This window comes from Natator depressus, chromosome 24, assembly GCF_965152275.1.
Source record: "Natator depressus isolate rNatDep1 chromosome 24, rNatDep2.hap1, whole genome shotgun sequence".
Lineage (NCBI taxonomy): Eukaryota > Metazoa > Chordata > Testudines > Cheloniidae > Natator > Natator depressus.
Window position 1 is genome coordinate 4,807,799 of NC_134257.1, and position 277,363 is coordinate 5,085,161.

The 277,363-nt window shown below is 49.3% G+C and overlaps 2 protein-coding genes across 8 annotated transcripts; both read right to left on the minus strand.

Annotated features, from left to right (window-relative positions):
* Positions 1 to 14,889: 14,889 nt before the first annotated feature.
* On the minus strand, positions 14,890 to 184,426 carry MEF2D (myocyte enhancer factor 2D). Of its 7 annotated transcripts, XM_074938694.1 has the most exons (13): positions 184,094 to 184,426; positions 130,779 to 130,848; positions 124,822 to 124,998; positions 85,751 to 85,840; positions 68,012 to 68,215; positions 47,442 to 47,579; positions 40,773 to 40,983; positions 38,985 to 39,041; positions 32,079 to 32,269; positions 29,978 to 29,998; positions 24,823 to 24,952; positions 20,166 to 20,334; positions 14,890 to 15,255 (listed from the first exon to the last, which is right to left on the minus strand). In XM_074938694.1, the coding sequence occupies exons 4-13, from the start codon at positions 85,802 to 85,804 to the stop codon at positions 14,928 to 14,930; spliced, it is 1,503 nt and encodes a 500-aa protein (XP_074794795.1). In that variant the 5' UTR covers positions 85,805 to 85,840; positions 124,822 to 124,998; positions 130,779 to 130,848; positions 184,094 to 184,426; the 3' UTR covers positions 14,890 to 14,927. The 7 variants fall into 7 exon arrangements, with proteins under 7 accessions (XP_074794795.1, XP_074794796.1, XP_074794791.1 ...); XM_074938695.1 differs by lacking the exon at positions 124,822 to 124,998 and having other exon boundaries at positions 24,823 to 24,949; positions 85,751 to 86,033; XM_074938690.1 differs by lacking the exon at positions 124,822 to 124,998 and having other exon boundaries at positions 85,751 to 86,033; positions 184,094 to 184,425.
* A 50,956-nt stretch (positions 184,427 to 235,382) lies between these two features.
* On the minus strand, positions 235,383 to 273,867 carry IQGAP3 (IQ motif containing GTPase activating protein 3). Its single transcript, XM_074939112.1, has 38 exons — positions 273,812 to 273,867; positions 270,707 to 270,794; positions 269,698 to 269,854; positions 267,223 to 267,300; positions 266,390 to 266,466; positions 264,294 to 264,361; positions 263,331 to 263,444; positions 262,566 to 262,744; positions 262,018 to 262,105; positions 260,937 to 261,100; positions 260,452 to 260,539; positions 259,361 to 259,524; positions 258,799 to 258,959; positions 258,073 to 258,197; positions 257,823 to 257,986; positions 257,422 to 257,512; positions 256,599 to 256,766; positions 255,569 to 255,711; positions 254,539 to 254,709; positions 253,832 to 253,915; positions 253,253 to 253,324; positions 251,513 to 251,582; positions 250,840 to 251,048; positions 248,864 to 249,016; positions 247,743 to 247,906; positions 246,734 to 246,958; positions 246,503 to 246,643; positions 245,240 to 245,324; positions 244,563 to 244,795; positions 241,524 to 241,656; positions 240,934 to 241,036; positions 240,028 to 240,175; positions 239,627 to 239,714; positions 238,423 to 238,635; positions 237,636 to 237,802; positions 237,114 to 237,215; positions 236,484 to 236,592; positions 235,383 to 235,496 (listed from the first exon to the last, which is right to left on the minus strand). The coding sequence occupies exons 1-38, from the start codon at positions 273,849 to 273,851 to the stop codon at positions 235,383 to 235,385; spliced, it is 4,941 nt and encodes a 1,646-aa protein (XP_074795213.1). The 5' UTR covers positions 273,852 to 273,867.
* Between the last annotated feature and the right edge of the window lie 3,496 nt (positions 273,868 to 277,363).

The window sequence follows — 277,363 nt, forward strand, 5'->3', positions numbered from 1 at the left end:
TTGAAAAGAGGAAGAAAATTACACCCCACAATTTGATTATTTTCCCCCTCAGATTTTGTGGGTTTTTTTCCCCAACTTTGAAATTCCATCAAGATTTAAGGGGAAAAAAAGTGATCTGCTCTATAGCTGACCAGAAAAAAGGTAAAAAATTGGCAAACATGTCACTGAAATGCTCCCCTCCCTCCTCCCAGTGAATTTCGAATTTCCAAATGAGAAAACTCTCCCCCCATCCCCGCCCCGGCAAGCTCTAGCATTCACACAGTCACGCTCAGAAAGAAGGGGGGGGGAATAACCAGAGGCGAGGAAAGTTATCAGAAACGTGTATTTTTTTTTCTTTTTAATAGTAAACCTCTTTACAACAAATATAGTGAAAGAGTTTCCAAACAAAACTCATCAGAATTTTTCATGGTCATTTTTTTTGTACCTCTTTTTCTTATCGTGTAATATACAATAACGCATCACCATACAGCACAAAGAAAGGAATATTGAAAAACCAAAACGGACATCTCACCGACGTGCTGCTGTCCCTGGGAAGGAGCCACTGATTGTCAAAGGGGTGGGGGCTGGGGGTGGGGTGGGAAGGGACAGGACTGGGACTAAGAAAGCAAGGATGTACCAAGAAAGAACTCCCAGGGGTTGGGAGATTAATATAGAAGGCCAGACCCCAGGGATGCAAATGCCTAGAGAAAGATGGACCTAACCAAAGATCCTGGATGGAAATTTACAAGCTACTAGCATGTATCCACCTCTCTACTGCTTTCTTGCTTTCAGTGGATCGATGGACTCCCAATGATCCAGATGTATCACAGAGGGGCAACACCCCAGAAAAATTACCCTTCCCCACATATCTCTCCTACACGAAGATCATGGATTTTTTTGTTTGTTTTAAACTGATCTGCTGCCACCCAAGAGAACAGAATCCCTTAATTCACACACAAAAAAGGGGAGGGTCTGGGGCATGGGAAAGAAGAGGTTAAAATATATATATATATATATATATATATATATATATGTATACTTTTAGATACAGAGTATAGCTTTTTAAAATTGCCTTTCTAAACAATAAATAAACCTAATAAAGGGAAGTGCACAATTTACTGTACGTTTGCACCATCACGGGCGGGAAATGAAAGCTGCCTGTGACAATATAGGAGGGCTGAACTGTGTAGGCAATTCGACTAACCACACTATATATATGTTGGGGTTTTGTTTTGTTTCTTTAGTGGATAATTTAAAGGGTTTATTCTATTTTACAAAGGTTTTTGCACATAGCCCAGAGAACACTACATCTATCCCGATCTATCTGACTTACAGGGAGCGAGGAGGAGGGTGGGGAGCAGGAGGGAAAGAGGACCTGATGTTAACATCACCCATAAGAGATCTGAGATAAGTGTGCCGTGGTCAAGCACAGCGCGGCCACAATCCTGAGAGTTTTTAGCATCATGCCAGTAGCTATTCTGAAACAGGTGGCTATGGGGGGAAGAGGTCCTGGGCTGAGCTGACACAAAGAGCAACTGCCCCAAGCGTGGCCAGAAGTGTGCTTTCTGGTTTCTCCTTCCTAGATTCTCATTTACAATTTTACATAATTCTGGCTGGGTAAAGGGACCATAAAGTGGGCACAAATTTATACACTACGACCTCCTTTCTGCTGGCACAGTTGTGTGAAAGAGGTTTAAGGCACACAAAAGTTGTTCCACTTTATACCAATATAGTTAGACAGAGAAATCCCCCCCAAGTGTGGATGCAAGTATACTGGCATTAAGGGGTTTATATTGGTACAGCTATTCCCATATGGGAAGGGGAATACATGACCCAGTACAAGGCACCTTTATACCGGTTTAACTGCATACACACTAGGGGTTACACTGGAATAACGATATCGGTAAACTAATCATCCCGCCTAACTAATATACTGGGACAAAATCTGTGGGTAGAGCAGGTGTTAGTGTAAATGAGAACGAGGCCTGTAGACAAGGGGTTGGCAGATCACTTTCCCTACCTTTGATCCCACTTGTTTTGGGCTTGTTCTCAGATTCATTTTCTCTGCTGGAGAGAGTGAAATGAAAGGATTGGACAGAAATACTCGAATGGGACAATAAATACAAGTCTGCTCAATTCTCATGTACACTGACGCACTTTTACCCGGCCAGAAAGGCGTAAAGGGGCCTCAGGGTAAATGAGACCCAGTGGGACAGCTAGTGTAAATCAGCGTAGCTCTGTTGACTTCACAGAAGCTATCCTGAGTTACAGCAGCTGAAGATCTGGCCCATTGACTCCAATGGAGCCATACTGATTTCTGGGAATCTGGCCTAGTTCCTATAACATGTAGAGGGGATACAGAAGAACCGGCCCAGATTTGCAGGGAAGATTGTCTTTCCCCGGGACAGTCACACACAATTTCCTTTCCGCTAGCAAAGCGAGGTTTATTTAACAGACAGGGACCCCCCCTAGTACTTCGGGAAAGTTCTGATCCACACCGGACTTGAGGTAATGAGGTCTGAGTACTCCTGTTTCTGCCGCAATGTGAGGACTTCTCTGTCTCTTATGGGGAATACAGAGGAGGGGGTGCAATTCACCCACTCGCAGATGGGCCAGCGCAAGGCGTGTACATCACTTCCGACCGATTTTGAAGGCTTAAACGGGATTCCAGTGGTCCATGCTGGCGTCTCTGAACAGGAGGGGAAATTCACCCAAGACAACCAACCGTGTTCTGTCTGGGGCATGATCATTACTCCCTTTGCCAATACTGCTTCCTAGCAGTTCATTGCTGGCAGTGGGGATCAAACCTGGCACCTCCGGCTTCAAAGGCAGGAGCCTCTACTGCTTGAGCTAAAAGACCCCCTTAGCCAAGGTGGTGGCAGGGCCAGTCGCCTCTGTGTGGCCCAGTCACCACGAGCAGAGAACAGAACGCCACAATGAAACTAAGCAAGGGGGACACCTGGACTGGAATGCCACCAATCTGGCCTTAAATCCATTTCCGTTTTCATTCTAGCAGGGGGACAACCACATCAGAAACCACAGACTCAAGTAGCGGGCCAGATGCTCAACTGGCATAAATCAGCATAGCCCTGTTGTCTTCAACAGAATTCGGAATACATTTACTCCATCTGAGGACTTAGTTGCTACCTGCTAAATCCACTGGGAAATACAGTCCTGATTCCTCGCTGCCTTTAACCTGTGCTGACCCAGCATGATGCTATCCCCTGTCGCGGCTAGCAGCTAGAGCAGTTTATGAGTTTTACTGCACACAGGCTAGCTCAAACAGGAGTAAGACACTCCTGCTTTCAGATCCAAGGTCTCAGGTTCATTCCTCAGACAACCCAGCCCGGAGAGCTGTAACACACAACTGGCCTAGTCACTGACACCCATGCAAAGCTAGTGCTTTACACCCTGACTTTGCACTGGTGTAACATGCAAAGGAGAGGGAGAATCGGTCCCTTGGACTTTCAGAACTTCTCTACAAAGGATCATTCTGGGCTCTGTTACAAGCTTTCTCTTTGCTCAAGCCATCACCAACTCCTGGCCCTCTATCCACCCTGGCACGTCGCCTGGATGGGTTTAAATTCTGCGATATAGAACAAATCAGGGAGGGGAGGGGAAGGGGGAGCAGGTCTGTGGACAAAGGAAAGGAAGAAGGACAGGTCAAGAGAGGGTAAAACAAGAATAAGCTGTACAGTTGCGGCCATGTTCAAAGTCAGTATTATTACAATATACTCTGACAAAAATATAATCTCATTTCATATCAATACAACAAAAAAAAAACAGTTTCCTGTACTGTTACCATTGCTAACATATTGAAACTTGCTATTTACAATTACAGTAGCCAGGTAAAATACTACAAGTTAAAGATCAGAGAGAAGGGAAGAAAGACCGGGAGACTGGAGCTCCAGAAGAAAGGAAAGCCAGAGGAAAGGACCTCTTCTACAAACTGTTCATGGCTTCTGGTTTTCAGACGGAAGGAGGGATGACGGAGGTAGTGAGAACGTAACACTCAATTAATGGGGTGGAGTGGTTTTTTAACAGAGGGAAGGAGGGAGAGCGAAGTTGTGGGGGGGAGGATGGAAACAGGTGAGAAAGGAAGAAAATGTAGGACCTCGCTCTCAACCCATGTAAATTGGCTTCATCAATGAAATGCCACTGATTTACACCAGCTGAGGATGTGGCTTATGCTAAGATGTAAGAGAGAGGAGGGAAATGTTATTTTCTAGGCTCTTGGATATCTGCGGTGCCAGGACAGGTTGTTCCTTGCCCAGCTCCCACTTACCAAGGCAAGCTGGCCAGATCTGACCTCATCCTGCTTTCCCAATGCCCCCCAGGGGCAGCTTTGGGGTGAGGGGGGAATGTAGGATCCAGCACTCTTCTCTCTTTCCTCGCACAGCTAGTCAGGATCTTATTACGGCTGCAGGGGGGCATTCCCCAACCTGATTCCCATCTTGATTCGAAGCTTCAGTTTGGACTTAGAGTCTGGCCTTTTATAACAGTAGAGATGAGCCCTCCCCGCAACTCAACAACCTCTGAATGGCTCTGCTCCAAACCCGGCTCGCTTTCCTCATGGGAGTAAGCCCTGTGGATTTACTCTCCTGCCATCTACAAAGGGGAACTCCCATTCAGCCTTAGCTTCCCCCCACGCTGGGTCCCACTATCACGTGTTCTAGCAGGCACAGGTTGGAGACCAGCGGCCCTGTCACAGCGAGCGCTGATCTACACCCTCTCCCCCCACAAACGGGGCCTTTGACCTTTTCAGCAAAGCTTCTGCAACACACGGGATGAGGCTGCCATGTCCCCCTCTAGTGACTGGTCCGTGCAGAGGATAAGAGCTTGCTACTGCTACCAGCTAAGGGAGATACTCCTTTTGCTCAAGTGAAAGAGGCCTAGGTTTTGGGTGCTAAAGGTCCTAGGTTGCTCACTGGCTCATCTTGCATCAGCCTTGTATAGAGGAGACCGGGGTGGGGGTGGGGTAGAGTATTTAAGTTTATGCCTGTGAGGCCTGAGGCCTCCTTAAACCCGACTGGGGAACCTAAACTCGAGTGCAGGGTAGCCATCTTGCCAGTGAGCCGTTCCCCCTCCACATCCAAGGCAGCCCTCGGTGTAGGGTGGGAGGCAGCCACCAGGCCACCACTCAAGTGCCAGGCACACCCAGCTCCCACAGCCCTGTTCTGACCAGCGTAGGATCTGGCTTTCCGCTATCCCTCTGTCAGCCTCTCCTCACCCCCACTGCCACCAAGCCATGCGGCTGCACGGTCGTGCACCAACCCAAATGGGGAGCAAAGACAGACAACCGGACAGACCAGGGAGGAATCGGGCAGCTCCCTCCATTGCCTCTTGCCCTCTCATGATTGTATTGGGCAAACAGAATTGTTGGCCAGCAGAGAATATATTTCGGATGCTTTCAATGGATGGGATCTCTCAAAATCCTACCCAATGTTTGGGGGAATGAACTGGGAAGAGAGGACGACATCATGATGAAATGGGCAATGGCATGGAACAACAGGCATGGGAAGAAGCACACCTGAAACCTTTTAGCAAACTGAAAACAATTCTTTGACTCCATCAGGTTACAAAACCATGTAAACGTTCGCTAGAAACCTTGTCGCTATTAGGGATAGTTAAGCAATGTAGGGAATTGGCATTTACCAAAAAAAAAAAAAAAGGGAGTTTAAGAACTCCCATGTAGCCATATATATTTATATATATATATATATATATTCTTTTCCTGCAATATCTCTTAAGAGAGCCACTAAAAGAAATAAATATTTCTCTCTAGATTACCCGTCCACGTGGTTATTAAAAGTTTTCCAATGTTTATCCTAGAGCTGATCAAAACGTTTCAAATTGTGAAATTTGTGAGGGTGGGGTTTTTTAAGCCAGTCAATGTTTATTTTTCAAAATTTCAATGGAATTTGCTGGCCCCAAAAAAGACCTTTTTTAAAATAAAAAAAAAATCAATGTGTTTATTCAGATGGATGAGATTTTTCAGCAGTGTGGAAGTTAGACAATTTTCTTTGCTTCCTGCTGCCCAACACAGTTGCTCTTGGGTTGTTTTTTTCAACCGGCTCTGTTTACACCAAATTCTGCCCTCAATTATATCCCCACGTGAGCTTCTGGGTAGTAATATTGCTTTATGGTTGTATAACTGAGGGTGGGGTGGGGGATTAGCATAAGACCCTTGGTGTGCAAAATTTCAGAAAACCGTATGATTTGTTGCTGATAAAATATGTACTATGGAGGAAATTTGGGCTAAGCTTGAAGGAACGAGTGGTCGTAGCAGTGTCGAGTTTGGAGAGAACTCAGCACAGCCATCTCCCCAGGACAGGGATTCCAAAATGATGCCCCAAAATGATGCCCCAATGCTGGGAACCTCAGCATGGCTCCACTGGCTCCAATTTACACCAGCAGAGGATTTGGCCCCATGTGCTTCGCTGCCTAAGTCCAGAGGTGGGCTCAGACTGCATCAATGCTCTGGATTTTGATCTCCCTAATTCGCAGCTGCCCGGCCCCTTGTTCGCTCATTGACGTCAGTGCAATAGGAGTGCGACACTCTACCAGATGAAACGGCAGTGTTTTACACTCACTTCGCAGCGGTGCCAGTGATTACAGGAGAAGCGGGCCCCTTGTGTTTGGCTTTCACCCACTATAGAGATAGGACCCAAATATGAAATTTGCATTCAGAGCCGACCCCCGAAAGTGAAGGGGTGGTAGGGTCCAGAATTTTCCTGTCGGCTTATCCCCATTCAGTACTTCATTCAATCCAATTTATACCCCTTCCCATATGCAATGGTACCTGATTGCCACTGGATAACTCTGTTAGGAGTTTGGCTGTCCATTTGCTTCCAAGCTTGCATTCTCCTTCACCCAGGCCCCTTTACACCACTCTGGCAGCATAAAGGGGCCCTAACGTAGGTGCAACTGTAACTGACTCCGACTTTGAGATCCCTTTACTCTGTTGGGGAATCAGGCTCTGTAAAATGTATCTCCAATCTCTAGTCTGCACTCTGCTCCAGCTTTAAAGAGATCTTCTCTCTGCCCTTCTAATGCAGGAGATGCCATGTCCCATAGCCTGATTGCACCTTTGACAATATTTTGCTGCAAACCCAAATTTTGAAAATACACCGATCTCTGAAATTTTGCTGCCCCTGCCCCGCACCCCAGTTCCTTATTCAGAAAGAGGTGAATCAAACCTAACCCCTTTCCTTAAGGGATGACAGGAAATATATTATTATTTTTGAAGTGGCCTAAAATTTCCATAAGCCTTAGGGCTCCAAAACCCATATACATGACCACAATCTGGCCCAACGCAGTCATATGGTCTCTGTCATGGCCAAACATAAGCACACTCAGGGGTTGAAATGAACAGCAACCATGGCACCAAAATGTTACAACTCCCAGGAGCACCATCTCTGATGTATACGGAAGAAACTCCTGATCCAATTTCATTCACTGGAATCTACTCGACAAAATATGACTTTGAACAGGAGCCTAGCGTTGTGTTTGATTCTTAATTTACCCAGGAAATCCTCAGTGCACGTCTTGATTTGTCTCACGCCCCATCCTTGAAGGACAATTTTGTTCTCCTGATGGGTTAAAACAGTCTTTGATGGAGCATTTAACCTATGGTTAAAATCTGTTCATAACCTAGGCTATGCCCCACATTTTTGGTGTTGGTGGGGAAGGTACCACACATCAAAGCAAACCCCACATCTGAGTTGCTTGAGAAGTAGACCTGTTACACAAAGGACTCTTTAGGTTGCTCTGGCCGCATAAAGCAGCTTTAAGATCATGCCACTGTAGCTCTTCCACAGCAATGTAAAGAGATCTTAGTGTAACTTCAAATAGGTCCCTTGTATTTAACCCCAGAGTATGAATGTTGAAGGATCCACATAGGTTTCAAGAAGGAAAAGATCAGAAACAGACTTTGGTAAATAACCACATCTTTAGAAAGTAATATATCATTTTTTGAAACATATCAGTGCATACTTCTTATATGAAAATATACACAATTGTATTTCATTCTCAAAAAAAAAAAAAAGGAACAATTAAAAACAAAAGCAAACTAGCCAAACACAATATATTAGCTGTTTTTCATTGTTGTCATCATTTAAATTTTTTTTTTTAACGCTACACTTTGTTCAGGTTACACTTTTTTTGTCTTTTTTTGTTTGTTTTTGTTTTTTGTAAATGTTTTTTTTCTTCATGCATTTTACACCTTTTATAGCTTTTGAGAATAAATAAGCTCCATTTGCTTCCATATCTCTAAAAACTGCAGCATTTGAACTGTTTGTCATTTAAATCGTGCAATTTTTTTTGCAACACCCCTTTTTAAAAAATGGAAAATATATATATATATTTTTTAAAACTAAACCCTATACAATGCAAAATTCCAAATTAAAAAACAAATTATACACAATGTAACTGTCAACAGTACAGTGGAGCACGAGAAATAAAATTAAAAGATCAGAAACATATTTATAGAAGCACAAAGGAGGGTGTTGATTTCTTAGATTGTCATTCTTCTGGTTGTCTTTTGAAAATCAAGAGGCGTTTACTGGATTCTACAGTCTGTGGGGAAATAGAGAATAACCCAGACAAAAAAAACCCAAAAATCATTTCACCCAAACGGTGACGCTAATGCGGTTGTCAAACCCCACACCCCCCTCCGTCAATTCCCACGGTGCAGTCCCAACTTTCCCACAAGCCGTATTTCCAAACGGGTTGAGCCAATGCACGTTTTAGAGTCCCACCACCAGATTTCTGAAGATCACCTTTGAACCTCGGCTTTTTATTTATTTGAAATATTAGCTGCTTGGTGCCACAGTTTAATGCCATTTTGTAACTGATTTAGCCAGTCAATTGGTGGTCTGTCTCCATCTCTCTCTCGCTCTCAAAATATATATATGCATCCAGGTTGCATTTTTATTTTCCAAGCTCTCAGCTCCAAGGTAGACATGCCAAGTTGGGAGTTAGAGTATGAAGTTAACGAGCAAAAAGGTTTTTCCTCAGGTTTGTTCTACATTGATGTTCAAGCAGGTCAGATGGCTGAGTACCAGATGGTCTTTTATACCTGTCAATGGGGTTAACCATTTCGGATCCTCTTGACTACAGAATGCACTGAGAGCTGCAAATGACATTCCACCATAAGTCTCCCGACAGGAGAGAAAGTGTTTATTTGCAGGATAGTGACGGAAAAATAAAATTGATGAGAAATGCTTTGTAGTCTGCTTAATTTCAAAGCAAGGCCATGCAAAACCTTCGGATGGATGGATGGTACCCATACATCGCTAATGTAATAAGGTGGGCGTGGTCTGATTTTTATGGTCAGCTAAATTTCAGATTGGGGACTTCAGCTTAGATTGACATATGGAGGCAACACAAAACCTGCCACAGAGACCTCCCACATACTGCCCAGTTTGCAACACAGCCCCCCGTAGCCTTGCAAAATTCCACTCTGGATTGCGAGCCCATAGGGAAAGTAGTCAACATTTTTATTGTGGGGAAAAAAAATCTGTTGACATGTGGAAACTTTTTTAACAAAACAAAAAAATAATAATAATCAAAACTTTTTCTCAAATAAAGTGTTGTCAAAGTTGCAAATTGCTCAACTTTCGAGGTCTCTTTGACAAGCAGACAGAATAATTTGTTGATTTGCCCATCATTATGGCGAGTAGGATTTTGCTCCCAAGCTGCTCCATTTTCACGATAATTTTGCAAGGCAGCAATAGTCCCAGAATTCACCAAGGGCCAGATCCTCAGTGTAGATCAATGGAAACACACTGATTTACACCTGCTAGAGATCTAGCCCCCAGGATGAAACTCATCCATAAGCAGAGGGTCCGACATGAAATGTGTACGCCACTTAATTCCTATTTAAGCCCTATGGATTGGGTCTAATGCTCCTCTGGCCTTGATTGGGCCTTTGCACACAGAGGAATTTCATTTAAGGGAAAAAAGTCATGGTAGAAGTTATCTATGCAAGAACCTGCTAGCGAATTCATCTGAATTGCCAAACAAAGCGCTAAGTTAGCATCTGATTAAATAGGACAAGCAGCGCCAGTAGAGAAAGGCTGATGGGCCTGGACAATGAAGTCCTTCCTTGAGCCATAGAACCATGCAGTCAGCAGCATAGCTACTGCTATTCATTGCTCTGGAATGACTCCCCGAGGGGAGGTCAGTCTCTGTGCACGTTCAATCCATGGCCTTTCTACTGAGGCTGCAAGCAAAGGGGTCTAATTTGCACCAGGGCAATAGTGGCTTTTGCGATGAGAGCTCATGACCACTCAGGGAATAAACTGAAATCTGCCAAGGAGAGCTGAGTTTTAATGGCACAGATACATTTAGAGAGGCTTTAGATCTGGGAGAACTAGGCCAAAAAAACCCCCAAAAATTAATGAAAAACTAATTCAACAAAAAAAATGGCCTTTTTTTTAAATAAAGGAAAGAAAAATTTCACCTCTCAAAATTAGATTTTGTTTACATTTTCCCTTTTTTTCCCCCGAAGAAAACCTGCGTTTATTGCATTGCATTTTCATGTAACTGTTCATTTTTGGGTTTTGGAGGGCTTTTTCCCCCTCTCCCCTTATTGCTAATTTTGGTCGGCCAGCGTAGTTGCGTGGAAGGGTTTTTCCAAAACTGAAAATTTCCTAAACCAAAAACTTTCATTTTAAAACTGAAAATGTCCATTTTTCTAATTGAGAATTTTCAAAAATGGATCAACCAAAAAAAAAGATGAAAAAGTTCCATAATGTTGTGGAAAATGTTGAAAAACAAACAAAAATGTCCTGTTTTGAAACCATCTCGCATTTTAGGGCTTTATTATTCTCATTCTTTAGCTGCTGTAATCTCAACAGGTCTCTGCTTCTTGATCTTCCATCTCGCGCTGAGTTGGAAGTATTCTAAAAGTCTAGAAACTTCTGGAATAAATGATGGGCTACAAGAAGCCGACTACACCTGCAAGTCCTACCATGACTTTTTCCTCCTCCACTGTGAAGTATTTCTGGGCCTGTTTGGTGGATCTCAAAGCCACTGAGCTTGTAGATGCTGAAAGAGAATTCGCTTTCTCAACTACCTCAAGGAGCAGCGACGAATGGTAGCAGAACTCCTCTGGCATGGGTAATTAACCCAGTGAAAAGAAAGCTCCCATGCACCAAGCTGTGTAAACACCACTGCAGAACTGAGATGCCCTTGCAGGTTTGGTGGGGGACCATGATCCCAAGCGGAGGATAAACATAAAAGGCAGGATGGGAGATCAGGTAAGGAAATAAACTGAGCCCTGATATTAATGCTCATCCATTCGCAAATGCAGGCGAAAGGAGGGACTCAAGGTTTGTCAGCTGTTATCTGCGGGAGTTCCCAAAAGCCCTTCGGGACAAGATTCCTGAGCTAACTGCACTGGCTTCCCTTCTCATTTCAATTCACTGACACCGGGACAGTGGTGGGGAAGGAGACAGGAGTGGGGTACCCAGAATGGAGAACAAAGCATTTGAAGATCTTACCTAATGATGAGAGAGGAACCTGCCCGTCCACAGCCTCACCAGCGTTTGCTAGTTGGGCAATGAACCGGAGGTACAGCACACATGTGTAAACTAAACCAATATTCACAGGGAGAAGAATGCCTGCTGGAAATGACGAATGAACCCCCTCTGTCGCCACTCACCCCCCAGTCTCCCATGCTCCCTGTACCTTGGATGACCATGCACGTTGCCCATTCCTCAGCTGGTGTCAATCTGGCATTTACATGTCAACATACACCAGCGAGGATGTTGCCCTTTGGTTTACTTTATTTTGGGGAGGGAGGCTTGGGGTGGGGGGGGTTAAGAGTGAAAAATGTGCTCCTGCCTGCTGGAGATCAAGGGGCAACATAAAAAAGATCAGAGATGTATGGGATGGGAAATTAAAGAAGTAGATTATTGGGGGAGAGGGGAGTCAGCTTGGCATTTCTGATTGGAATGTCCAGCGGCTGCCATTTAAACACAGCTGTGAACCATGGTGATGCCTTGCAGCTGTGCCAAGCCTTATGTGACACCAACGTGGCAAAGGGGTAAGTTTGAGTGACCTGAGACCCGCAGTGGAGAAATATGCCATCTCCTGACTTTGAACAGATCTTCTAATTCCACACACTACCCCTAGAGGCAGTAACCAAAGGGGACAAAGGCCCCGTCAGATAACTGCTTAGCGTAATCACACGGCTCCCGGCCTACTGAAGTGAATGGGAGCTTTGTACCATTTACTTCAATGCAACCAGGGATTTGGCAGGATGGCTGGAATTCAACCCATGCAGATACGCCAGCCCCATGTCTATACATCACTAGAAACCCCCCAAACAGGACTTAAGTGGTACACGGGCCTCTGCCTGGGGTGAATTTTACCCTACACGAATATGCACTAAGAACATAAGCTCTCTCTCTGCTCAACCCTTAGGCATATATCTTGCTACCACTGAAATCAGTGGCAAAGCTCCCACGGGCAGCAGTGGGAAGTCAGATCAAAGGATCTGGTCCCTTACAGAATGTATTTTTTTGTCCTGCTAATTCATAAACCTGATCAGGGTTTTATCAGTCTCTGTTTGTACTATGACTCGGATAAAGTCTTATAGTGACAACGTTGTCATCCATAAAGGTTAAGCAGGAGAAACGTTAATTTCCCTTCCACAACGTGTGTGTTTCTGCTCACTGGATAGTATAAAGCTTTAGCTGAGCCGATTACAGTATATTAGGGTCGGGTCAGTACAGTACATTGGTGGTAATATTGTCAGGAGGGGATGAAGATGCATGTTCTGTTCCATCTGTGATGTATCTAACTGCCTGAGCCACTGTGACAGTAGAAATCAGCTCGAATGGCTTGCACTGGAAGAAAGTATCACAGGGCGATGCCCTCACCAGTTTATACCGTGCTGACTTCCCGCAGTTGAATCCCTAATGTAAACCGTTAAGTTGGAGTTTTTCAAATCACAAAGAAAATTTTAATCAAGGTTTCGATATTTAAAAAATAAATGGGAGGGAAGATCAGTAAAAGGCTTGCTGTTTCTTTTTTTTTTTCCCCACCTATTTTGCGACCAAGCGATAGTACAGCCCAGAACTTTTGAGGTTCAAAATGATGACCAAAAAGTTCTGGATCTGGACGAGGGGGAGGGGAAGGAAAACAATTTTCAATGAAATTTTTGTACATTTTCCCCTAATTCTTCAACCAGGTGTAGAATTGACCAGAACTTTCCAATTTCAAATTACTGGTGCAAATTTTGCATTTTGAGGAAGAAAAAGAGTTGATGACATTTTTGCAAATATTCCTCACTTGTTGTTCAAGGGCCTTTTCAGAATTCTTCAAATTTCAATGAAAAATTAGAATTTCAATGAAAAAAAATCTTTAGAAACGTCCATGAATCATTTTTCCTGTTTTTTTAAATCAGCTCTAATTTAAATCTACAACTTCACCGACATCTAATTAGTATGAATTTTAATTGATGTGAGATTTAGACATTTCTTTATCATTTTCCCCATCTGTCGTTGGCGAAACTGTGTTATTAAAAAAAAAGATCTTTTCCCCCACTTGTAAATGTTCTTTTTATTCAGGTATATGCAATAGTTCCCCTTTGTACCATTCTAGACCTCAGTGGGGTGTCCGAAAAACTGCCATTTGCAAAGGTGGGTGGCACTAATCTGACGATCTATCAGTGGGGATGTTTTCTTTAATTAAATTTCATCTGAACTGCCAGAAAAAGCCCTAAAAATCAGGGGCCTGATTCTCATTTACACTAAGGTCCTCGATATGGTTCTGGCAGTGCAAAGTGACCTTTAATGGCATGGATTATACTAAGATTTGCTAGACTGCTCACCAATTATACAATGCAGCTCGGGTGACTTACACTAGCTGAGAATCTGGCCCTATAGATTGCACTGGGAAAGCTCTCTTTGCATGGATGATTATTATTATTCATTTTTAATTTGGCAACATAATTGGAGTTGAAACTGATTAGATGAAGCCAAGCCTCCTAACTGGCATATTGATCAGTATTCTGATCTTTCCAAGCGTGCTGGGCTGTGAGAGTGAGCTACATACAGAGCAGAGATATGGCATCTGACCCACCAGCACTGGCAGGTTACCAGTTCATGCTGGGTGACATCCACCCCTGTTGTGCTGAGGGGCCAGGAAAGGAAGGCATCATGTAAGTCTCACTGAAGTGCTATGTTTTTGAGTGGAACTTAAAGCAGTGCATATACCTCACACTGGCCATTCTGCACGGCAGTCACGGTTACCCTCTGACTGGGAGCATGGGGTGCAAAAAAATCTCAGCTGTATTTGAATTTGGCTGCAAAGGGCTTGCACATCAGTGGGAGTTTAGAGTGCACAGAGCCTTGTGAATCTGGAACTAAAATGTGCATAGGGATGTGTGTGCATAAGAAATTCTCTGCATCCAAATAGAAGTCTTAGGTGCAGTTCCTTCAGAACCCTTCTCATCAAAGGCACTCTTCTCTCACAATTAGGTCCGACCTTACAAACTGGGCACGCATCTCGAGCCCTCCCCGACTTCCAATCGCCAGTGGGTGAATTTTATCGACAACAACCTAGCACGCACGCCCGACACTTGCTCACTGGGATAAGTGATTGATTTTTTTTTGGTGACATGTTCCTTCCCCCCCACCCCCCCTTATTCTTGATTCTAAGCTGCTCTCAGCCATGGAGTGCCTTACGTATTGCAAACGTTGCCTGCTGCACTAGAATGAATGCCTACAAAATCCTAAAGCTATTTCTCAGGCAGTTTATAATATGTCCCCGCCCCCACCCCAAACCCAGTTAGCTCCACCCCGGCCCTCCCTTTTCCCCCCTCCCAACCCTGCCACTGGTAACAATCCCACCCCCACCCCCACCCCCCAACACACACATCTGCCCGCCCCCACCCGGACATGAGCAGAAAGTAGCTCGAAGAGAGTTGGGACTGGTTATGTTACCCAGGTGTCCAGCCGCACGCGCTTTACGGACGGGCTCTCTCCCTCGGCCTCGGTCGTGGGTCTCAGGAGGCCGAGGGACGAGCCAAAATCGGCTCTGGCGGGGTCATCCCGCTCGTTGCCTTCATAGGAGCTGGCGTTGCTGCTGAGGCTGTCGACGGGAGAACGCCCCGTCGGCTCGTGCCGGCTCTGGTGCGGGAAGGAGCTGAGCGGCGTGGCAGTGTTACGTTCCCGGTTGGGCGAGACAGGCTCCGACTTGATGCTGATGTTGGGGTTGGTGTTGACAGTCAACGTGGTGGTGTGAGATAAGTGACCCCCTTGTCTGCGGGTGGCAGCGGAGGGATGGGGAGTGGAGAGAGGGAAAGGGGAGACAGGAGAAAAGAAGGGAATGGGAGAAGGGAGGGGAAGACGAGGGGGAGAAAACAGAGGAGTGCACATGTGGGATAGTGAAGGAATAAGAGACAGATGCAGAGAAGGTGAAAAAGAAAGATGGAGAAAGGGGAAGAGAGAAATATTGATAATTAACATTCGTAAAGGTCTTTTCTATCATAGAAATTCAGAGATCTTATCATCCATCCATCGCAGTGCAGTTTAATATTATCAGTCTACACAGTTGAAGCTGAGACAGGGAGAAAGGAAATAACTTGCCCCCAAATCACCGAGATCTGGGGCAGACTCAGGATGAGAACCCAAGTCTCTTAAAGCCCAGCCTAACGCCTTAGCACAAGACCTGGCATCCTCCAGCCCCATTAAGGCCCCTTTATGCTGCTCCCTCACGAGAACCTGGCCCCTAATGTTCAGCAGTGAAACCCGCTGTGTTAGCAATGACAGAACAGCATCAAATGCGCTTCCTGGAAGGGCGAAGGGCGTCTGTGGCATGAGGGAGTCATCGGGGTTGCCTGGAATTAAAAATCCTCGGGTGCTTCTGTAGCTGGCCAGCTGCCATGGATGGTTTGATTGTTCTGGGGCCAGAAAGATGCTAGTCCTTGCTATGCAGCTCTTGCCGACAGAATAGCCTGCTGCTGCTAGTGGGCTCGGAAAGGCCATACAGACATGGAGAATGCACTAGACGGGGAACCAGGAGAGGTGCGCTCTGTTCTTGGCCACGCTGCCGGCCGACGTGACCCTGAGCCTGTCACTTCCTCTCTCTGTGGATCTCTTTCCCATCCCAGCCTTTGTTTGTCTTGTCTAATCAGACTCTAAGCTGTGTAGCTCGAAGCTCGTCTCTTTCACCAAGGGAAGTGGGTCCAATAAAAGATGCTGCCCCACCCACCTCGTCTCTTTCATATCCTGGGACCAACCCGGCTACAATAACACGACAGAAAACGTTAGTTGAAAATGACAAAATATGAATTAAAATTTTTCACCGGGATAAACCATTTTCTAGCCAGTTCTATTAGGCTGTCAGCTCTTTGGAGAAAAGACGGGCTCTTACTATGGCCTGGTCTATACAACGAAATTAGCTTGGCAAACTACGTCGCTCAGGGGTGTGAAAAAGCCAACCCTATGAGTGACCCAGAACAGACCCCCAATACAGACAGCACTAGAATTCTCCCGTCAGCCTAGCTACTGCCTCTCGGGGAGGCGGATTGCCACACTGACGGGAGAACCCCTCCCATTGTTGTAGGTAGTGTCTTCAGTGACGCACTACAGCGGCGCCCCTGCGTGTAGACAAGCCCCCTAAATGTCTGTTGCAGCCCCTAGCACAATGCGGGGGGATCTTGGTTAGGTCCTCTAAGCACAGTTCTGTGTTTGTACAATGCCTAGCACACTGGAGTGCTGCTGGTCCATGAATAGGGCACCTAGGCACTATGGCAGGGGCAGGCAAACTTTTTGGCCTGAGGGCCACATCGGGTTTCCAAAATTGTATGGAGGGCCGGTTAGGGAAGGCTGTGTCTCCCCAAACAGCCGGGAGTGGCCCGGCTCCCGCCTCCTATCCAAACCCCCTGCTTCTCTCCCTGATGGCTCCCCCGGGACTTCTGCCCCATCCAACCCCGCCCCGTCCCCTGACGGCTCCCCTGGGACTCCTACCCCATCCACTACCCCCGCTCCCTGACTGCCCCCGGAACCTCTGCCCCTGACTGCCCCCTGCCACCCCATCCAACCCCCCCCTCTCCTTCCTGACTGCCCCCCTGGGACCTCTGCCCCATCCAACCCCCCTGTTCCCTGCCCTCTGACCACCCCAACCCCTATCCACACCCCCGACACCTGACCAGCAACCCCCAACTCCCCTGCCCTCTATCCAGCGCCCCCTGCTCCCTGCCCCCCCACCGCGCCGCTCAGAGCACCGGGTCAGGCCGCGGTTCTGCAACTGCGCTGCCCGGCAAGAGCTCGCAGGCCCGCTGCCCAGCGCATTGCGCCGGCGTGCTGAGGCTGCGGGGGAGGGGGAACAGCAGGGGAGGGGCTGGGGGTGAGCCTCCCGGGCCAGGAGCTCAGGGGCCGGTCAGGAGGGTCCCGCGGGCCACACGCAGTTTGCCCACCTCTGCACTAAGGCAATACAAGTAAACATAAAAATACAAGAGCATGCATCCGATGAAGTGAGCTGTAGCTCACGAAAGCTCATGCTCAAATAAATTGGTTAGTCTCTAAGGTGCCACAAGTCCTCCTGTTCTTTTTACAAGTAAACCATCATCATCATATGAAGTGATCAGCTTTACACTACTGAGCCTCGGAACCAGAACACGCCGTTCTGGTTCCAGCCAGTAGATGGCAGTGGCGGGCGCACACCCAGTAGCCGGCTGACTGCAGCGTTCTCCTCCGTGCCTGCAGTCCGAATCCACTCTGATCCCCTTCCCTGCTCCTTGCCACGCTAGAGACTTCAGCGCCGTGGCCACCCCAGCAATGCGATACCGTTACAGCAACTGGGCCAAATCTTCAGCTGGGGTGGCTCCATCGCTGCCGATCTGCACCTGCCGAGGAGCTGTCCCCCTCCCCGCAGCGTGTATTTAGGTCCTGCCGTGGGCAGCTATTGGGGTCGGTAGCAATGAAAAGTGTTTTGAGGGGAGAAGAGCAGGAACCCGTCCGGATTGGGGACTGAGGATCAGGCCCGTCCAGATTCCATATAATGTGAATAAACAAACTGTCCCTGTCTGGAGCGAATGCACCTTCCCAGCAGATAACCCAGCAGAACACTCTGCCCCGCTCAGCTCAGGCCAAGGACGGAGAAAGGTCACACACCCCTGCACAGACAAGGCTCCTGCTCATTCCACTGACAGCTCGGCCTGAATGCGCGGCGCTTGGTGGATCAAACCTGGCAGCCTGCCTTTGGCTCCCCCACAATCCCCCAGGCTAGGATTCCGGCAACCTGGGTCCAATTCCTGCCTCCAGCACCTGTGTGTTGTGTGACCTGTGGCCAGCCACCGTGGCTATGTCTGCCCTGCACCTGGGAGCAAGATGTTGCTTTGAGGTTATCACTCGGGGTCTCAAGCCCACCCCCTCCTGGGCTTGAGAACCCGGGTCGCAACATCCACACAGCTTTCCTTAGCGCACCAGCCTGAGTCTGTGGACCCCAGCTGGGAAGTTCACTCTCAGATACCCTTAGGGCTTGTCTGCATGGGGAAACTGACTGAAGTTGCTCCCTGTGTGGACACTCTATTGCAGAATAATTCCTCTGCTTGGAAAGCACCCTATTTGGTCCAGAATAAAGTGTCCACAAGGGGAGATATTGAACAAAAGCTGTTTGGGTCAGTGTCCGCATGTAGACAAACCCTTATTCTTTCTGGGATTCAATTTCCCATTTGGGAATGAGGATAATAATTCACCCTTTGCCTATTTAGACTGCAAGATATTTGGGGCAGGAACTATCTCTCAATAAGGGTATGTCTACACAATAAAAGACCCGTGGCATGGGCATGGTTAACCCAAGTCAGCTGACTCAGGCTCGTGGGGCATGGGCTGCGGGGCTATAAAATTGCAGTGTAGATGTTTGGGCTCGGGCTGGAGCCTGGGCTCTGAGACCCCGCAAAGGGGGTAGGTCTGGGGGGAGGCAACTGCATCACATGTCCCCATAGCAAATGAAGCCTCTAGCATTAATAACAGAGTTCAGATACAGAATTCCTCAAAGTTTGTGGCTGTTTTGGTTTGGTTCGTTACAGGGATATGGTATGGGCCACCCACAATGTGTAGATCAGTCTCGCTACTGCTAAAACCTGGAGGCATGTCACTGGCCCACCGTAACGACAGCAGTGTCTGAAGCCTACAGTGGAATGTGTAACCACACCGTATTATTACTCAACAGCAGCTTCAGGCAGCAGGTCCGACAGGTTCTGAACTGGTCGGGAATTTCACATTTCGCTTTGAATATTTTGCTTTCCTCTAGTGATGACACTCAAGAGAGCTAGAGCAGGTTTTCGATGGAAAAATCAGGTTTTCTACGAAATGAATTTTTTTTGGCCGAAAAGTGTCCGCTTTCCACAGAAAACTTCAATTTTCATCAAAAAAACGAACCACTTATTTCAGCCCAAACACTGAAATATTTCGATTCACATAGCTTCTGTGGGGCCTCATCGGAGCCGCAGCTCAGGTTCCTCCTGTCCCTGCTCTTGACTACATCTCCCATGATGCACCATGCCAGGGACTCCCATGATGCAACTGCCTCCCCTCACGGGGGGGGGAAACCATGGTGCACCATGGGAAATGTAGTCTATTGAGGAAGCCCTAGCTAGAGAAAATGGGAGCATCACGCACCTGTACTACAACTCCCATGAGGCACCCCAGCAGAATAGAAATAGGTGAGTTTTTGATTTTTCACCAAAATGTCAACCATCTCAAACATGAAAGAAATAAGAATGTGTCCTTCTAGAGACATGTCTGGACCAGAATCTCAAAACACCTAAATTAAGGCCCTGTGAGGTAGATCAGTATCATTCTCCTCATTTTACAACTGGGGAAACTGAGGCACAGAGCAGGGCAGGGACTTGGGAATCCATGGCAGAGCCAGGCATGGAACCCAGGAGCTCTGGCTCCACATCCCCTTTGCTCCAACCGGGAGGCAAAACTGCCTCCCCAAATCAGGAATAACTGTTATCAAAATACACAGCTGCCGTGTGTGTTCGAGGAAACAAATTCACTGAGGACCGAAATGCTTTCGTCTAAGCCAAGGCACAGGGCTCGATAGAGGGGTATCTGGGGGACAGACTGGATGGTCTAATGATCCCTTCTGGCCTTAAGCCCCTATGGAACCACGCAACGATGAGCCGCTGCTCAGCGGAGGCCCTCCTCCATTTCCCTTACATTAAGTTGCTTAGTGATACAGGAACAAGATGCTGCTGCTGCTGCTGCTGCTGTTGCTGCTGCTGCTGCTGATGTTGCTGTTGCCAGGCCGAGATGTTGCCAAGCGACAACCCGCCGGGTGAGCTGAAGGCCGGGAGCGAGGGTAACTCTGCACTGGTCAGCGGATAATCTGAAACAGAAGACACGCTCTTCAGAAGCAAACCCTTCATCGCCGCCGTGGCAAAGTCGGTCTCCACACCGAATCCTGGGCTTGGCGCCTGCTACGGAAGAGGGTGGAGAGCAAATCCTTCTCCACGTTGTAACAAATCTGCAAGCAGCTCAGGGACCTCGCGGGCGTCACCGTGACGGGCACAATGGCTGCTTGGAACAGCCTAGCAAAACTGGGGATAGAACGCATATCCTCCTCCTCCAAAATCACAGACCCCTTCCGCTCGAGCTAAAGGAGAATCACCATTCAGTGTGTGCACTATAGGGCTCATGACACACAAACAAGCATCTCTGATTCCATCCAAGAGACTGCAGTAGCTCATGCACACACAAAGGGATTATATCCAGTACATGGAAGTGGTGTAGAAACACACACACGCTGATTCCATCCAGCAGAGGGTAGTGTATATAAAACACACACACACACTATATCCAGTACAGAATAGTAGACTATAAACACAAACATGCACACCGATTCCACCCAGTATAGGGCACTAGTGTAGACCCACACACAGAAGTACGGGGCAGTGGTGTACACATGCATACGCTTACCCAGTTAATTACACTCTGTACAGTGCACCAAGCAGGGACTGGTACGTTCCATTGATTAGAATTAGTTTACATCTGAACCAAAGACACACCTGCTTCTTAATGGAATAATCAACCTTTTATGTTTGATCAGCGTCTTATTTTGTTATGAAAGCTCCTTGAGATGCCTGGCATGATAAAAGCGGCTGCAGACATTGATCTTGCCGCTGTTTAATTGAGTTAGCTGACACATCAGCAAGGCCATCACTTTAACATACTCCATGTGATCATACTGCATAATCAGATACAAGCTATCTTTGCTTCCAAATCTGCTCCACTCCACCTTCCAGCGCCCAGCAGCCCCCTCCTCTCCTTTCTTCTCCCTCCAGCCTCAGCCTTTCAATGATCTTGTCATCTCCTTATTTATACCGTGGTAGCAGCTAGAGGCCCCAATGTGCTAGGTGCTGTCCATGCCGAAGGCAGGAGGAGGAGAAGGCAGAGAGGGCAGCCTGCTGGCTCTAAGCCGGAGCTAAGGGTCAGAGAAGGCTGAAGGCAGGGGTATATTGGAGGCACTAACCTGCTTCCCACTGGCTCCCAGCAGAGAGGGCTTTGGGGGTTCTTACAAGGACTATTGGCACAAAGACTGTTTGGCCTCCTTCAGGGGAAGTCTTAAAGGGGAAGCTGAGGCACCTGTACCTGTCATGCCTCTGCCACGCACGGAGAGGGGAAGTGACTGGAATCAGAACCTGTCTACCCCAGGAAGTTGCTCCCGCTCTAGATGTCTGTGTGGATGCTCTTATTTCGGTTTCAACCGGGCTCATTTCAGTTTCCCTTAAATCGCTTAAGGATCAAGTCAACTGAATTAAACCGCTTTCTTACATTGAAATAAGAGTATTTGCACTGGTTTCATTAAACTGGTTTTGAAACCAACTTTAGTTAGTTTGGGGCAACTTTCTCATGTAGACAAGGCCTTGGGCTGTCAATAGCTTGTCTTAATAGTTGCTCAACTAGGAAACAATCTTGCAATGAGCCAACAACTTTATCAAATATCAATAAACTTATAAACTTATGAACAATATTACACACCCTATTCTCATATGCCAGTGGATGGCATTCATATATACTAACTACTAGAGGTGAGCAAAAAATTGGTTGCTTTTAGTTCTGGGTTGGGTGGGGGCGTTAATTTTAATTTTAATTTTTTGGTTTTGTTTCTTTCTTTGTTTTTTTGTTGTTTTTTTTTTTAATTTGGTGGCCAAACCAAAAAAATTAAAACATAAAAAAAACCAATTTGTTTTGAACCAAAATGGAATTTTTTCAGTGTTCTGAACAAAATGAAAAACCAAAATGGTTTCACTCAAACGTTTTGAACATTAATTCAATTTGGCATTTTGTTTCAAAAGAGTCAATCTGAAATTAAATGTCAAAATAATTTGGTTTGATACTTTCTAAGCAAACAATTTTGACATTTTGGAGATTAGCGTTCAGGGATTTGGGGGGGTGGGGAGGAGAACGAGGTGCGGGGTTTGGCTGAAACAATTTTGCAAATTTGATCCAAATTCACAAATCGTTTTGGTGCCCTAAAAAATGCATTGTTGGGCAGGAGGGTGGGGGGAATGGCAAATTTCTAGTGACAATTTTTGTGTGCGCATAGGTTTAGTAACTACACACAGAGAGATACTGGGGCCTTACTTTACATTAAGGCCTCTTTACTCCACCACATTAGCGGATGTAAGTATTTTTTATATATACAATTCTTGTAACCTCACAGAGGCTAGAGATCTCTGTTATGCACCTCAATCCCAAAGAGACAATAACAGTTTTGCCAGTCCCAGGTGCTTAAACAGCATGAATCATATCCCTGAAAAACCACATGACTGGCTTAAAAATCTGTTTTTTGAGCATTCAGGAGTCATGTTTTCCAGCTCTTCTCAGCAATCATGAGGGCTAGAAATGTACTTAAAAAACGAGATGACATTTCATATAATCACATGACTCCAGGAGCAGGAACTTTCAGAAAAAGACTAAATATCATAAAACGTGCTGTAAAATCAGGAGAGCTGGCCAGGCTGCGTCGCCAGAGAATTGTTTTCTGCTAAAAGAACTGACCTTTGATCAAAGGCGGTTCTGCTGTATTGTCTCAGCATTTGATTCACACACAATAGAACCAGAATTCCTGTGCACAACTCATCAGCCACCGCACCCCACCTCTCATGTTGGGCGTTTGCGATTTCAGTCTTCCCCACCCCTGCAGGGACAAACCTGCCTGCAGCAGCACGTCGCAAAGAGATGGCTGAAGGGGAGCTGAAAGGCCGCCAAAGTTACTTATGCCGATTTGCGGCACGCCCACCAGAAAGTCCCAACCCTTGATTCTCTGCGGCTCTGTGCCTGGCTCAGTCATTTCCACCAGTTGTGAACCGTTCAGGCTTGGTAGCACTTTACAGCCACTGGGCTTGACAGCCACCAGCTTTGGCCAACGTTTGGGGATTGAACGGCAGATTTTCCCATGTGTAGAAATGTGCATTGCTATAGTTTGAGCTAATTTGGTAGGCTCTGCAGAGCAGACATAGAGGGGGACATATAATACACACGGCTGAGCGGGTTATACACTTCTCCTGGATGGAGGATGCTCACCCCAAGCCCATCTGAAGCCCAGGGCAGTTCAAATTCCAGATAACCCTAACTGGGGTGTGTGTACAGAGGGATACTCAGGAAAATTAATCTCTTTACCAAAAGGTGGGAATTGAAAGTGGATTAGTTAAACTGGATTAAACCCCCGTGTGGATGCTCTCATTCAGAATTCAGGTAGGCCTAACTGGGTTTAGTTTAATTCATTTTGGAAATGGTTTTTATTTAAGAGCAGCAGATTGGCTCATCCGCTAGCATATGCACAGCAGAGAAAAATTCTGCATCGTCAAAGAGCGGCGGAAAGACGAGACCTCTTAGCTGGAAGATTTTGGGGGGAAGAGACTGTCCCTCATTGTGTGCGTGTGCATGCAGCCCCCAGCACAAAGGGGCCCTGGTCTCATCTGGGGCAGCGGGACCTCACAGTAATATAAGCAATGATCATCACAATAGCAGCTCTCATACCAAGCCTTTTAGCCAAATATTCAGGCAGCCACATTTGAACACTTCTCCCCTCTCACCCCTATGCAGAGGGGTTAGCTCAAGCCTGTGCTGCATTCATAATCTAGCCTTGCACTGGACACTCTGAGCAAGCTTGAAATCCATGTAAGGAGAGGAGACTTCTACTTGCCTGTAAGCAAACATCTGCTGGGCTACACCTATTAATTATAAGAGGGTGTTCCCCACCCGCCTACTCCGGGCTCTTCCAGACAAACAGCTTCATACAGCATTTTTACAAGATATTCTCTGAGCAGGTGCCAAACTGTGTTATACAAGAAACTGATAAACCTTCCATTCTGCACGGGTGTGGGACAGGTTCCAGAGACACAGTGCCTTTTCTGGGGACAGGTGTTCCATAACCTTCCTCTCTCTTTCTTCCTAGCCCCAATCAGTTAGCATCTGGCTTATGCCCAGAAGGATGCTGGGTTTTGGTCTGGATGCTCATTTGCACTAAGACGTCTTTACACTGCATTGGAAGCATAAAAGGGCCATGAAGTGGATGTAACTGCCATTAGCACCCACTTCAAGGCACCTTTAGATTGCCACAATGGAGTAATGAGGCCTTAGTGTAAATGAGAATCACGGCCTTAAAATCCTCACTGATGTAACAGTGGATGTTCTCATTATCCATATAAATGACCACTCTTTAAAAACAAAAAATACTGCTACACTCTTATCCTCAGCGATATCTTGTGGCAATGAGTTCCACAGGATGTTATGCATTGTGTGGGAAAAGTCAGCAACATCCTGGCGGCGGTTCCAATCAACACCATCATTTCATGTCCATCGCACTTACCTGTGTTGTATGCTGTGGGCATGGCAGAGAAAGGCAGGCCCTGGGTCAACAAACTTGGAGTGGCCACCGAAACGACTGGCGTGGTTAAAGAATGAGTTGCTTGGGAGACTCCTAACCTCTGTGCATTCTGCTGGGGAAGCAAATGGAGAAGGAATTATAAGCTGGATGCATTTAAACCACCGGTGGGTTAGCTTTCCAAAATCTCGTCTGTAACCGCCGACTGCAGGGCTCCTGGCACCTACCCCTGGGCACTGTTCGAGACAGAGCAGTAGGCTAGACGGAGCACTGGTCTGAGCCACTCGGGAAATTCCTGTACACAGCAGACTAAAACACCAGACCACTTTCAAATCCATCAGTTACCAGCTCTCAGGACCCATATGCCCGCCGGTAGCTGGATCATTTTACGCTGGGTTTTATTTTATTCTTTTCCTTCTGATGTTTAAAATACCCTGGGCCTGATTCTCCATGGCACTAAGGTGCCATTTCCCTGCCAGAGCAGGGAAAAGAGGCCTTCATTTAAAGGAGAATATCGTTCCATGTAACTTGCCTTAAGTAAACCAGCCAAAGTGAACTGGTTCAAAGAGATGGTTCTTTTTTAAACAAACCAGCAGGGGAGGCTGTAGCAGAGCTTTCAGGGACATTCACCCCGCAGAGAGGTCTCCTATGTGCCACTTATGTCCCACTTAAATCCTATTTTGCTGGCTTGCATAGGTCTTGTGCTGGCACGCTGCACAGTGGTGAATTTTACCCTTAAGAATAAATGCCCTGAGGTTGCTCTAATTTACACACCAGGGGCTGGAAAGACTATTTATCTTAAGTAATTATCTGGCTCCCCTCCCTCCATACGTGAGCATGCTACATCTTTAATGCATTTTGTCCTCACAACCCCCCTTGTGAGGTAAGGCAGTGCTATCATTGTACAGATGTGGAAACTGAGGCACGGAGAGACTTTGACTTGTCCAAGGTAATTTATACGCAGTTCAAGGACCCTTTATGTTACAGAACAGTCTGAAGGGACTCTGGTGTAAATGAGGATCAGGCCCGAGAAGTACAAAGGTGACTTAAAGCTATTTTAACTTCCTCCATCCCTGTATCGAACATGCCTGAGAATCAGCCCCCAGGACTTCCCTGGGAATCGAGGGTACATCTCTTGGCAGTGCTGGATGGGGCCCCAAGTGAGATTTGTGGGCCTCAGTCATAAACATGCCCCCATTTTAAGAGTGGCCCCTGAGGCCCACTGAGGCCCCAAACATGCTGCCCTGGGATATCAGCACTTAACCCCTCCCCCCAGTTATTTGGGTGGATCTGAGGGCAAGATTAGGCCCTGTTTGCAAACCAGATAATCCGGGCTGCCTATGCTAATCTGATTTAAATCAGACTCAAGAGGCTTGACTCTAATCCGTGGCACCTGGGCACATGTAACCCAGTGAAGCCCGAAACAGAATCCAGCTTAGACCGTGCTTGGCATGGCACGATGCCCGCTGGGTCATTTAGGGCCCCGGTTGAGACAGCGAGTTGCTGTCTGCGCCCGGTAATGGGAGTTCAGGGCGACAGCTGCCTTGCGGGTTGCGAAGGACAGGGAACAAGGGAACCACGTCAGAAAACGGCACATGAAGATGCCACCAGGAGACCTCAGCTGTGCGGATCTGATTTACCCGGGAAGCGTTCAGAGACGACGAGACGGGTGCTCTAGGCCTCTAGACAGAGACAGATTCAGACAGGATTCATGCTCAAGACTGATGCAACTCCCGAGCCTCCCCACTCCACCACGCCTTAGCATTTAAAGGCACCAAACGGTCAGTCAGAGTCTCCTTAGCCTGGCAGCACCCTGATGCACCAGTTTCAGAAGCCAGCTCTTTGCAAAGCGACAGGTTGGTGAACTGATCGGCTCCAAATAACCAAGAGCAGACGATTATATGGGCTATAATGACTAAACCTTAAGGCTGGAGAAACAGGTTTCCCAGGCGCGCATCCTGCAGCCAACGACAGCCCGGGCTGTGACCACTGCCCCATGGGTTAAGAGTATTTAAGACAAATGCCTTAGTGGTGGCTAGGATTTAGTTTGGGGTCCAGCCAGCCCATGGTAACAAGCCAAGCCGATGACTACCTTCTGGGATTGGGAGCAGTGTGCTGCTCTGACCCTGACCTTCCAAAAGCCATTTTTTGTCTTCTCTGGCTCCTGAGAAGCCAATGTACAGACCTTACCTGAGCTCCTAGGCAAGGGGAAAGGAAATCAGAGCTGGGATCCACCAGCCAAAGGACCATGCACCACTTCAGTCTCATTTCAAGGGCCCGGTTCCCCCATTGCCTTGCACATGGAGCCTGATTTACATTTATACTAAGGCCTTGCCTACAGTAGAAAGGGTGTCACTCTCACTTTAAGGTCCCTTTACATAACCGGAGCAGTGTAAAGGAGCCTTAGAGTAAATGGGAATCAGGCCCCTTTTGATTCACACCAGCGCAAAACAAGTGCAAAGATTGGTGGTATTTTGCATTTACTTTGCCCAAAGTAAAGGGCAAGAGAGAATCAGGCCCTTAGTTCTCAGACTAGGATTTACGTGGAATTTGTAAGGGTATGTCTACAAGGAGAAGTTATTTCAGAAAAAAGTAGGATGGAAATTTCAGGGCTTGTCTACACCTGCAGTTATTCTGGAACAGTTATTCAGGAATAACTATTCTGGAATAACTCCATGTATAAAGGCTCTTATTCTAGAATAAGAGTGCCTTAATCAGCTTCATCCACTTTGGAAGTTGGCCCACACATGGAGTTACTCAAGAATAGGTATTCTGTTTTAAATTACCTTAATCTGGAGTAAATCTAGCGTGTAGACAAACCCTAAAGCACTATAGCTATTCCAGAATACAAGTGTCCACACAAGAGTTCTTCTGGAATAGTTTTTGTAGAACAGTTTATTCCATAATAGCTATTCCGGTCAATTCCTCCAATGTAGACAAGGCCTTTAGATTTTCTGCAGACCCTCTGCACAGGAGTGAATTTGAGCCTGTACGGAACAAGCACTGCTCCTGTTCCCTGACTCTGAAGATTCCGGGAAGGCTCAGGATGAAGCCAAACAAACAGCTTTCCCCCCAAACAATGTGAAAAACAACTCCCGTAAAGAGCAAACGGAGAGAGGCAGCTTCTTCCGTTCTGCAGGGTTGATGGGAGTGTTACACCAACAGCAAGATGATAAAATTGTAAAGCACACAGGGGCCTGCGGCCCTTTGCCACCACTCTGGCAGGGTAAAGGGGCCTTAAAATAGTTGTAAGTGTAAATGAGAATCAGGCCCCAACACTGCAATCAAGTCAGCAACTTAGGACTCGCTGTGATTTCACTCCATGCCAGGTTGTTATAATTAACAAAGTTTTAGCACCTCACCATGCAGGCAAATTTTGTCGGCATTTTAATGCTCTCCACTCCCCCTGGTTATTTTGACATCCCTGCAAGATCGTTAACTGTTCTGAGTACCACACTTCCATTCAAGATCATTACAACATCATGCATACATGCTCCCAGGTGAAATCTCTTGTCACTGAAGTCGTGGTGGATGGGGATTGCTCCACACTTCAAATTGAAAGTCTCAGTGTTGTGTATAGGAATAGGGTAATATCCCTTTAAATAGTTTGTGAACCCTCATGTGGTGCTCTTCATGGTCTATGGTTTAGAAGCTGCCAGAAACACGCCCACTCTGTTAGCTGGGGTTGATCCTGCTGGCAAAGAGTTAAGTGGACTCTGCTGACTCACTGAGAGGCAGGTGACTCATTGCCATGCCTCTGTATAAAGGAGGTGGGAGAGGTGGTTTATAGAAAGAGGACCCGGGGTGTGGGCTGAGCAAAATGGAGGGAGCCAAGTAGGAGGAAAAGGTTTGAGCTGACCTTCGTGTTAACAGAGCCAGGGGATTGTTTGCACTAAATGGGATGGGTTCACACAGTAATAATACTACCTAGCTCTTAAACAGCACTTTTCATCAGCCGATCTCAAAGTGCTTTACCAAGGAGGTCCTTACCGTGATCCCCATTTTACAGCAGGAGAAACTGAGGCATAGAGCAGGGACATGTCTTGCCTAAGGTCACCCAGCAGCAGAGCCAGGAGTAGAACCTACATCTGCTGAGTCCCCATCCAGTGCTTTACCTACTAGGCCACACTGCTTGTTAGCAGAATGGGAAAGGCACCTGCCCGTGTCTACCTGCAACTTGCCTCCGGAGACCTTTCCATCAGCGCTCTGCCATCCATTGCCCTGTAGCACCACAGTGTATGGCTATTACAACCTTCCCTGACTGCCACGACCCTGTTACCCGTCCGCACTGCACCAGAATAGCATCAGGACGAGATGGGATTATTGCCACAAACAAGGTGACAGCACTCACTTTGCTGGCAGGAAAAGCTGTAAAAATAATGAGAAGCCGTGTTCCTCTGCAGAAATTAGCTCTTGTGAATGAACTTGTGGGACGGTGAATTCCGATTTCACTTTCCGGTTTTGGGGTATTGTTTTGTTTTGTTTTTTAAGAGTTTTTAATATTTGAAGAACTTGATTTATTTCCTGTTTCTCTTGTAACGGCGTTAGGCCAGATCCCCAAGTGGTGTAAATCAGCGTAGCTCTTTTGAACTTACTGGAGCTACACTGATTTATACCAGCTGAGGATATGGCTCCTTGACACCAATGCTGATTTATCCTACCTGGGGATCTGGCCCATTGACTCCAGTGGAGTGATACTAGTCTACACCAATTAGTCCAGTCTGGTCCATTGACTAGACTGGAGTGACACCAATGTTAACACCAGCTGGAGAGTTGGCCCTTTGACTTCAATGGAACCGTGCTAATTTAAACCAGCTGGGGACCCCGGGCCTACAGCTTTTCTTTGCCATGCAGAAAATGATTTTCCCTAACATATAGATTCCTAGGGCCCAATTCTAGGTGGCTCTACAAAATAATAGGACTGGGAATTAGAGTTGCACTGACTTTAAGGCTCCTTTACACCACCAGAGCAGTGTAAAGGGGGCCTTGGAGAAAATGAGAATTAGGCCCATGATGTTCAGTGCCTTCTTTAACCCTGCCCCCATCCCTCCAGGCCTGGTGTTTAAGGAGTGTTAAAGGAAACAAAAAAACATGTCACCCCACGACTCTAAGGAAACACACACAGCACAAGGCAACTCACCAGATCCAAGTGGTCCTCCGTCTGAATGCAGAAGAACAGAAATAAAGCCAAGAGGCACAGTTACATTTACGCCTTTCGCCAACTGCTTCCAAGCCCAACTCCAAAGGTCTGATTCTCATTTACGCTAAGGCCCCTTTACCCAGCTCTGGCAGAAGGAAGGGGCCCTCAGGTGGCCATAAATGACATCAACATCCATTTTAGGACTCGTTTACACTGCCATAATGGTGTAAAGGGGCCTTAGTGTAACTGGGAATTCAAGTCTTCAGTCTTTACTGCTGTGTTCTCATGAGCAGAAATAAAGAAGCTAATGCATTTATCTTCCTGAGAAACTTCTGCAAAATAGCTAAAGCATGCTCTACACACAGTTTGTGCACTGGTATAATTATATAGGTTAGAAGTATGACTTTTACCAATACAGTTAGACCCATTCAACCCCTGTACAGGAAAGTATAAGCATCTTTACACCAGTCTAACTGTGTCCACACTAGGGGAGGTTGCATCCCTTTAACTAGACTGGTATAGTTAACGTGGGACAACCTGTGTGTGTAGACAAGGTCTCAGAAACTTGGTGTGATCCCCGTCTATTATTTTGGATTTGAACTGGCCAATATTGTTTTGTTTTTTCAAAACTTTTCCCTGGCTTTTTGTGCATCGGAATCTTTTGCTTCGTTTTATTTTTTGCATAGACAGTTTTGACGGATTCTCTTCAGCCCCAGTCCCGCATACACTCATGTGAGTAGGTAACTTTCAGCATACAAGGCCTGGGCTACACCTAAAAACATAGGCTGACCGAGCTGTGTCGCTCAGGGCTGTGAAAAATGTCACACTCCAGGAGCTCAGCTGCCATGCAGTACCTTTGCTGCTATAGCAGCTGTAGTGTAGACATATTCTGAGTGCTCTGACTGGGACTGTCTAGGCTGGGAAGAAAGGTGTGAGGGGGTTTTAAAACCAAGTTAGCTAACTCAATACCTATGTCTTCACTACAGAGTTAACTCAAGTTATCTACTCAAGTTAACACCACTCCAGTTAGCAATTCCTGCACAGAGGGCAGGTCTACATTGCAAAAAAGCGGTGTTCTTAACTTGGGTTAGCAGCTTGAGTTAAAGCCCCGGGGGAGCCCGGGGGTTGACTTTGAGCTCTCACCCAATTTAAAAGTGGAGTTACCATGTCTTCACTGATATTTTAACCCAAGTTAGCTAATCCACATTAAGCACGCACCTTTTATCTGCAGTGTGGACAGAACCACAGTGTTGTGTTAGCAGCTGATGGGTTAACTCAAGCTGTAATCTATACCCCTTCATGGGCCAGTCAGTGTGAGTTAATAACACCACGCTTGAGTGAAGGGTTTGTGCGTGTGGACAGGACCCAAGTGAGAGGCAACGCTCAGGTTATAACTCGAGTTTACTTTGCAGTGAAGACAAGCCCAGAATGAACATCCCTTTCCCGCCAGGGCTTGATTCTTATTTACACGGAGGCCATTTTACACCGCTATGGACATCCGAAGCTGCCTGAAAATGGGTATAAATTACACTTTGTGGTCACTTCATGAGGGGTTTAAAGGGGCCTGGGCATAACTGAAAATCTGGTCCACTGTATTTACGTTTTCTTTAAAACTTCTTTGTGTTACCAGACCGGTGCAAAGCAGTCCTAGTCTAAACGAGAGTCGGGCCCCTAAAACAGAGCCAGTCATACATCTTTACAATCTGAGAATCGTCAAATCCTAGCAATGGCGGGCTGGAAGGGACCTCGAGAGGTCATCTAGTCCAGTCCCCTGCACCTGGGAGTGATGGGCTACTCCTGGGGAACACTGCAGTAGTCTGTAGCAACACCATTGTAAACTGCAACATTATGGGCCATTACTGGGGAATACTAAGCGTACTTTATAGTAATAATCCAGCGGCACCTCTGTCATCAGCTGCAGCATAATGCACCGTTACTGGGAAATACCGCAGCAGTCTAGAGTAACAAGCCAATGGTAACACCCCGGCTTGCTGCAGCCGGATGGGCTATGACCGGGGAATCTGGTTGCCAGTGGGAGCTGCCGCAGCCCAGACACTGAGAGAATTCTCCCTCCGCCCCCTCAGAATTCAGCGGCACTCACCAAATGGTGCATCAAACCCTTTGCGCCCTGCGAGGTGATCACGCGTAAGTCCGGCTTGCGGCTGTTGGCGGCGAGCTGCGTGCCGTGGGAGGGTGGCGGCGGTGACTTTGCTGGGATGATCTTGCCCATGGTGTTGCCGTTTGAGACCGGGAGGAGACCCGGCGAGGCTCTGGCACTGACATACCCGTTTCCTGCAAGGAGGGGGAAGCAAAGACATTTCGGAAACAGTCGGAGGGGGAGATGTAGGGCTCGGTTCTCCATTGCCCTGCACCTAGGACCCCATTCTCCATGGCCTGGCACATCTTGCAGTCATTTACACCCCTGTAGAATGAGCGTTCAAAGGCTGCAAAGCCAAAAAGTAGGGGCTTGGCTCTGACTTAGACGAAGTCCCCTTTACACCATGCAGGCAGAGCAATGAGAGCTTAAAGTAATTTCTGCCCATTTTGAGGCCCCTTGCACTGCTAGAGTGGCACGAAGGGGCCTTCGTGTAAAAGAGAATCAGGCCCAGTGATCCTTCCTTGCTCTCACCCTTTGTCAGTTGGGTCTCTTCGAACTGGGAGCTCTTTGGGGCAGGGGCAGTCTGACAAAAATGCCCAGCGCCCAGCTTAGTTCTCAGCTGGTCCCACCACCACAGTCTCTGAGCACCTCACAAGCCATAATGAATTTTTGTTGTCATAGATTCCAAGGCCAGAAGGCATCGTTGTGATCATCTAGGCCAGGATCCCCAAACTTTTCACAGTCGCACCCCCCCCTTATCCCTGTCCGTGCGTCCCCCCAGGAGCCGGGAGTAGGGCCATGGCTGGGTGGGAGGGGGGCACGGATGGGGTAAGGGGGCCAAAGATGGGGCCGCAGCTGGGGGCGAGTCTGGGTCCAGGGCCAGGAATGGAGCCGTGGCCAGGGGCCAAGGCTGGGGGTGGGTCTGGGAATGGACCAGTGCCGAGGCTGGGGGTGGGGCCAGAGTAGGGCAGGGTGGCGCTCCCTCCCCTCCCCCCATGACGGCTGGCCCAAGCCCCGCCGCACCCCACCCCAAATGTTCTTCCTTGCCCTCCTCCATGGGGGCATGCCCCACAGTTTGGAGACCTCTGATCTAGTCTGACCTGCTGTGTAACACAGGCCAGAGAACTTCCATACAATAATTCCATCTTTTTGAAAAAGAGCCAATCCTGATTTAAAATTGCCAGGGATGGAGAATCCACTGTGAGCCTGGGTCAAGCTATTCCAATGGTTAATTACCCAAAATTGTGCACTTTATTTCCAGTCTGAATTTGTCTGGCTTCAGCTTCCAACCTTTGGATCATATTGGACCTTTCTCTGCTAGATTTAAGAGCCTGTTACCAAATATGTCTTTCTTATGTAACAATGCTGCCCTGGCTGAGGCTCGCACTCAGAGCCTTCAGCATCTGAGACGGATATGCTGGCAACTGTGCGAAGAAGGAACCGGTGAAACTGATTTAGTTTTAAATCTGTGGCAGTGCTGAGATCTAAGGCCAGCTCTCCTGAATTCCAGTCTAGTGCCAGCCCATCCTGGTCATACAACCCTGCTATAAGGCAGAGGAGAATTGTTATCCCCTTTTTAGAGATGGGGAACTGAGGCACCAAGATTTGCCGAATGTTGCACAAATGTCTGGGACTTGACCCCACCTTTCCAGAGCCTCAGTCTAGAACCGTAACCACCAGATCACCCTTCCTCCCACTTACTGGGGCCTCCAGACATTACTGCAATACAAGTAATAAATAAGGGCCTGATTCTCATTTACGATGGGCCTCTTTGAGCCATTTTGGCAGCATAAAGGGACCTCAAAGACGGCATAAATCACAGTCACACTGACTTTAAAGTGTAACTGAGAATCAGGGCCCCTTCTCCCAACATCCCCATGAAGCGCAGAGGTCTGCCCTCCTCTGCCCCCTCCCACCCTCCACCCCAGTTTAGAATTTTACATGCAAAGCACACACACAAAAATGAAAAAAAGATTTGATGAATGTCAGGAAAAGAATAAATTGGATGAGATTATTGTTCTGATGAGATTATTATTATTATTATTTTTTGAATAGGCCCCTAAGATAGAGAGACATTTAGCAATCACCAAGATTCAGCCCTCATATTCATCACACATGAGACTGGGGAAAATAGCTCACTGATTGCATTATTAATCAGATTCACCATCGCGCTCCGTCTGCATTTCAGGGGGCAGCTTGGTGGCAGTGGTGTTTCAGACATGACGTGCGCCCAGCTGGGGCGAAAACCTGCTCAACCTGGCTACTGTCAGTCGTCCCAGAGGTCTGACCCGCCTCGTGATTGCTCTGGTGCAGGGGTCTTCAAGTGAGTTGTACTGTAATTTATACCCACGGATTACCCTGCCAGATCTCTGACTCCAAATGGTAATGCCCTGACATTGGAGGGAGGTGGGTGTGGACGTTTACATTGGCCTGGGGCACAAATGCAGTGCTCTGCACAGCTACAAATCTGGAACTGCACAGAAGTCAATGAAGCTACCACACCCCTGTACGTGTCTGACTTCGCCGAAGCCAATGGAAATGCTCCCACTGACTACAGCTGGGCTTTGGCTCAGGCTCCGCAGAAGAGGGGAATCAGGCCCAACGAGAATGTGACGATGTGTTGTCAGATTACTGGGCCCGATCCTCAGCTACAGCTAAGGAGCGTTTGACACAACTGAGCAGGAGGGAGATGGCAAAGCTGTCGTAGAGCCCTCTTTGCTCTCATCCGCTTCTAGGACTGCTCTGTGCTAGCTTGGAACCCCCCACGTAAGTTAGAGAAGCCTCAAGGCTGCTCTAATTTGCATTGGCTGCCAACGGCCTCCAGAATTTGGCCCGTAGCAGAAGATCACTGGAACATAAAGGAACTCTGGCTGTGCCCCTTTCCTTGGCAATGCCCCTATGCTGGCCCTGGGAAGGGGGTACAGTCAGAGCTGGTACAGTGGCTGCATACCAGTCAAGAATATAGAGGAGGGAACTTCTGGGGGGAGTCGAATCTGCTCTGTATTGAAGGAACATAGGAATTGCCAGACCCGTGGTCTATCTGGCCTAGTATGCTGCCTCTAACCAGTACCAACTGCTGTCGCCAGTACCCGCTGCTTCCAAGAAAGCACCAAGAACCCTGGTAGCAATGGGATAGCTTGCCCTTGAGGAAGCTTTCCTCCTGACCCCAAATAGTTAGAGGCCGGCTTATGCCCTGTAAAGGGGCTCGGAGAGGTGTGTGCACCCCTGCATCAAATGCAACTCCTGAGCATGTTGGTAAATCAGTACATTAGCCTGGTCCATGGGTGCACTGTGTTCTGCATAGACCATATCTCGTTTGCAAGGCCACCGGCTTTTATATTAATTGATGACGGAGGTGCATAAAATTTCCTGTGCGACCTTCACTGCTTTCAGCAAATTTCTTTTCACAGCCACTCGCTATAGGGTTTTAGGCAAGACCATGTGCAAGCAGAGTGGGGCAAGGCCAAATAATGTTCAAAACACTTATGTTTTCCAGCCATAAGGCTTCCTTAACATAAGACGCACAAATGGCTCCCATGGCAACCATTTTGCCTTACCGTCTGGGCAGATGTGGGGGTGTATATTGCAATGGGCTGGCTGATGTGTATGTGCAACACTTCCCTCTGCTGGATGGAATCAGAACTTCTCACCATGTGTCATAAGCCCTATACTGCTAGCAGGGATTCTCCTTGAATTCAAGCAGCATGGGCTTGCACTGTAGGAGCAGGAGGATCTGAATTCTAACCCTGAATAGCAATAATTATGCAATCCCCTGTATCCACAGAGCTGTGTCTTTCAGGGGGTTGGGAGGGGCAGTGCAGGGACAGGAGGGAGATGTGGGTTGCCGGTTGAAGTTCGGCTGAAGAAAAACCTCACCCATCTGAACTCCTCTGCATCCCACCCCCACGGCCAGCAGCATGGCTGGCCAGATGTCTGCTACTGTTTGCTGGCTATCTGCCAGCATCTAGCCCAGAACCCTTATGTGGTGTGTTAAAGCCACACAGGAAACATGCTGCTCTCAGAACCCAACGTGACACATGTCAGCTGTTCTGCTCTGTCCCCTCCGCTGACCGCAGGGGGGCAGAGGAAAACAAGTCAGCAGAAAAGCAGGATCTCAGAGCCTTCTGCTCAGGCCCAGTTCCCCTCAAAAGCCCTGGCTGGATTCCCAGTGACATCCATCGCTGCCAGATCAGACACTCCATTGGCCACAAACGTCCGGCACTTCGACCCAGAGACTGTCCTGTGTTTCTGATCCCCCATCTAAGGGAAAAGGGAGGGATATGGAGGGAGGGAGCTAAAAGACAGCAGTGCTGGTTTCAGATGGCCTGCAGTGTATTAGCTGCTCTCCCGAAGACCCTTGTCCTCTAGCCCTGCATTGTTCCGCAAAGCAGGACTCAGTGTAAGCAAGGGAGGGCTGAAAACACGGGGCCTGATTCTCAGTTACTCTATTCCTGCACTTGGGCGGGGGGACACCTTAAGATGTGTCTGCACCTGTATCCTGAGATTGTTTGCAGCCAGCCCAGCCCCCCAGGTAAGTTAGAGCAGCCTCATGACTGCTACGCTCTGCTCCCTATGGATCCTGACGAGCACAGAATAGCCACGGCACAGTGCGCTCTGGCTGTGCCCCCGATCTGCCCCGTGTGAATCCTGGGGATCGGAGAACAGCCGCAGTGGAACGCACTCTGGCCAGGCCCCCTAATCCCCTCTCTCTGCCTGGGGCTGGATGCTGGGTATGGAGCCAATACGCCAGCTCCATACTGGCTGGGAATCCCCAATGTGATCGAGGCCTGTGGTCAAAGGGAGGAATGCGCCCGAGGTCACAGGTGATCACACAGTGCTCACTGGGTGCCTGCCAGGCTCAGCTCCCTAGCTGAGGGGAGCGAGAACAGAAGAGAGGCATTAGTGAAGGGGACAAGGCTGGAGGAGGGGAGCGACTGCCTCAGGTGGAACCCGAAGTTGAAGGCTGGCCCCAAGATTTTGGAAGCTCCATAGAGCCTCATCCACCTAGTGAATACAAGGGGCGTGCCCCCCTTCCCCACTTCTCTGCCCCAAAATGCTGCCATCTGAAGTTTGTCTGGGGCTTGGTGGGGACAGGGGCTAGATGGGATCTTGGGAATGAGGCCTGGGTTGAAAACAACAGGCGCTGAGAGAATCGCAGGGCTCCCTGCGGCCCTGCTTCCATTTCCTGGAGTGGCTGGAGGAATGAGAGGAATGCTTCAGTGACGTCAATTCTGACATTCATGGGACCTGCCAAGCTAGAAGCTGGAACAGCCGCTCACAACAGCTGACGTGGGGGCCGGGAGGAGGTGGGGGAGTTTCAGGGGGGGATTTGACAGAAAGTGACAGAGCGTGTCTCTGCCGGGAGGTACAGGCCAGTCCTTAGTGTCTCTTTCCCAGCAGCCCTGACTTTGCAGATGAGCTCGAGCAACAAAATTCAGAGCCAGATTTCGAATGCTCTGAAGACCCGGGGACAGACTCTGGTCCCTGCTCCCCACTCTGGCAATATACTGGAGGCCTAAAGGCACCACAGCGGGACAAGGGAGGGGCTGTCTGACATAAGCTGCCTTATGGTGAACTGCCCCCACAGCCAACCCTGCATACGGGGCATGCTGGGCCCTGGGCCCTAGTGCATGGTGCGATAGGGATTCTGGACTACATGGCAACCTGGGATGGGCAGCACAGAATCGGCACCATGGATGTGGGGTTCGAGTTTGGCCCTGTTCTAAAGGGTCCATGTGGCTGTAGGATCCAGAGCCCAGGGTTTTCAGTCATAAGCCAGCATCCTGAATCCCACTTGGGAGCGTAATTCCAATCTCTTTTACATCAAAGCATCCAGGGCCGAACTCACCCTTGATTGAATCCCCTCTATGCTGCACCAAAGATGCGTGTGACCCATTCTCATTAAACCCAGCCACTTCGTTTGGATTTAGGGCTCTTTTTGCTTAATTTTGCTCATTATTATTGGAAGTAACAGCACGGGAGCACCTGGAAATCCAACAGAGATCAGGGTTGCGCTGCGTGAGGGGCTGTACATGCACCTGATATAAAACCGTCCCTGCCCTGGAGAGTTTACCATTGAAACAGACAGAACGTGGGACAAGTGGAGTATTATTAGCCCCATTTTACAGATGAGGAACTGACTCAGAGGACCCAGTTCTCATTGACACAAAGCCCCTTTATCCCACTCTGGCAGTGATGTTGTACCAACATTTAAGGTGCCTTTATGATGTTGGAGTGGTATATAGGGGCTTTAGGATAAGTGAGAAGCCGGCCCTAAATGTCTTGCCCAAGGTCATAGACAGAGTCCGTGATACAGCTAGGAATTGAACGTAGTTCTCCTAAGTCTCGGCCAATTGCTTTGGCCACACGGCTACTGTTCTCCTCCACCAGACTAAGCAAAGTTTGACTCAGATTTAAATTCTATTGGGCTTATGTCTCCCCTGAGACATAACTATAAAAAGGGGCAGAGATGGGAGAGAAAAAATTATCCCCTACAGCAGAGTCAGGAACCAAACCCAGATCTCCTGCGTCCCAGACTAGCAGTTTAACCACAGGCCCATCCCGTCACACAAAATTTACTGACCTGAAAATCCACATCTAAAAGACTTGGTAGTGTTTGAAATTGCACTTCAGCCCTGACTTTAGCTGTCTGAGGGGATCTTTACTACCAGCAATAATACCTAGCTCTTTCCATCAATAGAGCTCAAGACACTTTACAAAGGAGGGCAGTATCAATATCCCCATTTTACAGGTGGGGAAACTGAGGCACAGAGCCGGGCACTGACATGCCTACAGTCACCCAGCCCGTCAGTGGCAGGGCTGGCAACACAACCCAGATTTTCTGAGTCCCAGTCCAGTGCTCTAGGTCAGTGTGCATCCAAAACGGAGGAGGGCTGCATTCTTACTCACCAACTGGGCTTGGGCAAGCTCCGTTGGTGTTGTTCAACTCTCCCCCGAGCATCGCCCCTGGAAAGCAACAAGAGACATGGGGACAAAGTTAGTTCAGAACTCAGTGCACTGAGCAGTGGTTGACTATTTGCATGTGAGGCAAGGGGGGAAATCAACAGTGTTACATTCCCATCGAGAAAATCCAGGGTAAAATGTACAGCACTTCCAGGCGTGGAAACAATATCTACACAGATACATTCCCTTTGGGGATGAGGCATACACCACAGACGCTCATTCCAAAATATTAGGCTTGGAAAACAGCGTGGCTTTGCTGTTCCGAGCCTTCTTGAGAACACACGCTCTGCAGAAGGGAATCCACCCCCGGCTCCAGGACTGGAAAGAGGATCTATCACGTAACATTTGCACCGAATGGAAACCATTCCCAAGGCGGCTGGAGAGGCGTGATGAGAAGCCTGCCATGGTGGTGTCATGTGAAGATAAACGGTTGGGAAGAGCTGCTTTTCACTTAGGGCTTAGAAAGCTCTTCCCAAGGAAGGTTTGCTATTCCCAGGGAATCAAGCCCTTTATCCCCTTTGAGTTTGCAACCAGACTTTGAGTTTTGTGAAGTTATTTGCTATTTTGAATTGTTCAACCACATCTCAAGACTGTTATTTCTTCCAGAAATCTGCACTTCCTCTCCCTCACTATAAACACCCAGACAGCTGGGAAAGGAACCCAGGAGTCCAGATTTCCATGCCACTGCTCTAACCACTAGCCCTCACACCCCCTCCCAAAATCAGGAGCTAGAACCCAGGCACCCTAATTCTCAGTCCTCTGCTCTAATCACTAGACCACGCTTCCTTCACGGAGCGGGAAAGAGAACCCAGGAGTCCTGATTCCCAGTCCCCTGGTCTAACCACTACACTGGAATCCCCACTCAGAGCTAAGAATAGAACTCAGGAGCCCACATCCTCAGATGAGTATCTGCACTAGGATTTTCTGAACCAGTAATTCCCAGTGGTAGATAATTAGGGCCAGACTTTAATTTACCTTAAGGTCCCTTTACACAGCGCTGGCAATGTAAAGGGGCTTTCCAGGGGATGTACATTACAGTTACACTCACTTAAACGCCCTTCTACACAGCGTGGTGCGAAGCAGCCTTCGTGTAACTGACCTCAGATTCCTGATGTTCTAGGACAGACACACACACAGTACACAGGATTCTGCATCCCCGTTTCAGAGATGCCTTGGAGCCGCGGGCGCCAGCCTTTACCTCACACAAGGCGACCACACGCTCTGCTGCATTACTGCTGCTTTTGATTTAGAAACGACAGTGCGGCTCGCTGTTCTCCTCTGACATGCGTCGGAAAACGCACTTCACACCATGCAAATACAGGATTTCTGCGACGCACAGAAGGAAAGGCTGATGGCAGCGGCCTCAGGGGGACCTCTGAACGGATGGGGGAGGAACGCTCTCCTCTCGAAACAAGTGGTTCAACACAAATCGATTTTTCCATGCCCCATTTTTCGGAATTGTCAACCAACTGAAAACTCTGTTCTTTGCCCAGCTCTAGGGGTGATACAGGAATTGCGTCTGCCATTTGCATCGCATGGGATCTTTGCTGGGCATCCAGGACCTTTTCAAGTATTATTATTATTTATTGCTTGTACGGCAGGAGTGCTTATGAGCCCGAGTCACGGACCAGACCCTACCGTGCAAGGTGCTGTAGACAGCAGATAGAAGGGGTGAGAGGAATGAAGACACTGGTGCCCCCTCTTGGCTATTCTAGCATTAGGCCAAACACTCACCTGCGCTGGCTGGCCTCTGCGGCAAACCCGGTGACACGGTGTTTCTCTGCAGCGCCGGCTGCTGTGGTGAGAGGAGTCTTGGATCCGTCAACGAAGAGGTCACCAGCGACTGGGTCACCAAGGAGCCCCCGGGGTTGCTGAACTGTAACGTGTTTTGATTGGTCACCGGAACCGTCACTGGCATGGCGAAGTTCGGAGCGGGCACTGCAGACTGAACAGAGAGGCAGATGAAAGCGGGGACTGGAGCCGAGGGAGTCACCCAAAGGCACTTCGCCAAGGAGCAGGCTTCTGTTTGGTTCACGGCGCGACAACGGGCCACATCCTCGGCCTGGAATGCAGCGACATTGATGTACACCAGCTAAGGATCTGGTCCAAACATGCACCCAGTTCATTATTGCCCTGCAATTTGTGCGGTCATTTATACTAGTGCAAAGTGGGTGAAAGCTAGCACCATTCTCATTTGCTAGCATTCTGCAGCCACTTTACATTGGTGAAAATGGTGGAGGGCAGTGGGGAATCTGGCCCCAGGCACAAAGGGGCATGGATCTCCTCCAGGAAGACGGAGAAAGAAGGGCAAACGGATGTCCACCTGGGCACATCGAAGCTAAAAAGCATTGTAACCTGCTGCTTTGGGGGAAGAGGGGTGTTGACTAAACGCCTGCATATATTTACCTCCAGAGCTCAGCAAAGTGGTTTTAAAACAGCTCACAGAGAGGTGGAAATGTCTCAAAGCGGCTCCCTTGGAATGCCAGAGCGGGGAATAACGCAGTGCTCTTAGCATGAGAAGCTCTGAACCCACAGGAGACAAGGGCCAGCAGCTTCCCTTCAACCTCCGAGGGAGATAAACGGAGCCCCGTGGAGTTTTAACAGACCAGGTCCTCCGCTGGCGTGAGCGGCCAGGGCTCTTTCGAAGTCAGCGGAGCTACGCTGACTTACACAGCTGCGGATCCAGCTGAGTCTATCTCAGTGAAAAGATCCTGTCGATTCTGCACAGAAGTGTAAGATCCCAGGGCCCTACTCACAGCTACTATCTGTATTCCTGTAGCACCCAGATGCTCTGATCAGGATTGTGCGAGGCTCTGTACGGATACACAGACCCAGCCCTGAAGAGCTTCCTCGGACAACATTGCTATTCCCTCCATAGTAGTATGAAGTTTGATAGCACCTGTGCTCGTTCTCGGGGGAGCACGGTCTTAGGGTTACAGTACTAACCTATCCTCAGACTCTGGGGCATTCCCACCTTTGCCACAGACCCTATGAAAGACCTTAGGCAAGTCACTGAATCTCTCAATTCCCCACCCCTTCAATGGGGATAATAATACTTCCTTTGTCTAATCAGATCGTAAACTCTTCAAGGCAATGACCATCTTTTACGAGATGTATGTACAATGGGGTCCTGTCTTGTCTCACTGTGCATGCTGCAGAAAGGGCCCCGATTATTATGTATGCTCTGTACGGTGCTAGCGCCTAGGAGTCCTGGACCCGGATCCCACGGCACTAGGCGCTGTACAAACACAGAACAAAAAAGACAGTCCCTGCTCCACACAGCTGACCCCAACTGGAGCCTCTAGGTGGATACTGTAATAGAAAGAGTGACAGATCGGAGCATTTACAAGGTGCAGCTTTGCTCAAGAGAAACAAGCTGTAGATGGCTCCTATCGATTCCAGTCAGTGGAAAGACCTGGGGCTCTGACCTTCAAAGCAGTGGAACGCCTCTAATTCATGATCCTTGGCCCCTGGCTCAAGGGACAGATTCACCTCGCTCGGTTCCTGTTAAAGCCAGACTTTGCCCAGATTATCCAATCACTCTATCTTATGGCCCTGCTTTGCTCTTCATTAGCGAGAGCAGGCACCTGCTTGGAGGCTCTCTCAGGGCTTTGCTAAAACCCTCTTTTAATTCCATTGGCCTTGTGAAGCCAGGAAGCTTCCCAGCTTTTTGGTGTCACCGAGAAGTCATTACAAAAGCGCTGCTGGGCAAATGCAGCTTTGTATTGCAGGAGAGGAAGAACGAGCGTGAGAGAGAATGGCAAAGTCGCGCCTCTGTCCTCCCAGGGGCTCCTGGCTTGGAAAGCCACCCCCCTACCAATCATCCCCCACCTCCTTCAGAGATCTCCAGGGCATCTAGCTGTTTCAGGCAGCAAGCAGGTGCTAAGGACCACTCTCTGCTCGGGGCTTCTGCTCCCATAGATCACTTGACTTGAGCTTTAAGACTGCAAGCTCTGCAGGGCAAGGGACCTTACGAGCCAGATTCTCCTTGACGCTAAGGCCCCTTCACACGGCTGTGGCGTAGCTTTATGGCCACTTTTTTAAGGACTCCCCCTCACGCCCCCCACCCCCCACCACACAGCCAATGTGGCATAGAGGACACTCAAGGCTGGTCTATGCTACAAAGTTACATCGGCTTGACCACATTGCTCCAGGCTGTGAAAAATTCACAGCCGGAATGAAGCGGACCTAAGCCACAGTGTAGACACGGCTAGGGCCACGTCTACACTTACAAGCTTACAGCGGCACGGCTGTACTGTGTAGCTCTCCCGTGGACATAAAGAAACCAACTCAACGAGCAGCAGCAGCTATGTTTGCGGGAGGGCGTCCTGCCAACGTAGTGCTGTGCCAAGAGAGCTCACGCTGGCAAAACTTATGTCGCTCAGGGCGGGTGTTTCTTTTCACACCCCTGAGAGACAAAAGCTTTGCCGATCTCAGTGCTAATTGAGACATGGCCTAAGTTGGTGAAAGAATTCTTCTGTCAGCCTCGTTCCTGCCTCTTAGACCACGTCTCCATTACAAAAACTATGTCGACCTAACTTTCGTCGGCATGTAGCCACAGTTATTAAATCGCTTGTGTGCGCGCACGCTTGGCTCCTGGCCTCGGCGGCGCACATCCTCACCAGAAGCGCTTGTGTCGATTGCATTGCCGGTGTGCAGCATTGTGGGATGGCTGCTGAAAGCCAGTAATAGTCTGCAAAAGCAACGGTGTGTCTGCACTGACACTGCGTCGTCCTAATTACATCAACCGTGACTCGACGCCGCTTGGGGAGCTGGTGTTACTAAATCGGCATAGAGAGGCGCTTACGTGGGCAGGAGCGCAATTTACATGAAGGCACTTCCACAGCTAGGTTGACAGAGGGCAGCTCACATCAATCTAACCCTGTCGCATACGCCAGGCCTCAGAGAGATGGATACAGTACAGCAACAGAAGAAATCCTTCTCTCGTTCTGTAGGAAGTGTCTACACTACATCGATGCAGCTACTGTGGCATTACTAGTGTAGACACACCCCGACTGTCAGTGAGAATCAGGCCCTTAAATGTTTGGCTGTGCACTTCTGCAATGCAATATTGCGTAATAAATAACAAGAAAAAGAAAAAGAAAAAGAAAAAGAAACAGAAACAGAAACAGAAAAAGAAAAGAAAAGAAAAGAAAAGAAAAAAGAAAGACAGAAAGACAGAAAGACTAACGAAGGGCATAATTCTACCCCAGATGCACGTGTGACACCTGCTGACGTGAGAGTTACATGAATGGACTGGAGGACAGGATTCAGCACTTAGCTCTTAACTATCACATTGCACTTTTGAACCACTAACCGACCAATCTTCCCCATGATCCTGCCCAGGTGGGGAGAGAGTTGTGCGCACGCAAATGACCACTCAACCAGCAGCTCTCATTCCCCCAGAGGCCAGCAGCTGATTGCAGAACTCTGGGAGCTGCAGTGTTATGGCAGGCAAAGGTTTGGAATGAACACAACAATCCAAAATCCGGGGGTGAGGGGGGGAAGGTTCATTAATCAGCCAAACGCCAATGACTTTTCTTTTTCTTGGAAGTCAGTTTCAAATGCACTCAGAATGCAGAACCCTGTTAAGGCCAGTTTCTCTGTACGAGGGAGTCCTGAGCTTCCCCGGCAGATGAGTTGTGTTAGTTCTCATTATCACACAAAAAGCTGGTTAAAAAGAAAAGCACCTGCTCCAACAATCCACAATTCAATCCTGTTGCAAGAGAGGTGAAGTCAAGGAGGCAGATGCTCTGCTTTTGCTACTAATCAACCTGCTTCTGGGATGCTGCACACTGCAAGGTTTTGGGGACAGGGACTTTCCTTCTTTTATACATGTTCACAGTGCCTAGCATAATGGGGCCTGGTCCCAGACTGCAGCCTGTAGTCACTACTATAATGCAAATAATAAAAAATGCATCGGTTGATCGCACCCCGTTTCCCCATTCGCCTGCCCTTGGGTAACTATCTGCCCCAGGGCAAAGCGAGCGCTGAATGCTACACACTCATCTGGCAGCGTCTTATACCCACTTTGCACTGGTGTAAACGATAGGACAAGGCGCAGGGCAGCTGAGAATCAGACCCACAGATTTGAGGGCCAGAAGTGACAATTGTGATGGTCTTACTCTGACCTCCTGCGTAGCGCAAGACGTAGAATTTTACCCTGCGATTCTTGTACCAACGAAGACAGTGGCAAAGCCCCAGATGAACTGCATGAGGCAGAATCAAGCCCAAGGAGCTAAACTTTCCTTAAAATCCTATTCCAGGGGCTCGATTCTCATTTACACTAAGGGCGTGTCCACAATGGAAAGTTAATGCAGATTCATGTAGGGTGTGACTTTAAAGTTCAACAGCTGTAACTGAATAACTCCATGTGTAGATGTTCTGAATCAGGAATAAGAGGGCTGTATCCTGTGGTTAGTTTAACCCATTTTCCGAGGGAGTTAAGCTAAACAGAAAGAAGGCACTCTTATTCCAGAACACAACTGTCAACACATGGAGTTATTTAGGAACAACTCCTTCAGTAGATAAGCCCTAAAACCAGTTTTACCCCACTTTGGTGGTGTAAAGCGCATGAGACAGTTACACTCACTTGAAGGTCCCTTTATGCTGCCAGAGGGGTGGCATGGGGAAAATGAGCATCCGGCCCACAATCTCTTACTGGCAGAGTCTGCCCAAAAAAACACCTCTGGCTTTGCATGAGTGAAGTCTCAAAAAAAGAAAAAATTCACTCCCGTGGCCTTGTAAGGAGCAGCAGGAAGGAGTTGGGGTATTTTTTTTATCCTGCATCCAGCACTTGGAAAACTGCCTTCCTTTCTACTCCTGGCAATGTTAGTTAATTACGGCTGCCTCCGTTGACAGGCTAATCCCCCTGAAGACGGCTTGCCTGCCTCAATAGTCTTTGCTCCCTTGAACTAACCACTAATTTGCAATGCCCCTCTTCCCTCCCTAGACACAAATCCCTTTCATCGCTGTCCTGATGCCACTCCAGGGCCGTCGTCTCAGACTAAAACCACCCTGAATTTCTGCCACATCCACTAGCTGCGCCGGGAGCTTTATGGATTCGCATGAATTGAAAGAAGAGTGGCTCCAAACTGGATCTGATCCCAAAGCGGGTGCAACTGTCATAACCTGACCCTCCCTTTCCCCACCGTTACTCATATTAATACAGAGGTTCTGAACTCAAGCAAAACTCCCACTGAAGTTCAGAGGAGTTTGCTGGAGTAAAAAAAAAACCCTCAGGATTTGACTCAGTATTAATAGCAATGGGACCGATTTTTAAGGTTCTTGGTCTTAACATTTCCAATGTGGGGGCTCAAAGTTAGACAGCAAAGCCCAATGTATTTAGGTGTCTAACTCCCTTCGAAACCAATGGGAATCAGGCACCTAAATATATCTGAGGATTTGGGCCCTCGGGCTGGAGTCTCACTTATGCTAAGGGCGTCTCTGCTGCACTGATCAGTAAGCAGTGCAACCCCGCTCGCGCAGCTGCAGTTACAGTGTCTTATTCTCGTACGGGTAGGGGAATAAGTTATGCTGGCAAAAGGCACTTTTCTAACTGCAGCCACACTAGGGGCTGGACTGGTATAATGATTTCAGTGAACGGTGATCCCTCTCCCCCAAGCAAAAAGAGTTATACCTGTAAAACTTTTAAGTGCAGACCAGGCCCGAGAATTCTTCATGCCACTCTGACCGCGTAAAGGTGGGTAAATTATACCCATTTTAAGGCCAGAATGGTGCAACTGAGACTCAGGCCTTGAATAGGAGGGAACAACCGTAATGTGTTGTGTTCTAGCCATGCCCCCGATCTGCCCCCTGGGCCAGAAGAGGAGATTAGGATGGGCACAGGGATGTTCCGCCAGCTCCATACCAGCTGGAGGGAGGCATTTCCACCCACTTTAACACCTCTTTATGCTGGCAGAGTGACCTAAAGGGGCCTCGGCATCACCAAGGCCTGTTTCTAACCATTAGACCATGCTGCCTCCCAGACATTCCCTAGCCCTGGGTTTGCTACACCCGATGGGAGCAAACGAACAAGGCAGAGCAAGGCTCCATAAGCAAAGCCATGCACAGTGGTCACCCTTGCCGCTCTGCATTCTACGTTGCTAGGGGTCCAGGGCAGGATGTGCAGGCCACCAGCTACTCACTGCGAGCCTGTAACTCTGCATCATTTTATCAAACTCCTCATCAATCTTTTTATATTTCTCCTCCGTCTGCGGGGTCAGCGCAAACACCTCGTCCCCTTCTGGGCTCTCGCATTCCCTGTGCTTCTTGTTCAGCGCCTGTTACGTTGAGAGGGCGGGGGAGGTGGCGGGGATGGGGGTAGGATTGGAAAGAAATCGAACAAAAGAAAAAAAGAAAAACATAATGAAGGATTTCTGGCCAGAGGGGCGCAGTACTTACACCGTATCGTTTGAAGAGGATATCCAGATCCTCGCTGGCTTTGCGGTATTTATCCTCCATCAGGGGGCTCTGGTCAATGGAGTCGTCTCCGTCGGGTTCTGGACTGTCGCAACCGTTAAAACCTTTCTTTCTTAATGTCTGAAAACATAACCAGGACAGGTTGAGATCTGGAGCAGGGAAGGTATGTTGGAGAAGGGAGAGCCAGCAGGGTGTTGGATGCAGGTGCGTGATGGATGGAGGTGGCAGGGGCTTGTTTAAAACATTGTCACTACCTTCCCAGTAGAGCTGGTTTGGAAACGTGTGTGTGTGTGTGTGTGTGTGTGCGCGCGCGCGCAATGTGGCTGAAATATGGGGAAAATTTACTCGAAATTTGGTGGGGGGGATCAATATTTCAAAAAACAAACGAGTAAAAACATCCACAAAATGTAAAGGGGTCAAAAATTAATCCCAAATTTAAAATATTTGAAAAAGACAAATAATTTCAAAACCACTGGAAAAACAATCTTCAAAATGTTAAAAACCAGGTTGGGGTGGGGGGAATCGTTAAAATTTTTATTTAAAAAAAAAAATCACCAAAAATGCAACCAGCTCTGCTTCCCAGTTACAAGAAAAGGCCTACAAGGCCGGATCCTCATTTACACCGGGACGCCTCCACATTGCTTTAGTGGGATGGAGCTGTGGTTACGACGCTGTGCCTTTTATAATAATTGTAGCTCTTCCGGCTTCATCCTTACAAGCTCAAAGCTCAGCTTTTCCACAGACTCGTTATGTGATCATGGGCAAATCCCAGAAGCCTGGGTTCTTATCTTTAAAGTGAGGGTATATGTAACTGATTGCCATTTTAAGGGCCCTTTACGCTGCCAGAGTGGTGTAAATGAGAATTGGGCCTGTAGTATTTAATAGACAACGGGTCTTTGGAACCCCCCTATAGAATTTAATAGAGTTTTATAAACTAATAAAAACGTACATTAACCCACGGAACTCACAGCCACAAGAGACCACTGAGATTAGCAGGATTCAGAAAGATTAAATTATGGGCCTTACTCTCATTTGTAATAAGGATCTAGCCCATAGGATCTGATTAGGATTGTGCCTCTATTTTAGAGGAGAATATGACCCTATGACAGCGCAAGTGGGTGGAACGCCATTGACTTCAAAGGATCCATTTACATTAGGAATGTATTTGGCCCTGTGCCAGCTCAGACACAAAACCTATTCTCCCATCATTATAATGATGGGGGGGGCCAGAGGAAGAGGGGGGGAACCCTAATGATATTTACTCTCCTATTAAAATATTTCCTCTCCTATTAAAAGACAAAAATATTACTTGCCCCAAGCAAAACGGGTGGGTGGAATTCTGCAAGATGGTTTTAAACAGATGTAAGGGGTTTGGGGCAATGTTCAATGGAACCTGCCAAGACCAACACAGCAGAACTGTATTAGAGATGTAGGTTGTGTCTGCACCAATAAATGATGTATCCTTTGTATGGCAATGACCTTCTTTAACTTAAAAAATAAACAAGCTCACATTTTTCATTGGCCAGCTGCCAAATTCACCTTTTGGCATAAGCTGGGTTACAACTCGGTTGAAATCAGGGGGTCAGATTCTGATTTCACTTACAGTGTTATAAATCTGAAGCAACACAACTGCAGGGGAGTGGAGTCACTCTGGATTCACACCATGAGATCAGAATCTGTCCCGGTATATTTAGCAGCTCTCTCTTTGTCATTGTCTTACCTGTTATTTACCAAATGCCCCCAAATTGCTAGGCACCTCACAAAACAAGGAAAGACCTGATTCTGTGCCAACCTGGCCTTTGGGGCATTCAAAATCTGGACCCAAATGACCCAGTTAGAGCCGATCTCAAAGAAGAACGTTGCACCCAGAGGAAATGCAGATATGAGCTAACCTGACCGAACTCTGATCTTTGCAGTGTTTGAAATCTGGAGCTGAACTTTGTGGCTTAGCCACCTTGGGCTGATTCTCATTTACACTAAGGGTCTTTTTATATTACTCTGCTAGTCTAATGGGGCCTGAAAATGGGACGTATTTCCATGCAAGAGCAATTGCAGGCCTGGGTTACACTTAACAGTGTTACCAATAAAACGATTTCAGTTAAGAGGGTGATTTATTTTACTCAGATAGACACAAGTAAAGGCCCTAGTGTGAACAGTTCTACTGCTGTAAAGGTGACTTAGACCTGGTCTACATTTCAAATTTAGGTCGACATAGCTACACTGCTCAGGGCACCCAATCACCATAGCTGTGCCAATCTAGTTCCCAGTGTAGAGGCCTCTAGGTCAGCGGAAGAGAGGTTCTATCAACCTGGCTACTGTCACCCAGGGAGATGGTGTTCCTGTACTGATGGGAAAACCCCTTCTGTGGGTGTAGGCTGTGTCTACACTACGGAGCTGTAGCTATGCCATTATAGTCCCTATCATGTAGACAAAGCCACACCTACGGTGATGTAGCTTGGCCGGTATAATCTCCATAGTGTCGGCACACCTACAGCTATACCAGTATAAACACCTTTGTGGCAATATAATGGCAGCCACTGTATCACTTTAACTACACCAGCATAGTTAAAGCAGTGCGGTTTTGTTTACACTAGCAATGGCTGTCAGGGGTGTGAAGAGGCGCGATCCTTGACTGACAGAACTGAGACAGCAGAAACCCACACGGTAGACTCAGCCAACAGTCTACACTTAAAATGAGACTGACCTAGCTACGTCGTCAAATTTTGCACCCTGCGCAATATAATTAGGTTGACCTAACCCCCCTGTGCAGACATGGAAAAATTCTTCCCTCGACCTAGCTACCGCCCCTCGGAGAGGTGGAGTAACTGCATTGATGGGGAAACCCCTTCCATCGATGTAGGAAGCATCCACACTACGAAGCTACAGCTGCAGTGCCATAGGTATGCCTCTGTGGGGTAGAGATACCCTCGGTTATACCAGCAAAGAGGTGCTTTTACGAGCAGAGCTTGTTTCATGTGTGGGGTTAACAAGCTATACCAGTAGAATGTAACTTTGCAGAGAGAAGCTGCTTCCCCACTAGGATCGCTTTGCTGGTGCAGTATGCTGGTAAACACTCCTAGTATAAACATGACCTAAAACTATCTAGGGTGGACAAGCCCTTAGCCGGGGAGAGAATGCAAGCCAAGGAGTCTGTAGCAGAGCCAGGAACTGAATCTGGAGTTTGATGACAGCTCCTTAACTGCAAGACCATCTTTGTACTCTTAAGGAAGTCCCATTAATTGGAAACACAGGCATTCCATGTGTAGGCTCTGCATGCAGACAGTAAGAATCCTTCGGAGAGTTCGTACAAAAAGTTCCTGTCTCGTGTTCAGTAGCCAATTTACAGATTGCATTACACACGCACATTTAATCATTTTATTTTCAAAATACCAGAAGCAATTAGGCATTATTATGGAACCAGCACTTGCCAGTTTTGGGTTTTTGTTTTTTTTTTAAAGTCAAAGCAACATAATTTCCTGGAAGTCTTGATCTCTTTTCATGCCAAACTTGAAAGAGAAAAAAAAATGCCTTGACAATTCGCCTCTCGTCTTCCCAAACACAGATAAACATATCTGCTGCTACTAGGCCAAATTTTATCTCAAAGAGATTCCTTACCTACACTGTGAGCACTGGGAAATGTGGGTTTATAATGGAATTGACGCAGCGACGGTGGATGTATCTCTCACTTAAGATTCTAAGGTCCTTGGGGCAGGGACTGGCTTTTTGTTACGTGTTTGTACAGCACCCTAACATTGGGGTTCTGGTCCATTTCTGGAGCTCATAGGTGCTACTGCAAGAAATAATATTTTTAAGTGCTTTGAGATCTACTGATGAAAAGGTGTTATATAAGAGCTAGGTATTCTATTATTATTTAATAATATGATGTAACGTTTTCTCTTATTGTATGCTGCTGGTCAAAATAATGGGAAAACCAATTTTATGACACATTTTGAAGCTGCTTCTGTTTTGTAGTGTTTGAAATGAACCCGCTCTTTCACCAAAATTTTTTAAAAAGCAGTATTTGTTACCAATGTTTTAACTGAAATCATTTTCAAAACTGTTTGGGTTTTCAAGTAAGCACACCATTCTGCTAACAATTTTGATTATAAAAGGAGATGGAAAATTTAGCAAAAAAACACAGAAATTTTCAGTAATACATTTTTCGTGGCAAGATAAGTTGCCAAAAAGTGTGCATGCATGCACGCACACACACACACACAAACCTTTTTTTGTGCATAAAAATTTCAATCATCTCTAATCCCTTGGCTGAATGAAAGTGAACTCAGTTTCCTTGCTAACTTACTTCAAATCATAGGGGGCATGCTGGTTTGTTATTATAGGGTGATCCATGAGCCGGGAATGCATCGACTAGTTAATTATTGCACAAGTGTGCACCATGGCTTGTCACTGTGCGTTGTTGCCTGTTCCATTCTGCTTTTATACCCTGCTCTTCACCGTAGTATCTAGCTTGTTACAGATTGCATATGAATGGAGGGATGCACCCACTAGCTGACTATTGCCTGGTTGCCATCAGTTTTATAATAATTAATTATTACGTTATTATTATTTTGAACATTAAAGGGCTGTAAAGTACTTTCTTCCCTCTTTCCCACAATGTACACACATACAACCCATGCACACACTAATATACGCCGTCATTTTCAAAATGTAACACATTTTGCAGCGCTCATATGATCTTGTATTGCCCGAGCTACAACATCTCAGCATCACCTTTGCAAGACAGGAGAAGGCTCCTTGGGCTTGGCCCAACAACAATATTAAAAACAGGGACAGGGCCTCGAGTCTGAGGCGTGGAAGCGGAACTGAAGAAAGGAGGGAGCTAGTCTGATGTGACGTCTAGCGGCTCTGGAGTGCAATCTGACCTCCAGGCTGCTACCAAACACAGGCCTTTCAGTATGTAACAGGCCTCTTTGCACATTCAATAAAGATCTCTTTCCTACAACTCTAACTGTCTGCTGCATCAGTTATTGCTCGTGAAACAGGGCCTGTCATAAGCTTCAGATCTTAATGCCTTGGCATTAGGGTTGCCAGCTTTGGCTGGATGACTTCCTGGAGGTTTCATCACATGACATTGTCTTTAATTAAAGATTAATCTTTAACTCCTGGAGACTCTAGGACAATCCTGGATGGTTGGCAACCCTACTCAGCACTGCTGAGCATATCAAAGCCCAAACCTCCCAAATCCAAATACCCCAGTACTGCTGCGACAGGATCCGAACAGTGACTGGGCTCCTAATTTCACAGCTTAAAGTTACATCTGTGTAACTCAGTTCAGAATCTCAACTTAACTCTGCTGAGTTCCATCGTGGTGAAGGCCAAAAGTATAACTGGGTTCAAAAAAATAATTAGATCAGTTCATGGAGGACAGGCCCAACAATGACCAGTAGCCAAGATGGTCAGGGGACGCAACCCCGTGCTCTGGGTGTCCCTAAACCTCTGACTGCCAGATGCTGGGACTTGATGACAGGGGATGGATCACTCAATAATTTCCCTTGTTCCATTCCCTCTGAAACATCTGGCACTGGGCACTGCTGTAAGACACAACACTGGGCTAGATGGACCTTTGGTCTGCCCTCCTATGTTGTTAGAGCAACCAGGTGTGATGTGGACCTCGTTTGTACACTGTATCTAAAAGACAAATATCTCCAATCGCATGCGCTTGTGCTGGATGCTTCTCCCAAGAGAACAGCGCCTCCTACTGAGCTGCTCACCCTGCTTCCTGTAGCACCAGCCTCCGCGCTGGGGCATTTGCGTCAGCACTGACTCAGAGAGGAAAGCACGGTCCGCTGCCCCTCCCACACCGCTCCCTGCAGCACAGCACCCCCTAGCACAGGGGTTCAGGAGTGATTCAGAAGGAATAGCCGGGCCTGCTCGAGTCACTCACACCAATGAAAGTTGAACAACTTCATGCCGTTTTACGGGTTGCGAATGAGGCAATGCGGTCTCCAACGCCACACTCCGGATTCTCTGAGACAGAGATGGCTGGAAATGCTGCTCCACAAAGAAAGCCCATTCAAGGCATCTGCTTACTCAATTTAGCAACTTCAAATGCAATCTGGCACCTAACAATGCAGAGTATCTACTGCATCTATACTGCAGCACAACTGTATATATGTGGGCGGATATGCCTGGAACAGTTAAACATACAAGGTACAGGCAACAGGGAGTCTGATGTCTAGACCTGAGTTCTAAACCTCGCTCTGCAGCATCACTCTCCTTTTCTCTTTCCTGTCACATCCTGTGTCTGTCTTGTCTATTTACAATGTAAGATCTTTGGGGCAGGGACTGTCTCTAAAGGCTTGTCTACACACAGATTTCCACTGGTTTAGCTTGAGGCGCGGTGTTAAATTGGCACAAAAGGCTGCTCTTCTTCCGGATTACACCAGGTTTATTTGGGTTTAGTTTAGGGTTAAAGTTAAGTCAAAAAAGATCAGATGAAACAAACTGCTCTTGAAGCAAAATAAGCGCCTCCACAAAGGGTTTACACCAGTTTAATTAAATCAGTTTAAGAGCTTGTCTACACTTGAAAATTATTTCAGATTTAAGAAAGGGTGTGAATTTAAAGTGCATAAACTGTTCCAGAATAACTCCACATATGAACACCCTTATTCCAGAATAAGAGTGTATTCCAGACTACCTATTGCAAAAGAGCTATTTCGCAATAGCTATTCCGGTTAATTTCTGCATGTAGACAAACTCCATGCAGACAACCCCTCACAATGTGTGTGTACAGCACCATCCATATGGCCATTCTTATGTTCTTAAGCCCCAGTCCTGCAATAAAATCTGGCCGTTCCCTACATCCATGCAGACTACTAGGGCCCTCAAAGGTACAGCGGTCTTCCCACTTGGGAGGTTGCTGCGGGATTGGCAGCCAGGCCTCTGGTACCTCCCCAGCAGAATCCATCCCAGGTTTCACATCCAGCTCAGTACAGGCTGAGCCTGGACTTTGGGCGTATAGCCAGGGTGGATGCCCATGCAGCCCAGATGGGATCAATGAAGCTCAGGGATCAATGCCCTGCACTCGCAGTGCTTTGGTTTAAGGAGCACCCAGCAACCAAGGACACTCGGGAACACTCAGGGATTCCGGGTGAGAGCCTCAGACGCTGCAAGTCACCAAAGCGCTGATGGCCAGTTTACACCCACTGAGGATCTGGTCCCAGATATCAGCATTCAGCTCGGAGCCAGGGCAAGAGCTAAAGGCTTGGTTTCTCAGGGGTTTATCTGAAGGCCTTTGTCTGGGTCGGGGTGAAGGGTCTGCCAGGGGGTGGGTGTGTGTGTCAGAGACTCCCACTGGGAAGTGGTGCAAAAGGGCAGGTTTAAAGGTCACGATGAAAGAACCCAGTGGTTTCCTGCCTGGAGAGAGAAGCAAGCCAGCTGGTAAGGCCACCAGCACAGGAAAGGCTAAAAATAAATGCAGCTCCAACAACAACAATCGCGCTTCTCAGCAGCTGTGCTTGGCATGCCGGTTCGCTTGGCGACCCAATCACAAATGGAAGTGACTTCCCAGAGCAGATGGGACGTGGCAGCAATTTGGAAGGAGCCTGGTACCGGCAGAACCCTAGCTACACCAACACAGCTGTGTGGGTGGCCTGACGGAGAGAGATGGCTTGGACGGGTTCACAACCACGGCCAAGGATTGGCCAAGACCTCCGGTTCCCACCCCCCTCACACACACACATCTTGAAAAAGAACCAAGGGATCAAGTTTTAACAAAGTAAAAGACTTTCACATTATTTTTCTTTAGAACTGGTAAAAAAAAATCTAAATAGTTTTTGGTTTGGTTTTTGGTAGAAAAAACTCATCCTTGTTTGAGAATCGGAATTTTTCCCGAAATTTTCGATTTTCCCAGCAATGACAAATTTAGTTGTTTTCTCTGGTTTTTGTTCTAACCTTTCTCCTCGCTCCTCTCCCTTTTCAGTGGTGAAATGGAAAAAGCAAACAACAAAAATGGGAGCTGGGAGTAGAAAAGGGGGGGGGACCCCACTCCAAACCAAAATTTTTCACAAAGCATTTCAAATAACAATAATCCCTATCTCTTATCTAGGGCTGGTCATCAGGAGGTCTCAGGGTGCTTGACAAAGGAGAGCAGTAGCATTATCCCCATTTTACAGATAGGGAAACTGAGGCACAGAGCCATGCATTGACTGGTCCAGGCCAGTGGCTGAGCCGAACGGGGTTTTCACGATCAGCAGCAACTACAGGTCTCTCACAGCATGTATCTCCCTGTCCCATTGCTCTGAAATCTCGAGCAAGAAAATGCTTGGGGGGGGGGGGGGGAGGGAGCGGTGGGCAGGTGGTTTCCTTTGGCAATGAGGTTACATTAATTGCCTCCCGCGTGAGTGGGTGAAACGGAAGATCAAAGAAGGCTCTACGTAACTTTCAAAGAGGTGAATTCAACCCTGGCTGGCATTTCCCATAATGAATACCTGGGCTGAACCTTTTCAACTACCCCAGCTCTGCCCCAACCCGCATATATATTTGCCGTCTGGATATAGAACAAAGCCGCAGATGGAAGTGCAAAGGGAGAACAATGTTCAGACGAAATCTCCTTTAAGTCTGCCCTCAAAGACGTTCTGTGTGAGTGCTTAAAAGTCTCTCCAGCAAAAGGTACATAGGGTCCCATCCAAAGCCCACTGAAGTCAATGGATATCCTCCCACACTGACTTCAAAGCACTTTGGATCAGGGCCTGAGTGTCTGGCATACCTAACATGATACGGTACTGTAAATTTAGGCTAGGGTTGAAATGACAGATCTAGGGTTCCCGTAAGATAATTAAAAGCAGGGTTTGTCTTGCGCTGGGCCAGGTATTACCTACCAACCAGGGCTGGCTGAAAATGTCCATCAAAACGGTGATTCAGAGGCAAAAACCGGGGTTTCGACTAAATGCCATTTTTCGTTAAAAGCATCTTTAGCTCTTCAGCAGGTCTTGGTTTTTCACAAGGTTCAGCCAGAGGAGGAAAAACAGGCCCTTCCTGTTCGAATAGCTGTCTGGTTAATTTGATGGACACACCACACGTGGCAGGTACAGAGTTTAGCATGGCTCAGATTCACTGTAAAAACAGCAAATACCTTTGGCCAAGTGGGGAACATTCCACCCTCACAAGTGGGCTGTCTCTAGGGACCGGGTGTTGGCTGGCACTGAGAACAGGTGATTTTACAGAAAGTACCGTACTCCATTAATTATAAAATACCTGCAGTCAAGGGAGCTGCACCAGTTTACACCAGCTGAGGATCTAGCCCGAGGTTCCCCACGGAACTAGTTCCCACTCCCCACCGCTGACCAGCACTGCATTTACCAGCAGCCAACCCGCCGCTAACCACGGCTACTTAGTCGGGCTGGTCCAAATGTTTTGAATTGTGACGTTTCAAGGACATTTTTTCATCAAAATGTCAACAAAGAAAATGGAGTTGGGGGAAATTCAGCTCCATTTCTGGGAAAAAAAACAACAACAACCATCCCTCCTGCCCCTTTTTAGAGCAGCTCTTGATATTATTTTTTTGTATTCCAGTAGCACCCGCAACCAAGATTTGGACCCCCGTTGCCCTGAGCTCTGTGTTAAGACAGCATGAGAGCCCTGCAGTGCTTACAGGAGGGGAGGGGAAACTGAGGCACAGGGAGTAAGTCGTTTGCCCAAGGTCACACAGCAGGTCAGGGGCAGAGCTGGGATTAGAACCCAAGTCTCCTGACTCCCAGCACAGTCCAGTGCTGTATCCATTGGATCACACCACCTCCCATTTCTCTCTACTGGTTGATTACAAACACGTAAGCCTCCTAAATGATTACATGATCATACACTGCTCTCCTAGCCCTCCTCTGCTGGCTCTCATCTTAGACTGAGCATTCTGGGGCAGGGAATCCATCTGCAGTGGGGAAGCACAGCGCACTTCTGTGGAAAACAACAACGCCATGTGTCACGTAGGTTGCAGATTCTTTAGCACTTGCTAATCTCCATCACGGCCCTTTCTGGCCTTTGGGCAGCTTGTTCGGAGGAGGAGGAAGGGGGAGACCACTATTTGTTCAAGAGCAAGGCTGGTTCTTTCCAGGCTCAGATGACACACTGCTCTGATGGATTGAAAGTGCCACCAGCTGGAGCAGAGACAGCAACAACGGTGGGCCGCATGCTCGGAGCAAGGCTTTGGCCTCTGGATCTCAGAGCTCTGAACTGCATTCAAAGGACAAAAGGCCGAATCCAGGTCCCATTCAATCAACAGCTGGAGCAGTCAGAGGAGCAAAGGTGGGTCGCAAATGGATTTAAGACAAAATTTTTCACTTTTTAGTTCCATCGAAAAATTGGAACATTTTCAAACAGGAGAAAAAACCATTCCGTTCATTCAAAATTTTTAGTCGAAAAGAATTCCCAGTTTTCAACCAGCCTTAGTTCCACTGATAAGAACATAAGAACGGCCATACTGGGTCAGACCAAATGTTCATCTAGCCCAGTGTCCCGTCTTCTGACAATGACCAATGCCAAGTGCCTCAGGGGGAATGAACAGAACAGGTGATCCTCAAGTGATCCATTCCCTGTCGCCCATTCCTGGCAAAACCAAGGCTAGGGACACCCTCGCTACCCATCCTGGCTGAGGAGCCATCACTGCTATGTCCATTGGTTTGTCCCTTCAGTGTGGCCTACCACAGATGCCCTTCCCTTTCGCAGATGGCAGCTCTCTTATTTTATACCCAGGAAGAGATTCCCAACCTGCTTTGCTTTTAAAACAACAGCTCTCTAACTCAAGAGCCAGAGGGAAATTCAGGGCATCTGAGAGCAAAGGATGCTCACTCAGGATGGGGGTCAACTTCCTTTAAAGGCTGTAATTGAAACAACCCCAACGCTGGAAAAGTTTGGATCTTGATCAGAACTTACCATCTTCACCCTTGTATGCCGGATTTGCCATCCCCTGCAAATTGCATTATCATTTAAAACCGGCGTAAAGAGCCGCCATGGGCAGCACAAGCATGGCCAGAAGGGAGAAAAATCAGGCCCCAGATAGGGCTTCTGTACGCGGGAAGGGAAGGGAAGAATGCTGTGTGACTTTAAATGGATTCAGAGCGTCCAGTCCCCTGTCAGCCGTGCTCCCGTCCAAGTCGCTTACCAGAAACTGGCACGTCAGGCAGGCTGTGAGGAAATGAGAAGCGACAGCAAGGAGCAAAGCCGGCGTGATCTCAACTTTAACCATCACGTGGCTGCCAGCGTGCCTGTCTAGGAGACTCATCTGTCCCTCGCTCGATTAAGGAAACCTCCCTTTGCACTCAGAGAGATTTTCCTCAGACTTAAAAGCTTGGAACAGCCAGAACTTTGCCAGGGCCAGAAAGAGCCACGGGGGCCATGCAGCTAAAATCCTCTGCTGACAGGCGCTGCCATTTTCACTAACGCTTGCAACATTTCTCTGCAGGGCATTTCATCCAAGAGACGGGTCCTAATGGCAGCTGGAGTTCAAGCAGCCCTCTTAAACTGGGCCAGATCTAGCCCTCTCCAAACTGTGTGACTCATGCCTCACTCTCTCCCGCTCTCTCTCTGATTATCCACTAGAACCGTGCAGTATTACTTACATTCAAACATCATGATGCAGGCCCCCGCAAACTCTTGAGATTGGCTTTAAAATCATAAGATTGGCTTTAGCGTTATACGTTTGTTTCTTTGCGTTTATTTTCCATCTGATTTCTGTGCCTTCGGATGCCCTGTTTTCAAGCATTTCTCCACAACCATAAGGGCTAGGAACTTGTTTTTTAAAAAAATGAAAACAGATTCTCAATCATCACAGGATTCCAGGAGCTGGGGCTTTAAGAGAACCACGTGCAAGACTCGAGACAATATCATGAGTTGGCAGCACCTTATCAGTGTTTGGAAACCTTTGAAAACTAAGCTGCCACCCTCCTCTCCTTGCCCCAATCAGGAAAATGAAACTGATCAGCCCCATCAAAACCCTGCCATGTGCTGATAGCAGCCTGCACAGCTTCCTTTATACATCTGCCACCCCCGTCTCTCATTTTGAGAAATGCTGGTGGACAGCTTTATAATAGGACACTTCTCCTTTCTTCCATGTTTTGATGATCTGTGAGATAGTTCTCACTGCTGACACTCCATGGGTGAGCGCGACCATCTGAGTCGGCGCCCACTGAAATGAATGGGGCAGCAGCTATTTCAGGCTCTCTGCAAATTTCTCCTGTAATAATAATCCCAAGCTCTCATCTAGCATTTTTCATCAATAGATCTCCAAGCATTTCACGTAGGAGGTCAGTACCATTATCCCAGGGTCTAGCAAGGGGCATTTATTCTTCATGAGCCTTCTGTTTGTCCTGCACTCAGCAAGGAGACCAGGACATTGCTTCTTGGATCTCCCTTCCATCGTCAGAGAAAAGCAGGGAGGGATAGCTCACTAGTTTGAGCACTGGTCTGCTAAACCCAGGGATGTGAGTTTAATCCTTGAGGGGCCGTTTAGGGATCTAGACCAGAAATTGGGGATTGGTCCTGCTTTGAGCAGGGGGTTGGACTAGATGACCTCCTGAGGTCCCTTCCAACCCTATGATTCTATGAAAAGAAAACGTGCTTCGCTCTCTGCAAATCACCCATGGAGAGCACAGAGTCACTTGCCATCCTTTCTGGTTTGTGCAACCAGGACACTGGCGATCTAGTTCCAGACCCATCTGGCTGCTCGCATTTACATGCAGGGAAAGAAAAGAGGATGGGGGCTTCTCACTGCAAATCATATGACAAGTCAAGGCAATTTCTTGGGTCTACAACATACCAAAGGCCGGGAAGAAGGGGGGTCGGATTCGCAGTTACGCTAGCCCAGAAGCTCAAAGGTATTTAGGCACCTAACTCCCACTGATTTCAGTATCTGGGCCTCTGTTCCTGTACTCATGTCCAGGATAAAGAGAGGCCAGTTTTAAGCCATCTTTGTGCTCCCCATCTTTTAGGGTCCTGCCTGGCCCCCACAGGTAAGATAGAGCAGCCTTTAGATCTCTCTACCCCACACGTATGCACACACATGAAATCACACACCTATGCTCAAGCTCACAACACATGATCACATGCACTCATATGGCCACGCTCACACATGCATATACCCACTACACACACGTTCGTTCACACATGCATATTGGTATATACACATATACACGCTTGCTCTTGTACTCAAACACACATATTTACATTCACACACACATCCTGTTCCTCACACAAACACACACACACGCGCTCACATTCACACACTTGCCTACATACACACACACACGTTCACACTTGGCTGATTCTCAGCACCCTTTCTGCAGCTGATACCAGGCTAAATTGACACTTCTCCAGCTAACACCAACCCTCCCTGCTTCCCCAGCCAGCAGCTTGTCTCCTTGCACAGAATAAACAGCTGCCCTCCCTCCTCAGAGACCAATGCCATCACCTCCTCCTGGCTCCCACCCTGCACATCCCAATCTGTCTGCAGACCAGATTCTCTACCGCTTGGACTTCTCGCTAAAAGTGCTTACCAAGGGCTCCTTAATGCAGATCAGAGCCGATGCTCCATCCGGGACTAGAGACACATAGGCCAGAAGGGAGAGGCAGGAAAGCAAGTCCATTTGGGATAGAGCTTTGTATCTGAGGACAAGGTCACATTTAATGCAAAGGAGACCTCTCTGACAGGGTAGCAGCGGTGTCAAATGATAGTACAAGATATTGTATCCCGGAGTGGCATTAATATGTCTTAGAGGCACCAACCGAAATCAGGGCCCCACTGTGCGTTGCATACAGCCAGAGAAAGTCCCTGCCCCGAAGATCAGACAAGCTAAATGGACAGGACAAAGGATGGGAGGGGGCACAGAGAGAGACGGCAAAGTGACTTGCCCAAGGTCACCTAGCAGGCCAGTGGCGTGGTTGTGAATAGAACCCAGGTCTTCCTGTCCAACACACTAACCACTGAGCCATGTTGTCTCTTCTGAACGGGAGGCAAGGAATCCCCATTGGCTTGAATTTGCAGGTGAGGGAGGGAAGCTGTGTAGAGAGTCCAGCGACACATCCTTATATCAGGGGTCCCGATCCCTCAGCTGGTGCAAACTGGTGGAAATCCCTTGCAACCAGGTGACACCAGCTTAGCCTCTGGCTCGCCACATCTAAAAGCAAAAGGTCCCCAGTGGCTCTGCGAGCCAATGCCTGAAATTAAAAAAACAAGCCACTTGCTGCTGCTCCATGGGCATGAGCCGTCTAATCCCTTCTTGATAGGAAACACCTTAACAGAGATTTATATATGGGCTTGTCTCGTTGGCAAAGCAAAAAAACAATCAGCTCAGGCAGCAAATTAAAAACTCTCTGTCCTCAGGGCTCCAAAGGAGACTCCATATTCCGTGCACGCTGGAAGCTCAGTCATACAATGAACCTCGTTAAGATGCTGTTCAGGGTGGAGGGCAGCAGACAGGGAATTACACCAGGCGCCCAAAGCAGCTTCCAAACCACGACAAGGACCCTGCTGCAATTTCTGGCTGTTATTGCCTAGGAAGGGTCAATGGAACCTGCTCCCCTGAGCCAGGTCCTCAGCTGGAACAAATCAGCGTAGATCGCTGGCATCAGTGGGAGTCGTCTCCAGCTCCTAAAGATGCAACTTCCTGTCACTCAGTGCATGGATTGTGGCTAAGGGAAAGGGAGCATTATCTGAAGTGCCTCTGTGTGCTGGCTATCCCTGGCTGCCTGCACAGCCTTTTTGGGCTGGGGGAAGCTGGGAAAAATCTTAGAGCAGCCTCGAGGCTTCTCTAAATTGTGCTGGGGAAGCAGTCTGGGGCAGGAAGGGTTAAAAAAGAGGTTTAAAAGCCCATCCATATGGGGTCTTCCTCTGCTGGATGGTTGGGTAGGGGAGAATCCAGTGTTGCTTGGCCCCACCGGCAGATTGCAGAGCCCAGAACATTCAGTTTTCTTGCCCATCAACTAGTATTTTTCCTCTCCCGATGCATTTTTTTCTTATTTCAGTTTTGGATGCAGATCCATCTATTTATTTGATGCAAACAAAGCATTTCCCCGAGTGCCAGGGGCTGACTGACGAAACTCGCTGGATTTCAAGTGTTTGGATCTTGGACCATAAGGAGAGGAGAATGCTGCCCAAAATGTTTATGATATTTTTAGGCCAAGACAAATCTGTCGAATGGTGCGAGCTAAGCGGAACTATTACCATGGAGAAGGCTGGCGAGGATGTTTTATAGACTAGCAAAGAAGGGACTTCACACAGCTCCACTCATGTGGGAGCAAATGGCTGCATCTCTTGGGTGGGGGCAGTTATTCCGCCCAGGCAGGGGGATTAATTCTGAGCTCACTGGCACCAGGGTAATTCCACCGACTTGAGTCACAGGGGATTTACACCAGTGTCAATGAGAGCAGTATCAGAGCCATTGTGGGCCTGGATCTATGCTCGCTCAGGACCTTGTATGGTCATCTACACCAGCGCAAAGCAGGGGTGAAACCCCATCAGATCAGGAGGGCAGACTTTTTCACTGACTATGCAGCAAGTGTAGATACAGCTACCCAAGGGACAAGGTTCTCATTTACACTCAGTCCCCCTCACACCTCTACGGGGGCGGGTGTAAATTACTCTCACGTCAACACTTCTTTATACTGCCAAAGTGGTGTAAAGGGGCTGTCAGGCAAACAGGTCCCATAAGAAAGACCAAACGGCATCATCCCTTGTCGCCCAAGTGAATTCCGAGCGCTATAGCTTTTGTGTATAGACAACCCTCTAACTACCCCGGTAGAGTTAAAGTGGTGCAGCCCCCTAGTATGGATGCAGATCTAGCAACGTAAGGTTCTTACACTGGTATAGCTATGCCTGTACAGAAGGAGAATAAGTTATATTGGGATAAAACAATATTATACCCACATAACTGCACCCACACTAAGGGCTGTACTGTATATCGGCAAAACATCACACCCCTAACAACCGTAGTTATACCAGTACAAAAACTGGGAGAGAGGCCATGGGCTTGTCTACACTTACATTTGATAGCGCTCTAACTTGCTGGCCCAGGGGGGTGAAAAATCACCCCCCTGAGTGCAGCAAGTCTGAGAGCTTTAAAGCCCTAGTGTAGGCAGGCAGCGCTTTGAAGTTTCCAGTGTAGTTACACCCCAAGTCTACATTACAGACGTCTGCTGGCATAGCTGTATCAGCCAGGGTGGGTGGAGGGGGGGATTTCTGACCGACAGAGCTGTGCTGGCACAAGATGAAGTTCTAATGGCAACACTCTTCAGCTTGCTTCGCTCGTAGGAGAGCGGCTTTGCTATGCGGGTACAGAGCACAGCTTTGCCAGTACAGCTGCGTCCACTCTAGGAGCGCTTTGCCACTCTAGTAGACTGGTATTGCAATGCCGGTAAAGTGCTCCGGATGTAGACACAGCCTAAATGAGAATCAGGCTCCAGGATTTTATCAGCTGAACAAAGAGGTGGAAAGCTTCTTAGTTCAAAGATTGCTCTCCAAAAGCAATGAGGCATATATTTGAAAGAAAAGAAAAGAAAAGAAAAGAAAAGAAAAGAAAGATTTGGGAGGATTCCAGTTGCCCCCACTGCCCCCATGAAATCAAAGCCTCAGAGAGATGACGGAGGCTGCCAGATCACACCACAAGGATTGAAAAGTAGACATGACATGGCCAGAACAGCAGGGGGGAGATGATTTCTCTAGCAGCGCTTTGAAGAGGTTAAACCTTGCTGCTGTGTGAGGTCCCAGCACCATCATTCTGCCTGTGAAATGGTTGCGCTGCTCCTTTCAAGGGTCCTTTGCATCCAGGCCGTCTCTAGCAGATAAATTGAATGACTAGAGGCTCTGTGTGCTCTGCGTGTGTTAATTTACGTCCGCCTGTAATGGCAATAATTACCCAGCCAGCCCATTCATTTGTCTAAATTTGCCCGGATGCAGAGGGAGTTGTCCACATGCAGCTTCTTCATCAAAAGTGACAAACGCACGGCTCTAATCACAGCTCTCTCCGCTCTTAGGAACATGGCGCATGTCTCACTGATACTTTTGTGCTTGCGAATTCGCTGCTGGGGGGAAGGGAGGTGGATTGACAGCTGAGAGGTGGAGATCCTCCAACACAGAACGATTCTCAGTTCTGGCTGTGTCAGTGCAAGTTCTGCACAAACACGGTCATCTTCACTGAGAAGTTAACTCGAGTTGTAACCCCAGGGTTGCCCCTAACCCCGTCCACACACAAAACCCTATCACTCAAGTGCAGTGATGCGATTCACTCGAACTGTCTGGCCTGAGAGGGATGTACAGGCCAAAACCTGAGTGAGCGCAACTCATCGGCTGCTAACACGACCACTCTGTAGTGTGGACACAAGGTAGCAGCACTGAATGCTTTCCCACAATTCCCCCTGTGCGACCCTAAAGGACAGACAGGTTCTCCCACAATTCATTGGGAAAAAATTCACAGAGCAGCTCAGCTTCCTGCAACACAGAGGACCCCAGGATGTGTCCCCAGAAGTCCTAGTACCACACGAGTGAGTGCAGTGCCAGTGTGGACACAGCAACTTGAGGGTTATTTCACAATGTGGCAGTCCTCACCCGAGCTCGGCTCACACAAGAGGAATCACTCAAGTGTAGATCACTCGAGCCAACTCTGCAGTGGAAAATGACTCAGAAAGGTCATCTATTAAAACGCAAGTGAGCACAACTCATCAGCTGCCAATACAGTCACTCTGTAATGTGGACACAGGCTAGCGCTCAAACACACCCGTACGTATGGCTTTTTTCAACACCCACAACTGGGTCTAGATTTTTAGAAGAGTCCAGCTTCAAAGCTGGCTGGGAAACGACTCTCCCCCACCATCCCGGTGAAAAATGTTGACAAAACATAACAAAAAGTCTCTTTTTGTTGAAAAATTTTCTGCCCTGAAAATTTTAGGGTTGTGACCATTCCCCCCACCCCCCGGTTTTCAACGAAAACCCAAATATTTTAACGAAAAAAGAGTGCACAAATAGCGACTTTTAAAAAAATCTGTTTCTTTTTTGACGAAAATCCAAATATTTGTGTCAACAATCATCTTTTTTTGTGTGGAAAATTTTGTTTTTGATTAAAACCCCCCTGGTTTTCGATGAGTTTTTCATTGGAAAAAATGCGACGAGCAGAATTGGTTGCATTTTTTTCACTGAAAAGCTTTCACTGAATCAAAAAACAAAAACCAAACAACCAGCTCTGCTCAGCATCCATCTAGGCACTGGAAGAAGAAGCCCATGAGCAGGAGGTGGGACTAGATGACCTCCTGAGGTCCCCTCCAACCCTGATATTCTATGATTTGCAAGAGACTTCTGCACACAGCAGCTCCCACTGTGACACTGATGGCCAAACTTCCAGAAGAGCCCAACACCTAACACTTATCCAATGTGCTACACCCTTGTGCAAACCCTGCCACTTTTTTAGGTGCCTAAAATGGGAGCCGAGCTCTTCGGAAAATCCAACCCCCATGGTGGAGGCTGACCCCTTGGAAATTTTTCCCTGAGCGCTTCCAAAATTCTAGCCCAACTACTGTGCCTCATTCCTAATTCGGCTGGATCCTCATGAGGGCAGAGATGGGAGCTCAGTGTCTATCGCCCATACACTCCTTGGCCCTTGTGTTGAGAATGCCCAGAAGGCAGCTAATTAATGTAATGGCTGATGTGTCTCAGTGGCCACTTGCCCACTGGAAACTGGACCGAGACCCACCAAGCAGCAACCAAACGTGTCCGAGTGTTCGTCCTGGATTGGATGTTAGCAGCTGGCCTAGAGGTGAAAGGGTCTGCTAGTGATCTCCTAAATCAATCCAGCCATCTCCCCCAGGCACCTATCCTGTGCACCTATAGCTCAGTGCACAACACCTAATCATATGAAAGACTCCTTGAGTGGGGCAAATCCATGCTCCCTTCATGAAATCTGCTCCAGCAAGCTTTCCTCCTCGTGTAAATACTCCCATTGAGATCAAGGCGATTACACAGAGGAGCAGGGATTGTGTGGCGGTAGGGATCCTGGTTTTTGTCATCCCCTCGATCCTATTTGCAATTTAGAGCTTTATCTCAAGGTCAAGATACCCTGCTCCATGGCCTCCTTCCATCCAGAACCAAGAGCCCCTCAGTCGTGCATTGCTCGTGGTCGAAGCCATGCAGTAGACTAGGGTACAGCTCACATTAAGAGGCACCGTCCATAGCTCAGTCGTGATAGTGGCAGTGCCATGAGGCAACAACTGATGCCCACTCTCCTCTGGGGCAATCCCACATTTCCCTTCACTTGCCTTTCATTTGCAAGGGCAAAATACATCAAGTCATGGTGTTTAAAGGTCAGAAGGGACAACCGGATCATCGAGTCTGAACGGCTTGCAGCACAGGCCACGAAACACCGCCCAGCACCCACACACCAAACCCAACAACCGAAGTATCACAGCCCACAGGAGACTGGACTTGAATGAGCCACAGGCAGAGAACAGGAGGGACCGAGGTGCACCAGGGCCCGAGGCCCCGACTGAGATAGACCCAGATAATCCTGCATCCACACACTGCAGAGGAAGGTTAAAAAACCCAACCTCCCTGCCAATCTGACCTGGGGGAAAATTCCCTTCCCACCCCACAGATGGCGATCAGTTAGACCCTGAGCATGGGAGCAAGAACCAGCCAACTAAGCACCGGAGAGAGAGAATTCCTCCCCTCCAATGTCCCATCCACAGCCGTGGCCGCCCCTCGTGGTTTGGAGGAAGAAGGTAAAGAAATACCCCCTGAACACATGGGAAGGGCTGGTAAATACAAACGTTTGCAGAGTGTCTACATTAGTATTTTCCAATGGGGTTGGTTAACTCGAGTTAATTGGCACGTAATTAGCTGGAGTGACATACTGCCCCTCCTTATCATTCACGACCCATGAGTCAGACCCAAGAAATCATGAGTTTGGCTTCAAAAATCATGAGATTTATAAAAGATAATAAATTTGGGCTTCTTTTTATTTGCAATCTGGTTTTGAGCCTTTAGGGTTCACTCACGCCACATTTTCCAGCTTTTCTCCACAGGCAGGGCTAGAAACTTACTTAAAAAAAAAAAAAAAAGCTTACATTTCCACGTCATCCCATGACTCCAGCAGCTGGTGCTTTAAGAGAAACACCACACAGTGCGAGACAACGGTACAACTGCGAGAGCTGGCAACACTGGAGTTACAGAAGCACCAGCCCCGAGCATTCCAAAATCGTAGGTCGGGTCTAAGGAACCATGAGACTGGCTTTAAAATCAGGAGATTTTAAAGAAATAAATAAAGTTGGGATCCTTTCACTCGCCTTCTCATTTCTGAATCTTTAGTGGCCACATTTCCCAGGTTTGCTCTGCAATCTCCAGGGCTAGACACGTCCTCCTTTTTTTAAACAAAAGTTAAGATTCCCCCACCATCACACGCCTTCAGGAGCTGGGACTTTTAAGGGAGACACCAAACACGGCGAGGCTCGCCATTCTAGCGAATCTGCAGCGACTCCGGATTTGGCGACCCTGGACTTACAAACAGGGCCTCCGACTCTAGCCTCGTTGAGGGTGGGGAGAAGGGAAGGCCAGGTCTCACCTCGATTATGTCTGCATTGGTCCGGCTCTCGTGTGGCTCGTTGTACTCGGTGTATTTGAGCAGCACCTTGTCCATGTCCGTGCTGGCGTACTGGAACAGCTTGTTTGAGTGGTTGAAGATGATCAGGGCGATCTCACAGTCGCACAGGACACTCAGCTCGTAGGCTTTCTTCATCAAACCGAACTTCCGCTTGGTGAAGGTTACCTGCAGGGAGAAGGCAAGAGATTCATAGACTCATAGATAGATCCTGCAGCCTGACCTGCTGCCTCACAAAGGCCGCCAAGCTCCATCCAGTTTCCCCCGGACTGAGCCCAGTGACTTGTGTTTGACTAATGCGTCTCGTCCAGAAAGGCATCCAATCTGGATCTGAAGGGGGGTGGAAAGACTTTGGATCCATGTGGTTTATGTGGGTAATGGATCTCCTGACTGGGCCAGCCATGCTGCTAGCATGGACACAAAGGGGAACAAAGGTTGCATATCACACGCAATGGGCAGGCTACCGAGCGAGGCGTTACGGGAGATTTAAAGGGATATGCAGCCAGAGTGGTGGGAGCAGAAGACTGGGAAGGAGTTGGAACCATTTTGGTCATTAACCATGAGAAAGAGAGAGGGGGAAAGGGGAGAGAGAGCGTGCAAGAGACAAAGATAAAAGGGAGGTAGAGAGAAGGAGGAGCGAGAGAGGCATAGAGAAAGGGGAATGGAGTGAGACAGAGAGGGACAGCAAATCACAGGGCAAGGACTTGCCCTTTTTATGCCTCAGTTTCCCTAACTGGACAATGGGTAGGATAATACTGAGCCTCCCCCTCCTCCTCTAGGCCCTTGCAGGACCTAACCGATTCATATCCGCCAAGCACTTCAGGATCCTCCCAAGGCGGATGCTACCGAAGTGCAAGGATGATTACCGCGGTTGGAAGTTACATATTGCAGAATCAAGGGAAAATACATTTTAGCAAAATCCCCAACAGAGCCACCATCTGTCTGGCTTTTAAGGCTGATTTCTGAGCAGGAGAGATCTCTTTGGCATGGGCTGCTATAGCTCAAAGCGCACGCTTCACTGGAAGCTGCAGAACTAAAGCCAAGGGGGCTGATTCGCAGTTCTGCTCAGGCCCCTTTACCCGACTCTGGCAGGCCTAAGGCCAGATTAGGTAAATGGGCCTCGGAGTCATTGAGAATCAGGCCCCGAGGCTTCAGTGACAATAAGAACTGCAGACCCAATTCTCCACTGCCCTGTGCCTTGCCCACTCATTTAAACTAGTGCAAGTGGGTAAAGATCACCGGGGCACGCCTCATCACACCAGTATGACAAGGCCTTACAGAGGGTGTCATGGCCTCTTTTGTGTAATTATTTGCTCTTGTGCAAAGGGAGTGGGAAATGCTCCCAAACCCAAATGGTAGCGTTTTACATGCAATTCGCATGGGTGTAAACCACTGCACAAGGCACCGGACAAATAGAATCAGGCCTGTAGATTTCTGTGATCCCGTCTCAAAGGCATCGCAAATTCTGGGCCTGATTCTCTGTTGCCTTGAACCTCGCACTGTCAATCTATACCAGCGCAAAAGTGAGCAGGAAATGCTGCCCATTCTGATCCGGCAGCATTGCACACACACTTTGCATGACAGGTGTGTGAGTCCATGGAGAATCAAGCCCTCTCCCTTTGGCACCAAACTGGCACCTCTCGCTACCGCATGACACAGAGGTACCATCTAGAGCCCACTGCACATAATTCCCTGCCATTGTACTCTGCCTTCCCTTGACGGTCACTGCGGGTCTTCTGTGCTTCTGGCACACATATAGTGGGTTCTCTCACACAGCATCCCAGCTCCTCCAAGGCCACAGCCAATGCTGGCTCCTTCCCCCTTTGCTTCATTAACCACTCACTGCTCCGGCCCTTATTAAATCCACCATTGCACCAGCCACCAATTCACATGCTAAGGTGCAAGGTGCCAGGAGTGCCCCAGTGCACCACTCTGTAGCCCTCATGCTGCAGCGAAGAGAAGGGGGTCAGTGCATTAATCTCAATGGGTGGAGAAATAGAGAGGAAGGCCGGCCATGGGGTTAAGGTATCGGTTTGGGTATCAGGTACATGGGTTCCATTCCTGTCTCTGCCACAGACTCCCTAACACAGCTACTTAATCTCATTGTACCTTAATTCCCCATTAGTAAAATGAGGACAAGGCTCCCTGTCTTCATCCTTTATTTGTATTAAACTAACACATGCATTCTATGATGCCTAAGGGATTTAGGAACACAAGTCCCAAATCTCCCCATGGCGCTGTACATACATGCTCAGAGTTCCCAAAGATCTTAGGGTCCAGGGAAAAAAAGGAAGAAGTGGGCAAGTGAGACACACAACAGGGAAACCTTATGCTTTAGACAGGGTCTAACTAATAGGCTATGTCTACACTACACACAAAGCCTGGGCTCTGACTCCGGTTTGAGCCCAAGCTCCACTTCCGTCCATTCACAGATCAGTCTGACTCAGGTCAGCAAGCACTTAGGACCTGCGTCTTAGGACCGTGCCTGTGGTGTGGGTCAGAGCCCAAGTCCTACTGGGACTCGGGTCCAATCCCTATCATTTTGCAGTGTGGATGCAGCTCAAGCCTGCATCAGAAGGTCAGCATAGTGCAGTGTGTATGCATTAGCAGGGCTGAAGCTGGTCACTGTCAGAGCCAGGATCCTGGAGGAGGTGGACCTCAGATCCGATCCCGTCTGACAGTTCCTATGATTTGTCCTCCTGGTCATCCAGCATCTTAATGGCAGAGCCAGGATGGAACCCAGGTCTTCTACCTGTACTGGCCTACCCACTGGGTCAGTTGCCTGCCTTGCCAGTTCAGGGTGGAAGCTCTAGGGCAAGGACTGTCTCTTCTTGTCCTAGAGAAGACGCTGAGAAATTAATTCAGATTAAGGTAGGGTGCGAGCTTAAAGCGGAATAGTTATTCCTGATTAACATCCTGCGTGGATATTCTTATTCTGGAATAAGAGGTCCCTTATTCCAAAATAGCTTAATCCACTTCCAAAATGGATTAAACTAATTCACTTTGGAAGTGGATTAAACTAATTTGGAATAAGGAACTCTGATTCCTGACTCGAGCCTCCACACAGGGAATTAAGCAGCCAAAGTTAATCAGGAATAGCTACTCCAGAATAACTCCCCTTACTATATGTTTGTACAGCACCTAGTGTCACGGTTCCCCAATCTCAGTCGCAGAGCTAAGTACTAGGATATTTCATATCAATAATAATAGCAGCTTGCCCCTTCTTTCCAAGGAGCATGGGAGGGCCAGTACACACACCAGTCCCTTTCTTCCTGCAGGCACTGCTCTTTTCTCAGAGACATGCTGAACATTTGGATACTTTAAACACACCAGGGTTGTCTCCTCTGGTGTCCCAACACATCAGATACAGCCCTCAGCTGGTAGAGCCTTCACCACCGCTGCATCCCCACTGTCCTAATGACCTTGTCGGCGCATTTTTCCACATCGCCTGTCAGATCTGGAGGGTCACTGCACTTGTGACCGCTTCCCCCATCCTCCCCACCCACCCTGCCTCTAAATTAGCTGTCATTAACAATGTCGACTAAAGAGGCGTCCTTTGCTGGACGGATTCTCTATTCCTTTTGCTACTGACAAATGGGAGCGCTGCCTGCCCTTATCTGCTGATAAGGCCACCTGATCCGTGGCAGGCTGCATCTTATTGCACTGTGCACTTCAGCAGAGGGCACGGCAAATGGAAACTGAAGAGCGTTCAGAGGATTGGCTTCTTATTGGATTGAAGAGCCTGGGTCAGGGAAGATTAAAGGGCTTGATTCTCCATTGCCCTGCAGCTTGTGCAGCCATTTGCACCAATGCAAAGCTGGGGTGTAAAACACCGCTGTGCTGTTGTGTTTATTTTGCACCCTCTTTGCACTGGTGCAAATGGCTGCTGGACAACCAAGAACCAGATCTCTCAAAGAGCAAACGACCTCCAGGCGCGCCTGCAACATCCTGCCATCAATCTCTCCTTCTGTCAGCCCCAGAGCTATGCTCACAACAGATCAGTCTCACATGCATGTAAACTCACTCCCAAATCCCAGATTTCACTGCCGGAGCCTACTCTGGTCTGAGCTAGCCCCAGTCTTTGCAGCTTCCTGCTGCTCTGTATAGGGGAATCAGCCAAAACCCTGCTCAGGTGCGTGCCTCCTTTGGGACTATGGTTGGCAGGCCTCCCCTGTTACAAGGCCAGAAAGACTGTAGCATGCCTGACGGTCATTTTAACAACTGGGCCCCAATCCTGTTAAATCCTTTCTCCCACCAGTAGTCCAATGACTCACCCACAGGAGTAAGGAATACTCAAGAGAGAGCAAGGATTTGCAGGATTGGGCCTTTACCATTCAGACTGAAATAGGCCCAAGTCTCATTTACCCTAAGGTCTCTTTACATGGCCGTGGTGGCGTAAAGTGGTTTCAAAATGGGTGGAAATCCTTTCGTACTGCCAGACATTGGTGTAAAGGGGCCTTAAGTGCAAATGAGGATCACGCCCTAAGAATCACCCTCATGCAATTAGGGAGGGCAAAGAGGACCCAAGCAACCAATGCAGCCAATCAAAAACTAAGCAACGCCCCACAGACTTTGAATGCTTGCAAACAGCTGATGGAACAAGAACCGCGTTGCTGAAATGACCCAGCCCAAAGGTTTGAACAGCAAATAACTCTCGACAAAATTGTCAGAGGAGAAATAAAGCTTGAGGGAGAAAAAAACTGCTCTTGAATAATGTCCATCCATTAGGAAAAAAGCTGTAAGGTGTCCTTTGGAGGGAGGGACTGTCTCTCACTGTGGGTATGTGCAGTGCCTAGCGGAATGGAGCCCGGAGCTCAGCTGGGGCTTCTACCATAAAGTGACACTGCATCAAGTTGGGGAAGCAGAGGAGACCACACCAGTGAGCTAATAACTCTCTTTTGTTGTCCGGCTCTAACATCAGGAGATGTATGATGGCAGCTCCTAGAGCTGGGTGCTACACATGCACATGGAGAGAGACAGTCCTGGCCCTGATGAATTTATAATCTCGTCCACACGGACACTTAGCCCACAGCAAGCTGGGGTGAAAATCTACCCCGCCGTAGCTTGCCGCATGCCGAGGTTACATCTGCACTGTGTTCTGGAGCCCGCAGGAGCTCCACAGACTCGGGCTAGCGGGGCTGATGGCGGTGCTCTGAAAGCAGCCCTTTGAAGCTGTGGCTCAGGCTGGAGCCCAGGGAGCGGGGTGGTCCATTTAGGCCCCAGCTCAGGAAAGCATCCCTGGTTCAGATGGACTTCGGCACTTAAAGTTAGGCACCTGCTTCAACCCTTCCTTGAACTGGAGCCTTAGACTGTAGACTCGTGGGGGCAGGACCTGTCTCTCACTCTGATCCCTGAGCTTTGGCAGTGTTACCGAGGCCTTCGCCCTGGTCTGCGCTAGAAAATCAGAACAATCCACACCCCTGAGCAGCGTAGTGAAGCCGACCTAAGTCCCCGTGTAGACAGCGCTAGGGCAATGGAAGAATTCTACCGCCTCTCGGGCAGGTGGACTATCGACAGCGACGGGAAGACAGACCCCTCCTATCGGCGGAGTTAGCGTCTACTCTGAGGCACTGCAGCTATGCGGTGGTAGAGAATCGGTAACGAGAATCGGGCCCTGGCGTTTACATTGTGTTTCACAGCTTCCCACATGGGACTTCACTTCGGTGGCCGCCAGTTCCCCTGGCCTCCTCCCTCCCCTGTCTGGGGTGATTAAGTAGAAATGAGATTCGGCTCTAATCGTCTCAGCCCTTTTAAAGTGCAGGGATGGCACACCACGCAGCTGTTCTCCACCACGTGAGGCTGCTAACCCCTCGGAGACTGTGTCTTCTGGGCTAACTCGCTCTCCCTCTCTCTGACTCTGAGCCCTCACGGTCACGTTGCCAGGGTCTCCGAGAGCTCCGGCCTGCTCGACGGCAAATCAAATTACTTCAGGATCAGCACGGGTGTCATCGCCAGACTCCATCTCTCTCTCTGCTGCCCGCTGACAGATTGGGGGAGGGGGCTTAGCTTTGCTGCATGATAAGGATATCTTGGCAGCTCGAAACTTGTGCTCCCAGGAGCTTAAGTGGGGAGCCCCTGGCCACTCTGGCTCTTGCAAGGAGAGGGAAATTAAAATGCCCCGTGTGGCCACATTTATAAGGGGCAGCTTCTCCCATTGAAAGGCATCTCATTCTGTCAAGTGGCAGAACAGTTTAGCATCTGAACAACTGAGTCCAGGGCTCAGAAACCAGATAGGTGGGCACTGGATAGATAGATAGATAGATAGATAGAGTGTATGGGGATAGATAGATCAGATCAGTGATATTCAACCTTTTTTCATTTGCAGACCCCTAAAAATTTTTGAATGGAGGTGCAGACCCCTTTGGAAATCTTGGACATAGTCTGCAGACCCCCAGGGATCTGTGGACCACAGGTTGAAAAACACCGGATTAGATAATGAGGTATGCATGGGGATAGCTAGATAGCTAGAGGGGGTTTATGGGGATAGATAGATTAGACACACAGAGCTATACACATGAACTGAGAGAGAGAGATTGAAATAAATCTGATCCTCCCCTCTGCAAAGAAAAGGTTTCTTGAAGAGCTGGGCGAGTAACTCCCACAGCAGCTGGTATGTCTTCTCACGACTCCAGGCGGGGAGTCGGCTCCGCTCTTATTCCTGGAATCATTCCCCCCCCGAGCAGCCACGTGACAGCCGTTATCCGTGAAAATGGCCACGAATCCCCAAAGCTGCCCCAACGATGTTTTGTTCTCAAGTCCACCGAGTGAACCCCTCTCATCCACACTGAGGCCCCTTGACAGGGCTTGGGCAGCACGAAGAGGCCTTACAGCACAGGTAAATTTCATTTGGCGGCCAATTTCAAGGCCCTTCACGCTACCAGAGAAGCATAAAGGGGCCGAAAGGCATCTCTACACCTGGAGGTGGAATGCCCAGCTCGGGGAGACATACCCGCGCCAGCTCTGATCAAGGTAGTGCAGCTGCGACACCGCAACCAGCTAGCCACCCCAAGCATGGACTCGTTCAGCACACTACATACGTACTCCGGTGGCTAGCCCCATCTGCTACGTCTGCTGTCACACCTACAGTCTCTTCCTAGGTGCTGCTCGAAGTGCAGACATACCTTCTTAGTGCAACTGAGACTCTGATGCTGGGAATACAGGCGACTGATATTTGCTGACTCTTTTCACCTTCCGTTTAAAAAGATTCCTCTCCCCAGCTGGACGGTGGAAACCACAGCATGTGACTGAGAGGACCAGACGCACAGCACAAATAATAGATACCTTGCAAACAGCCCATGGGGTTGAAAATTAGTAAGTTGTTTGATAGACACCGATGCCCAAGAAATAGGTTCACAGAAACTGGATCTGTCCGTGAATGATTCAGCTACAGGTGATTGGGTGAAATTAATCCGAAAACTTATTTGTGTTACAACACTGTCTCTCAGGCTGCCTTCAGGGATTGAACCCAGAAAAGTGGATCTGAAAGCACAAGTTTCTAGTGCAGTGGTGGGCAACCTGCAGCCCGCGGGCTGCACGTGGCCCATCAGGGTAATCCACTGGTGGGCCGTGAGACAGTTTGTTTACATTGACCATCCCAGTGGCTGCAGTTCGCCGTTCCCGGCCAATGGGAGCTGCAGGAAGCGGTGTGGGCCACACGGTTCTGTTTGCCAGAAGCTGGGAATGGGCGACAGGGGATGGATCACTTGATGACTCCCTGTTCTGTTCATTCCCTCTGGGGCACCTGGCATTGGCCACTGTTGGAAGACAGGATACTGGGCTAGATGGACCCTTGGTCTGACCCAGTAGGGCCATTCTTATGTTTTTATACATGGACTAATCACTAGAGGGGGACAAAGAGCCAAATTTTGTTACCATGGGTTACACTTGCAATAAATAATGCGACCAGCTCTGGGGGACTATTTTAGAGGTTATTTGTATTCCAAATAAAACTTAATCACCTCTAAGTTTATCTGATCCCATTTCTCCAGCCTTCAAATAACAGTAAACACTGTGCCTTTGTGGGATAGAAAAAGTCAGAGATAGAGGTGGTCGGAAAAAAACAGGAAAATGATTTGGCAAAAAATTTGAAACTTGTTTCCATTTCATAGGCTTTAAGACAAACTCAGTTTTTTCATGAACTTTTCCCACAATACTTACTTTTTTTTACTCAAATTGTTCTTCTACCAAACCCGCCATGTTTTTCAGGTTTTCAGTACACAACAATTTTGAAAATGATTTTTGTAAAAACGCCAGGAAAATATATCATGGAAAGTTTTGTGGAAGTGAGGGGGAAAAAATGATACTGTTGATGAAAAGTTTTGTTTTTGAATAAAAAAGGCCATTATTTGACCCCCAAAAAAGTTCACTCAAAAAATGATGACGAGCTTTACTTAGAGGTTTCCATTTTGGGAATCCACAAAACATCGTGCCAGATTCATTCTCAGTCTAATTGTTTCCCCTTTGACAGAGTCACACCAAGCATGAACTTGGAATGGCTGAGGACCTGCAATGGCACGTGGACAGACGACAACTGCACTAAGTAGGTACATAATGCTACCAAGTCCAGATTCTTCACGCAGCTCCGCTGATGGGGGTAGCATTTCACACACTTCAACCAGGTGTCAATGGCCACATAAGACGCACATCCCAAGGAAGAGTCAGGAGCTATAATGATTTGATGTGGTGTCATGTGTCAATCAACAGCCGATACACACTGTGCCGTGACGTTTCAGTGCGCGGTGATGGGGGTCACGGCTGGAGTTTGTCTCGTTGGACCAACACAATGCTGGCAACGCTATTCAGAGTGACCAATAAGAGGGATCTCTGGGAAGATGGGGCAGGGAGGTGGCTCTTGGCCATGCCTGGAGGTCTGAAGCTGGAAAAGGGGGAGAGCAAAGAAAGCAAGGCCTGGCTGCTCTCAACCCTCTGAGAGAGGAAGGATGGGCCAGTGGTTAGGGTTTGGAAGACTTGAGTTAAATTCCCTGCTCTGCAAACAATGTCAGGCCACTTACCCAAGATTAACAACCCAGTCTCTGGCAGTGTCAGAAATAGGACCCAGGAGTCCAGGATCCCCAATTTAATGACTAGGTTATACTTCCTCTCCAGAAGTAGGAACTGAAGCCTGGGGAGTCCTGCCGGCCAATCCCTGCTGCTTTATCCACTAAACCCACCCCTCCTTCCACACCCAGGGATAGAACCCCGGAGTCTCAACTTCCAGTGCTTAGTTCTAGCCACTAGCAAAGCCCCTGACATATAAAACCATCAATTACCATTATCCTGCCATTCAAGTCTACCAGCATTATTGTGAAAAGGGAAAGAAACCCAAAACCTTTCAACTATAGATAAGCAGACAGGCTGGGATTTACATGGGCCTGACCCTCATCTAGAAGAATTAACCTTATAAGACTAAGAGGGTAATTAAATCTCATGTTTCAGGGCATAAGCTGATCGCCATAGGGGTCAGGAAGGAATTACTTCCACACACAGTACTGTGCTATCAGAGGATTTTTGCCCTCCCCTGACGTATCAGGCACTGGTCTTTGCCAGACCCGCCTTGATGGACTAGTGGGCTGATGTGTTAGGGCAAATCTTATCCTATCCTCTAATGTCATTAGCGTCTATTACTGGCTCTCCTCTCTTGTGTTTGGCTTCTACACTAGGGCCTTGATTCTGGTCTCACTGATCAATGGTAACTCCATTCATTTCAGGGGAGTCATCCTGATTTCCTGGCTCAGCAGACAGGAGCAGAAACATGCCCCTGGACTCTCAGGAGAGCTCGGCGCAGCATGCTAGCCCTGAGGTTGCAAAGGCGCAGATACGGTCGGGCAAGGTCCCTGCAAGACAGACACAGCACAAGAGAGGAAGATTGGTCTTGTAACTAAGGCAGCAGACTAGCTCTCAGGAGACCTCTGTTCGGTTTTAACTCGGCCACAGACATGCTGGACTTTGGATCAGGGCCCCAGTGTCCTGGAGTTCCTTACACGGCAGAGGCCAATGATTATTTATGAATTAAATTTGCACAGGGAGCGGAATCACTGGTTACTCCCCAGAGAACATCCCCACAGGAAGGATGGTCTTGTGGCCAAGGCTCTGGAGCTGGATTCAGGGGAGCTGGGTTTAATTTATGGCTCTGTCCCAGACTCCCTTGTGTGACCTGTGATGAGTCACTTAATCTCTACAGGCCTCAGGTCCCCCATCTGTAAAATATTTCCTTGATCTGCCTTTTCTGCTCAGATCATAAACTTGAGGGGAGGGATAGCTCAGTGGTTTGAGCATTGGCCTGCTAAACCCAGGGTTGTGAGTTCAAGCCTTGAGGGGGCCATTTAGGGAATCTGGGGCAAAAATTGGGGACTGGTCCTGCTTTGAGCAGAGGGTTAGACTAGATGATCTCCTGAGGTCCCTTCCAACCCTGAGATTCTAGGATTCTGCAGAGCAGTGTCCATGCCTTACTCCCCGTCAGGGCTGGCTCTAGGTTTTTTGCCACCCCAAGCTCTGAGAACACAACTGCCCAAGCCCCTGGAATTGGGCCGCCCCAAGCCCGTGCTTGCTTTGCTGGTGCCTAGAGCTGGTCCTGCTCCCTGTGCATGCAGCACCCTAGCAAAATGGAGTCTGGTCTAGTTTATGTCTTTTATGTGCTACTGTAATACCTATAATAATGACGGATCAGTCATCTTTGAGAAAAGGGTGAGTGCCTGGGAACGCTTTTAGACTGTACCTTCTTTGGGGCATTTGTAATGTGTTTGTACAGCTGCTATCACGATGGGACCTGGACTCAAGGTGCTACAGCCATAGAAATGTTAAACAACGACAATCCAAGAACCTGGCAAATTGCAAGTTCTCAGTGAGGTCAGGTTCTGCTGGGAGCTAGTAGCGCTGGTATGCAAGCAAGCATGTCCACAGCAAAGAGCACACAGCACACATCACACACACACAGGCATGTGCAGAGACATCCCACATGCAAAGCAGCTTTAACTGGAAGACCTAGATTTCCAGAGGCAGAGCCATGGTATGAAAGCACATGCATAATTCAGCAGCATCAGATTCCTTAACTACCGGTTAGCAACATGAGAGAGGAGAGATTCTCCCCTCTCTGAACCTCAGGAAAGCTTTCTGTGGAGACGGGGATGGAAAATTTACCAGCCGAGCTGCACAACGCATGGGCTAAGGATGCAGGGCAGACCTTTGGATTGAAGCCAGTTTTCCCCACCCCACCCCAGAGAGAATCGAACATTTGGAGTCAGTCCCGCGCAACTAGTTCGGCCAGTTCCATAGTCATGCTATGTCCAAAACACATCCCTGTGGACAGTTTAGATCAGTGGTGGGCAACCTGCGGCCCACCAGGGTAATCTGCTGGCAGGCCGCCAGACAGTTTGTTTACATTTGCATGGCAGCCTGCAGCTCCCATTTGCATGGCGACTGGTTTAGATCCTTGAACTGAAACAATAGAGGGGAGAGAAATGATGGAAGAAAGGTGGGACCTTTGTTAGCGCCTAGAGACTGCAAGTGAAATCAGGGCCCCTTTCTGCGAGGCGGTACATACACATAGTGAGAGAAAGCCCCTCCCCTGAAAATCTTACAATCGAAACAGACAAGGGCAGGAAAAGGTAGGATTATTATCTCTGTTTTTCTGATGAGGAACTGAGGCCTGAAGACATTAAGTAACATGACCACAGTCACACAGGAAGACTGTAGCAGGGCCAACAGCAGGCTGCAGGTCCCAGGACCATGCCTAATGGATAAGGTGTCTGACTTTGGATCAGAGGGCTGTGTGCTTGCCTCTGATCATGGGTTCAGCTGGCCAGGTCTCAGCTATGAACGTGGCGGATTCTCCATCACACAAAGCCTTGAAATTGGGACTGGATTTCTTTCTAAAGTTACACTGTAGTGCTGCCGGAAGATAAAGGGCTTGATTCGGGCTGAGTTTCTAAGGCCTGGACTATGCAGGAGGTCAGACGACAGGATCATAATGACCCTACCTCAAAGTCCATGAGTCTTCAGAGTGTCAGATCGGCACCCAATCCACTGGGCCACACAACCTGGGTCTGTGAGGGGTTCTGGTACTAAGGCCAATACCTAAACAGAACATGGGCCACATCCTGTGCTGATTTACATCAGTGTAGAGCCCGTGACCTCAACAGAGCTGAGCCCGTCTACACGAGATGGGGATCAGGCCCACTGTCTTCCAGAGCCTTGCTTTTTTCTTCCAAAAGCGACTTCTTTCCTCTCATCCTTGCTGGGCAAGGGAAGGAGAGGGGGAAATAATTGATTCCGAAGCCAGCTTAGATGACCAATTAAACAGCTCTGCTGCTTCGTTAACTTCCTGGCTCTGAGAGGGTTTTGCTGGGTTTGTTTTAAAAGCCAACCGATACCTTCCTTGATCATGCAAAGAGCGTGGTTCAAAGCGGGGGGGTGGGTGTGTGTGTGTGTGGGGGGGGGTCTTTATGCGATCCGAGCGGTGTCAGATAAGAAGCATCCCCATTAGAAATGTTTGTGATTACAGTGAGAGGGTAGAGGGAGAACAAGATGAAAAAAAAAAAAGAGAGAGAGAGCTGCAGGAAAGATAAAGGCGCCCCTTGACTCGCCCCCAGGCAACCGTTCCAGCCAGATGTTCTCAAGCCGTCAATTGTCTCTCTCTTTGTATCAGACCACTTTGTGTTTTTATTATAGGTAACATGTACATGCTGTACTCTCTCTCTTTTTCTTTTTCCATTAGCCCCTTTATAGTAGCTATAAATCCCACTGCCAGATTCCCTTTTTTTTTTTTTTTTTCTTTTTTGTCCTCACGTTGGCTCCCAAGCTGCCTGCCTCTCTCCTGCTGGTGGTGCTGTGGCAAAGCAGGAAGGAAGGTGGAGGAGAGAGGTGCTACGGGGAGTGAGGCGTAACCTGGTGGACTGGGACCAGAGCGGAGACTCTGGAAACCCGGGTACTAGCACCAGCACTGACTTCCTGGGTAAGTCACTTTCTCTCTGGGTCTCATTTCCCCCCGCTTTCTCTATTTAGACTGGGATCTCTTTGCGGTATGTACAGCGCCTAGCTCACTGGGGCCATGATCTCAGTTGCTTTTATATTACCAAACACCTAGGAGCCTGGACCCAGCCCCTACGGTGCTTGATGCTGTACAGATACAGAACAGACAGTTCCTGACCAATCTAAGTGTACATCTACCTTTGAGCTGGGAGGGGTGTTTTCCCCCTCTGCTTGAGCTAGCACCTAAAAATAGCAGTGTCCCCCTCGCAGCACGGGTAGTAGCTTGAGGTAGCCGTCCAAGTATGTACCCGCCGCCGACACATTTTTAGGCACTAGCTCGAGCCAGTACATCTCCGGGAATCTCACCTCCAATGTAGACATACCCTAAGAACAAGACAACAGATGGATACTGAAGATGGGGGAATACAAGGAGACAATGACATGGTATTGGTCAGCATGACAGCCGGTGGTCGGGCATCCAGTGCATACAGCCAAAAGTGACTCTTAGTCACCCGGGGGACATCCGCAGCGCTGTCAATTTCAGCTCAGGCTGTTGTGCTCAGCACCCCTGGAAATCCAAGCTTAAAAATCGTGAGCTATAAAGAAAAAAAAAGGCACTTTCTCTGGGCTTTCTGGTTTCTGAGCCTTTTGGATCACACTTGGGTCATGTTCCCAAGCTGTTCTCTGCAATCGTGAGAGTTAGAAATGTACTTTTTTTTAAAAAAAGAAAGCAAGCTAATATTCTCGCCTAATCACCTGACTCCAGGAGCTGGAGCTTTGAAAAAAGCACCAGGTATTGTGAGACTCGCAATAAAATTGCAAGCGTTGGCAACCCTGAGTAGTAGCTCCTGTGGGAACCAGACTGTCACAGCTGTCTTCTATTCCCCACCCAACCTTCACAAGCTCAGCCGAGAAAAGCACTTCACTAAGGTGACAGGCAGGCAGGCGGGAGAAACTGAGTCCGAGAGCCGATATTCCCCTCCTCATTCATTTTTACAACTTCTCCTCATAGTTATTTATTTATTCGATGATAGCAAAGAGGGAGTCCCTGATTGAGGTTCTGTGGTGTTAGGCGCTGTACAAACACAGAAGGTCCCTGCCCCGAAGAGCCTACAATCTATGTATAAGATGACGGACCAGGGATGGACAATCCCCATTTTACAGCTGGGGAAACTGAGGCACAGAAAGGGGCAACGACTTGCCCAAGATCATCCAGGAGGACAGCTGAGAATAGAACCCAGGTCTCATAAACCCCAGGCCATTGCGCTGGGCAGTAGGCCATCTCACCCTGGTGTTCCTTTGCCACTAAATGAAATGGGGCAATTGGGTATTAGAGTCGAGTACAATAACTTTACTGATTGGGAAATTTGAGGCACGGAAGGATTAACTGTCTTGCCCACGGTGAGTCAGTGCACAAAGCCGGGAACCGAACCCAAATCTTCCACATCCTACTCCAGCGCTTTAATCTCAAGACCTTCCTCCAGTCCCAACCATCTTCTCACCAAAGCCTGACTAAAGGAACTCACATGGCATATAGCAGCTCAACCCCCCCACCCGCGCCCGGCCCTCAACCTACAGCTCACTTGGACCCTGGGCTTTGGCAGCAAATTCACTCTTTCCTTTCCTAAAAGGTAATAAAACAGGGCTAGAAGAGGCTTTCGGACTCCAGGATTACTAAATATTTTCCATTCATTTTAACTTTGAACAGAGCTCCAATAACCAGCTTTATATATGTTCTAACCTTCCGCCCATGTACGGCATTCAGCAATGCGCTGGCATGCCAGATAGCTGTGCTGCCCCAATAAAAAAAGCTCCAGCTCCTTTAATAATCACTAATGCACCATTTCCTGCTCGTTATGGAAATAAACACTGCCCTGAGCAAGTGGGATACTTTCAAAAATATTCCACCACCGCCCCCCACCCCCCCGCACCTTTGCCCACCCAAGTGAAACTTTAATGAAGAAAACCTGCAATTTTCTATTGTTTCACCGTGGAACAATAAAGCTCCTGGAAGGAACTCGCTGCAGTGCTAATGGTTTTTCTTTTAGCAGCAAAAGCCCTGCGCTGGGTTAGGAACGATGCGGAATCTCCCATCGAGTTTGACGGAGAAGCTACAGTGACCGATTGTGGGCCCAGAGATGAGACCGAAGACCAATTTCGGGCTGCAGCCCCATCCAGAATGGCTGCAGGTGAAGGCAATTGGAGCAGCACGCTGCTTGCACCTTTACGCCTCGCGTGTCTCTCCAATCGGCGAGCTCTTGGAATCTTTCAGTCCGAGGGGGTGCCACTGCGGCACCGTCCGACCTTGTCCCAGGCTAAGAGCACCCAGGTGTTGAGGTCCACATTGCAAGACTGGAGGCTGGCTTTGAAAGGAAGGCAAAGTGGTCCTCAGAAGAAGCACCTTTCTCATTGCAGGAGACACAGGGGTTCAGTTCCTGGTTCTGCTACAGCTGTCCCATGCGACCTTGGGAAGTCACTTGAAGCTAGGCTTCTTCAAGTTCTCAGCACTGCTGAGGTCCTATTTTCCAAAAAGCCTATCTCTGTTCTAAGCTATAGAGGTCCTTATCCCATGTGTACCACCGTAGCCTCGAAGCACCTTCCAGTCGTGCGTTACGTGACACAATTAACAGAGGCCATTCAGGCACTGAAAGCAGAGCCAGATTTTCAATAGTGCTCAGTCGCTCTAGTTGTGTGTCGGGAGCTGGGGATCTTTGGAAAATCTGGCCCCGGCAGTCTAGGTCTCAACTCCACCCCGTTCTAGCCACTAAGCTAAACTTCTTCCCATAACTGGAGACAGGCCCCAAAATTCTGACTGCCCGTCCCCCGAGCTCTAACCATTAGACAACCTGGGAGCAGAGCCCAGGATTTCTAACGCTCATTCCCCAGCCCTGACCACTAGACCACACAGCCTCTCAGAATGGGAAATAGAACCCAGGAGTCCTGCTTCCCGCTTCCCAGCCCTGACCACCTGACCAAACTTTCTCCAAAACCAGAAAATGGAACCCAGGAGTCCTGACTCCCTGCCCCCAGCTCTAAGCACCGGCCCATCCTCCCTCACCGAGCTTTTATCACGCAGAATATGCACACCAGGGCTTTTATTTATTTGTTTTAATGTGCTTCAGAGGCATTTCTTTTAAACAAAACATCATCCCACGGATTGCCACCAAGGTAACAAACCCACTGGAATCCATAAGGTAAGAACTACTCAATAGGGCATCTGTCACGGTGGGTTAATTTTAAGACCTCACAATTTTGAGGGTGTTCCCTGAAGGTTAGGAGAATTCTGCTGCAGCAGTAACCCACAACTTCCCCATAGCAGCCCACTTGAAGAATCTCCAATGCTAGCTACAGAACTGCTGACAAGTACAGCCATCAACATGGCATGTTGCAGATGGTGGTACTTTTTGCTCGTTATAAATAAGAGCTGCTCCTCTTATTTGAGAGACAGAAAGAAAGGCCTGGCTGATTATCTGATCCCCATTATCTGATCCATCCTCCTGCTAGTGCAGACTCATCCCCTGTGAGATTGTTTCTCCTCCTCCATGTAATCTCGACCATGCCGTCCACGCTCAGGGAAAATGACAATCCCCCGCCCATCGATTTGAGCGGAGACAGTTGCAGTCTTTTGATGTTGCGGCAAGATTGATGGATTATGGGCTGATCATTATCGAACCCGACACCCTCACCCCCAATCTGTGCTCAATCCACAGGGGATATACAGTGTTACAGCTCCAAATCACAGACCTTTGGCTCTTCAGATCAGGCTGCAGCAGCCGAAGCTTTGAGGTTGAGAGGTCCGCAGCTCAGTCCCCTGTGCTCTGGTCAAGATGTCAGCTGGCCCATAGCAAGCCAAGCCCAGGGTCACCCTAAAACTCAGGCAGAGCCAAAGGTGTCACATGCTCATGCCCAAAATCTTGCAGCTGAGAGGGGATAGACTGATACTCCAGATGCACACCACGGGCCCGATTCTGAAAAGTGCTGATGGGGCCAGCCGGAGGGTGGGGGCAAAAAGGGACAGTTTCCCCCTCACCCCCACCCCGCAGTTTGCGCTGCCCTCCAAACTGAGTGCCGTCGCAACCTGGCGTTCGGGGTCGCAGCAAAGCTCAGGTTTGGCCCCGTGGCCCCTCCATCATGATGGTGGAGCCTCCAAGCCTAACCCAACTGGGCCAGGTCACAACCCCCGAGGATGGGGGGAAAAGGGGCATTTTCCATCTGGAATAAAACGTTTCAGTGGAAAAGCTTTGCTGAGCTCGAAGAGGAGAACTCCAGATGCAGCATCTAGCCCCTGATTTCGCATTAATGAACTGCTATTTAGTAATGCCACTGCTCTGCACCGAGCTGGGGACTGTACCTCTAAAACTCCCCAGGTGCAAACCAGGCTGGCTTACCTCCTTGGAGCTCTTTTGATCAAACCACTCTATAAAGGTGGGCACGTGTCACTGGCCCACCTTTGCCAAAGTGACTAGTGATTCTGGTTGCCCTGACTTGAGACACTTTAAAGGAAGATTTTTAGGGAGCAGATGCTCTGCACGGTCTGAAACATCAGCCTCTTTAAGGCGTCTCAGCTTGGGCAGTCAAAATCGCTCATCACTTTGGAAAATGTAGGCCGTTATCCTCAGGTTACAGATAGGGAAACTGAGGCACAAATAAATGGGAGTTTGGTCTTTGAGCATCAATTGGGGTGGGGGGAGGGGCAGAATCAGCCCTACAAAAGGTATCAAATCAGGAATTACCGACCTGTCGATTTCGCTCATCCGTGATCCGCTGGATCTGGATCTTTTTCCTCCCCATCTTCTCCGGAAATCCTCACCGTACGGGGACGACTTTCTTGTTCGGGGGAAGGGGAAAAATAACCCTGTTTTAAAACGTTTTCATGAAAGAATTTTTTTGTTATGTAAAAGCTTTTAAAACCAAAACCAAAAAAACAAACAAAAATCCAGGTTGCTTTTTTCTCAGTTCATGTTATGCTGTCGTCTGGTTAATTCCAGGTGCTTTGGGCCTCCAGAGGCTGCTTGGAAACCTAGTGAAGAGACAAAAAAAAAAAAAGGAATTAAAACATTTTTCAAGCAAAGCCTTCTAATTATTATTATTTGTATTACTGTAGCCCCTAGGAGTTCAGTCACGAACCAGGACCCCATTGTGCTAGGGGTGGTCCAAACAGAACAAAAAGACAGTCCCTGAGCCAAAGTATGGTAGCACCTAGAGGCCCCAGTAGGTATCCAGACGCCATTGTCCTAGGTGCTGCATAGACGCATAGTGAGACACCATCCCAGCCCCCAGGAGCTTGCAATCAAAATAAATTCACCAGCAAAATGACCACCAAAAAAAGAGGACTCCAAGCAAAATTCCTAGCCTCAGGGCAAACACAACTGCATTAAGATTATTTACATTGACTCTGGTAACAGAGAGCAGCTAATCTCTCTCTCGCTCTCTCTCTCTGTTTATACCATGCCCATCACCACTGTGTCTGAGTTCATTTCTACACTGCTAGGCTACCGTAGCACCCTACTGCAGATGCTTCCTACATCAACGGAAGGCGGATTTCCCTTCCCGTAGTTAGCCCACCTCTCCGAGAGGCAATTGCTAGGTCAATGGAAGAATTTTTCTATCAGCCTTGTTGCACCTGGGGAGTTGGCGGGGGACGGACACTCAGCTTAACTACACTGCTCAGGGGGGTGGGAGGTCAATCTAGGCCTTGCCTAAATACTGCTTTAACTCTATGGTCCTATACTGCGTGTAGATGCAGCGATTCTGGTAGAAAAGTGCAGACGCTGATGTAGTCATTGCCATACAGGAAGGGGACTAGGCTATATTGGTGCAAGGCTCCTCTATACCAGTGTGAGTGAGTCTGTGCTCGCGCCGGTACTGATATTACTATATCAGTTTAAAAAAAAAAATCACCCCTCGAACCCACAGTTATACCAGGACCAAACCCGTGTCTAGAGCAGGTTCCAGACTGCCTAACTTAACCCAATCTGTTTGTCCAACCAAGGTATTTCTTATATCATTGTCTAAAAATCTAGGCAACGTGCCGACAAATGAAGACTCGGCATAAATTCACCTGCAGTGGTTCCTTGCATTTTAATTATTTATTGCGTGCAAGGCCTAGGGGTCGGGACTGAGCCAGGGGCCTCACTGAGCCAGGTGCTGTACATACACATAGGGTTGACAACTTTCTAATTTCTGAAAACAGGACCCTCCTGCCCCGCCTCTCCCCCAGGCCCCGCCCCCTTCTCCACTTCTTCCCTTGAGGCCCCCCCTCCCCCCGCTGGCTCCTATCCCCTCTCCCCCCATCACTCACTGCTCTCCCCCTCCCCCAGCTCGATTCTTTCCACTTCCCACTCCCCACCCCAGCTGGGCTCCCTCTGCTCCGGGGCTGGGATGGGAGCTGCAGCCTGACTCAGAGCCTGCCTGCCCACAAGATGCAGGTAGTAGGCACCCCTGGCTGAGCTGGGGCTGGTGAGGGTTAATGACCCTGCATCTCCCCCACCTCTGCCTGTGTTAACTGGACTTTTTGTGTCCAGTCAGTAAATCTGACTGGACACTGCCAGGTCCCCTTTTTGACCGGACTCTCCAGTGGAAAACCGGACACCTGGCAACCCTACATACACAGAGTGAGCCACAATCCCTGCCCAAAAAAGTTTACAGTCTAACTAGACACAGCGACAACAGTGCAAGAGAGGGAGAACTCCTGGGGCTGAATCTTATTTACCCTAAGGGCCCTTTATACCTCTCCAGCAACCGCGGGACAGGGCAACTGTGCGGCCAATCTCTTGAAATGGAGTTTTTTGAATGACCCATGCTGCTGCTCACTTCAGACTCTGTCACATATCACTGTCGAGCACCCAGTGACTCATTTCGACGGTGGGCTACCAGCTCTCCACCTGGCTGATGATGACGCTGTTAAATGACTGGGTCCACTGCACATGCACTGATGAGCAGCACAAAGGAGCCTTACAGCAAATGGAAATTTCACTGACACCAGGACATATTATACCCATTTTACAGGAGCGCAGAGCGATTCATGGCCAGCTTTCCATAAGACCTAAGGTCTCACTCAGGCACCAAATGGAGCAGCGTAGAAGTGGAGAGTAGGCACTAAGCCCTTTTTAAAATCTGTCCTTTATTAAGTGCCTAGCTGGGAGCTGAAGCACTTTCAAAAATACCCCGAATCACAGGCACTGAGCAACTCAAACCCTGGCTGCAGGTTGTGCAGCAAGTCTGGGATACAGCGGGGAAGTGAATCCAGGGTCATATCTTAGCCACAAGTTCCACAGGCCTGTTGAGAGAGCAGAGAACCATCCAGGGCACAAACAGGAAGCATTTTTGTACACATGTGAGGATGGGTAAGATGGCCATAATAAACCAGTGAATTTCTGTTCCTTTTTGACACTCTGGAAAAGCAGGAGGGGGAAGGCGGTTGTTTTTTGGTTTTTAAGACATAAGAAGTCAAGTGGCCGGTCATTAGCCTGGGTCATTTAAATTCTTTGCCGCTTTCTGAGTGACTCTTCAATTTTGCGTTTTTAAAATATCTGTACCTGAACAGCCAAAAAACAAGCTGACACGGAAAGGTATTTCTTAAGGGGTACTAGAGAGAAAATTTTAAAAAGAAGCCAAGACTGCCCTGGAGTTTTTCTGTTACTAACACCAGTTGGGTTTGGAGCGCTCTGATCAATCTGGTTTGACGTCTGTGTTTCTTTAAATCCTTCTGTTTAAGATTCTGTCCTCAGAAAAAGCAAGCACAGCAATATGGGGGGGGGGCCCGCGGGGGGGAGAGGGCAGATGTGTTGTCATTCTTCACACATCACCAAGCAAGGGAATCCCGGCTTTAAGTGCAAAACTCAACTCATTCCCAATTACAAAACCATAACAATAGCTAGCTATTCCTCCTGCTCCAGGAAACCTGGGACCAAGTGTGCAGCGCTGCATGCAGTGAAGAGACAGGTATCAGCTGTGACAAGGAGAGGAAGGATTTTGGGGGGGTATGGGGAAAGCACTAGACTTTAGGCAATTTGGGTCCCAGCTCTGACAGAGACTCCTGAGTATGTCTCTATACTAAAGTCACGGGATGCGACTGCAGCTCGACAGACACACCTGCGCTATACAAACCCGCCTGGATCCCTGGGTAATTACTCTGTTGGTGAGGTCCCCTGAGTTGCCACCTGCCACGGCTCCACGGCTCTGCTCCTCGAGCGAGCTAAAGTTCGTTCAGGTATGTCTCCCTGACCTGCAATCACACCCCCAGGCTGCAATGTAGGCACACCACGCAAGTCATTCTGGGCCTCAGTTCCTTGATCTGTATAAAGGGGATAATTGCACTTCATTGGTTTATTCAGGCTCGTGATCCTGCCTTCGGTAGCACACAGGCAGAATGCTGCCGCGGGAAAGTCCGAGCATAAGGCGATTGGAGGCATTTTGATGTCCCCTATCTCATAATCTTTCCTGTGTTTATCCTCACAACACTCCCGTGAGGTAGGGCAGTGCTTTCCTCTCCATTTTATAACGGGGAACTGAGACGGCCCAGTGACTTGACCAATGTGACACAGGAAGTTTGTGGAAGAGCAGGGACTTAAGCCCAGGTCTGTGGCTGCTGCTCTACCCACAGCCCACCCTGCCTCTCCTCTCCACGCTTACTACTAGCCCTCAGCACAGCAGTGAATTTCACCTGCTAAATGGCCCCGGAAAGAGACCTGACCGGCAGAAATCTTTTCAGAGGTTGTTTCGAGGAGGCTGAAGTGACCCAGCAAGGCAAAGCACCAAGCTGCCTAGCATTACAAGCAGCCCCAAGAGACAGCATGTCTCAGCAGGGAGTGGGTCTAAGCTGCATGCAATAGGATTGCAAAGTTGGCAGCTCTTCATTTTTCAACTAAGCTGAGCTGTTCTTGCTCGCCACATCAACCTTAAAAGCTCTTGGCAGCTTCTTTTTCAGCCCAAGCGTCAGCTCCCTGGCTGGGTTTTGAGCCCCGCACAGTTCCTTTCTGTGGACAGTAACAACAGCAGGAGAACATTTTTCAAATTTCAACATTCAGATTACAATTTTTCCTTGAAAATGTGACGTTTTGGTAGGGAAGATGGGGATGAAATTTGTGCATCTGCTTTTCCCTCTGCTTCTTTTTACAGGGAGCAATAAAAACAGCAATAATAATATTACATTGTATTACAGCAGTGACTTGAGGGCCTGGATCAGAATCAGGACCCATGTGGTAGGTGCTGTACAGAGATAAATACAGTCCCCGCTCTTTTATCCTAAGATCTCCAAGGACTCCACCAATGCAATTTCAGCCTTACCACACAAAATGACAAAAGGAAGTACTATTTTTTCCCCCACACAAAGCATCATTAACCTGTGGAACTCATTGCCACAAGATAACAGTGAGGCCAAGCAACTTACCCACTGCTCTACTGTACCAAAACTATGAAGAGAAAGTAGGAGTGTTGATTCCTAGGCCCCTTTTCTGACACTAGACCATACTCCCTCCCAGATCCAGAAGAAAACCCAGGACTCCAAGTCCCCCTGTCCTAATCACTAGTCTACACCCCCAAAAACCAAGCAATCCCAGCCTTCCCTGCCTCATAAGCTTGCCATGAAGTTTGCCAGTGTCCAATTTATTTCTTCTGCATCAGCTACTTTAATTCTGGGTACAAGGGTTGGTATCAAGGGTATATGGATATCTATAAATCACATTTGCTAATAATGTCATAAATAAATGGCACAGCAGCAGGAATTGGCTTCTTTGTCTGTCCTATTGACTCAGGTACCAAAGCATACAAGGGGGAAGATTTCTTCTCCGAAACCCACTATTCATTTTCCATGAAAGAAGAACACTCGGAAGCCTAAGACACACGTATTCACAGGAGGCCACAGACATACAAGCAACAAAAAGTTCCTTTTACCTCCCCAGTACCAAGGTTCTTTACAAGGACAAGTTGTATTGAAATGACATTTACCAGCTGAACCCCGGTTTTCTTTCTTTCGTTATTGAAACGTATGCACCTTTCCCTGTGCCGTTAATAAACAGCAGTGCAGCTGCAGTGCTCTGGCAATCGAAGAGCGGCAGCAAAAGGGAAGTGGGACCGATATGATCATGTGAGATGGGGGCCCGCTCTATATGATGATAAGATAGGACACACCATATGGGATCATTAAAAAAAGAACTAGATACATTCATGGAGGTTAGGTCCATCAATGGCTGTTAGCCAGGATGGGCAGGGATGGTATCCCTAGTCTCTGTTTGCCAGAAGCTGGGAATGGGTGACAGGGGATGGATCACTTGATGATTCCCTGTTCTGTTCATTCCCTCTGGGGCACCTGGCATTGGCCACTGTCAGAAGACAGGATACTGGGCTAGATGGACTGTTGGTTTGACCCAGTAGGGCCATTCTTATGACCAGTAGCTCAGTATCCCACTTTCTGCCACACCAAGAGAAATCACTGGTCCACCAGTAGCTCACCTTCTGCAGTACCAAATCATACCATGAGGCTCTCTAGCCCAGTACCCCACTTCCTGCTCCATCAGATCAGGACAATGGTCTAACCAGCTAAGAAGAATGGTCTAGAATCTAGCTTTTCCACCTGTGGTCCGCAGACCTCTGGGGGTCCACAGGCTATGTCTGAGATTTCCAAAGGGGTCCGCATCTCTATTCAAAATTTTTGAGGGGTCCACAAATGAAAAAAAAGCTTGAAAACCACTGGTCTAGAAGATAAAACTTTCAGCTAGACAGCTAGGAGATCTGTCCCATGAATCGGCCCCCAGGGGGAAAGTGAAAAAAGTGGAGCTGTTTGTGTGGTTTTTCCCCATTGAGATTAAACAAAGAGTTTAATTCTTTTTTTTTTTCTTTTTTGGTCAAAACATGAAACATTCCTACTCCAAGGGTATTTGCTATTTAAAAAAAGGGTTTCAAAGGAAAATTTTCATTCAACTCAAGGTGGTATATTACTAGCAGTTTATATCACAACAGGAAGGATCCCGGTGCTGGAAATATACATAATGGGACCTCAGCTAGCATATATCAGCCTAGAAATTAGGCCTAGAAACTATCTGACCTAGTAATTAATGGGGGGAAGGGGGTGAGAGAGATCTGTAGTGATTACTCTATCATGGATACTTTATGTTGGTTCTTCCTTTGTTTTCTGGTTTCCTTCATCTGAAATACAAAGCATTCAGGCTGAGAGGGCTCTATGTTCTGCTCAAGTGTATGAAATAACACAACATACTGCTGTACAAATCAGACCTTTGGTCCATTATCCCAGCATCCTGCCGCTAACAATGGCCAGCACCAGCTGCTTCAGAGGACGATACAAATAACCCGCTAATGTACAAATATGTAATAATCTGCTCCTGAGAGAAATTTCTTCCTACCCTAGGCACTTTCTGCCCTGAAGCATCAATATTTACATCCCTTGTAAATGTTTGATCCTATCATATATAAGTGTGTATGTCTTTATTATCCATATAAATGTCTAATCCTATTTTGCATATGGCTACTGCAAGCCTAAATAATATCCAGCAGCAGTGAGTTCCAGAAGTTAATTATATGTTGCATTAAAAATGTGCAAGTTGGCAACATTGCCTAGCTCTTTCTTTTCAAAACCGGGCAGTGATTTTAGGTGCCACCTTAAGCTGAATTTTCCAGAAGTGCTGAGTACCTGCAGCCCCCCAAAAGTCAACCAGAGTTGAGGGTACCTAACACTTCTGAAAAGCAAGCCCCACTCACCTGATGATGGGTACATAAATGGCACCCAGAATGGTCATATTTGGAGTTTTAGGCCTCAGGGTCTAATTCTGCACCATTAGAGTCAATAGGAGCTCCCCACAAGTGTTCTGTTCCACGATTAGCAACAAGGTATTATCGAGGCCAAGAGTTCAGCAGAATTTAAAAAAAAGAAAGGATACTGAAGTTATCAGAGTTACAGCAGATGCAGTGGATGTTTAGCACATCTGAAAATCAAGTTATAAGTGACTTGCCCCAAGTCACACAAAGTAGCAGTGGCAGGGGTAGACAGCACTCCCCTTCTGGAGTCATAATATAGGTCACCTTCTTAATCACTAGACCATATTCTTTCCCAGAGCTGGGTGTGGAACCCAGGAGTCCTGGATCCCAGTCCCCTGCTCTGACCATTAGACAACACTACCTCCCAACGTTGGAAGAAAACCTAGGAGTCCTGGCAACTAGCTCCTTCTTTTAACCATTAGACAACAGGCCTTCCTGACCTGGATGAACCAACCCTCTCCCCCGGCATCCTGACCGCCAGTCCTTTCCTCTAACCACTAAACAACGCTGTAGGGAAAAGACATTTTTGCACTGCTTCTGTGACCGTCGCAATGGGGAAGAAAAAGAATCAGTGACTTTACAAAATGTTTCCTTTCCACCCCAAACAAACCAACAAACAAAAAATAGCCCAAGACAAATACAGACCTTTGAGAGGGAGAAAAAAAGGATTCAGAAAAGCGAGGCGTTATTAAGATCCACTGTGAGATTCGGCTGCCAACGAATGGAGCTGGGTTAACCCTGATACAAAGGGCATGACTTGCAAGGCAGTCGCTGCTCACAGTCCTTGCCTTTTCTTCCCTTTTTCAATAATGAGCAACACTGAGGCCCCCTGAGGCAGAAAAACGAGGCTCCCAAATCTGACAGGCCAATCAAGGCCCCGCAGCCCCGGGACGCTAAACTGCTGCTGGGTTTCATCCTGCCTTCTCATATGCCGTGTTTGTCATAAGGCAGGGGAGAGAAACGGAGATCTGTCTAGGTGTGGAACGTGGAGCCGACTGTTCTAAACCCATAGTTTATATTGGAGCAGCCGTGAAGCCACAGTGTCCGGAGCCAAAGTCAGTCAGGATGCCTGGGTTCTATTCCCACCTTGAAGAAGGGAGTGTAGCCTAGTGGACTGGGCAGAGGACAGGAACCTGGAGCTTCCTCCAGAAAGGAAGCATAGGAAACCAGCTGCCATAGACTCTTGGGGTACATCTACACTGATAGGTGCTGGAACTAGGGGTGCTGGGGGTGTTGCCGCACTCCCCGGCTTGAAGTGGTTTCCATCATATCCAGGGTTTACAGTTTGGTTCAACGGCTCTCAGCACCCCCCACTATACAAATTGTTCCAGCACCCCTGTCTACACTGCATTAAAAGCCCCACGGCATAGCTGACTCGGGCTCACAGGGCTACGAAATTGCAGTGTAGACATTCGGGCTCGGGCTAGAGCCCAGAATCTGAGACCCTGTGAAGAGGGAAGATCTCAGAGCCTGGACTCTAGCCTCGGTGTCTACCCCAGCTATTTTTAGCCCCATAGCCTGAGCCTGCTAATCCAGGCTCTGAGACTTGGTGCCAGGGGTTTTTTATTGCTGTGTAGACATAGCCTTGGGGTCCATCCCCAGTTCTGGGAGGGACTGTAGACTAGAGATTAGAGCAGGTGGAAGGGGCATGCCAGAACATCAGCTTCTATTTGCAACTCTGGACAGGAACATTGTCTAGCGGTTAGAACAGGGGGAAACTGACATGCCTTTTCTTCCCAGGTCTGGGAGGGGGTGCAGTCAGAGCAGAAGCAAGGACTCATGATTTCTGGGTTGTAGAACTGACGCTGGGTGCTATTCCTGCCTTCCTCAGGCAGTATTGTCTAGCAGTGAGCACAGAGCCTACGTCAGGATTCCTGAGTGCAGTTACTGATTGTGCTACTGGCTGAGTGTATCATCCTGGGAGCAAGTCACTTACCATCTGATCTTCAGAAGTGCTGAGCACGCGACAGCTCCCGTTAGCTAGCATTTGTTCCATGACTGAAATGGAAAAGGTATCTAAGAGCCGAGTGGGCTTTTTCACCTGGGACACAGACCCTAGGGCAGCAGCCCTTGATCAAAGTACAAACAAGGGACGAATGGTCAGGCAAAGAAAACACAGGAGACCAGTGGAAGGAACCACCCCGTCCAGATCAATCCACATCAATGAAAAAACAGGAAAGGAGGAATTAACCTCACATGACAGATGTTAATTGTGTCATGCCAGCAGCCACTCAGATATCACTGCAGCAAGAATGGCAGTGGATAAGGCACTGCCCTGAGAGTTAGAAGAGATGGGTTCCATACCCAGCTCTGCCATGTAACCTTGGCTAAGTCACATGCCCACTCTCTGCCTCAGTTTCCCCACCTACCAGTTGGCTATATTGACTGTAAGCTCTTTGGGGCGGGGACAGTCTCTCACTAGGTGTCTGTGCAGCACCCACCCACTGCCTATAGTTTAAGGCCAGATGGGACCATTAGATCATCTAGTCCAGGGGGTCTCAACCTTTTGCTTTCTGAGCTCCCCCCCAACATGCTATAAAAATTTCACAGCCCAGCTGTTCCACAACAACGGTTTTCTGCATATAAAACCCAGGGCTGGTGTTACGGGGTACCAAGCTGGGCAACTGCCCAGGGCCCCATACCACAGGGGCAACACGAAGCTAAGTTGCTCAGCCTTTGGCTTCAGCTGCAGGTGGTGGGGCCCCGGGCCGCAGTCCCGCATGGTGGCACTTCGGCTTTCTGCCCTGGGCCCAAGCGAGTCTAATGCTGGCCCTGCTTGGAGGACCCCCTGAAACCTGCTTGCAGCCCCCCAGGGGGCCCCAGACCCCTGGTTGAGAACCACTGATCTAGTCTGACCTACTGTGTATCACAGGCCATTACGTTTCACCCACGTTCCCCTACATCGAGCCTAATCACTTGAGTTCAACTATAGCATTTCAGTCCCTAGGAGACTAAATGGATGTGTGCCCCAGGCAGAGAACAGGAGAGACTGAGGTGTGCCAATGGCCCAAGCCCCTGCACGGGAAGGGAATCAATTAGGTGAAGTGACCTTGCATGGGATCCACCTAGTACAAGGAGGCTTCTAGATGCTGCTCTAATGCAGTAAGAAGAACCTGAATAGAAAAGAAAGGAAGCCACTTGCAGGCAAACAGCTCCCAAAGCTGCAGTGGGCTTTATTTTGAGTTCAGCATCCAAGCAGAGGTGAAGATGTCAGTAAAGAATAATCCAGCCCTTGACAGACACGTTCTTAAAGATACTTGAAAATCCACCCATCTGCCTGGCTATTTCAAAGGGAGGGAGAGATAGCCTGACCTGCCCTCGCTTGCAGCGATGGTCAGTCGGTGCAGAGCAGCGTGTGGGTGATCAGCTGGCCAAGAGAAGGGACAAGTCACCTGCATTAGTGAGGCTGCAGTTTGGTTGATTTACACACACTTTAAAATCCACTTGTTCTTTCAAGTGGCTGGACCAGATGGCTGCTTAGACTAACCACAACAGGTGCTTTTGGCCAGTACTTGCATTCAAAGGAAATCTAGTGAGAGGTCCTTGCGCCCCGCACCTCATGCAGTCATCGACACCAGTGCCAAGTGGTGTGGAAACACTGCCTTCTACACCAGTGCAAATGACTACCCAAGACACAGGGCAATGAAGGCAACAGAAATAAAAGAATTGCTGAGAGAGCAGGTTTCAGAGTAACAGCCGTGTTAGTCTGTATTCGTAAAAAGAAAAAAGAAAAGGAGTACTTGTGGCACCTTAGAGACTAACCAGTTTATTTGAGCATGAGCTTTCGTGAGCTACGGGAGGCAGTAAGGTCTAATGGATAGGTCACGAGAGTGGGAGTTAGGAGACCTGCATTCTGTTCCTGCCTTGGCCACTGGCCTGCTGGGTGACCTTGGGCAAGTCACTTCCCCTGTTTGTGCCTCCGTTTATCCATCTGTACAATAGGGATAACAATGCTGACCTTTCTCTGCAAGGGACCAATGAAAAATGACTATCAGAGAGGGAAGATTTATGACCTAACACACCACAGGACTATCCCCTCCTAACCCACTGTTTGATTTGTGCTGTCCTTCAATTGTAAATTCTCCAGGGCAGAGATCGCCTCCTCCTAGGTGGATGTAAAGTGCAGAAGATAATGGATCCCTGACCCTTGACTGCAGCCAATCGGTGCTACCCCAATACAAATAATATTTTATTAATAATAATGAATATTATTATTAAGTTGAGAGAGATCAGCTTTGTCCTGATACATAACTTTTGCCATTTCACGCTACACAAGCACATAGCTGTGTTATTCATTAATTGGTTTCATTTATATGAGCGTAGCACCTGGGAGCCCCAGTCACAGACCAGGACCCCATGGTGCTAGGCGTTGTACAAAAAGACGGTCCCCGCCCTAAAGTGCTTACAATCCAAGATCTAGCCTTCATCCCAGTAGCATCCCAGATCCTCGCGATCATTGACAGATTTTCTTCCCTTCCCAATACCTCTGTGAGACGCAAGCATTATTTCCATTTTATAGATGGGGAACAAAGGTACCGGGTAGATTATGTAACTAGCCTAAGTCATAGAAGGAAATCTATGGCTGGAGCAGGAACTGGGCCCGGGTCCTTAGAGCCCCGCAAAGGAACTACCCCATACAGTCAGTAGGAATTATTTTGGGGAAGGTCTGTGGCGTGTGTTATCCAGTGGGTCGGACCAGGTGATCACAATGGGCCCTCCTGGCCTTGGCATCTAGGACCAGTCCTTCCTTAGCCTAACTCCAACCGGCCTGAATTTATCCCCGTTCCGTTGCCGCCACCGTTTTTCTATCGCCTTTATCTCGCGGCTCTGAGCGCAGGGCACAAAGCGAGCCAGACACTCTAAGACATGGCTACGGATGAGGTGGTCTCCACGGCAACCATCACCAGGCCACAGCTCTTCGGCTTTTCTTCCCTCACTCGCCGGGTTTTCATGCCATTTGGTGCAAGCGGAGGCAAGGAAAGGCGCTGAGAACTGCCCCGGCAGGTTGACTGGCGAGCGCTCGCTTGTGTCAGGGACGCCAGCGGCTCCGCACGAGTCCGACTGCTTTTTCCAGACCGTCTCCAAAGATACGTAGCAACCGCTCGCCCATCGCTAGGCACGGCTTTGCCGTGCCAGAGCCCCAACCCAGACCATTTTTATTACCGTAGCATTAGCGTGCTCAAGAGCGTGACGACCTACCTTGTAAAATGGGATTGTCCTACTGCAGATGGCAATTGTGAAGTGCTCAAACACTACAGTGATGGTGGCTATAGAAGTCAGAGATACAGAGGGGCAGTGACTCACCCATGGCCACGCAGCAAGTCAGTGGCGGAGCTGGAAGCAGGATCTGGCTCTCCTGAGTTCCATTCCAATCCTACTACACCACACCCCCATGGACTACAACTGGGATTGCAAATGGGTGGAGGGGCCTCTTTGTAAAGCACGTTGCAATCTCTAGCTGCCATGCCCTATAGAGGAGGTATGTGTTATTGATATGGCCCCCTGAGAATCTGGCAGCGTAAGGCAAAGGTCAGATCTGATCCAGACGTCCAGGATTCCACTCCAGGTTTTTGGTTCAGGCCTTGACTTCCCAGCCTGCACTTGAAATTTGTCTCCTGAGAGGCAGAATGGGCTTCCAGTTAAGGCACCGGGCTGGGATTCAGGAGATTTGGGTCCAATTCTTTGGTCTCCTGCAGACTCCTCATGTGACCTTGGGTAAGCCATTCACCCTGTCTGCGTCTCATCACCCCACATGCAAGGTGGGAACAGCTGTTCTTTTCTTGGCTGTTTAGATTTGAACCTCTCTCACTGTGCAGTCCCTCCGCACCTCACGCAATGGGGTGCTGACTTCAGTTGAGACGTCTAGGCGCTACTGGACAACAAATAATTGCACAGTTCAGAAGAGACCTATACAGCCAGCCCACCGGCTTGAGGGACCTAGGTCCTTTAAAGGGTGCCCAGTACATAACCATCAACTCAGGAAGGTGATAGATCTCTGGTGGGTCCCTTCTGCAAGGCACACAGCAAAGCACTTGGGCTGTGGAACCCGTTAGAGAATGCAGGCAGCAGAGAACTCCAGAATCGCTTCTCCCACCTCCTCGCTATTATACAAGAATGACTATCACAGCAATTAACAGACATGCCAATTAAATACAAGCAGGTGCTGGTTAACTCTGCACTGAGTAATTCATACCCGACTCCAGCTAAATTGCTTTAAATTGGAGAGACGGGTGAAGGAGCAGAGTTTGCAATTGGCAAAGCACGGGGGGGGAGGAAGGGGAATCATCTCTGCTGGAAAATATTTTTGCAAAAGCAGGGGTGCTTAGGAATCTGGGTCCACTTGATCCAATTCTCCCAGGTTTAGGGAGCGGGCAATTCAGTGAGTGGGTTTGTATCTCATCCAAGTCTCTTACTACTGGACAATGGATTCTATGGGGAAAAGTATTTCCTTTCATCATTTTTGAATCTGCCACCTTTCAATTTCATTGAAAGTCCCCTTGCTCTTATGATACAAGACACGGTGAATAGAAATTTCACATCCACTTTCTCTGGACCATTTATTATTCTGTACATCTCATCACTTTCCAAACTAGAAGGCAAATAAAAAACTAAGTTTTATTTATCTTTTAAGAGCTCATTATTTTTAAGGCAAACTCATGATTTGATGGGGGGAGGAGAGTGACTTGATTTTTTTGAAAGTTTAGGGCTGACAACACTGGAACAATCCCTATCTTTGCAGTCTCTCTTCATGGGACCTTTTCCATGCTCCTAATCACTCTGGTCTCCAGGCTGTCCCTGAACCTCCTCTAATGCAAAAATACCCTCTCCAGAGGGGATGCTCAGAACCCCGCACGAGGACAGTGAGCTCAAAGGCTCAAAGTGAAATTGACTAGAAACTGCCCAGCCTTATTTCATTGTTCAAGGTCACTCAAATGTAACAAAGCGAACAATCCACAGAGAGTGAAATGTCACTTTGGGTTTTAAAACCCCTTTCCGTTTTAATCATCTCAATATTATTAGTAATACCATGACATTTCTTGTTTTAAAAAATATTTTAATAGAACTGACCTGTAATCTTTTTTTTCCCGAAAAGAAAACTTTAATATCTCAAATCAGCGACAGAATTTGTGCAGACAAGTGCATTTTTTAAAGGGTTCCTGGAAAACCTAGTCCTGATTCTCAGAGTAACTTGTTATTTCCAAGTGCCCAACTGAAGATGCTTTAAGGGGCTTGATTTTCAGGAAGTGGATTCTCAGCCCTTTCTGAAAGTCACACCCCTTTCAGGTCTCTCCAGCTGAGCTCCTGGAAACTGAAGCAGTCAAAATGAGTCGGCTCCCTTGAAAATCTTAGCCTCAGTGTGTTTAGAAAGCCTTAAGTTTCAGATCCTGTGTTCCCCTGTCACAACAAGTACCAGTGGTTAAATCGGCCCTCTTTGCACCAGTTGCAGAGACTGAGGTCCTCCTGGCCTGGTATAGCAGAAGCATAGACTCCTGAACTTAGAAAATGGAAGATAAGTAACTGGTTTTAAAATCATATGGATTCTCTTCTAATTTCTTTTCAGCCTTCTTCACTTTTTCTGGAACATATTCAGCAGCCTCTGCTTCAATGTAGCAATGGGGTCTAGTGGTTAGAGCTGAGCATGGTGCACACCCATGGGTTCTAGTCCTAGGTCTGTGAAGGAATATGGTCTAGTAGTTAAGGCAAAGGATTCAGTTCCATTCCCAGCTTTGGAAGAACATGTGATTCTAGTAGTTAAGAGCGAGGGGAGTGGGAATCAGAACGCTTAGTTTTGCCACTACATCCCTCATCTGCAGAACATTTATCCACAAGGGCATGGAGAGTCTTAAAAAGGGAATGTTTGCAAAGCACATTGAGACCGGTCGATGGAAGGCAGCTCCAGGCGTGCAAAGTATTCAAAACAGAGATTTTGTCTTGCCGGTGAATTGTGTCACTGAGAGTCTCCCGACCTCCGACTCTCAAACCTGCTTTCCCAACTGCAACCCGTGCAACGGAGCTGCGCAAAGTTGTAACCTGCCCAGAGCCCTTCTTTTGTCATTCGTACCATGCCTAGGCATCAGGGGTATGGGGAGCAGGGCAGAGTGAGAGATTAAGAGGGGCTCAGAGATGAGAGACAAGAATGATTAGAGGCCTGGAAAAATCTCTCCTACGAAGAGAGACTAAAAGAATTGGCACTGCTCATAGAGGAGATAAATGAGTGGGAACCTGATCAAGTTGATGAGATACTGAATGAAGGCAGATTGGGGGCCACGCCCTACAATGCCAGGGGCAGGGGATGGTCAACGAAAGCAGGATGTTTAAAGCTGATAAAGGGAAACATTTTGGTTTGGACAGCAACGTGAAGAGTCAGAGGTACAATAGTCAGTATTTAAAAAGTAAACAAGACTTTTGCAAGAGAAAAATGCTCCTGCTTCCAGACAAAAGCCAACCTCTCATTAGGATTTGGAAAACGCTTTCCTTGGAGCAGGTGTCATAGGGCGTGGCTGCCCTAGAGTGCCCCCTGCTGGCTGAGCATGGCTCTGCAGGTGCTCCCTGCAGCAATTTCCCCTCACCCAGGGATTCACACTGCTCAGGCATCCAGCCGGGTCGCTCAGAGTTGGATCCCTTTCCAGAGGAAGGTCAAACAAAAGGTTCTTCTGTCCCCCTTTGCGCTCCTCTGCACTCATCCCTCTGGGCTCAGGTTCCAGTCCCTTTACGGTTACCTTTCAGTCTCTCTGGAATAGAGCCTGGACTCCCAGGCTTCTTCTCCATATTCCCTTTGCACATTCTCAGGTCCCCTAAGGTACGTTTCAGTCTTCCCAGCTCTGGGATAGATCATTGACCTCCAGACTACTTCCCTACAGTCCTGCCGGACCTGACTTAAATGGGGCTTCTGTGGATGGCCTTGATTTCCTGCCATTCCTCCCCAGACTGCCTTCTCTGCCCCTTCTATGAGGCCCCGGGTGCTTAACAGGCTGCCACCTGTCACCAATTAGTTCCACCCCTTAGGCTGGAGGCAGCTGATTGACCAAGGCTGGCTAGCCCCAGGCCTCCTGGTCTTTAAGGGGCAGGCCACCCTAGATACGTCCACACTGCAATTAGACACCCGCAGCTGGCTCAAAGTCCCGGGGCTTGGACTGTGGGGCTGTTCCAAGCCAGCTGCGGGTTTTTAATGGCAGTGGGGGCATACCCCTGTTACAGCAGGTGATCCCTTCACTAAAGGGTGTCTTACCCCAGCCTCTGAAGCAGCTGGTGCTGGCCATTGTCAGAGAGAAGATACTGAGATACCTGGAGCCCAAATCCAGGCTAACAATTCCTGTATTCTTCTGTTCCTAGATTTGAGTTGCTCAGTTCTTTCTTGCACAGAAATAAAGTGGGCTTAGAAGTGGCAGCCGTAGCTCTAAAACCATGCCAAGAAAAAAATCCTTACAAGTAGATTTTCATTATATTTATACATCTGGCTAAGTTACCATTGAAATCAATGAGAAGTACTTGTATCCTGCTGCGGATTCGGGGTCTGATCTAAACCCCATTTAAGTCAACGCAGGAATCTTTCCCATGGAATTCAGTGGGTTTTGGACGGTTGCCCTTAGAGCGCAGAATCTGTAGGATATTTACCTCCTCATCTCCTGAATGACTTGTGTCCACTGAGGACACATCAAATTAGAAAGCCCTAGAGTTCACAGATGTCCTGATTTTAGAGGGACAGTCCTGATTTGGGGGGCTTTTTTCTTGTATAGGCACCTATTACCCCCCACCCCCGTCCCGATTTTTTACACTTGCTATCTGGTCACCCTACTGGTTCATACAGTTTTTATGTAGCATCTCACTATACAACAAGCACCTGGAAGGAGTCGATCTAGGCAAGGGATCTCCCCAACATTCTCTGTGGTGAACACTGACAGCATGAAATCACGTCGTTTCACTGCACTACCTTTATCCTCCTTATCGTCTCATTTTACTCCCAGCTGCCCCCCCCCATCCCCAATTATCGTGCAAGCTTCCTGCTTCTCATGAACTTAAGAGGACAAGCTTCTGATCTCACGTGTGCTAGTGTAGAACCAGAGTAACTCCACGGACTCAGTTACGCTAAGGCCTGGTCTACACACTGATTTTGTACCGGTATAACTGCTGGTTAGGGGTGTGATTTTTTTACTGATACCATTATACCAATACAGTGTGGACACAATGCTTTATACTAACATAACTTAGTCCCTTTCCCATCTGAGAATGAACTACCCCAGGATAAACAGTTTTATACCACTATAATTGCATCCGCAATAAGGAGGGTTATACCACTTTAATTCTCCCGGTATAATTCAAAGGGTCCAACTTTTGGGAGTAGACCAGACTGCTCAGCCAGCGTAAAAGGCCTTAAAATGGGCCAAAATGCCCTGTCAAAAGACCTAAGTGACTTGCCCAAGGAAATCTGTGGTAGAACCAAGATCAAACCCAGATCTCTTGGGTCCCATGGCAATGTTGAACCAAAAGACTGGCCATCACTACTCCAGATACAGGTTATTTCCATTTTCTACAAAATACATATTTAGCTATAATAACCTCTTGAACTTGGCTATTTAACCACAGTTCTTGCCTTCCTGTTTCCTTTTCATAGAGGGCTATGCATGCCTTCTGTGACTCAGTTATTGTTTCTTACTTATCCGCCACACTGAGTCTAAGGATTGTAATTTCCTCACTGGCTTAAGATTCTTGTTGACTAGCTTCCTTTAAAAAAAAAAAATGCATAATCCTTCTTTCTAAAATTTAGTGTCAGAGTGTCAATTTTTGGTACCTTTCTTCCCCCTCCAAAGGATATTGAACTGAATCACATTGTGGTAACTCCACGACAGTTAACTTATTGAACCAAATCCTGTAGCTTTTTTTTTTTTTTTCCACATATTCTAGCTTTAGCTGTTCTAAGAAGCCATCATTTAACGATCTCACAGGCTGGACATTACTGGTCTAAATATCTCAAAGGAAAAGCGGGTCACATATATGGCAATTATTTTTCATGCAAAATTTAGGGGAGGGGAATCATTCCCTCCCCCCCAAAATTTCCTATGAAGATTTTTCACTTTGTTGATGAAAATCTGAAAACTTTTTTTAAAAATACAAGTATTTGGGGTTTTTTTTCTAAATATTTGTTTTAAATTTTTTTCTTCCGGTTTCTGTCTGTCTGTGTGGGGGGGGAAGAACAGAAAATGTTTTCCAAAATGGAAATATTCTTTGAAAAAAGTCATTTTGGTTGAAAAAAGAGAGAAGGGTGATACAGACTGACAGGGAAGCACAAGGAAACAAGACGACAACCCTGGCCAGCAGGATAAGCTGTGTTCTCGGCACATAGGCATCACAGTACAGGAGAGCTGAAGGAGAGATTTAAAGGAGACCACTGAGTAGCTGTGTGGATCTTTACAGGGAGATTTTCCCAAGCACGAGGAGGGCAGAACGCCCGTACAACCTATGCAAAGAAGGGGTGGGTGTTTGTCCCCCTCTAGAGGCTGGTCCCTGACTCTGTCACATGTTGCAGTTTGGAGGCATTACTCAAATAAATTGGTTAGTCTCTAAGGTGCCACAAGTACTCCTTTCCTTTAGCACAAGCAGTTGAGGCTGATGCTGTTACAGTCTCGGGCGCAATCCCGACCGGCGAAGAGTTGTGTCACTTCTTACCCTATAACGCGTAAGTGCCTTAAGGCTTTGCGACTGTAGTTCTCTGCCTGGGGGGCCCACAATCAGCCAGAAGCACGCGCTTTCTGTCCATTTATTGGGCAGCCCTGATCCAACACTTCAGATGGAGGCGCCTGCCTGCAATACCCCAGCTCTTCCACCTGGCTTGGTTAACAATGCGTCAGGGGACTCCACATTCTCCCCCAGCCCCAAATTTCCTCAAAAACGTGTGTTCTGAAACGTCCGGTGTCCTGGAACAATCAAAGGAACGTGAACCTTCGTTGCTCCTTTAAAGAGTCAGTGTCCAGCCATTTGTTCCTTTAACTGGAGTCACCAAACAGTTCAGGTCAAACACAGTCCTTGGATTGGTTTAGGGGAAAAGGATGACATACCCCCTTACTGGTCTGGAACTGCACCTCGGTTCCGGCGACAAACGCTCATAGCGTCAAAGGCCGTAGGTTTGAATCCCACTAACGGCCCAGGCAAAGTTGGTTAGAGCAAAGAGGCTGGGGAAGGGGGAACCCTGGTCTATAAGAAATGGGACTGAACGCTGCACAGTAAGGGCCTGGTTTTTAAAGGTGATGAGCACCTGCCACTCTCATGGACTCCCTCTGCAGTTCTGAGCACTCGCCCTCTGAAAATTAAACCCAGCACTCATTTGGTGCAAACCCACCAAATAGCTCGTTGCAAGAGATGCACAAACCTGCACTAAAGCCCCTACTGCAGAAGCCAGAGAGACATGACATCATGTGTGATGTCATGTGTGTGTGTGTGTGCGCGTGTTTTCTCCATCAGCCCCGTGGAGACGTGGAGTGTAACAAGTCACCAAACACAGAATTGTTTAGCACCTCTTTATCTGAAAACCAAGATCAAAACCACACAAACATGTTCAAGTCTCTTCCAAAGCTTCTATTCTGGTTTCAGGATGATGCTATCTAGGTTCCGGTGTCGAGCCTACAGACGCGGGGAGGGGAAGGAGAGTGAACAAAAGTGCAGCCTTGAAACAAACTTCGCCCTCGGAAATGCAGCTGCAGGGACCGAGCATCAGAGTCCTGCTCCTCTCGGCTCAGCCTCACGGAGCCAAATTCCTCCCTCCTACGGATGTAAATCCAGAGTAAACTGGACAGAAGTCAATGGGCCTGATTCCACTCTCCCTTCCAGGGATCTCTCAGCAGTGTCGTTCCAAGGATTTCAGGGGAAATGACTCCTGCTTTGCACAGATGTATCAGATTAGAATCAGGCCCAAGGGGTTCCTGGCCCGTTCCAAAGCGGAGTGCAGTGGATTGATTGGATCAGGCCCTTACACCTGTGTAACAGAATCCATCCCCTAGGCATCAGGTACAATCCTCGGGAGGCTCCGAGGATAAAAATTGAGGTTGGATTCAATAAGGCCCCTGAGGAATTTTAAAAGATACATATATTCCTGACCCAGATTCAGGCATTCTCTGGAGAACAGCAGATGCCAGCTGCACAGTCAGCTCTGCTGAGCTATAACAAAACCATAGTCCATGCCAAGATCTACAGGCTCTGTGGAGAAAAGCACAACCCTTCTACAACACTTGAAAACCAGGGTGTGTGTGTTGCCGGAGGGGTGCTGAAAGGAAGGGTAAGGAATAGCAAATATACCGGGCCCGCGTCTCTGCCGCCCTACACGTTATGCAGTCATTTGCACCCGTGTAAAGGGAGTGTGAAACGCACACACGCTTTGAACTGGCGCAAATGACTGCAGGAGTTGTAGAGCACTAGGGAATCATGCTGACTGCCTTTTACCACAGCATTTCCAGAGTGTTCATTGCTACAGGAAGTGAGCACCTCATAAACATTAATGGTAGTGCGACCTAGTGGATAGCGCACTGGTCTAGGACTCCAGAGACCTGAGTTCTATTCCCAGCTCAGCCACTAACCTGCTGGATGACCTTGGCCAAATCACTTCCCCCTCTCCGTGCCTCAGTTTCCCCATTTGTAAAATGACAGCAGTGACACTGACCTCTTTTGTGAAGCACTTTAAAATCTATGGATGAAAAGCACTAGATAAGAGTGAAGGATTATTATTAATGTAACACAACATCCCTGGAAGTAAGGAAACATAATCCCCATTGTACAGATGGGGAAACTGAGGCACAGAGATTACATGTGACTTGGTCAGAGGTGGTAACAGAACACAGGAGTCCTGACTCCCAATCCCCTACTTTAGCCCCCTACATCCCACACAGCCCCAGAACTGGGCACAGAATCCAGGTTCTCTGATTCCCCCTCCTCTGCTTTAACCTGCTTCAGTACTAACTCAGGGTGGCTACAACATACACTCCAGCCACACAGCTATGGCGCTGCAGCCAGGCTGCTAGCACGCCATAATGCAGACGCTTCCTCCATCATCAGAAGCGGGTTTTTGGCTGGCAAAGTGAATCCAATTCTCTGAGAGGCGGTAGCTAGGTAAACGGAAGAATCCTTCTGTTAATCTAGCCACGCCTACACCAGGGGTCAGGTTGACCTAACTGCACTGTGAAATTTTCCCCAGCCCTGAAAGACGTGGCAGGGTTGATCAAATTTTTAAGCATAGACCAGGCCTTAAAATAACCACAGCATGGTGCACACCAGCCACACCCATGCACCAAAGGCTGGGAGCAGGCCCATATGCCATCACCACACCAACCAGGGAGATCCTTTGCCTCGAGGGAGGGAGGGGGGACTCAGTGGGGGCCATCTGCACCCACTCTCAGCGCTGCCAGCATAGCCTAAAGGGGCTTTAGTGTAACCGAGAATCAGGCTCGGGATTGTACGTGCTGCAGCTGCTTTCTGGAAAGGACAGCTGGCAGTCAGCAATTCTAACCGGTGATCTCTGACAGCGATATTGCAGGCATGTCCGCAACTCCTGTTCAGAGCCCACCAAGAGCCAGTCGGCTTTTGAGTTTACCTACCCTGAGCACAGGCCGAGAGAAGACTTCGAGAGAGAGTTTAGAAACTCAGGGCAAGCGAGGATCTGTAACTCATTAGCCTGAGTGGTTGCCCAAGGAAAGCCAGCCGACCCTCTCCTGCTCACAGAGGAACGCAAGGAAACAATTGGGCTTGTCAGCTGGCCACAGCATTTTCCCAGCTTCAGTGGGACCTTGGCCGATTTACACCAGTTGAAGATCCCGGGGGGGTGGGGGGAGGGAGGGGGAAGCAGCATGGGGATCAGACACCATCTTTCCAGCACTCCTCCAGAGTGTCTGCAGCCAGATCCAAAGCCCGTTGAAGACAGTGGAAAGACTCCCGTTGGCTTTGGATCAGGCCCAGAAACCAGTAGGGACAGCATACGGGGTTTATAGTCCTTTGGTTAAGTGGCCTGCCTGGCATCCCAAGGACTGCCAGAGCTGGGTAAGCGAAATTCTGGCTTAGTCTCCAAAGCAGCACAGCGACCCTCAACCTTTTCAGACCAGCGGCCTGACAGAGTGGCCACGACTCCCTGGCACCCTACGTGATCCCCCCAGCTGGACACACTGCCCTTGAGAGAAAAGCCCTGCCAGCACCACGTCCTGCTGGATTTCCCCAAAGGTCTCCCACCCCGTGACTGAGCCAAGCCGACGCTGTGAAACGTGGCAAGATTTGAAGAACCTTGAAATGGACTCAAGGCCCAGAGTTTGGAGCCTAAGCCCCACATTCGGCTCTGGAGTCCTGGTTCCGCCCGTTACGGGGGTAGGACGAGCTTCCAAGCCTGGATCCCAACTCTCCGACAGTCAGCGGCTGCTGATGGCTGCTCACTGGGAACATATTTCGATGTGAACAGCACAAGGCATGTTACAAAGTACTTTGTGCCTCGTGTGTAGTAATTATCGTTCCCATCACACAGGAGGGTAAACTGAGGCCAGCAGCTTGCCCAAGGTCTCAGGGCATCCAGAACGGAGCAGAGGAAGAGAACCCTAGAGTCTTGTCTCCAAGCACTCTACTCTAATCACACTCCCTCCCAGGGGCAGAAGAGAACCCAGGAGTCCTGACTCCAAGCACCGTGCTTCAATCACCAGCAGGCAGACAAGCCAAGAGCAAGTTGAACTAAGTTATTTGAGCTATTTGCAGCCTGAATGGCAGTTTCTTCGCCAGCAGGGGGAGGGAAAAGGGGGAGCAGAAGTCTCATTCGGAGTTGCTGTTTCGTTTCCCTACCGTTCTTTATCAATCGACGACTCCCAAGCTGGGGACTCGAGTAATTTTCCTCTGCACTAACTACAGTTTTCTAAATGAAGGGAAGCGAGAGCCCATTAAAATTGCTCCCTCGCCCACCCCTCTCGGCTCCCTGCAGGGCATGAAATAACCACCTGCCAAGTCCCCAGAGCTGCATGCCATGGCAGGATCGCTGCCGCTTCCCCTGTCACTATTGTCAGAGCAAAATTTAGATACCTGGTAATGAGGAGGTTTAATGTGACAGATGAGAGGTTGGCTCATTAATACACATACGCATACACACACACACACACACGGTACACACACACACAGAGAGGGAGAGATGATTATAGGCTGGATTCTGTTCTCATCCACACTGGGGTAAAGCAGGAGACTGTCAGTAGAGTTTCCCCAGTGATCTCAAGAGCAAAAGCAGGACTTCCTCACAGGCCAGATCTCCACTAGAAACTTTCATGGTTGTAGCAATGTCAGTTACAGGTAAAGCCACGTGAAATTTTTCACACACAACTTTTTGGGGGTGGGAGGGGGGAAGGAGGAGAGGAGGGGAGGTAAAAAATGCAGATTTGGTGATGCCTGAATGTTCTGTGACTTTGTGTCAATTTGGCTAAATTGTTTCAGTCCAAAAAAAAAAAAACCCCCAGAAAAAATCTAAATGTTTTGATTTTTCAGCCTGAAGTGACTTTTTGTTTCTATGGTTCCTTTAATTTTCCTTTACAAAATTACAAATGCTTTAATAGAGTCAAAATCAAAGCCAGGCATGTTGGTTTCATCTGAATGAAAGGCTTTGTTCGAGACCAAACATTTTTCAGCTTGTCCGTTCACCGAAAAGTTTGAAAAAATTCATTTGCAGTTTGACTCGACACAATTCTTCCCCTGGCCCCCCTCCCCCCAATTGCAAGTGAATCCAAAAGTCCCTTATTCGCACAGCTCTAGGTAGGGGGCTGATTTTTTGGGGGGCCACATTTCTATCCTGGCAAAAGCCCTGGTGTAGACGCAGCTACACTGACCTGCCATGGGGCCTTGGGTTAATCATTTCCACTCTGTGCTTCTCTTTCCTCTCCCAGCCTTTCTCTGGCCTGTCTAATTAGACGGTACCTTCTTAGGGACAGGGATTGTCTTATACTTTGTGCTTGTACAGCACATAACACAGCAGGACCCTGATCTCCATTGGGGCCTCCAGCCATGACTGGAAAATACATAACAACAACAACAATAATTAATAATAGTATACCAACGCGTAAGCGGCTACAGATGGATCGGGAGGATAAGCTGCAGTCAAACAGCAGTTTAAGTGGGGAAATGGTTTGCACAGAGAGCGAGCTGCCTACGGTCTTGCAGAGATGCGGCTGTGCAGACATCAACAGTAGTCCAGTCCCAGCCACGTCCTCCTCCCCCTCCCCCCAGCTTTAACCACTAGGTGACACCTCTCCATTCCCTAACACCTTTTAAGTCAGTTTGGCTGTCACTGACCATTTCCCATCTGTGGCATCTGAAACTGAGACCTCGTCAAAGCTGAAATTTGTTCAGCTCCCGTACCACGGAAAGACCTTGACAGCGATCTCAGAGGTAGCCCTGCACACCTGCCCTGACCAGAGAGCTAAGCTGACTAAACCACCGTGATCACCCTCATCACCTAGCTAGCTGTCTACAGACTAAAGCTTTGTCTACACACAAAAGTGGTGCCACTTTATCTGTGCCAGTACAGTCAAAGTTTCACAACCCCTGGGTGCAGTTCTATAGATGCAGTTCAGTACCAAGGTGCCTTACAGAGATACAGCCCATTCTCCCTCTTGTATGGCAAAGGAGGTGCATCATAAGCCCGAATATTTCACAGTGGGGTTGGGGAACCAACAAGCATCTGTTCGTATCATTGGCTTCACTTGGCCTGGATCTTCAGGAAGAGAGAGCAAGGCAAAACCAGGCAGCTCGAGCTGTGCGGTAAGCCTACAGTACTTCATCCGGGGACGTAACCAAAGCTCAGAGACCCCAGCAGCCAGCAGACTGGGCAGATGGATGAAGTGCAGTTTGCCTTCACGTCTGGTCGAGGAAAATTTGCTCCAGCTGCGCTGCTGATCCTGAGAACATCACTGGCGCTGGGCCGCACAGATTGACGCTCGTCTGTGTCCCGTCCCCCATCCCCGCCCCAGCTGGAAACGGCACGTGACAGAGAAACAGTCGAAAAGCCATGGAAGCCTAAAGACAATAGGCAGGTACGGCCATGGCTCAGATGCAGGTGACAGAACTTGAGTACAACACGCACTTCATGAGCCTATCTACCTACCTAAGCTACTTCTCCGTCCTTCATCACCACAGTATCTGAGAACCTCACAATCTTTCATATGTTTATTCTTCACAACCCTCTGTGCAGTAGGGGAGGGAACTAAGCCATAAGAATCTCTATAGAATAGAAGGTGAAGAGAGACTAAGTGACTTACCCAAGGTCACACAAGAAGTCTGGGGTAGAGCAGGGATTTGAATCTAGGTCTCTCAAATCCTAACCCCTGGGCCATGGGAATCAATGGAAGGACTGCAGTGAACCAACTGCATCAGAAGGGCAGCAAGTGGGACAGCAGTTTAGAAAGGGGAAGAAGGAAATGCCAAGACGACCCCAAGGACGGTATGGAAGAGCCTGAGAAGAATGAGATTTGCGCCCCCCAAGTCAAATCTTGTGCACCGCAGACTGGAACCAAGGCAAAACACCAAGTTAAGCAGCATTACAGGGTGCAAAGAGGAGGATATGTTCTGAAAGAAAGTTAGGGGCTATCCATAATGGGCGTCGGGTTTTCCCCCAATAATCATAGCAGCTAGTCGTCCTCTCCGATACGTGGGTTTTACCCAAGGGAAACTCCACTGGACCTGATTCTCTGTTGCCCGACACCTTGTTCAGTCATTCAGACCAGTGAAAAGCGGGTGGGAAATGCTACCATTCTGATTTGGTACCGTTTTACATCCCACGTTGCATGGGTGTAATTGACCTCACAGGCTGCAGAGCAACAAGAACCAGGCCCCATTCAACGGAAACACTCCTGATTTACACCACCATAAATGAGAGGAGAATCAGGCCCATTACCCCCCCAGCTCTTCCTTCTCAGAGAGATCTCTGGATGGACAGCACTCAGGTCCACCAGATGTTAGCTATATTGCTTCCTGCTTTACTGCCAGGCACTCAGCTGTTACAGTGATGAAGGCAGTAGAAGAATCTATATAGAATAGAATAGGATAGAATAGAATAGAATAGAATAGAATAGGAGGTTCTATGTTTGTACAGGGCCTAGCACAATGGAGTCCTGGTCCATGAATGGTGCTACCGCAATAATGAATAATATTTATAATAATATAGGTAGCAAGGCAACAATTAATGAATACGGCTCAAGCCATGGCACATTTGCAGTGACTGGAGCTGGCTGAAATTTTTGGTTTGGGAAAAAAAAAAACTTTTCAGTTAAAAGTGGCCATTTTTTCAAATACAACAATTTTACAAAAACATTTTGATTTTCTCATTGTTTTCCATTTTTCAAACGTTTCTTCTCAAAAACGGGGAGAGGGAGGGTGTTTTAAACTGTTTTCGTTTTTATTTTCTCAGTTATCCATTTTTTTCTCATTTTCTAATCGCCGGGATTTTTTCAGTTATTTTCAATTTCCTGTTACAATTTTCCAGTTATTATTTTCATTTTCCAATGATCCACTTTTGTCTACCACTTTGGGTATTTTTTCCCCTGGCCGAGGCGCTACCGATGTACAAATAATAGCAATCGTTGTGTTCTATACTGCGATCCATCACCTCCGTATCTGACCATGTAGAACCAACAGAAATAGCAAAGCCTCTCCGGCACGTCTCCATTTTCAGGCTCAAAGTTCTGCTTTGATTTTTGGAGAGGAGGAGCTTGGTAGGAGTTTAGAGGTACCATGTCATTCTGGATTTCCTCTGAAAATCAGGCATCTTTAATATGTTTCAAGATGGGCATCCAAAATCCTTAGTTACTTTTGAAAATCTTGGCCAATAATATAACAATAATAAACATCATGGGGCTGTGGGTTTTTAGTTGCATTACCCAAATGTTAATTGCACTCGTATGTGAAGCACTGATCAATCAATCCAGATCATACACACAAATGAAATACAGAAGTGTACATAGTTCCCTCCATTCCCCCATTATGATGCACTGATCCTCTAATCAACTCAGACCCCTACACACACACACTGCCAGTTCAAAGCCTCACTTTATGTACTGAGAGATTTTGTAGAACCAGCGCTGCTGGAAGTTAAAACACAGAGTTCCTTTAGGCACGAGAGTGAAGATTTCCAGCAGGCAGAGCTGTTGCAAATAAAGGGGATCCGGTTTCTGATTGATTTATTCATTATTTTTTGTACAGCAGTGGAACCGAGGATGATCAACCAAGATCAAGGGGAAACGACTGTCTTTGTACAGGCCCGAGGACAACTGGGTCCTGGTCTGTGACGGGGGCTCATAGATGCTACTAATCATTTGAGTATTAAATAGTAGCGGTTCTCAATGTGCTAGGCGCTGCACAGACACAGCCCTTGCCCAGACAAGCTTCTTATAGTCTAAGCAGACAATGCACCGGAGGCGCAATCAACCACCTAGCCTCACCCAGAAGCAGCAATGAGAATAGACCCTAGCTTTCCTGACACACAAGCCAGTCTCCTAGCCGCTAGACCACACTACCTCTCAGGACTAGCATTCTAATACCAACTGCTGTTAACATAGTGACAAGTTAGGGTGGGAGTCACATAGTTCAGAGCCTGGCTTTGTACCTCTCTATTTTCAAGGAATCCAGATTTTTTTATTTATTTATTGGTTCAGCCATAAAATTTGTACCTAGATTCTGAACTTTCCCTTTTGGGGGTGTGTGGATATCGGGATTCCTGCCACGCTGCTCTCTGATAATAGCAATACTAGGCCTGATTTTCCATTGCCCAGCACCTTGTGCAGCCAGGGCAAAGCGGGGTGAATAGAACCAAATCCAAATCAAGGAGCATTTGGCACGCCCTCTCCACCGGTGCTTTTGACCACACAAGGGGCAGGGAAAACTGAGCCCAGGGGATGGGTCCCTTTTGCCTTCAGCTGCATGACTCATGGCTCCGCCAGGGCATGTGACTGCATGACAAGGTACATTCGGTCGTGCCTATTACCGCATTCAGAGGAACGCGACCGATTCACAGGCACATCCCTGGGCCAGCCTGGACAAAGGCCCTTCCCACCTGCCAGTAAGAGATACATCTCCATCCCCTAACTCGTTAACAGCCCCCACACACATATGTCTACAAGCAAAAGGCTACCAGGGGAACCTGGGGACTGATCCTCATCTCTAAGGTCTCTTTACACCCAGTCAGGCAATGTAAAGGGGCCAACTGACACCTACATTAAAGCCAGATTGATACAAAGGAGGCTTGATGCAAAAGAGAATCAGGCCCTAGCTCTTTAAGGAACTGAAATGCAAAGAGACAGCTGGTTATCAGCTGTTGCCACTCACTCATAGGAAACATATTCTACAGACACACACAAAACCTGTCCCCCCTGCTCTGCATAACTGGCCCTGTTGCTTGTAAATTACATGGGTTGAGCTGGGACAAACTGGAAGTGAAAATTAAAATAAATAAGCTTGCCCCATCTCACAACACCGAAGAAAATTTCATCCGGACTCACTGCATAATGTTTCCTGTTCGCAAAGAAGGCTACCCCAGACCAGATCTGCTTTTATAAGGAAGTGTTTTAATCCCATTCCTGTCCAGTCCTCTTAGAAGCAAGGAATCTTTCCCCGCAGAAGCAGCCTGGCAAACTATTGATGTAAATCAGTGGCCCGCCAGGTACCTCTGGGCTGCACCACATGAACATGTAGTGTGTTCTTGATGGTGACGGGGAGGCTAGACCCTTAATCTTACTGCTCAAAAAAAGCAGGTCTCTGCCACCTAAGCAAAAGGAGAATCACCCCTAATGCTTAGCAGTATAGGGTTATGATACATAGCTGGACTGTTCTAATTCCATCCAGCAGAGGGCAGCTCTCCCACGCGCTTCTGCTCTCTCTCATACACAAGCCAGTTCATGACACTTCTTGCAAAAATCCAAGTTCTTCACCCACCCCAGTGGAAATGGTATCCTTCAAATCCCAAAAGCCAGCAAAGGCAATAGCCGTGTTATGAATATTAACATCCCCTAACACAGCATTTAAGGGGAGCCATGGATGGACAGAACTATTCTCATGGCCTGAAGTCAGGCAGTCATCCTGCCAGCTCCCACCAGCAAACCAGGGCCACCAGGAGAGCATTCAGCAGGGAGGCCTCTGCAATCAGAGGAAACAGTGATTCATTAAGTGGCGCTAATCCTTCTGAGTCACTGCTGAACCAATGCCAAAGGACATCTTGCTGGAGTGGCCGTGATTCTGACCAGACACAGTCAATGTACCTTGGAGGGTAAATATACCCATTGCACAGATGGGGAAACTGAGGCACATGAGTCTTGGCCAAAGTCATGCAGAGAGTTGGTAACAGAACCCCTACATAGACACACTTCCTATCAAAGCCAGAAATAGACTCATGGCAGGCTACATTCATTCCCAGAGCTGGCCCCCTAGGAGTCCTGACTCCCAGTCCCCTACTCTAACCACCAGACCCTATTATCTTCCAGAGCTGGGAATGGAACCCAGGACTGACTCAGCCAGGAAATTTGGCCTTCAGACATCTCCCCAATAAATATAGTTCCACAAGACTAAATGGCTTTACTTGAAACAACATTGCTTTATGTATCGTAAATCCATGAGACTCCCACAACAGGCCCCAATAAACCTTTACACAGCTTCCAAACCAAAAGACATGACTTCACATCCATGGGGTGAAGACCCCCGCACTCTAGGATGGCGGAGTTCACGCGAGTTGCGCTTGGGCTGATGAACTGAGAAAATTCTGAGAGTGGCTCCATATGGAAGCATCACCTGCCGGCCATATGGGATGGCCGTGGATTACGGCTGCATATGCTTACAAACTGGCCTGAAAGAGAAAATCAAGGGCTGAGCTTTCCAAAGCTGCCTCAGGTATGTGGATAGCAAAGCCTTTCGAGCCGGGACGGAGGGAAGCAAGAATGGTCTAGTAGTGCTTAAGGTGTTAGCCTACGGCTCAGAAAACCTGCCTTCAGCTCTCTACTCTGTTATGGGCTTCTTGCGTGATCTTGGGAAATTTTCTGTGTCTCTGTTGAACAGAGATAATATTATGGCCCTACCTCAGGGAGATGTTATGAGGATAAATATCTTAAAGACTGTAAGGTGCTCAGAAGTAGTTGTGGTCATTTAAGGGTGACAGATAAAGGAGCAAATTTATGGCTGATGTGCTTGATCACTGGAGCTGCTCAGAAAACATATGTACGGCAAAAAAAATTCTTTTAAAGAAACACAATTTTCATTTAAAAATATTTTTCATAGTCTTTTATTGGGGGAGGAAGGCTCATTTAAAAAATGTACAGTTTTCAAAACCCCAGACATATTTGGATGGAAATGAAAACTTGCTCTGAACATTTTCATTTAGTGTGCGGGGGGGAGGGGGGACAAAACATTTTTTGTTGAAAAAAAACTTCCAGACAAAAATGTGCCCAGCTCTATTTGTTTGCATGAAAGAGAGCGAACAGGGACTTGAAAGGTCATTGTAAGTGTCTCAAAACTGAGTAAACTGAGGCACAAAATAGAGATTCATGATCAATGGCAGAGCAAGGAACAGAACCCCTCCTGTCGCTCTAAGTAAAAATGTAGTAGCTCGTTTGGATGGATACAGTCACTTTAAAGATAAAAACAGATAGATCCCTAGGCTGGATCTGGCCTGAGGTCCAACTTGCCCAGTATCCTGGGTGCTATGGGTGCTGCAGAGGAAGGTATAAGACCCCAGCAGCAGTAGCTCTAGGGTAACCTGCCCCCCCCCCACATCATGTCTTCTCCTGGTCTCCTTCTGGTTTAAGCCTGAATATTGAAGTTTAGTATCTCCTCCGGAATGTTTATCATTAATTATGACAACTCTGGATATTCTTGATATCCATATCAATGTCCAGTCCCTGTTTGAATCTTGTTACATTCTTGCCCTCACTTACTTCTTGTGGCAATGAGTTCCATAGTCTAATTTTTATTTTGGGGGGCAGAGAGCAGTGGGGGCGGTGGGAAAAGTATTTGAACAAGACCTTGTTTTCCTTCTTAGGCACTTTTGCCCTTTAGTTTTTCATGGAGGTTTTTACATCTACATTATTATTATTTATATTTCAGCAGTGACTAGAGGCTCCAGCCAAGATCACCATGTTGCACAGCCTCTACCCCAAAGAGCTAACAGTCTAAAAAGACAAGACAGGTGAAGGATTTTCCCCAAGGTCACTCGCAGAGCCAGTATAGAACCCAGGAGTCCTGATTCCCAGTGCAGTGCCCTGTCCATTGGAGGTAGAAACGTTTGAAGTTCTGTGGAATACTCATTGGTTTTCTTTACGTTGCCTTTCCACCATAGTCTTCACAGTAGTAGTAACAGTGAGATTATTAAGACACAACAAAACTTAGGTCTAATCAACCATAACCCTCAAGTGCTTTAGAAGGGGAAGCAAGCGTCAATTACCCACCTAGTGAGATTCAGAGAGAAGAAGTGACATGCACAAGATCACAGAGCAAACAGAGCAGGACTAGTATCCTGGGCTCCCAACTGCCAGCCCAGTGCCCCACCCGCTGGGCCATACTGCTTCCCATAGAGCGTGAGGCTTAACAGAGAGGTCACTGAGAGTAACGCTTAGACAAGACAAGAGAGCGCCAGGATTTACCACGTTCTGTTCACACACAAGGCGCATTGACCTTGTCTTCACGGATACAAGCATACAGCACATCATGCACAGGAGCCAGCCAACACACTGTTTATGGAAATAAGCTGTACTTTTTTATACCAGCATAACTGCATCCACACTAGGCATGTTTGTAACCCTTTATCTACACTGGCTTCTAAGCAGATACAGTTAAAGGGATACAAAAATGATGAGTGAACCACAGAGCTGGTTGGAATCTCTCCAGTTTTTCAACCTATCCAATTATTTTTTTGAGTTTTGAAATTCTGAATTCCCCACCCTCCCCCGCAAAAATCTAACTCTCCTCCACAAAAAACACCCCCAAAAAATCCACACACAGTTTTCCCCCTAGAGTGAGGAAAAGAAAAAAAAAAAAAAAAAAAAGGAAAGAGACTCACATGAACAATGCCAGTCCTATCGCTTGATAGTGCTCAGATACCATGGTAATGGGGGAAGTGAAAAAAACAGAATAGGAGAGGACCCCTGCTCTTCTTTAAAGCAACAAATTTGGGGAAATCTCCCCAACTTTGCACAGATGCAAAACGACGGCACAAGGTACTAGAAAAACAGGCCCATCATTAGAAGATTTTTATCCTGATTTTGGGTCCTTGCCGGATGATTTTTTCTTCTGCTACATGTTATGCAACTGCTTCGTGAATAGGTCTAGGCAGCAGAGACCATCAGCCTTCAGCTTTCAGCCGGGATTTTCAAAACAGCCTGCTGGGAGTCCCTCAGGTAGCCAACAGCCCTATCTGATCCAGTACGATTAGGCCAGAAGTTTTAAAAAAAAACTCAGCACACGTGATCATGCAAAGTATGTACGTTCCACCCCTTCCCCCCACCCCGTGTTAGCGGTCTCTATTTGATTGTCAGCTCTGCGAGACAGGGACTGTCTACCATTCTGTGTTTGTACAGCGCCTCGCACAATGGTGCACCATTGTTCTCCAAGTGGTTCAGGAGCCAAATTAGCAATCAATATTACCCAAAAGAGCCACAATAGTGTGACAGATTTCAGAGTAGCAGCCGTGTTAGTCTGTATTCGCAAAAAGAAAAGGAGGACTTGTGGCACCTTAGAGACTAACAAATTTCCAATGAAGTGAGCTGTAGCTCACGAAAGCTTATGCTCAAATAAATTTGTTAGTCTCTAAGGTGCCACAAGTCCTCCTTTTCTTTTTACAATGGTGTGAATTCATTGTTTCATTTACTCTCTCTCTCTCTCTATATATATATATATATATATAAATTCTCACAGCAAAATGACTGACCAAGTATTCTTATTATTTTATCAGTTACAATTGGTTAATAACATAGTAAAAGCATCCTGATTGGTTCATAACTTAGACTGTTTAATAATTAAATCACGTGTTTTAATCTCATGTGCTGCAAAGAGCTGCAGGGGACACATTAAAGAGCCACTCGCGGCTGCTGCACCTCAGTCTGAGTATCGCTGGCCAAGTGGCTACAATGGTTGACTGGGACTCATTCAGGAGACCTGAGTTTGATGCTTGGTTCTGACCCACTGGGTGACCTTAGGCCAGTTACTTCCCCTCTCTAGGCCTCTGTTTCCCCATCTACAAAACGGAGGTGATTATGATGGCGACCTCCTTTGTAAAACGTGTTGAGGTCCACTGACAAAAAGAGCTAGGTGTCATTAACAACAACAATCCAGGGCCATATTTTTCAGAAGACCTCAGCTCCCATCTTATCACCCACAAAAATAGCTTCATATCCGCACATTTGGCTGCTGAGCACTTCTGAAATCTCTACCTTACTTCGGTGCCTAACTGGGTGCTGATCTCTTCAGAAACCGTTACCCCCAATGGTTGGTGCTGAGTTCTAGGAAACCTGGGCAATTTTGGAAAAAATCCAGCTCCGGACACATTCACCGTCCCACCCAAGGAGTAAATTTCCACTCTGCAATACAACAAACCTGATGGAAACAAAACAACCCTGTGCAATTGCTTTTGCAGAAGGGGGTTAGAAAAAGAAAAAGAAAAAGAAAAAAAGACCTCAGAGGAACCACTATAAACAGCCTGGGTAAAACCTAGTAAATAAAGTGGGCTGCTCCCAGCCCTGCTTCCTGTTTGCTTTCGCAGCATGTTCCGGGCTGCTGTCACAGCCCTGAAATTGACCATCTTACTATGTTTGAGAGCTGCCATGCTGAGGTTAGATATTCATCCCTGCACTGTCACATGGAGAGTGCGGGAAGCAGCTTATATCTCCCCTATTCTGGGGCTTCCTGAGCCAGTTGATTCCCAGTGCTGCCCTAATTTATTATCTGTATTGCAGAAACACCTAAAGGCCCCCCCCTTTGCCCATCAAGGATCATGGCCCCACGGTGCTGGGTGCTGTACGCGCCTACAAAGAAAGGACGGTTCCTGCCCCGAACAGCCTACAGTATAACTTGCCTCCCGCACTGCCATAACTCTGTGGGTTTTGTGGCAACCAGGAATTTATTATTAATAATAATTATTAATCAGTTGTATTACCATAGAATGTAGGAGCCATGGATCAGGACCCCCCCGGCGCTAGGCGCTGTACAAACAGATTTCAAAAAGACAGTCTCTGCCCCCAAAAGCTTACAATTTACTAATCACACCAGCTATGTCTCCCATTCCCTGCTTACCCCAGAACAGACTCCTGCAGGGGCTGTCGGATCTAGCTCTGTGCTTGGCAGGAGCCATTCCCCAGGGGGAGGGCTTTAGGCCAGCCTCCTAGCAGAGCCAACACAAAGGTGCTCCAAGGGTGTCCGCTGAATCCAGTCTTTCTACCCTTGTCCCTGAGAGATGGGAGCCCTTTGACTTCTTAAATCAGCGGCATTCCTCTTTCTGGGAGAAAAGGGGTTCCCACCCCCGCACCCCACTCCCACAATGCAAACTTCTGTGGATGTCAGGATGCCTGTTTTTAGTTAGGGGTAGGGACAACATTCGGATGTGAATTCTGAATCCAAGCTCTCGACATTCTTATCTGCATGGCTGGGCTTTTCTTTGTTTTTAGGCAGCATGGCCAAGTGGCTAGTGCATTGGACCAAGACTCGCAAGACCCGAGTTCTTTTCCTGGCTCTACCACTGGCCCACTTGGGCAAGAGCCTTCCCTGCTCGGTGGCTCAGTTTCCCCATCCCACCTTTTGTCTGTCTGGTCCATTTAGACTGCAAGCTCTTCAAGGACAGTCTCTTGCTATGTGCCTGTGCAACACCTTACACAACAGGGCCCCGATCCCTGGTGGGGCATCTGCGTGCTACCATAATACACATAACAACTAGCTCCTGACTTTGCTCGGAAAGTGACTCAAGAAGAAACACACACCCCGAAGGTCTATTTCAGGGGTACTACTACTAACAACAACAAAAGCTCCAGCTAAAAAAACAATGCAACAAAACCAGAGGGTGACAATAGATAAGAAGGCTGAACACAGCATGGTTTCTCAGCACAGGGCAGTCTCTCTGAAAGCTGATCGGGTGGGGAGCGGGGGGGGGGGGGGAGGGGGTTGGAGGACACACGGATGTCAACTGCTGAGTTGTCTCCTAAACCCCATGGGCCACTGGAGCATCATCCAAGCTTAAAACCAAAACCAAAAAAAAAAAAAAACCACCCCAACCCCTAACCCAGTTGGGCTGGTCAAGCTAAAGCAAAGCCTGGTTGTTGTTTTTTTAAAAAGAAGTTGCTAATTTTAAACTCCCCAGTGGAAAGAGTGAGAGGTACTTACAGGAGACAGGATGGCTGCGTCCTTTTCCACGTATGCTCAGCCCTGGATGTCTGCAAGGAATCTCTGACGACAAGGGAGCCAGTCCCAGCCCTGCAGGAAAGCCGTCTTGTGTCCCGTGTTCCTCCCGCCCCCCCTCGCCAGCGCCTCAACAACTGTCCCCAATCTGTCACTGACAGCACCATAGAGGGAATGAACCAACCCCCCTCCCTTTCCCCAAACACTGTCCTAGAGTGACAGAAAGAACTCGGCCTGTCTAAAGGGCAGAGACAGATGTAAAACTAGAGGGAGGTGATAAAGCGCGGGGGGGGGGGGGGGGGGGATGGGAGAAGCCAAAGCAGCCTGCCTGGAAACAGCTGTTGAAAGCAGCGGCTTGGTTCGCTTCCTTTGCAGCCAAAAGAGCAGTGACCACAGTGTGTGTGTGTGGGGGGGCTGCCTAGCAGTTCAGACAGCAAGGCAGTCTAGCATTACCTGGACCGAAAATCCTTCCAACGTCCACACCCACCCATGCGCGCCCCCTGCACTTCCATGCACCATAATCCGTCCTGTCTCTATCGGCCCACTCGCTCCTGCAATCTCATGATGGAAAGGGAACTGGTAAATAAACACCCAGGGCCGGATTCTTCCACTGCGCTGCATGGCGGGTGGACATTTGCACTAGGGCCCGGGGCCCTGGAAAAGGCTACTGGGGTAAATGGTGGTGAGTGATCCAGACGCATGGGGCTTGGTCAGAGCCAGAGGATGCCTGCACACTTGGGACTTTTCAAACTAGTCTGAAACAAATACGCAAGCACAGGGAGACTCACTGAGGGTGTGTGTACACACAAAAGTGTACAGCTTTAACTACACCAGTGTAGCTAAAGTCATTCAACGCCCTAGCGTGGACACAGTTGTACCAATATAAAGGTGCCTTATCCCAGTATAGCTTATTCCCCTTCCTATACAGGAATATATGCACTTTTGTACTCAGATAATTGCATCCACGATAGGATACAGGTATGGTTAAAGTAGGAACACACATGTAGACAAGAGTTTCTGATGAAGACGGCGTGAGAGGCCGTTTCCTAGGAAAGGATGCTTCCTTCTGCGGTTTGAAAATGGATCTCAGTCAGTTGCAAAATACCAAATGGCAATGGAAGCATTAGAAGGACAAAACTTGCCTTACACTACTTAGATGTAGAGTGGGTTTTGGGGGGGGGGGGGACCTGGATTTGTGCTGAAAATGGCCCAACTTGATTATCATACACATTGTAAGGAGAGTGATCACTTTAGATAAGCTATTACCAGCAGGAGAGTGGGGTGGGGGGAGAGAAAACCTTTTGTAGTGGTAAACACCCATTTTTTCATGGTTTGTGTGTATAAAAAGATCTTCTGCACTTTCCACAGTATGCATCCGATGAAGTGAGCTGTAGCTCACGAAAGCTTATGCTCAAATAAATTGGTTAGTCTCCAAGGTGCCACAAGTACTCCTTTTCTTTTTACGAATACAGACTAACACGGCTGTTACTCTGAAAACTACTTAGATGAGTGATAGAAGTGAAGTCTAGGGGTCAGAGTACAGGGGCTGGACATCAGGATTCCTAGGTTCTCAATCTGATTTCTGGAAGATGTGATGGTCTACTGGTTTTCAGGACTCCTGGGTTCTATTCCCAGCTCTGGGAGAGCAGTATGGTCTACTGGTTGAAGCAGGTGAAGCTGGCGAAGCTGGCGAATCCAGATTTCTGCGTTTTGTCCCTAACCGTACCACTGATTTGCTGTGCAATCTCTGGCAACTCACTTTGCCTGTCTAATGTGAATCAGTTTCCCCATCTATGAAATTAGGATTTACTGGTTAGGAATCTTTCCGAACAGCGAGGACAGCACCGCCCCTTACACCAAAGAGCAAAGCATTGCCCACCTCACCAGGGGCTTTGGGGGGACTAAGGCTTTTTTCCTGGAAAGACTGGGGAAATGTAATTAAAAATTGAGATTTTTCTCTTATGAAAATTTCCATTTTTGACAGAAAGCCATTTCTCATTGAAAGGAAAGTTTCTGCATGGCCAATGGAAAGAACCCAAGATTGATCTTTTTTTTTTAATAGAATGCCGTATTACTATTTGCTTTGCAGTAGCATTTAGCGGTCCCATCGGCTACCAGCTCCTCATTGTGCTGGGTGCTGGACATACATATAAGAGGCAGCCCCTGCTCCAAAAAAGTTTATGGGAAACTGAGGCACAGAGCGGGTAAATAACCTGCCCATGGTCACACAGGGAGTCTGCTGCAGAGCAGAGAATTGAATCCAGGGCTCCTTAGAGAACAGAACCTTAAACACCAGGCCCTTATTTTCAGTGCTACGTACTGGAGGTCACCTTTTCAACCCTGGGACACAACAATCCAGATACTGCATAAGCTAAACCAAACCATGAATTCATTCAAACTAGAGATGGAGTCCAGCTCTGGACCCTAAGTGTCTCAGAGTTTGGGAAGGGCAGGGTGTGGGATACGGTTTGAGCATAATCTATATCCTCATCAGGCCAGATTTTTAGGGGTACTGCGCAACCACCACTCCCAGTGACTCAGCGCTTTTGAGAATCAGGCTGATGGCATCCAGTATAAAAGGGAGGCTCATTTAGTGAGCCTTGTTCCCGGACTGGCACAGGCCAAAAGCACAGGCCCTGCAGATGGACTGCATGGTACAACCAGGCACGTGATTTCCCAAGCACGATTGCAATGGGATGGTGCTGCGGGCGGGGAGAGGTGCAAGCTTCAATTCAAGGAAGGTCACTGTCCCGGAGAGCCTTTCTGCACCAGAAGTGGTTGGGTACAAAATGCAGGAGAGGTTTTCTTGGCGTACCTCAAATTGCATTGGACACAGGAACCCAAAGTGCCTATTGATCGCGGACAGCAGCGCCGTGCGTTCCAGGACGCGAGGACGTGGCCATGGGGGTTTTAAATCACCCCGGTATTGGTGGTCACATACTTCTGAGGCAGGGTCAATAACGCGCTTATATAATCGCTCGACTCCTCCCGCGAGGCTGGCTTGGGGAATGGAAGGGTATGAGTTTCAAAGCAGCACTGTTCAGAAGTCCTCCTCCAACCTCCAACCTGCTGCATCAACCCACTGCGTGAGCCATTCTGCAGCCTTAGAGCAACTGCTCAAAGCCCTGGTCGGATCCAAAATATAAAGCATATCAGCCACGGGTCCTGGGGCCTTCTGCCCTATGACTGAAGCCTATGTCTGGGCACCCGGCGACAACCCGTGTCCTCCAAACAGCACCACTTTGGAACCGAGGCCTGGTCGACACTGGAAGAGTTATACCAACACAGCTAGGTTGGTTAGGTGGGTGATTTTATACCAATCTAACTTTAGCCAGTATAAGTCCTAATGTGGATCCAATTACACCAGTCTAACTGGACCTTATACCTGTGCACTCAGCTGTTCCTGAACCAGCATAAGCTATACCCGAATAAGCTCTTTTATACCGATGTAGCTGCGTCCACACTAGGAGGGGTTTATCGGTTTAGTTTCACCAGCATGGTTAAACTTACAAAACTTTCTAGTGTAGACAAGGAATGTGCAGATCAGGATTCACAACAAAAATGGAAACGGCCAGGTAGGTAAGAAATAGGATGGGGAAGCTGGGTTCAGCTCCTGGCCCTGTTACAAACCCGCTGTGCAACCTTAGTCCCTATGTGAATCCGATGGGAGCAAGGCACCTACATACCTTTGTGAATCGAGGGGTGTGCCTATGTTACAGTGACCCAGCTCTGGCGCTGTGCGTCGCTGCAGCGTGGACGCTTCCTGCATCGACGGACGGGGCTTGTCCATCGATGTCGTTAATCCACCTCATCGAGAAGCGATGGTAGCTAGGTCACCGGAAGAATTCTTCCGTCAACATCCCCTGGGGTGAGGTCAACCTAACTATGTCACATGAGGCGCAAAATTTTTCACAGCCCTGAACGATGCAGTTAGGTCAACCTAAGTTTTAGGGGTAGACCAGGCCTGGGTCATACGGCCTGATTCTATTTTCTACATCCCGGCCTGATCTACACTGAAAATGAGGTGGACACGCCTACATTGCTTAGGGGTGTGAAAAATCCACACCCCGAGCACCATAGTTAAGCTGACCTACCCCCGGGAGTAGAATGGAGGATGGAGGAATTCCCCATCGCTCAGGGAGGCGGATTACCTACCGCAACAGAAAAACTCCTTCTGTTGAGGCAGCACGAGTCTACACTACGGCGACAGAGTGGCAGCACAGCCGCTGTGCCGATGTAGCATCCTTAGTGTAGACGTGCCCTTAGATCATAAGCTCTCAAGGCTAGGAACAGTCTCTCTTTATGTGTCTGTACAGCATTTAGTCCTGATCTTGGCTGAGGCCTTTATGCACTTCTGTAACACATAATAATAATAATAATAATAAACACCACATTACGATCCAGCAGATCTTCCATCTCGTTATACTTTATACTGATCTTATACTGATTTTACACTGGCATCTCTCCATGATTTATTCCGGTGTCATTTAGACCAGAATTAGGCCCTCCATCTTGACCTTGCCAGGGAATGGACAATGACCTCACCTGGTCTTTTCCACATGCAGCCACTATGATCTCAAGTTTATTATCTGCCCTCGATCTGATATTAAAAAGCCATCTCAATCCTCTTCTGAACATCCAGCAAAACCTGCTTGCTCAGCAGAGAAAATAACCCAACGCCACTGCCCCACCGCCCACTTCGAGAGCTGGTGTCAGATTATGTTTAAAATCTCTCCTTGTATTGATTTTAATATCAGATACAGAATATACATTACATGAAACCATAAAACCCTCATAAAACGGTTACCCGGACTTGTCTCTACCCACAACCTCATTACAGACAATGGAGATACAAACATTTACTGTAACAGCAATAAACAGGGATACGAGTTCTAGGAAAAAAATACCCTCTTTTAAACTGTTCTGACACCACCCCCCACCCCCCCCCCCGTTAATGCCACCAGCAGTCCTAATTTCCGGGGAAGGGAAGGAGATAGGGACAGGATAAGAGTCTTTTCACGCTTATATTTCATGATGGATGAGACCAAGTATACAATCTGCTTTCACAGGAAGGGAATGTCGTCTAGTGGTTAGAGCACAGGACAGGGAGTTGGGGCTCCTGGCATTGGAGAGGAGTGGAGTCTAGTGGTTAGAGCAGAGAAAAACCTGGGTCTGCCCAGGTCTGCCACCTCATCTCAGTGTGGTCGTGGGAAACTCCCGTCACTATATTCGTGCCTCGGTTTGTCCATTTATAAATGGGTGATGATACTTAACTAGCTCTCAGGGTTGTAACGAATGTTTGCAGAGCACTTTGAAAGCCTCAGGTGAGAGGTCTTCCCATAAAGGCAAAGAATTATTTGACAGAAAAATAGATGCTCTGAGATTCCTCTCTTCCGTCCAATGGCTTCATGGCCACACCCTTTACACAGACATCTGGGGCATGATTCCTATTTACAAAGGGGCATTGAAGTGGGTGTCAATCTGTTACACTCACAACTGCTTTAAAACCCTTTTACTTTACCACAGTGGCATGAAAGGCCTTAGTATAAACGGGAATTCAGACGTTGGTCCTAAGAGGCACATGATACCCAGCTGACGTCATTCCGTCTAGCTCTACTGTCTTCAGGGGAGTTGCAGCTGATTTACACCAGCTCAGGATCTGGCCCTGTAGTTATCTCTAATCAGCACTGCTCCCAGACCCCTGCAAGCTGGCACAGCAGAAGACCAGGTTTTCTGCCCACGCCTGAGTTCTTGCATTAACAAGCCCAGCCATTATGGCCAAATCTGCGCTCATCTTGTTCTTTGTTTATCGCAATGTCTTTTGACGTGGGAAACTTACAACCTTGTTGACAGGACTTATCCTATTCGGGATGCGGCTGAAGGAATAAAGGCTTGGAGACATCCACTCAGTGCTTTTTGTGGGACTCTTTGACCAGCTCCAGAACTTTTAAGTGAGTATCCTTCCTGATACACACACACATCCGAGAGCCTTGTTGTGAGAAGATTTAAGGATCTGACTCTATGTCGTTCTTCAGGTCGTGTATCCACTTAAACCAGTGCAGAGTGGATGTAAAACACTACCAAACCCCAAAGGCACTTTGCACTAGTGCAGACACTTTCCACTAGCGTCCATGACACTGGCCTGATTCCGAATCACACTCAGGCATGCTCTACGCACAGGTTTTGTACTGGTAAAACTATGTCAGTTAGGGCGGTGATTTGCTACCAAAATACAGTACAACTCCTACTGTGGATGCAGCTGTGTCAGTGTAAAGGTGCCTCATACCAGTATCACTTTTTCTCCTTCCTTTATGGGAATAGCAATACCAGTGCAAACACTTTTATATCAGCAGAACTGCTTCCACAGGAGTGGGTTATATCCCTGTATCTATACCAGGACAGTTAAAATGGTACAACTTTCCATAGAACCATAGAAATGTAGGGCTGGAAGGGACCTCAAGATGTTATCTAGACCGATGAAGTGAGCGGCAGCTCACGAAAGCTTATGCTCAAATAAATTGGTTAGTCTCTAAGGTGCCACAAGTACTCCTTTTCTTTTTGCGAATACAGACTAACACGGCTGCTACTCTGAAACCTATCTAGACCAGTTTTCAGAGTAGCAGCCGTGTTAGTCTGTATTCACAAAAAGAAAAGGAGGACTTGTGGCACCTTAGAGACTAACCAATTTATTTGAGCATGAGCTTTCGTGACGAAGTGAGCTGTAGCTCACGAAAGCTTATGCTCAAGTAAATTGGTTAGTCTCTAAGGTGCCACAAGTACTCCCTATCTAGACCAGTGTTTGTCAACCTTTTTGATACCAAGGACCAGCTTGCTGCCATCCTAAACTGTGCCAGGGAGATCTCAGAGACCAGCGCCGGTCCACGGACCAGTCGTTGAGAAACACTGATCTAGCCCATCCCCTTGCACCAAGGCAGGATTAAATATAACTAGACCACCCCTGACAGATGCTTGTTTAACCTGTTCTTAAAAACCTCCAGGGATGAGAATTCTACAGCCTCTCCCTTGGTAACCTGTTCCCTTGCTCCAGCTGAGACCTCGCCAGTGCTGAGTACGGTGGAACAGTTACGGCCAGCCTCTTCCATAGGACGCTCCTGTGAATACATCCCAGAATGCCATTTTCACACGGTTGACTCACAGTCCATTTCTGATCCATGATAACTCCCAGATCCTTTTCAGCAGTACTGCCGCCACGCCAATTATTCCCCATTGTGTATTATGCATTTGATTTTCCCCTCCCACATGTATCACTTTCCCTTCTCTTTCCCAAATTCCACCTGACTGAATTCAGACCAATTCTCCCATTTATCACGATCATTTTGAGTTTTCAGCCTGTTCTCCGAAGCGCTTGCAACCGCTCCAGGCTTGATGCCATCCGTAAATTGTATAAGTGTACTCTCCACTCTGTCCTCTGCTCGTTAATGCAAATATTGAATAGTACTGGACCCAGGACGCACCCTGTGGGACCCCACTTGAAATGTCCTCTCAGTCTGACTGTGTGTAGCGGGTGTATAAAGAAGCCTTGAGGCCGCTTTACACCTCTCTGGCAGCATATAAGGGCCTTAAAAGCATTGTAACCTAGTACTTAGAGCACCTGGGCTCTGTCCCTGGCTCGGTCACAGGTCTGCTGGGTGACCTTGGACATGACACTTCAGCGCTCTGTGCCTCGGTTTCCCCATGTGAAATGGGGATAATGATGCTGACCTCCTTTGTAAAGCATTTTGAGAGCTACGGATGAAAAGCGATACAGCATATAAGAGCTAGGGATTATCATTGTTATTAAAATAGGTATAAATTATAGTTGCACGTATGCTAAAGGCCCCTTTGCACTGCCAGACTAGTGTAACTGGGAATCTGGCCTGTCATGTGGATTCATGGCTAGATTGTCTTTTACACTAAGGCCCCTTCATGCTGCCAGAGTGGTGCAAAGGGGCCTTAAAGGGGAAGCAACTATAATTTAAGATCACTTTAAGGCCCCTTTAAATTGCTTGTGAATGCACTGAAGAGTAAAGACCTCTGTTTACACACACACACACACACACACACACACACACACACAGAACAGGTACAGCATGGCCATCGGTCCGGTGCGATTCCCATGCAGATGGCCCCCTGCCAATGTGCCACACTTCTGAGTCCAGTGGAACCGTCTCTTTCAGGGATGAGGGGAATTCAGAGCCCGCTCCCCTCCTGCCCTGCACCTTGTGCGGTCATTTGCATCAGTGCAAAGTGGCTGTACAGTTCTGACCCAGTAGCGCTTCGCTCCCACTTTGTACGAGTGTAACTGACTGCACAAGGGCTAACTAGTGCCAGCAGGTGGCAAGCAGGACCTCAGCCAGCCGGGGCCTGGGCTGAGCCCCAGCTAACTAGTTTCACACAAAGACCACGCAGCACCCCTCAGATGGCAATGGTTTCACTCGCTACACACCTGGGCTGGATTCAAACCAACGCCTTATAGGCTCTGGATCCCATTAGCCACTTAAAAGGATAGGTGCATTTCCCCAGAAGTTGTAGGGCTGGCACCAGTTCTCTGATTTGACCCTAGGACAGTCCCTTAGCTGCTCCCCGGCCACTGTCCGATTCGTTTCGGCTACAGAGCCCCCCACTCCTTCCGCCCCAGCATGCAAGTTCTCTTTATGAACTGAATCCTCAGCCTGTGTTCAAGACGGATTAGGCAGTTACCGTACCACCTATTGCCTGCAACTGGTAACAAACGGAGATTTGGCCACAAACCCCACGCAGGGCTCACCAGCGGAGGCTGGCAAAGCCACATAGGGGGTGGGCAGCCTCGTGCTGTCGAATAGCTGCACATCAAACTGTTACTACCCCCTCCAGTTTGACCACAGGAAATGTGATCTCAGCTCAGCCTCTCCTTCCAAATAGGGAGGGGAAATTTCTGCCTTCTCGCTCGCTCTCGGCAAACAGCAGGCCAGACGGAAGACACTGCCATAATTGGAAGGGTGGAGCACACAGGACACACACTCCCTAAACCTAGCAGCTCTCCAGGTTTTCCCCGCAGCCCAGGCAGAAGAAAGATTCTCTCCTGAAACCACTTCATCCTCTACCCTGTGTACCCACCCCCCCAAGTTCCCACCAATGTTGGGGTCCCAAAACCTTTTGCCCCGTGGACCAACTGGCCAGGGCTCTGCAGGGAAATGGAGGCTTACGAAATACAAGCCAGAGACCCACGATCTTGTCCCGTTAAGAAGGAAGATGCCCTGGAGAGACTGAAGCAGGACTTCAGCTGAACTTCAATGGAGTGACTCTGGTTTGCACCCGCTGGAGATCTGGCCCATTGACATCAATGGCCCCATGCCCATTTACAGAACACCACACTGGACAGGGAGGAAACCTGCTATTTTTCCCCCCATTGCTTTTTGCCTTGAAACAAAATACTAGTTAATAATTAGGGGTCAGATCCTCAGCTGCTGTAAACTGGCGACGCGCTCCTTCTTTCGGGAGCTGCACTAATCTGCACCAGATAGGGACCTGGCCCACTGATCCCAAAGGAGCTGCCCCAATTAACCCCCCACTGGGGATCTGTTCCCAAAAGTCTTCTCTTTGTCAAAAAAAAAAAAAAAACCACAACCAATAGTGGGTGTTAAATAGGGATTTTCCCTCCTACCTGTTAGTCAGATGGCTGCATCTTCAGCTCACTCCAGTCGGCAATTTGTAGCCATTGCCCGTCAATCAAACTGAAAAAGGGAAATGCCCGTCAGTTCCAAGGGGATAAAGTGACGAATGCAGGTCAAGTGCATATTCTGTCCTGACCTGGGTATAAGGGGATACCGGGAATCAGGGCTCCTGTCCTGTCAGGGCATCCCTCGTCCCTGAGGGGCTGGGATCTCAGTGTTCATACTCTGTGCAGTCATTTATGTGTTTAGTTTGGAGGATTTCATCCAGATATTTGTTCTGACCTGGCTGACAATTACAAGAATCCTGACAGAAAGGCAGCTAAGACCCTGATCCTGCAAGTCTAAGGGCTCTCTACTCCTTGGAGCTGAGGGACACAAGACCTTGCAGGCAAGAAAGACAGAAAGAAAGAAACCCTATAAAAAATACGATCTTAAAGCTTTAAGAAATGGAAAACCAGCTGTCCACCCTGCCAGCTGTTCAGGAATAGCTGGTGGACTGAAAGACACAGCTGAATAGCCCACAGCGCCTCAGGTTGAATTCAGGTGTTACAAAGCCTGAGCAGTCAAAGATTGCATAACCCACTGCGGCTAATGCTTCAGGTCTGTGCAGTTTGCACATTCTGCTCTCAGCCGCAGTGGTGTAAATCTCGAGTCCTCTTGGAAGCCATGTTTCAGAGTAGCAGCCGTGTTAGTCTGAATCCGCAAAAAGAAAAGGAGGACTTGTGGCACCTTAGAGACTAACCAATTTATTTGAGCATAAGCTTTGGCAAACTACAGCCCACTTCATCGGATGCATTCAGTGGAAAATCACTCACAAATTTATCTGAGCATAAGCTTTCATGAGCTACAGCTCACGTCATCGGATGTGAAAATTTGTTAGTCTCTAAGGTGCCACAAGTACTCCTATTCTTTTTTTGGAAGTCATGGTTCATGATGGGAAACGCAGTGTGGCTAGGGGAGATCAACCCAGACTGGAGAATGGGGACATGAGACAGTCGAACAACTAATACCACAAGGTACTGCCACAGCATAGCCAAATGGAAATATTTTAGGGTTTGGCCTTCAATTTTTTGAAGAAAACATCAACATTTGTCATGGAAAACTGACACTTTTGCTGAAACATTTAATTAAATCAAAAACCCAGTGTCCTGTCAAAACATGGTTCAGATGGAACGTTTTCAACCAGGCCTACCAAACACAGAGCGCGGCCGCTGCACGTCAGTCTGGGATCTGCCTCAACCCAAGGACGCTAGTGGCGGAAGCCCACCAGAGGCCACCCTGGTTTGCAAAGGTGCTGAGCACCGACAGCTCCTCCCGTTGACTTCAACTCGGGTTGCGTCTGCTCAGCACCTCTGGAAATCAGGCCCTGGTTTTGGAGGCCGTGCATCCCACTGGCAACTAAACGACATCACCAAACTCGTTTCACTTGTGACTCGAAACAGACAGGAACCCAGGTACGATTCTTCCAACCGCCTCTCGGAGAGGTAGATTAAGTACATCAGTAGAAAAGCCCCTTCCATAGATGAAGGAAGCAGCTTCACTATGGTGCCAGAGCTGTGCCGCTGTAGTGTAGACATAATAGAGGCCCCATGTTGGGCCGCTGTAGTGTAGACAGTTGCTATAGTGAACGAAGGTGTTTTTCCCATCACCGTAGTGAATCCACCCCAGGGAGAGGCAGTAGCTAGGTTGGCAGAAGAATTCTTCCATTGGCCAAGCGTTTGTTTACACTGGGGCTTAGGTCAGCTTAACTATGTCTCTTGGGGGGGCGGGGGGATTGAATTTTTTCCACCCCTGAGCGACGTAGCAAGGCCAACCTAAGTTTTCAGTGCAGACCAGACCTAAGTGATTGGTCCAAGGTCACACAAAGAGTCTGCAGCAGAGCTGGGAATGGAGCCCACTTTGTCTGAGTCCTCTGCTTTAACCACAAAGCCAGCCTTCCTCTCACTGAGCCGCCTACCCCTTACCAGCTCATTTCCTGACGTTACAAAATTCAGCCCGAGCACAGATGGGCCAAAGAACCGCACAGCATCGAACCTCATCCAAGCCCTCCTACCCCCAGCACAGCTCAGGTCTGTTGGAAGCCAGCGGGGGGTTCAGTTCATGGCCCCATCTCGAACCCGAGGCCTTCGCTGTAACAAATATCTCCTCACCAAACGGCCTGGGACAGGAAGATGCTGTACGTAATTCCCCAAAACAGGTGAAGCACAGACTGCTTTCTAGCTCTCAGAATGCATCAAACCTTGAAGCGTGAGGGCCAGATCCCTTCAGACATATGAGCTACAAAGTTTTCCAGCTTCTGAAGCAAATCTCCTTAGTTAAAATTGACAGAGAAGGGGTGGAGGGAGATTCCAACCCTATTCCTCAGCTGGATCTGGGGCAGCAACAGAAATATGATGCATAATTAACCTCAAACAGCTTCCCGGCACTTTATGGGCTACATTTTGTGTTAAGTTCAAGTCAGCTCAGATTCTGGCCCATCGCTTCCCTTAATAGAGAGGAGCAGTCCAAAGAAATTAAAGCTCCAGATCTGATCAATTACTCTGTCGCAAGGGCTGAGGGGGATTTTCAAAGGGAGGAAGTCTGGGTCTTATGGTAAGGCATTGGGCTGGAACTCAGGTGAGAGGGATTTAATTCCTGGCTCTCCCATAGGCTCCCTGTATGACCCTGGCCAATCCACTTGCTTTCCCTTTCGCCTGTTTAAACTGGAAGCTCTTTGGGGCAGGGGCCATCTTTCACTATTGGTTTGTGCAGCACCTAGCACGATGGACCCCGATCTCAGCTGGGGCCTCTAGGTGTTACTGTATTGGCATGTGCCACTCCCAGTGATCTCTGCAGACGCCACAGCTGCTCTGAAAATGAGTGCTCTTGAAAGGGGCATTCGGTGTTGGTCTGAGTGCCCCATGACCTGGGCAGAGAGCAATTTCCCAACACCCTGCAGTGTGAAGGGATGGGGGCTGCTGTGTGGGTGGAGGATGTGTGAATATGTGGTTTAGGTCACTGTGCAGGGTTTGCTCTACAACGCTGAGCCCTAACCGCGTCCTCTCCCCACACCTCCACCCTCCTCCCCTGCCGCTGTGCTGGCTTCCGAGCACATCCACAGGGGCTCTAAAAGGCAGATGAGCATGCAACTCTGCAAGCTCTTGCCTGCAGCAAACACATCCCTGCGCTCCGGCAATCCTTTCAGATCTCCAGCTCATCAGGGTCATTCCAGGCCAGCAGCCCCCCTTATCTGAGTGGAGCTGGGTTCTGTCTTTCAGACCATACATATGACCCACAGCAACACCCGGCCTACCGAGGTATCACACATAGGAGTCAGGGTGTTAACCCTAATGTCCTGGCCAAATTCCACTTTGGGTAATTACACTCTAACTCCCGTGTGCGCACGGATAACCAGTACAATTACAGTGATGCAAACCCCCTAGTCTGGACACAGTTATACTAGTGTCAAGTGCTTACACTGGTGTAGCTTATTCCTTTGCGGAAAGGGAAATAAGTTATACCAGTATAAAGGGACCCGTGCATGCACACTGGCGATTGTACAGGTTTCAGTAAAATATTACGCCCGAACTGACATAGTGATACCAGCACAAAAACTGTGTATACCCCAGGCTTAAATTCCCTCCAGCAGTTAGCAGTGTTGCAACCACCAGGCATTCAAAAGTCACGAGACAGGGCCCCAAAATATCCTGAGATATGATTTTTTAAGACACAGGGTATTATTTAAACAATACATTTGGGTTCTTTTTATTTGCCTTCTCCTTTTGGAGCTTTCAGCAGCCACATTTTCAAGCTTTTTATTGCAAGCACAAGGGCTAGAAACTTACTTTTTTTGAAGAAAATGAAAGCTGAGATTTTATTTCTTGAGTCCAGGAGCTGGGGCTTTAAAACACCAAATTATCATGAGGGCTGTGATAAAAATCAGAAGTGTTGGCAGCCCTGAGTTGAGTGTATCTTTCACTTCCCTCCCGCAGTTGCTGGGCAGTGTTGCCCCATGTTGCTGAAACAGCTGCTGCATTCCTGCTCAGAGGTGGAAGCATTTCAGTGGCGAGTGAAGGGGTCACTATATTATACATAGTGCTCGATCCTATGCTGCCTTGCACCTTGTGCAGTTATTTCCACCAGGGTCAAATGAGCGCAAAGTGGGTGGGAAAAGCTACTTTTCTGATCTGGCAGCATTTTAGACCCACTTTCAAAGAATCATAGACTATCAGGGTTGGAAGGGACCTCAGGAGGTATCTAGTCCAACCCCCTGCTCAAAGCAGGATCAATCCCCAGTTTTTGCCCCAGATCCCTAAATGGCCCCCTCAAGGATTGAGCTCACAACCCTGGGTTTAGCAGGCCAATGCTCAAACCACTGAGCTACCCCTCCCCCCACTTTGCACTGGTGGAAATGACTGTTCAAGGGGCAGAGGAAATGAGGCTCAAGAACCTGGACTACGGCTACGTCTACACGACAAGTGCTACCACATCTCCCTTCAGAAGCGGGGGGGGCTTTCCATCATTGTAATAAATCCACAGCTCCAAACAGTGGTAGCTCGGTGGACAGAAGAATTCTTCTGTCCACCTAGCCGCGTCTACACTGGGGGTTAGGCTGTCCTAACTATAGTGCTTGGGGCACATCATTTTTCACAGCCCTGAGTCAGGATGTCACTAGGTTGATCTAATTTTTAATTATAGACCACACCTATATATCAATCAAGCGTCCTTTGGCCTCTGTCTATCATAGATATCTGGCCTCCATTACCTCACTGTCTGAGCACCTCATGCTCTTTAACATAACCTCACGGGTGTGGTGTTATCTCCATTGTATAGAAGGGGCGCTGATGCACAGAGACAGACTAGGTGACTTGCCCAAGATCACACAGGAAGCCTGTAGCAGAGCAGAAACTTAAACCCAGAGCTCCAGCGTCTCAAGCCATGCCTTAACCACTTGGTCTCTTAACCACAAGAGCCTGGCAAGTGTTATAGAAACGCCAGCTATTGTTTACAAAGACCACAAAATAGATAGCAAAAAAAAAATTTGTTTTGGTTTATTTAGAGAGACATTTTAATGGAACAAATTGTTCTATTAATCATAGAGCTGTCGGGCTGGAACAGAGCTCAAGAGGTCACCTAGTTCACCCCCTGTGCAGGAGCAAATATATCTAGACCATCCCTGGCAGGAGTTAGCCCAACCTGTTCTTAAAAACCTCCAATGATGGGATTCCACAACCTCCCTTAGTTCCCTGGTCCAATCCTTAACCACCTTAAGGTAGAATGTTTTTCCTAATAGCCAACCTAAGTTTCCCTTCCTGCAAGTTTGTCCCATCCCCAGTGAGCACAGAGAACAATTGATCGCCATCCCCTTTACAACAATCTTTTACAGATTGGAAGATTTTTCTGTCTCTCGTTAAAATGACTGTAAACAATCGCAGCCCTCTGGGAACTGCTGGCCACGTGGCTCATTTGTGTTTGACTGCTACGGAGTGACTAAGAATTGTGACACACAGCTAGCCAGTGCTAAAACATCATTAGTCCTTTCTTCCTACCCCCCACCTTCTTGATTTCCACCACCACTACATCTTATCTTTTGGACTGCCAGGGCAAATCCTCAAAGGTCTGTAGGTTCCTAACTTCAATTTATTTCACTGGAAGTTGGGCACCTACATATGTTTCAGGATCTGAACCCCAGCTCTTCGGAGAGGGGATTGTCATGCCTATGGGTATGTAAAGCTCCCAGCATAATGAAACCCCAAAATGGCAGGCACAGAAGCAATGCAGATAAATGATCAGAGCGCTGGCCTGTAACACGTGGGTCTGCAGTTACCGATTGGCCGTCTGTCTTTGGGGAAGTTGCTACCCTTCTTTGCTTCCCCTTTATCTGTTTTGTGTAGTTAATTGTAAGCTCATTGAGGGCAGGGACTGTCTCGCCCTGTGTGTCTGTGCAGCACCTATCAGCACCCTGATCTCAGTCATAGGGCCTCAGGGAATGTCTGCACTACAGGGTAAGCCCAGAGTTTGAACTCAGGCTCAAGCCTCACCCCCCATTCTGTCTACACACAAATCGTACTAACCCAGGGCTCGGATCTAGGGTCCCAGGACCCCACAGGGGTGGAAGATCCAAGCCTGAGGCAAGCCGGGACCCAGGGTTCAAGCCCTGTTGCTTTGCAGTGTAAACTCACTCACACTGCACTCATGCTCTGGGAGTCCGTCACAAGTACCCCATAATCCCAGGACCCACGGGCAAACTTTCTTAGTCCTCTGGCCGGTCAAGTTTGGTGGACAGCTAAGCTTTTCCACACTGCACCACGAACAAAGGTGGAGCGGCTACCTTTTGGGAGGGTGCTTGGAACTCTTGGATATGGATGGTGGGACTCAGGCCCGCACAATGCAGTGAAGACGCTGCCACCCCAGGTTGGGACCCAGGGTTCAACAATTCCTAACCTAGGGTTACAAACGAATGTAGACTCTCCAGCCCCAGGTTAACAAACCCAGGATTTGTTAACTCGAGTTCTCCTAACCCTGGGCTTACACGGCAGTGTAGACAGACCCGCAGAGTTTAAGGCCAGAAGCAGCCACCAGACCATCTAGTTTGACCTCCTGTGTATCACAGGCCACAAACCAGCACCCAGCACCCACACGCTAAACCCAACTGAAATTAGACCAAAGTATCACAGCCCACAGGAGACTATGATCTGCCACAGGCAGAGAACAGGAGGGACCAAGATGCACCAACGCCCCAGGCCCTGGCAATGGCAGAGACTTGATTAAGTGAGATATACCCCGATGACCCTCGCAAGTGACCCACACCCCAGGCTGCAGAGCAAGGTGGAAAAAATCCAAGGTCCCTGCCAATCTGACCTTAGCCTCTAACTGGTATATTTATTTTACACAGGAGGTATTAAGAGATTTGCCTGTGGTCACACCTGAAGTCTGTAACATAGCTAGAAATTGAATCCAGGTCTCTAGGGTCCTGACAAATGGCTAATAGCCCATTCCACCCTATGGAGCAGCACCTGATGAGGCAAGAAGCTCCTTAGAAAGACATGTCTATCCTGAATCCCATTGGAACTTTGGCTTGTCTGCTGAGCGGTGACATGAAGACTCCTCCCGGCAGCAACTGGACAGAGACCCGACACCCGCCCCCCCCCCCCCAAGACATTTCACATTAAAGGCCACCGAAAGGTACCAAGCCATCAAGCGGTAAAGATTTTTGCTCGCTCAGAACCCTGTGCTGGACTGGAGCTGGCAAGCTGACGTTTACAGTCTTTAGGAAATAATACAGGAATCACACAATGTTCCCTGGGAGCAGGTTGGAATCGAGGAGAGAAGACAGCTTTTATTCACGGCAAAGCCAGTCATGTGCTGTAATTCATTCACAGAGTTTAAGGCCTAAAGGAACCATAAGATCACCTAGTCTGTGTAACTTCCTGTATTGCCCAGACCATTACATTTCACCCAGGTGCCCTGTACTGAGCCCAATAACTTGTGTTTGGATCCAGCACCTCTTCCAGAAAAACAGCCAGTCTTGATTGGAGGACCTCAAAAGATGGAGAATGTACCACTTCCTGTGGTAGTTTGTTCCAGTGGTTAATTGCCCCTCCCGGTTAAAATACATGCCTTAAAATGTATTGTAGTGATTGGGGGAGGGGTTCAGAGAGTGTGCACATGCACATTTATCATCCTCTAGTCAGTGCGTTCAATTGGAACTTCTCGTCTGTGTGTCCTATGCCCTATATTGCTAACAGCTAATGGCGACTCTCCTTAAACTCTTGGATCAAGAGACTGTGGGTTCTATTCCCACTACTGCTACGATATTTCCACTGGCTATGACATACAACACGGTGACACCTCAGAAGCCCTCAGTTACCCTGGATTAGTCACAGGATAGTTTAACCTGACAGGTGGTTCTTGAAAAAGCAGGGGGTTGAATTTATGAGAGCCTACTCCAAAGCCCAATTAAATCAATGGCAAAACTCCCTGGCTTCAGAGTCAGGAGGCTCCAAGCACCTTCCTAATTCTTCTAGATGCCAGAAGCTGGGACTGGATGACAGGGGATGGATTACTCCGTAATTGCCCTGTTCTGTTCATTCCCTCGGAAGCACCTTTCCCCCGAGGGCTGCAACTATGCTAACAGTTATTGACCCATTGCCTGGGACTGTTTTAAGCACAGACAGCTCAGCCCCCCCCCCCGCATGAACCTCGTTGGTTTGCATTAAGAACCTTCGCTAGTTTGCCTGGCTCCGTGCTAGAGTTTCCATTGCAATGCCCTCTGGGTATTTATCATGCCACACCTGGCACAACTCCCAGAAGCAGTGCATTCTGGGAGATTTCAAAAGGTCATGCAGTGCACTGTGGCGCAGCAGCGGGGTGGGGAGAGGAGGGGGAGTGAGCATTTTGGCCAATCTGCATCCCAGGCTGGGACTACAGTGGTTCAAACAGACAGAATTTAGGAGCTCACAGCAAGAAGTCTAATCCAGCCGTATTTGGCTCACATGTCATTGTTAAAATGACTTTTTTTTTTTTTTGACAACAGAAATATTTATCCAAAAAAATAATCATTTTGGCAGAACCTGAAAACAAAATATTTTCAGGGTTGGCTTTTTTTGGGGGGGGGTGTATTTGTTTCTTCTTCTCCTCCCCCGTCCTTTTCAGGAAAAAATGGGGAAGGGGGGAGAGAGAGGGAGGAAAGGAAAGGGGAGGAGGGGGAAAAAGAAAATGTTGGACAAAAACTTTTGAAAAAGATCCTGAATAAAGGGAAAATTGTTCCTTTCTGAAAACGGAAAGTGCTTCTCTTTCGCCCCGCTGAGGCAGGTGTGACTCCCTTTCTTTCGGCAGAGACGGAAACAGACACAAAGAGGATCAGACAGACAGACTGAAAGGGAACACCAAGGCAGTGACAGAGCCAGGAAGAGAACCCAGGAGTCTGAGTCACCAGTCGACCCACTCTCACCACTAGGCCATACCCTCCTGCAGAGCCAGGACTAGAACCAAGCGCTGGCCTACACACAGTGTTGTTCCTGGGGTAACTATGTTGGACAGGGGACTGATTTTTTTCACCAATACAGGAATACCAGGACCACCCCAGTGTGGACGGAGTATGACTGATATAACGGTGCCTTAGACCAGTATAGCTTATTCCCCTTGCCATATATAAGCACTTTTTTACCAATATAACTGCATCCACACTGGGGGGGGTGGGGGGGTTATATTGCTAAAGGGTTAGTTAAAGCAATACAACTTTAGTGCACAGACAAGGCCCAAGGGTCCTGACCCCCAGACCCCTGCTCGAGCCATTAACCCACACTTCCCTCCCTTCTGTGAGGATTTGCTATGTTATGCCAGTCTGTGATAGGGAGCTCTGGTAGGCGCACGTTCTTTGGAAATTTGCCTCTTTTGGAACAAGCTGTGTCATAGCCAGCTGTTAATGACAACCCTCAAGACCTGCTCCACCCGACAGAGGGAGGGTCTCTGGGAAACCCCTGCTAACCTCCGCCCAAAGGCTGAAGTCTTTCGGTCACTCGAACGAAGTCCCGGCCCCATCATTAAATCAGTCGTGAGCCAATGAAGCCACTGATGTGAACCGCCGGGGACATGGGAACCAGACTCTCCTCTGCATTCCTTGGACAGCCCTGCTTGGATAAGGCAGGAGGATGTGGCTAATGGCTGCGAAAGGCCAACTCCCCATGGAGAGTTTCTTAAAAGCGGTTTCCCCAGAGACCGTGGGGCTCACAGCAGTGCGACTTTCATGCTTAGCTTAGGGAGCATCTGTTAAAACACAGAGCCTGATTTTCAGGTCCTCTGTTCCTGCGCTCAGGATAGGGGCGGAGTGGGGTGGGAAAAGATGGATTTAAGCCACCTCTGTGCTCTGGCCCCTGGTATCAGCTAGAGCAACCTCAGGGCTGCTCTAACTTATGCTTTGCTCCCCACAGTCCCCTATGGGCCCTGGGAAGCAGCGAGTACCCATAGGGTGTTGCACTTCAGCCATGCCCCCAATCCACCCCCTCCACCAGAGGCTGGGAGCAGATCCCTTATGCCAGCTCCACATCCGCCGGGAAGGCCCTCTGCCCTGGGGAGATTCTAAGGGGTGCACTTCCAACCGCTTTACTCTGTCAGAGCAGCCTAAAGGAATCGGAGTGCGACTGAGAACCAGGCCCAGATTGTGGTGGGGGAAGGGTGGCATTACCACAAACTCCCCTTCCCTTTTTTTGAGTTTCCTCTAGCAACGAGCCTGGACCACAACATTTGGTCTCCGACCCAAACTTCCCCATCATTCGGGGAGCGTGCGGCTCCTAAGCCATCTCTGATTTTTGAGGGCCCCTGGGTACCCGGCTTCCTGGCTTCCAACGGGCCAAACTTAACACAGAGCAAGTCAGGACCTCATTCTCATTCCACAAAGGCTCCATTACACCACTCTGCCAGCGTAAAGAGGCCTTAATGGGAGGAGAAAACACCTATATGCTCGCTTTAAGGTCCCTTTGCACAGCCAGAGCGTGACCAAAACCAATAAGAATCAGCTCTTCTCCATCTCAGGCCAATAAACATGTGGCCCAATATTCAAAGGCTCCGAGCTGCAGACAGCTCGCCCTGGGCAGAGGGAGTTTCCCCAGCTCTGCATCGGGCCAAATGGGGCTTCTGCCTCTGCACTGCCTTCAGAAGACAAGAAGGAAGGAAATCTTGTGAAGAGATCGGAACGTGGGGGCGGTGGGAGGACGGACTAAGCTTCCCCAGCAGAACGGATATGGACAAGGCCGTGGATTTCCCAGCCCGCATACTCCCCTAGGAAAGTTACTGCAGCTGAGAGAACGGGGCAGGCAGCGCACTAAGGGGGAGCCATCATGGAAAGAGGGAGCTATGTTTACCCCCAGCCTCTAGGGGCCTGGTTCTCAGCGGTGCTGAGAAGCCCCAGAGGTTGGAATTGTGGGTGCTCTGGAAACCAGACCCTAGATTCCATGGTGGCAGGAGCTGTAGAAGCCGAGGAAAGAGAGAGCAGACTAGGAAAGGAGGGAGAGATACAAATGGACACTGGAGACTAACTAGACAAATGTAGGTTTCAGAGTAACAGCCGTGTTAATCTGTATTCGCAAAAAGAAAAGGAGTACTTGTGGCACCTTAGAGACTAACCAATTTATTTGAGCATAAGCTTTCGTGAGCTACAGCTCACTTCATCGGATGCATACTGTGGAAAGTATAGAAGATCTTTTTATACACACAAACCATGAAAAAATGGGTGTTTACCACTACAAAAGGTTTTCTCTCCCCCCACTCCACTCTCCTGCTGGTAATAGCTTATCTAAAGTGATCACTCTCCTTACAATGTGTATGATAATCAAGTTGGGCCATTTCCAGCACAAATCCAGGGTTTAACAAGAACGTCTGGGCGGGGGGGCTGGGGGGGGGTAGGAAAAAACAAGGGGAAATTACTATTACCAACAGGAGAGTGGCCTGAGGGGGGGGGAAAACCTGGATTTGTGCTGGAAATGGCCCAACTTGATTATCATACACATTGTAAGGAGCGTGATCACTTTAGATAACCTATTACCAGCAGGAGAGTGGGGTAGGGGGAGAGAAAACCTTTTGTAGTGGTAAACACCCATTTTTTCATGCTTTGTGTGTATAAAAAGATCTTCTATACTTTCCACTGTATGCATCCGATGAAGTGAGCTGTAGCTCACGAAAGCTTATGCTCAAATAAATTGGTTAGTCTCTAAGGTGCCACAAGTACTCCTTTTCTTTTAGACAAATGTATTGGGCCAGATTCCCCGCCGGCGTAAATCAGCACAGCTCCACTGACGTCAAGGATGCTGAGCTGAGGATCTGTCCCACAGAAAGAGAAAACGAAGAAGCTAACAAGGAGGTCCAGTGGATCGGGTATTGAGCTGAGGATCCCGCCATGGGACTAGTCTTAGCTCTGATGCTGGCCTGCTACCTAAATCCTTTGCTTTATCCCTCACCCTTTGTCTGTCTCATCTGTGCAGGTGGTACATTCTTTGGGGGGCAGCACCACTCCCAGTGCGACACTGTGTGTAGGTACAGGCCCTCAGAGGCTAGTTGCTGCTACCTGAATACAAACAATAATGAGGAAGACAGTGGATTAGATAGAGAGGAAGGCTAGGTCTTCACTGCCCGGACAGGTGTGTGTTTCCCATGGAGACAGCTACCCCAGCATAAAATCCTAGTGGAGACAAGGCAGAGGTGGCTTTTCGCTTGATTTAAGTAGTCGAGGTCAACACTATACCCTAAACACAGCTGGGGGATATAGGGGTATGGTAATCTTGAGATAACTCTCTGGGCTTAAAAACACACCTTTTTTTGCTGCGAAGTCATAGCTACAAAGAGAGAGAGCAAGCAGAAGAGGGAGAAAGACAAGGTTAGGAAAGGAAGGACGATCAAGCAGTTGGAGTCAAGTTGCAGGCCACCAGAAACTGGGATTCAAGTCCCTGCTCTCCCACAGACTCCCTGAGCAACCTTAGGCAAGTCATTTAGTCTCTCTGGGCCTCAGTTTCCCCATCTGTAAAATGGGGACCATAAAAGTCCCCAAGATAGATAGACCATAGTTGCTCCACCTGGTGGATGTGAACAGGTGTTGGGGAAGCATCATCCCTCCCCCTTTCTTTATTGCTGGTTGGGTGGGTCCCTGAAACATTTTCATGTTTTAGCCTGGGGTCACGGTATGGGCTAGGTCAAGACGCACCGAGCCAGAGGGACGATTGTTGGGTGGCAAGGAGGGCTGGTGGGACAGCAACCGAGCAGCTTGACGGACGACGCAGCAGGTGTTGGGAGAGGGGCCACAGGCCACGCCAGGCCCGTGGGATGCAAAGGAGAGAATGTGGGGTGATGTGTGACCGTTAGAGCTGCTGAGTTTCGCTCTCAGTGGCCAACTTCCTTCTTGCCAGGGCGGATACAGAAGTGAAACCGACAGCTGGATGGATGCTGGAGGGGGGTGAGTGGGCAGAGGGGGTGATGAGTAGGAGTGGGAGGTGTAAGAAGAATGGGGATTTAGCATGGAGCCCAGTGTAAACAAGTCATCGTGCTGAGACAGGGGCCTCAACAGCCAGTTGCTGTGCAACGGAAAACGTTAACGAGCCAAATATTTGGGGCATCTACAAAAAACGTTGCACTGACCTGGGCTGGCAGGTACCTGGCTGCAGCAGGACTCTCGGGCCCCGCCACTCCCCACCCTAGTGGAATCAACATGAATCCACCCCTCCTCCCACACGTGGACGCAGCAGGAATGCCCCTCTCCCCCCACACATCTGGACGCAGCAGGAATGCCCCTCTCCCCCCACACATCTGGATGCAGCAGGAATGCTCCCCAACCCACCCACCCACGCAAGATCCTATCAATGGAGCCAAACCAGCTCACACCATCTGAGGATGCACGGCACGTCAGAGAGCAGCGGTGCCCTTGGCGCTTTGCAGAGTTTGCCAGCTGAGGCTCTCGCAGTGCCCTGCAAGCATCATTACAGGCCTCTTGCTGAAGGGGAAACTGAGGCTCAGAGTGACGACACCACTTGCCACAGAGCGCAAACAGCAGAATTAGAAACAGAACCCATGAGTCTTAGCTCCCAAGCCCAGGCCCTACTGACTGAGCTGCATTGCCTCTATTAGGTACAGCCACGCTCCCGACCCCTAGCTCCTGCCCTATAATGCCTCCCTTAGCCACTCTGCACCCAGCATACCATCTCCACCCTGCTCCCCCATTCCTGGCCAGAGGATTCAGCAGCCGAACTTGGCAATGAGAACATACAGGGCGGGAGAGGTGGGCAGACACTGGTGTTGAATTGATTTTAGAGCTGAACCAAGGACACAGAGGGCCTGACAGTCTCTTGCCCTGCGCCTCGAGCATTCATCTACACCCGGGCAAAGTGCACAGCACACGCCCACTTTGCATGGGCGTACCTGGCGATGCAAGACACAGGACGACGGAGACTCCAGCCCTATGTTTTTCATATTTGCCCTACAGAATGGAACTTTGACCCATAGTGACACCTACTGGTCCAGGCAATTTAGCAGTGCCAAACCTCTCTGCCAGCCAGCCACAGTGCTTCTGAACTACCCGGCACTCTGGCAGACCTCCGGGCACTTTACAAGTGGTAATTAACCCTTACAGCTCCACTGCGAGGCGCTATTACTCCTATTTTACTGAGGAGTAACAGCGGCTAAGAGACTTGCCCACAGTAAATCAGCGTGAGAGCCAGGAAGAGAATCCAGAAGTCGCTATAGTTCTAACCACTTGGCCATACTCCCTCCCAGAGCTGGGAACAGAACCAGAAATCCTGATTTCTAGTCCTCCCTGCTCCAAACACTTGACTACACTCCCTTCCAGAGCTCTGTATAGCAGTGCTTCACAACTAGGGGGCCGTGAGCAGGTTTCAGGGGGGTCTGCCCAGCATGGCCGGCGTTAGACTCGTTGGGCCCAGGACTGCAGCCGGGGGTCCGGACCTAGCCCCACTACCAGGGGCTGAAGCCGAAGCCTGAGCAACTTAGCTTCGCAGGGCCCACCAGGGTGTGGGGCCCCAGGCCATTGCCCTGCTTGCTACCCCCTAATGCTGGCCCTGGCTTTTATATGCAGAAAACATTTTATAGCATGTTGAGGATGTGTCCGAAAGAAAAACATTGAGAATTCCTGCTGTATAGAACTCAGGAGTCCTGATTCCCAGGCTCCCCTCCCCCTCATCCTAAGCAGCTGGCCCTACTCCCTCACAGAGACAGGGAAAGAACCCAGGAGTCCTGATGCTCTCTTCTCCCTCTGTTTGTTTTGACTTATATCCCTCTAACTGTTTTGGGTCCCTTCTTGTAGTTGCAACCCTCTATGGCCGCAAGCTAACAGCCCCCCTAAGTTGACTAGGGGTTGGAACTCATTGCCTGCCTCAGTTTCCCAGAGCCTGGATTTTGCCGCCTTCAGGACAGAATGCAGGTCTCAGAAGGCTGGTTGGTGTTAGAGGCAAAAAGGGTCTGTCTACCCTGCACACTAAGCCTGGGATCTGACTCAGGTTTGAGCCCAAGCCCCCCTTCTGCCCACACACAAATCAGTCTGACATGGGTCAGCAAGCGCTCAGGATCAGGGGCCTAACGTAGAGTTGCCAAGTGTCTGGTTTTTGACTGGAACACCTGGTCGAAAAGGGACCCTGGCGGAGCCCTCTCCTGCATCCGAAACGCCTCATCCTCAGCCCCACCCCAGAGCCCGCACCCCCTCCCACACCCCAATCCCCTGCCCCAGCCCAGAGCCCCCTCCCACACTCCAAACCCCTCGGCCCCAGACCAGTGCAAATGAGCGAATGAGCGAGAGTGGGGGAGAGCAAGCAACAGAGAAAGGGGGGATGGAGTGAGCGGGGGTGGGGCCTCAGAGAAGGGGCAGGGGCGGGGCCTTGATGAAGGGGCAGGGCAAGGGTGTTTGGGTTTCTGTGATTACAAAGTTGGCAACCCTAGCCTAACGCCCTGCTGCGGAGGGAGGGTGAGAGCCCAAGTCCCACTGAGACTCTGGGCCAAGCCCTGTTATTGTGCAATGTGGACTCAGCTCAAGCCAGAGACCCGAGTCAGAAGCTCGGCATAGTGCAGTGTGGATGCGTTAGCAGGGCTATGAGATCTGGGTCCACCAACTGTAATCCCAGGTCTACAATGCACCATGGACACTCAAGAAGTGGCTTGGAAACACCGAGTCCCACAGACCTGGGTTTACAATGCAGTGTAGACATACCCAAAGAGAACCCAGGTGTCCTGACTCCTTATCCAGTGCTTTATCCGCTAGACTATGCACCTAGTGGTTTTACTTAAAGATTTATGGGACCCATTTTATAGTTGATTAAAACTCTGTATCTACGGCAGGAGATTTTTAAAGAGATGAGCCTGTGAAATCTAAGTAAATTACCTGCCCCCAAACTTTGTTAGCATGGAGTTAAGGTTGCCCAATGCTGCCTCGTGCCCTTCCCAGTATGCGGCTAAACTGAAACCTCTGAAACCCAGGACATCGCTAAGAGATGTACTCGTGAACTCGAAATCAACCTGGCACAGAAATGTCAGACACCAACCTCGGTGCGACTGCCCACGCTGCAGCTCCAAACACCATGCACTTCCAGTGTGTGTCAACACCGAGGCAAAAAGGTCACAACATCTAATCGAGAACCACATTCACGTCCAATCAAAGGAGTCACCGCTCAGTTTTCTTAGCTAATTTTTGACCTACTTACCAGCAGCCCTGGACGGCTGCAAAGCTCATGAGGCATTAATGATTTAAAGGCCTTCAGTTAATCACATGCCAGGTACGCTGCAGTGTTATATAATACTATAGTTAGCTTTAGCACAGCACCACCCTAAACAACGAATGTGAGCCAGTGCTAACCGTCCTCCTCTGCTGCTATGTATGGGCCTGATTCGCTGATGGCCTGCACTTTGGGCCTGATTCTCAGTTGCACTAAAGCCTATTTACGCTGCCCAAGCAGTCCAATGGGGCCTTAAAGTGTAATTTACGACAACTTTAAGCCCTCTTTACTCTGTGTGTGAGCCCTTGGGGACACAGGAAAATTAATCTGAATTAATTTTTCCGGGGGATTAGTTAAACCGCATTAAATGTCTGTGTGGACACTCTCACTGAGAATTGAAGTGCCCTTAATTTGGGTTATCTTAATTCACCTTTTATCTTAATTCACTTCCAAAATTAATTAAGCTAAACCAAATGAAGGCCAATTTAAATCCAAATGAGAGTATCCGCACAGGTGTTTAATGTGGTTTAACTAATCCGATGAAGTGAGCTGTAGCTCACGAAAGCTTATGCTCAAATAAATTGGTTAGTCTCTAAGGTGCCACAAGTCCTCCTTTTCTTTTTGCGGATACAGACTAACACAGCTGCTACTCTGAAACTATCTAAATTAAATTCACACCGTTAGTTAATTTGGATTCATTTTCCTGAGTGTCCCCATGTGCGCAAGAGAACAAAGACTTTTATGCTGTCATTTAGACCAGTGCAAAGGGAGTTTAAAACAGTGCCACTCTAATATGATAGCCTTTTACGCACATGTGATACACAGACACACAGAGCTTATCCACACTAGGATAAAAGGGGAGGGGGGGAGTGTTAAGTCACATTAGCTAACACGTTTTAACTAACATGGTTTAAAAACCTCATGCAGACAAGGCAAATTGTATCGTAAAACATTTTCACTAGTGACAGTGAACACTAGGTTCCCTCCTAGACTTCATCTTAACCGGCTAACACGTGTTACCACACATCTTGTCCTGTCTACACGAGGGTTTTAAAACATGTTAGTTAAGTGTTTTTTAAACATCTTTGAGCCTAGTATGGACATGCCCCAAAGGCCCATAAATCCCATACCAACACAAACCCTGCATTAGGAGAACCAACCTGCACACTTAGCGCTCCAAACCTCCTAAGTGCTGAAAACTCGGTTTCAGTCCTTAACGAGGAGCTTGTGGATATAACGGAACAGAGAAGCTGTGCGGAGGACAATTAGATCTGCCTAAGCACAAGGCCGATAGATATGCTGCTTATGCATGCAGTCAAAGATGTGCTAATGTGGTAATCTAGGTGTTTCAGTCCTTTGGTAAATATCAGACTGCACAAAAGCTAGGCAGTGCAAATCATATTAACTTAAGTCTCAGAGCTCTTGCAGGCAGGCTGCCACAGTAACAGACAGCCAGTTAACGAGTGATTGTTTGGGGACTCCATTTATTAATGTGTATTACCAATAATACAAAGAGGCATGCACCAACTGAGATCAGGGCCCCATTTTGCTAGGCGCAGCACAGACACATAGCAAGACACATTCCCTGCCCTTAAAATAACCAGAGGCAGTCTGGCTCACTAGATAGGGACCAGGACTGAGATTCAGAAGACCTCAGTTCTATTCCCCACTGAGCCACGTTTGGCTCATCGCTTTGCTATACCCTTTGACCGTAACACATAAGACAAAGGGCGGGAGACAGGAAAATCATCAGCCTCACTTTGTAGCTGGGGAATTGAGGCACAGTGAGATTAATGCCAGGTTTTCAAAAGCTCAGTCACTATCTGGTTAATTCGTACAGGTGCCTGGCTGGGAGCGGAGCCCTTTAGAAAAGCCAATCTTGTGCAACCTTTCCAAGATCATGCAATGAGTCTACGGCAGAGATGAACCGAACCCACAGCCACTACCTTAACCAAAGGACATCCTCCCTCCCTGCTTGGGACCCACTGCAATAAAAAAAAAATCATTCAAAGACAGTTTTGCTTCATCGGCTGGGGGAAAACTCCATGGCAGCATTGGACATGTTAGCGATGGTGAAGATTCATTAAGCATCTGGCCAAACTCCCTGCATCGTCATTCCCTACAAGTATGTTTCTTGGCTTTTGATCCACCCAAGCTTCAGGGTACGTCTACACCAGCACAGCTGCAGCAACGCTGCTGTAGTCACTTACGACAGTGATGGAAGGGGTTCTTCCGGCACTCCATTAAATCCACCTCTCCAAGAGGCGGGAGCTAAAAAAAAAAAAATTCTTCAGGCAACCTAGAGCTGTCTACACTGGGACTCAGGTCGGCTTAACTACGTCTCTCGGGGGGGGGGCGTGATTTTTTTCATTGCCCTGAGCAACGCAGCTAGGTCGACCTGACCGTCTAGTGTAGACCAGCCCTGAAAGGTCTCCCTCACTTTCTTTGGAAGCCTATTCCAGAGTTTAATACATCTCAACCTCAGAAATTCCCCGCCCCCCGGTACTCAGCTCAATTGACATCAGTGGAGTAAAGCTGATTTAAGTCAGCTGAGGGTCCGGCCCAGGGAGTGTAGCAATTTGCATCCACTTTTTATGCCAGCGTAAATGACTGCACAAGACACAAGGCCACTAGCGGGATGTCTGCACTACAGGGCCTACGTCTGCACGGCTAGCCCAGCAGAGCCCCCCAGCGTAGACACAGCCTAGTTTTGCTGTGGGTGTATGTCAACAAAAGCCCTCTTCCCTTGACGCAGCTGCGTCTACACTGTGGGTTTTGTCAGCTTAGCTATGTCACTTGTGGGGTGTGGTTTTTTTTCATAGCTATGCGGATGTAATTTTAAGCAGCATAAACCAAGACTGAGAATCAGGCTCTCTGTTTGCTTTATTGATTTGTTCCTTCCATTTGTAATTGGAGCCCCTTTGCCCATTGATTGGAGTGATTTCACAAGAATTACAAATATACAACGTAGCGATCAAATCAATGCCAGTAATGCACAAGATTTTTCGGTGGTGGGGAGGCCATTTTCGAAGGTTCTGCAAAGCTAAAGCTAAGCACTACTTGTTTCACCACAAGCCACAACTGCTGAGCAGTTGAGCATGTTCAGAGCAGCACTACGTTTACAGTGAATTGAATTTTAAGGGCCCTCTTTACCTTACAAGCACAACTGCATTTCTGTAACCAATCTACAACACTCTCATCGTACCCTGTTACAACAGTCCTGGTTGTATTGTGCAAGCTTTTTCGTGCTGACCATGTGTTTGTACGGCTGTTGCCAGACCAGTGCATTCTGGGAAAATCCAGGCAGCTATCCCATAATGCCTTCACGGATATAAAGTGCCCAGGAGACGGGCACACAGAAAGGCATCAGCATCACATGCAGCAATGCATTCTGGGATGTCCCCCATGGCACAGACAGCTGGGAAGTAGGCATAGCCAAACTGGTTCCATAAACACAATGAGGCGGGTGCTGCCTACCTTACAGTGAACCTGTGTGCAGAGCCAGCTACTGGAAGACATCCATGCACCAGGCTAGGCTGCTGCCATGGTTCCTGAGAGTTGTGTGTGGAAACAAACTCTCCTGGGAGCCAACTCTAATGCAAAACCAGTTACAAACTCACTTCAAAGCTGTTGTGTCAATGTATATGGTAGTAGACAGAGGCTCCACTGGGCTGAGCATGGCACACACACATCGTGAGAGGTACTCTCTGCCCCAGATAGCCGACAAACTACAGACGCAGCAGGCACTGAGTGGGAGGGGAAACTGAGGCACAGAGGGGCAGTAATTTGCAGAAGGTTGCCCAACAGGTCAGTGGCAGAGCCAGGAACAGAACGGAGGTCTCGGACGTGGCTGTCAAGTGTGCTAACCACTGGGCCACACTGCCTTTTAAACCTTAGCAATGACTCACGAGAGGACAGGCAGAGCAGGAGCTTCATATAATAGGGTTTAACAGGAAAGAGTCCAGATTTAGTAAATTCAAGCCAGTCTTCTCTCTTTCCGGAGCATTTGCAATGAGGAAACCTGCTGAAGACAGGAGAAAACTCCGCTACCCGGGGACGGCTTTGGCCCTTAGCATCCGGCGAAGGAAGCGAAGCTGCCAGCCCGGCTGATTTCAGACAGGCCATATCACCTTTCAGCCTCCCAGAAGCTAGGATTTTAAATCACCTGGGAGGTGGCCAGCTCTCATTAGGGCCACTCACCGGATGAGAGCTGGGTAAGAGATACCCTCCGCCCCCTCCTCACATGCACCCTCCCCAGCAGGGCAAACGGACGCTTAGGGAAGCGGGGGAGGGCTGGGGCAAGCTTCGTTCTCGGGCCCTGGGTGGGGAATGTGGCCTCAGAGCTGTATCGGGGAGTCGGGTTCAAATCGGGGAGTCGGCCGGCAGGTGAGGCGTGACCAGCGGCAGGCTCCCCACCCAGGCGAGGGATGAGCAAGGCAGGGGCTGTGAGTCTGATTGCGGGCCAGGGCCCTTCCAGAGATGGGCAGAGAGAAGGGGAAGATCAAGGCTCTCGCTCTCTCTTTCTCACACCACCACACTCCCCTTTCACATGAGTCAGCAGCCGCCTGCCCTGCAACTTCCATGGGACATTTTATACCACGCAAGGTCCACGCCTCCATGAGCAGCTCCGGGCTTTGACTGACGGCTCGGTCTGTCCTCTCGCCATGGAAACAAAACAAACACGTCCGCCCCGGTCCAAACCTTCCAGCCTATAACTCTCCTCGCTCTGACAAACAGAGGCAGGTCATAAGTCACCTCCTGGCTGTAATTAAGCCCTAATGAGTTGAGGCACAGCGCTTTTTCTGGGGGGTTAATAACTGACTGGGGAGAAGCCAGGGGACCACACAAGCGAGTCATTAATCTCTTACCATGCCCAGCACCCAGCTGATTATTAGTTACTGCAAATAAAGACCAAGAAATATCAAAGGCCAGGCCTTGAGATGTTTTACGGTTGATGCAGTTGCTATGTACAGGGCACGCATGAGCTGTAAATTAGCCAGATTGCTTTGAATCCCCTCACGGCTTTCCATTCAGCTTTAGGATCATCCCACCTCTGGATCAGGAGAGAGCTGGATTTCACTACCAAGCCCGGCAGAAGGGCACAAAAAACACCAACCGCCTTCACGACCTGGAGTTTTCAGCCCCCCTTAAAGGTGTCTCGCCGTGGAGAATAAAAAGGAGCTTCTGCCCAGAGAAAAGCTGGCCTTGTGCTTACGGCATCAGACTGGGACTCGGGAGATCTATCTTGAATTCTTGGTTCTGCCACAGACTCCCTGTGTGACTTGCTCCTTCTGAGCACAAAGGCCTATGGCCCTTGCTCAGGTGTGGTTATTTAGGCTGATACCCCTGTGCTGGTTTGAATGACGACACATGGTGCAGGGCAATGAAGAAACAAAGCTCAGTTCGTCATCTGTAAAATGGGGAAAATATAATCTTTCCTTTGTCGATCTTGTCTCCGTGAGTGCTTTGGAGCAGGGACTATATGCACTAGAGTTAGGCTTGGCAGAATTCTGTGTTGGCATTTTTATAATTTCGACGGATACTCTCGATGTTCATTTTTAAGTTTGGGGGGTTTTTTTCAGTTTTTATCTGTTCAAATTTTCACACTTGCAGGAAATTAAGAGGGGTTGAGGGGGGTTCAGACAATAACTGTTTAGTGACAATCGATATTGAGAGTCCAAGAATTATAGCTTTATAACCGTTCACCACAAACAGTCAACATCCCCATGTCAAATGATACAACGTAAATATCTTTAAATCACGCTCTAAAATCAGTCCCCGAGCAGCATTCTTCTTACTTTGCCTGTCTGTAAATTTCAGCAGTCATCCATGGAAATCAGTTTGTGTATGTGCGGTGAAATCAACCCTATGCAGGAGGTCAGACACTAGATGGTCACAGTGGACCCATCCGGCCTGGCAACCTATGAATCATGATTGTGGCCTCCAGATGCTACTGTCATACACAGAATATTGGGCCGCAACACACTATGCGCTTGTACAAACAACACTGCCCTCGACTCCCAGGGAGTTTTAACTGAGTCAGGACCGCAGGACTCTGCCTGTTAAGACTAGAAGGTGTTTTGCATGCTTCCATGGGAGCTAAACCTAGAGGTTGCAGGGTCTCGAAGTCCAGGGGTATTTTTAGAGCATAGTGGTAGGTGGGTGCATCCCATGCTACAGCCCTGCTGGGAAACTCCTCCCAGAAATCACATGAAAGGCCTTCATGTGCTGACCTCCCTCAGAGCTGTCTCTGATTGGAATCGGTTTGATTCGTGACTGCCGCAGGATCCAGCGAGCACAAGCGAACAGGGGAGGGTAGAATGCCTGACTTCCAGCCAGGGGTGGACACAGCAACTGCCAGAAAACCAAAAATCCTGCCGTGGGGCTTGCGAATGACAGGGCCAGGTCTTCTGCTGATGTACATCAGTGTAGCTCCAAGGCATTCAGCGGGGTTACATCAACTTCTTCCGGAAGATGAGCGCAAATCAGGAATAGCTATTCCAGAATAACTCCCTGTGTAGACACAGGGACAATAGGGATGGTTCAGGTCCAAGAGGAGAGTTGTAAGAAGTCTCAGAATGGACAAGGAACACTGCGATTTCTGTGCCATCAAAGGGCCTTTGCAAAAGTGGCTGGGCCTGAAAACTGCCCTGATAGGATAATGGACTAATCTAATAAATCTTGCCTCAACAACTCTAAACAGATGACTTTCTCTGGAGAGGAAATATGGTCTTATGGTTACGGGTTTGTCTACACGGGGAGACACTTGATTTCAGATGTGGGTACGGTGCAAATGTAAGGCAGAATTACTATTCCTGATTAATGCCTTCTGCAGATGCTCTTATTCAGGAGTAAGAGTACCTTATTCTAAATTAATTTAATTCATTTCCAAAGGGGATTAAACTAATTCAGAACAAGGCACTCTTATTCTGGAATAAGAGCGTCCACACAGGGAGTTAATCAGGAATAGTTAATCCACTTTAAATCATTCTGAATTAATTTCCCTGTGTAGACAAGTTAGAGATAGGCTTAAGAGCTATTTCTTCCAAACTTTATGTTAGCATGAACTATTCTAACTCTGGATATTAAGGTTATCCAGGTACCCTGGCCCACGGGCCTTACTTACGCATAGAATCCAGCATTCTGCCTTGTGTTTGACACCCCTCCTCTAGGTGTCAAGAAGCAATCACCAAATATCATAAGATTGATAACATCGCAAGAGGTGACAATGTTGCTACAGAATTGCCAACTTGTACAATTTTATTGTGAGTCTCTCAATATGGGGTAAAACCTTGGCTCCATGAAAGTCATTGGCAAAACTGCCACTGACATCAGTGAGACCACGAGTTCACCCTTACTGTTTTTTCTTAAAGTTCTAGCTCCTGGACTCATGTGATTAGGTGGTAACCTCAGCTTTCATTTAAAAAAGTAAGCATCCAGCCCTTACAGTTGTGTAGAAGAGATTTAAAAGATGAACCCAAAAGATTCAGAAACCAGAAGTCAAATAAAAAGAACATAAAATGCAGTATTTTTTTAAAAAATCATGATTTTTGGGAGGCCCAACTCCTGAATGCTCAGGAGTGGAGAATCAAGGCAATATGGTTTATTTCTGTCATCTTCCCCTGCATTATACGTATCACACATTTTTCTCAGAATTACTGTACTATTTTTTTTAAAAATTCAGAATTTTCAGAAACTTTTTAGTCAGGGAACTTCTTCCCCGTGGTGGGCAGGGAGTTTTACATTTTAAAAATACTCTTTCACTTTGAATTGGGCAGTCAGAGGGGGTGATCAGCAAGGAGTAGTCTAGTTTCCTAATTCCATCCCCCATGGGATGAAAAGGGCTTAGAAGTTTTGTCATAGCAGGCCTGGTTTACACTTAAAAGTTCTACCATCCTAGAGTGGCAAACCTCCCTAGTGCAGACCCATTTATACTGAAATAAAAGGGCTAACAACAGGATAGCTTATTCCAGTTTGGCAAAGCAAAACTATCTACAGTAATATAAAGCACTTTATACCAGTATCATCGTGTAGGGCTTGGAGAACTCCTGCATAACTATTTCAGTAAAAAAAAATCACAACCCTTACTGACACAATCATGCTGGTAAAGCCTAGATCAGTCTGAAGTTTGTGTTTCATCAAAAGACCAGAATTTGCCCCTGTGCCCCATCAGAGCAGCTGGAAATTAGAGTCTAATTCTCACCCAAAGGCCTTGTTTACATGAAAAAGCTGCATCAGTTTAACTTCAGGTGTGATTTTAAACCATTCTAATTAAACTGGTTCAAATTCCTGTATGGATGCTCATTAAAAGAGTGACTTCTTTTGGTTTAGCTTAATTCAATTCCTGACTTCAGCTAAACCAAAACGAGTGCGCCCACATGGTGTTTTGCATGAATTCAGCTAAATCGGTTTAAAAGTCACTAAGTTAAATCAAAAAGAAAAGGAGTATTTGTGGCACCTTAGAGACTAACCAATTTATTTGAGCATAAGCTTTCGTGAGCTACAGCTCACGAAAGCTTATGCTCAAATAAATTGGTTAGTCTCTAAGGTGCCACAAGTACTCCTTTTCTTTTTGCGAATACAGACTAACACAGCTGTTACTCTGAAACCTAAGTTAAATCAGTACAGCTTTCTCCTGTGGATAAGGACTAAGGCCCCTTTGCACGACCCTGGCAGTGTAAAGGGGTCTTAAAATGTGTGTAAACTACACCCTGGCAAAGCTGGGTAGAAGGGCCCTAATTTAATGTAAATGAGGCTCAGAACAATACGTTTTATTTAAAACTGTAAATTGGACCTTAACCACATCACGCTATAGATTTTAATCATTTTTACTGCCTGAGCATCAGCTACACTAAAGCCGTTGGACCCAACTCTGGACATAAATTACATCTTGAGGTCCCCTCCAGTCCTACGATTCACTTGAATATAATAATAAAACAACTTACGCTTATACAGAGCTTTTCATCAGTAGATCTGAAAGCGCTTTACAAAGGAGGTCAATATCACGATCCCTATTTTACAGATGGGGTAACTGAGGCGCAGAGCAGGGAAGTGTTTTGCCCACCAGCAGCACTGGGAAGGGAACCCAAGTCTCCTGAGTCTCAGGCCAGTGTTCTAGCCACTAGGCCCTCCCAGTTCCCCATAGCTGCTTTGAGAGAGGTGTACTGGGGCCTTAGCTTAAATGAGACTCTGACCCTTACATGCATGAATAACTTGTCTCCTGCTGAGCAGAGCCACTGGGCCAGACTCTCCTCCTCCCTGTTATTTACACCAGTACCAAGCGGGTGTCAAATGTTACTGAACCAATGAAATTTACATTCACTTTAAGGCCCTTTACGTATGTCAGTGCAAAGCGGCCTTACTGTAAAAAAGAATTGGCCTCTAGCAGTGTGCAGCCTGGGAACTATGTAGCTATAGTTACACCGCTGCCAATTTCCCTACCTCTAGACAGGCCCTAAAACTGGAGGGGGGAGGGAGGGGAAAAACAAAACAGAAAAAAAAAAATCCCATGCAATAAACAATTCACATTAGGGTGTAAGATTCATACTGAAATTTGCACAACCCTAGCATTGCATGCACCCACTCCCTCCTTTGGCATTCTGGGTTTGTATAGATACCTTGCAACAAGCTGAAGGCGGCTGGGAATTTCAGCCTCTTTGTAGGCCCAGCTGTGCAGTGTTACACTTAAGAGGATCATTTTGTTCCTTCAAGCAATGTAAGGCGGGGGAACATCCAGATGCCGTATGTGCTCCCCCCTTAAGTTATTTTAGGGAGCGAGCTGCATTTGCCCCATTTTCTTATCGCATCGAAAATTCCACAGCTTACCCAGCTGTGAAAGTAGCTATGTTCCCAGGAATTTCAAAAGAGGCTGTGACCTCTTTCCAGGATTGTACAGGATAGGGTGGCAGGGAGCCAGTGTTAATTATAGGAATAGGAAAAGACAAGAGATGCATTTGAAAGGCACTGCCCTCTCCGAGCTGGGGAGCTGAGCAGCACCAGGGCAGGCAGCTATGCAAAGTAAGGGCAAGGTTTAAAAGGCTTCATGCCCCTCGGTGCAAAAAGCTGCGGGAGAAAAGGAATTCCAAACATTCCCAAGCACCTCGTGAAGGGCTTGATTCTCATTTACACCAAGGCCATTTTACACTGCTCTAGCAGCATGAAACTGGGTGTAAATTACAGCTGGGCTCCCTTTAAGATTCCTTTATACTGTCAAAGTGATGTCAAACAGCCTCCGCCTGCATGAGAATTCAGAACACAGTCTTCAATCTTTGGTCACTCGATTACAGACCTAAAAGTGGCAATTCTTCAACAAAAAAAAGTTCAGAAACAGACTCCGAGAGACTGCTGAATTGGAATTAATTTGCAAACTGGATACAATTAATTTAGGCTTGAATAAAGACTGGGAGTGAATGGGTCATTACACAAAGTAAAACTATTTCCCCATGTTTATTCCTCCTCTTTCCCCCCGCCCCCTTGCTCAGACTTCTTGTCAACTGCTGGAAATGACCCACCTTGATTATCACTACAAAAGGTCCCCATCCACTCCCGCACCACTCTCCTGCTGGTAATAGCTCACCTTACCTGATCACTCTCATTATAGTGTGTATGTTAACACCCACGGTTTCATGTTCTCTGTGTATATAAATCTCCCCACTGTATTTTCCACAGTATGCATCCTATGAAGTGAGCTGTAGCTCACGAAAGCTTATGCTCAAATATATTTGTTAGTCTCTAAGGTGCCACAAGTCCTCCTGTTCCGTTTTACACCAGTTCTCCACTGGCATAAATGCTCAGACCTGCTGCAGGGTGAAGGAAGAGACAGCGTTGCCAGCTCTCGTGATTTTACTGGGAGTCTTGCCAGATGCAGCATCTTTCTTGACGCTCCCAGCTTCTGGAGTCATGAGATAATATGGGAATTTCAGCTTTCCTTGACAAAAACAAGTTACTAGCTCTCAAGATCATGGAGCAAAGCTTAAAAACAAAAACCCCTACAGGCTTTGTAGCCAGAAGGCAAATGAAAAAAACCCTACATTTCTTACTGTTTAAATCCCATGATTTTTTATCCCAATTTCAAGACTTTTGGGGGCGAGAGTCATGGGTTTTTCAATGGCTGGGACTGGCCATAGTGAGAATGAGGTCTCTGGATTTGATTTTGGGCTCTACCACTGGTCTACTGGGTGACTTTGGGCAAGTCACTTCCCCCTCTCTGTACCTCAGTTTCCCCATCTGTGAAACAGGGATGAAGACACCGATGCCACCTTTGTAAAGCCTCGGATGAAAAGTGCTATGGAGCATATTTTTAATAATTCATCAGTAACATGAATACAGCAATTTATTTAGCCTGCCAGGTTCTCTTTAGAGCCTGCATCCCATAATTATCCTGGGCCTGACTGTCAGATACATTAAGGGCCCCTTACACTTCCCTGGCAGTTAGACTCACTTTAAGACCCCTTTACATTGCCAGAGTGGTGCAAAAGGGCCTTAGCATAAAAGAGAATCCCCTCCCCCTCCCGTGAGCTTTTAGAACCTTCCTTCATCTCTTCCCTTGGGAGCTTGCATTAGAATTCCAGACTGAATGCTGCCCAAGAACATGTCACTCTCGTTGCTTCCCCAGTGAACTCTAAGCTGGCCTGCCCAGCGGTCGGCTGGATTGAGTCTGGGATTGACTAAGTGGCAACTGACCAGCTTCCCCATCCTTGGTAGATTTCATCACAGCAAAATGGAAAAACACGGAGCTGTTGGGGGGCATGGAATGCTCTGGCAGGGTTAAAAAAAAGTGGGACTTGGCATCATGTGAACGTAACGGACACCTTTTAAAAGCCCCTTTAGTGGAGAAAAGGGGATTTAGTCCTTGTCTTCTTAAGGGGAAAAAGAGGTGCGTTTCCAACCCATGATAAGCGAACCAGTGTTAAAATCCTCGTGAAGATAAGACAGTTTTAACACATTAGCCAAACAAGGTGAATCCACCGCTCTGCTACTAGGGTTTACCTGGACTAACACAGTTTAAAACGACAACTGCCTTGTCTTCACTAGGATTTTAACACCGGTTATCTTAACACGGGTTAAAAATGCACCTTTCCTCCTAGTGCAGACACAGCCTTAGAGCACCTATGAATCAGACTCACCATGTTTGTCCCAAAGAGCTTCCGGGCTAAAGAGACAAGGACTGGAGGGGAAAAAGGCGAAATGACTTGCCCAAGGTCATGCAGCAGAGCCACGAATGAAACGCAGGTGTCTTGACTCCCACGCAGGTGCCCAAGCCACCCTGCCCCTCACATCTTAACTATTCTTTCCAGTTTAGTAGCAATTGAAATCAAAGGGAGTGGCCAGCATTTGACACTCTGAAAATCAGACAATAGGTGACTGGTCACGGCAGTTTAAGCTGGTGTACCTTACATCTTCCTCTGCTGTGCATGACTCATAGGCAGACACCTGCTTGAGATTATGCATCCTCCCCATGGCAGAGAAAAACGATCTGCCATACAGCGGAACCCACCTCTCTCACTGCGGGGTATCGAAAACGGGGTTAAAATTGCAAGCTGTTACTTCAGATTTTCTGGGGATTTTCCTAACCCTGTTTGCAGGCTTGGGGGCTTTGTAGGGAAGCGTGGGTTCTGGGTCTCGTGCAGTCCGACCGCAAAAAGCCAGGCTAGACCAAAGTGGGGCCTGGCCTTAGGGGCAGGTGATCAGGCCAGTCGCCCTGGGCGACAACTTCTGGGGGCACAAAATCAGCATCTAGAGGGGGCATCACATTGCTCAGTCTTTTGTTTTCTTTTATTGGGGGCGGGGGGAGGGGCACTTTCTTCCCTGGGCAGCAAAATACCTAGGGCCAGCCCTAGTGCAGTGTTCCCAAACCAGAATGGAAGGCTCATACTCTCATTCACATAAGGGCTTGTCTACCTGAGAGAATTACATTGCCAGAGGTGCCAGGGCTCAAGCAATGTTTTTGCCTTCGTCACTGATGCAGAAAGCCCAGAGGTGCCAGGGCTATGAATGGCCAAGCCCAGAGGTGCCGGGGCTATGAATGGCCAAGCCCAGAGGTGCCGGGGCTATGAATGGCCAAGCCCAGAGGTGCCGGGGCTCAGCCCTGGCAAACCCTGGCACAAATTAAGCACTGAGCGCGATGCAAAAGGGGCCTTAGCACAAAGGTGAATCAGGCCCTACCATTCTGGCCTGGTGGCACTTTGTATCCAATTTGCATTGATGTAAAGGATTGCACAAGGGCAGGATGACGGGGTACCTGGTGCCAATGGTAAAGTTACTCATCTATGTGGAGATTTTCAAAGGAGCCTAAGGCAGCTGGGAGTTGACTTCCTCATTCAATGGGAGGTACTACTATTTATTTGTATTACCATAGTACCAAGGAGCCCCTAGTCATGGACCAGCGAGGTGGTGCTGTGTATATACAGAACAAAAAGACAGTCCCTGGCCCCAAAGGAGTTTACTATGCCAAGCCCAGGTGCTCCAAAATCCTGGATTAGGGCCCCCAAAATCATGAGATTGTCTTAAAAAAATCACGAGATTTTGAAATAAAAATAATATTTGGGGGGGGGGGTTCTTTATTAGCCTGCTGGTGTTAGAGCTTTTCCAAGCTTTTCTCTGCCACCACAAGTGCTAGAAACTTTTTTGATTTTTTTATTTATTTTCAAAAATGAAAGCTGAGCTTCTTACAGGAGTCCAGGAGCTGGGGCTTTAAGAAAGACACCAAACATCACTAGACTCACAATAAGGAGTTGAGTGGGTAGTGCCCAAGTGCCTTAGGCCCCCTTAAAAAAAACCCTATCCCTATTTTTGGCAAAGTTGTAAATTACAGATGCAACCCAAGGAAGGCTGGGGGCAGGGGTGCTGGAATGACGGGTGTGGTAGCACCCCCTGGCTTGAAGTGGTTTCCATCATATACAGGGTTTACAATTTTGTTCAATGGCTCTCAGTACTCCTCCTCCCTCCCCCCAATACAAATTGTTCCTGGCGGAGGGGGGGTGAGGGAGGGAATCAGAGGGAATTTGAAAACATCCATGTCAGAGACTTTAAAACAAATCAAATGAAGATATTTGGAGCAGATCCAGATGTTTACTAGTGACGCACATGGAGGTATAAATAAATTATCTGGTAAGAATTTTTTTTCCACAGGCATCTTTCCCTTATCTTATCAGATCTCAGAATGGAGCATCCCAAAAAACAACCAACAACAAAACCAACCCTTGAGAAAACCAGACTCAAAATGAAATCACTAGGAACTTAAGATTCAATCCCATTAATCATCAGACATTTGGACCAGAGTTTCCAGGACCTAAATCTCATCTCAGCACAGTTCTTACGAAGAGAGGGAGGACTGAGTCCCAGAGGGAGCCCTGGCTCGGACTCAGAATCTCTATTAAAATCCCCACAACAGAAGCCATGTTCCCACTGCTACACCCCACTGATATGCAGTTCAATATGCTGCACTAGCCACAAGGGGGAAGCAGAGCCATTGCCCCGCCCCTTTTGGGGGCCCCCATGAGTCCGCCGGGAGGTAAGGACGCTGAGCCCAAGGGCTGCAGTTGGGCTCAGCCTAAATGCCGATCATGCAAGGGGTTTTATTTATGTATTTCTTCGGCGCGGGGAGGCAGAATAAGTGCCCCGCCTCTGCACTGGGAACGTCCTCACAACCAGGATGCAGTAATACACTAAACAAAGCACTGATCCTGCGAAGCAAGCCGGATCGGCGGCCCCTCTCAGCCTTTCCAAATCAACAGCACTCTCTCCGCCCACACTGATCAGGGCCTCATGGATCCCCCAGCTGGCTCTAGCGTCTTGCCCTCCACAATGTCAATAACGGTGATATACAGTAACCAGGCACTAGAGGGGGACAAAGTCCACTCTGGATCAACAGGGGTCATCCTGATTTGGGAAACCTACCCTGAGCTTCAGAGCTCCCCAGCACTGGGCTCTATTTCTGGTCCAGAGTTAGGTCCCAACATTTCCTAAATGTACCACTTGAACCCCTGGTTCTTTCAGCTTGGGACCAATGAGATCTCCGTCCAGTCCCCAGACTTCCCTGTGTGACCTTGGGAAAAACCACTTAATCTCGCTGGTTCTTAGTTCCCCATCTGTAAAAAGGAGGGGGGTGGGGGGGGACCCACCCTTTATCTATTTAAGTCGTCAGATCTTAAGGACACGGACAGTCCCTTACAACGGGGAGCTGACGTCATCCAAGGCCTCTAGACGCTAGTGTCATACAAATACAGAATAATAAAGATCAAGGAGAAGAAGAAAAAAAATAAAATCAGTCTTTCTTTATCCGTCACACAGCAGGAAAACAAGCGAGCCAGTTTCTAACCAGCAGAGAGATTCTACAGCAGCAGGGGACAACAACCTAAATAGCTGGAAGATGGAGCTTGATCAGTTTATGAATGGGAATATATGACGGGGCAGCCTTGTGACAGCAGACACCCAGGAGGTCCCTTCCAGCCCTGTGCCCTTGGTTCTGACTAGCCTACTTTATTCAGGTCACCTTGGTGGTGCTTTATGCCTCTCTCTCGCCATCTTCCCTTTGGGTCCCAGCTCTTGCGCGTTCTCCAAGTTTGCATCAAGACCTGAAATGAGCCAGCTCCCCCCGGCAACTGCATCCACAACAGAGAGCCTTTGCCCCCATGTTCCTGGGATTCTCTCCCTGCGGAGATCTAGCCAGTTGACTCGCTTGCTAATTTTCGATCCAAAAATCAAAGCATCACCTCAAAGCCAAGCACTTTGTAATTTACATCTGTGCGCCACTTCCCGGACTTTGGGAAGCACAGCATCATCGCAAGGTTAGCATTTGTGGTAAATGTACTGGGGGTGGGGGGACCCTCAGGAGATCAAAGTTCAATTCCATGCTCTGCTACAGGATCCCTATGTGACCCTGGGCAAGTCACTTAGGGTGTGTCTACACTGCACACTACGCCCGGGCTCTGACTCAAGCCACAGACTCAAATCAAAAGGTCTCCGTTGTGCAGTATGGACGCGTTAGCAGGGCTGTGAGACCCGGGCCCAACGACTTTAAACCCAAGTTTACAAGGCAATGTGGATGCCCAAATGTGGGCTTGGAAACACCAAGTCCACAAGTCCGGGTCCCACAGACCCAGGTGTACAATGCAGGCTAGATGTACTTTTGGAGCCAGGTTTTCAAGAGCACTCGGAATGCTGGACACTGCACTCTTTTCTGGATCTGACTCTTATTTAGGGACAAAATGGGCACCGAACTCTTTTGAGAATCTAGCCCCACTCGTGGACTCTGAACCCTTGAAAGTCTGGCCCTCCATGCTCAATTCACCCTGCCCTACACCAGTGCACAGTAAGCATGAAACGCCAATTCCCGATCAGAATGGCAGAGTATTACATGAGTGCAAAGTTGACTGTGCAAGATTCAAGCCAACAGGGAGCTTCAGGACCTTTCTTTCTTGGTGCCTCATGTCCCCCTCTGTAAAATGGGGATAATAGTACTTTCTCCCAGATTCATATTTACACTACAGCCCTTTCACATGGAGAGGAGACAAAGTGGCAGTAAATTACAGTGACGCCTAACTTAAGGTGTGGTGTGAAGGGGCCTTCAGTCTCCTCTTACCTACACTGTACATTGAACGATTCAGGAACTACTACTTCTGAATAAATCCAGGTGTAGACCCTCTTGTTCCAGAATAAGGGTGTGGTGTTCCTGTTTAGCTTAATGCACTTTGAAAGTATTATCAATACAAATACTAAATAATACTATACTTTAACAAGTAACACCAATCCAGTGCCTTATGGGTTTCCTAAGGTTATATAGGTTAAAAAGCATTTTTGTACAATGCCATCCTACGTCATAATTGGTCATTTTCTTAAATCCCTCATGCCCAGTTCCGGCTAAAATTGGCTTGACACTCAGGGCAGGCAAAGCTGATAATTGCAGATGAAGGAGTTCGTTGTTGTTTACACTAACACCCCTTTATACTGCTCGGTAAAGTGGCCCCAAAGTGAGGGGAATTGTAATTTACCCCCCACTCTGAGGTCCCTTTTCACTATAATAAGGGCCTTTAGTGTAAATGAGATTCAGCCCCTTAAATTATGTTTGAAGACCAAAACAACAACAACATTGCAAGGCCGAGAACACCTCTCCGTAATTTAAGAATACAAATCAATCCCAAGAATGCTGCAATTATCCCCAGAATAAACCTTGCAAAGCCAGGGAATTCAGGGTTAAGGCAAAACAGCAAAGAAATCCAAACACATCCAGGGTCGGGAAATACACAGTAAAGGCACCCGAACAGTCTTACTGTATGGACTACACAGTGTGATTGGAAGTGCCACTCTTTTCCAGTGTGATCCATGCTACTTCCGGCCCCGAGTTACATTCAGAAGAGACTTTTATAAACTACCAAGGGAAGCGGTGGATTTTCCATCTCTGGATGCCTTTCTGGAGAAGTTTCAGTCAAACACATGATTGGGCTCAATACAGAGGAAACTGGGGGAAACTCTGTGGCCTCTGTTATACAGGAGGCCAGACGAGATCAGCGGTTCTCAAATTGTGGGTCGGGACCCCAACGTTGGGACCCCATTTTTATGGGGTCGCCAGGGCCAGCATTAGACTTGCTGGGACCCCGGGCTGTAGCTCAAGCCTGCTCCACCCCAGCCTGTGGCAATGGGGCTCGGGCTTTAGTCCCTTCTCCCCCCACCTGGTGCGGCTCGGCTTGGCCTGCGGCCCCTTTTCCCCCCACCCAGGGCAGCAGGGCTCGGGCTCTGACCTCCCGCTCCCCAGGGGTCATGTAGTAACTTTATTGTCAGACAGGGGTTCACAGGGCAATCAAGTTTGAGAACCCCTGGACTAGATGATCTAATAACCATTCTAGCCTTAAAATCTATGAATCTTACAGAGGGGGAAGATGAGGCCCAGAAATAGAATTCTGGCTTTTTATGAACTATAGATTCATAGATATTTAGGTCAGAAGGGACCATTATGATCATCTAGTCTGACCTCCTGCACAACGCAGGCCACAGAATTTCACCCACCACTCCTGCAAAAAACCTCACACCTATATCTGTGCTATTGAAGTCCTCAAATCGTAGTTTAAAGACTTCAAGGAGCAGAGAATCCTCCAGCAAGTGACCCGTGCCCCATGCTACAGAGGAAGGCGAAAAACCTCCAGGGCCTCTTCCAATCTGCCCTGGAGAAAAATTCCTTCCCGACCCCAAATATGGCGATCAGCTAAACCCTGAGCATATGGGCAAGATTCATCAGCCAGATACTACAGAAAATTCTTTCCTGGGTAACTCAGATCCCACCCCATCTAATAAATAGAGAGAAGGGGAGGTCTCATCAAACGTTGTCCCTTGTTATCTGGAGATAGCCCTATGAAACACATCTGTTACCACCTCTGAGCTCGACTCAAATTGCCCGGTAAGGAGACACAACTGTCTCAAGTGGCTTTCGGATCCAGCAGGAGTGAAGACATCACATGGTACATCCCCATCCTGTTGTCCCAAGACAAACACCGGAGAGCCAGGGGATGCAGGCTGTCATCTGTGTCAACTGATTTCAAAACCATCAACATACAAGAGGCACCTGAATTTTAAAGAGGCCAAAGTTTAGGGAAGCTGAGACTGGAAACTTACAGAGGAAATTTGCTGCCCTGGTCCAGCAATGTGCTTGTCTCGACTGGTGGGAAAGTCTCTAAAACTTCAGGAAAAAGAAACAAAATGCCCTCCCATTTTATCCCCTTAGGACTGAAAACCCAGGGCAAAGTTAGGCCTGGATGCTGCAGCGTTTCTGAGTTCCTACGGAGTCTGGGCAACCTGCCACGAGCAACAGCGGCTCCGGGGGTGTGGAAAAAAAATAAGTGTTTATTTTGGGGGATGAGAGAAAACTTGCAATGTACAAACTGCGGAGGGGAAAAAAAAAGTGTTTCTGTCGCTCCTGCCAACACTGCGCGCCGCACAATATAAAGACTTTTGTTTAAGATCCAAGATTTCTGGTGGGAATACTTAACTTACTAAGTATATTCTTTCCTGGGGCTTACGCTGAGAGACTCTAACAAGATCTCATTCATATACCACCTAGGAGAGTCAGCCCCTCTCATCGCAAGGGTGGTTTCCATGTTTGCCATAATACCCTATATGGCCCTCTTTTTAACATAGGGCGGAGGCTCAGAATGATCCAGCGATTTGGGCACTGGGCTGGGAGCCAGGAGACCTGGGCATTGATTCTGAGCTGTGTTCTGGTCCCTTTACTCCGCTTCTTGTGGAGAATAGCCACATCATCCTCTTCCTGCTACAAAAGTTCATGTTAAAAGCTCTCTCTTTCTGCTGCAAGCTGACAGTTTGGCTAAAGGAGAATCCCCACTTGCTGTTAGCAGTATAGGGCCTATGACACACAGTTGAGCCATTCTGATTCCATCCAGCACAGGGCAATCTTACATACCCATACACGTGCGGACACCCAGCCCATTATAATCCCTGCCTCATAGTGCACTGGGAAAGATTAAATGAGCTAATACTTGAAAAGGACAATTTATCTGCTAAATATCCTTCTCACCTCAATTGTTTTCTCCCTTGCCAGCAGCATTCAGCGCTGCCCGGATAGCATTAGGAATTACTGAAGAGACACGGGAGGACAAGCTTCCTCCCAGTGTGACCCAGATTCCCCTTCTGCCTGATCCTTCAGTGAAGTCATAATCCAGTGGGGGAGGGGGGATTGGGGTTCTTTTTTTTTTTTTTTTTTTAACATCCCAGGGTGTTGCCATGGAAATGACTCTGATGCTATCATTTGTTAGCAGAGGAACCAACACTGTGCTGGAGGAAAAACACCTGGGCTCAAAGCAGACGGCCGCTAGAGATGAAGGACAGCTCTGGAGCTCAGACACTGCGCTGAGGTTCAGGAGACACGGGTTCGATTTCTGCTTCTGTCACGGTGCGTGTCTGCAATCTCTCCGGAGAGAGGATACCCAGGCTAGCAAGCAGGGCTCAAAACAGCAGTGAAGACACAACAGCACCTGAGGCCCTTGTGTTGCTAGCCCCCGGCTGCTGTGTCCTCTTTTTAGCCGTGCTAGCCAGATGAGAGGTAGCTAGATTGGAGCTAGCACGCGTATGCAAATCCATGCTGCAGTCACACCCCGATGGCAGCACAGACCTACCCGCAGACTCCCTGGGTGAGTCAATTAATCTCCCAGTGCTTTAGCTTCCTATCTGATTATAATCCTTTCTTTGTCTGTTTAAATTACAACCTCTTTGGGGCAGCGACTGTCTCTTACAACTGTCTCTGAACAACTGGAATGGGGCCCAGCTCTTGTCTGGCTGTAGTGATGCACCCAATGTAATATAAGCGGTAATAAAGGCTCTTTGATCATTAGCAAAATGGGGTAAGGACCATTAGGGGAAAAGGAAAAACCAATTAAATCTTTGAACCAAGCTCCTCCTGGGTGGAATTCCATTGACTTCAACTTCCATTGACCCCAGCCCCCTCCCAATCTCAAACCTAGGTGAGCAGATTAGGTCCCATGCAAAGAGACCCAGCTGACACGAGGGTATCTTTTTGCAGCTGTATCGATGGGAGCCCTAGTGTAGATAAGGCTCCTGCAGTCGCGAGCATTCTCCACACTGTGCCTGAGACTTTCAAATCCACCTAGAGAATTTAGACACACACTGCAATAAATGGGAGCTGTGGGTCAAAATTCTCCAGGCAGCTTTGTCAGTCTCTGTCCTTATTTGCATCTGCTGTGAGCAAGATTAAATGGCAAAGTACATACATTAGGGCCTGGGATGACACACAAAGTTTTACTGGTTTAACTAGACTGGTGATTTTGTTAAACTGATTGAGTTAAACAGATGCAAACCCCTATATGGGCACTAATAATTTGATTTGAAACCAGTTGGTTTTTCAAAAATATTGCCACACCCTAGTTAAGGTTGAGCAGAACTCCCAGGTGAAAAACAAATGTTTCTAAGGGCTCTGAAATCCACCTGCATGCTCAGATTGTCTTGAAAATGGCTACACCTCAACCGGGCTCAGGGTAGGGTCAGTGGTGCAAATTTGGGGCCACTTGGTGTAGAGGTTCCAGAGATACAGTGCCTAGAGAACAAAAAAAGAGAGACGGGCCATACTTTTTGCCTATTCTTAGAACTTTTTTGGACACAGCTGTGGCTCAAATGACAGCGCTGATCTGCACCAGCTTGCGCTCGCCTGCTTGGATTTGACCTCAGCTAGTCGTCCATCAAAGCCCCAAAGGAAGCCAGAAAGCCCATGGGGCACCACACCGCCTCAGCCCATTGCCACCCTCTCCCACGCACCCAGATAGTCACAACAGCTGAAGCCTGGCAGAGGAGGTGAGAGAAGCAGCATCTGCTCTGGTGCGCAGCACCTGGGACGAGAGCCGCAGATGGTATAAATCAGTACAGCTCCCTGGGCTTCAATGGAGTGATGCCTATTTACTCCAGCTAGGGATCTGGCCCCAGCTACACCCATTTACACCAGCTGGGGATCTGGAACCAGATTTTTAAGTGCTCAGAACTGGGACTGGGATTTCAGCAGAGCCTAGTACTCAACTCCTGGCCTCGATGGGAGCTGAGCTCTGAAAAATCTGTCCCCGGAGTCTAAGGGGAACGGTTGTGTCGAAGGTAAGGTTGCTTTTAGAAGCCTCCTGAGCAGGCACGTTTGCCTGAAAACTTACTCATCTTAGAGAAGCTGAGCCAACCGTCATTTGCATAACAAAAAGACCCCACATCTGCTCTGTTGGATTGTGTCAGATCTAGATCATATGCAAAGCAACCTTCCCTACCTTTTCAAGTACTGCAGCAATACACGGAGGAGTATAGGAACTGACACATCAGACCAGCGATCCATTTAGTCCTCTCAAAACAGCGGCCAGTACCAACTACTTCCGAGGAAGGTGCAAGAATCCCTGCAGTGATTGAATAACCTGTCCCTAAGGGAAGTATCTTCCTGACCCTGATCAGTGAGAAGTTGCTTTATGCCCTGAAGCATGAGGTTTTATAGCACTTCTAAGTCACCAGGGGCTCCTTGCATTCCACCTCACAATCTCCCTGTGAGACACTCTCCTGCCCTGTCGTATTTCAGAGACTCCCTGCAACTCCTTCCAATCTTCCCCCATGCCAGGAGTTCCGAGTACCTCCTCCCGTACCAGGGTACCTTAGGTTTTCTTAAAATCTGCTAAGCATTTAGGCATCTAGCTCCCATTGACTTCAGTGAGAATTAGTTGCCTAAATACCCTTGAGGATCCGGGCCTTAATCTCCATGACATCATGTGGCAATGAGTCCCACAGTCTAATCATGTGCTGCCTTAACACGGATTTTCTTTATCAGTTTTGAATTTGCCTTCTTTCTATTTCATCAACTGTTCCTATGTTCTTGTATTACCTGCTGTCACTACTCACCTAAATAAAATCCTCTTCAAACTGATAGACCTTCTAACACCTCAGTTATTACAAACAATCAGCCCTCCAGTTCTTTTCGAACGGATGCAAAACACAGCATTGCCGACTCTCAAGATTTTACTGCAAGTCTCAGGATAATTGTTATTTTTTTCCTCAAGCCCCACCTCCTGGAGCCCTGGGAATCTGAGAATCTCAGCTTTCACCTGAAAAAACAAAAGGAAGTAATAGCCCTCAGAGCTGCAAACCTGACCTCAATGCATCCCAATCAGATAAGTCTAATGGTCCCTTCTGGCTTTAAAAATCTATGAAGCCCAAAGGCTCAAAACCCAGAAGATAAATAAAAAGAAGCCAAAATGTATTTTTATCTCATTTTTTAAGCATGATTTTGGGGGAGCCTGACTCATGATTTTTGAACATTTGGGGTTGGCAACACAAAGGACATACCAGCCTCCAACCCACCCTGGAAGAGTTTGTAGTGAGTTTAGATTTAGTAGTTCCGGGGGGGGGGGGGGGGGGCGCAGATGTGCTTCCAGGAGGAGGGGGAAGGAGACGTTTGAAATCCTCAAAACCACTGCAAGCTGCTCTGTGTTTGTACAGTCGATTGGGAGCCCATCCGTGAAGTCCTTTGGGAACCTCCGATGCTTTCACGCACGTCCATCTCCTTCGGTATGCAGAAAAAGGTCACCGCCCGACGCTCCTCCAACCGCCCGCTTACCAAGCCCAGATGTTGCGACCGACCCACACCAGTCTCACACTTCCCGGGCCATCCCACCTCTGCCGAGTGACTCCGAGATGGTTCCTTAGAGTCAGAAGTTGTGGGGGGAGTGGGACCCATAACAAGATTCACGGAAGGCTGGAGGAGACAGAACAATCTGATTGTGCGCTGCTTTCTCCCACCCGTCGGACGTGCCAGATCGGAGCTGCTGTACCGTAACATGTAGGAGGCTTGGCTTATGTTTTAAAAAGGATAATGTTCCTTTTAAGTCTGAGCCACCAAAAATAACAACGACCCTGAAGAAGACAGTTCCTCCTAGGCCTTGTCTACAGTGGGATCTGCTGCCTCCGGGCAAGACCCTAGTGTAGACATGTTTTGCACCGGTGCCTGGCTTCCAACCTGGTAACGTGCACCAGTGCAATTCCCGCAGCGCTGGTGTCAACCTTGTCTACGTTAGGGCCCTGATTGCCCAGCACTTCATACAGTCATTTCCACCAGTGCAAAGTGAGCCTATAATGCTACCAGCTCAATTTTTCACACTCAATTCACACTGGTGCAAATGACTGCAACAGCTTAAACTGTAAGCCCCATGGGGCCAGGACTGTCTTTTTGTTCTGTATTTGTACAGCGCCTAGCACAATGGGGTTCATGCAATACAAATCATAAATAATAACAAGCACCTCCTTCTGCTTGTGGCTGGGGGGACATGCACCAGCGTTTAGTTAAAACAGGAACTCGCGTGTGCACCTGAGTGAAAAGAACTGGGAAACATGCTTCCATGCTGCTAAATGCTTGGCGTCTTTTTCACCAAGCACCATCACACGCGAAAGGACAGCAGCAGCCCCCTTCCAGTCGGTTGGTGCAGGGAGCAAGAACCATACAAGCCACCAGCTGCCTAGGAAGAGAGACATGGCTGCTCAAGCAGCAAGGATCCTGCTTAGACCATCTGGTCCGCTTCTGTTTTAAAAAGCGAGGATCTTATAGATACACGTCTCCCATTCTCCCCACTGCAGCTCAAGGCGACAGAGTTCTGCAGGGTGAAGAGTTAGCAGCACCCAGCTAGAGATCTGGGCAGCATCTTTGGGACTGGGCTTCAGATACTTGTGAGCAAATGAGTAGCAAAGAGCTACTACTGTCAGCTTTCTACGTGGCATGTTGCAAGCCGGTAGGAAGGATGGCTGTACGGGTGTCAAGGAAGGTTGAGTTTGTGGTTCAAGGATCAGACTGAGGCTTAGTAGATCTGGGTTTGACTCCTGGCAAGTCACCTGGGGCTAGATTCTCAAAAGCACTTTGGGTACAGAGCTCTTGAAAACATGGCCAGAAGTTTCACAGTGGGAGGTGCTGGAAAGCTTTCAAAATCTGGCCTTTATTTAGGTGCCTAAACAGGAGCTGGACTGTTTGGGGGCGGGGGGAGAAGCCCCACTTGTGGACGCTCCACCCTTGAAAATCCAGCCCACAGCTGAGATGTGAACTGAAGACGGGTCCCCTAGCTGCCATTCCAGTGCCTTAACCACTGGGCCATCCTTCCTCTCCATTTACACCTGCAAGTAAAGCTGCATTGCATTGAATTTGCCTGGGGTTGAGCCCATGCATGGCATGCAGCTTCATTTTAAAAATCAGAACTAAATAGCATCAGCATAAACGTTACTCAAAAAGCAAAAAACCACCAAACAAACCCCCCTTTCCAGTGCAATACACTAGCATTTGGGGACCCGTTTGACGCCAACTGGCCCAGTTCACTTTCCAGTCATCAAAACAATCTGCTTCCCTAACAGAGTTTTCGTAAGAGCAAGAGGCAAGTCTCAAGGGTGTGCCTGGTGCACCCTGAGATAACCACACCCGGGGGCCCAAGCGATGAACTTTCCAGCACTTCACCCCTTTGCCAGGACCCTGGGCAGCGTGAGAATTGTAGGAGAGACTCAGTTCTCAGTGCAAACACATGACTTAATGCATTGGGTTTCCAGTAAGTTATTCATCAAGGTCTGTGAACTGCAGTATATATAGATGGATATGGATATATAAGTACCATTAATAATGACACGATGATTTCATGCATCTGAAGCTCAGGTCTTTGGCCAGCATATTTCTTAGCTGTGCAGCTGGCAAATGCAAGAGTCTGTGTATACATTCCACAGAAATGTTCCTTTTGCACACACCACCATGGCTTTAAAGGGTGAAATTCACAATCCTTATGCAGTACTTATGTGCCACTGAAACCTGGGGCTTATGCTTTCCTCTTTGCCTTTACCATTTCTCAAGCATCTAGTTTTCAACAGCTCATAAGCCATGCTAGAATAGCAGTTTTCAGTATCATATCAATGTCAACCCCTGTAATATTGATGCTCCTTTTTCCAACATCAGCGTCACGACCATCATCCCTCTGATGGGCAGTAGCAGGTATCTATGGCCTTTGCATATCGGCCTTCCAGAAATTAGTGGCGTAAAGTCTGGGTATGTTCTAAGCGTCGCTTGCTTTATTTACACTTATCTTCCAGAGATCTCCCTCAAACACAATGCCGCAACTCCATCCCAAGAGCAGACTCTAGCAGAACTTAAACCTTCCAGCTGCTCGCAACCGCTTTCTCTACAGAGAGCCTTGTAACTAAACCAACAGCAACACAAGCTTTCCTTCCAAGACTAAGAACTTGCTCGCACAAGAAGAACGTGGAAAACTGTGCGTAACGGCGCCACCTGGTGACGGTGGGCTGGTCTTGTGGTTGAGACACTGGCCTAGGGCTCCAGGAGGCTGCGTTCAATTTCTGGCTCTGCCACAGACTCCCCTGGGCAAACTGCTGAGCTCCTCTGTGCCTCAGTTTCCCACCTCTAAAATGGGGATAATGATCCTTGTTGGCCTTGACTAATCAAACTGTAAGCTCTCTCATGCTCTGTACAGCCTAGCACCACAGGATTTCGAGGCATGGCTGTAACACAGATAATCACAATGACTTTCAGATTCAGCAGAAGATAAGAACAACTGTCCCCAACTCTGAAAGACAGGGGCCCATCCTGCCAACCGTCCACTGATTTCAAGGAATGCCAGAAGGATGCCTGCAGAGTGAGGTCCCATTCAATTATAATTAGAGAGATCCCGACGGTCAGGAAAACTGGTGCGTGCAGAGGGAAGCTCCAAACCTAGCTCCCCTCACAGGCCTGCGGCTCCCTTCTCCCCAACACCAGTGTGAAATCAGGATTAACCCCCAGTGATGCCAAAGGAAAGAATCAGCCCACAAGCATTTCATGGAAAGGTAGTTTCCCTTTCTAGACTTCAGGGTAATAACTTGGCAGACCAACAAACCAACCTATGTATTCAGTGGAGTTATGAAGACCTGTATTGGACAAGCTACCTGCTCGGCAGCTCCATGACAAGTAAATTACAGGGCTCTGTCGTACTGACCAATAGGTGCGCGGAGATTGGTTTCATGACAAATCCCACGCCCTGAGACACACACCTTCTTTGTAATTGCCTCCGGATTGCCTAGCACTGACTAAAGGGGACATGGTCCAGATTTTAAAAGCACAAGACAAGAAGCTAAGAGAACTGGATTCTGTTCCTTATTATTTTTTTGTATTATGATAGCACCTAGACGCCCTGGTCCATGATACTGGCACAAGACTGATCATCAATAATAACGACGTCTATCACACGGTTATACCATCATTTATTAACCCGTTCCAAATGATTTAATCAATTTACTCAATATAAAATAAAGGTGCACCTTAGAACCCTTTGTGGCAGCAAGACAGAAGCAGTAGCATTCAAGCTTTGCAGACTGCTCCTTTAAGGCCCAGAGAAAGCAGCCTTAGTGGCTGGTAATTGGCTTTGTCGGTCTATTAACCGTCTTGAGATGCTGCTTTTGCACTAACAATGACTTCAGCTGATCCTGTACAAGCCAGATCCCTTCTGCGGGTGTAGCTCCCTAGACGTCAATGGAGTGGCACCGGTTTACATCAGCCGAGGATCTGACCTATTTAAAAAGAACAGCAAGACCAAGCTACCGGGTGCGTTTACATTTGAGCCGAGAGGTGTGATTCCCAGCTCATGCCGAGTTGCCCTCAGTAGCTCCAGCAGAGCTGGCGTGCTAAAAATAGCCGGGTGGCCAGGACAGCATGGGTGGCGGCTCAAACTAGGCTCCCAAGTACGTACCCAGGGGGTTCAAATGCCACCCCGTCACACGGCTATTTTTAGCATGCTAGCTCAAGCTAGCACAGGTAGGCCCACGTGACACCTCCCAGCTCAAATGTAGATGCACCCCTACATTTAGGCTCCAGTTACCACACCTGGAATGGGATATTGTTGATTGGTGCCATCCGCTGTACAAAGAAAGGAGACTGTAAGATTGCCCCATTTATTTTCCACTAGGAAACTCACACCTGCTATTCCTACCCCAGCTAGCATTCACCCCAAGATATATAAATTTAAAATAACATGATGACTTTTACCTCAGTGCACTTTACAAACAAGTCACTGGTCTATACAGTATTTGCCCCATATGGAGGGATGATGTCCAGGAGACCATTACTGTGCAAATCACTAATTTGTGCCTCACGGAGAACCACGTGATCAATTTCATGCATCTTTAACTCTTTCACCTGCACTCTGCCCACCAACACATCTCTGGTGGGGTGACAACTTTTCAAAGCTATGAACAGCTTCAAACAGGGCACCATTCGAAAAACCACCACCACCCACTAGGAAACGTCTCCTTCTTCTCCCCAGCCAAAAATGGCATGTTTTACCCTCCCCCTCCTCCAACTAAAAAGAAAAAAAAAATGGCACTGGATGGGAACTATTCAGTACTTCCCAGGTTAATTCACCCACTGCAAATTACCTGCATTTTGAGATGGAGGGTCTAACCCTGAGTGTCCTCAACTGACTTCAGTGGAAGATGAAGGCGATCGGTACCTGGAAAGACCCTAATTACTATTGATTTAAAGGGCCTGATTCTCATTTATACTAAGGCCCCTTTCCTCTGCTCTGGATGTAAATTACAGGTCTGGTCTACAGTTAGAATTTAATTTGACATGGCTACAACACTTAGGGATGTGAAAAATCCAAACCTCTGAGCGCCGTAGCTATGTGTAGATGCCACAGGTCAAAGGCAGAATGTTTCCTGCAATGGCAGATGCTTCCGTCGCTTGTAGGGTGCCTCTGTGTTACAGGGCTATGCCACTGTAGTTAATGCACTGTAGCTATGCCACTATACCCACTGTAGTGTAGACAAGTGCTTGGTCACCTCACTTTAAATCCCCTTTGTGCTGTGATGGGGCCGGAGTGCAGATGTCAGATCACAGTTTTTAAAATCATGCCTAAAATATCACCGTGCCCCCAAAAAAGCCCTTTAGACCTTGTTCCTGCAAACACTGACGCGCATGAGCAATTTTACTCCAGCAAGTCGTCCCATTACCTTGGCTGAGATTACTCACATGAGTAAAGTTACACATATGTGTAAACTGTTTGCCAGACAAGGTTCTTATTTTAATCATCTGGGGCCAGACTCTCATTTACAATAAGATCTCTTGACACTGGTCTGACTGTGTAAAGGGGCATTGGGTGAATGCGGCTCTGAAGCACACCCTGTTTAAGAACCCCTAATTCTACCACCGAGAAAGAATTCAGGCCTCCATTTTAGTTTCACCATCCTATGATACTTCACTGCATGTTAGTAAGTATCTATTTGATACAAAGAATAAAATCCTAGTCACAAGAGTCTCTGTTGTTTGGATCTTTACAAAGAAGCAGAGAAACAGAGCGGCATGTTTTTTGGCATTGATTATAAGGTCTATGACTTCAGTTCCTCTCTATACAAACACAGCGCATGTATCAGGTAGGGGCCGAGACATTTACACACAGCAATACTAGCCAAAGCGTGGCAGCATTCCAGCTCCACCGGTGAGCCGTACACATTCGGCCTCTAGAAAGACCAGCACTTAATTGCACGTTGCAGGCATAATATATGACCTGCTTGTCACAGAGCAGTAAGTTAAACACGAATCTCTGACGCTCGGCGCGTCCCTGGCTGTTTCAGCAGAGGAGCTGGTAAGAGCTGGGAACGTTTCAGAGTCAGTGGGATGACTTCTCGGGCGGTGTAGCCGACCCCAGCTCAGAGCATGGCTGACACATTCACATGTATTCCTTCCTTCACCACCTAGTGCCTCACTCCCCTTGCCCCTCCGGGAAATCCTTCATAACTGGCAGCATGGCCTAGCAGATAGGGACTCAAGAGAGCCGAGTTCGATTCCTGGCCCTGCCGCTGGCCTACTGGGTGATCTTGGGTGAGTCACTTCAGCTCTGTGCCTCAGTTTCCCTTGGGGGACTGATGATACTGACCTCCTTTGTAAAGCACTTTGAGATCTATGGCTCAAAAGAGCTATATTATAAACTGATCTTCCCTCTCCTTTCTAACATATTTAGTCGAACAGAGAAATACTTGCCATTGTCGACATTTATTGCACCCTGAGCATCTGAGTTAGCATCCATTTAAATGAATGGGGCAATTGACACTTTAGAGCTATTGTTCCAGGCTCTCTGCAAACTCAGGCTGAACGGGCTTTGCCTACAGTAGGCAGTTTCACTGGCAAAGGTTTTGCCGGCACAGTGCCACAGACAAAGCTATTTTGGAAAAGCGCATTCACACTCTACCACTTGGCGCTTTATGTCCATGCAGCTCCTGGTATGTCAGCACCAAGCATAGTGCATTGTGAGTAGGCATCCCAGTGTCCCCCCACCTTCAGACACACTGCCTTGTGGGAAATTGTTGCTGCGTACAGTGGGCCAACTGCTGTGTACAAGTATTATATTGTGGGGGCACCCAAGAGCGTCAGTCATGCCCTGTCGTGCCAGGTGCTGTACAAAAAGAGAACACAATGGCCATTCTTGCCCCCCAAAGAACGAACAATATAATGGGAATACCTCTCTGAGAATTGTGGGAATTTGGTCAAGCTTTCCCAGTAAACATTTTTAGTATAGAGAAGGTCGGAGTTTGAATCATTCACCCCACATGTCCCTCCCCTCTTCACACACACACACACACTCTCTCTCTCTCTCTCTCTCTCTCCACCTAGCCCTTCTGCTCCAGGCTTTAGAAAGCACTAGTCAGTTGCCCAGTCCAGAGAGTAAAGTGGTTTGAATACATTTCTGGATACTTTTGGCAGGAAGATTTATTTATTTTTTAGCCCCAGTGCTTTTTATGATCAATAAGAACGATTGTTGTTTTAAACAGGAGGAAATAAAAAAAGCTGCAAGCAAACAAGTGCAAAGAAAAAAAGGATGGAGCACGTGACACCAGAGTGAAAGATTGAAAACGACAGATCTGCGAAGGCAGAGCTGCTGGCAGACGACAGTCGGGCAAGGGCTAGATTCACCTTAAAGAGAAAAGCACCACACGCAGCAAACGGCTTCTTTAATAAAAAAAAGTACATACTAATAAAAGGTCAGCCTAGAGGTCTCCCAACATCGCCTAAGCTCCGCTCAAACCAGCTGTTTAATAAAATACAGCGCTTTATTGATAGGTTTATGTAATTTTAAAAAAAGAAGAGAGAAATGCCAGGGAGAGAAAAGTATCAAATGCCATTTCTTAGGAAGCCGTAGGCTGATCCGTGCCATCTTAACTCTGATGGACTAATTATTTCTTATTTGAATGGCAGTCGCACCAACCAAGACCAGCACCCCATTGTGCTGGGGGCTGTACAAGTAAACAGGACTTTCTCTACACACAGAAATGGCACTGATTTAATTCAATCAGTTTTTAAATCGAATAAGGGCTTGTCTACAGGGGGCCATCCAGGAAAATGAATCTGAATTAAGTAGAGGTGTGAATTTGAAGTGGATTATTCCAACCGTCCTCAACCCTTGTGTGAGCACCCTCATTCAGAATTAAATGTCCTTAATTTGGTTTATTTTAATTCACTTTTGGAACCAAATGAAGGCCACTTTCATTCGGAATAACAGCGTTCACACAAGGATTTAATGCAGTATAACTAATCCGCTTCAAAAGTCAGACGTGGGGGTCTCCTGTACAATTAAGGCCATGAAAAAATTTGCACTCTGTGTGCACCGTAGCTAGGTCCTAAGCCCAGCTGGAGATGCAGCTAGATCAATGCAACAGAAGCGGCTGTGCTGCCATCGCGCCGTAGTGTACGCATACCCCTAGTTTCTTTGGATTAACTTTCCCCATGTAGACAAGCCCTAACTCGAGCTAAGAACACTCCTTTTGTCCAAGCTACCCAGTGTGGGAATTTCTTATTCTGGAGCTAACAGTGACTAAAATTAATTGTACCCGTGCAAACGGCAGGGCAATGCATTGCACTGAAATAGTTTCCGTTCAACTACACTGATTAAAGCTACATCAGCACCTAGCCAAGCACTTAGCTAAAGTCAGCTGGGCCTGGTTGTCATTTACACTGAAGCCGTGTCTACACTACAGGGACTACAGTGGCTTTACCCCTCGCACCAACCCCAACTTCCCAGCAGCAGCAAAGGGCCTTTAACTGGGTATGTTGTAATTTACACTCATTTTCAGGCTGATGCAAAGGGGCCAGAGTGTAAATGACCATCAGCCCTGGTTTTAATTCACACTTTTTGTTATTTCAGTGGAAATTTGTGTGGAGGTTGGCTTTTAGCTAAGTCACTGCTATCGCCTTCTGTGGACTTTTTTAAACCAATTTATGGCAAGGGAGTCACACCAATTTAAATACATTAATTTAGAAACAGGGTTAGTTAGATCAGAGCAAATTCTGCACGCAGGTTAAGCCCCAGCAAAAGACAGTGTGGCCTAGTGGATAAAGCACCAGGCTAGAACTTCAGAGACCTGGGTTCCTCTGTTGCCATCTGACCTTGGACATGTCCTGTCCTCACTCTCTGCCTCAGTTTCCCCACATGTAAAATGGAGCTAATGATACTGATGTTAATAAAGCACCGTACAAGAGCTTGGTGGTATTATTATTCCAAAGAGCTTGCAATGAAAACAGACAAAGCGTGGGAGTGGAAACAGATGCACAGAGATGTTCTTGGTCAATAGCAAAGCCAAGAGAATAAACCCTAGGTATTCTACATCCCAGGCTAGCACCCCGTCAACAACAAACACGAATTTAGGGACACCAACGTCCAAATACTGATTTTCACACACACAAAAGTAATTGAACAGAGAGAAACAACTCAGGAAAAAAGAATAGGAGTACTTGTGGCACCTTAGAGACTAACAAATTAGTCTCTAAGGTGCCACAAGTACTCCTATTCTTTTTGCAGATATAGACTAACAGGGCTGCTACTCTGAAACTGAGGAAAAGAAAATCTGAAACTGTTCCAATATATTTTTTTAAAAAAGCAGCATTTCCTTGAGATACATATATTCAACAGCGACCCGTTCTCTCTCCCCAGATTATTATTTTGGGGAGTGTTATGGTGAGGTCCAGACACTCTAGCTGAGATCACAGCTCCCTTGCGGATAATGGTAACTGACCTCTTTTGGGCTGTGAGGTCTACTAAGAAGTAGTGCTAGATGGGGGTTAGGTATTGCTACTGTACTAGGTTACACACACACTTAAGAGTACATTAACAGAGTCATTCCAATTCCTGTTCCCAACTGGCTACGCATTGTGCACCTTCTATTATTTTTGCTACCTTGCCCTATCTCCCATATTGACACCCGGCTTATCACAGCCACCGGTTACGTCTTTAAGTCTCGATTCTTTGGGAGCAGGGACTTGTCATTTGCTATATGTTTTACACAGCACCTAGTACAATGGGATCCAGGTCTGATCGGCCTCTAGGCGCTACCACAATACAAATGTTCAGTAATAAAACTAACAGACAGTCCCTGGCCCAAAAGCCTTATCCTCTAAACAGACAGACATCAAAGAATGAGACAGAGAGCTATTATTATCCCATTTTATAGTTGAGGAAAATGAGGCATAGGGACAGTGAGGACCTGTGAACACTTAATAAGTAGTACTGTACTGCTTTAATTATACATGGCCTATGAGGAAAGCTTGAAAGAAATGGGCATGTTTAGTGTCAAGAAGGGAAGACCGAGAAGGGACATGATAACAGCAAAACGTTGATAGAAAGAGGACAGTGATCAGTTGTTCCCCCAGGTCCACCAAGAGTACGACAAGAAGGAAAACCAGCCCAATTTGCATGGAGATTTAGGATATTAGGACAAACTTTCTCACTCTAAGGGGAACAGACGTCCAAAGGAGGTTGTGGAATCCCCATCATTGGCAGATTTTCAGAACACGCTGGACAAACGCCTGTCAGGGATGGTCTAGGGTTACTTGGTCCTGCCTCAGCGGAGGGGGCTGGGACGAGATGACCTCTCGAGGTCCCTTCCAGCTCCACAGTTCTCCGATTTTATTCCAACACAATGAAAGCGGCAAAAAAAGCCTCCGCTGTGGATGCAACCATAGCGGCATCGAAGTGCTTATATCAGGGTAGCTCACTGCAGCTGAAGCAAAATAAGCTCGTTCAGTATAACTCAGTCACACGAGGGGCATAATTATTTCGGTAAAAAACAAAATCACACCTCTCCCCCGCCCCCCAAAAAACGTGTTATATCGCTAAGACTTTAACGTCTAGACGAGGCTTTGCCCAAGGTCCTACAGGATGGTGCAAACTCCCCTGCTTTTCACCTTGAGGTCTTATTTACACCAGTGCCAGGTGGGTGCTAATTTCTACCAGAGCAGAATGGTACCTTTTGTCACATCCACTTTGTGAGGCTTCAGTTCAACTTAACACTTAAACACGTGCTTAACTTTAAGCAGGGGAGTGGACTTGACTAACTTCAACATCGCACACTAACAGTGAAGCACGGACTTAACTGCTTTGCTGAATCAAGGCCTGAGGGGATGCACTGAACTCGCGCTTGCTGAGCATCCGCACGGCAGAGCCACGCGCCCTCCAGACCCGTCTAGCCGCAGCCACGTTGCAGTGACCCGGGTTTGACACTAGGATTTCAGGGGGTGTTTCGCAGGGTTCTTCACGCCTCGCTGACTTGAGCCATTCTAGGAGCTGGTTCGTGGCATATTGTGGGAGAACGCGTCTCTCCCTCCCGAGCCTACAGTTGTAGGGCAATGGAGAACCAGTAGTTAAAGTGATATATACCCCCCTTGGTGTGAATGCAGTTATACCAGGATAAAAGCGATTATACTGGTATAGCTAAAGGAGAATAAGTATCCCAGTATAAAGGTACCTTTATAACGGTACCCACACTAGTGGTTGTCCCGGTGTAACCATCAGAGGGGTCGCCGTGTTAGTCCGTATCCACAAAAACAACAAGGAGTCCAGTGGCACCTTAAAGACTAACAGATTTATTTGGGCATAAGCTTTCGTGGGTAAAAAAACCACATTTCTTCAGATGCGACTATATCAGGGGGAGGAGAAATCACACCCCTAACTGACCTAGTTATTCTACTGCCAAATCTGTGTTTCAACCAGGCCTCAGGCCCCTTCGCGCAGCTAGAGACGGGTAAAGGGTCCTCAGTGTGAATGAGAATCAGGCATTCGAATGGGCGGTATGGCGCTCAACGATCACTTTCCAAACTGAGCAGCCCTCGGTAGGTGCGCTCCAGGTTCTGTTCCACCTACAGTCGAAAGACCCAGCACTCAACTCCCATTGGCTTCCCAAAACCAAACCGGCAGGGAGAGTGGAGAAAGGGCCCTCTGTGAAATGTCAGCTCCGCACAGCCAGGAGAGCCTGGGGCAGTGGATGTTGGGGGTTGGGGGGAGCGCGCAGGAGAAGGAAATGGACCAACTTGTGGCTGACCCTTCCCAGCCATCACCCCCCCTTCCTGTCACACGTGAAGACAGCTACTTAGGGATTTGGCACTGGGTGAGAACAGACACCCAGAGTGCAGAAGGAAAGAGCCGTGTCTATGTCTGTGTCTGTGCAAGAGACAGACAACATCCAAGCAAAGGGGCAAGCAGAGATCTTCTGATGGCAAACAAGCATCTCAGATGCAACACATACGCCAAACAACACCCAGATCCGACAGCACCTCAGCAGGCCTCTGACACACAGAGTCCTTCTTAAACCCCCAACCTCACCACCACCACCACCACCCACACACACACACACACACACACACATTTCCTCCTGCGATATGTCTGCTGGCCTGCTGCCCCATTCAGGTCGTGGGACATGCCTCTGACTCCTGTCACCCTCAGCAACACTGGCACCCTCCGAGACAAGCCTCAGCATCCCCTGGAGCTGCCAGGTGCCAGAAACCCACAAGCATACACCCGTCTTGTGGCGACTGCTGCCACCCCCAAGGCATGCCCCTCCCCCCCACACACACACACACTACATCCCCCACCCCCTCTCGGGGGGGGGGTGTCTCGGCTCCTCGCCATGGCACCTTATTCTAGCTTTTGTCAAATGGCAGAAATGCCTCGCCCCCCGCCAACCTCCACCCCCACACACAGACCAGCCTTCAGCAGCATTTCAACCAGAGAGGAACAAACAACCACAGCTGTCAGTCCCCAGAACAGGCAGCCGTCCAAGTCATTGAAGCCCCGGGACTCTATTTACCATTGCCCTTCCTAAAAAGCTGCTGTTGCCAATCAAATACCTCCCCCCCACCCCACCCGGTGCTCCATATACTAAGCCAGCCAGCCTCCCAAACACAGAGAGGCACGGCTCCAAGCTCCCCAAACATGGGGGGCCTGTTGCTCCCACCCCCCCAAGCACAGGGTGGGGGTGTTGCACCAGTCCCCCTGTCCCATTTTGGTGGCTTTAGCTGTCGCCCATCACCCCAGGAAGGAGCAGCTGCCCAGGGCACTGTCCCTCCCCATGACAGAGATGCACACTTTGGCATTTAGTAGCTCTGGGACCCTCTCTCTGTACTTACTCCGCACTGCTGCTCCCGCCCCCCAACTACCAGACACCCTCCCTGCCCCGCATAAGACACCTCTGCCCCCCACCCTCAGCTACCAGATACCCCCCTATGCTCCACCAGATACCCCCTGCCCCCCACCAGACACCTCTGCCCCCCCAGCTACCAGACACCAGGCACCCCTGCCCCCCACCCTCAGCTACCAGACACCACCCTACGCTTCACCAGACACCCCCTGCCCCCCACCAGACACCTCTGCCCCCGCAGCTGCCAGACACCCCCTGCCCCCCACCAGACACCTCTGCCCCCGCAGCTGCCAGACACCCCCTGCCCCCCACCAGACTCCCACTGCTCCGCCAGCCCCCCTGCCCACTCACCCTCCTGGGGCAGATCCTCCTTCCCCTCTGCACCATTTTGGTGACTGCTGCTAAATGGCAGGATCCAAAGTCGTCGTCGTCCCCCTCCGCCCGCAACCCTCGGCAACAACCTCAGCTGTCAGCTACACACACACACACACACACACACACACACTTCCCCCCAAACAACGGGTGAACACCACAGATCTGGGACTCTCTCTCTCTCCCCCCCCACACCCCGCTTCCCAGCTGCTGTCTCCCAGCCCCCCTCCCTCAGGCAACCTCCAGCCCGGGCAGCCCTGCGGAGCTGTCAGTGCCTTGGCCCCACACCGGTCCCCAGCTCTGATCCTCCCCCCCCCCCCCCCGCCAGCCTTTGCAAACAGCCGCTGCTGTCAGGCAGACACAAGGGAGGCAACACCTCGCCGCCGCCTGTATTCCTCCCTTCACCTCTGCACCATTTTGGCGAGGGTTTGTTTTGAAATGTCAGAGGCGGCTGGAGGGTGCGCTCGCCACCCTCCCGCCCCGCAGCCCGAATCGATCCCGGTCAATGGATCCAGCTCTCTGTACCACAGCCCGCCCCCCGCCGCCGCCCATCACCGTGGTACCCAGGCCAGGCCCGACCAGCTGTCCTGCTTTTCCAGGAGCAGTCCCCACATTCGGGGCTGTGTCTTATACAGGCGCCTATTTCCCTCCCCAGTGTCTCTGTATTTCACACTTGCTCTCTGGTCACCCTAACCCCCCCCCCAGGCTGTTGCCAAACGGTTTCCACCCAAGCCCCTCCCCACCCGGACTCCCAAGAGTCAGTCCACCGCCACCCCTAGGCTACCCCCCACTCCTCGACTTACCCTCCAGCGTCCGCTCCCGCGCTGCCTTCCCCCCAGAAAGTCGCTGCCAGGAGCCCGGGAACGGGGTGATGTGGGCGAGGAGGAGGCTTCAAAGAAGCAACAACAAACAACAACAAACAACAACGCCGCCGCCGTCACACTTCAGAGGCGAGCCCAGGCAAGCAGGAGCAATCTCAGTGTCTCAATGAACTTCCTCCCTTTGGTTGCGTGTCTGTGTGTGTGTGTGTCTGTGTCTGTGTGTGTCGATTCCTTCCTTCCTCCTTTTTGGCGACAAAGGTAACTACTTCCAACCCACTGGGGGAAAGACACAACGTAACCACCAGCCAGCGCAGCCTAGCATGCCGGGACGGCCAGATGGCTCCCCACCCACCAATGGCCAAGCCCTACGCACGGCCCGGGGAGGGAGGGCTTAGCCACCCAGCTCCCGCTCTCCCCCCCCTTGCACCCAAGCCACCTCCTCCCAAGCTAGGCTGCAGCGTGGCTTGCTGCAAATCCTTCCGCCCGGAGGACCAGCAGCAGCCTGGGTGGGTGATTTAGGAGCCTGATCTGTGCAGGGTTTAAAGGGCCCTGGCTTCCACTTGGCTGCTGTCTGGTCTCCATCACTCCATCCCCCTTTCCCGGCTCATCACTAGAGGTCAGGAGCACGGTCCTTCAGACCCAGCTTGCACCTCTGTTTTTTGCACACACACACACACACCCGAGGGGCGTTGTTGTCCAGCAAAATCCTCCAGGCGTGGACAACTGCAAGCCCAGTTCTGGTCTGCGTCGGTTCTCATGCCGCGACCCTCACCATAGCATCTGAGCGCCTTCCAGCCGTGCACTAAGTCACCGATGCAGGGGGGCTGGAACAATGTGTATAGCAGGGGGGTGCTGAAATGTACCAAACTGTAAACCCTGTATATGATGGAAACCACTTCAAGCCAGGGGGTGCGGCAGCCCCCTTCCCTTTTTTGCCCCCCCCCCCAGTTCCAGCAGCACCCCTGCACCAACGGTGAAATTCAGAAGGCAGTGGGGTGTTTTTGGACATGCAGCGAGCAATGCTGTGGGATGTATCTCAGATAAAGAGCAGTGCGGTCTAGTAGTTAGAGAAGAGGGTGCTGGGAGTCAGGACTCCTGAGTTTTATTCTTGTTTCTGGGAAGCGGGTTTGATCTAGTGTTTAGAGGTAAGGCTTGGATGTCAGGACTCCTGGGTTTTTGTTCCTAGCTCTGTGAGGGCATGGGGCTGAGAACAAGGAACTGGGCCCTGAATTGCAATGAATGCCACTTTACACCAGCTAGAGATCTAACCCATTGAGTTCAATTGAACTAAGGTGATGTAGACACACAAGGAATCTGTCCCATTGATTTAAATGGAGCTACATCAGTTTAAACTAGCTCATGCTCGGGCCCAAAATGTTTAAAGCCAAAAATGTACTCTTCCCTTACATAATAATATAATAATAAGTAATAATACTTAGTGTTTTACAATTTCCAAGCACTGTACAAACATTCACTAACACCCAACAACCCTTCGGTATGGGGAGGTGGCAGATTATCAGCATGTTAGAGGGGAAACAGAGGCACAGGGCAGGGAAGCAACTAGATCAACTCAGTGGCAGAGGCATGATTAGAATTCTGGAGTTCTTGGCCCCTAGCCCCATCCCTCGGCATGAGTCATTACTAGTCTTAAAATTCACACTGGAAAATGTGTCTTGCTCTTTGCTCCTCTAATGTTTCAAGACTGAAAAAGGTGGTCCTGTGGCTAAGGCATCGGAATGGGACCCAGGAGTTCTGGATTTAGTTTCCGGGCCCCCACTGCCTCCCCAGGTGACCTCAGGCAAGTCACTTGATTCCAGTATGAAGCTCACAGCCTAACCCGAACTGTTGATTGTAATGGATCATTTCCCCTCTCTCCCCTGCCCCTCACCAATTTTGGGGCTTGTCTAGACTAAGAAAATCTGCATCAATTTAGTGACAAGGGTGCAAACAACTAGGGCCTGATCCTCATTTACACTAAGGCCCCTTTACACCTCTCTGCCAGAGTAAAAGGGCCATTAAAGGCAGTGCTAATTATACCTACATCCACTTTAAGGCCCTTTTCTACTGACAGGACAAGGAAAGGGGGCCTTAATGTCATGCCCATTAGTGTCTGTCAGGTGCTCAGAAAGCAGGGGGAGGGAGGGTGGCCCCTATATAAGTGAAATTAAAAGTTCCACTCACCCTATCAGGGAGCAGAAACAATACCATGTGGTTTAGGGGGCCAATCACACCACACAACTTGAAGCAAGTCATTTGCTAAACAAGCCCATTGTCTGAAAATAGTTTGTTCAAAGTGTTGGGCCAATAATATCAAACACACCATAGGAAACGTGGGACAGGCTCTGGAAAGCTGGACTAAGGGATAGTGCTACTGGCTCTACAAATCAGTTTGCTCGCTTTTAATATTGGTTGCACCCCAAGGCTCCAACCAACATAAGGTCTCTTCTGTACTAGGTGCTGTATAAACACTTAGCAAGAGACAGTGCCTGTCCCAAAGAGCTTACACTATACAAAGAGGTGAAATGATCCCCTCCCCCCCCCCCCCGCCAGGTCACCCAGGATGCTATATACTGGACCAGACTGCCTCTCTGGTATAGGCATTAATAGAAATTCTATCCCATTCTATTCTAGCCCTTCACTGTCCAATTTGGCCACAGTGAGAATAAAACTAAGGATGTTAATTCTTTCTTTTTAAACTACAATCTGACTTTTACTAAGTCAATCAAATCCATATACCCAACTTCCAATACTAATATTTTTCTTGTGGTCCACAATTTCCTGGCCCAGCTCCAGCCCAGGTTAATTACATTCCATCTTCTTAAATTCATCCGGTATGTAGTTTCAATCTGGATTAATTATGCTGGGGTCACACTCCTTTTAAAAAAAAAAGGAAAAAAAGGTCTTCTGGAATTATTCAAGCTGCAGTATTCCACCCCCCTGAAGTAGGGCCAGTTTAAGGCACAGACTATATAGACCCATGCCTGGAGCTCCTGTTCATGGCATCCCAGGAGAGCATCTCAGAATCTCAGCTTTCATTTAAATAAAGAATTTATGTTTATAGCCCTTGTGGTTGTGATGAAATGCTTGGATATGTGACCTGAATGTAACCAGCACAGTGATGTCTTGCCTGAGTCTGCAGAGAGCCTGAGACAATTGCTCTGAAAGCAGAGAGTTGCCCAGAGTGTAACCAATGCAGCAGCCATTAAAGCCAAGGGAGAAGCCGCTGGGCCCCTACACCCATTCTGAGCTTGACTGAGACCTTTACTAATCAGTTCCTGGAGAGTGGTGTGTGAGTGACAGGTTGGGAATGACTTCTCTGGGAAATTAGATAATCCTCTGGAATTCTACAAGCACCACACACTTACCACAACTGTTACATAGCATCCCACTTCCTCTGTGATGTGGTCTGCAGACACGGCAGACACCTGCCTCCTTCTTAATGGAGGATCTGAAAGACCTGGTCCCCAGAGACAATAAGGCCCACTTAGGCCGCTCAGGCAGCACAGAGGGCCTTAAAGTGGGTGGGTATGGCCCCTGAGAATCCCCCCCTGCACAGGGATCCTCTCTAGCCAGCGTGGAGCTGGTATAAGGACCCTGTTTCCAGTCCCAAAATAAGGGTGGTGTAGCCAGAGCACACTGCATTATGGGAGCATGGGAAACACTGTGTAAATTAGAGCAGCCACCGGGCAGCTCCCACTTACATCAGGACCTGTGCAGAGCCCTACATGGCCTCAGAATCTGAGAAGCAAAAAAATGGCCTTAAAGCCACCTTCGTCCCTGCCCCAGCCACAGGAACGGAGCAAATGAGTATCAGGCCCATAAAATAATCAGGGGAAGCATGGAGTGGAGAAGACAACAGGCCAAGGACTGTATTTCTGCCAGCAGAAAGGAATTATGATCATTATTTATTATTTGTGTGGCGGTCACGCCTAGTAGCTCCAGTTATGGGTGAGAACCCCACTCCATGGTGCTAGGGGCTGTACAGACACAGACCCAAAAGAATTCCAATAGAGTTAGCGGCTCAGCCATATGCAGACTCCAGTTAAGCCTCTTTGACACAAGCAATCAGCTTCTTCCAGTGCATAAGTTCCAGCGCCGGTGGGAGGATCCACAAAGCGAGTGACTCAGGCTGAGGAGGAATAGGGAAGTTTTACAATACACTTGGCGTAGGAGGAGGCTCCCAGTGCAAGGAAGGTAGGCGGCGAATTACACAATGTGTGTGTGAGCGCGCACACACACATGCAGCATCAGAAGACTTTATGGCAGGGAGAGGAACATAAACACTGCATTTATACTAAAGTGGAGCTAATAAAGGACGTTGTATGTTCCAGTAAGGGGCAGGGAGATCTTCTGAGACAACCGCCTGTCATGCTGACCAATATGGTTTCATTGTTTCCTTGTTTCCTGTCAGTCTGTATCTGGCTGTTTTCTCTTGTCTGATCCTTAGACTGTAATCTCTTTGGGGCAAGGGCTGTCTTTCTGTTCTGGGTTGATACAGCGCCTAGTGCAGCAAGGTCTTGGTCCATGACAAGAGCTCCATGGTGCTACTGACATACAAATAATAAATAAATGATGGTGAAAAACCCCCAGGGTCTCTGCTACTCTGACCTGGAGGGAAAGGCCTTGCACAACCCAAATACAGCCATCGGTGCCTAGCACAATGGGATCCATTCTTCGCTGGCCCCTTGGCACGACCACAATAAACAAGGCTAGTACTAATAGTTGTTCTGAAGTCATGGTTCTGTCTTCACTCTGGAAGTGAAGTTAGTTGTTCTGTCTTCTCTCTGGAATCGGGAGACCATCCACACACAGAACAAACACCCGGTCTTTGCCCCAAAGAGCTTCCAGTCCCAACGGAAAGTTGTGACACAAACTGAGCCGAGGGCAGGATCGGGGCCAAGAAGCATTTGACTGACCTGTAAGGAACCCGTTTCATGCAAAGGCCTCTATCAATATTAGATTTTACTTTTGTGCAACAAAATGTATTTATACCTTATTATTTTTAGGAGACCTAAAATTTGGACCTGAGTTCAGTGATAAGGATCATTTAATTAACAACGCTGCCATCTTCCCTTTGTCTGCCACGGTTACAGTTTCATAGACTCATTGAGGCAGGAAGGGACCACTTAGAGCTCAGGAGACTCAACGATTGCGGTACCCCAGGCCGAGAACAGGGAGGATTATGGGGAACAATGCCAGTGGAATCGACGAAACAAGAAATGCCCAGCTGATCCCAGCAAATTTCATGTCAGATCCTTCCCACGTCATCTCAAGATGCATCTTTCTGGTGGACTTTTCTGTTTGGCTTTTGGGGCTGTTTGCGGTTGGGTTTATTATTATTGTTATTATTGTTACTGGTCCTATTTTTAGCACCATATCAGTTTATACTGAGACGGAATTAATCATCCCACTGAGGGTTGTTTGCACAGAATCTTGGGTGTTTGTTTTCCAATCAGCTGCAATCATGTAACCAGGAAAAAAAAAATCATCTCCAATGGGCCCCACTTTCTCTCCTACGCCAGTTTAGTATAGAATTCCTCCTGATCTGCACTGGTGCAAACAAGGGAAGAATGAAGCCCAGAATATTTCCGAGGCTCCTGGCAGCCCCTGGAAGATTAGAACATTACTGTGAGCCTCAAAGTATTTTGGAAAGTCAGTTTCAGCTGCAATTTTTCTCTTGGGAACCAAATGCTGAGTAACTCTCTTCCCACACCACGGCGATGGGTTGGTCTTTTCGTACAGCTGGTATGCAGTCTATTGACAATGGAAATTACTTTCTCTTGCCCCATGCCGGGGCAGGGGGGATAGGAGGAGGACTCCTGGGTGCTCACACATAAATACGTGCCACCTACGCTCGGGCAGCCCAGACAAAGGGTGAAAAACGTTTGCGACTTTCACGCAATGTGCAAATAGCAGGAGTATCATTTTCCCGCAGTTGGGATAAGGATCATCCGCTGGTGTAAGTCAGCATTGACTTCAACAGAGCTATGTGGATTTACCCCAGCCAGAGATCTGGCCCTTGGGACATAACTATGGGTAGCACGCTGACATGTACCACACCCCTCTCTAGTGGCTAGTCAACTAGAGGATAACAACTTACTACTGCTGCCGGAGGAAACAGCGCCCATTGGGGCCATCGATGGGGTTCAAATTCACAGGGCTTTTAGCTTTTGCTAAAGAAGGGATTCCATTAGCCAACGTACACAGAGTAGCTGCTAAAGGATGAGGAAGAATCACAGTGCACCATGGCATGCCTCCTGAGGCCAAGTGGCAGCAGAACTGAAAGTCCTGCGTTCACACCCTGCTGATAAGCCCCAGGGGTGTTGTTATTACATGGGCATTTCCCAGCTCTTCTTGCCTCTGGCTGGTCAGCCACTTCTGCTTATTTCCACTGGTGCTGTTCCATCTGCCACCCACCCCCGCAGCCCACCTCCAGGCCGGGAGAAGTCCTTTGGGATTTGGTTCAAGTGCAACCGGGCTGCTGTGGGAACGGCCTCTTTTGTGGGGTGGGTTTATGGGGTCTATAATGGGGTTAAAAAACAATCCCTGGCTCTTATATCACATTGTTCATCCACAGAACAAAGGCAAATCAAAGCATCATTATCCCCGTGACAAACATAGTAAAACTGAGGCATGGAGCAGTGAAGTGACTTGCCCAACGTTGCCCCATGGCAGAGCCGTGAACAGCACTCGGGTCTCCTGAGCTGTAGTCCAACAGGCTAGGATCTCCTCTGCAGCAGTTCACGCAAAGCTGGAAAAAGCTGAATATAGGTATAATTATACTTAGTACTTCAGTGGCCCCTTTCTTCTGAGGATCATTAAGAGTATTTTAACACAACCTCCTCCCAAGGTAGGTGAGTACCATTCGCCTCCTTTTATAGATGGGGAAACTGAGGCACAAAGAAGTGAATCAGTGGCAGATGTGAACAGTTTCACACCTTTGGCAAGAGGCAGCATGGTCTAACGGTTGGATAACAGGGCCAGGACTCCTGGATTCCATTCCTAATTCTCTCATTGTTATGCATGATAGTATTATACCAGCAGCTCAAAGCCCCAGCTGAGATCAGGGTCCAGTGCTCCAGGTACTATATAAACAGAGACAGCCTCTGCCCCAAGGAACTTACAATCTAAATAGCCAGGACAAAGGGCAGGAAGGGAAACAGAGGTGACTCACTCAAGGTTATGCAGCAGGTTAATGGGAGAGCTGGGAACAGAATCCAGGTCTCCCAGCCCATTGCCCTATCCACTAGCCCACACTGCCTTTCCCACACTTGTTGCGCTGACTTTGGGCTCATGTTCATTTCACCCTCTGGGTATCAGTTTTCCCTGTCTCCAAAGTGGGCATGTTAATACTTCCCTACCACGCAGGGGTGTGGTGCCACTAGGAGGGTTGTTGCGAAGCCATGTGAGACAGAAGCACTATATAGCATAAGGGCAAAGTCTATCACTCATCAAGATGTAAATCCTCCCAGTTGTTCCATGGTGCAAAAGGCATATCCCTGATCAGCAATGGCTGACCCCACCCCACAAGGCTCTACAGGGAATTCAGGAGGGAGCAAGGCAGAGCCTGAGCCTGCAGCCTCCATCCTCTGTAGCACTGCACCTTGTCCAAGAGCCAGGACTATTCTTAATCCCGCTCCTGCTATTATGGCAATGGCTCCTGCAGGACCCGTGGGATCCTAGTCCAGCTGCAGGGCTCTGGACTTGTCCCATGCAGGGCTCTCTCTTGCACAGTTACCCGCACCAGCGGAACCAGTGTGTCAAATTCTCCCGGATCATGAGAGCTAGTCGACATTTTTTTCCTCAAGAAAACATGCCCTTTTCAAACAAACAAATGATTTTGCAAAAATAAAAAATTCCTGCTTTTCAAAAATTACGGATTTTTTGGATAAAAAAAGAGACCAAAACTTGTTTTTGATTTTCAAAACCTGGCATGAAAATATTTCATTTTGTTTGTTATTGTTTTTCTCTCCTCCCCAATGTATTTCCATGGCAACATTTTAAAAGGCCCATTCGCTCCTCCATCTCCCTCCCCCCAGGGGCCTCTCCCTAGGGTTGGTGACTGGCCAAGAGTTCTATCTAGGAGCCAGCACTCTGTATGCACTGGGCCAGGCCCCTGGAGATAAGAGGTGCAAAGGGGAACAGGGAATCAGTGCTCCGAGGCGGCATGCATGCCGGATATACAAGGGGCAGCAGCCATGGGGCGCCCCACTTGCAGCCCCGCTCGGGCACAGCTGAGGACACGTACACACCAACCAGTGGGTCACCCTTGCAAGGTGATGAAAGCAAAGCCATGGTCAAACGAGGGGCTGACCTGGGGCCATGCCAGGAGTGGGCCCTTGCAGGGAGCAGCAGCCCTGGGATGTGGGCATGCACCAGCCTTTGCCAGAAGGAGCCAGGCTGGGGGCACGCGGGATGCCAGGGGCAGCTTGGTCAGCGGGGCTGAGGGGCCAGTGGGTGGGGAGGGGGCAGCCCTGGCTCTAGGCCCCCATGTCAGCTGCTTGGCTGCTCCCAGCCGCTGCAAAAAGCCCAGCTGCCCCCCTCCCTCGCGGGGCGTCACGTGACCGCACCCCCCCCCACACACACACATACAGACACGCGGGCGGCGGATTATTTGCCCTCCCCAGCTGGTGGCGGAGGGACACCGTGTTTATTGCACGGCCTGGGCGGTGAAGCTGTCACCTAGGGAGAAAATGGAGTTTGATCAGAGGCTGGGCCATGGGGGGGGGGGGTGAATGCACCCGGGGGGGGGGGGGCTGAGGCTGCCCCCCGGCTAGAGCATGCACCTGACTCTGGGCAGTGCTACTCCGCGACCCCGCACTGCGGGCTGGGCTGAGCTCTAGTGCAGAGGGGCTCCTTCTCCCCCCTCCCCCCCGTCCTAAATTCTCCCACAGCCTCCATTGACGTCCCGCGTGCGTCACCGTCTCCAGCACGACCAGACAGCACGTGGGGGGAGAGAGATTTAAAGGGGCAGGCGCCTCCTGAGGCTCCGGGGCTGCTGCAGCCCCTTGGGGGGCGTCGCGGGTGCAAACTCAACTCAAGGGCAGCCAGGGGGCTTGGATTGCATGAGGGGCTCGAGCCACCTGGGGTGCAACCCTGGCCTGCAGCAGGCGCTGGGGGCACCCTCAGAGCCTGCAGCCCTGGATTGCCGCCGGGGCTGGAAGCAAACTCCAGGGGCTACTGCCTTAGTGCCTTGGATTGCACTTGGGGCTAGAGCCACCATGGAGCCTGCAGCCCTGGATGGCAACCGGGGCTGGGGGTGAGCTGGGAGATCCCCTCGGGAAACCACAGGCCTCGCGTTTGTGGGCGCAAGGAAAGGTGCACACAATGACTGGCGCATTTTGCCCCCAGGCCAATCCCTGGGCAGGTTCCACAGCTGCTGCTTTTCCACCAAATCCTGAACCGAAACCCGTCCCCTGCCAGGGGATCGTCATGGGCCAAACAAAGTGGTTTGCGTTGGAGCCACATGTGCAAACCGTTCGTCAGGGCCTTGAACCACGCTCCGCTCCACAGCGTTTCTCCAACCTTCCAGGCTGCAGCCCCAGGACACGCTGTAGCCAGGTCAACCCCCTGTGTCCCTCTCTTATTGACGTACCAAGCGTGCTGAACCAGCTAAGCCTGATGGTTTCAATTGAGGTTTGCTTTGAGATCTGGGTCCCCATGAACCCAAAACCCTGAATGACGTTTGGCTGAACTTCCCCACTCGCTGAAATCATATGGCTTTAGTTTGCACGCGAGGGGAAGGGGCTGCAGTGTGGGGTGGAATGAGTTGTGTGTGGTCGCAGCCACAGAATGGTCTGAGCTGGGTGTGGGCATGGGGTGTATTGAGTTCTGTAGGCTCTTGGGGATGGGATGGAAGGAGTTGTGTGGGGTGTTGGGCAGAATAAGATATGCAGGACCTTGGGTAGAATGAGTTGTACCTCTCAGACTGTGAGGTACATGAATTTTGCAAGGTCACAGGTGTGTTCCTTTAGATCCATTTGCCGTTTTTTTTCTCCCGGGCATTTTGTTCTAACTCTAAAAAGAAACTCGGTGAAGTTTCCCAATGACTCACCTGCAGCAGGGTTGGGGGGAGCTAAGGAAATTCCACCTCCCACCGCCCCTTGTAAACTCTCCACTTCCTGCGTAAGCCAACAGTGCAGCCAAGAGATGTATTTTTGCTCCCTTCCCCTCTATTATTTGCAATAAATGTCTGGGGCACTAGGTTCCTATAGTATTTGTACGAGCACTTTCATCCCCGTGCCTAATCTTCTGCCTTGAAATAGGTTTCAGAGTAACAGCTGTGTTAGTCTGTATTCGCAAAAAGAAAAAAGAAAAGGAGTACTTGTGGCCCCTTAGAGACTAACCAATTTATTTGAGCATGAGCTTTCGTGAGCTGTAGCTCACGAAAGCTCATGCTCAAATAAATTGGTTAGTCTCTAAGGGGCCACAAGTACTCCTTTTCTTTCTGCCTTGAAATAGGATCATGTGACCTCTCTACCTAATAATATTGTAACAAACTGGTGGATGGTATGAGTGTCACTGCCTTCGACTGGATGGTATTGGAATACCATAGCTGTGTGTCACAAAGTTTATACAGCTAACAGAGATTCTCCCTTGGCTCAAGAAGGGCTTTTAAAGGCTGGAGGATCCAAGTTCTAGCCCTGATTTTATTGCGCAGTTCTCAGTAAAGTGACAGCTGGGAATCATGCAGCCATTCCCCCAATACAAGGTGGGTGAGGTAATCTCTTTGACGAGACCAGATTCTGTTGGGGAGAGAGACAAGCTTTCGAGCTCTTCTTCAAGTATCTCTTAGGTATTTATAGGGCCTCCAATGCCACAGCATCTGAGCACCCCTCCGCCTGTACAATATTCATCTTCACAACTCCCCCTACGAGGCAGGGCATCACTACTGTCCCCGTTTTCTAGCTGCGGCAGTGAGTCCGAGCGAGACCAGCCGGAGATCACACAGGAAGTCTGCGGTAGAGTAAGGCAGTGAACCCACAGCTCCCAGGTTCAATGCTAGCACCCTGACCACTAGACCGACCTTCCTTTCTATGGCATGAGTGGAAAAGGCTACAACACCCCTATAACAACTGTGCCAGCTGCAGGGTAGTGGAGAATTGCAGGGAAAGGGATCTAATTTGTTACATTATTATTTATTATTCAGTCCAGTTGATTGAATTTATTTTCAGATGGGGGAGAGGAGGAACCTTCCTTTTTAGTCAAGCTGAGTCAAGTTGCAGAATTTGGAGCTGGATTTCAAATACCCCTAGCATTCAGATCCATTCATGTGGCCCACTGTCCCCTATAAATATAGCCCTGCGTGGATACAAAATTTGTATCCACATCCAATCCGCAAACATGGTCCACAGATATCCCCGGATGCGAATATCTGCAGATTTGCAGGGCTCTACCTATAAACATAAAAGACTCGGTCCTCAGCTGGTGTCAATGAGCATAGCACCTTTGAAGGCCGTGAAGCCAACTGTCCTCAGCTGAGGGCCCAGTGGCCCTACCTGCCAAAGTTGGATTTCAAATCCTCTTTGTAGAGCTGGCTGGAAAACAACATTTCCATTTCGCAAAAGCTTTCGAGGTTTTGGAACTTTTTGTCATTCCGCAGCGGCACAAAAAGAGACCTTTCCAAAAACGTTCATGAAAAAATACGAGAGACCATCTAACCAACGGGTATCCATTTGCTCCGTGCTTGGGACGCTCACCTGGGAGGTAGCAGACCCACGTTTAAGTCCCTGCTGTATCTGATTTGCAGCAGGGGCTTGATGCTGGTGTCCCACATCCCAGGTGACTCTCCTAAACACTACACCCTTAGCTCTTCCAGGGTGTTTCCGTCATGAGCAGAAAAGCCCATCCTGGACCTGAGAAACAGTTTGGACAAAATGGAATTTTTCAGTGGGAAAACGTGTTGTTGAAAATTTTCCGACAGATGATTCACACTGAGGCTCCTTTACACAATCCTTGCCCCTTTATGCTGCCAGAGTGGTGTAAAGGGGCCTCAGGACTCATCATTTCCAAGGATCTGGACATAACACTACAGTCACTGGTACAATGGCCCCGGTGGCGGGACTAACCCTGCTGAACTTCATCAAACCTGCTATGAGCACTGGTGGGAGTTTACCTCTGCCTGGGATAAAGTCAGTCGGAGCTAATCGCAGCTTTCCCTGGCTACCCTGGGGGTTTCCAGCTACCCCAGTGGCTGTAACTGGGGCAAATTCCCAGCACGCATGAGACCGTATGGAGAGATCCTTTCCCAATTCCCAGTGTTCTCACTTTATTGGCAAGGGAGGTGTATTGCAGCACCCTGGAGGACTGAGCCCAGCAGAGCCGCTTATCAGCTAACGCGGCTGTGAAAGCGTCTATCTCACAGAACAAAAATGCAAAGCGTCTGAGATTTCAAATTAGCCAGATCTCTCACTCTCATTCTAAAGCACAAAATGACACCCCGGCTTTCCCTTTTTTGGTGAGCTGTGTGGCTTTATCTTGGGCCCGATTCTGAGCTCAGTGAGGCAATGATTCAGCAAGCTCCTGGCACCCCCGAGGAGATTTCCATGGACTCCTTAAAGATACACCTTGCTGACCTCAATCAGAAGGAACTCCAGATAAGTTAATGGCATTCCACCAATCGATCAGACTCAGGCCCCAGGTTATGTGGCTAGAACACCTCAGTGGAAATCTACAAGATTTCCCCCACTCTCATCATGCAAAAAATACCAGCTGTATTCCATGGTAATGCTGCTGGGTTACTTTAAGAGCAACTTCTCCATGTAGATCAGGCTTTAATGATAGGACTCTGGCTTGTCCTGCAAACTGTTACACCTGTGCAAAGTGAGTCTGCAATCAAAACATGACTGAGCACCGGCTGGCGTAAATCCACACGGTCCCACTGCCTTCAGCCAAGGAGCTGGCCTGGTAGCATTTTATAACTGCTTGACGATGGCATAAAGGTGCAGGGCAGTAGAGAATCAATCACTGGTGATACTTCTCCGGACTGTTCCCCTTTAAAACAAAACATCTCCGAGGCATTTGCCGTTGCAGCCTGCAGCTGCTCGTTTGCTCTTGTGCAGCAACCTGCTGCCATCCCCTACGCGCCCTGTAATCCAAGTTTCCCTCCCGGCATCCTTCGCTTTAATGCCAAATGTTGGCCAGGAGCCACTGGGCTCCAGAGAACAAATTTTTCCCGATTATGTAATGTGCAGCTGAGCTGTGTTCCTCATGTTGCAAGGGGACGTGTTGGAGATAGGGCCAGGGAGGGGAACCCCAAGCCAGCTGATTATTGCAATGCAGGGAACAGCAATCACAATGATTGTTATCATAATGACTCTTCTCCCTCGTCTTCCTTCCCCTCCATGTCCTCTCTCCCTCCACTTTTCTTTCCGTTTAGCTGATCCCCTCCTAACTAAACCCCTCCCCACCCCAAAAAAATTGCATGATGTTTCCCCTCCATTGTTCCCTCTGCTGGTGGATTCTACCCCTTTCCTCCTAACCTGGTCTGGTCTATTTTGATAGTAAGCTCTCCAGGGCAGAGACCATCTGTACAGCGCCTAGCGTGAGGAGGAGAGGCCGTATGCAGGTTGAGCCTGGGAAATTTTAATTGTCTGACGTTAAGTGGAATTTAACGCCAGGGCCATATTCTTGGTTGGTCCTTAGGCACTACTGTCATAATCACTAAATTAATGAGCAGTAATAGCCAACGTGCTCAGCGCTGCTGGGGCTCCCACAGAACCATCCTGGCGTTCGCTCCCCATTCCCTGGCTCACGCTGCTTGTGTATTGGCCCTCCTTTCCCCACCCTGCGTGTGTCACAGCCAGTCAGGCCTCGGATTCTGCATTCGGATACATGCGCGCGGACCCCCTTGGCCAGCCAAGATTCCCGCCCCCCTCCAAGACACACGCACACGCACACCATACGCTTCAGTGGATTGCTCAGATTGCATTGCTCAGATTGCAGGATCGGGCTCTTAGACCATCAGCCCCTCGTAGCAAGGACTGTTATGGGAGGCAGTGTGACCTAGTCCATGGAGCACCAGTGTGGGACTCACGAGTTCTGGGTTCTATTCCTGTCTCGGACATTCTCCCGCTGGGTGACTTTCGGCAAATCTCCTGCTCTGTTGCCCGCGCATTGTGCAGTCGTTTAAACCAATACTGAGGGGGAGGGTGAAATGCTACCGCATCTAATTGGTACAGCCTGATTCTTGGACCTGTTCTACACCTAAATCATAGCTCTACGTCACCTCACAGCTGTGAAACATTTTGCATCCTGAGAACCATAGCTGTGATGACCTAAAACGCCGACTGTAGATGCATCTAGGCCCAGGGAACAATTCTTCTGCTGATCTTGCTACCACTTCTTGGAGAGGTGAATTAAATACAGCGACAGAAATACACCCTTCTGTTGATGCAGGAAGCGTCTACGTCTACGCTCTAGCTGTGCCTCTGTAGTGTAGACGTGCCCTCGGTTACATCAGTGGAAATCAGGAGTAACTCTCATTGACGCCAACAGAGTCACACCCAGGCCCCATGAGAATCAGTATAATTTACACCCATTTACACTACCAGAGCAGAGTTGTGAGACTAAACCCGTTGGTGCTCAGATCTTAGTGTTGTGGACCCTAGAGCTTGATGCACCTTTTGTTCACCCTGGTGCAGCGCTCCGTAGTCAGTCGATTATTCTTACAAGACCACGCAAAAACCTCGGCAAAGAGCAAGGTCCTAGCCCACTAAGCAGTTACGCACAGGGAGGGCAACAGTCCCTGCCCTGAAGCGTTTACAGTCTAAATGGAGACGTCAGAATCGCCAGCCCCCTTTTACAAATGGCGAGCTGAGCGATGACGGGACTCGGCCCCATGTCACTCACAGAGCCTGCAGCAAACCGAGGGACTGACCCCAGGTCTCTGGAGTTCTAGCCCTGTGCTTGAGGCCTGGTGTACACTGAAAAATGAAATCAACCTAGCCACGGTGCTCAGGGCTGTGGAAAATGCTGTGCCAGGAGTGCCCTAGTTAACTGCAACAACGGGAAAACTCCTCTCCCATCGGCATAGGAAGCACTTACACTCGAGTGGCACTGCTGAAGTCACTGTAATGTAGACACGGCCTGAACCACAAACCAGCCTTCCTCCCTATGGAAGCTACACAGAGGAGAGTTCACCTTAGAGGTGATATTCTTATTGGCTCGATAGCCGGACTGTATCGATGCGGTAGCACATTGAAGAGATGCCTTTGTCTGCGGGTCGGCTGTGACCTATGATTTGGACCTGAGGGTGCAGTTCCAGACTGTGCCATCACTCTGAGTTAGACCACATCACTTCCCACCTCTGTTTCCTCTCGCACCTCTTGTCTCGTTGCGTGGTGCATTGAAAAGTGTGTTAAAACAACATGCTATCACTTTAATTTCTAGTTTCCTGGGTCTGCTTGCAGGCTAAGGGGCTCTATCTGGAAACATGGGATCCATCTGAGGTAGTCTGCAAAGAGCCATGCTAGAGCAAGGTGGGGTGAGTGGTGCCAGTCTGCATTAGGGAGCAGCCTGTTTTGTTTCTCTCTGGTTTTTTGGGTCTTATGTGTTATCGTGCCGGATTCTACGCAATGAAGCTGTGTTGCATTACAGCTTTCCAGAAAGAGTTTTTATCTAACTTCTCCGTGTGCATGCTGGGGACACAACAGCTTGCAAGCTCTCTGGGGCGGAGACTGCATATGTATGTGCACAGGGCAGAACATTTGCAGATTTCTAGGGGCTATTGCAATACAAAGAAAGAATAAACAGCTTCACCTCCTCAGAGTGAAATTTTTCAGTGCCCATTTTGCCCAGTCATTTTGAAAGACATCCAGACCATCCATCGGTAGGAGTCTTTCATCTAATATGTGGCAAAATTGATATGCCCGTCCAATGCCCATTATTTGAATCATCAGGAGAGACTGGGGGTAGGACATTTTGTTCCCTAGAGCCCTGCTTTCCCCTTAAATTATCCTGCCACAGATTGTAGAACTCTGTGCTATTTTTAGTCCTGGCTTGTTTAATTATTGAGAAAGATTTTGAAGGATCTATTTAAGCTCAGGAGTTGATGACAGGCGCACCCATGCAATTCTTTTCCCACTGCACCACTTCTTTGTGGGAAGAGGCCAACATCCACCACAGACGCTTCACACGCTGTAGGGGAGGCAGTGTGGCCTAGTGATTGAGCACTAGGCTAGGACCCAGACCTGGGTTCTGGGCCCAGCTGTGCCACTGGCCTGCTGGGTGACCTCAGGCAAGTCACATCCCCTCTTTGGGCTTCAGTTTCCCCATCTGTATAGTGCTAAGAGATCTACTGATGAAAGAGCTATATAAGAGCTAGGGATTATTATTTAGAGTACAGCAGCACTCAGAGGCCCTAACCAAGATCAAGGCCCCATTAGGCCATACTCCCTTGCCACATGCTGCCTCCAAGCTGGGGCCTGATCATGCAGACTCTGAAGTCAGTGAGTAACTTTTCTTTCAGTCAGATTCCTTGTACAAGACAGTATAGCCTAGTGGCTAAAACTCTGGCATGGGAGTTAGGAAACCAGCGTTCTACTCCTGCTTCTGCCACTGACCCGCTGTGTGTCTTCCCCCCCCGTGCCTCAGTTTCCCCATCTGTACAATGGGGAGTCACGACACTGACCTCCTTTGCAAAGCGCTTTGAGGGCTAGGGAGGAAAAGCAGTGGAGGAACCATTTAAAGGGACACTGATAGCCCAGGAGACGGTGGGGTGGAGACTGGAGGGAATAAGTTGCATATGGCACCAGGCAGCCAGGCTGATGCTGCCAGGACTGGCAACAGATCTGTGAAGGTTGCTGTAGCCGCAGGGACTTGGATTCCTGCCCCTTCTTTGGGAGGTGAAAGCCCTCCGAGAGATTGATTGATGGACTGAACAGGGTGCCAGGAAATCGAGGCGAGTCTGCTAAGCAGTGACCGTTCCCCAAACTGAGCTGCTCCAGTCTGGTCGGAAGTGACCTGGGGGGAAACATAATTTGGGGTTGCCCAGTAACTGGGCTGGACACTTTGATGAACCCCGAGGCCCTGAATCCAGACCTGGGGGGGAGGAGGGTGGGGGCTTGGCCTGGCTCCCCCTATATTGCCCACTGCCCCTGCTCCTCTGTATTGACCAGACTCTGAAGGAACAATTGGAGCACTGTGGGAAGGGGGGGATTGAGGATGCAGCTGGGGTCCTCTCTGTGATGACTAGACTCGCAGAAAATGGAAGGCCATGAATTGACCACTAGGCCAGCTGGTCATCAGACCTTCCTGCTGCAGCCAGATTCTGAACCCGTTTACACTAGTGTAAATCTGGAGTGCTTCCATTAGAGTCTGAGACCTGAGGCTCAGTCACGCTCAGGCCTCTTTGTGCTGCTCCGGCAGTGTGAACAGGCCTGATAATCTCCCCTGGACAGGGGCCTGGCCGGTGTGGAGATAGTATAAGGGCTCTGCACCCATCATGCTCCCAGCTTCTGGTGTATGGGGCAGATTGGGGGGCATGGCAGGAGCACACTGTACTGTGCGTATTCTTTGCTTCCCATGGGGAGCAGCGTGTAAGTGAGAGCAACCCTGGAGCTGCTCTAGCTTAAACTGTAGCTGGGAAGGTCTCAAAATAAAGGTGGCATTAAGCCATCTTATCACCCAGATCAGACCCCTGGAGTGACTCCAATTTTACACCACTATAACCAAGATTAGAATGTGGTTCCACATCTGTATTTGCTCTGTAAGGTCCCATCCACACCTATGGTGCCCTATAGAAATATTAAATATGACAACTCTATTCTACTTGTGCTTGAAAATACAGAACCAGGTTCTGAGTTGCTGTCAATCAGCGCAGCTCCACACCTAACCTGATTTATGCCAGCAGATCACCTGGCTCACTGCTCAGGAGTTTTTAACTCCAATAATTGGTCCCTCCTGCTTTTCTTGCTGAAAAGTGACATTATTTTCAGCTCATTGAGTGGCATCTCAATGGCAGGAGGTTTTTAAAACCAGTTCCTTTTATGTTTCTACACACACACACACACACCCAACATTTGCAGCCCAGCGTGGCCTTTGTTTTAGATTAAAGGGACGCTGTCAAACATAAATCTAGTCAGGTTAAAAAAAAACAAATGAATTACAAGCAACCTACTCAGCTGATGCAAATCAGCATCGCTTTATTGACTTCAATGGAGTGACACTGATTTACACCAGCAGGGGATCTGGCCCTGTGTATAGTTTCAGGAACTACACCTGCCCCGAGCCAATTTTTTTGTGGATTTACAATCGCAAATGTCCTCTTTCAGTCTCTGTGTCTCTCTGCCCCATGGCTGTGTGAGACCACACCAACAGCCCTGGAAACTGACTGTGTGGGGGAAAAGAGTGAAACTGACAACACACAAGTGCAGTCAAACATCCAAGTCAAGACACTGACTGGGCTGCATGTCAGCCCCTTTTCTCTGCTGGGGCCCCCAAAGGGTTCCCCCTAATTGGGAAAGACACCCCCCCTGGAACAGGGGAGAGGAGGGTCACAATCCAACATCACTCACCCACTGAAGGAGCAAGAGTCAGATGTGGAAGGGGACAGGGCCGATTGTTCCACGCAACAGCTAAATTGAGCTGCTGGACAGCTCCTTAGGGAGCCGTTGCAAGCACCAAACATCAGAGCAGCCCTGGGACTGCTCTAATTTACACTGGGGTGTGGGGACAAATAGGGGCCTCCTCAACCCAGGCAGACCCAGATTTTGGGAAGTGCAATGGTGATGGAAAGCCACCTTTGCCCAGTGGGCTCTCTATCTGGAGATGGACCCCTTGATCAGCGTCTGGATCCAGGTCTCTAGGGCACACCTCCCCTCTTCCTTACCTATGTAAAACAACAGGCCGCTCAGTGACTACTGGGCAAAGATGAGTCTAGGGTGGTGGTAGGGGGGACAGATGGGGCTCTGATATTCTAGAACTAGTGAGACGGGGGGGCTCCCAGTCCTTGCTCCTTAACACCCTGACAAGCTTATAACTATTTCATTTGTTACACTGTGAACCTTTTTAAATTAATGAACATAAGGTTGTCACGGTTGCCGTGGAGACGACACGTTGCCTCGGCAACGGCAGCAATGCAGAGCCTGCAGAGTGTAATAAGGGGTCACGTTAACGAGTGCAGAGAGAGAGAGAGAGAGAGAGAGGTGGGGGGAAGGAGTTGGATCCCACCCACAGCCTGAGCCACCCACAAGGTAAACGGCATCTGGCTGGGGCCTGCAAATTGCTGGCTGCCTCCCACCCCAAGTGTGAAACCTTAGGAAAGGATTTGCCAGCACAGATCCCAGCACTCTGCGTCTGGGGTCAGCTAATGAGTTTATCCATCCACAATCTCCAAATAAAATCTCCTTGCAGTGGAGATGCAGCCATTTAAGACTTGATGGTTGCTCAGAACTCGGGGCCTCCTGCTTCTAAAGCCTGGGCCACTTGAGCGATGGGAGAATCTCCAACAGCTATATAGGGCCTTTGACACATACCTGAATTGTTCTGATTCTATCCAGTAGGTGGCTGTCGAATCATTTTTCTTTAAAAAAAACCCAACCAACTTTCGGCCTGACGCAGCTGAAAATTTCAACTTTTCATACAGCAAAGGCTCTGGGAGTACGAGGTTCTTCGTAGCCAAGAAAAAAAAGTAGCTGGAGAAATCTCCTCTCAGAGCAGAGTCGCGGTAAGTAAGTCTGTCTCCGAAGGCAGCTAGTGATGATGCTTGACACTCCTGTAGCAACTTCGGTGCAAGGACTGCATAGCACTTCCCAAACATGAATTATTCGAGCCTGGGAGGTGGGGCTCATTGTGCCCTAAATGGAGAAGGGTGAACTAGGTCCCCCTGGGTTCCCAAGGTCACACCGCTGCAGATTTGGGACTAGAATCCTGGCTCCCAGTCCTCTGCTCTCACCGCTAGGTCCTACCCTGCCTGAGCGGAGAACAAAAATTCCTGATTCCCAGTCCCCTGTTCTACCCACTACACCCGACCCACGCTCCCTTGCCAGGGCTGGGAACAGAACCCAGGCGTCCTGATTCCCTGTTCCCGGCTCTGTCTTAAAGAGGACAGCTGTCTCCTGAGCCAGAGGAACATAAGGCTTGATCCAGACAGCAGTGCTGTCAAGCCCATTGGTTTGCAGTTGCTGTGCTCTCTTTAGACATATTTATTTTTCTCTGTATTGGTGACTCATTGGAAGGGGGAGGAAGCGGGAGGAAACAAGACAAACTTAACAGATCTGTAGACTCACAGGAGTTAGAGGTGGGAAAGCGCCTTCTGGGAACATCCTCTCCCACTGGGCAGGATGGCCTGTGGCTAACTTGGCCCCAGCCCTCTGGCAACCTAAAGGCCCCTTCGGCCCATTGGCACAGTTTACTGGAAGGCTTCCCTTCCGTTCTACAGCTCTCTGATCTAACCCACTCCCCCCCGTATTACAGTAGCAGCCAGAGGCCCCCACAGTGCCAGGTGCTGTACACGCACATTGTAAGCTCTCCAGGGCAGGGCATACTATCTAAATAGACAAGAGGAAGACAGGTCAAGTGACTTGCCCTCAGTTGGGGCAGAGCTGTGAATAGAACCCAGGCGTCCTGAGCCCCAGGGCTGCCTCTGCCCCACGCTGCTATGATGCCAGCACCCTGGGTGGGTGATAAGATGAGCTGTTGTGAGATCCTTATTGGAGGGAAACAGTCGCAAACCCTCTGACAAAAGACCCTATAGACTATGAGGAGCCATGTGGCAGTGCTGGATCCAGTTAGGGCCACTAGGTCTGGGTGAAATGCCCACCTCCCGGCAGGTGGCAGAGCATGGGGCGGGGGGGGCGGGAGGGAATGACAGCAAAGATCCACTCGTGAGATGGGAGTGGGAGGGACAGGTGGCGGCTGAGGCTGGGGCAGGGCGGGGGGGCTGATATTAGCCTGTAACAAGGGATGCTCTGCTTTGACGGAGTTCCCTGACCTGGGGGAGGGGAGAGGGAGGGAGAGGCCTCTGCAGTCCTGATATTCCAGTCCCCCCCAGCCACGGGTGGGGTTACAGCCCGGCCTGTGCTCTGGGGAACAGGTCTAGCCCCTTCTCCTGGATCTTCCTGAGATGAAGAATGAGGGTGTGATCGAAAGTTGCAGGGGTGGGGGGAGTTCTCTGGCTCTTGGAAAGGTAGCGCTGGATCGAGGCAGAACGTCACAGAGCCAGCCCCCCCCCCCCGTTTATCCACAGCAGTGAGCTCCGTCCTCACTCCCTGGGCATGTCCTGGGGGTACCTCCGTTGGGGAGGAGCGGGGGAGCTGGGTCTCCGTGGCCCATTCTGTCCTCTCTGCTGAGCTTGCCAGCAAGGTAGATTTTGCAGTATGGACACCTGCCCACTAGGGGGCAGCTTCATGCCTGCAGGGACTAGCATGGGCAGCTTGTGCCTTTACTGGGAGGCCAGTTCAGCCCCCGGCGCAGGTCAGGGCAGCCTCAGGTGACACCCCAAAGGCCTTTGCAGTGATATGGGGCTGCCCAGCTCCATCCTGTCCCTTCTGCATCCTGCCTCCCTGGGGCCTGGCAGATCCCCATTCAGGTCTCTGCTCTGCCACAGGCTCCCTGCACGTCTTTACCTAAAGTACTCTTGGTGTCTCCATGCCTCAGTTTCCCCATCTGTGAAAGGGGGATAATAGCGCTGCCCTGCCCCAGAGGTGGGAGGTGACTATAACTATGTTAAAGATGGTGAGGTTCTCTCATTATACGAGTCCTGTAAGTACCTAAAATAGAGCAGGATTGTTCCGGTCTCTATGGCAACGATGAATCGGGTCTGTATAACAGAGACCCACCCAACTGGCACACGGTGGATTTGAACTTGCAAGCACAGAGAGTGTGGTGCATAGCTAGCTGCCTAACACGCCCCAGTCTCTGGTGGTGCTAGCTCTTGCCTTTTCTTCTGTGCGCTGCTTAAACCTGCCACTCCTGGACTCAAGTGATGACGCGAGACGCTTAGCTTTCGTTTACAAATAAATACTGAGACCCAGATTCTCAAACCTTTGAGGAGCTGGGCCCAAGCGTCTAGCCGAAAAACCTGATCTATAAAGCTTCAAAAACCAGAAGGGTAAATAAATGAGTATCCAAGGATTATTTATCTCTTGTGATTTCGGGGGGACCCACATCACTGGTTTTGAGCAGGTAGGGCTGACAGTGCTGCATCTCTCCTCCTCCTTGACGTGCAAAACTTTTTAGATCCTAGTGTGAACTCAAAGAGAGGCAGTTGGAGAGCGCACACACACACACACACACACACACACACACACACACACCCACCCCCTTCTGAGCTTGAATTTTGTGCTTGTTTCTTAACCACACACATAATCAGTGCTCCATGGTCAGAACTCTCTCAGCCCCACAGGGAAACGTCCAAAAGTTTCTATTTTCCTCCTACCTATTTTCACTGAAATGTAAAAAGCGATTAAAAAAAAAAATCACAACACTGAAGCCCATATTGTCTGTCAGTTGGGGATCTGGCCCATCGACTTCAATGGCGCGACAGCAATTGACAGCAGCTGGCAGGTCTGACCCTTAGTTTTGTTTCATTCTAGTGCTAGGGGAGAAAACTAACGCTAGACATATAGGTCCGGCGTCTGCTCTCACTTACACCGGCGTAAATCAGGAGTAACTCCACGGAATTCCATGCCCAAGTCAGGTTCTCGGGCGCTCCTGACTCTACAGAGGTCAATGCAGGAGAGCTGGTCTACACTGAAAACTGACATCGGCCTAGTTCCGTCTTTTAGGGGGCAGTGACCCTTGAGCGGTGTAATTAGGCTGACCTCGCCCGCAGCGTAGACCCCCAGAAGAATTCTTCTGTCAACCTAGCTACCACCTCTCAGGGAGATGGATTAACGACAGGCACACCCCTTCCATGGCTGGAGTGAGTGTCTACACTGGCACGTGACAGTTTTAAGTGTAGATGTGACCTCATGCGGGTGGACCTCAGAAGTAACTCCCCTGAAGGCAATGGAGTTACACTGGTGTAAAGCTGGCGTGAGATCAGAATCAAGCCCAGAGATGGGTTCCCAAACAGCTCGGTGCTATTCCCCACTGGCCCCATCATTTCGGAGCCTTTCCTGGTTTTTGTCCCACCTTCCGAAGGTGCTGATGGGATGAAGTATATGAGATCCTTGGGGTTGTCCCAGAAAAGGTGTCTAAAGGGCTGGAGTGGACCAGCGGGGCCTGGGAGATGAAGCCTTTCTAGGCTACCAAGCTCAAATTCAGCCCAGGCTGATTGTCATTGGATCTCTGATAGATTTGTCCCCACAGTAATGGAGCACCTCACCATCCCTGAGGGATCTAAGGTGCACAAGACTACTAGCTCATTCTGTGGATGGGAGACTAAGGCCCAGAGGTCCACACGTGCTCCAAAGCTCTTCACGTCGAAAGTGAAATCGGTGGGAGCTAGGCAAACCACTTAAGGTGGGATTCACAAAGATATTGAGGTGCCTGAAAGACCACCGAGGAAGTCCATGGCAGAGCGCGGAATTAAGCCTTGTTCCCCAGAACGGCCGGCTAGCATCCTAGCCCCCGGCTTACCCTGCCTTTTTTGGGGTCTGTAGGACACCAGTAGGGTGGGTCTCGGTCCCGTCTAAGCAGACGGGCTTTGCCATCAGAAACACACACACACACACAGCTGGTCCCCTGGCTCTGAAGAGAAGCCGAGGGCTCAGTAAGCCCACTAGGAAATTTAAATTAAAAAAAATGCTAAAGTGTTTGCATAAGCCCAAATTCACAGCACTCGTGTGGGTGCCTTAGAGAATTCCAGGCGCCTCTTGCAGATCAACCCCTCTGGGGCTGGCCCGTTCATGCCGGAACGGGCAAAGTCAGCTCCCCCGCAGCCCTGTGTGGCGCACACAGCTGACTGGCAGGCAGCGAAGGCTGCTCCTATTACACTCCAGGGCGTCTGGTGACAGCTCAAGCTGATCGGCTTGAAGGCCGCCCCGTATGCTGTCAGCACAGCTTCTTTCTTGCTGCACCGCAGCTCCCTGAGTGAGAGACAGGGACACAAGCAAGTGGCTTTGCTATAGGGCCTGTCATGGGAAGAAGAGGCCTTGTCTATATGGCTCCCCACCTGGACTTCTGAGAAGCAGTGTTGCCCAGGGGCTACAGCACTAGTCTGAGAATCAGGAGACCTAGCATCTAATCTCTCACCTCTGCCACTGACCTACTGGCTGACCTTGGGCAAGTCACTTCCCCTCTCACCTTTCTGCTTACATTATAAGCTCTTTGGAAGCAAGGCCTCTGTCTCACCGTATGCAGCGCCTAGCATGCTGAGGCCTTACTTTGCTCTGGGGCCCGTCAGTGCTACTGTAATGCAAATAATAAGGAGCAATGAAACTGTGTTGCCCCAGTGGGGCTTATGTCCTCCATGAATGGTGTATTCAGAGTGACAGCCGTGTTAGTCTGTATTCGCAAAAAGAAAAGGAGGACTTGTGGCACCTTAGAGACTAACCAATTTATTTGAGCATAAGCTTTTGTGAGCTACAGCTCACTTCATCGGATGCATACTGTGGAAATTGCAGAATACATTATTATATACACAGACACCATGAAACAATACCTCCTCCCACCCCACTCTCCTGCTGGTAATAGCTTATCTAAAGTGATCATCAAGATGGGCCATTTCCAGCACAAATCCAGGTTTTCTCACCCTCCGCCCCTCCCGACAAACTCACTCTCTTGCTGGTAATAGCCCATCCAAAGTGACCACTCTCTTCACAATGTGTATGATAATCAAGGTGGATTTCTGCAGGAAATGGCCCACCTTGATTATCATACACATTGTGAAGAGAGTGGTCACTTTGGATGGGCTATTACCAGCAAGAGAGTGAGTTTGTCTGTGGGGGGGGGTGGAGGGTGAGAAAACCTGGATTTGTGCTGGAAATGGCCCAACTTGATGATCACTTTAGATAAGCTATTACCAGCAGGAGAGTGGGGTGGGAGGAGGTATTGTTTCATGGTGTCTGTGTATATAATGTCTTCTGCAATTTCCACAGTATGCATCCGATGAAGTGAGCTGTAGCTCACGAAAGCTCATGCTCAAATAAATTGGTTAGTCTCTAAGGTGCCACAAGTCCTCCTTTTCTTTTCATGAATGGTGTAATTACATCAGTGTAGTACATTCGTGTCAAGCCACTGTCTTTAAAGTAGACAGCGCCCCAGGTGGCTCATGAGAGATCCCAGGGCTGCATCCTCCACTTGCAAATCAGGCATTGCACCATGAAAGCTCCTGGTGGTACAAGTAGGAGGAGAATCATTGTAAGGTCAATGCTCCAGAGAGGACATTGCAACTGTTGGACCAGATCCTTCACTGCAGGGATAGCAACAGAGCTATTGATCTCATCAGCAGATCTCAAAGCATGTCAGTATCCTCATCTGCATTTCATAGATGGGGGAAACAGAGGCACAGAGCAAGGAAGTGGTTTGCATGAGGTCACACAGCAGGTTAGTGGCAGAGCCAGGAATAGAACCCATGTCTCCAGATGCCGAATCTAGTGCACTACCCATTCGGCAACTCTCCCTCCCCAACACAAGGATCTCGCCAATTGTTCTTACATAGCACCTTTCACCCAGGGATCTTAGGCAGTTAAAAGCCAGGGGCTGTTATCTTTCCTGTAGCTTATGTTTTTAGCCTGAATGAAGCTTATTTTAGATTTAAGGAGAACCACAAGAAAGACTAAAAGTGAAGTCTCCATGGAGAACAAGAGAGCACAGTGTGTGCATCTCTTCTTTAAGAGCCTGCAGCAGCTCTGAGAACAAGAGGGCTGCTGCTTCAGTAAACAGGCAGTTTCCAGAAAGATGTACGGTTGAAGTAGACTGAAAAAAAAAGTCATTCTGGTTTCACAGCCTCAGATCTGATTGCCTTCATTTTTCCAGATGGGGAAACCAAGGCACAGAGAGGTTAAATGATTTGTCTGAGGTCAGCCAGCAGAGGAATAAAATCCAGGGCCAGATCCCCAGCTGGAGTAAATTGGTGTAGATTGAATTATATCAGCTGCGGACTAACCCTGTATTATTGGCATTGTGGTAGTCGCAGACCTAGACTCCATGGTGCTAGGCGCCGTGGACAGAACCAAAAAAAAAGGTCCCTATGTAAAAAGCTTCTAATCTAAATATCCTGCTCCAACCACTGGACCATATGACTAACTCTGTGTCCTACTCCTGGACCAACGCCCGGATTATATGACTAACCCTATCTCCAGTCCAACCACATGGTAAGACAAACGCTGAAGCCTGCAAAAGGGAAACAGGTTTATTATTTTTAGGCCTGATCGCCATTTAAAAACGCTCCCCTGTATGAAAGTCCCTCTCCAAGTGCCCAATCCTGGTCTCCTGCTGGCGTGGCTGGGAATCGGAGGGGCCCCGCATCACGCAGGGCGAGGTAGCGTCTGGGAAGGGACCATTTACAACTCGGGAGCATTGAGCTCAGTGACATTCCAATATCCTGCAATCTCTCCTCCTCACCCGGAGAAGGGAGCAGTGCAAAACTCCAGTCCTTACCATACTTGGTAAGCCACTGCTTATCTCTCCAAGGGGTCATTTCCAAGGCCTGATATTTGACCAAACAGCGAAACCACAAGTTCCCCTCTGACAGCACCCAAGTCAGCATCACGTGCAAGGATGATGCTGTGCCTCTGTCCTTTTCTTGGCTTCGCTTTCCTCTCTGCTTGTGTGAACAGAGCAAACGTGCAAAGAGCCCCGGCCCAGCTCAGCGTGAGGCCTCAGCTGCAAACTCGAAAAAAAAAGATTGTGCTGGAGTAGAGAAAGCCATGCGGGTCTGTGATGGCAATGGGTGGCCCAAGCTGATCGAATAGCGATCTATCCCCCAACGTTGCAGCAACTGCTAGCCACACCTCTGCCATTGCCCTGCCACGTGATCTTGGACTTGGCTCTGTTTTCAGCTCGCTGTTATTGCTTGCCTCATGGTAGCACCTGGAGTGTTGAAGAGTTGTGCTGGGTGCTGTATAAACCCATAGTGAGACAGTCCCCTGCCCTGAGGAGCTTGCAGTTTAAATAGACATGACCCTATGTTACCAACGGGTAAACAGTATTGCCAGCTGTCATGAATTTAATATTATTTATTGTTTGTATTATCGGAGGAGCCCCAGTGGCAGGCCAGGACACCAGGGTGCCAGGTGCTGTACAGACACAGAACAAAAAGATGGTCCTGCTTCCAAAGCATGAAAAAAATCTAAGTATAAACTCTGTGGCCAGAAGCCCTAGAGATGACAAAGCTCGCTATTGACACCCGTAGGTGAACAGGGAGAAGAATGGCCCAGAGCTGCTTGAGAATGCCCGATGGACAGGGCGCCATAGGGAGGGAGCTCTCTGCTGCCATCTGTTGGTGAGCCAGAGGACACCAGAGAAGGGGCCAGGACTCATTTGCATGCCAGTTTTGTGTCACTTTGGGGACATTTTGGTCAAAATACAGTTATGTTTTGAGTTTGGGGGTAAGAGAACATTGTTGTCCCAGCTGGGAAATGAAAGGGCAAGATAAATGCACCAACTATGCCTGGAGTGAAGGAGTCACCCTGATTTTCTAGGGTCTGGCATGGGTGCGTAGCAGAGCCCAGAACAAGCACAAAAGAGGCTTTTCTATTTAGGATGCTTCTTTGATGGTAAGGAATCCGTTAAGGGCCTTGTATGCTACTGATCTCTCCTTGAAAAGTCAGCACAGTGCCACAGATAGCCACAGTGTTGGCTTTAAGATATTATATTGGGCAGAAGCTGCAGCCGAGGTGCGGAATGCTGGGTCCTCCCTTCCTGGTACCAAAGCTATGATCGCTTCCAGCTGGGACCAGGGGTGGAGCTCCAGCAGCAGCAGTTCCCTTAGCAGGCTAGAGACCGACCTTCCTGAATTTTGGACTCCACCAGTCCTGGACAACAAAGGGTGAGCATGCGGCAGTGGTTAATGCTCGAGCACGTTGCCTCACAACGGTGGGTGGAGGACGGAGGCTAAGACCAAGGCTGTTGCCAAGCCACCCAGGTGGGCAGCGGGGGGGGGTCTTACCTAATGGAGATTTATTAATTGCTGGTTTTCCCACATTTATTCGGTGCCTGACCCCTTCACGTCCCCAGCCCCAATCTTGGTTTCAAACCCCTGGACTGAGTGCTTGCAGGTGGGGAAGTATTGCCAATCCCAGGGGCCATATGGAGCTAATTTAGAATATGCCTACACAGCAATGCAAGGCCCACAGCACGGCCGCGGCTGACTCGGGGCTACAAAATTGCAGTGTGGACGTTCCAGGCTCAGGCTGGAGTCCAGAGTCCGAGTCCCCACAAGAGCCCAGGCTCTAGCCCGAGCCCAAATGCCTTCCGTGCTATTTTTAGTCCTACCGCCCGAGCCTGGATCAACCAACCCGGGCTCTGAGACTTGGTGATGTGGGACTTTTTTATCACAGTGGAGACATACCCGTAGCTGTCCCAGGATTGTACAAGAGGGCTTGAGCTGGTGTTATTTCAGTTCTCCGGCAGAAGGCATCCCTAGATAATTGAATCCAGCCTGACCTGCTGCTGCTAACACCTGGCAGAAGGGTTACAGAAATATAGGACAAGAGACAACAGATGGAGACGGACAGACAGACGGGGCATGTGCAAGGAAACAGTGAGTCAGTATTGGTCAGCATGACTGGCTGAGATATCAGAACACATGCAGCTTAACTGGCAAAGGCGAGTTTTAAGAAGGGACTGGAAGGGGAATGAGGTAGTTTTGTGGATGGTTCCTGGGGGTGTCTCCCAAGCGTGGGAGAAAGCACAAAGATGCTTGTCTGAAAATGTAACAAGTAGGCAATGCTTTGTGTGTTCCTTCTAAGCCCCAGCTGCTGCAGTCATGTGATTACATGAGAATCACAGCTTTTTTAAAAAAATAAAGAGCAAGTCAGTGTTGCGGAGAAAAGCTTGAAAATATGAACTGAGTGTAAACTTAGAGGCTCAGAATGCAGAAGACCCATAAAATGAGCCCCAAATGGGTGAGGTGTTAAAATCTTGTGGTTTTTGGAGGGCCTGACTCATGCTTTTTGAATGTGTGAGGCTGGCAATATTGGGTAACTGAAGCATAGGGAGATTACAGTCCAGATCCTCAGAGGTATTTAGGCACCAAACTCCCATTGAAGTCAGTGGGAGTGCAATAGGATTCCTAGGGGAGTTAGGTACTTTGAGGATTTGTACCTAAATGACTTGCCCAAGGTCAAAGAGGAAGTCAGTGGCAGAGTCACAAGTAGAACCTCCGTCTCTGGACTCCTAGGCCACCGCTGTATCTACTGAACATCACCAGCTGTATTGGTTGTTCAGGGGAAGGATTGTCCAGAGAATCAGTTCTGGATTTCCGTATAGAAAAACATCTGGATTACAGTCATGGCTTCAAGACAACCGGATATTCCTGCTATTGAGCATGGCTCTGGAGGGCTTCTAGGAAAGATGTCCTTGCCTATTGGAATGCATTGTCGGGCATTCAGTTATGATGATGCCCTGGAGGATATAGCACCGATGACTCCTCCCCCTTCAGATATGTGCTCCAATGTCCTGTGGAAACAGACAGTCATCCCAGAGCGCAAGTACCAGGAGCTTTCAAAGGTTGAGGAAGGGGAGACTAGCATGTATCCACCTGTCATAACCCCCTCATCTTCCACTGAAAGTGTGAACAAGGTCCCAGTGGTGAAGGCCAAGGCCACTCATAACATTAGGTCATTAGTCTAGGACTTAAAGACCTGGGTTCAAGTCCTTGTTCTGCTACAAACTTCCTGTGTGACCTTGAGCAAGTCAGTGTGTCTCAGTTTCCCCATCTGTGCAATGGAGATAAGAGCACTGCTCTACCTTACGGGTGTGTTAGAAGGATAATACATTACAGAGCGTGAGGTGCTCACGTACGATGATAATAGGGGCCCGGTAAGTAGCTAAAAAAGACTAGAATTTTGAAAGAGCTCACCTCCCATTTAGCCATCACAATTGTGGGCGCGGAGCATTTGAAAATCTGGCCCTAAGTCTCAAAATGCCCTTCTCTGGTCAGGTGGTGTCGATCATATGTCATTGCTACAGCTCTGTTTCTGTGGTCTCTATCTTTTAAATCTCTAAGGACTCGGATGGCTGCAGAAATCATTCAGTGTTTATTTCAGAGCAGACTGTTACAGAAGAGATGCACACACTGTGCTCTCTCTCACTAAGGCTTTATTTCTGTTCTTTCTTTGGTTTTGTTATTTTCTTGACCTAAAATAAAAGTCATGAAGGGGCAAAATACCTGCTTGCCCTTAGTTTCTCTGGGCACAAAGTACTAATCCCATTTTACAGATCAGGGAAACTACATGCCACATAGTGAGTCTGAAATAGAACCTCTGTTTTGGACTCTCGGTTCCCTGCTCTAACCCACGCTCCCTCCAGAAGCGGCAGTGAAACCCAGGAGTTTTCACTCCAGATCTAACCACTCGATAACTCTCTCCTAGACTCAGGAGTAGAACCCAGGCAGCCTGACTCCTTGGTCTATGTGTTAACCACTAGGCCACCACACCTCCCAGCCGCTACCCTTCCAAGCTACCATTTCCTCTTCTCCTTCTACGTATGGCTGGGATTCCTGGTTCCCCTTCCTCACCAGATCAGAGACTCAGGTTCACACATTTAATCCCTGGGAGATAGCACCCCGGCCCACTGCACCAAACCTGTGCTCTGTTCCCCAACACCCTCTCCAATCCCCGCCCATCTAGGGCCTCCTCAAATTCTGTTCCCTACCCTAAATCCCCCTTAATCCTCATTCCCTCCTCAATGGTTGAAGTTCCTGATCTAGCTGCCTGGTCTAATTCCTGATCAACGGATAGCAGCTACCTTCCCAGTGATCTACTATTCTCATGTCATCCAGGCCCTGTTTCCTTCACCAGCTCCTGCCCTGAGCTGATCTTCCTCACCTAATTGCCTACACAGCTCTCTTCTCTTCCTCTAATCAGACTTTCTCTAGATAATTGCACCACGACCCGATTGCCCTCCTCATCTCAGTCGTCTCTAAGGCTCCATTTCCTCACTGAACCCAGCTCGCTAAAGCTGTATCCCTTGGTCTAATTATTCCAAGGCTCCATTGCGATACCTAATTGCTTTTCTGCCAGCCTGGTTCCCTCATCTAAAATGCTCCCCAAGCACCTGGGGTCAGTTCTGATCTCAGTTACGTGGGTGTAAATCTCGAGTGACTCTGTTTTAAGTGAATGGAATTACTCTAGATTTATGCTGGTGTAAACAAGAGCAGAATCTGACTCATGAATAATTAAGAGTTAAAGGGCCGGATTCTGTTCTCAGTTACATTGGTGGGAATATGGAGTGACTCCACTGAAGCCAGAGGGTGAAATTTGTTGTTGGCCTCACCCAGTAACGTTACTCTGGGTTAATACTGGTATAAATGAGAACAGAATTTGACCCAAGGGCCCACTTACATAGGTATCAATCCAGAATGACTCCAAATCAACAGAGTTACACCTGGGTAAATGAGATCTGAATCAGGCCCAATGTACTCCCAGTTATTCCAAGCCTTTTCTTGCCTGGATCAACCTTCCCAGCTGCTTCAGATACAAGGAGCACATGAACTCTTTCTGGCAGTCCCTGCACTGGAGAGCTTACAAACTAACAGACAAGAAGAATAGTGTTATCTTCCCTTTTGCAGATGGGGAGCTGAGGCCCAGACAGATCAAGCCAGATTTTTAAAGGTATTTATGCACCTAAAGATGCAGATAGGTGCCTCGTGGGACTTTCAAAAGCACCTCACTCCCACTCATTTCAATTTTCAATTCAAATTTCAAAGGCACCTACATACTTTTTTCCAGAGTAGCAGCTGTGTTAGTCTGTATCTGCAAAAAGAACAGGAGGACTTGTGGCACCTTAGCGACTAACCAATTTATTTGAGTATAAGCTTTTGTGGGCTACGGCATCTGAAGAAGTGGGCTGTAGCCCATGAAAGCTTGTGCTCAAATAAATGTGTTAGTCTCTAAGGTGCCACAAGTACTCCTGTTCTTTTTACATACTTTTTAAAAAGCTGGTCTTAAGTGACATGACCAAGGTCACACAATGAGTCTGTGGCAGAGCCAGAAGCTGAACATAGGTTTCTTGAGTCCCATTCTAGTGTCTTAACCTCTACACGAGTGGCTCTCAACCTGTACTGTATTAGGGCCCTCACAGGAAAAAAAAGTTTCAGGGAACCTCTCATCTAGGTAGAAAGAAAACAAGAGTGTTTGCAGCCCTCCCCCCATTTTGGAGAACACACACACACACTGAGAACCAATCTGTTAGATCCTTATGTCAAGTCCTCACTGCATTCTTTGTTGCATTTACTTTACCAGCCAGTCCTTTTGCAGCTCCATTCCCCTCTTCTCGTTATCTTCAATCCGTGGCCTCTTTCTGCAGCTAATTGAGCCACTGTTTTGTTTTCTTATCAAATTACTCCCAGCCTCCCCTAATCAATTCTCAGCTCCATCTCCACTGCGAGCCTCTGGGAAGCTTTGTTTCCAGAAACCCGCTGTATCTAATCACTGGGGGACTTTACCTAATTGGTGTAAAACCTGATTTCTCTCCCTAATCATTCCAAAGTCCTGATTCACTTATCTAATCGCTGGGCCTTGTACCTACTCTCTTTCTGTCCCCGGAGCTCCAGCACCTTGACTAATCACTCTCTCTCTCGGATACATTCCTTACTCCTGCAATGCCTTGGCTTCCCCCAGCTCTAATCTCTCACAAATGCAGCTGCTTTAGCTAATTGCTCCGATGCTTGAGCCCTGTGGCTAATCCAGCCGCAGTTCAGGCCTCTTGCTCACCTACTGCTTGGAGGCATAGCCAGGGTATGTCTCTATGCCACCTTCCTGGGTGAGTGGTCGTCAGCAGGCATAGAACCTAGAATCTTAGGAACGTAATGCTTGAACCTCAGCCGAGGGGGCACTAGAGGAGGACAGCACCACATGGACTGGGTGTGGCTTTATAATGACTCTCAAGGTGCCCTAGCCCAAGGGCAAGCAGCCACACCGCAAAACACTTGCGGTACTGTACCCAGACCGGTACTGCAGTCCCTTGCGGATGGCTCTAGGACTTCTGGGGCCACGTCCCGTGGTCCTTCGCACTGCACACACTCTCAGTTTGTTCGCAGCGTGTCAGGGAAGAACTTGTCTCTCCCTTCTGGGCAGAGTTGTTAGCCCAGGAACTTGTTCAAGTCAGTCGCTTGCAGCATGGTGCGCTCTGGATTGCTAGCCGCGGCCTTCGTTCCAACCAGCAGCAAGCCACGGCTCCTGCGCTGAGAAGCGACCTGTGCTGAATGTTGGCAGAATACACAGGTCCCTCGCTCATTACAGGAAGGCTCATCTGAGACGGGAGGACAGGCTTGAAGGCCCTGGAGATCTTGGTTCTATTCCCTGGCTTGGTTACAGGTTTCCTGTGTAGACATGGGCAAATTGCATGCAGGTGGTTTTCCCCAGGATTCCCTGACCAGAAATGGGCCAGATTTTCATGAGAGTCCAGATCCCATTGAAGTGCCAGCTCTTCCAAAGAGCTGAGGGTGTTGGGTGAAGTAACTGGTTCTAAAGGTCACAGTGGGAGCTGCTGGGGCATGAGCACCTGAAAACCTGCCCCTAAATGAATGCTGAGTTCTATGGGGACTGAGCCGTGGGGTATCTGTCCTTCTGTGCTCAAACTTCCACGTGTAAACGGAGGAGGCTGATCTTTCCTTTGTCTGGCTTGTGTATTTCCATTGTAGGCTCTTCAGCATAGGGCGGGGCTGTTTAGGCACCAGTACAGCACCTTGCACAACGGGGCCCGATCTCAGTTTCGGTCGTGAGGTGCTTCTGTAATACAAAGACTAAAGGCGCCCGTGTATTTCCCATGAGATTTCAACCCCTCCCAGTGGTCGTTCCTGTGCCGACGGCATTGAGATGCTGCGCCCCGGCAGAAAAATCTCTCCTTTCAACTTTTAATTGGGACCCCGGGCTCAACCAGTTCTGATTCTCTGCTGTACTTGTTTATCTGGGAGGGATGCAGGGGGTGTGGCTGGGAGGAAACAGTCCCTGGCAGTTTGAGAATGAGACAGAAGAAGAAAAGAAAAAAAGAACTGAGATTCACAACAGTCAAAGCCTCTGGCCCTTCTGGATAATGGGCTAATGTGGGATCCCCCCACATCATCCAACAATTGCATTGACTGATCGGATGCCACCCTTTGCGTGGCCTAGTGTGGTTAAAGCCGAGTCCTGGAAATCAGGACGCCTGGATTCCTTTTCTAGTTCTGGGAGACAAGTGTTGTCTAGAGGTTAGTGTAGGTCGGGTTCCTGAGTTCTATTCACTACTCTACTGCGGTTTGTCCTCGGGCAAGTCATTACTCACTCTGCGCCTCAGTTTCCCCATGCATGAAATGGGGAGAATAATGCCCTCTGGAACAGTCGAGGGTTGCCCAGCTCAGCTCTTTGATATCTGAAGGTGAAAGTGCGAAGGTGTTAATGACAGCAAAGTGCTGGGAGATCCTTAGGTGCAACGTATTAACTAATTAATAATTTAATACCTAGGTAAGTCAGACACACTAGTCTGGATTCTAATCAGGTTTACCTTTGTGTAAAGGAGGAGTAACTCCAGTGAGGTCAATGGGGTCACACTAGCCTGTGGGAGAGCAGAATCCCGTCCACAGAAGCTGAGAACATAGGGCAGACTGTTCTCAGCTACGTTGATGTAAATCCAGAGTCACCTCATTAAAGTCAACAGGGTGACTCTGGATTTACACTGGTGTAACTAACATAAGCCTCTGGCCCTAACTGCATTAATGGCAAAGGAATGACTCCGGATTTACAGCAGTGAGACCGAGATCAGGATCTGGCCCTAGCTCTGTCAAAACAGAGTGACTCTGGATTTACCCTGGTCTCAGAATCTGCCCCTCCCACCTGCCCAGGGTCTGTAATGAACCGATGAGAGGAAAGAAAAACAGGGTTGATTTGGTACCATCCTCCCCATGTGACTGTGGAAAGAAAGGGGGGGGAAGGGAGGGAGGCTGGGAGCAGGTAGTGGAAGGCTGCATCTCTGGGGGCTCTGCACTCCGCCAAGGGCAAATCAAGGACACAGAGGCAACAGGGCCATGGGGAGGCAGCCGAACGGCAGAGGTGGTGCAGCGGGGCCTGACAAATCGGAGCACAAAGGAGGCTTTGGCAGGAGGCGGCGCCAGGGTTGCTTGGACCTGCTCAGCTCCTGGAGCAAGATAAGGCCCAGGTGGGAGGCAAGGGACAAAGGAAACTGATTGAGGGGTGTGGGGGTAACGTTGCACCTTGTGTGACCTTGGCCAACTCACTCTCTGTTCCCCATCTGCACAGTGCCTTGATTCACAGGGGCCTTCTGAGGCCATAAAATCATACAGTGATGGAGGCCAGATAAGCACCTAAGCTAAATAGGTAGGGAACGTTGCCTAGTGGTTACAGTAGAAGATTACAAGCCGAGACTCCTGGGTTCTATTTCTGGCACTTGGAGGGAGTTTTGTCTAATGGTTAGAGCAGAGAACAGGCACCCTGGTCAGGCTCCCGTCCCCACACTGTGCCTCAGTTTCCCCAGCTGAGAAACGTGTGTCACGATACTGACGCAGGTCTGTAAAGGGGCTTTGAGATCCACAGACCACCTAAGCGCTTTGCCTGCAGGCACTGAATACCCACAGTGGCACATGCACACAGTAATCCCCTGGTCCTTCCTTGGGCTGCCGGCATGGTGGGAAGCCCATGGGATTGTTTGTGAGCCAGCGGTGACCCCGAAGGCCAGAAAGAGAATGAGCTGGCTTTGAATCCAGGGCTGCAGGCAGACCCAGCAAAAGGGTGAGCCCTTCTGTTAAGGCCGCACCTCCTGGCTTCGGCTCAAATATGTGCCGCTTGGAGACAGGATCATTCATTAGTTAATTAAACCAACCCCCTTAATTAATGCAGAGATGGAGCTTTCTATGCACCTAACTTCTAGGCAACACCCCCCCCTCCCCGCTTTGCATGGCAGGATAGATTAGGAGGGGTGTGTTGCCTAGAAGTTAGGACGAGGGGCAGCGTGGGGATGGGGGTCAGGATTCCTGGGTTCTTTTCCCAGCTGTGGGAGGCAAATTGGGTCTAAAGCAGGGAGACTGGGATGCAAAGCTCCTGGATTCTATTTGTAGCTCTGGGTGGTGGTGGTGGCTGATGGTTAGACCAGGAAGACTGAGAGCGATCAGGATTTGTGGGGTCTCTGAGCCCATGGAGGGGATGTGGTCTATAGAATAGACCTGGGCTCCTCCATAGTAATGGAAGCTGAAACCCTTCGGTCTAAGGTCACCGATTCGAATCCTGCGCCGGTCGGTCACGAAAGAAAGTGGCCAACACCCAGTGGTGACCTACATGAAGTGAGTTTGCCGAGCCTCAGCCCAGTCACTCATGGACAGGCATCTACGTTGCAAATCACCTCCACTGGTCTCCCTCGTTAGCAGCCTCAAGCAGACACAGAGGGCTGGATGTCTGGTCCCAGCAGGGGCAGAGAACTCAAACTGATGCTGCTGCAGGGATAAGCCATGGATTTGGGTCTCCAGCATACAGGAGTCAGGGGGCCTGGACTCAGGCAGGTCAGGGGCTGGCCCCAGACCCTGGAACAAACTCCCATGGGAGCAAAGGATCATCCCAGATCTTCTCACCATGCCTCCAAGCAGCCTTCTCTGACAGGCACACAGAGCAGTGTGGCCATTTAAAAAGGAGACCCTACCAAAACAATGCACCCACCCCAGCGCATACTCCCTTCTCCCCTGGGCTAGAGACAGAAGGAACCACACACGAGGGACGTGGGCCACATGGCTGAATGTGCGACTGGAAGGGGCTCAGCAAAGGCAGTGATGAGAGTGGAATAAGAACCTGCCTAGAACATAAATACACTTGACACATCATTAAACCTTGAGTTGATTAGACTGCTCAAGAAGATGAGTCTGGCCAAGGACAATGGGCAAAGGTCTAGAGCGGCGTTTCTCCAACTGCGGGGGCCTGACTCAAGAGGGGGTTGCAAGGCTACTGTTGAGGGGGTGGGGGGGTCACAGTATTGCCACCCTTACTCCTGCTCGGTCTTCAGAGCTGGGCAGCCGGAGAGCAGCAGCTGCTGGCCGGGGACCCAGCTCTGAAGGCAGCGCTGCAGTCAGCAGCAGCTCAGAAGTAAGGGTGGCATGGTATGGCCGGGTTGTCACTTTTTTGGGGGGTGGGGGTCATCACAGCCTGAAATATTTTCAAAGGGGGCCCAGCAAAATAAGTTTGAGCACCCCTAGCCTTGAGGATGTTAACAGCCACGCTCTGCTCTCCTGGCATGTGCCCTGAATGGCAACTCCCCCCCCCCCCCCCCAGAGATGAGTGGGGCTCAGTCCAGTTGCCCCGTCAAAAGCAGATGACCCCAAAGAAGGTGGAACATGCTAGCTGCTTGCTGCACCAGCGAAGCCATGACCCACCCAGGAGCCGGCCCAGCTCAGTGGATCTTCTCAGCGCTGAGCTGTCCTCCTCCAGCACTTTGGGGGTTAATAGGCAGCCACAGAATGCATGGGTGTTTCAATCCAGCTCTGTGCAGCCCCAGAGGCGAATTCTTCACCCGCTCCCCATGAACAAAGTTAAGCCCCGGGGGACGCCTCTGGGCGTTCCTCACTGGCTGGGGGCTTGAAAGTGCCGCTCTGCTCGCTGAGGCAGGTTGCTTCAGGGCTGTGGGAGCGTTGAGGAGTGTGGGGGGTGGGGGAAGGGCCCCCACCCACCTATCTCCCCCTGGAGGTGGGCATGATCCTGTTCTCAGCCCCCGCCTGGCTTGGCTAGAATGGTTCTCCAGCAGCTCACGTTAGGGGCAGTGACTGAGCAAGCAGGGGATGGCACTTGAGATTTTCCCTGTGCTTAAAAGCACAGACTCCGGAGACCCAGCTTCAAGCCCCTAGTCACCACAGACTCCCTGCATGATGTGGGCCCATCCCTCCAGGGGCTACAGCACCTTTAGAGCTGCACTAGGGGATTGTACCCGCAAAAATACTGGTTAAAAAAAAAATCACCCCCTTATCTCCTTTGCAGCAGGTTCAGCCCATTACTTCTTGTCCATTACTTCAGTGGACACAGGAAAAAAAAAAGGGATCAGTTATACTGGTGTCAAATCTGTACGTAGAGCAGGCCTTAGCCTTCTGCTCTAGCCACTAGGCCATGATGCTAACAAACAGCATTCAGTCCTGCCCAAGATACTAAGTCAGGAAATCAGACGGTGCTTAACCTTATGGCTTCTCTACGCGTGTGTGTGTGTGTGTGGGGGGGGGTGTTAATTGGGAATAAGGTAGGGTGTGAATTTAAAGAGCTAGAGCTATGCTGGATTAACTCCCTGTGTGGACATTTTTATTCTGGAATTGCTATTCCGGTCAATTTCCCCATGTAGACAAACCCTTCCTTTGTCTTCAATGGGACCTAAGCACATGTCTAAATGTAAACACTTGCCCCTAATGAACCAGGGTCTCCTGGTGACTGATGTTTTTTTCCCCCCCAGACTGTTGAAATGACCAAAGTACAGTGGGGGGAGGGGGACCCCTCCCCACAAACCCTCCCCCTGCCATTTTTATTAACAGCGCATTGGTACCCAGGATGCTGCAGCCTGGCATGTCTTCCCTGGCATTGCCATGGCAACCACAGAAACACAACAAACAGCGACAACACACAGCAGACAGTCGGCAAACATTCCCCTTTTATTAGCTTCCCCCGTTCGACTGGTCCTTTTTCCCCTCTCCCGCAAGAAAGCTGCTACCCGCAGAAGAGAACATGAAGAATATTATTCTTGTATAGTGTCTTCTGCCACCCAGACATAGGTGCTGGAACTCGGGGGGCTGCTGCACCCCCTGGCTTGAAGTGGTTTCCATCATATACAGGGTTTGCAATTTGGTTCAATGGCTCTCAGCCCGCCTGCCCCCCCCCCCCAACTATACAAACTGTTCGAGCGCCCCTGCTCCCAGCAGGATCTTGGCGTCTTTTTGCCAAGTTACAGTGCTCTCAGAAAGGCAGCCAGCTCTGGGGTGGAGTACAGCCACCCCCCCGTATTGAAATTTTAAATCTAATCAGGCCGGATTTTTGTTTCCCCTCAGTGTTGGGGATGTGGATTTTCAAAGGTGAAAGAATCAGGGATGCTCAGAAGAAGTAATTGTGGCGGAGAACAATGGGGCTAATTCCTCCTCTTATGCAAAAAGGGCTATGGGGTATTTACCAGCCACACACTGCTGTGTGCCCTCACTGCGATATGCCTGAGACCCCCCCAGAGATGCGGTCCCTGCTGGCTAAACCACTCCACACAGATGGTGTCAATACAGGCATCAGCCTCATTCAGAATAAGACCATGACCCAAATTACAAGGCCTTGTCTTCTCTGGGGTTGCAGCCGTGGTGACTTGTTTCACCAGTGCAAACTGGGTAATGCCACCCCACTGCAGCGGGGCTATATTGGCAGTTAGTGCCTGCATGGCTTGGGGGGGGGGGCGGTGAGAGCACTGGGTGAGGGTGCAGGAGCCCTGCAGTGTTTTATTCCTGGCTCTGCCATTGACCTGCTGTGAGGGACTCACTTTGCCGCTCCGTGCCTCAGTTTCCCTATCTGTAAAATGAGGATGCTCTCCTCTTTTGTAAAGCGTTTTGACATCTAGGGAGTACACAGTTATTGCTATTGTGTGTGTTATGGAGCACCTAGCAGCCTCTGTCATGGCCCAAGCACCCACTGTGCCAGGTGCTGTACAAACAGAACAAAAAGAGTCTCCACCCCAGATTGCTGACAGGCTAAGACTGGATGATCAGAATGGTCCGTTCTGTGGGGGTTAACTCTGAATCCTGAAAATCTGACTGCGTTACCTGTGAAATATTTCAGACGCGCCCCATCCCCAGACCGTGTCGCTCTCTCATGTCTGGTAGCATTCCATCACTTTTAAAACAACCCCCCCCACCCCCAAGAACACACCAATCTGTCACATCATTTAAAATAGTTTATGCTCGCAGAGGCAATTATGATAATAAATAACGAGGGAGACGGAGCAGGGCTAGGAAGCGGGAACGCTGTTGCTAGGGGTTGCATGGCAACTGGTGATTTGTCTCACTCGGCAACTGCATCCTGGGCGAGGGGACACGCTGTACGCCGAGCTGGGAAAGTAGAGGGGCCGTGCTTGGTCTGGTGGGAATTACAGCAGGCAGCTCAGGGGCAGGTGTGTGACCGTCCAACTGCCCTGCGTCTCTATCCTCAGCACCTCACACCCCTGTGCCCGACCCTCAAACGTCTCAACGATCCAAAAGATGATCCCTCCTCCAGCCCCTAGGAGAAGCACATGGGGGTAGATGGGGGTGAGGAATAGCACAACAAGGAAGCTTATGACCTGCATGTGGGTAGGACAGGGCAGGACCCCTGGCACTATGGTCTCTAGTTCCTGGCCTGATACATCACCATCCCTCTTTAATGCCTTGTTTATTTAGATTTGAAGCTCTTTGGGACAAGGGCTGGTCTCCGACTACACGTACGTACAGCGCCTAGCACAACATGATCCCGATCCTGGCTGCAGCCTCTCGCTGCTAGTATTATTATATACATAATAATGATTATTATTTGCACTGAGGTAGCACCTCGGAGCCCCATGGACCAGGAAGCCTGATGCTAGCTGCTGTAGCCAGAACAAAAAGGCACCCCTCCTCCTCCAAAGAGCTTATCAGTTAGATTGTAACAATTGGCCCCCCCCGTGCCTCAATTTCCCCCTCCTTAAAATGGGGGCAGCGTGACATGGCCGCTGCCGAGGGCCACAGCTGAACCATCATGTAAGCTCGCAACAGGATTGTTGAACAGCACCGCTAGACTAACAAACAGAATCCCCCACCGGCGTGCGGTTCCCCAGGTTACAATGACATCTAGCGGAGCTGCTGCCGGAGATCAGGCTGGTGTGGCAGCTCGCTGACATTTTCAGTGTGGTGCCCCACCCCCTCTTTTAAAGCAGGTCACCTGGTTTTGACAGAGAGCTGCCCAGCAAGCCTTAAAATCCGGGTGCACTGGGGCCCAAAACGAAGCCAGCGGCTTTCCCGGATTTAAGGTCAGAGCCCAATGTCATGTGAATTGGCAGCTCAGTGCCACGGGCTATGGATCGGTGCCGATTTACATCGGCTGGGGATCTGCTCCGTGGACTTGTGCTTTGACACCAGTGAGCCCAATGCTGAAACACATACACGACCTGAGCGGGGAGCCCTGTGCTTAAGACGCTGCTCTAGGACACAAGAGATCAGGCTTTGATTCCTGGCTTGGCCACAGACTCCCCTGTGAGTCCCAATTCACCATTGCCCTCCACGTGCACAAATCTTTACACCAGTGAAAAGGGAGATAAATGGTAGCGTGTTTCCCCTTCACTTTGCACAGTTGCAAATGACAGCCACCGTGTGCCTGGCAACAGAGACCCAGACACTCTGTGCCTCAGTTTCCCCAGCTGTATAATGAAGAGAATAATACTGTCTGCGCAAACACAGAGGGGTGGGGTGTGTAAGGTTTCTGGTGCACAGACACCCTGGGGATAAGCATGATAGAAGTGTCGCAGGAGTAAGGCTCCCACCAAAAATCTAGGCCACAATTTTCAAAGTGATTTTTAGGTATTCAATTAAGACATCTTCAAGGGGACCCGATTTTCAGAGTGGGAGGAGACAGTCTTGCCTAGAGATAGAACACCGGGACTTAGGAGACTCCAGTTCAATTCCAGGCTCCACCTTTCCCTTGCTGGGTGAACTTGGCCAACTCACTTCCTTCCCCGTGCCTCAGTTTCCCCAAATGTGAATGGGGATTAATGCTACTGACCTTTTTAAAGAGCTTTGAGATCTACTGCTGTAAAGACACCCCAAAAAAATCACTTGTTACTTACGAAAGTCTTGACGGCAGCTTCCTAGCTCAGACCACTTTGAGGCAGAAAGATTTAGATTGCTGAGAGCAAGGGGAAAACACACAGAGTCCCAACTAAAGAGATAACTGTGGGCCTCAGAGAAGGGTCTATTATTTCTGAGTCGCAAATGGAAGAAAAACCACATAACCCCCCCAGCCTGACGATTCATGCCCATGATCTTCCTCCTTGCGGCACAGCACCCAACAGGGTAACTACCGCTCGCTCCTATGTTAGAACGTGAAGCATTTCTGCAGCTTGTGACAAATTTATTCTTTTAAAGATATAATCATAGTCTTTATGAGATGTAATCATAGTATTTATGTAAGAATTAAGTGTGTCTGAAAGTGGCCTAAATTCCCTGCACAAGAGCTGAATAGATACCTAAGCATCTGACTCAGTGTGACTTAAATGAAGCCCATTCCGGGCTAATGTTGCTATTATCTAGCTCATTATAAACCAAGTCAGCCGCGATGCATATTAATCTTTGGGGGGTGCATCAGACTGCCGGCGAGATGGGGGGGACAGTTTGCTGCCGGAGCCTGTTTCTCAGCTCCATGGAATTTCAATGGCTACAAAAATGAAATAAGAATGCGACCTCCAGGCCTTGCCTGCTTGTAGACGGTTCAAACCACACAACAGCCCAAAGAGCAAAACCCTGCCCACATGAACACCACCTAGCTAGTCAGTCAGTCATCCAGCTGGCCAGCAGCCCCCACTGCCCGATCAGATCATCAACTTTGGCTGAGGTTCTCCAACCGCTATTTTGGAGCGGCCTCCGTGGGGCTGGATTGTCAAGAGGGCAGGTGCTGAGAAATCAGGCCCCTTTAAAGAGACTGGGCACCTGTGGCGGGTGGCGAGAATTTCACTTCTCCCTTCTGGAAATTCCTGGCTTATTAGAGAAGCAACCCTAACTGAACTGGGGCCCCATTGTGCTGGGTGCGGTATGTACACTTAGGGAGAGACACCCCCCTGCCCCCAAAGAACTGTCAGTCTAAACACAGGGGGAGACATTTTCCCCATGTTACAGATGAGGAACAGAACACAGAGGTTAAGTGAGTTGCCCAGCACAGTGAGGCTGTAACAGAGTCAGGGATCGAAGCCACATTTTGCCAGGCCAAACCCTGTGCTTTCACCCCAGTACCAGTCTTTCTGCCTGTAGGTCGGGCCGCTGTTTACCTCTCAGCCATAAATTCCACATGGTATCTCACTGCATAAGCTCAGGCTAAGGCATGCTTTGCAAGAGATGGGGCTCCTCCCAATGAACTGGGATGGCCAGGGGGCAATGTGAGAATTAGAAGCCACTTATCCTATTTCACTCTTCATAAAAGCGGAGGGAGAGCAGTGCCTTTGCCTTAGCCAGAATCCCATGACTGTAATTACATTTCTCTTGCCTTAAGAGATTTCATCTTGTGGTTCGAGTTGGATGTAGCTGCTCCAAGTGAAGAATTGTATGTTGCTGTGGAACAACAGATGTGCTTCACCCCAGCAATAGCTGCATTTCACAAGAGGGTTAAATGATTTTTGACCTCTACACCTAGTGCTCAGAGATCCCTCTAGACGTGAAGATGCGTCTGTTTAAATATTGTGGCCAGGCACCTCCTTCCTCTCGCCAGACTTAGCCCTTCCCCCTCTGGCAATGGCAGGCCTTGGGTAAATCAGCCCCACTCTGGGCAATGTTTACCTTCCCCCTACTGTGCTCCTTTGGTTGTGTTTTCAGGGTTGGTCTAAGGGGTGATCTTCCACCATATGAAAAGGAAAGAGTTTTGTAAACACAAAAACAAACAGGGATACCTTTTCCTGCCTCCTCGCTGGGGCAAGGTGTCAGCCTGTTGCTTGTCCGGGGGTGTCCGTCTTTCTCCTAGCAGGCACTCAGGTTTGGCTGTTCCCCTTTAGGAAGGGGCACAACCTCTCAGCCTGGAAATACTCATTTCCCAGCTGCCACTAGCCTAGCAGTAGCTTGTCTCTCTCTTCCCCTTTGCTCACCCAGAGGAGGGTGCTTTTAAAGGCCTCTGTTAGCCCTTAATTGGATTCAGGTGTCCCTAACTGACCTGAGGTAACCCCTTCTCAGCTTGTAGGGAAAAGGGCCTTTAACATTCTTGTGCTAACATATCTGCCTTTCAGGACCCTCCTGCAGCCATCCGGCCTGACTTTGTCACAATATAAAAGTGTTTATTTGTGGCATTTCAAGAAGATCAAGCTTGGGTCACTTTTGGTAAGAGTATGGATTGAAAAGCATTCGCCCAGTCTCCTTGCACTTTGAGTCTGTCCCTGGAAACATGCATGTTTCTCCTGTTCAACCCACTCAGAGTTACATGCCTAGACCAGAGGCAGAATTTGGCCCTTATTATTACCTAAAGTAGTATCTAGATGCCCCAGTTTAAGATCATAGTCCCGCTGCGCCAGGCGCTGTCTGTCTAGATCAGTGATGTTCAGACTGAGGCCAAAGAGCCGGAAGTGGCTCTTTAATATGTCTCCTGCAGCTCTTTGTAGCCCATATTAAAACACTGGTTAATGACTTAGATTGGTTAATAATTAAATCACCCAATCAGGCTGCTTCTACTATGTTATTAACCAATTGTAGTTGATAAAATAAAAATATTTGGTCATTTTGTTGTAAGAAAAATTTTATATATATATATATATATATAAAAATAAATAAAACGAAACAATGCATTCACACTACTGCTGCTCTTTTCGGTAATGTTGATCACTTATTCAGCACCTGAATCACTGATACAAATGGTTTCCCCTTTGGCCAGCTTATCTATTTAGGTTATAAGGCAGGAACAGAGGCACAGCGCAGGGAAGTGACATGCCCAGGGACACCCACTAGGCCAGTGGCAGAACTAGAATCCAGGTCTCGGGACTCCAAGGGCCGTGCTCTGTCCACTACACCACGCTGTCTCCTGCTCTAGAGTTGATCTGTAACAAGGACAACTTAACTACCGGTTTGTCCACATACAGACATTTATTTAGAATAAACCGAGTGAGGCGCGGGCACGGAGAAGGAAATGGAGATTTGAATACAGCGGGCACAAGCCTGGAGAGGCAGGATTAACACACTAAGTACAGCAATTGAATGACAAAAAACAAAACCACAAAACAGACAAAAATTCCTTCCAGGGACACAGCAGGAACAGAGCTCCAAGACAGACAGACTTACAGTTCCCCACTTAACGCCTCTGAGAGAGAATAACCCAGAGCAGCAAGATGACACCCTAAGGGGAGTTACATGAGCAAATGTATTGGTGTGAGGGTCTGATTCTCTTTCACACACAGGGCCCCTTTGCGCTGCACTGGCCGGGTAACAGAGACTTAGATTCAATATATGTTACAGTTAAAATAGAAGGCCCCAACTGTAATTTAGCCTCATTTGAAGCTCCCTTTACACAGCCAGAGCGGTGCAAAGGCTGCCTGGGTGTAAATGAGGGTCAGCTCCTTGATTGCTACCAGAATCTCTCGTTAGGACCCCGTTCTGCACGATCCCCAGCACTCACTATCCCTACTGACATCTACCAACTCAGTTCTGCTCACCATTGTTTCCCTCTAGCCATGAAATGCTACCGACTTCTGCAGAGTTATTCTCAGTTTACTCCAATGCAAAGAGGAGCAGGGTCTGGTCTCAAGGGAATGGAGCATGTGCAAACCTGGCAGGATCAGGCCCTTTTGGGGGGCTGGATCCTGGATAGTGCAGAGCGCTTTAGCCCCCATTAAGCATGGCCAATAGCCCCATTCACTTCAATGGGATGAGTCACCTGCTTAGCAGTTAAGCACGTGCTTACGAGCTTTCCCGAATCAGGGCCAGCACCCTGCAGGATTGGGCTCTAATAGAACAGGTGGGCAATTGGTTGACTGTAACATCACTAGACAAAAAGAGCATCCAATGTTCTTTGGTCTGGGTTAAAAATCAACTGAAACAGCCCCTGGATGTGTTAGGCCTTTTCCGGCCACTAGGCTGGCCAGAAGTCTAAATCTAACATGTATTATTGCATGGAAAGCAGCTGCGACAGGTTTAGCTCAATCCCTGCCTAATTATGCTCCGTTTTGAAACGGTTTCCAAACAGCATCAGCTCTAACTCTAAATAACGAGGAGAGCAGCAGCCAGGCTGGATGGGGGAGCATCTCCCATTTGGGCCACACAGTCAGAATCCTTTTTGCTGTAGGAGATCTTGTGTTTGGCCAGGTTTGTTAGCCCATCTAGCACAATCCTCATTTATATTAAGGCCCCTTTAAGAGTCTTTGGTATTGATCTGCCTTCCAGTAATGTAGTACCCAAGCACCTTGCAATCTTCAGTGCACTTAGCCTCACACCCACGTGAGTGTGACCGGTTTACAGCTGCTTTAAGGCTTCTTTACGCTTCTTTCCCAGCAACATAAAGGGAATGTGAATCAGGCCCTACAACGCTGCAGCCTTGTGGAGAATTTCTGAGAGTAAATCCCCGCCCCGCCCTCCTAATTGGAGAGCCTAGCAGTTAAGGTGCTGGACTGAGACTCAGACCGGGGGTCTCTTTAATTCTCATCTTCCTGGGTGAAAGCAGGTTCGATTCTGTTGCCTTGCAGTGGGTTGTACATTGCTACATCAGATAGCATTTTACACCCATTCTGTCCAGGCGCAAGAGGACTCTGCAAAGATCAGGACAACAGAGATTGAAGGCCAGGCACTCTGGGTATGTATACACAAGCCTCCCAGCCCAGGTCAGCCGGCTGGGGCTAGCGCTCTAAAAACAGGTTTCAGAGGAGCAGCCGTGTTAGTCTGTATTCGCAAAATGAAAAGGAGGACTTGTGGCACCTTAGAGACTAACAAATTTATTTGAGCATAAGCTTTCGTGAGCTACAGCTCACTTCATCAGATGCATCCACTGAATGCATCCAATGAAGTGAGCTGTAGCTCACGAAAGCTTATGCTCTAAAAACAGCTGTGCCAGCAGCTCAGGGTGGGCTCAGGCTATGAAGCCCAGGGAGCAGAGGGGGCTTCAGACGCTGGGCTCCAAAAACTAGCTGCGGGCTGTGTAAACATAGCTCGGCTCCCCATCTGCATACTGTACATGGACAAAAGTTGGGAGAAAGGGATGGTTTATCTTGCCTGTTTAGACTGAGGCCATGTCTACACTACAGCCTTCTGCTGTGATAGCAATGTCGATTTCTGATCAACACGGCCGATCCAGTTACGCTGGCAAAACCATGCTTTTAGTGGAATAGTTTGTTTCGCTCAGCGGTGGGGTGGAATAAGCGATATTGCTAATTGTGCAGGTTTGCTAGAATAGGCTGCATCCACAATAGGAACTCTTTGGCAGTATAGTGTACTGGCATAGCTATACCTTAGTGCAGACCTGGCCAAAGCTCTATGGGTCAGGGATGGTCTCTGACCATATGTATGTACAGCTCCCGGCACAAAGGACTTTCAGATCTCCTAAATTTAGAGCTGGCTCTTTCTTCACGTGGAGTATAAATCTGACAGCTGTGGGGGTTATGAAACAGCCATTCGAGATGATAATGGATGAAGTACATCTGAGACTTCTTTCCTACTAGCTAACCTAAATCTCCTTTACTGCAGATTAAGCCCATTACTTTTTGTCCTACCTTCAGTAGACACGGAGATCAGTAGACCACTCTGATCATATCTGAAGACTGATCCCCTCCCCTCAGTCTTCCATTCTCAGGTCTAAACATGCCGAGGTTTTTCAGCCTTTCCTCATAGGTCAGGTTTTCTAAACCTTTAATCATTTGTGTTGCAGTCCTCTGGATTTTCTCCAATCTGTCCATGTCTTTCCTGGAGTGCAGCGCCCAGGACAGGACACAGGACTCCAGCAGAGGCCTACCCAGTGCTAAGCAGAGTGGGACAATTACCTCCCATGTCTTATATACAACACTCCTGTTAATACACCCCAGAATGATATTAGCCTTTTTTGCAACTCCACCACTACATTCTTGGTGCGTATTCACTTTGACCTACCCTAACTCCTAGTCCTTTTAAAACTATAGATGATTTAATAACCCCTCACTACCCAGCTTCTGCAAAATCATTATGCCATTGGGGGGGGGGGGAAGGTTAATTGGTATAAAACTGCTTTATAAAACTAATGCCAACTCACTGTCCCGGAGTCATACTCATTCAACAAGATTGAAGCCAAAACGTATTTTAAAAGGCAATATTCTCTTAGGCCACTAGGTGTCACGGAAAAAAAGAACGAGGAGGACTTGTGGCACCTTCGAGACTAACAAATTTATTTGGGCATAAGCTTCCAAGGGCTAAAGCCCACTTCATCAGATGCATGCAGTGGAAAATACAGCAGGAAGTAGTGGGGCTTGAAAGTTCCTACTGTATTTCCTACTGTATTTTCCACTGCATGCATCTGATGAAGTGGGCTTTAGCCCTTGGAAGCTTATGCCCAAATAAATTTGTTAGTCTCGAAGGTGCCACAAGTCCTCCTGTTCTTTTTGCTGATACAGACTAACACAGCTGCTACTCTGATAGGTGTTATTGTGTCAGCAAAGGAGAAAAAGGAGTTCATCACTGAAGCTGGACCTTTAGCTAATTTTTCTGCAGCTGCTAAAGCAATTGTCCTTCATTACTATGAATGCCAAACTCAGGGAATCTCTCTTGCCTTTTGAAGGCTGCACCCTTATACATGCTGGGACAGAGCCTCAACTGGTGCAAGTCAGCCTAGCTCCATTGCCAATTTGCATCAGATGAGGATCTGGCCAACAGTATGGAAAATGCCAGCATCCTAAGTTATGTATCTATTATCTAGTCTAAGATCTGTTGGGAAGAGACCTGCCAGTTTTAACACATGGCATTAACACAAGGCTTTCCATCCACAGATCTCAAATTGCTTTATACAGGTGGATAAATGGTTATCTATATAATGAACTAGGTATTATTATATTATCCCTGTTTTACAGAGGGAAACTGGCACATCCAAGCTCATTCAGCAGGTCCATGGCAGAGCTGTGGATAGAACCCCAGTCTCCTGGCTCCCAGGGCACTGAATCACACTGCCTTAGCTACAGTGCTGTCATCACTGCAGACTCAGGTTACGCCTCTCGAGCTAGCCTCGCTCCAGTGTGGCTGCTCACACTTAAGTTACACTCAGGCTGCACAAAGCAACTGTGGTAGCCAATGAGCCGTGCTAACTCAAGCGACAGCTGCTGAGCCAGCCAAGCTGAGTTAAAGGGGGTGAGTGCGTGTGTGTGGACGGAATTTGAGCTAGGGACAGAACTGAAGTTAGAAATCGAGTTCCCTCTGCAGTGAAGACGAGCCCCGTGAAGCGTCCCGCCCACCCGTGACGCCATCTTATAAACACAAGTAATTTCAAGCATTCACGGGCTTGTTCTGTTGCCTGACTATACCAGGCACTTGTAAGCGTTCTCAGAACACGCCTTGGAACAGGCAGTGCAGTGTTACTGGTGCTAGGGTGGCAAGTTTCATTAGTGTCTTAATAGGGTTCTAAAAGTCATTTAAAAGAAAAATTCAGAGTCTATAAGGTTGTAAGAAAGAGGGGCTTTGTAGTACCGGCATCAGCAAGCCTCGCCCCTGCTCCCACAAACACATGCTCAGCTTCAAGCACCGACTCATGCTAGTGGCACTTTTGAATGAAAACTCTTGGGGGCAGGGGCTGTCTTTGCGTTCTGTGTTTTGACAGTGCCTAGCACCACAGAGTGCTGGGCCACGGCTGGGGTGCGTAGACATTCCCCCCCCCCCCGGTTCAAATCAATAGCAGCGCTCGTATTTAAACACGTGCGTGAGTGTCTCGCAAGACCGAGGTCCTGGTTTGTACTTCCCATCCCCTTGGGATTATTCATTCTAGAGTCGCCTGTCAGATGTTAACCACTCGCTTTTACCCTCCTTCCTATCCTTCAAAGATGGAGAAGGATTTCCCCCACCCCTCTATTCCTTCCATTTGCCAGGGGTACAGACCACCCAGAGAACATGAAGATTTAAACCAAAAAAAACAAAACAAAAAAAACCAACCAACCAATCACACCATCACGGTCTTCCCTAATTTTGACATGCCCATGCCCCCCCTCCCCTAAACTTTATGGCAGATTGCAATGGGTGAGCCAGTCTGGCCAGGGCCCCAGGGTGAGCTGAGCTATTTTGATCCATTTTTCCCCATTGGAACCCCTTGGAGGCTTTTAAATGAAGTTAGTTGCCTTAATTAGGTTTCAGCTTCTCTATATTGCACACTGGTTTATTATTGTAGGGCTGCCAATGGCTCCCAGGCAGCCCACACACTGTGTTTATTATTGTAGGGTGGCTAACACTGGTGTGTTTATGGGATTTTTCTTCTTCTATGGGCAGTCTAATTCTGACTGAGAAAACAGAGGTAGCCAGGTTTTTTTTGCTGGGGTAGGGGAAAATAATTACAATAAATGTATCTTTTAAAAAAAAACACAAACAAAAAATGTAAAAGACCAGGTCTGCAGGCCTACAAACCCTCAGTGTCCTTAAACAGCCACCGGCAGAGTGACCCGAGAGAACTAAACTCAGAACTCAAACATCTAAAAATACTAGTTTAAAAAAAGGGTTAAACATACATTAAAAAGCCAGAGACTGGTAACTTCCCCCCCCCCCCACACACACACACACAGGTACCACGCCTTGTGATGAGTGGTCCAATACCAGCTGTTCAACTAGCCCTGACCCTGATTTGCTGCTGTTCAGCAGAGACCCCGCATGGGAAAGGACCCATGCGTGGTATGTGGATTATTTGCACGCATCGGTGCAGACCAAGAGCTCTCACACCAGCTCTCTCGCTGGTGTCACCCACGGTGGGGGTGGGGTGTGAAAAAATTTCCAACCTCGCGCTCCTGTGGCTGAGAAGGGATAAGCCAGAGCTCAGCAACTGGATGCTTAAAAAGTCTCAGCCTAGTTAAAAAAAAAAAAAACACGCAAAATAAAACCAACTATCGCCTTGTTCATAGGAAGTGGGCGGCAGCTCTGAGTAATAGTGTTTCCTATCTAGTCAAAGCAGCAGCATGGATAAGGCACCAAGGAATCAGAACCTGGGGCACCGGCTCGATTGCCGCAAAGGGACTGCGGATCAGACATAAGCCCCCCAGCTGCAGGGGGCAGGCAGATGGGGCAGACATGCACACCAATCATCCTAGACCACTGCAAAGCCCCCTAGGGACCATTGCAACAAAAAGGGAAACTGTAAGGGGTGCTCTACCCTATGCCAGGGCATGCGCCAGCCCCTGAATAGCCCCCCCACCCCCGCGTATATGCTGGGATCTAGATTTAACCCCAAGGCAACAAGATGCAGCTTGAGTGTACCAGTTCTGGGCAGGAGAGAATTAACGGCAATGCCTCCAGTGCTGTAGTTTTCCCCTCTCCTTGGGGAGGTACCATTCAGAAGCCAGATTCTGGCCCTGAAATCTCTTTGGCAGGTTCCCTCTCCCTCCCCCCCCATCCCATTCCCCCCAGCTACTTCCTGAAGAACTTCTTGTTGAGGAGGAAAATGAGCAGGTTGACGTTGACTTTGGCCTTGTCGAACAGCTTCATGACGGCCACACCTTCGTACTGCAGCTGCAGCAGGTCCTGCGAGGGAGAAAGTGCCACTGGGGACAGGTCTTTGGTAGCACCCGAGCCAACGCCCCTGGTAGTCAAGGGAGAATCTTTCCCTCGACTTCCAGCTCTGGATCCTGCCCTCAGCTCCTTCCGAGCGAGATCTGCCGCTGGCACATCATGCTGGGATTCTATTGCCAGAGGCATCCCAAATTCCCTGAGCACTGGACGAACGTTCAGTCTCCCAACACCCCCGCCAGTGGTAGGGATTATCCCCCGTTTTACAGATGGGGAAACTGAGGCAGGGGGGAAGCAACATACACAGCAAGTCAGTGACAAAGCTGGGAATATGGAATCCAGGAGTCCTGCCACACCCTGCTCAAACCACTAGATCATGCTCCCTTCCAGAGCTGGGAATATAGAACCCAGGAATCTTATCAACCAATTCCCTACTCCAAACACTCTTCCTCCACAGAGGTGTTTAGTATAAATTAAGGATTCTAGGTAGACATCTTATCAGCCTCACTATCCAGAACACCCCTGGCTGTGCTCCCACTGGGGAGGTTAAAGCTAACTGGTTGCTGGGTTTACATTCCTGGGGATACTGAGGCCCAGTGGAGAAGGTACTTCCCTTAGACTATGGAGCAAGCTGGCTGCGCTGTCAAGAAAATAACCTAGGGAGATTTCAGGTCTCCTGCTCCAAGCACCAGACTGCTCTCCCCTATCAGGAGCCAAACCCTAGCTTCTGTTCCTGGCTCGGGAAGGGAGTGCGGTGTAGTGGGTAGAGCACGTGGCCTAAGCCAGGACTCCTGGGTTCTATCTAGTCCCCTGCTCCAACCAACCATTACATAGACTCCTAAGGGTTAATGTCATGCATGCCTCTTGGATGCCAAGAGTTAAATGTAGCTGTGTCACCTCTGCACCGATTGGTGCATTGACTCCACCTCCCTTCCGCCGGGCTGCTGTAGGCTCAGCACCAAAGCATCCCCACCGGCGAAGGCGCCAGGGCTGCTTCCCTACCTGATAGTGAAGCTGGAACTGCTCCATGTCGATCCCCATAAATTTGGCCTTCACCTGGAACTTGCCGGCTTCCCCGCACGGAATGATGTCGAAAATCACATTCCGGAACCTGGAAGGGGAGAGCGTCAAACGAGGGCAACGGAAAGGCCGAGACAGCAGCGTCAGGATGCCTGGGTTCTAGTCCTGTTCTGGAAGGGGAGTGTTGCCTAATGGTTACAGTGGGGGGGGGGTTGGGAATCAGGATGCCTGGGTTCTAGTCCCACCCTCTGCCGCTGATCAGCTCTGTAGCCTTCACTCTGTCTGCTTCCTGTTGTACAGTAGGTGATTCTCTGCTTCACAAGGAGTATATTCCAACCACCAGACTCGGAGGAAGAAAGCACCTGAGATTCTCCCAATTGCTCAATTTTTGGCCAGCTTGAATAATCTTCCCTCTTACACTGCCCTGCCCGAGGCCCCTCTAGGGTTCAAAAGGGGTTTCACAGCCCGTATGGCCGCTAGGCTGAGAGAGTCAGCGAAGGGGAAGTGAGGGGAGCCAGGCTGAGATGACCAGGTCTCACACGGGCAGCTAACTGAGCGGCTGTTGGACTGGGGCAGCTGTCAGACCGGAGCAGCACCGGTGAGGCTACTTACTGGCTGACAGGCAGGTCTTCTATCTCCAGCAATACGCCCTTCTCAAAGAGCCGTGCCGCCGTGTAATGCAGCGATTGCTGCTTCTTGCTCTTCCCGTTGAGCCTTAAAAGAAAAGGAATGCAGGTGGGGGGGGGGGGGGGGAAGCTGAAGTGAAGTCACACAGCTGCCTGCCTGGTACGCGATAAATGCAGCGAGTCGCTCTACACGGACTCGTTCGAGTCACAGATCTGGGCCTATGAGTCTGATCTCTCGTGGGGCCAGAGGGGTTTCCAGATTAAAGGGATGCAGGGGAGAAGGCTCTTGAGCCAAGAGAGGAAGTAAGTGCTGCATGAACAGAGGAGGCTGACTAGCAAGAAGGCTCATGTGGTTAACTAAAGAGTGGAGAAGAATTCCTTCCTGACCCCTGGGTGCTGATCAGCTCATGCCCTGAAGCATGACATTCAGTTACCCTCTGCGCAGGATCATAAGCGTTGGCGGTTACAGCTTTGAGCTCTTTTCCGGCCCATACATAGCCCAACGTACTTGCTGCTGGCAGCCAGGTTGTCCAGACATGTCCGGATGTACTGATTGTAATAGTCGATTTGCTCCTCATAAAACGAGGTCTTGGAGTTGAGGCCGTGGAGGGTCTGCCGCAGTCTCACTAGCTCCCCCCTGCGGTGCTGCCGGTAACGCCTCTGATTGCGAATATCCTGGAGCATGGGCAGGGATGAAGGAAAAAAAAAAAAAAAAAAAAACAGCTGGAAAACCCCCTTGCCTGGACCCAGTTTACTGAAGTGAGAACCAGAGCTGACCGCAAGCTGAAACGCCAGATGGATTCTGGAAACAAGATAAGGACCACAGGGCTTAAAGCATCGAATTCTCTTTCGAGCACTTAGAGGAATGTTCGAGTGGCCGGGCTCTGGCCCACTGAACAATTCCCTTCGGCCCCCGAACACATCTGCCCCCTCCAGCAGTAGCTGCCCCCGGTAGCTCTGTTGTGCAGATCAGTATCTAACGTGAACTCCATTACGGTCACATCCAAGCACTGCACAATCATTAGTGTCTTTATCCTCATCCAAGGTCACGCAGGGGAGTCTATGCCAAAGTAAGGACTTGAGCCACGCTGTCTGCTGGAGCCCTCTGCTGTCTGTCTGTCTGTCCACCCAAGTGCTTAATTTGGCCCCCATCTGAACTGAACCCTTCAAACATTAATGGACTCTATGCATCCAGCACCTTCGGCTTATCCTGTTATTGTCCCAGCTGAGCCTGTTCCTAACCCCTGGCCTTCTCCTAGGTTCTCTAAGCCGGGGTAGGCTGCAGGGGGTGCTACCTTGGCCATCTCGTTGATGATCTCCTGGTACTGATTGGCCGAGTCCACCACCCCCAGGCTCTCCAAGCGCCGCAGGTTCCGGATGACCTTCCGCTTCTTCTCTTCCACGGAGAGCTGGCTGTTGCCAGCCAGGGAGCTGTTGCGTTTCAACCTGTCTGGGGTCTGCGCCTCACGCAGGGCCCGCCGGCGCATCTGGTGGTGATGGAAGGCTTCCTAGAGAGAGGTGGAACATTTCTTCCATCAGCGTGGCACCTGCGGCAGCATCCCCGGAAGCAGGTTTCAAGACTTGGAGGCCACGGGGAGAGCATAGGGAGTCAGCCCCCTCACGAGCCTCAGGCTAGAGAGAAATAGGTCTCCTCCCTGAGCAGTGAACTCTGGCTTCTCAGACTGGGTGGGGCACAGGTGGGCTGAAGGAATCAACCATGCTCCCACGCCAGGGTGCGATTGTAACAGGCTGGCCTGCCCCTTTCAAAGACCAAGAGGCCACTGGCAGCCCCTGTGCCAGAATTAGCTGCCTTCCAGCCTAAGGCAGGACTAACTGAGCTCAGGTGACAGCCTGATAAACAGCTGGGCCTCAGGAGAGGGCAGAGAACAAGTTGGACTCCTGGGGAAGGCCATGAAATAGGGTGTGAAAGAAGCAGGGGACTCGGCTCTATCCCGGAGCAGATAGGGAGCCCAGAAGGGACTGGAACACAGCCCAGAGGGTGGACTGAAGAAGAACCTTTTGTTTGGACTTGTTACCCCGGAAGGGGTTAAGTTTTAGTTGGTGACTTGGCTGGAGGGCTAAGCCAGGGCATCAACTCCAGCTTGTGTGGGGAAGGCCAAAGGGGCCCACCTTGGAGGAGTAAATTTAGGCCAGGAGTGCCTGCAGCACCAGCATACACGACTAGCAGGAGGCGCTATGGGGCAGCCACACCTGTGGTATACGCTCCAGTTAAGCGCCTCTCCTTTGCAATGATGTGTGCTTGCAGTATACATGTCAGCCAGTAGATGGTTACTGTGTGCTGTAGCAAGCTCCAGGCAGGGTGTTAGCCCCTGGTAAACAAAGGAAGCAAAGCTGGGACTCAAGCTGGGTGATAACCCAGCTTGTTATTTGTAGCAGTTGTCTTTAACAAACACCTCCTGCTTAAGACAGGCTGCAATTCACCCAGCCTCCAATATCCCCCACTGCTGGCCAACCCCTCTCTGCTATTCTCCACCCTACCTGATCCTCTGATGCAGCTGCCTGTAAGATCTCCAAGAGGGAATCCCCCAGCTGGGACTGGATCACATCCACTAGCATCTGTTTGGTGCTAAAACAAAAGAAAAGCAGCACAAGTTACCCGTTTTGGTGGCTGTGGAGGAGGGGGATGGGTTGAGCTAGTTAGCTGTAAGTCGATGAGCCAAACAGTGGAAGATTTCCTTGCAGATGCCACTATCAGGGCATTTAAACATATCAGAGCAAAGCAAGGAGCCCAGACCAGCCAAGATGGCCGTTTACTGGCTTGGCTTCTGGAGTGTCAGAAAAGCTTCACTGAATCCTTGGGCCACAGGGTCCCTTTCAAAGGAGGACATGCCACAGACTCGCTGGATGCTGGATTGCCACGTTCAGAGGGACGCACTCACCTCAGCAGCAAGCTCCTTGTATCTGCCTCCTCGCTACTGGCCTCCACCACATCGAACTTGTTGGCGAGGGTGAGCGAGACCTCCAGCTTGCCAAGCTGGTCCAGCGCTCGCTCGGGGCTGCCATCACCTGGGTTCGGAGCGCTCTCACCTGCAAGGCCAAACAAAGTCAGAAGTAGATAGTCATTCATCAGGGGAGAGGGGTGATCAGAGCCAGAGGGGGGAGATCTGAGTTCCACATGGCACCCTGCCACTGGGGCGGACTGCTGTGTGTGGGGTAAATCACTCCGAGCCCCTCTGTGCTTCTGCTTGCAAACTTGAGGCTTTGCTCAATAAACCGTCCCACTGAGTGGTACCTGGTGCCACCGTATTCCTTGCTAATCAGTAATCCTCCCAGCTCAAAGGAGGAAAAGGAATAACCCTGACCATCATAGAAATAAGTAATGGACCCTCCCAACCTGATCAGAAGGATGGGAAACGAATGCGACAGCACTGCCCACCCGACGCAGTCGAAAACCCGCAAAATGGGCTTTGAAAATCAGGGAGCAGATCGAACATATAAATAGGGTTCTCTTTGCCTTCTCCCCCCGCCCCCTTCTTTCCCTCCTGATCTAAATGCACTCAGGTCACGTGGTCAAGCTTTTTCTTGCAACCATGAGGACTAGAAACTTGGTCTTCTAAAAAGACGGTGAGCTGAGGTTCTACCAGTCGCATGACTTCAGGGGTTGAGGCTTTAAGGAAAACAAAAACCCAAGGAGGGTTACTCGCCCAGCACAGTAAATTACTTGGCCCAGGTGAATGGAATTTAGCAAGGCTACTATCAGAGGGGATAACAGGCAATATGCGTTCACTTGAAAGACGACATGCAGGGGAGGGTGTTCTTGAAACTTATAAGGGGTCTGCACGTACCTATCAGAGACTGGACAGTAGGCAGCTCATCAAGGTCTTCCAGAAGCTCATGCAGAGGGTCCTTGTGATCGGGCGAAATGGAGTCCCGATGCTCTAGTAACAGCTACATCACCAGAGGGAGAACACGAGCGAGGTGGAGAGCACAAAAGGAATGGGATTAAAAACCATATTCCAGACAAGCAGCGCCCCACCATTATATAAACCAACGATACGGTCCAGCCTTGTCTGGAATACAGCATGTGCACTGGTCACCCCATGTCAAAAAAGGATATTGCAGAAAGAGAGAGCGGTTCACAAAAGAGCTCGCTGAGATGCCTCAGCACCATCCCGCCGCGGCAGGCAGGCAGCATGGCACGCAGCCACGGTCTCACTGAGCCCACGGGGAGGAGCAGAGCTGACCCGACCTGGGCGGGGAGCAAATGGGTTTGTTTTCTGACCCCACCCCAGAATTCGTTGCAGGCCCTGGCTGGGTTGCCGGGCTCTACTGTTGATCTGAGGGTCCAAGGTTTCAGCCCATGAGCCCCCCTTCCCCTCCCGACTGCAGCAAAGGGTGTGAGGCAGACGCACAAATCCTTTCTGGACCCCTTCACCTTGTGGGTGTTAATGAGCTCCTCCGCCGTGATGTAGATGACCGGCTTGGCCACAGCTACCATCTCCGAGTACTCATCCACATTAAACCTTTCTTCCGGCTCGGGGACGGAACAGGCAGCACCGATGAACTTCCTGTGGGGAAATGGGGGGGCGGGGGAATAAAAGTGTCCCTTCTGTGACTGCTGAATCCAGTCCAGGATTTAGGGTGCGCAGGGAGCAGGCTGCGGAACTAAAGAACCAGAGAACCACTGGGCCTGCCTGTGTCCAGCAGCCTCAGTAGAGAGAATGCCATTTAGATTCATCACAGCCCAGTCCTCGCTCTTCTGTATCCTCAGGGGAGTAAAGCAGGAGTGATACCGTAGGAAATTTCACTGCAATGCCTTATTGATCCGGTGACGGGAAGCAACAGCTGCTGAGCATGCAACAGCTAATCCCAAAGCTACACTGTTTTTTGTATCTTCCTGTGGCCCAGGTTGCACTTTGAGACAGGATCCTGGGCTAGCTGGATCCCAGGCTGGCGAGTGCGGCGTTCCTGGCTGCAGGTTCTGCACCCGTCATGCTCTACGGTCCATTTGGCTGGGGGCGTACTCTGGGGATGCCTACATTGCAATCGAAGGGTGACTGCAGCACCTGGAGACACACCCGAGCTCACATGGCTCTAGCTAGCTCAAGTGAAAACAGCAGTGAAGCCCAGATAGCATGAGTTGTACAAGTCCATCCGGGGTACACAGCAGAGTGGCTGCAGCTTTGCTGCTATTGTTACTCCAGCTAGCTCCGGACTGTCTACATGTGGTCTGATTGCAGTACCGTACACCCTCGGCATGACACCCTTCACAGTTACAAATCTTGGACTATAGCGAACCTGGATTGCACCTTGAGCTCCTGCTGCTGGGCTCGAGGTGTCAGCCACCGCCGTCCCCCGCCCCACCTCCCCGTAAGACTCTTTCCCTAGAACAAACCCCTGGCTATAAGGGACAAATGGTTTGGATCCCCAGGGGTTCGTTATAGCGAGGGTGTACTGTATCAGCTCACTGCCTACCAGCTCCTTCCTTTGGGTTTTTGTGATGCATTAGCTAGCGGCATGTGCTTTTGGGCACCCAAACAGGCTAGAACTCACCAAAGCAACTAGGCGTGAAAGGCAGCAGCATGGCCGCGTTACCATATCCTGCATCACCCTCTGCTGCCCCTTTAAGAACACACAGCTCCCACTTCTAGGTGCTCTTCTTGCAAAGTGCCGTCTTCCCTCAGCCCCCCCCCGGAGTCATGGAATTGAGGGTGCTGAGCACCTCACAGGATCGGGCCCCTTCAAGCAAATCCCAGAGATTTGACACTCTTTGGGGCAGGGATGGTCGTTTTGTTCTGTGTCTGTGCAACACCTGGCACTGTGGGTGCTTTTTCAGGACTGAGACCCCTAAGTGACACTGCTATACAAATAGGAAATCAACCCTGACGACCCTGGTCAATAATTGGGCCTCAGCCTGGGACTGGAGCCCGGTGCTGCTCCCCATACAGACAGACCCTCTGCCATTTTCCTTCTGCTCTGCAAACTACCGCATTAGCCAAGTCCATCAGCTGTCCCCCGAGAACAAGGTGGAGAAGCAAACACATGCATTCTTCTAAGTGCCTAAAAGGTTTTTAATTACGGACTAATTTATTCACTGGGGCCGACAGGAGTGCCAGGAATGCTGTTTAATCATTGCACATTCGTTTTCACTCTGATCTGCTTATTGAATCCTGATGTACCAAAGGGGCACATGCTAATTACTCTCAACTGTTGCCAAATGCTAGAAATGACAGAGTGCTGGGGAGGGAGAGGGGGAGGGGGAAGAGTTGCATGGAATTTTGACAGTCTTCAGGGACAGTTGAAATTGGACAGCATAGAGGAGGCATCATTGCAGTGGGATCTCTGTGTGTGTGCGCACGTGCGCTAAATTTAGAGCGGACCTGGGATCAGACCAAGGCCTTGTCTACACTAGGAATGGTTTGTTGCTTTCATTATATTGGGCTATTTAAAGTGATACAACCCCCACAGCCTAGTGTGGATACAGTTACCAGTATAAAGGAGCGTATACTGGATAGTCACCCAGGTTTGGGGAACTAACATAAGTTATGCTGATCTAAGCACAGCAGAACCTCAGAGTTACGACCACCAGAGTTACAAACTGGCCAGTCAACCACACACTTTATTTGGTCTTGAAAGGATACAATCAGGCAACAGCATAGACTCCAAAAAAGCAAACACCGTACAGTGCTGTGTTAAACAAACTACTAAAAAAAATAAAGGGGAAGCAGCATTTTTCCTCTGCATAGTAAAGTTGCAAAGCTGTACTAAGTCAACGTTTAGTTGTAAACTTTTGAAAGAGCACCCATCACGTTTTGTTCCGAGTTACAAACATTCCCGAGGTGTTCGTAACCCTGAGGTTCTACTGTACAGTCATTCTGGTATAACAGAGTCCACACTATGGTTTTACTGGTGTAGCTAGATCAGTTGCTTAAAAAAGAAAAAAAAAAAAAAAAAAATCACTCCCCTAATTATGATTACTTATTTGTATTGTCAAAGTGCCTGGGAGCCTGTGCCATGGAGCAGGACCCCACGGTTCTGCCGGCTGTAAAAACACAGAACAAAGGGACAGTCCTGGCCAGTTTTTAAGTGTAGATCCTCTTTTCCACCCAGGTCCCTAGCTAAGAAGTGAGCTGCCCTCAAAACTCAATTAAGCTTTGCTGTTACCCCTCCCCCCCTTTGCAGCAGCATTAGCGAAAGGAAGTCTGGCCTTGTGGTTGAGACCTTAGCCTGGAATTTAAGAGACCTGGATTCTGGTCCCAGCGCTGCCACTGACTCCCTGCAGGAGACTCGGCAAGTCGCCTTGTCTCTCTGGACCTCAGTTTCCCCATTTGCAAAAGAGGGATGAACACCACCTCATGTCAGCCTTGTTTGTTTCGATTAAGCTCTTTAGGAGATAGGAGCAGTCTCACTACACGTACGTACAGTGCCTAGTGCATTGGGACCATGGCTACAACCGCCACCGCATGGCACCAACCTGAACTTAGCGTGGGTTTCGTCCAGGTACTGGTTCACCACCCGCAGGTGGCTGTTTTCCCCCTCGAACATCTTATTGGCCGCCGCGTGCTGCAGGATCTTGGCAATGGAGCCCAGGTTGCGCCGGTGCTCAGGGTGCAGGGCCACGCCAGCAGAGATATCCACGATATCGAAGCCGTCCGGTGCCACCACGGCCGGGTTCATGAACCGGTAATAAAGCAAGTTCCCGACAATCTAGGGGGCAGCGAGCAGAGAAAGGGAAATATTACTACTGAGGATGCCTAGCTCTTACGTGGCTCTAGCCTTGTCTGGACGCAGTCTAAATCTTTGTTCCAGGCTATAACACACTGGTGTTTACTGTACAGCTTTACAGTACGGGGCCCGTGAAACACAGTTCAGGAGTTCTGATTGCAACCCACAGTGGGCAGCAGTGCCCATACACTAGCCAGCTCATTACACTAGGATTATCCCTCTTAAACCGATGGGGAAATGGAAGCACAGAGCAGGCATGTGACTTGGAATAACTGGAATCCAGATCCACTAGGCCACACTGCCTCTTTGACAGGATGCCAGTGGGGAGGGCAGGAGTGCTATCCAACGCCTCTCCAGACTCGACGTTTAGAGGCAGCCAGCTGCAGCTGCTGTCACCTTGCCCAGCTCTCCGCGTCCTCTACGCACCTTGCAGATCTCCTCCTCACCGGCGTCTGGGAATTTCTCAGCCAGGGATGTCTTCAGGACTTTGGCCACGTAGCGCATCCCGTAGCTAAGAGAAATCAGAGAAGAGGCTCATTACATGGGCAGAGGTCAGCCAGCAGGCTTAGAGTCACATACGCCAAGGCCAGAGCCCGTTAACGATCATCTAGTCTGGTCTCCTACACAACCTCTCCCAATGGTTCCTGAATCCAGCCCGGGACAGCAGGTCTATGGGAAAGAGATGCAGTCTTGAAATGCTGGGAGAAATCCACTGCATCCATAGCCCAGTTGTTCTAATGGCCAATTACCCTCCCTATTAAAAATCTGCTCCTTATTCATTGTAAGCGCGTTGGTGTCTTTGTTCTGTGTTTGTGCAGCACCTAGCACCGTGGGGTCCTGGGCCGTGACTGGGGCTCCCCGGCACTGCAACAAAAACAGCAACTTGGTACAAGTGATGTCTCCACTGCCAACAAAGCCCAAGCCAGGCTCGACTCTCCCTGGGCCAGACCTTGCCTAAATGACAGTATAAGCTCTTTGGGGGCGTCTTCCTGTACGTGAGGCCAGCCTGTGGTGCCATATGCCACCCTGCGAGCCTCTCCGAGACCTCTCAAAGCCCTCTGCTCTCTCTTAGGTAATCTCCATGGCACCACTCTCCTGCGTATGGAGGTGCAGAGTATTACCCAAAATATTATCCCCATTTTACAAATTGGAAGGGGAGGGAGGGAAACTGAGGCACGACTTGCCCAAGGTCAGGCAAGGAGGAAGCCCAGGTCTTTCAACTCTCAGTCCCACATTTTAACCGCTAGATCCCACTCCCTCTCCATTACCGGGATGTGAACTGCAGAAAGGAGAGTCGCACTCCAGGAAAGGCAAGCGAGTCAGAACAGACCCACACCCCACTTCTGGATCAGCGAGTAGGCACCTGCAGCAGGAGACGCCTCCCACAAGACTCGCTAGATGCATTCTTCCTTGAAAGCACCTTTGGCATTCATTAAATTAGCATGAAGAGTCCTGCCTGACCCCTCTCCTCTACAGGTCTGAGCGCTCCATGGAGGAAGGTTGGGACTGTCATCCCTGCTTTACACATGGGGAAACTGAGGCACAGAGCAGGGACATGACTTGCTCCAGGTCATACAGCAAGTCAGGGGCTGAGAGTAAAACCCAGATCTTTCAGCTCCCAGCCTAGTACCCTTTCCATTAGGCCACTCTGCCTCACCGACTGTAACAGACAGGCCCAGGGCTACCTACGGAATTTTGTCCACGGAAGAGGTGATGGCAGAGAGGAACTTGTCTGTCACCGCCAGGAGGTTGCGGATAGAGATGTCCAGGCGACGCTGAACCTCGGGGTGGCTCAGGGCCTGGTCGGGGCTAACATCATATGGGAGCTTGCTGTGGACAGAAGAAAGACATCCTTAAGCATCAGCACGGGGCAAGCCAACGTAGCCTCTGTGGCAAGGCTAGGCGTGGGCCAGGCCTGACCTCTTTTGTCCGCTCTGAGACTCCATCTGGTTGATCCAGGCCTTGTAGATGTCCACGGGGTTGGTGCGGATGCTGAGGGTTTTGTCCTGCAGAACCTCCTGTACGGGGCCGCCCAGGATCTGGCGCAAGGCGTTCTGCCCGCGGGCATTCCGGTAAAAGCTCACCACCAGCCGGATCACGGTGGGGTTCCCCGTTAGGATGTCGCGGAGCTGGTCGACTTTGGACCTGGATGGGGGGTGAGAAAGGACAAAACTCTGATCTGGGCTCGAAGGTGCAGCCAGCACAAATAAATAGCCACTGAAGACAAGCAGCGCTATTATTGTGCCGTAGGGATCTGCCGAGCTGTGGAATCAGCCTGCCTCCTGGTACCACTGCCTACCTCCTGCGTGTATAGATTAGTCCAAGGGGATGCTGGTGGCATGGCATCTCCTCCAGAAGGTGTCCATGCCCCTCAGAGACGTCAGTGCTCAGACTCTAAAGGCCTGGCTGCACTAAACCCAGAGGTGGGACTGCAGCCTGCGTAGACACACCTGAGCTAACTTAGGCACCAAGAGCAGCGAAGCCACGGCCGCACGGGCTCCCTGCCGAGCGCACACCCGAGATCTCAGGCCGGCTTGTGCAGCCACGGCTTCGCTGCTGTCGATGCCCAAGCGATGTAGATTAAAGCCAGCTCGGGTCTGTCTACACGTGCTGCAATCCCACGCCTGTTTGCAGGCAAGCCATCCCCTAAGGGGGATAAGCACCACAACCTGGTCAATAGGCGTTTGGACAGGAGCTAGCCCTACGTCCTTGCCCTGACGGCTGTGGAGCGTTCTGTTAACTCCTAAGCATCCACGTGTCTCAGAGGGTTCTAGGAATACCAGAGGCATCCAGATGAGACGGTTTCATCTGAATGCCGGGAAGAGACAGACGGACAGCTCCTTAAGACAGACAGGCATTCAAGCCCTGGGATCAGGGCAGCCCTGGTCGACCAAGGGAGGCCAAGATGGTATGTGCCCATAGCACTTACCTGATCTCCTCCTGCAGGGCGGTTTTGAAGAGCTGAAGGAGCAGGTAGGCCTCTCGGGGATTGGACGCGTAGTTGTAGAGCGTGAAGACCACCGATTCCATGAACTTGGTCGATTTGTTCTGGGGCATCTGGAAAATCAGCTTAGCCAGGTACACAGGGTGGGTCTGCGGACAAAGGAGAGGTGTTAAAGAGGAGAGCTATCCTGGGGTCTGAGGGCTGGAACAGTCAGCGTGGTCTGGTGACTACAGCCCTGGACTGAGAGACCTTGGCTCTCTTTGCAGCTCTGCCATTGACCTACTGGGTGACCTTGGGCAAGTCACTTCCCTCTCTGTGCCCTCCCATCCTTTGTCTTGCTTGATTAGACAAAGCTCTTTGGAACAGGGACTGTCTCTTGCTGTGTTCACATGCAGGCCTAGAACAATGGGGCGCTGATCTGTTATGGCCTCTAGGTGCTACTGTAATACTAGATAACAAATTAACACCCATCGCAGGAAAACTAATGAGCAGATCCCAGTGTCACAGCCCCCTGGGATGCAAGCACGCATCCCTGCGCCTGGCTGGGGCAGGTGACAAAGCATCCTGTGACGGCAACTCAGAGGTGGCGCTTCCTTTTAAGGAGGGAGTTGGCCCAGACCAAGAAGGGAGCCCCAAGGTCAGAGGAAGGAGTCCTCACAGAGCATAAGGCCAGAAGAGACTCTTGGATCAAGAGCCCCAGGTGCCAGCAGTGCCCAGGTCCCTGCAATGGCAGGGAATTGATTCAGCGAGAGTTGCTCAGGTGATCCCCGCCCGCAAACCACACCCCATTTCTGCATCAGCGAGAAGACACTTGCACTAGCCACTGCCTCAGCTGGATGTGGCTTTAGGAAAGGCCAAGGCAGCAGAATCCAGGCTGGACAGGGTTTCCATTTGATCTGACATTGACCTGTTGGTAACCCCCTGCCTGAAGATGGGGTTGTGTGCAGACTCCCTGAGCCCACATGCGGTCCCTTCATGGAGCTGAGCTGAGGAAACCGAGGCAGCAGACATGTGACCAGATGGGTGGGTTGGTGGGGATGCAGGCTGTTCCTGTCCCCCCGCTCCCCAGCAACAAATGGCCTCCCCAAAACCAGCAGCCAGCTCACCTGCAGCAGGTAGAAGAGGTGCTGATAGGCCTCCAGCTTCTGGCGCTTCTCCTTGCTGAGCGACTTGAGGCCCTTCTGTTTGTCGATGGCCATCAGGTTCGACAGCTGCTCTTTGTTCTTCTTAGTCAGCTTCTTGCAGTGGGAAACCACCTCCTGTCATGGGGCAGGCGAGCAGACAAGGGTGAGGTTAGCAGGAGTGCCTAGGTGATTTAGGAGCATCCACCCCATTGACATAGTTGAGGCCGAGTGACTTGGGAGCACAAGTCTCATTGGACTTGCAATGGGAATTGTGCTCCTAAATCTTCTGGGAAAATTCCACCCCTTTGGGCCTTGGGATTCACGCAGCTTTGCCATTTACACACCATGGGGAAAGTCATCCCCCATCAAACCACACCCACCAACTCCACATGCATGGCTGAGGCCTGGCTCGCTCTGCATGCTGTTGGCAGGCTCCCCATTCCCCAACAGGCCTCATGGAAATCAGCAAGGTGCTGCTGACCGCAGGCAGTGTGATTTAGTGCATAGCGCTGGACTGGGAGTCAGGACACCTGGGTCTATTCCCAGCTCTGCCACTGGCCTGCTGGCGACCTTGGGTGAGTCACTCGCCTGCCCTGTGCCTCAGTTTCCACACCAGTAAAAATAGGGATGTGATATTGACCCGCTTTGAAACGCATGGATGAAAAGCGCCACAAAATAAAAATAAATACGCAGCTCTTATACATTGACCCAGCTCATCAGGGACTGGATCCAAAGCCCCCTGAAATCAGGGGAAAGATTCCTGCTAACTTCAGTGGGTTCTGAATTAAGCCCTGTGACAGATATGGCAATAACCTGGACAAATGTCACCGCATTAAGTTACATCTTATTGAAGTCAGGTTCGGTATCGTTGTAGGGCAGGGATTGTCTGCAATTCCATGGGGGAGGGGAAACCCCAGCCCTCCAGGTTCTCCAGGGACGGGGGTGGGCGGTGTGATTAGGCAAAGTCCCTGAGGTTGTAACAGCTCCCAGGACGTGCCCCTTGCTGGAGAGGCTGGCATATACTGGTTCACACTGGGTTCTCTAGAGACCCAACAAAGAAAACCCCTGAGTTTGAACAGACTCAGGACCTGCTTTCAGATCCAGCAAACGGATGGGACCTTCTGTCCAAGGGGGGCCCAGTCCTTCCTGGGAAGGGTTGGAAGGACTTCGCTTATTTACAAGGGTGGGGGTGGGGCTGGGGCTTGGGCTTGTTCTTAGCTACCAGCTGCTATGAACTTGTGACCATAGGAAACCCCCTGGGTGGGGTTTGAAAGACTGACCACCAACCGGAGCGCTTACTGGACCTCGGGTGATCTCTGGTCAGCTTATTAGCACACATGTAGGTTTTACTGTTTTTAATCAGTGTTTTCTCGGTCTTGCTTTCACCTGAAGAAGAAATCTGCTTGCTTAGAAAGGGCTGGGTGACCACTTATACCTCTGGGCAATTAGGCTGTTTATAGCCTCGGGGGAAAAAGCAAAGCAGGACTGCTTAAACAGTCTGATTTGCTAGGGAATTCGCAGTATAATCAGAGAGCTGGAGAGTCTAAATACCCTGGTCAGGGGAGAGATGCTGATCTCCCCCCCGAGAGGGGACAACTGGGGAGCCAGGTGCCCTTGGTAGAATACAGAGGGGGAATACAGGTGCAGTCGCCCTGAACGGAAACAAGCCCAAAGGGCCAAACTCAGTTCTGGCATAAGCAGGCATAGCTCCATGCCTACACAAGGACTGGATTTGGAAGGAGGTTTTCCAGAGGCACAAACAGGCACATAAAAGGAGCCTAGGGGTTTAGGAATCCTAGTTTTAGTCCAGTCCAGGGCAGTGACTCCAGAATCGCACTGGTGTAACAGAAAGCAGAGCCTGGTCCCTGAATGGGAAAGTAGCATGAGTGGAGAAAAAGCCTTGAGACAGCTGAGCTACTGCCCCGATTACCCCCCCCCCCAGCCCATGACCCCCTGACCTGCAGAGTGATCCTGTTCTTGACCAGAAGCCCGATCTTGATATCCATGAGGTTGAGGTCACTCTCCAGCTGCTGGTTGGAGCGGATCCTCTTCACCACCTCCTCCCGCAGCTTCAGCAGCTCCGACTCCTCCCAGAAGTCATGCTGGCTCTGTTCCAGCAGGTGGGCGAAGCGCCGGACAATGCTCAGTGGTGGGTCCCTGGCGTGGACTGGCAGGGGACGGAGATAAATCTCCCTTGAATGTGGTTAAATGGCTACTGAGGGCTTGTCACGCTCCGGGCCAGCATAAAGGGGCCTTAAAAAGTGGGTGGAAATGGGAACCAGGAATCCCCCCTGCACCGGGGCCTCCCCGGACAGCATGGAGCTAGTGTAAGGGCTCTGCACCTGCTCCCAGCATAGGCTTGGATAGGGGGTGAAGCCAAAGCATGCTGCTCTGTGGCTATTTGTTGATTTCAAGCTCCCTTAGGGAACACGGCCTGAAGTTAGAGCAGCCCTGAGGCTGCTCTACCGTACACCAAGGGGCTGGCATGGTCTCTGCATAGCACCAGACTTCTGGGACTGAAAAGGGGGCTTCAGCCCATACCCGAAGTGTAGGAATGGTAATGAGAAGGCAACATCCTTGCAATTAATTAAAGGCACATCTGTATTAAAAAAAACCTAGACAGGCACTTACCCAACATCCTGTAATCCCCACGGGCCTTGTTAGCTCTCACAAAAGCCTGGATTTTAATTACAGCATTAATCTGCCAAGACAAACAGAGGGGAAGAGGGATGTTTCCTACAGCGTCCCTGCGGCAAGCAGCAAGTGTAAAGAGAGAAAAAAAAAAAATACCAGCCATGCAACTAGCAAACTGATTAGCTGGGTGTCGGGCAGAGGGAGCATACTCATTGGGATCCTTCTAGACAGTGAACTCCTAGTGGCTAGTCAGTCAGATGCCTGAGGAAATGGTTTGAGCATGGGGCAGGGAGTCAGGACTCCTGGCTTCTATTCCCAGATGTGAAGCTGTGTGTCATTGAGCAAGTCATTGACACCCCTCTGCCTCAGTTTCCCCTTCATCTGCGAAGTGGGTTTACTCTCTTCCTGGCTCACAGGGGATTTGTGAGGGTTTATATGTGTGCAGAGTGCTTAGGGTAAAATATCCAAAAGCATCTAAGTCAACAGGACTTAGGAGCCATGGTCACTTAGATGCTTTTGAAAATTTTACCCTGGGTCTTAGCGGCTGTTGCTTTCTTCAGGAGCCGCTACATTTGGCAACAGCCTAAATGAACTCCAGACACTCAGCTTCTCAATTTTCGCGCACACCCCTTTACCCCAAACTTTCAAAGCGGATTAGTGACCTTGGGTGCCACACCTGAGTGGTCTTAAAGGGGTCTGATTTGCAGAGGGAGAGTGCTCGGTGTGATGTTCACAGCACACACACAGAAGTTAGATTAAAAACCTAAATCCTTTTGCTAGAAGGTTGCAATGTTTCAACTTTATTTCTTAGAATGCAGAACAAAACACACAAGAACCCAAAAACAGAGAGAGAGAAAACAGACTGCTCCCTAAGGCGGCGAGGCACCGCTCACCCCACCTTGCTTTAAACTGGTTCTTTACCGGCTCTTCTGATCAAACACTTACTCAAGAACCCCCTAGTCTGCGAGCAGGGCCAGGAATGAAGGAACCACACACCCAAATGCACACATGCAGCTTGCAATTCTGACACCATCCTCAATACAACGCACTCAGTCCTGTCTGAGGAATCAGCCTTCTTGAGGCGGCTCTCATCCGGCACCCAAGATCACTAGGCACTGACAAATGTGGGCCTTTGGACATGGACACATCCTCACTTTAGGTCTTTTTCTGGAGACTTGTATATTTCAGGTGCATACTTACACAGAAATCTTGCAAGCTAGGGGCAGATTCTAGCCCCCCACCTAGAAACACAGAGCTCCTCCCTCATCCCTGGGTCCCATGCTGGACCACCACACAGTTATTTTGCCGATTCACTTTAAGAGGGCTCGTATCTTGCTCTGGAGCAAGATACAAGAGGATTTGAGGGTCTCCCTCAGGCAGAGGAAGAAGAGGGTCTAAGGACTCTCAGGGTAAGCTTACACTGCAAGCTGGGGATGTAACACAGTTGCGCTACCTCTCCGCAGGCTCGCTTGCTAAAAATAGCACGTGGCCACGGTAGCATGGGCGAGGCATCTTGAGTCCATACCTAGCATCTCTGATAGGCACGCACTTGGGATGGCTGGCCCGCCCACCATCACCAGTGTCTATTTTTAAGCACGCTAGCTCAAGTAAGTCTCCTTGAGCTGGGGATCACCCCCCTCTCCCAGTGTGGACATCCTCTTGCAGATGGACTGAGGGTCTCTTTTCATAGCCTCTGGGGTTATATTTTTCACTTGCACTCACGGATCAGCCACTCACGTTCTTCCTGAAGTAGCGCAGTCGTTCCCGGTACCTTTTACGAGCTCGCCACATCCTCACATAGGCCTGGATCTGAGAGGAGGGAGCAAAAGAGACAGACAGATTTGGCCATTTTAACTGGACACAGGAAGCCTTGGAGAGTATTCTCCGTGACAACTATTTGATCCATTTCCACGTAGGCGCCCTTATTCCCTCTACACAGCACTGGGGGCGCTGGGCTCCAGCAGGTATCTTTTCTGATCACGGATAATGCCAAGATTTTTGACAACCGTGGCGCTCTCGGCAAGAATTTTGGGTGTCACCCACCTAGGGTCAACATCCAGTTTGGGAAGCTATGTCCTGCCTCCCTAAGTCTCCCCCTGCAACTAGATGCAGTGACTTAGGACAGAAGTGAATAATGTATTCTTGTTGCTGTGAAAGAGCTGTTACCTTCCACCCCAGAGGTGGCTGCATCGCCACAGGGATGCCCAGATCTAGATGGGAAAAATAGCTGACAATAGGATGTTGTTGCTACTAGAAAACAGAGGAGCAGGGCGGGGTAGGGGGGTGGGATTACGGAAGCAGACAAGGCTCCAGTACCTTTATCACAGCATCTCTGGTTTTTTGCAAGTACCGTAATCTTTGCAGGTAGGCGCTGCGCTGTCTGTATCCTCTCCAGCATGACTGGATACACCAAAAGGAAAAAAAAAAAAAAAAAAAAAAATCACACACACCAATGAACTACAGCATGATATTTCTGGGGTGACCCAAGGCACCAGCTTACAGCGTGGGAGGGCCTGGTCTGTGCCCACAGGAGGAAATCCTCACACCTCTGCCAGCTGCTGGCAGCACAAGCTGCCCTAGGGAGGCTGCAGATCACTCCCAACAACCCCTACTCCTCAGCTCATCCTGCCTAGGTTAGTCCTCAACAGAGCCTACGAAATCAGGGCTGCAAGCCCCTAAAGAGAGAGGCCTTCAGCTGCCACCTTCGCATTGCTGATTCAGCTTGTACATTCCACCCTTCCCCCTACCCTGGGTGTGCCTTCTCAGATGGCAAGCTCTTTGAGGCAGGGACTGGCTAGCACTCTGTACAGCACCTAGCACACAGGTCCCCCGTTCTTGTCTGGACCCGAGGCCCTACCATAATAGACAGGATGAATAATAAAGCTGTTCTACTCGCTGTAAATAGGGGGTAATACAAGAAGTGGTCAGGATGCCTGTACAACGCCCTGAAGACCCAGCGCTATAGAAACGATGCCGTGCACATCAGCGTGTGATGGGCTCAGCCGTTTGGCAGCGCTTCTCACTTGGATTTTGATAACAGCTGGTAACTGCTCCTGCAACAGATGTCTGCGGGCCACGAGTTCCTGGCGGACAAGGTAGCCCCTCATGCGGGCCTGCAGCCTAACGACGAATCCAGCGTTGGATTCCCAGAGGCGTTCCCGGTCGTGGGCCGCGGTCACGCCCATGATCGTCGACTGCAGAGATAGGACACACAGATCAGTTCAGGAAGACTTTGTAGATGTCAAACGCACGTACACCATCCACCAATGAGAAGGGAACACCCCCAGCTGGGTCAGCAGCTGGAATTGAACTCAGGCCACCTGGACCTAAAAAACACAATCCGCTGCTGTTTTGATCTGAAGAACCAGATCCAATCAGCTCAGAGGCAGGGACAGACTCAGAAGCTTCTTACGTGGTTGTGCCAACAGAGGGAGACAGAACAACACTTTGCCAGTGCGTTACACCCAAAAGCATATATGCTAGCAGGATTCTGAGACAGAATTGGATAATCCTGTGGCTGGAGAGTGCATAAAAATATCCCTTGGCTTTTGGAAGCACTAGAAACCCTCATGCTTCAGGGCATGAGATCATCTCTAACAGGGTCAGGAGGAAACATCTCCCTAGGGCAGGTTATCCTGTAGCAGCGGGATTCTTGCACCTTCCTCTGAAGCAGCTGGTACCGCTGCTGGAAATAGGTCACTGGGCTAGATGGACCCCAGAGCTCATCCAGTCTGGCAACTCCCATAAGCCAGATGTTTAAGAGCTGGGATTGGGTCATATCACTGGAAGCAACAATCTCTCTTGCAAGCCTCTGGGCAGAACAAGAGGGCTGGAGAACTAATGGCTTTGTTATGAACATCTCTGAAGCGCTCCGACATGTCCCGATGGGACAACAGGCTAGAACTATGGATGCAGCCAGAGCATTTAACACACAGCGCGTTCGCCTGGACGCCTCACATATCAACATCCAGGGCCTGGCAGCAGCATGCCAGATCCTTCAGCAATACTCCAGCCACGAGGGCTTTGATAACAGCCCCAGCAACTGCCCCTCACCTGGATTTCCTCCCAGCTGAGGTGGATGGAGTTAAGGACACAGTCACGCGGCCGCTCCCAGCTGCCTTCGAAGCTCTGCAAGCTGAAGTAATACACGCTGCCATCTTTCAGCTGGTGTCGGACCCAGTGGTGTTTAGCGTTCCCTGAGCGTTGCCATTGGGACAGGATTAGGGGAAGGAGAGCGTTAATAGACACACACACACACACACACACACACGCACGGCAAGAAGAGAGGCAGCTGCAGGGTTAAACTGATCCAGCAGCAAAATGGATTTCTTTGGCCTCCGATCAGGTTTTGAAACCAAGGCTCAGCTGACGGAACATTTAGGCAGCTCTCTATAGCCCTGTCCCCAGTTTCAGAGTTCGGCTTTCAACTCCCTGCTCTCCCCACATACATCCAGAGCAAGAGCCTTCTCCCTCACATTAGATGCCCTTCCTATAGCAAGTATCTGTCAGCCCCCTCTCTGGTTTTGACACCTGGCTTGTCCTATTTCTCCCCTTGCAGTCACCCATCCTCCTCCTCTTCCTCCACGAGCGGGAGCTGAGGCGCAGAGAGACTCGCCCAGAGTCGGTGGCAAAGCTGGGTCTCCCAAATCCCAGGCTAGGGCCCCAACCACTAGGCCATCCCCCTCGTTCAGCCAGGGGAAGCCTTGACGTCCCCACATCTGGCCAGAGCGGGTCAGCCCAATGGCCCAGCTAGCCCAGGACGCTGTGTCTGACAGTAGCTGGTACCAGAGCAAATGGGGAGCAAGCAAGACCACCCAGTCTTCCCCTCGCAGCTGACGACAGTCAGAGCTTTAGGGCTGGCCATGTCTTTCCAGTGGGATATGTGGAAATTGGGGGTTATTGACCTGGATTGCAGTAGCCCCTCGGGGTCCCAGTCACGGACTAGGGCCCATGGCGCTGTTCGGACACGGAATGCTCCCTGCCCCAGAGAGCTATGGATGGTAGAGGCTAACCGATGCTAGCAGCTGGAGATGCAGCTCCGCCCCTGCGGTTTTCAAGGTCAGAGGAGTCAGGGGCCTTTTACCTGCTTGTCTCTTGGCAGCCAGGAGGGTGGCGAGCAGGGCCTGGTAGGCCCCTGCACATTCTGCCACGACGCCATGCAGGGAGACGTCCGGGTTCCGCAGCACGCGTACCGTCTGAGCCGGCTTCCCTTCTTTTATGGCCTGGTTGATGGCAGCAATCCCTAGAGCCACTATGGGAAGAGAGGGGGAAGGCAGGGGTTAGAAAAGGAAGAGGGTGCATTCATCCACTCACCCGCAGTGAGCCCAGCTTGGTCCATGCCTGCCTGGATGGAGGTCACCATGGACAGTGGTCTCCAAGCTTCCAACAGGGGAGTTACTGCTATATCGGAAGCCCAGGTCACCTTTGCAACAGCCATTCCCAGTGGGTAGTTAGCAGCTGGTTGCATGAAGCTTTGGAGATGGAGATTAATCCTTTGCGCCTCTGGGGAATGTGGATTCCAGACGGTACAGAGTACAGCTTTCTAGGGGCTGCTCCGAGTCAGATTGCAATTGGAGGATCGGGGGAGAAGCAAGCAGTCTTGGAAGGATGGCCACCAGCACAGCGTTCAGTTGTGTTCACTGCCGTGGCTTATGGCACAGCATCCCAGAACTCCCGCGCCTAGCTCATCTTGCAAGGCCTACCCTGATTCCTGGGGCCGGCACCTTGGGACCTCAGATGAGTGCCTCTCACAACCCCTGGAGAGTCAGGGAGGGTGGAAGACAAGCATCACAGGGCTAGAGAGTCTCTCTCCATCCTGCACTTCTTGGCGCGCGAAGGAATAACGGAAGAGGGCCGGGCTGCAGCTCCAGCTTGAGCCTGCTCGAAGTTCGCTTCCGAGCCCTTACTTCTCTTAGCTGCCTCGGTGTCCTGATTGGCCTGGGAAACCCCTTGCTGGATCTCCTCCCACCAGAGAGCTGCTCCATCATCCCCGGTCACCTAGGAGACGGGAGGCAAAAGGCGATGAGCTGGGGCATCTTTACAAACCACACGCAGAGGCAGTGCTTCCATCAGGGAGATGCAGCCACCTCTGGGGAAGGGGCGGCTGGCAAAAACAGCATTTAACGGCATGGGAGGAAGTTGAATTAAAAGCCCCAGGGCTCTTCTGGAAAGTGCAAAAGGATCTTTTGGAACCAGGCGGAGCGAGATTGTTCTCTGCCACACACTGGTTTTAACGTGTCCCAAGCAACAGTCTTTCCACCAGCCCGACAAGCTGCTGCTCTCCATAGTGCAAAGCCGACTGGCCTACCTGGGCTTTCTGCCTTAGCGCGGCAGTCAGCACATCGTGGTAACGCCTCGCTCCCGGGAGAGTCACGGCAGAGAGCCCGGCAGAGGGCAACAGCAGAGCAGTAAGAGTCTTCTCCGAGTCGTTCTGCGCCAGCGCCTCGTTGATCAGTCTGATGGCGAGGATCTCTGTGCCAGGGAGAACAAAGACAGCCGGTGAGTCAGAGCTCACTGCAGCTCACGGAGCCCAACGCTCAGGTATAAAAGCCACTTACGATCGTTTTCTTCTCGCACTGCCGAGTTGGCGCTGTTCACGCAGGCCTGGATGTCGTTCCAGTTCAGGAACGCAACCCCGGCTTTCCCAGATCGGCGCTTCAGTTTCAACAAGTCGTCAAAATAGCTGAAAGGGAAAAGACAGAGCCATTCCTTAGCCCATGACTGAAAGGTCCCACATCCAAGGGGCTGAAAAACGCTGTCAGAAAACTTCAAAACGCCCCGCCGCAGGAGGCACTCTCTTGTTTTCCAAATGGGGAAACTGAGGCACAGAGCAGTGACGGTCATGCGGTGAGCCAATAAAAGAGGTAAGAATGGAAACCAGGAGTTCTGACTCTTAGTCCCGGCTTTGGCCACCCAGACCAGCACCCCTCCTGCCACAGGCAGATTCACCGCTAACTTTCTTAACATAAGACCAACAATGGTTTCTCCCCCAGGCAGGAAGCTGGGTCCAAGCGGTGGCTCCTGCAGGCTGCTGGGGAGATCTGCAGCCAGCCCCTGATGACGTCTGGTAACAGAACCAGGTTACAGACAGAGTTTAACCCTTCAGATTGTGGGTTCCTGCTGGTCCTGTTTCACAGCCTCAGAAATCTCCCCACCTCACAACTTTCAGGGGCCTGGCTCTGTCATTTTCAAATGCCACAAAGCCATTTAACTCATTCACGGCCAAGTCACTCCACTGGAATTGGTACAAGGGGCATCGTTCCCACCGAAATCCAGCCAATTACCGCTGCACGTTTGCATCCTCGATATCAGACAGGCCCAGGGCAGGGCTGACCAGGCTACTCCAGAATCCATAGACATCCCCAGCTTCCAGCACCCGGTTGATCAGTGCCACGGCCGAGAGCATCTCCACAGCAACATACAGTTCCTCCTGCCCCAACTCACCCTGCAGAAACCGGAGGGGGTGGGGGAGGAAGAGGAAATGACAGACACACACAACAATGATCCTTTTCTGCCCCCCAATCCCTACAGTACCCAACATGAATCAATTTACAGTGGGAGAAACTGAGGCACAGAGAGACTTGTCCCATGCTGTCTGTGGCAGAGATTGAACCCAGATCTCCAGAGCGCCCATCCAGTGCTTTGAGCACCAGGCCAACCCCCAACCCATGCCGCAAAGCGAAGAGAGTCGCATGAAGAGGTCAGACAGCGATTCCCCAGCAGGAACTGCAGTCTGGGAAGAGCATGCCTGCGAGGGGTGGCCCCCAGGACAGCAGCAAAGAGCTGACTGTCTGAGAGCCTCTGAGGCCTCTCCTCCTCCCCCAGCAGACGCTGCCCTCTCCTCACCTGCGGATGCTGCCGCTGTAGCAGGGACAGCTCACGCTGGTACAGCTGGGCGGCGAAGGGAAAGGCCTCGGGCAGCTGGGCCTCGGGGCTCATCAGTTCTCGCGCCATCTCCGTCGCCTCCCCCCGGCGGATCGAAGCGTTGATGCGGCTCACGGCCTGCCTCCCTGCGCACCAGCGGGGTGGATGAGATCGGGGCAAATTAACTGGGAGCCGGGTTAGGGGCAGCACTGCTACGATCCCGCCAGTGAAGACGCAGGTCTCCTGCAGCCCCAGCTCTGGGCTACTGAGGAATTGCCCTGCCCGGTTCCATTCAGCAGCGATAATCGTGGGGTGTTGAATTTGGGACGACGGGGGCTTCTGATGGCGGAGATCTGGGGCCAGGGCACGGCCCAGGCTGCCTGAATTCTGCTCACTACGCGGGGCTTTGCAACCCAGACACCACGTGCTCCACGCTGATGATCAGTTAACTCTTCCGGACCACGTGCACTTTGACCAGCTCGCCTGCTACGCAGGGGACTCAGGGCAGGCGCGATGCCCTCTTCCCAGGCACGGGACTGGCCCTATCGGCTCTTTGCTGCCTTGGCAACAGTGTGGCATTGCAGGGCAGGGGGAGGATGGGTCCATTGAACCAGGCAAAGTCCCCCCCAAGCAGGGACACAAGTTAGGGATGGCCCAAGCCCCAGCAGCTCCCAGAGGTGATGCAAGCTACCTCCCTTCTACCTACCAGCTGGCGCATGCCCCGTCCCTAGAGTGGCCTGGGCATAGCCAGATGCCAAGCATGATGTTCAGACCCTCTCCAGCTGGGGCACTGAGACAGGAGAGGGAGCAAATGCAGCCAGTGAACAGAGATAGGGAGTCCCTGCGGAGCAGGCTTCTCTCAATGATTCATTGGCCCCTCTGGCGAGGCGGCCAACAAAGGTGCCAGTTACAGGGGGTTTGTGGCTTGGGTCACTCGGAACTGGAGCAAGGCCCAGATGCATCAGGCAGAGGCCAAGAAGCCTGGATCTGGCCTCAGATTCATAGTGACCCTGGCTGCCCCCAGCTCGGTACCAGTCCCCTTCGCTGCATGGGGGGGGCTTGGCATGACTTACTGGCATGCTCCTGATCTCCCTTCTCATTGGCTGCGTAGACCCCCGCCTGCACCTCCTCCTGCTCCAGCAGGTCCACGTAGCCCAGCTCCTGCAAGGAGGAAAGCAGCAGGAGCTCACACACAGGGACCGGCCCAGCCAGCCTGCTCCCCTCCCAGGGCCACGCCTGCCAGCCCTCCGAGGGAAGTCGCTCACATGCAGTCCGGCTGCAGCGCTTCCTGAATGTCCACATGTCACAGAAAGCCTTTAGAGCACGGGGCTTTCACTTGATCCAGACCTGACCCTGCATAGGGTGTCTGGACTCGTAGGGCCCGATCCCATAGCACCGCGAGCTGCTGGCCAGAGGGACATTACTGAGCTTTGGCAAGGTGGATCAGCAGTATGAGCCGGTCTCCTCAGGAGGGGTCTCTACATCCCCGCCCAGTTCCTATCCCTGCAATATTCCTCCCCTCTCTGGTATGGGGGCTACATCCGCTGCTGGGCCTTACCAGCGCTTTCTGCTCCCGATCTGTACTCAGCTGATCCAAGTACCAGGCTGCGTTCTCCCGCTGCACACCACGCAGGGCCAGTACGGGATCCTGCAGGGCCTGGCACAAGGCTGGAGGGTCCTGCCTCTCCAGAGCATCATCCACGTATTCCAGCGCTCCGTGCACTAGAAGAGAGGTGGTCATGCTCCAGGATACTTACGACCGGTGTCGTAGCACGCTCATCAGTAGAGCTCAAAGCTCTTCGCCAAGGAGGTCGTATCTTGATCCCCATTTTACAAATGGGGAAACTGAGGCACACAGAGAGGAAAGTGACTTCTCCAAGGTCACCCAGCAGGGTGGTGGCAAAGCAGAGAATAGAACCCAGGTCTAAGGAAGCCCAGTCTAATGCGCTAACCACTAGGCCACACCCACTCAAGGTGGTGCCCCATTGACCTTTACCGGTGGCTAGGCCAACATGAGGCTGCCACAGCTTCAGCCAACAAAGCTACTCATGCACTAGAGGCTTGTGCTTCAAAAATCCAGAGATCTGGGGTTCGATCCCTGCTACCAGCCACCCACACAGGGGCAATGTATTAGGGCTGGTCTACACATGAAAGCCAATCCGGAATAAGGTTGTGAATTTAAAGTGGATTAACTATTCCTGATTAATCCACTTCCAAAGCGGAGTTAAAACTAATTCACAATAAAGGCACTCATCCTGGAATAGGAGCATCTCCACCCCGGCAGTCAATCAGGCCGAGCGATTCTCTGTGTAGACAAGCTTTTATAAGGCATTTACCCAGGTTACCAGTTTCAGGGATTTCCTTTGTGCGAGGGGAAGTCAGTGCAGGGGCCATGAGGAGAACCTCAGGCTGCTCCTGGAACGAAACCCTTTGCCCCATAATGGGGAGGGAGAGATTCCCTGCCTATGGCTCCTGAGCACAACCAGAGCAGAGGCCATGCCCCCACTAAAGAACCCAGCCTGAAACAAAGCCTTTTGGGAGAGCTACTTAGCGTTGGGCAGATCTCCCACAGCAAGGGGACGTGCTCAGTAAGCAGCATTTCCACTCCAGCAGCTCTCCAGGGGGGTTGCTTTGCTCACCGTTGACTTTGTTGATGTTCCCTTGTATTTCAGCCTGAGTCAGACACCGGTCGTAAATATCCTCACTTTCCAGGCTCTCCTGCAGGTACTAAGAAGAGGGAGAAGCCACCCATCATTGCATATCTTGGCCTAGATGCATTGTGCTACCTCCGAGCATGCCAGAAAGACTCAACCCCGCACCCCAAAGGCTGCTGCAGCTAGCCCTGGCTGCTGACAGCTGCTAGAGGAGAGTACAGGAGCACACTCCTTTTCTCCAACCGCACCCCCCTATCCACCAGCTCCACCCACCTAGCGTTCCTCCTGTGGCCAGGTCAGCGCTCCTGGAGGATCCGGCCCACTTCCTTTCCTGGCTGCAGAGAAATCCACCCTGCATTTTCCCTCGATCCATTTCGAAGACGACTCAAGCCCTGAACTTTAGGCGTCAAAGCGCGAGGAGCATCCCCTGATCATGATGCACATCGCTCCGCTGTGGTCCACATATAGGATAAGAGCCTACTGCTACCCGCGGGTAACGGAGCTTCTCCTTTCACCGTGTGCTCTGCCCTTACCCGGTTCCTGGCATTGCCAGCTTTCTCCATCTTCACCTGGTACAGCATCTCCTGGTAGACGGCGGCAAGGTTCTCTCGCAAGTTGAGCAGCACGGCGCTGGGATTGCGCAGGGCCGCCATGGTCTCCTCCACCACCCCCCTCTCCACAGCTTCGTTGATGGCGAGGACAGCGGCGTGGACTACAGCAGCCGTGGCAAGAAAGAGACAGACACGTAAAACCATTGGGTGGGCAGACAGGGAGCCAGAGGCTGGAGCGACAGGATTTGAGTCTATTTATCGGTGGCCCGGATCTACACAGTGACACAGCGTTGCAACTCCTGGCTTTCCGGGGGCTTGAAAGAAAAGTCACCAGAATCCACAAACCCTGGGTTATGTGGTTGCTCTCTACACAATGCAAGGGGAGAGAGGGGCGCCTGGGAACGGGATCCACAAAAGCCAGCACGCTAGGCAGGGAGGTGCCCAAGGTAGCTAATGAGAGATGCCGACGGGTCCCACCCCTCTCCCGGACTGGAGGCAAGGTTGTGATCCACAGCTGGGATCCACTCTCCTGGAGTTGGGGGTCTAAGCAGCATGCACCTAACTCTCCCTTGACAACCATTAGCCCTGTGGTTCGAGCGGAGCTGGACCTAGACCGACCTGTAAAGGGGCCAAACACATTCAGGGGTTACAGAGCTGGATTAAGCCAAAAGAATGCAGGGAGAGACTCATCCAAGCACCGCTGCAGGAAAAAACACGGTCAGCCTTTATCCTAGGGAGTAAAATCACCTGCTGCTTCATCCACTGAGAGCTCGCTGGCGAGAATCCCACCGATCTTGCTGAAGGCTGGCATCTGGAGGCCGTATTTCTCCAGCTCCCGCTTCATGTTGTTAATTTCCTCCTCTGGAACAGAGCAAGCCAAGTCAGCAAATACACGCCTGTTTGGTCCGGGGCCGGCACCAGACGCCCTTCTGACATTTCTATTTACCAGGAGGATGGCAAGCAGAGGCCCCAGGCAGGAATGGGCACAGGGGATGTCAGGCACTGTACAGAGACTTAACCCCCACCCTAAATGGCAGGTGATGTCAATGGACATCAGCCAATTTGATCTGCGCCAGGAGCCCCCTGTACAGTACCACAGGCTTCCCCGGAGCTGTACATGGGCACAGGGCTCCAGTGCAGAACCAGGGCCATACGGTAAAAAGACATTCAGTGCCTCAAAGGGGAAAACCTAACAGAGCTAAGAGAGCCAGCAGCAGCATGTGTTTCTGTCTCTAACGTCAACAGGGCTGAATTGGACACATACAGGGAGCCAGTCTCTCAAATGAGACAGTGTGGTCCAGTGGGTAGGACTGGACTGGAGTCAGGACCCCTGGATTTTATTCCCACTTTTGCCACTGATCTACCCTGTGACCTTGGGCAAGTCACTTCCCCTCCCTGGGCTTCTATTTTCTCTCCCACCCTTTGTCCATCATGTCTATTTAAATAGTTCAGGGCAGGAACAGTCTCTTAACATGTGTATGTACAGCACCTGGCACAGCAGGCCACTGATCTCCTTAGTTAGTTACTGAGATAGAAAAATTGACTTTTTTTCTATCTCAGCTTAAACAAAGCTTCTTATAAATAAAAAGCCCGCTGAAGCGTCCCTTCTGCAGAACAATTCCAGAGATACAAGCAGTAAATATAGATTGGCTGGATTTAACAAGGAAACCCGCAGGAACTAGCCCAGATTTGTCCTTTACCATCCCATACCTGTAAAGTTCACTTTCCCGTATAAATCCTGGATCTGCGGAGCCAGCCCCAGCTTAAACAAGTATAAACTGAAAATTTAAAACAAACACACTTCATGGATGAATGTAACAATTCAATTTTTTCCTGACACATGGTAACACACACACACACACACTATGGGGTTTTTAATCCCTACAGTATAAGACACAGTAAGCTCTGTGGTCTGGTCATTAGAACACAGAACTGGGAGATCAAAGTTCTACAATGCCAGCTCTGTGACTGGCTCGCTGTATGACCTCAGGCAAGTCACACCCCTTCCCTGTGCCTCAGTTTCCCCATCTAAGAAACAGGGAGGATACCCCCTTGTAAAGCATAGACACCAGCACTCTGTGACTCAGACTAGCTCTCTGCTGCCTTCCAGAGAGACGGAGGTGGTTGCTTGGACCCCGGAAGCGCTAAATAAACTGGACCTCATCTCTCCCTCCCTCTGCCAGTCACATGTGTTCAATCAGAACCCCCCTTGGCTTAAAAGGGAGGGGAGCCGCTGTCAGGGTGTTCTCCCCTTGGCTTTGGGGGGGAGGGATAGCTCAGTGGTTTGAGCATTGGCCTGCTAAACCCAGGGTTGAGAGTTCAATCCTTGAGGGGGCCATTTGGGGCAAAAATTGGGGACTGGTCCTGCTTTCAGCAGGGGGTTGGACTAGATGACCTCCTGAGGTCCCTTCCAACCCTGATATTCTAGGATTCCATGATCACTCCACCCTTCTGCTCTGAAACAGCCTAGACCCAATGGCTTTACGGGCATATGGCAAAGCCCCTCTTTATGTGCATTTGTGTGGGACGAAGGGGACTTAGCAACAGAGTATTTTATTTTTAAAGGGCCCTCCACAGGAGATGGGATTCGGTGGGATCAGCAGCGGGTCCCCCCACCCCATATTTTGCATGGATTGTATTTATAACATTTTGTCACGGCATTTAGAGTATGTGGCAGGCCTCTCCGTGTGCGTTTCAAAACCTAGGCCCAATATTCACAAACGTGGGCACCTATGAATGGGCACCTAGGGTAAGTGGCCGGATTGTCAGAGGCACCGAGCCCCCCCCCAGCTGCTGCAAAACACCTCTGGGGAACAAATTTTAAAAAGGCCAGGGGACCTAAGCATAGAATTGGATAACCTCAATCCAGTCACGCAGATCCCACAGACACACATATGTGCCCTCACTTGACATGCGTGGGAGTCATCTGTCAGACATGGAGTTAAAGGATCGGGACCCAAATCTGAGAATTACTGGCCTCAGGAGATAAACATACAATGGCCACCAGAGGGCGCAAGTATCATTGGTTAAAATCTACAGGCAAAAGACCCCTCAGTTCCTATAACTAGGGCCCTACCAAATTCTCGGCCATGATAGAAGTATCACGGACCGTGCAATCTGGTCTCCCACGGTGCAATCTGGTCTTCTGTGTGCTTTTACCCTAGACTATACAAATTTCATGCAGGAGACCAGCGTTTCTCAAGCTGGGGGTTCTGCCCCAAAAGGGAGTTGCAGGGGAGGGAGGGTCGCAAGGTTATTTTAGGGGAGCCGTGGTATTGCCATGTTTACTCTGTGCTGCCTTAGGAGCTGGGTGGCTGGAGAGCGGCGGCGGCTGCTGAGGGCCCAGCTCTGCAGTCTGCAGCACAGAAGCAAGGGTGGCAATAGGATGGCACGGTAGGGTATTGCCATCCTTACTTCTGCGCTGCTGCTGGCGACGGCTCTGCCTCAGAGCTGGGCTCCTGGCCAGCAGCCACCGCTCTCTAGCTGCCCAGCTCTGAAGGCAGCGCCGCCACCCGCAGCAGCGCAGAAGTAAGGGTAGCAGTACCGCAACCCCCCCCCCACACACACACACACAATAACCTGGGGACCCCCATCCCACCCCAACAACTCCTTTTTGGGTCAGGACCCTTACAATTAGAATACCATGAAATTTCAAGTTTAAATAGCTGAAATCATGAAATTTACAATTTTTTAAATCCTGTGACCATGAAATTGACCAAAGTGGACCGTGAATTTGGTAGAGCCCTACCTATAATCCCAGAGAGATGCAACCCTTTTACACGTTACATCCTGGATTTCTCACTAACCTCAAAGCATGAATGCAATAGACCACCCGTGGCATGTTCTTCTTGTCGTAGATGTCCGTTGTCTCTGGGTGAAAGATCTGTTGGCAATACAGACAGCACCCATGTAAATGCCAATTAACTTTAACTATTTAACAGCACAGTATAGCCAAGGGGCTAGGCATGGGCTGGAGACTTAAAAGACCTGGGTTTGATTCCCTGTTCTGCCCTGACCTACTGGGTGACCCTGACCTGCCTCTCAGTTTCCCCATCTGTAAAATGGGGACAGTGATACCGACCTCCTTTGTAAAGTGCTTTGAAGACCTGAAGCTGAGAAGCACTAGGGATTATTGTTACAGTCTTTGCTGACACAGAGCGCCAATGCTGATCCGTGTTGGGAGCAGCTTCCACATGGTCCCCAGGTGAGAATGCGATTCAACAGGCCACTCTGTCGAGCGTCTGGCAGGATTGTACAGCTGTCTAGTCTTCTACTATGAATGCAGCAACCCCTTAACGCCCCCTCCTTCCACGACTTTCATCTCAGGTCACTGCAATTCACAGATGGAGAAGGGATCGCTCATGCAGACCTCACTGCACCCTAGAAAGTCTTACGCCCCTGTTGTGCAAGAGACAAAGGAAGGTTCCTTCACATCCACGGGGTTTCAAATGAAGGTTTTATTAGCCTGACCAGCTGCCTTTGACTCCACAAGGTGTTGATGGTACAGCCGGCTGGGTGGAGTTACTCGAGTGGCTCCCACTTACACGAAGGGGCTCTGCGTTTTTATCAAAGCAGAGAGGGCGTCTCATCTTTTCCGGGCTCTGCTTTTGGCCCGGACACGCTGATGCGAATACATTACCGTAGGAAGCCCCAGGCGAGTCATGGCGTCGCGCCAGTGGTTGATATTATCCGTGTGTCGAAAATGAAGTCCAGTTGCCTGGGGAAAAAAAAAAAAAAAAAAGAGGAGAGATTAAACAAGGGTTAGAATGACCCTTCCCTTATGGGTGCGTTATGCCGTTGTTGCCCACTAGGGGGTTTCTTGTGCCTTCCGTTGACGCAGCTGTTCCTGGACACTGAACCGAAGGCACCAGCTACATCTAGTTCTCCCAAACCCATTTAAGCCAGCACAGGCCACGAACAATGCAGCGGTGACCCGGACTGACAGTCAGCTCTGCATTGTCAGGGTCTGGAGCAAGCTCTCTGTCAGAAGCATCAGATCATGCCCCCCCTCCCCAAAAAAACAAGAACCATCCATCCACCTTTGACGCAGGAGAGGCTGATGCCACGCCAGTTTCATGCGGCGCTCAGCTCACCCATAGACACAGCATAGCCAAGATTTGGCACAAGAGCCATTTGAGAGCCACAGGGGAATCAGACAGATCTTGCAGCACACACCAATACCACCACCTAGAATTGAAAGGATTCCTTATTCATGCCGAAATGCATCAAATCGAGTGAAGGCCCCAATCCTGCAAAGACTTATTTGTTTGTACGTACTGTAGTAGCGCATAGAGCTTCAGTCAAGGACCAGGTGTGCTAGGCACTGTACAAACACAGAACAAAAAGATAACAATAGTCCCTACCCCCAAAAGAGCTTAACTTTAAGCACAGCAAATAACCCAGTGAAATCAACCGATCGGTTGCTGCGGGATCGGAAACTAATGTGACAAGGCTTTTGTTAGTTAATTTCATTTTCTTTTTAAATGTTCTGCTTTTCAAATAATTTTACAAACATTCATATAGGGCCAGATCTTCCAGGGCCTTACACACCTGAATAACTCTCACATGAGTCAAATTAATCACATGCTTAACTCTTTGCGAAATGAGAGCCTTCATTCATGCAGTAGGGTTAGGGGTTAGTTAATCTAAGAGGATATGAACGGATTCAAAAGCATCCGCCCAATAAAGATTTTCCCATTGACTTCAACAGGAACAGAATCGGCCCCTACAGCTCTGGATTCCTTATGTTTTATGCACCATCACATTACAGATCAGAAACAGACACATAGGCTGCATTCATCTAAGACAGTCTTTGATGTGTTGGAAATAGAAGGGGACTTCAAAGGACCTCGTGGTCTAGAATGAATCACCAACAACCTTTAAAAAGGAGCCTTTTTTCCTGCCTTGATTCCCATTCACGCCATGCATCTGGAACAAGGTGCAGAGATTTAATAAGCAGCAGGGATGGAAGCTTACAAAAAGGGGGATGGAACCCACATGCTGCTGTGTCAGCAAAGAAATAAATTGCTATAGTAAATAAATTCCATTTTAGGTCACGTATAACAAACCTGTCACACGTCCAACACAGCAGAATCTCCCATGCCAGTTGCATACTGTGGCTAAAAGGTTGCTGTGTTAAGAGAAATTGAGCATTTAAGAGAAAGTCGTTGGACCTAGCAGAGTGGATTTAGGTTAAACCTATTAGGGGCCTTAATTCTCATTCATGCCAAGCTCCTCCTGGCTTTTTACAGCGCTCTGGCAGTGTAAAGTCTTCTATGCACGAATGGGTTGAAATTTGCCCCGTTACAGAAAGCTAGCAAAAATGCCGATGTGCGTAAGGTGGGATTTTCATCAGCAGTAAAACTCCCATTGACTTGAACGGGTGCCGAGTTAGGCCAACGTGGCCGGCTTTTGAAAATCCCAGGCGTAAAGATTTTAAAGCCCCAATTTGAAGATTTAAGCGGCTCATTAGCCTCTGCACTGGCCTCTTTGAAGGGTAAATTTCTGCCTTATACGAGCGAGACAGAACGAAAAGCTCCGACGGCTTCCGATATAGTGCGTCCTTGCATCACCACATGTGGTTATCCAGGTGAGCCACCCAGCCAGCATTTCTGAAGGGTTTTATTCTGCCACCCGTCACCACGGTAGTTGAGCATCTCAAAATCTTTCATGGCAACACGTAGATTTCAACCAGGGATCTCCTGATATGCAGAGAAATGGTCTTCTACTGATCTATACCTCCTCTACATGGGTTGAGAATGCTACCCAGCACTTGAGAGAGCTGGATGGGCACTAATTAACCCTCACAACACCCCCATTTAATTTGCAGGGGGATGGATTTTATTCAGATTATTAAGTGAACGTAGGATGGTCAGTTTCATTCATGCCTCTGATCAGTTTCACTTCCAGCATTTCCTTCAGAGAGGATCTGGTTTGCACAAGTGCTGAGCAACTGCAGGTCCCGTCAGCTCCAGTTGACATTGTAGGTGCCAGCAGCTTAAGGTATTTGCCCAAAGCCACACAACGAGCCAGGATTGGAACCCAGGTCTCCGAAGTCCTAATCTCAAACTCACTCCCTCTAACCCAAGCAAATCTCTTCAGCCGACTCCTTTACCTTGTAGCGCATCTGCTCACGGTCATAAATTTTTTTCAGCGGGACAACGTCTGGTGCAAAGCAGTGTCCCAGCTTGGCGAGGATGACCCCATTCCGTAAGCTCTCCTCCAGCTCTGTAGGGGAGGCCAGCTCCTCATTCAAACAAGCCTCCATCCATCTGGCACAAAAGACGGAAAACCAGTTAGGGAGACCATTGTTTTTACAAGACCAGTATGCTGCTACCATGTCAAGTGCAGGTCTCCCACCAATCCTACGGGGCATTCCAGACACAGCATAGCCACGGGGCTGGGCTTCAGGATACTGAGATGTGTAGTGATGAAAATATTTTGCATCTGTTCAAATAGTGCTTTTTCCTCCTGGGTTTCTGCATTTTACAGACAGGAGACAGCAAGGCACAAAGTGGAAAGGGCAGCAGTCAGGACTAAAATCTACTTGCCCCTGAGCCCATGCTCAAAGCCCTTTGCTTCCACTTATTGTTTGCTGGTAGTCTAACAACGCTGCCTCCGGCTTGTCAGGCTGGCCACCCTTCATTCACAGACAAAAAGAAGTGTCATTCCCCACCTTTACATTTATTATAAAAGTCAGAGTAAAAAAAAGGCATTGTTGATAGCTATAAGCCTATGTAGTTGGTGTGTGTGTGTGTTTTGAGAGACTGACGGCGAAGACAACCTTGAAGGGTCAGGGTGCGCAAGATTGAAAACTACTTACAATCTAAAGCAAAGACAGTTACTCCTCCCGACTCCCCCCACCCCCATTGCCTTTCATGTCCCTCCCCCCCGCCCCCCGGGGTCACGACCCACTTGTCAAGAAACACAGATCAGCCCATGCATGCCAACATTGGGGGAAATGGTGTTTTAAGATCCAGACTCCTCAAGGAGTGACTTCAGAAGTCCCAACTGGTGTTTGATTTAGAAGGCAAAACCTGTTATACAGGAGACAGTTAAGCTAGGTCAATATAACCCCGACAGGGCCCCTCTAATTAATCAGTCCTATTGGAATGCTCTCTCACCGTTTCGCTTCCTCTAAGCGACAGAGATATAGATAAGCGACATTCTGTCTCCTCTGCTCATCCATCTCATCGGCAGTGAGACGCTCATCTGGACAATTCAAGAGAGACGATGCCAGGTCAAGCGCAGACAAGAGTTTAGGTTTTGTTAAAAATAATCATCATCATCATTTAAATTAAAATATTTCAATTAAGATTTCATAAAACTTAGTAAAAATATTCCCCGGATTTCCAATGCCAGCAGCCTCTCAGCATCTCCTGCGTTGTTTTTAGCACATATTTTGTACCACTGGAAATGCAAGACAGAGCCACAGCATTGGTGGTGAAGGACAATTTTTTAAAACTGTCAGTTGCAATAAGCAAAAGGTTTCAGAGTAACAACCGTGTTAGTCTGTATTCGCAAAAAGAAAAGGCTGCATCCGATGAAGTGAGCTGTAGCTCACGAAAGCTTATGCTCAAATAAATTGGTTAGTCTAAGGTGCCACAAGTACTCCTTTTCTTTTTGCGAATAAGCAAAAGGCGTTTGCCAAAAATCAGAGTTTTTAAATATAACCGCACTCTCCCATTTCAGCTCTTAGATTTATGCAAAATTTATGCAAAATTACTTTTTAATATCAATAACAGTATGAATTTTATGTTTTGGTGGCCACAGCAGCAGACTCTGCCCCAGTCCCATGTCCTGCCTCGCTGAGTGTTAGCAGAAATTAAAAGCAACAAGCTTCTATCCCCACCATGGAAAATACCAACTCATAGACTTTAAGGTCAGAAGGGACCATTATGATCATCTAGTCTGACCTCCTGCACAACGCAGGCCACAGAATCTCAGCCACCCACTCCTGTAACAAACCCCTGACCAATGTCTGAGCTACTGAAGTCCTCAACTCGTGGTTTAAAGACTTTGAGGTGCAGAGAATCCTCCAGCAAGTGACCCGTGCCCCACGCGGCAGAAGAAGGCAAAAAACCCCCAGGGCCTCTACCAATCTGCCCTGGAGGAAAATTCCTTCCTGACCCCAAATATGGTGATGAGCTAAACCCTGCGCATGTGGGCAAGACTCACCAGCCAGACACCCAAGAAAGAATTCTCTGTAGTAACTCAGATCCCACCCTACTAGTGTCCCATCACAGGCCATTGGGCATATTTACCGCTAATAGTCAAAGATCAATTAATTGCCAAAATTAGGCTATCCCATCATATCATCCCTTCCATAAATTTATCAAGCTTAGTCTTGAAGCCAGATATGTCTTTTGCCTCCACTCCTCTTAGGAGGCTGTTCCAGAACTTCACTCCTCTGATGGTTAGAAACCTTCGTCTAATTTTAAGTCTAAACTTCCTGATGGCCAGTTTATATCCATTTGTTCATGTGTCCACACTGGTACTGAGTTTAAATAATTCCTCTCCCTCCCTGATATTTATCCCTCTGATATATTTAGTGACGTCATCTAGGGTTATAAATCACAAGCTGGGTGAGGCAATGCCCACACTGCAGAGAACAGTTGTGCATTGCTAGAAGGGGGAAGGACTATCACATGACTTAATAACCCTTTCCATCTAACGGCTACTATGCTCTGGCTGGCTACTTTCTTTCTTACATGTAAACAGATCTGGTTTTCCCTTCCCTCGCTGCATGGCCAGCCAAAAGAGAGAGCGTGAGCTGGGTTAACGAGTCCCTGTTGTACTCAGTCCATAGGTCATATTTAAAATGTCTTCAGCCAGATTTGTATTTTTTTCATTCACACACACCTTGTGTGTTCAAATCTTCCCAGAGACAAAATCAGACACACACACACTCTAAGGTCAGGGTTTTGCCATATGCCCTAGAAATCTTGCTAGCCCTTCCCCCCCCCCCCCCCCATCTCCTGGCTCCTGCTGTGTATTGGCTACCATTTGAAAGGGCTCTGCCCTCACGGACATCCTACCCACAAAATATTACCCCTACCCCAATGCTCCTCTCTTTTTGGCCCCATTTCCATAGTATCCAAGCACCTCACAATACTTATTCTCTCATCACCCCCGTAGAGTGCTATTGTCCCCATTTTACAGATAGGGAAAACGGAGGCTCAGAGCAACTAAGTGACTTGCCCAAGGTCACAAAGGGGGTATGTGACAGAGGAAGGAGTTGACCATGGGTGTCCCAAGTTCTAGACTGACCACTAGATCATCGCCTGATTCTAAGGAGAAACAGGAATCACCCAACAAGACCCACAGACTGTACCCTAACTGGCAACTGTCAGTCTGTCTGTCCATCTCAGGGCCAGCACTCTTTCCCCCACCCCCAGATTCCTTTCTGATTGTCCATTCTGGACACTGTTTATCCTGTCAGCCCTCTCAAGCCCTGTCCACACACCACGGGCTGGCTGGTCCAAACCCACCTCTCTGCCGGATCCCAGCCTGCCTGTCCATCCTCTGGCACCAATCCCTGCAGCACCCCAATTATCTGTGCCCTGTCTACAGTCAGGTCACTGGTCCCTCCCCCACCGGTGTGTCTGCCCCCTCCTGCACACCCAGACCTGTCCCCTGTCTGCCCTAGGGCCGGGACCACAGATCCCTACACCCATCGGTTCCCCCACCCCATTGTCTGCCCCCACCTGCCTGCACCCACCAGCCACTCCCCTGTGTCTGTCTGTCTGTCTGTCTGCCCCCCTGTCCATCAGCCTGGCTGCTTGTCCCCTCTCCTCCCCTGCCCCACGCCAATGTCTGCCCATCGGCCCTCCAGCAACTCCCCACAAGTGCTGTCCATCAGTCTGTCCCCAGGCCTGTCTGTCTGTCCCCTTCCACCCCACCCCTGCCTACAGCCCCCCACCGCTCCCGTCCATCAGCCCGGCTGCTTGTCCCCTCTCCTCCCCTGCCCCACGCCAATGTCTGCCCATCGGCCCTCCAGCAACTCCCCACAAGTGCTGTCCATCAGTCTGTCCCCAGGCCTGTCTGTCTGTCCCCTTCCACCCCACCCCTGCCTACAGCCCCCCACCGCTCCCGTCCATCAGCCCGGCTGCTTGTCCCCTCTCCGCCCCTGCCCCACGCCAATGTCGGTCTGTCCCCCTGCTCCGGTCCGTCCGTCCGTCCGTCCGTCCGTCCGCCCGCCTCTCCCCTGCCCGCCCGGTCTCACTCACAGCCCGCCCGGGCCGGCCCGGACTCGGCCGCCGGCTCCATCCCGCGGCGCTCGGCTCCGCCCGGCTCGGGAGTCGGGATTTGAATCTCCCGCCGCCTCCGGTCCGCCCCCGCCAGCTGCTCCGGGACACGTGGCTGCGCCGCGGGGGAGGCTGGGGGATGTAGTCCTGGGGGGCTGGGCACAAAGCGGGGAGGGGTTCCCCGGGCACAGTGGGGTTCCCTGGGCACTGAGCACTGCCAAGGGGGGGAGGGTTCTCCTGGACACAGGGGGTTCCCTGGGCACAGCTGGGGGTTTCCCTGGACACAGAGGGGTTCCCTAGACACAGCTGGTGGGGTTCCCCTGGACACAGTGGGGTGGGGAGTTCCCCTGGACACAGGGGGGTTCCCTAGGCACAGCTGGGGGGTTCCCCTGGACACAGTGGGGTGGGGAGTTCCCCTGGACACAGGGGGGTTCCCTAGGCACAGCTGGGGGTTTCCCTGGACACAGGGGGGTACCCTGGGCACAGCTGGGGGTTTCCCTGGACACAGAGGGGTTCCCTAGGCACAGCTGGTGGGGTTCCCCTGGACACAGTGGGGTGGGGAGTTCCCCTGGACACAGAGGGGTTCCCTAGGCACAGCTGGGGGGGTTCCCCTGGACACAGGGGGATCCCTAGGCACAGCTGGGGGTTTCCCTGGACACAGGGGGGTACCCTGGGCACAGCTGGGGGTTTCCCTGGACACAGAGGGGTTCCCTAGGCACAGCTGGTGGGGTTCCCCTGGACACAGTAGGGTAGGGAGTTCCCCTGGACAGAGGGGGATTCCCCTGGACAGGGCGGTCCCGGGGCACAGCTTGGGGGTACCCATGGCACTGGGTACAGCCTGGGGGGTGGGGGTAGTTTTGCAGTTCCCCAACCCCCCCAGGGGCTCATCTGCTGCCTGGCTCCATAAACCAGGCTCCAAATCTACCCCTTTCCCCACTGTACCTCCCTGCCCCATGCACCACAGCCAGGGGCCCATAGGATGTGTGAGGAGGGGAGGGGGGGAAGTGCTAGAAAGGGGCAAAGAGACTGTTCCAACCCCTGCTCTCAGTAGCCCCATAGCATGTAGGGAATGGGGGGGCTGTCTCTCCAGGGCAGGCCGGGTGGAGCAGCTTGCATAATGCAGCTGCTGCCACTGCATCTCTCACTGGCATTTGAGTCCCCTGCAAAACAGCCCTTACATTAGTGGGGAATAGAGACCTCTCTCTCCTCTAACATCTGCACCCCTAATATAAAGCAACAGAGAAGAAGCAGATCTAGCGGCTAGAGCAGGAAGAATGGGCAGCAGGACTCCTGGGTTCCAGCCCCACCTGTGGGAGAGTGGGGTCTAGTGGCTAGAGCAGGGGTCTTGAGAGTCAGGACTCCTGGATTCTGGGACTGACTCACTATGTGAGTTTGGGCAATTCTCTTCCCCTTTCTGTGCCTCAGTTTCCCCATCTGTGAAATGGGAAGGATGAGAGGGTGCCACAGCCACTTAATTCTTCAAAGCTGTCACTAATGCTGCGCCCCATGGGGCCACTCAGAAGCTTGCAGGGACAGAACTGAAACATGGGCCCCCTCTGTTCTAAGCGCACAGACCCCTGCCACTTGAACTACAAGAGAATCTTCATTAGCTTTTAGCAGTGTAGGACCTGTGACACACAGCTGAGCCCTTCTGATTCCACCCAGTAGAGGGGCAGCAGACCGCACATGCTAGCCAGTTCCTTGCAGCCATCACCTACCTCCCAGGGGTGTTGTGAGGTTTAATTAATTAATGACTAAGGAGCACAAGTGAGAATGGCAGGGTGTTATGCTCACTCTCTTAATACACCCTAAAGGGCTCCGATGTTGTCAGGGTTATAATGGAGGCAGGTGATTGTGCTGCTTTGTCAGGTTGTTTTGTGCTGTTCATGCAACCATGACCTGGAACAATGCAGAATGCAGGGCTAGATCCATCCCTGGGGTCAACTCCACTGGAGCCCTGGGAGTTACACCAGGGCTAACTCCGGCCTGTGATTCTTTGTGTCTACTTGGAAAGGGGCCTGTCTTCCGCACCTGTCAGGCATCATGTCCCTATTTGAATGAGCTTGAGCAAGGAGTTGGCCTCCTTTGTTTTACAAAACACCCTGCAAAAGCCACTGATTAAGTGAGTCAGCAGTGTGCCCTTGTTGCCAAGAAGGCCAATGGCATTTTGGGATGTATAAGTAGGGGCATAGCGAGCAGATCGAGGGACGTGATCGTTCCCCTCTATTCGACACTGGTGAGGCCTCATCTGGAGTACTGTGTCCAGTTTTGGGCCCCACACTACAAGAAGGATGTGGATAAATTGGAGAGAGTCCAGCGAAGGGCAACAAAAATGATTAGGGGTCTAGAGCACATGACTTATGAGGAGAGGCTGAGGGAGCTGGGATTGTTTAGTCTGCAGAAGAGAAGAATGAGGGGGGATTTGATAGCTGCTTTCAACTACCTGAAAGGGGGTTCCAAAGAGGATGGCTCTAGACTGTTCTCAATGGTAGCAGATGACAGAACGAGGAGTAATGGTCTCAAGTTGCAATGGGGGAGGTTTAGATTGGATATTAGGAAAAACTTTTTCACTAAGAGGGTGGTGAAACACTGGAATGCGTTACCTAGGGAGGTGGTAGAATCTCCTTCCTTAGAGGTTTTTAAGGTCAGGCTTGACAAAGCCCTGGCTGGGATGATTTAACTGGGAATTGGTCCTGCTTCGAGCAGGGGGTTGGACTAGATGACCTTCTGGGGTCCCTTCCAACCCTGATATTCTATGATTCTATGATTCTATGACCCATGCTAATCCTGTTGGCTTGCACACTAAATTACCCGGCAGCTCCAAGGGCTGTGGGTATATCCCTAACCCCCACACACCCTGCCCAGTGCTGGAAGTCAGGATGCCAAAACTAAAGGAAGGAGAAGAGAATAGCCCTACAATTAGACTGAGAGGCAGTGTGGTCCAGTGGCCTGGGGCTCCGGAGATTTAGGGGTCTGTTCCTGACTCTGCAAAAAGAAAAGGAGTACTTGTGGCACCTTCGAGACTAACCAATTTATTTGAGCATAAGCTTTCGTGAGCTACAGCTCACTTCATCAGATGCATCCATGAAGTGAGCTGTAGCTCACGAAAGCTTATGCTCAAATAAATTGGTTAGTCTCGAAGGTGCCACAAGTACTCCTTTTCTTTTTGCAAATACAGACTAACACGGCTGTTACTCTGATTCCTGACTCTGCCACTGACTTGCTGGGTGACCTTGGCCAACTCACTGCAGCTCTGTGCCTCAGTTTCCACACCAACCTTTTGTCTTCTCTTGTAGAGTGTAAGCTCTTTGATTCAGGAACCTGTCGCTCACTGTGTTTACAGACAGCTCTGTGCTTTGCCCAATGGGGCCCTGATTTCAGATGGAGCCTCTACGTGTTAATGTAATACAAATGATAGCAGAGCTCGGCCGTTGTGCAAATCTCTTAATGCCCTTCGATGGTGGCGGAAGACAGAGATATGCAGCGGATGGTGTCTCAGGAGAAGAGCTGCCAGCTCCCTTCCAGTGGCACCAA

Bases quoted from the DNA above. Each gene is read 5' to 3' on its own strand.
- MEF2D (XM_074938694.1), bottom strand. From the start codon at position 85,804: ATGGGGAGGAAAAAGATCCAGATCCAGCGGATCACGGATGAGCGAAAT. The intron at 29,999-32,078 runs GTGAGTGCCGCT...TTCTGCATTCAG, and splicing joins AGGGTTTGATGCACCATTTG to ACGGAGGACCACTTGGATCT. The intron at 15,256-20,165 runs GTAAGGGAAATG...TGCCACCCGCAG, and splicing joins GTATCACTAAGCAACTTAAT to ACAAGGGGGTCACTTATCTC.
- IQGAP3 (XM_074939112.1), bottom strand. From the start codon at position 273,851: ATGGAGCCGGCGGCCGAGTCCGGGCCGGCCCGGGCGGGCT. The intron at 270,795-273,811 runs GTGAGTGAGACC...TGAATTGTCCAG, and splicing joins CGGGCCGGCCCGGGCGGGCT to ATGAGCGTCTCACTGCCGAT. The intron at 244,796-245,239 runs GTGCGTAGAGGA...GCTGCCCCCTAG, and splicing joins GTGAGGAGGAGATCTGCAAG to ATTGTCGGGAACTTGCTTTA.